This window comes from Labeo rohita, chromosome 12 (assembly GCF_022985175.1).
Source record: "Labeo rohita strain BAU-BD-2019 chromosome 12, IGBB_LRoh.1.0, whole genome shotgun sequence".
NCBI lineage: Eukaryota > Metazoa > Chordata > Actinopteri > Cypriniformes > Cyprinidae > Labeo > Labeo rohita.
The window spans coordinates 26,154,307-26,402,244 of NC_066880.1; the positions used below are offsets into that span (position 1 = coordinate 26,154,307).

The following is a 247,938-nucleotide window of genomic DNA, read 5'->3' on the forward strand; positions in this document are numbered from 1 at the left end:
TTTTCCATCCTAAAAAGAAATTATTCATTGTACTGTGACATACAATCGGGTACTCTTTGATAGCAATGACCTAATGAATGTCCCCTCTAGTCCAAATAAACCAGACTTGGTCTCAGTTTATAGGGATATGTGTTAGTGTGTGAGTAATGGTCGTGTTAGGCACATAACAGGACCTGTAGCATGCTAATTTCACACATGGTTCTGTTGCTGTTGCTGTTCTACAGCTGGCCTGTTAACGGACTGCCATTGGGAGTTTATTAATCAGACCAGCTGCAGGTGTGTGTGTGTGCATGTATGTGTGTGTGTGAGCTGCTGAAGGAATTGCAACGAAGGGAAAACCTCTCTATTCAGATGACGTCAAACAGTTTGGAGCTAAACGTTATCACAAGTTGAAACTGGAATCATTTGTAGGTGCAGTGCACTTGGGTTAGTGTGGGTGTTCAATCGATTGTACCTTCTGTGCATCACAAAAGCTTGTTTCAGTTTGGTATTTTATTTTATGCTTTTGCTTTTATGCTGATATTTCTTCATTTATGTATTTATTTATTGTTCATTTAAAGATACATGCAATTTTATTAATTATATGACAAAAATAAATAATTTAATAAAGTTATAATTCATTTAAAATGATATAAATAGTATATATATAGTATTATGTAATAATAATGTAATTATATATACATTGTTATACTATATATACGCTATAATAATATTACTATAATTATTACACTATTATAATACACTGTTTTAAAATATTGTAATATGTGGATATTAAATATATTCACCATCCAACTGAATATATTAAAGCAATGGTAAAAAATATATATATAAAAGTCCTATTAATGAATGTATTTGCCATCCGTAAACACTTTGATTAAACCTTGAGAAAAAGGGCTCTTTGACTCCTTATTGGTTTGTGTTATGTGAAGTGGAACTCCCTCCATCCACATGCAAAAAGAATCCGTCATTCCTTCAACTTCAATGGATGGAGGATCACACAAGCCCTCAGTGATCTGAAAGAGACAATTATCTACAATTGAGCTCTGTCAGGAAGAACAAACCTGCTCTTAATAAGCTGTGTGTGGGGGTGCTTTGCTGTTTCAGACAGTCGAGTGTCCTGTCCAAAGACAACGGCCCAGGTGAGTGACGAGGTTGCCCCTTGGCTAAGGTCCTGAACCCCTCCTCTCTCTCTCTCTCTCCACTCTACATGCTTGGGTGATCACAGGTAGAGGTTGGCTTTACTGGGCCCAAATCCAGACTGTCCTCTTACCTGTGTCTGTTTAATGAAGAAACACCACTGTAGGACAGCGTCTGTCTGATCTGAATGACCCACAGCTCTTTGTAGGAGCATCACTTGACCTTTCCGCAGCTTTTCAAAAGCCTCTTTTGTGCTGCACCAGTGATCATTGGGAGCTTTTTGGGCTTCTTTTTATGTAGTTTTTTTGTCTCTTCCCATTATTTGCTTTTTTTACACTACCAGTCAAAAGTTTTTGAACAGTAAGATTTTTCTTTCTGTTTGTTTTTTAAAGAAGTCTCTTCTGCTCATCAAGCCTACATTTATTTGATCCAGAGTACAGCAAAAACAGTACAATTTTGAGTATTTTTGCTATTTAAAATAACTGTTTTCTATTTGAATATATTTGAAAATATAATTTATGCTTGTGATTTCAAAGCTGATTTTCAGCATCATTACTCCAGTCACATGATCCTTCAGAAATCATTCTAATATTCTGATTTGCTGCTCAAAAAACATTTATTTTTATTATTATGTTGAAAACAGCTGCGTAGAATTTTTTCAGGTTTCTTTGATGAATGGAAAGTTCAGAACAGCGTTAATCTGAAATAGAAATCTTTTGTAACATTATAAATGACTTTATCGTCACTTTTGATCAATTTAAAGCATCCTTGCTAAATAAAAATATTAATTTCTATAATTCCCCCCCCCCCCCTCCAAAAAAAAAATATATATGTATACTGACTCCAAGCTTTTGAATGGTATAAAAACTGTACTCAACTGTTTTAAATATTGATGATAGTAATAATAATAGTAATGTTTCTTGAACAACAAATCAGCATAATAGAATGATTTCTGAAGAATCATGTGACATTGAAGACTGGATGATGCTGAAAATATGGATGAAATATAATCAAATAGAAAACTATTAGTTTTTTAATTAGTTATTTTAAATAGTACAAATATTTCAAGCTTGTACTGTTTTTGCTGTATTTTGGATCAAATGAATGCAGGTTTGGTGAGCAGAAAAACATTAAAAATTATTATTATTAAATAATTATTAAATATAATTACGGTACACAAATGTTAATATATTACACTAATATAAAGTAAGTTATAACTAATTAAAACTAACTTAAAGACTAAGAACTAACATTTACATAAGGGAATGTTTATAAATTAATAAATTTATTCAGCAAGGATGCATTATATTAAATTGATCAAAAGTGACAGTAAAACATTTAGAATGTTACAAAATATTTCTATTTCAAGTAAATTCGTTTGAAGTTTCTATTCATCAAAAAATCCTGAAAGAAATGCCATAAAAATATTAAGCAGCACAACTGCTTTCAACATTGATAATTATAAGAATATATGTCTTAATCACCAACTTATTATGATTTCTGTAGGATCATGTGACATTGAAAACTGGAGTAATGATGCTGAAAATTCAGCTTTGCATCACATAAATTATATGTAATTTATTACAAATTATAATAGTTTACATTTTAAATTGCAATAATGTTTTACAACTTTACTGTTTTTACTGTATTTTTTGCTGTTTTTACTCTATTGAAATACAGGCAGCCTTGTAGAGCGTAAGAGACTTTCTTCAAATACATTACACATGTTTTTTTTTAAGGTATATAAGAAATCATAAATCTGATCACTTAGGAAAATAATGCCAGGCCTAAACAAGTTGTGTGATTCATATCCGTAGCATAAGCAGCTACAATGTTTAATACTTAGGATCAGGGGTTTGCTCAAGTATGAGCATTAAAGGAGAAAGTCCACTTCCAGAACAACAATTTACAAATAATTTACTCACCCCCTTGTCATCCAAGATGTTCATGTCTTCTATCTTCAGTCATAAAGAAATTATGGTTTCTGAGAAAAGCATTTCAGGATTTTTCTCCATATAATGGACTTCATTGGTCCCCCGATTTTGAACTTCCAAAATGTAGTTTAAATGCAGCTTTAAAGGGCTCTAAACGATCCCAGCTGAGAAAGGTCTGAAACAATTTTTCTTTTTCTCAAAAAATAAAAATTTGTATACTTTTTAGCTTGTGTAGCACAGGCTCTGGGATGTGCGTCCACGATGCTATGAATTAGTAATGGGACGTTCTTGAATGATTCTTTCATTTTGAATGAATCATTCATTTTGAACGACTCTTTAAAGTGACTCGGGAAGAATGAGTCATCTCAGGGAGTGATTCGTTCAGTCACTTTGCAACATCCTATTAGGATCTGTACTGGAATTAGTTCACCTGTTCTGACTCTTCGGGTTTTTCGAGTCGTTCATTCATCTTATGGGGCTGTCACGTGATGAACGAATGACTCAAACCCGAAAACTTGTCAGATAAGAGGTGAGGTGAGCTAATCATAGACTGAAGACCCAGGTAAACAATGAATTAATCTTTTCTGTTTCTTATAGCATTATAGTTTTGTCTTGTTTGTAGTGTGATCAACGTTTGTGTAAGCAGTAGATGTGTTGTAGATGGAAGTAACACGTAACATTTTAATGATATTTTGCTAAAATGAACGAAATGACTCGAAAAAAGATTTGTTCATTTTGCTGAATGAGACTCAAAGGTCAGAGTCGGTAAAATGATCCAAACTTCCCTACTATGAATCGCGCATAAGTTCATCATCTGTGTAATGAGTTTGGCGAAAACTCCATCTTATTTTCTCCTACAACTTGAGAGGCGGACATCGTTGTACTGGGTCTGTAGTTCCGCCTATGTTCCACCTGACCTTTCGGCGTGATTCAGTAGTACGTAGCGTCGTGAACGCGCATCCCAGAGCCTGCGCTAGACAAGCTTTTGTGCTTAAAAAGTATCAAAAAATTTATTTTCCGAAAAAAATTACAGATTTGCTAGATAAGACCCTTCTTCCTCGGCTGGGATCGTTTAGAGCCATTTGAAGCTGCATTTAAACTACATTTTGGAAGTTCAAAACCGGGGCACCAATGAAGTCCATTATATGGAGAAAAATCCTGAAATGTTTTCTTCAAAAACCATAATTTCTTCACGACTGAATACAGAAAGACATGAACATCTTGGATGACAAGGGGGTGAGTACATTATTTGTGAACTGTTGTTCTGGAAGTGGACTTCTCCTTTAAGAATACTCACAGTTGCCTTAACAAACACTACTATTTGTATGAAAATTTTTGACTCATCTGATAGTATTAACAGCTTTATAGGTGCAGACTGCATTGATATTCTCCAGTATGATTCAGAAAAACTTGGCTGTAACTTTCCTAAAGCAAAACAGTTAGTTATGGACGTCGTGTCGCAGGAGTCGCAATATTTCACTGCCTTTTCATGCGCTCTCCATTATCAGTCCGGGTTAATTAAGTGTGACATGATTTGGACACAGTTATCCTCAGGTGGTCTCCATTTCATTCTGGAAGGAATAGAAGCATGACTTATTGTGTCTTAGTTCCAGTTTGCCTTTCCTTGACATTTTCAAATGTATTCCTCCGCTTCAGATGGAATAAATGACTTGGCCGTAGGCAAAAGCGCTAAGAGTTGGACTTTGTCTAACACTACAAAGCTCTGCTGTCATTACTTACAGTGCATCTGGAGAAACAAACAACACAGATTGTGCACGGGCCCCTGTGAGGCAGAGCGAATTACAAATTAGAGCTCATTTTGAATGATTATCAGAGCAAATCCACATATGGCTTCTAGCAGGGTCCTCACGGACTTTCTCCGTACGCCATTAAAAAACATTTAATCTGATAGATTCATTTGTCTTTGTGTCTGGGCCGGCAAAGTCAAGGGCAGGGCGGAGCGCTCCGATTGGCCAAAGGGTGCGTTGACATCACCAGGGGTGAAAGGTTGAGCCAGGACAAACCTACAGGTTCTGGGGTGCCAAGTTTTGCCTTGAGACTTGCCAGGTGTGAAGGGTTCTCCTTGTTGTTCTTGGGCTTATTTGAACATCTGTGCCGGACTACCGGTCAGGCCCGGCGCTCTGGAACGAATTCAGCCCTGAATCTGGCTGCAAATTCCATTTAAACAAGAGGGTAATTTAGAAGAAGAAAGTTTCAGGGCGGACATGGAAGGTGATTTAGGGATTGGCTATCGGAGTCCCAAGCGCAGCGGGTTTCCTCTTCACACCCCATCAAACCCTAGATAGTGATCTGGAGCTGGCTTTAGAGTATTACGTCTATGCTAGTTTGAGAAATCCAGCATAATTGCTATGGAAAAACAAACATGCCTACAAAGAGTCATTGTATTTTTTGCTTAGCGAATGTTATGTATAGCTTGGTGCACTGTTTTGGCGCTGTTTAATATAGACAGGGTTCATACAGATACTGTAAAATGAATATCCAGGACTTTTTAAGCACTTCATTTTTTTATTTTCAAGGACTTCACTTCACTTGTTGAACAATGTCTTTTATTTCAAATTGTAAAAAAAAAGAAGAAAAGAAAAGAAAAGAAATAGATAAATAAAAATATAAATAAAAAGATGGCAAAAATAAAGTGAAGCACATGCAAAGTATTACTACTAAAGTAATACAAAGTATACTACACTTTTACTATAGTAAAACTATGCTTGATTTTCTTAAGGGATTTGCATTTGTGTATACTTTATTTTTTTGTTTGCTTTATTTTTATAACTGTACTGCCTTAATGGTTTAATATTTTCTACAATTAAAAAAAAAATCAGAAAATCAGATCTGAAACTAATGATTCGCAAACCCGCTCCGAAGTTCCGATCTAATTCAAATGATTTGTGATCTACGCTTTGAAGAACCATTTCATTACAGATCAGGACTCGGAGCGTGGATCATAAATCTATTGACTTGAATCTATCAGAACTTTTCGAATCGCAAATCATTTGATTTGAATCATTCAGTTCAAGAATTGATTCACGAACCCGTTCCGATCTAATCTAATCATTTGTGATACACACTTTGAAGCCCCAATCTAAATCAAATGATTCACAAAACGCAATTTGAAGTCTCGATTTGAATCAAATGATCCATGATCCGATTAGAGCGCTTTAAAAGAGTGAATCATTTTGCGACAGTGGTTTAACTGATTTGGAGTTTCACTCATTACTTAGTGCTTTTTAAAATTGTTGCAGTCAATGAATGGCTCTTTTAATTTGATCTGGTTTTTGCTAGTGAATCACTTGAAATGAATTATTGAGTCAAAAGTTTGAATCAACCTGGGGTGCATTTCCCAAAAGCATCGTTAGCTAACTATGGTTGTTAGTTCCATTGAAATCTATTGGTAACGACGGAACTTAAAACCATATTTGCTTTCGGGAAGCGCACACCAGAGCGGTTCCAGCATAAGCGACTCAATTGATTCGGTTTGTCTGTTCCTCTTTTCACATCTTCAGCCATGTTTACACAATACTGTCAGTACTACTACTGGCTTAGCTTGTAATTGCGCAATCAGTGTTTCAACTGTGGGTAGATGTCAATATAACAGTTTGTTAATGTCACGTAACGGCACATTTACCTCCGAAAAAACATTTGGTAAACTCTGGAGAGGAGCATTTTGCTAAATATATGTACCATATAACATATTAATTGTAATTTTTGTTACCGTTCTTCAATGTTTAATTTATGATTGAATAAATCTGTTAAGTTTTTATGACAGGCAACATTTAGATGTTTATATTTCAAAAAAGAGATTAGAGTAGAAATGTAACTTTATTCATATAAAAACTTCACTGACTGTCATTTAAGTGTATACAAGTTTTAATCTTCAATATTATAGTAATTTAATACCAACTGACTCATTAATATTTTACAGCATTAGTTGAGAGATTTTTTTCCTTGAGAAAATTTGGCATGTACTGTACTTGAAATATATCCAAAATAATCCAAATCGTATCAATTCTAATTGAATCGCAAGCATTTGAATCCCAATCACAATGAATTGTGAAATTTGTTTGAAAACCCAGGCCTATTCTTTATAGTCCAAAAAGGTTCTTTAGAATAATAAAATGTGACCCTGGGCCACAAAACAAGTCTTGAGTAGCACAAGTATATCTGTAGCAATACATTGTATGGGTCAAAATTATCAGTATTTTTTATGCCAAAATTCATTAGGATATCAAGTAAAGATCATGTTCCATGAAGATATTTCCTACCGTAAACATATCAAAAATTATTTTTTGATTAGTAATATGCATTTCTAAGAACTTAATTTGGACAACTTTAAAGGCGATTTTCGCAGTATTTAGATTTTTTTGCACCCTCAGATTCCAGATTTTCAAATAGTTGTATCTCAGCCAAAATAGTCCTATCCTAACAAACCATACATCAATGGAAAGCTTATTTGTTCAGCTTTGAGATGATGTATAAATCACCATTTTACAAAATTGACCCTTATGACTGGTTTTGTGATCTAGGGTCAGGCTTTTTAGGAACTCTTCAATGAAAGACTAAAATTGGTACTTCTATGGCGTCGCTGTGAAAACCCAATTTTGCAAGCTTTATTTTCTAGTAGCATGCAGATTGTGAGGTCTTTTGCAGTGATGCGTGCAAAAGGTGTGGAAGCCATTTCTTCTGGATTTGAAGGGATGTGGTTTTACGCCATGAACGCTACGTTCCATCTGGACATTCAGTTTTGGCCAAGGTCAGAGTTCATGCTCCTAAAATGACAGTCCCCACAGCCCTAAATTGGTCCATTTATTTTTAGTCTAAACAGGGCAATCCAAGCTATTAAAAGAAAGGCCAACATGAGGCAGTGTGCTAATTGCAGCTGGTCAGACAGCGCTTTCTCTCCCCAATTGCTGCCATATGTTCCCATCGAGACACGTCTTTTCGATCACCGTCTCTGCGTCCCATTCACTTTCACTAAAAAGCATGAAGCAAAAAATCTTGATATTATAAGTAAGAAAAAGTCTCATAACATGCATGAAATGCAAATTATTTCTTAGAAAAAACATATATATGCAATATATAATAACAACTATAATATAGACGTTACATTTTTAGAATCATTTACAGTTTTTTACAATCGCTAGGACACATTTTTCAATACTTTGGTGATTTTTGCAGAACCAACCAACTTCCAACTGGACACATCGGTTTCTTTTTACATTCAAAATGCACTAAAACTAAGGTTGTCAGTCAACAAACACACTTGGTCATCTATAAAACAAAGACCTAATAAACACTACCAACAGGTGGCCATAAACAATGTTTTCTTCTGTAAAAGAAGGACACCTACTAAGGATGATCTACTGTTTAAAGCAAAAATAAATGTTACAGGAATGAATTAGACTTGATCCCATACGTTTCAATATATTGTTTTTCTTTATTTTTGTTTTTGGAAGTTGCAAGAATTTGTATATACACTGGTAGGAATCCTAATCAACTCTATGTACTGGATTTGGCCACAGATGTTCATCCACATCACATTGTATGTCATCTAGGGCAATACACCTGGGAAAGAATCTTCTGGCATGCCTGATCCATCCCTGGCAATCTTCTGCTGATATGTCCAGGCATCCTGCATTCATTGCATCCAGGAGGGATATTTGATCATAAGGATGGCGGTCATAAGAGGAAAAGAATTCCTCTATGGGGTTGAGGAATGGACAGTAAGGTGGAAGGGAAAGTGACACCATCCTGCAATGGGCTGCAAACCATTCTGTGACTGCATTAGAGTGGTAAAATGCCACGTTGTCCCATACAATTAAAAATTTCAGATTTCTGCTTACTCCATCCCTTTCCTCACCTACAACAACCCTTCCATAAAGCTTATCCAGGAACACTCAGTAAGAAGACGCTCAGTATTGTATGGTCCAATTAGTGGTTTGAGTAACAGCACTCCATCAGTGGATATTGCTGCACACATTTTGATGTTAATACCCCTCTGGCCTGGGACATCCACTGTGGCTCTTTTCCCAATCACGTTCCTTCCTCAACGCGGTGTTTTGGCCAAGTTGAAACCAGCCTCATCCACGAAGATGAATATGTGTGGGGTTTGCCTGGCTTCAATCTCCATGACTCTCTAAATTACAGTTTTTCACATTTGCTAAAACACCAAACCCCATTTTCTAAACCAAATTCTCAATAGCCTAAACCAATTTGTCACATAAATCACTCTTTCTGCAAAACCTTAAACAAGTTTAGGCAGTTTAGACACAGTTTGCAGATCTCATGCACTCTTTTTGCAAAACTCTAAACATATTCTCACTCACTAAGACACAGTTTGCTCTGTGATGAACTTGTGATGCAAAACCCTAAACGCAAGAAAGCAAAAGTGCAACACGGCTGTCATCGTTTACACAAAAAAATTCAAAATTCTTCACACTTGTATCTAAATATTTAAATATACAAAATGCAAGCCAGTTCAAAGTGCACAGAAGGCACAGAAGTGTGAATATATATATATATATATATATATGTGTGTGTGTGTGTGTGTGTGTGAGATATACTGTACAGTATATAGTAATTATTTTGCAATAAAAAAAGATACATAAACATACACACACTCAAAAAAAAAATCACACCTAAGTTTGGTGAATATACAAAAAAAGGAAAAATACACATATGTATGAGTGTGTGTGTATATATATATATATATATATATATATATATATATATGTACATATGTGTGTGTATTTTTATTTTTTATTTTTTTTTTGGTATATTCACCAAACTTAGGTGTGATTTCTGTGTATGTTTATGTATTTTTTTTTATTGCAAAATAATTACTATATTCAGTAAATATTCTTTTGTTTGTAACTACATGCACTGTGCACTGTGTTCTCCATTTTTCGATGTACTGTCTAATGAATAATCTGTAGTGTGTGTATTGACTAATATGTGTATGATTTGAAAGCTTTGTTTGACTTTAAGTACAGGTGAAATGGTTTTGAAGCAAATGTTTGATTTTGCCAGAAGTGTCAGGGGTTCTGTGAATTTAGTTTGAACATTTAGATTTGTGTTTAAGGTTTTGAGAAACTGAGTGATAGTTTCAAAAAATGTGTTTCAGCATTTCAGAAAAACTGTAAATCCAGAAGGCACCAGAAGAATTAGACTTTTACAGTAATATACATTATACCTAAAACATGTCTTTGTGTGCATTTGTATTTGTTAAAAAAACAGTTCTGTACTTTATAGTCATCTTACCTGGACATATTGGTTTCTGAGCTGCTTGACTCGGTCAGAGTTCCTCTCAAAAGGCACAGTGTACAACTGCTTCATCCTGACCTGATGTTTTTTCAGTACTCTTGAAATAGTTGTTATGCTTACACTGTGAATATTTGCAAATGTAGTGTTTTCTGCCAATACTCTGTCTCATTTCTGTGAGTTTTATGGCATTGTTTCTGATGACCATGTCAACGATTGCCATGTCCTGCACATCAGTAAACATCTTACCTCTCCCACCAATGGGAGGTAAACGTTGGGTCCTACAGTAAGCAGAAATGTATAAGCAATTGCACACAAATAGATTTGGTGGAAATGGTCTTGAAGAATACAACTTACCTGTTGGTTTGCTGGAAAACCCTAACAATAGATGCCACTGTTGGGCGTTGAAGATCTGGCTGCAGCCTCTCTCATTGAAAGACCATGATTTATTACATAATCAATACAGTCGCCCTAATCTCATCTAAACTACAGCTCTTGATCTTCCTCTTCCTCTTCTTCCACCACGCATACGTCTCCCTCTTGCTCTTTCAGCCACTTCTCTATTTCTGGCTTGGTCCATGTTTACATCACAATGCAAATTATTTCTAAATTGTCCCCTTTCTATAGATGGTAATGGAATTACTTAAACGAGAAACACGTGTAGGTCTTCAGCTACAAAAGTAATCACCTGTGGTTGGTCCAACCTTTTTGATAGCATTTAATTTTTAAACTAAATTTTAAATAAAGTTTAACAATTTTGAAAAGAGTATGTAAATGTGTGCAAATTGGCCTGTAGGTAGAGTTTTGACAGCTGTTGCGTCGAAATGAGACAATAATTAGTAGTCAATGAATCCATGTTGTGCCAGAGAAATTTAAAATGATTACAGTTTAGCCCACGCAGACTGCTGTTGTTCTCACTGTGTGAAGAGTTTTGCAAAAGTCACCAAAGTATTGAGAAATGTTTCCTAGCCAATGTAAAAAAAAAAAAAAAAAAAAACTGTAAAGTGTAGTCATGATGGGTTTTGATACCGTATGAAACCAGCGTGAATACGTTTCTAAGAACTCCGCGTTTGTGTGTTTCTCTTTTCTTTATATGTCATTGACTCATTTGCTTTTCATTCAACCTTTGCTTATTCATTTGCTTATTCATGCATCTCACTCATCTATGTAAATGAGAAAGCCTTGTTATTTCTACACCGGCTATGAATCGGAACATACAAATAAACCAGTTATCACGGCTTTAGCGCTGGAAAGCATCAAAGGATCGGGAACGTCTGTTTCGGACAAGTAAAGTAATTGGTTTGATTAGAGCCTGGTTTTGGACAGACTAAGTAATTGGTTTGATTTAGAGCTGTTTGTGGTCACAGTTAAAGCGAAACAAACAGCGTGATCAATAATGGCTGTGCTGTGGTTGATCAAACCCAAAGTGCGCTCTGAATCATCTAACGCGTTACTAGGAAGTCTTGAACAAGTCCACGTGGAATCCCCTGTCCCTTTTGTGGTTGTTTATTAAATGTCTCGACTAATTTGATTATGATTTGAGATATTTTCCACAGAAATCAGCATAAAAGGACTTTTTGAGATCTTTTGACCTGGAGACATGAAGAAGAAAGTGTAGCGGTTTGGTGGTTTTTGAACTTGCGCAGCTGATGTTATCTTCAGTTTTAACTGCTTAATGACCTTTATTTTACGCAATGTAATCACGGGTTTGTAGCGTAATGTGCACTTGACTTCAACAGCCAGACTTTCTTTCAAAACTTCTGGCTTTCCTCCAGCTGGCCAGACAAACTTCCTTTTCCATTTCTGTTCGTTTTTCGACTAACACATGAAAATATAACGTCGCATACTACTTTTGTTTCAGTACACCTGTGGGTGAACATGTATTTTGAGTGTTTGCATGAGAGGGAATATGACTTAAACTCCAAGCTCTGAGGTGCTCTGGTTTGTATCAGGCTGGTGATGGGTGGACACCTCCAGCCCACCCGCCTTGAACCCACCTGATTTGACTGATTTTCCACCTTACTTCCTCATTAGCTGTTTTCATCTGGAAAGCAGCCGTTCCAGACATGATATTTATCATTGCCAAGTTACACCGGCCTACGTTTTGTAATGGTCGCCGTCACACATGCAAAATAAATGGTGCTGGTTTATTTCACAGACTTTGTGATATACAAAAAGCACCTGCAAGAGCTACACTTCTCATTTAAGTATGCAAGTGCGTTTAGTCTCTTATGTTTTGCTTTTTTTTTGTTATTTAAAACTTTATTTTCATTACAAATTAACCTTTTTTTTGCATTAGAGAAAGCAAGAACTGAGTGTACCTTGAATGCATCATTTAAACTAACATGGGAAAAGCTGAAGATCCATTTATCCAGCATGATTTGAAAATGTTAACACGGTCAGTGTCACAAATTTGCTTACATTTGATTGGTGACCTAGAAAAAGTGCAACTTAATTTGTATGCTTTTTTTTTTTTTGGACACTTTCTGTTCATTTCCAGGTTCCAGGGTTAATGTAGTTTCATGCTCTTGGATCCTACTGTATGTTATGGCATATTATGAAAATTCCTGTCTACGTGCAGTGAACTATGGATCACCGAATGCTGAACTTACATAATTGCTGAATTGCTTAGTAATTAATTACTGCTATTAATTCACTAGCTCATGGGAATTGCACTTTAGTGTTGCACAAAGACATAAAAGCATGGTGAGTAATCCAGTATTTTCATGAATACTACTAAAGCTCCAATCTGCTTATAATAGTGGCCACATTGTGGGATTTTAAAATAATATTTAAAATAATATATTAATATTATTAATATATTAATATTATTATATTAATATTAATATTAATATATATTATAAATATTAATAATGTAACATTTTTAAATAATAATTTTAAATAATAATTAATTAACTTTTATTTGTATTAATTTTATAAACATTAGCTTTATTCATTTTCAGTGCATTCATTTTAGTATAAAATATTAATATGTATGCATTAATAAAATAACAGTGTTTTTGTACTCATAACCATAAAACTAGTTTTCTTATGACTTGAAATACAATTTAAAAACTTTTCTTTCCAGCTAGTCAACATTTCTCATTTTCATTTAGTTAAACTTACTGTACTAAAATAAACTAAAACAGAAATAAAAATGATTTTTTTTTTAAATGAATCAATGATAAAAACAATACAATTATTAAAACTTTAACTAAACAAAAACATAAAAATAACATTTTATTCAAAATAATAATAAAAACCAAATATCTCATCATACTAAAATAACACTAACATGAGATACTGACAGAGATTTTAAATAGAAATAATAATAATTCATAAATAATAAAATAATAATATAATATTTAAAATGTTGTAAACATTATTTTTGATTAATATTTAATGCATTTATTTTAATATAAAATATTAATGTTCGCATTAATAAAATGACTAATTTTCTATCATCAATACACTTATAAAAATGTTTTTCTTATCTTGAAATACAATTTTAAAACCTTTAAACCTTTTTAGCTAGTCAACATTCCTCATTTCCATTTAGTTAACGTACTGTACTAAAATAAACTAAAACTGAAATGAAAAAGAATAAAAACTAGTGCTCTCAACCGATTAATGGCGATTAATCACATCCAAAATAAAAGTTTGTTTACATAATATGTGTGTATACTATGTATGTTTATTATGTATATATAAATACACACACATACAGTATATATTTTGAAAATATTTACATGTATATATGTATATTCAACTGATGTTATATATAAATATTTTTATATATAAACAAAATATTTTAATATATACATGCATGTGTGTGTATTTATATATATTTACAATAAATATACACAGGACACACATATATTATGTAAACAAAAACTTTTATTTTGAATGCGATTAATCGTTTGAGGGTACTAAAAACATTTTAAGATGAATAAAAATGACAAAAAACGTAAAATTACTAACTTTACCTTACCTTAAGTATAGAAACTAAATAAAATTTAAAATATGTTTTTATAAAAACGAAATATCTCATCATGCTAAAATAAAACTGACATAAGATAATGACAGGGATTTTGTGCAGCATATTCCAAACAATATCTCCCTCATGCTCACTCACTGACCGCCTAAAATCCTAAATCCAAAAATAGCTCCTGATTCCGGAACCTTTTTCCCTCATTAACCCTTTTCCTGAGAGCATAATATAGGTGTTTCAAGATGGTGGTTTTGGGCAGGGTCAGGTGGGTGGGCTAAGGGTCTGCTATTAAACTGCCAGAGGCTGTGCCCCCACCCGGCTGTCAGTCAGAGTGATAAAGCCCAGACACCCCGTGTGCCCCATACCATGTGGTCCCTATCCCAACACCCCTATCTCTGCACTCTGAAATTTAGTCAAGTTATCTCATTCATTCGCTCGGTGCGTTTAGGAGAAACAGGTTTCTTCTATTTGACTCTGCTGAGTGGGATCTAATTTCCTGTTTATTTATGTGGTGCTCGGTCTACAGAGTCATTTTTGTTGTTTTCTTTTGTTGTTGCTGTTGTTTTGTTATTTCCTCTGTAACACAGTTTGATTTTACTGGAGGGCGATGCTTGAAATGTGGCGTGCACATGTACCTACAGTATAGACACGGATCCAAGATGCTTTCCCACCAATCCGCTCTGCACTTTCTCACTTACGTCCTGAACCATTCATGACCAAAAATAGTTGAAACTAAAAAATGCTTCTGTAAAACGTAGATTTGACTACCAAAATTGGAATTTTAGAGCCGTCATTCTCAAGTGGTTAGGTTAGTAGTAAAGAAAAATTCTCAGTGCAGGGAGCTACATTTGTGATTTATGATGTTATTTTTCAGCACAATAATTTTATGATTGTCAGCTTGGACATTATTAATATCAAACATTATAGGTTCTGAAATACATACATACACTATCAGTCAAAACAGTAAGATTTGTAATGTTTTAAAGTCTCTTCTGCTCACCAAGCCTGCATTTATTTGAACCAAAATACATCAAAAGCAGTAACATGATGAAATACTTTTACTATTTAAAATGAACTGCTTTCTATTTGAATATATTTTAAAATGTTATTTATTTCTGTGATCAAAGCTGAATTTTTTTAGCATCATTACTCCAGTGTCACATGATCCTTCAGAAATCATTCTAATATGCTGATTTGCTGTTCAAGAAACATATTTTTTATTATTATTATTATCAATATTTAAAACAGTTGAGTACATTTTTTCAGGATTCTTTAATGAATAAAGAGATCCAAAGATCAGTATTTGTCTGAAATAAAAAGCTTTTGTAACATACACTTTACCAAAGCTTTTGGGAAAGAAAATATAGAAATGAACACTTTCATTTAAATTGATCAAAAGTGATGATAAAGACATTTATAATGTTTTCTGTATAAAAGATTTCTGTTTCAGTTCTTCTGAACTTACTAGAAGAAACCTAAAAAAAAAAACTTCTGCTCAGCTGTTCATACATAATAATAATAAAGGTTTTTTGAGCAGTAAATCAGAATGTTAGAATGATTTCAGGAGGATCATGTGACACTGAAAACTGGAGTAATGATGCTAAAAATTTAGCTTTGAAATCACAGGAATAAATTTCATTTTAAAATATATTAAAATAGAAAACAGTTATTTTAAATAGTAAAAATATTTCAAAATATTACTGTTTTTGCCGTATTTTGGATCAAATAAATGCAGGCTTGGTGAGAAGAAGAGACTTCTTTAAAAAACATGAAAAATCTTGACTGGTAGTGTATAATGTTAGATTTGAGAAATGCAGCATAGACAAATTGTTTTTAAAATGAATAACAGACTGCTGTTTACACAATACAGTTGACTTATTTGTCAAATTATCCTCCAGAAATCATTTTAATATGCTGATTTGTGCTGATTTGGTACTTGGGTATTAATAACGGTTCCTAAAGGGTAAAAACAGTTTTTGCCACTTAGTATTTTTATCTAAGTTTTTTTGTTTAGAATTTTTTTTTATTAATAAAATGTTCAAAATATTAGCATTAATTTAAAATAGAAATATTTTATTATATTTCTTTTCTTTATTGTCAATTTAGTACATCCTTGTTGAATAAAAGTATACATTTTTCTGTTTAAAAAAAAATCTTACTCGCACCTATAATGTAAATGGTAGTGTGACAGAGTTTCCACAAAAAATATATGAAATACGTAAGAAAAAAAAAACAAAAAAAAAAACTTTTAATAATTGATAATAAAAGCATATCAGCATATTAGAATGATTTCTGAAGGATCATTTCCATTACAGGAACAAATACTGTTTCTAATCACTAATTACAATATTACTGTTTCTTAGTGTATTTTTAATCAAGTAAATGCAGCCTGAGTTCACATGTGAGACATCTTTCCAAAAAAAAAAAAAAAATAAAATAAAATAAAATAAAATAAAAACCTTAATTATTCAAAACTTTTAACTGGTAGTGTATAATGGACTTTTGCTGGACTTTTAAAAAATAATTTCTGTGTAAAAAAAATAAATATATATATATATATATATATATAAATTATTTGGATGAATAAAATGTTCAAAATATTAGCATTCATTTGAAATAGATTTTTTTTTCTTTATTGTCAATTTAATACATTACATTGTATTAAGTGTACATTTTTCTGTTTAAAAAAAATCTTACTTGCACCTATAATGTAAATCGTAGTGTGCCACAGTTTCCACAAAAAAATATGAAATATGAAAAAAAAAAAAAAACAGTTTTAATCATTGATAATAAAAGCATATCAGCATATTAGAATGATTTCTGAAGAATCATTTCCATTACAGGAACAAATTTATATATATATATATGTATGTTATATATAATTTTATGTAAAACACATTTTAAATTATAAAAAAGAAAAAAAAAACAATAATAATAATAATAATAAATAAAAATAAAAAATAAAATGTCATCAACATCGTCAATAGGTCATTATGTAAAAACATAGCTTTTTGATTACACCGGTGTTATTTATTTAAAGTGGATGTCACTAATGAGTGTTTAAATTAGGCTCACCCCTCATATTTACGTAAGAAACAGCTGGAGTGTTTGATAGGAGACTAGCACCCCTCCAGTTTTATAGCTAATCTCCCTGAGAACTCAAGGAGTGGCAAAAACACAAAAATCAGGCGGCTCTTCAGGCATTCCCGAGTCCACAGGGGTCCTAGGGTTGGGTTAGAATGACTGGCAGGCCTAGATTGGTGATTCGGAGGCAGCATTGTTTGAGAAGGGGCGGGTACACAGGTGGGCAAGTCCCAGTTTTGTTGTTGTTGTCATTGTTGACGAGGCTCAATAAACATTCCAACCCCTCAATGCTGGAAGGTAACAAGACGGCCGAGCGGGGGAGGGAGTGCAGGGGAGAAAAAGTCAGGTTTTCAAATCTCAAAAAACAATAGAGGATGAACCTCCGAGCCGTGTGACCCCATGGGCCCTCGCGCTCATTGATGCATGACAATGAGAAGGCCACTGTGCGGTCCGTTGCCCCGGGCTAAGCCACCGACTGAAGTCCAAGCCAGGTTTCCGTCGAATATTTGAATGCGCAGTACAAAGATTGGCGAGATCTGCGTCGCTCGGGCCTACCGCCGTCCCTGGTGTTACTGGAGCACGGCAAGCCCAGCGTGCAAACGTCATGGATGCAAAATGATGGAGGGTTACGATACTGAGATTTTAGGGAGTTTATCCGCTTCGGTTGCAGGCCGCGCCAGCCCCACCCTTCCTGACCACAGCTTCGAGGCCCGATGGAGATTTTTCTGTAATCCCTAAAGCCTCGTGCTTTGTATCGGATATTTAGTTGAAGAGGCAGATCTGACCTATTCAGGCTTCATGTGCTTTACCTGTAGTAGGAGGACTAAAGCCTTACCTGAGGATAGCTATTGTTTTTGAGCTCTCCTGCAGGCTGCTGTGTACATCATGCTGAAAATCACAGAGCTCGACATACATCTCAGTGTCCTGATTTAAAGTGAAGCAGTTTTGTATCTTGTTTTTCAGGCTTTTGTTTATTAGAACATTTTAATGAAGTCTTTGTTATAATTAGAGGTGTGAAGTACTTGTTACTCATCTTTGTATGATTTTGTGGAATTTGTAGCTACCATGACTAATAATTTGACACTTTTTCCTGCTTTTATTTATTTTATATTATTCTTTATTTATTTATTTATTTTATTATTATTCTTTTTGTCCATCTTTATATACTGAAACAGAATTTTTTAACTCCGAAATTGCTAGTTAATTTCATAAATAATTACAAGTAACACATTGAATTAAACCTGAAAATGTTAAGACTTAAATAGTATTTACTTGCAAAACATACTCCAGTAATCTGTTTTATTTACAACTTACAAAAACAACATTTTCACAGTGTATGCTAACGAATTAAATTACATTTTATGCAAATTTTTCTTTCACAGTCAATGAAATCTGACTCAACATACAATGTAATGGCCTCTATTATTATTATTCATCCTTGTAAACAGACAGTATTCTAATAATTTTCAATAATGATCATAACACAATATTTAAGCTTATGACTTGTTTTTTAAGAATTATTAATAATTCACCTTCGCTGGAAATGGCTAATTCACATTACTCAAGTGCGCTCCAGTGTAAAACAACTAGAAATGCCATGTTGATGAGTATATAGTTGAGCTTAAAAGTTTACATACACCTTGCAGAATCTGCAAAATGTTAATTATTTTACCAAAATAAGAGGGATCATACAGAATGCTTTTTATTTTTTATTTAGTACTGACCTGAATAAGACATTTCACATAAAAATCCTTCAGGTTCCACAAATGCTTTGGTTTTGAACCCTTTCCAACAATGACTGTATCATTTTGAGATCCATCTTTTCACACTGAGGACAACTGAGGGACTCATATGCAACTAAAACAGAAGGTTCAAATGCTCACTGATGCTTCAGAAGGAAATATTGTGCATTAAGAGCCAGGGGGTGAAAACTTTATAAAAAAAAGATCAGGGTACATTTAACGTATTTTGTCTTCTGAGAAACATGTAAGTATCTTCTGTGGCCTCTAAAGGGCAGTACTAAATGAAAAAATGATAATATGATAATTAGGCAGAATAAGAAAAAAGTAGCCTACACATCTTAATTCTGTTCAAAAGTTTTCACCCCCAGCTCTAAATGCATTGTTTTTCCTTTTGAAGCATCAGTGAGCATTTGAAGCTTCTGTAACAGATGCATATGAGTCCCTCAGTTGTCCTCAGTGTGAAAAGATGGATCTCAAAATCATACGGTTATTTTTGGAAAGGGTTCAAATACTCAAAAATACTGAAAAACTAAAGAATTTGTGGGATCTGAAGGATTTTTCTGAAGAAGGGCAGGCAGTTGAACTGTTCAGGACGAACAAGGGACTCATGAACAACCAAGTGTATGTAAACTTTTGACCTCAACTGTAAATACTTACAGTTTCAGTATATTGGGTTAAGCATTGTATAGAGTCAAAATATGTATATAAAAAATAGGCATCTGAATTTGAAAGGACAACAAAATAGTTTTTTTTTAAATCCCAAAGAAGCAAAAGTTAAATAAATGTTTACTTTTAAATAGTAAATTATAAGTAAACTGGGAAACATCACTCAAGTGTAGTATACAGGCCAAATACAAAGTCTTATCAACACTTCTTCAGTTCCAGACTCTCAGGCATTTCCTTTGCTCTAGGATCAGCATTTCTCATCAACAACGTGCCGTTCCTTGAAGGTTTTTTCTTTGTGTGATGGATGTATTAGAAATACGTATGCTTATGTGGGTGATAGAAAGCTTCAGAATCTCAGAACAAGCTCCATCTGACTCTTGGCAGCTCAGACCAGCGGAGTCCATCATTTTTGACAAGTCCTCAAAGCTGAATTCCTCAGCCTGAATTGCCATGGGCTATACAATGTTCAATGTTCAGAAACATTGTTCTTCCTATTACGCTCTAGTGTAATTTATTAACTTTCTCTGGCACACATGCATATTTTGCAGATCTTCAATTGTTGAAACGCACAAGCGTGCAGAAACAATACGTTTGCATAATACTCTCTGCGTTGCAGCACTCATTCCAGAGTACTTTTTTATGCTTATTTCTGCCGGGACTTTCTCATTTGGGAGGTACAGTCGCTGTAGAATTGAATTTCGAGAGGTCGTAATCACCTGCAATGTGGGGTGAAACGGAACCGTTCTGCATCATTTAACTCTTTTTTTTCTCTCTACGAATTTCAAGATTTTAAAGCATTAAAATAACCTTCCTCTTTTTACCCAGCCAGTCAAAGGAACTGAAACAGCGAAGTCAATCAGATAAGAGTTTTTTCCATCTTCCTTGAGAATTATAGACATAGAAGGTTTTCTCCAGCAGATTTCAAGTTACCCTCTGTTGTTTTTCAAGTTTGGCCCTTGGGAGCCGATAATGGGTAATGGGGCCATGTTAACGTGACCAAGAGCAGCCGCCGTCAAAGAGGAGGCCGAAAGCTTATCAAGCGATCTCGCTGTAGCCCGACTCAGAAGGAGGAAAAAGACAAACCCTCTGGTCACATCAGAGCATATCTTGATGGTAAACACAGGCAACGTTAGGAAAAGAAGCTAAGACCCTGATACCACACACACACTATTGTTTATTTGCCAATACAAAGATTTCGATCCATGTCCCTTGCGGTCTTATCTCAAAAAGAGAGTCAAATTGAAGTTTGTATCATGAAATAAACCAGCTTACCTGGTATGAAAACGTTACATTCGCAGTCCCAGCCGTTGCAGGTCGTGTTTTTGGTTTGCCAGAAGCATCTGTGTTTATTTCTTTGTGCTAACCGCTGAATTAGCCCTCGTGAGATTGAGAGGTGACATATGTCAAGGGGCTAACAGCCTACATGTGGGAGAGCAGCAAACAGGTGTTGGGTTTGATTGGAATAATTATCACGGGCAGAACGCACCTGTCAACCCCTTCACTGGGCGTTTGGATAGGCAATGTACTGTATCTTTGTGTTGAAGTCGCACAGTTGTAAGGAAATCAAAAATCTTCAATCGGAACAAGAGTGGCAGGACTGTAGATTGGTTAAAGGAATATTCTGGATTCAGTACATATAATGATCTTGTAGCCATGATGTTCATTACCACAACATTTTTTAGTTTTTTTTCTCCCTTAAAAAAAGGAAATGCAACCAATCCCTAAAAGTTATGCACTATTCAAATATTACCATGAGAAATACACAATATGCTTGTGTAAATGATCCCTATAGTGAAAAATAAATGTACTAAATGTATTTGAAATACATTTATTTTATGCTAAGTATACTACAAATAAATTTACGTATTTATGTACTTTATAAAAATACCCACGCAATTGTACTTTTAGTATACTAAACCGGTATACAATTAATTTTGTACTTAATGCATGTTAATTGTGCATTTTAGGTAGTGCTGAACTCCAACTAAAGACATACTGAAGTATATTTGACAGTGCTAAATAAAATATGCTTTAGGTGCACTTTAAATATTTTGCATTTAAAAAACTATTTTATTCAAAGACAGTGATCTTTGTCAGTGGCGCTAAAACGTTAATACTCACATTTAAAGTAATGCAGCACCTACACTAAACTTGACCAGTTATGTTAACAAAATCAAATGTGAGATGCGTGCTTTAACAAGTCTTTGAGCTGTTTTATTTTTATTTTTTTTAGCTTTTTTGAAGTCTTTTAGCTCTTTTTTGTGTGCCGCATGGCAAATACAATGCTGTACCAGGTGCGCTACCGAGCAAGTTTACTTTAGAAAAGCCATACAGTACCAGTCAAATGTTTTTGAACAGTAAGATTTTTTAATTGTTTTTAAAGAAGTCTCTTCTGCTCACCAGGCCTGCATTTATTTGATCCAAAGTAGAGCAAAAACAGTACATTTTTTACATATTTTTACTATTTTAAATAACTGTTTTTTATTTTAATATATTTTAAAATGTAATTTATTCCTGTGATCAAAGCTACATTTTCAGCATCTTTACTCAGGAACATTTTTATTATTATTATTATCAATATTTAAAACTCTTTGATGAATAGAAAGATCCAAATATAAGCATTTATCTGAAATATAAAAAGCTTTTGTAACATTATACACTATACCATTCAAAAGCTTGGAGTCAGTATTTTTTTGGAAAGAAATGATAGAAATTAATACTTTTATTTAGCAAAGATTCTTTAAATTGATCAAAAGTGATGATAAAGACATTTATAATGTTATAAAAGATCCATTTTAGAAACCTGAAAAAATTCTACTTGGCTGTTTTCAACATAATAATAATAATAATGTTTTGTTTGAGCAGCAAATCAGAATATTAGAATTATTTCTGAAGGATCATGTTACTGGAGTAATGATGCTAAAAACTCACTGGAATAAATTGCATTTTGAAAATATATTCAAACAGAAAACAGTTAGTTTAAATAGTAAAAATATTTCAAAATGTTACTGTTTTTGCTGTACTTCGAATCTAATAAATGCAGGCTTGTTGAGCCAGAAGAAACTTCTTTAAAAAACATTAAAAATCTTACTCTTCAAAAACTTGACTGCTAGTGTACATATACTGTGTAACTAAATTACAGTTACTTTTGAAAAATGCCAGTGATTACAAAGGGGATTACATCTGAATTTTTTCACACACCCACCCACACTTACAGATTGAATTGACTTCTTTCATAAATTGCATTGACTGCTCTAAAACGAGACACCAATGTTTCGGGAGTTTAGGACACACAATTGGAAACATGCTTATTCGATAATTTTATTTCCTATTTGGGTTTATGCATAAACTTTATTTTTTAAGATTTTTTTCAAGGCATTGTTAGATGCTAGAGTTTTCTGTCATAACTATGCAAACATTTGATTTCAAACCCAGTATCATAGCTATTAAACTAGTTCTTGTTATGATGTTATTTATGTTATGATCTTGTTATAACATATAGCGCAACTGCACTCACGGTGACCCGAGTTTGATTCCCGTCTCGAGATCCTTTGCCGATCCCGCTCCCCTCTCTCCTTCCAGCTCTTTCCTGTCATCTCTCTACTGTCCTATCACAATAAAAGGCATTAAAAGTAAAAAAGCAAAATAAGAAATAAGTAAAAAAAAAAAAAAAAAAAAAAAAAAGTCTGAATTTGTGGTGGCTGTGCTTTAAATTAAATCATTACACAGCTCAGACTCATTCGGGGCGACTGAAGTCGGTGCTATATGCTTGATAATTTTTCTTGGCGGAAGCTTTGCGTTTGGTTAGCTAATAAAATATTAAAGCTTAATTCAATATTATGTGCACAATTTCTTAATTCTGTCATCCTGGTATCGTGGACTTGCTCTGTTGTTTCATACAAATGCAGCTGCTGGCTTTTTTTTTTTTTGTACTGTAATGGATTATAAGATAACTAACGAACTACTACTACTACATAATTATTTATGTGGTGAAATGTTGTGTAAGAAAACTGGTATGACTGCACTGTATCCCTAAAATGTCTAGTTTGAACTTGCCGTTTGCTAGCAACTGATTTCTTCATGGAAGCTTTACGATCAAATATTTCAACTCAGATCAGTGTTTCGTGTCTAATAATTTTGACACGAAACATCTAAATAATCTATCGAGCAGCGGTGTAATAAGTGAAATAATGTACATTCAGCCAGTTGTTATTGCAAAATAAAGATGTATATTATCCCTTACTTATTATAATCTTAATTCAAGTGATAAAGGATTTTGAAAGTCTGACAGTAATCAGTGTTGAGTGCTACTGTAAGGTTAACTCTGCCTGGTTTAAATGTTTCAAAATAATTAACAGTTGAAAATATTAGAAATTTAGAAAAGTAATCAAAAAGTAATTAAAAGTAATAAGTTACATTACTTTAATAATGTAATTGAAAAGTTACACTACTTATTACATTTTAAATCAAGTAACTTGTAATCTGTAACCTATTACATTTCCAAAGTAACCTTCCCAACACTGCGCATAACGTAGTATTGTATAAGGAATTGTGCAAAAATAATCATAATTTATGAAAAGGACCAAATATTAGTATGGTTTTACTTGCACTAGTGTTCATTGCAGCTGGAAAGTGAAGTGAATATTTTCTGTACAGGTTGTTTTTTTGGAGTTTTCCAAAAATATTACACACATTTTTCTTCCTTTTTCTCAGTCCAAAGTTCAAATCAATGTCTTGCTTTCTGATTTGGCAGTTTGTGGCTTTCCATCGTTTTTTTTAAAAATAACACCCTGGGGATTTTCTTCACATTTTTTTTCTTCAGTCTGAAGAGTACTCGGGTACCTTGTTAGCTAGCGAACATATTATCTCATTAGTCTTGTTTGTGGTTTGTGGCTCACTCTCTCTTATTGTCTCTACCACATCCTTTTGTGATCTCAACAGATCTTCTCTCTTGGTAGATCATTAAGCCTAATCAAAAGCCACAAAGGCTAGCCACATTCCTCACATCTTCAAACCATCAGGATTTGGTTATTGACAAAGATAATGAAAGACAGCTTCCTTTCAATTGAATATAAAGCATCAGATTTATAATCGACTTTCCGACATTTCTGTTACAGGATATGTACTGGCTCCTATTCCTCAGTGCTAAACCCATGAGGTTATGTTTATGAATTAAGCGCACTATTGTGTGCGATAATGATTTCTTGATCTACCACAAATAATTGTGTTGACTCAAGAGGAACAGACAACAACAGGTCCCACAACCCAAGATCATTTGTCTCACAAGTATCCCCAATCAGCATCACAGAGAGACCATTCACAAGAACTTGTGGGAAAAAACAGGTGTTGGAATGATGTAAACATATCCCAGTTTGCATTGCTTGTATCGCTGGCCTCTACAGGGGACAGCTCACTTTGTCTGACTAACAGCGGAGCTGCGCGATTATGGCATTAACACTCGGTGGTTGCACAGTAAATACAGCGCAACTATTGAGACCGACAAATATGGATCTTTGACGACTTGTTCCCACAGGAAAGTAATCCAGCTGAGCGAGATGAGGTCTCAGTGGCTCTTCTGTATGTGTTCTGCTGTTTGTTTCGTACAGTGGATGTTCTCAGGAGAGCCTCTGCGCTATTTAGTGGATTTTCTCAGAGTGCTTCTTTGTTGACTGGGATTATATCCCAGTGCACGTTTGAGGAGCTATTATTCCGAATGAGTGCTTTATCTTTACCCATTGAAAGCTGATGATTGGCAGCCAATGGCGAAGCACATCAAATTATGCTCCTCAGATTTTGGTTTTGCTAAACAAATTATACAGTCAACTGAATCTTGACATAATTTCTAAGTCCCTTAGCTTTCATATGGCCAAGTTGGTGCCAAAAAAGGTTTTGGAGTCAAGGAGATGAGTTTCATAAGTGAGGTTCCGTGGAGGGATAAGTAAAAAAATAGGACGTTATTTGTACATTGCATAAGGAAAGATAAAAAAATAAAAATTGTGTACTTCAATTTTTGAGTATTTTGACTGTGAAGTTTTGTGGTTTTTACGCCTGTGATGAAGACAGCAGGAATGATTTTGTAAGATTATAAGGGCCCTATGATTTCCAAGATGCAGAAAACACGGACGAAATCTCAGAATCCAGTAGTAATAATGGAATTTACTAATGCCGAACGTCACGGATTTTCACGGATAAATCAAAAGTAGGTCAGTACACTTAAAGGAGAAGTCCACTTCCAGAACAAAAATTGACAGATAATGTTCTCACCCCTTGTCATCCAAGATGTTCTTGTCTTTCTTTCTTCAGCCTTTCATTTATTCTCCATATAATGGACTGATATGGTGCCCCGATTTTGAACTTCCAAAATGCAGTTTAAATGCGGCTTCAAACGATCCCAAATATGGTTGTAAATGATCCAAGCTGAGAAAGAAGGGTCTTATCTAGCAAAACGATTGGTTATTTTAATAAAAATAATACAATTTATATGCTTTTAAATGTCAAATGCTCGTCTTGACTCGCTTGCCTGAACTGTTTTTTTTTTCCGGTTCATGACAGTTAGGGTATGTCGAAAAACTCCCATCTCATGTTCTCCCTCAACTTCAAAATCGCCCTATATTGCTGTTTTACCTTTTTTGTTAAGGGTGTTTGAGCTTCTTTGCATGTTCACTTCGCAAAGACTGGGTCGGTACTTCTGCAGCGATGTAGGATCATTTTAAAATGATTTTTGAAGCTGAGGGAGAAAATACAATTGGAGTTTTTTGACATACCCTAACTTTCAGAGAGAGCAAGACAAGACAAGCATTTGAGATTAAAAATATTTAAATTGTATTTTTTTATGAAAATAACCGATCGTTTCGCTAGATAAGACCCTTCTTCCTCGGCTGGGATCGTTTACAACCACATTTGGGATCGTTTGAAGCCGCATTTAAACTGCATTTTGTAAGTTCAAAATTGGGGCACCATATCAGTCCATTATATGGAGAAAAATCCTGATATGTTTCCCTCAAAAAACATAATTTCGTTACGATGACAAGGGGGTGAGTACATTATCTGTAAATGTTTGTTCTGGAAGTGGACTTCTCCTTTAAATCAAAACGCGATATGGACTAGTGTCTGTAAATATTAGGTCGAAAACGTATTTTTAAATATAAAGGCCTGTTCAAACCGTTAACAATAACTATAAATAAAACGATAACTATATTTGCGTCCACACCAGTGAACGATAACTGCCTGTTTTTGTTGCATTTACACGACTTCAACCAGTAGATGTCCTCAGCATGCACGTTTCGAAAGCATCTAAACAGTGAATCTAGCATAAGCGATCTGATCTCGAACGTAGTCAATATAGTGGAATAAAAACAAGACTTGCTCTTTTCTACTGCAACTTCAAAGGATGCAAGACAGTGTTGTCCAAACTAGTGCTGAGTTTCTGAGGTAATTTTATGTTTTATTTTTCTCTTTTTGCTTCTCTACAATGTCACCTGCTATTTCAAATGCGTGAGCCCTTTAATGGAGAAGTCATGAAACTAAAATTGGCGGATAATGTACTCACCCCCTTATCATCCAAGATGTTCATGTCTTTCTTTCTTCAGTCGTAAAGAAATTATGTTTTTTGAGGAAAACATTTCAGGATTTTTCTTCATATAATGGACTGGTATGGTCCCCCGAGTTTGAACTTTCAAAAGGCAGTTTAAATATGGCTTCAAACGATCCAAAACGCAGTTGTAAATGATCCCAGCTGAGGAAAAAGAGTCTTATCTAGCGAAACGATTGGTTATTTTCATTAAAAGAATACAATTTAAATACTTTTTAATCTCAAATGCTTGTCTTGTCTTGCTCTGCCCTTAACTCTGTGTATTCTGCCTCAAGACAGTTAGGGTATTTTCACGCAGGGTATTTTTTAGGGTAGTTCACGCAGAGCTAAGCAAGATGAGCATTTGAGGTTAAAAAGTATATAAATTGCAATTTATTTTTAAAAATAATCGCTAGATAAGACCCTTCGTCCTTGGCTGAGATCATCTAGAGCCCTTTAAAGCTGCATTTAAACTCCATTTTGGAAGTTCAAACTTGGGAGCACCATATCAGTCCATTACATGGAGAGAAATCCTGAAATGCTTTCCTCAAAAAACAATTTCTTTACGACTGAAGAAAGAAAGACATGAACATCTTGGATGACAAGGAGGTGAGTAAATTACCTGTACATTTTTGTTCTGGAAATAAACTTCTCCTTTAGTCTCAAGAAAGTGTCTTTGCATCTCACTCCAGATTCTCTGAACATGGGGACAGGAGTGGTGTGAGAGAATAAATAGAAAAAAAAAAGTAACTTGTGTTTTTATTTTAAAAATGTCACTTGGATATTTCATTGCAAATTTAAAAGTAATGTGTTACTTTACTCATTACTTGAAAGAAAGTAATCTGGTTATGTAACTCACGTTACTTGTAATGTGTTACCCCCAACACTGTTTGTGACATCAGACAAAATGTGTTAATATGACAAACAACAATCCCACTTTTTAAATGCATAATATCAGTAAAACAGAAATCTGTGCCTCTCATGCACAGTGTAAGATGTGACCCTGGACCACAAAACCAGTCATAATTATTTTTTTTTATTTGAGATGTATTATTTTTTTTAATTGAGATGTATACATCATCTAAAAGCTAAATAAAAAAGCTTTCCATTAATGTATGGCTTATTAGGTTAGGATCATATTTGGTCCAAGATACAATTTCTTGAAAATCTGGAATCTGAGGGTGCAAAAAAATCTAAATATTGATAAAATCGCTTTTAAAGTTGACCAAATGTAGTTATTAGCAATGCGTATTACAAATCAAAAATTAAGTTTTGATATATTTAAGGTAGGAAATTTACAAAATATCTTCACAGAACATGATCTTCACTTAATATCCTAATGATTTTTGGCATAAAAGAAAAATTGATCATTTTGACCCATACATTGTATTTTTGGCTATTGCTACAAATATACATGTGCTACTTATGACTAGTTTTGTGGTCCAGGGTCACATATGTCCAGTTATGGCAGATCTTTTCTATGCTTTTCTGGGTCTTTTTTCATATATGATGCTTCAAAAGCTCTCATATTCATGTTTTTTTAATATTGTGTTCAAATCAGAACAGATAACATTATAAACATGTTTTAATTGTATATAATTGTACACTTATGTGTTAAGCTGTTTAAAAATATATACAAGCTTGCATTTTTGAGTGCAATGTCTATATTAACTGACAGACGGAACAAAGTTCCTATCACACTTTTTTTTTCTCCTTTTTCGATAATCCGTTATACTCTAATGTACGTCACAATACAGAAAAAAAATCCTTCATTTTATTGCAACTGGGGTATTAGCTAACATCCTGTGACCACTGTCATTGTGGCAGCTTGTTGTATTTGCATACTTTTTGTATGGTAGGATTTCTAATGCAATCACACTTAAAACCAATCATTAACCAGCATTCAGATACTAGCTTAAAGTGGTAAGATGATACTTTAATACTATAAACGTTGCATTATTAATAACTCTATATAATACTTTTTAATACCGAAGAATCACCAAGCCGATCCTCTCAGGATTAAAGAATCCTTTCTTTATTACAGTAGCTCAATGTGTATTTTGACCGCAGTCATTTTTCATAATGACTGATCTCGGTGCATGCATGTAATCATATCTACAGCATTCACCGTGAAACCTGACTCTAGAGGGATACAAAGTTCTCTGCATTCCTGGTGATGTGTGGGACAGTGTATCACCCCAACTGGCTGCGTGCCTCAACTTCACCTGAGGTGCAGGCAATAAGAGAAACATGCTTTGATCTGCTGCCCCACCCATGTGCAGCCTCCTCCAATGGGCTAATTCATTACTGGACCAGTTGATGGCTCTGGCCCACCTCTTCAAAGCGTGGCCTTAGTTCAGCTGAGAAACTCTGCGTTCTGAGACAGACTTTTAAATGCTTGCCCTCCCTTGGGCTATAGGACTGGTATTTAGCGTGAAAGGTTAAAGTGAAACACCTACAGTTCCTCAGGTTGTGGAGTTATTATTGTAAGAACAGACTTTTAGTTCTTTCCCACGGGTAATAAACTTCAATCAGCTGGCCTTCCAGCTTCAGAACAGTTTGGAGGCTTTTTTTAAACGTTTTATTTTCTGTAGTTTATTTTTAGGTCTGCATGGCTTTATGTTGGTTGCTCATTGTTTCATTTTTACTGATTTTTTTCTCTGAATTCTTTTAGATCATGAAGTTGGATGTTATTTAGCGTACAAATTTGACACAATGCTTGCAAATTTGCACACAATATGTAGTTACATTTGCAATTAACTGTGGACTTGCATTGAGATTTGCCTCCATATTTTCCATCTCAACAGATGGAAAAACGTTTTATTTTCTATGATTTCCAGTAGTTTTATTTTTGGGTCCACATAGCATTGGTGGTTAGTCATTTCTTTTTTTTTTTCTTTTTTTATTCTGTTTCTATAAATCTATCATCACTCAATATTGTAAAAAAATAAATAAAAAAGACACCTAACGGCTTCAGACTGTGAATAAAAGATTGTTATATGTTCAACAAAACATATAAGTGTGCCACAATAATTAATAATGTAGTATTGAGATTTACCTCTATTTAGTTAAAGTCAAAAATGTACATACACCTTGCATAATCTGCAAAATATTAATGTGCAGCTGTGTATTTTGTTTAGTGATAGAGTCCCTTGTTTGTCCTGAACAGTTAAACTGCCCTCTGTTCAGAAAAATCCTTCAGGCCTCACAAATTCTTTGGTTTTTCATCATTTTTGTGTATTTGAAACCTTTCCAACAATGACTGTATGGTTTTGAGGACAACTGAGGGAGTCATATGCAGCTATTACAGAAGATGGTGCAATAAGAGGGGGGTGAAAACTTTTGGAATTTGAAGATCAGGGTAAATTTAACTCATTTTGTCTTCTGAAGAACATGTATCTTCTGTAGCTTCTAAAGGGCATTACTAAATGGAAAAAAAAAAGATATTTCGGCAAAATAAGAAAAATGTACACATCCTCATTCTGTTCAAAAGTTTACACCCCCCGGTTCTTAATGCATTATGTTTTCTTCTGGAGCATCAGTGAGCATTTGAACCTTCTTTAATAGTTATGATACATGAGTCCCTCAGTTGTCCATAGTGTGAAAAGATGATCTCAAAATCATACAGTCATTGTTGAAAAGGGTTCAAATACATAAAAAATGCTGAAAAACCAAAGAATCTGTGGGACCTGAAAGACGGTTTAGCTGTTCAGGACAAACAAGGGACTTCAAACTATCACTAAATAAAAAAAACACAACTGTGGATCATTCAGGTAACTACACAGTACAAAGAATCAACTTTTGAACGGGGTAATTTTTATAAATTTAACTATTATTTTCTCTTGTGGACAATATGTAAACGTCTTTTATGTGCAATATCTTATTCACGTCAGTACTAAATTAAAAACAACACGCATTTTGTATGATCCCTCTTATTTTGGTAAAATAATTAACATTTTGCAGATTCTGCAAGGTGTATGTAAACTAAACATTTGACTGCAGCTGTATATATATATATATGCTCACTTTTTACATCTTGAAGTTGGATTTCCATAGCCTATAACCGGTTACCATCAGTCAATATGTCTCCAAAAAAAAAAAATAGTCACAGGGCTCCAGACTATGAATAAAAAATAGTTGCAAAATCAACAAAACACACACGGTTGCCACAGTAATGCAAAACTAGTAAGAAATCTTGGTAATAATTGCCAGTGTTTCCTCCACATGACAGTGAGCACTGAGTGATGTTTGATTCATGGACAAATAATTATTTTTAAAGGAGTCAGTCAAAACAATTCATGAAACAGCGCTTACGTCAGATTGAATCAGACTCAGTGAAGTCAGTGAATCACTCAAAGCCATTACTGAGATCACATCTACAAATCAGGAAAAAAAACATTATTTAAAGATATTATGCTCACACTTTAATTTCGGGAAAAAAACGTACTATTAACTAACTAGGACTTAGTAAACTGTTTAGTAAGGTAGTTGTTAAATTTAAGGTATTTGGTTGGATTAAGGGATATAAAACATGGTAATGCAGAATAAGGCATTCATTTGTGCATTGTAAGTACTAATAAAAAGCCAATATGCTAGTAATACGCATGCTAATAAGCAATTTAATAGTGAGAATTGGTCCATAAAGTAAGGTATTACCAATATTATGAACTAGTGCTTTGGAACAATCATTTTATGGGGCAATTCTGTAATATGTCAACTGAATACAGTCATTTGACTCCTAAATGTTATTTATTGCAAGGTTCTTTATTGGCATGGTTTTTTAAATGTCCTTCACACTAAGAAAATGGTTCGTTTTAGAACTGTTAACTGAAAGATTCTTATAGAACCAAAATTGGTTCTTCTGCTACAAAGAAACCCTTTGGAAACCTTAATTTTAAGAATGTAGGAGCCTGTGGCTCCTTAGTCATTCTGGAGTTGTGCCTAAGAGATACTGCTTTTACATCTTGCAGTACTAATAGATCTATTCTTCTAGTTTTTTGTCCCAATTGCCTATAGGAAGACACGGAACAAATGGTATTCTTAAACATGGATCAAATTGTGTGGAATGTCTTGACCTCAGGCTTCTGGACCACAGTTCGGCATTGAGACGTGCACCCCCCTCAACCTCACCCACGCAGACCCACATCGGCCATAGCACTTGCCAAGTCTGATGTCAACCCCGCTTGCACACAAGTCCCCAGGCTCATGTTCCATTTCTGTTTTGACACCAGGCCCTAATTACTGATGTAAATGATTGATTACCTAGATTACGCTACAAGGGTGGATGGAGGTCTTCTTCCTATCAAGTGAGACCGAGTCTGCTGAACTAGTACAGAGGTAAACAGATACCCGGCCCATCCTAAGAGATGGGAGATTAGGTTCTGAGCACCTGCAAATTGGACCAAAGGCTTTTCCCATTAGCAGACACTCCAGTGGCCACAGTACCCGCACAGGTGTTGGAAGATATCTGTGGCCCTTTTGTTCACTCTAATCCCACTCCATTCTGCTCTCTGGTTCTCTCCTCCAGGTCTAAGCCTTCTTTTTGACACCTGAAGGATTTGACCATTGGCAGGTAAACTCAAGCACTTTTGAAATGTGATTTGGCTAATTGGGTTTGGAGTGGAAGGCCTAGAGTGCCTTTGGGGAAATGCTCCAGATGGCTTTGGTCACAGTGCGGCTGAATGTCTACAGACCACAGCATCTAAAGAAACGTGAGATTTCAGAGTTCACTTCTAAAGTGAAATCACTACCCTGGCTTTACTTTTATATTTTTAGGTTGGTTTAAAAAGGCAACATCACTGTGCATTTGTATGAAACTCATAAATATGTTTATGAATGGTGTAGATGGTAATTGTGTGATTGTTCACCCAAAAAAGATTAATTAACCCATGATTTACTCATCCTCAAGCCATCCTAGATGTATTTGACTCTTTTCGTTGAGACAAATACAGTCAGAGTTATATTAAAAAAATGTCCTCTTCCAAGCTTTATAATGGCAGTTGAGATTTTGACGTCCAAAAAAGCGCATCCATCCATCATAAAAAGTACTCCGAAGCAAATCAGTGCATTTGTGTATGAAATATATCTATATTTAAAAGTTTATAAACCGCAATCTCTAGCTTCCGCTAACTGACGTACACGTAGGATGTAAGCATAGCGTAAGGAGTGACAAACACGTAAGCGCAGAGGACAGAGCAAAACAAAATGTCAGAGGATTTGGATATAAGCCAAGAGGAGACTGGTTTTTCTTTGCTAAACAAAGGAAATTTTGCTTTGCTTCTGTAAACAAAACTTGGTTCTCACAAGGCTAGGATATTATCACCAGAGCTTACGCTACACCTGAAATCTATATTAAATCTTAAAATAAAATACTAAAGTTACCACTGCATCTTTCTGAAAAAAAAAAAAATGCAGCGATTGATTTGTAGTTTATTTATAGTTATTTCCAAAGCTTCAGTTTACTGTCATTATAACAGAACTTCATTATTGGTTATTTAAATCTATCAAATAAGTTCTTGATTCAAAAATTCTAAATATTTTGCTTATAATTTCCGCACAGGAGAGACTTGGTGTTGTTTCCAAACTAAAGGAAAAATATCAGCATATTGGATATCAGCAAAATCCAGTATCGTGCATCCCTAGCCTAAAGGTATTGTGCATTTGATCCCATACTCATATACACTGTAAAAACAATTTGCTGAGTCAACTTAAAATAATTTGTAATTATTGGCTGCCTTAAAATTTTAAGTTCAGTCAACTCAAAAACAGTTTATTCAAATTGAAATGTTAAATTATGTGACAACTTAGATATTTGTGTTGAATCAACTTAAAATTTTAAGGCAGCTGGGTTACTTACCCATCTGTTAAATTTAGCAAACACAAATATCTAAGTTGTTACTTAGTACAACTTAACATTTCAAGTTGAATAAACTTATTTTAGTTGACTGAACTTAAAATTTTAGGGCAGCAGGGTAACAAATTATTTTTTATTATTATTATTATTATTATTTATTTATTTTTTTTATTATTTCTTACAGTGTATGCCAGTTAATTAATTAAAATGAATGCCTTAAAGGGATAGTTCACCCAAACAAACATTCTCTCATTTTTAATTCCTCACCCTCATGTTGTTCCAAACTGGTAAGACCTTCGTTCATCTTTGGAATACAAATTAAGATATTTTTGATTTTGAAGCTTTCTGACAGCAACGGTACTACTACATTCAAGGCCCAGAAAGGCAGTAAGGACATCGATAAAATAGTCCATGTGACATCAGTGGCTCAACCTCAATTTTATGAAGCTTTTTTGTTTTCTTTGCACAGAAAAAGTATTCTTGTAGCTTCATAACATTACAGTTGAACCACTGTCACATGGACTATTTTAACAATATCCTTACTAACTTTCTGGGCGTAAAACGTTTCATTTGTGTTGCTGTCTGTGCAGGGTAAGAAAGCTCTCAGATTTCATCAAAAATATCTTAATTTGTGTTACTTCATTTGTCTTATGGGTTTGGAACAACATGAAGGTGAGTAATTAATGACAGAATTTTCAGAACTATCCCTTTAACATTAACATTACTGTAGTCAATGACTATATTATTGAATTTACAATTATTATTACAATTATTAAATTATTGAAGTGTCTTTAGTCAATAGATTGATTTGTATTATTGTTTAGCGTATCCCTTCTACAAACTTTTTTGCATAGTTGAGTTAGTCTTTATTCTTCCAACATTTCTGTGACATTTTAAGAAAGACAAATTACTTAATTGCTGAAACTGATTCAAACTGAAAGTGTGTTAAAACACTTATATTATATAAAGTTCCACTTTAAAAAGCTTAATTTTATTTAATGATTTTTGTACAAGGTGGAGAAAATTCAGAAGAATAATTATTACGCAAGTGTAGCCAATATGATAGCATGCACTGGATTATGACAAAATATGACAAACCTATAGAGTATTGACCCACACCCCATCCACCTTATACCAACTTCACACACATGCACACACACCCTTAAGACAGCCAGACTTGAAACCCCCATTCATCTGAAACAGGTATGAAGACAATCTTGCCAGTCTTTCTCCTAGGGGCCAGGCGAGGTTTACCTCAATCTTCTCATTTTCCCAGACACACATGGCCCTTGCAGCTGCAGTCCAATTGATCTAGGTGCTGCGGGGAGATAAATTGGAGGGGAAATGGCTTAATTGACCTCACTCTCACTGCTGGAATGCAATAGCTCTTTGTTACCCACCCGTGAGGCCAAATCTTCACGCGTTTAGTTTGCTCCTGTTACGTAGTCAACAACTCTAATGCATTTGTGGTTTGCTGCTTTCTGATAATCTGTTGTACACTCTTAAGTTCCAAAAAGAACCATTTTGGTGTCCAAAAGAATCGTTCAGTGAACAGTTCTTAAAAGAACCATTTTGCGTGAAGAGCTTTTTAATAATCTAAAGAACCTTTTGTGGAATGGAAGGTACAAACAAGGTTCTTCATGGAACTATAAATGCAAAAACAGTGAATCCAACATGTTCTAAACTTGTTAAATACCTCAATTATTTGGATTATTGTTCATTTCTGTAAAGTATGCAGGTGCATCTCTCGCGCTTCCAGCAGTGGGCTGGCTAGATAAACAGGCTTGGGTCGTGACTCCCGGAGCTGCGTAAAGATGAAAGAGTTAAACAGGCAGACGTATGTAACCTGTGCGGCTTTGATCTTCTTCAAAGGTCACTGATCCGTTCACATCAATCTTCATGTGACCCTGAGCCACTGTAGAGGGCGCTGTCTTTCACTTGAACAATAGGTCAGTTCTTTGTGTGGACATATTAAAATGTGACAGTGGAGACATGGAGATCACAGTGAACACAGTCGCACAGACATCATAAAAGATCAATCAGTGCAAAACTCCTAGTTCTGATGCACATCTACCTTCACAATAAACAAAACACTGAAGCTCAGTTCCAAAACCTAATGAGCTGTGATGCTTTTTAAATTGACAGTTGTCTTCTAAGATAGCATCCTAATAAGGAACCACATAAAATGCACAGCAGACACAGATAGTAGAACGATTAGGTGTAATACTTCCAAATATTCACTGAAATCTTTTTTTATCTTTTTTTAAATATATATATATATATATATATATTATTATATTATATTTAAAAAAGAACTATTATATTTATAATAAAATATATATAATTATATTAAAAATATATAAAATTATAAATTAATTATAATTATGTATTTTGTACATTATATGAATTATATGAATGAAAGATTTTTTTAATTGTAAATACTAATTCTAAAAAAGATAGATAGACAGACGGATGGATGGATGGATAGATAAAATAATGTTGGGTAATTTAGTTTATTTTTAAATGTAAAAAAAATTTAAATATATATATATATATATATATATACACGCACACACACGCACACACACAATTGGCTAAACAGGTTTTTTATTCTTATATATTATTATAAATTATTGGATAAAATCCAATAAAATCCTTTTTTGTAACAAATTACTAATTATGTATTTTTGTACATTATATAAATTAAGAATTCTTTTTAATTATAAAAATTTCTAATTCTAAAAAGATAGATAGATAGATAGATAGATAGATAGATAGATAGATAGATAGATAGATAGATAGATAGATAGAGATAAAATAATGTTGGGTAATTTAGTTTATTTTTAAATGTAAAAAGTTTTATATATATATATATATATATATATATATATATATTTTTTTTTTTTAATTGTAAAAAATACAAATTCTATAGAAAGATAGAAAAAGTAATATATATAAAGTAAAAAGTTATACACACACTACTGACTAAATATGTATTTTTATTATGATATACTATTGCAAAATATTACAGAAAATTTTGTGCGTGAGGTGTATGTGTATATATGTATATATATATATATATATATATATATATATATATATATTATTGGGTAAAATGCTTCATTTTTAAATTTATTACGAATGTTAAAAAAATTACCAATTAAAAAATTTAAAACGAATATTGTCAATATTATTGACTATATTGTATTGTTATAAATATATTACTTATATTACTATAGTATGGGCGTCTTGAATTAATTTTTTGGATTGTTGCTATTGATTATTGGCCTTCACTGTGAAGTGTGCAGTACATTATAATTAGGCTTAAAATGCTGTCTACATAGGCACCTCGCTAGGTTTTGGAACCTAACCTACATACGCTGCGCTTAAAGTTTTAAAGAGTGTAAATTTACAAGAGGATAGAGACGGATGTGTCTTTTTTTTTTGACTTAGAACTTGTCTGAAACGTGTCTCGTGATGCTCAAATATGACAGCAGCAAAAATGCAGATCCTTTGAAGTCGGCGGTTGTCCCTCAAATGGCAGACAATCCGACGCTTAGCAGACACAGAAAGAGGAGCAGAGGGAGGGGAATAGCTCTACCTCTCTCCGTCCTCCTCTTCTTCCGCCCAGGCCCCGGCAAACAGGCTTTTCAGATATGACACTCCGTCACAATGTCGCCTGAGGTCACGGGAGACACCTTTAACATTGCAGTTTATTTTCATTGTTCTGTTTTCCTTGTTGAAAGAACATTTTGCCTATGCATTTAGTGTTGTTTTGCACGTGCTGTTCTGTGGTTTACAAAATGCCTTCACATGTTATATGGCATGTAGGTGCAACATCTGCTAATTCCAATTGTGGGTGTTTTCCCTTGCCCGTACTACGCTGTATGTCAACACCATCTGATACAACCAAAATGTATGCCGTCATGTCAAATATTCATTACAAATATTGACCAAATTAGTATTCAGCTTTGAGAACGACTTGAGAATACAAGATCGTGTGAAATGTCAGCTTCATCTATATTCTAGTTGTGATATGAAAATATCACATATGAAAATAAGCATATTTTGCATATAACGCATGTGATAAACAGTAGGTCTGGTCATTATTCCGGTGTTATAAGTACTACTGGGAATCTAAAAATCCCATATAATTGCTTTTAATGGATGATGAAGCTGACATCATAGTTGTGACATAAAACATGATTACCTAAAGCGTGATTATCTAAAATTAAATATAAATCTCACCAGAGCATGTATGGCTTTAAAAAACTAATATCAGGTTTAAATATAGAAAATTTACCTCATATTAGCTGAGTTTAATCACAAAGTAGGCACCCCGTTGTAAAATATTGTAAGTGAAGTATGTTTTCTTTTTCCTGTTTTTATTTATTATTATTATTACTGTTATTTTAAAGATGGTCATTTTAATACATAAAATATTAATAACTAATATTAATATTAATAAATAATAACTGCCCATGGTAACCATTGACAGAAGAAAGAAACTTACAGTTTTAGAACAAGTAAATGATGATAGAATTTTGAATTTAAAATTCTGTCAGCTCTAATTTTAATTTACATTAAGTATTGATTTATACAGTTGATGTCAAAAGTTTACATACACCTTGCAGAGTCTGCAAAATGTTAATTATTTTACCAAAATAAGAGGGATCATACAAAATGCATATTATTTTTTATTTAGTACTGACCTGAATGAGATATTTCACATTAAATGTTTACTTACAGTCCACAAGAGAAAATAATAGTTACATTTATAAAAATGACCCCTTTCAAAAGTTTACATATGCTTGATTCTTAATACTTTGTTGTTACCTGAATGATCCACAGTTGTGTTTTTTGTGTAGTGATAGTTTTTCATGAGTCCCTTGTTTGTTGTGAACAGTTAAACTGCCCGCTGTTCTTCAGAAAAATCCCTCAGGTCCCATAAATTCTTTGGGTTTTCAGGATTTTTGTGTATCTTTTGACACTGAGGACAACTGAGGGACTCATATGCAACTATTATATAAGGTTCAAACGCTTACTGATGCTTCAGAAGGAAAAATGATGCATTAAGGGCCGGGGGCTGAAATTTTTTAAATTTGAACATCAGGAACAATTTAACTTATTTTGTCTTCTGGGAAACATGTAAGTATCTTCTGTAGCTTCTGAAGGGCAGTACTAAATGAAAAAAATATCATATTTAGGCAAAATAAGAAAAATGTACACATCTTCATTCTGTTCAAAAGTTTACACCCCCGGCTCTTAATGCAACGTTTTTCCTTCTGGAGCATCAGTGAGTGTTTGAACCATCTGTAATAGTTGCATATGATTCCCCTAGTTGTCCTCAGTGTAAAAAGATGGATCTCAAAATCATACAGTCATTGCTGGAAAGGGTTCAAACACACAAAAATCCTGAAAAACCAAAATATTTGTGTGACCTGAACATTTTTTTCTGAAGGACAGCTGCCAGTTTAACTGTTCAGGACAAACAAGGGACTCATAAACAACTATCATGGGAAAAAAAACACAGCTGTGGATCATTCAGGTAAAAACACAGTATTAAGAATTTAGCGTATGTAAACTTTTGAATGGGGTCATTTTTATAAATCCAACTATTATTTTCTCTTGTGGACTATATGTAAACTTCTTTTATGTCAAATATCTTATTCAAGTCAGTGCTAAATAAAAAATAACACACATATTGTATGATCCCTTATATTTTGCAAAATATTAACATTTTGCAGATTCTACAAGGTGTATGTAAACTTTTGACCTCAAATGTATGTTAAGGGGGACAGGTGGGTTAAGAAGTATATATATCTATAATATAAAAAATGCAACATTTGTGTGAAGAACATTCTAGTAATCATCTCTGATTAATTAAAAAGTAAAAATGTTGTTCTTTTCAAAAGTGGGACAGATGTTTGGTCCCGTATCTCAGTGATCTGATAACCTGTCCCCATCCAGGGTTCCTGTGTTATTAATCAGGCAGCAGGGACAGCCCGGGTGTTGCGCGGGCCATTGTGTGCTATTGTAGGTCACAATGGAACTTAACACTTGACAGGGCCGGGGACTTCTTGTCAGGAGCTGAACTTGATCCTGGTGGTTTGTTTCTATTGAGGAGCTCTGGAGAGAGGGATTTGACCTTGGGGCTTCCTTAATATTTGATTCGTGGGAGTGAAAGGACGGAAAAATCATATTCGTCGATTAGGTGTTGGGATGTCTAAAGTATCAGTCGTCATAGAGAGGCGTTCGTTGGTGAAACTCAAATAAGTGAGAATGTCTTTCTCATGTTTCCCGTGCAGGAAGTGCTCTTGTTTTGCTTAGACAGATGTCAGGTTTGCTGAAGCTGGCCGTACAGATGGACTAAGCCGAGATGGTTAATCATAATGCTCTGGGCAGAGTAGACCACAATACCACGGGCTAGAGGAGGTCACGTTACTGAGGGGTTGGGTAACCCCAGAAGGATAATCCCTGGACTTGGTAAACCGGTCTTTAGAAATTCCCTGTCTATACCTGGAAACCTCAGGCCTTGTCGCATTGTCTGTTGATTGGATGTGCATGTGCTTTGCTCCACTCCCTTGGGATTAGCCTTCAACCGTAGGCTGGACCGTTTCTCCTCCCGTATGCCGTCCTCGTGTCCTTCATTCTGCAATGTACAGCACACTGATTTAAAAAAAGAGCCTTTTAAAGGGATAGTTCACCCCAAAATTCTGTCATCATACTCACCCTCATGCTTGTTCGAAACCTATATGACTTTTTCAACCCAGACTCATTGGAAGAATGTGCCTGTGGCGACATTTCTGCAAAATTATGTTTTAAATGTCGACTGAGTGGTACTAAATACCTGTTCAGTTTTGTCTCAAATTGCGAAGGTTGCGGTATCGATTGTGGGAGTTCAGAAATAAAATGTTGCACGAATGGTGCTAAAATGCTCAGTTACATCTGAAAATAAAATACTAGATAAATTAAGCCCTACCCTAGTGTTAACAGAAGCAAATATGAGATTTTTAACAATGGGACATTTGCTAAAACAACCATGTCATTTCAGCTTGCTCTTACAAGTCTTTGAGCGATTTTATCATACTTGTGTTTCACTAGACTCATACTAGAGTGTAATACTGTATAGCTGTAATGCTGTACCGGGTGCGCTGCCGATCTAGTTTACTATGTCAAAAAAAATATGCATATGCACATAGCATTGTGCAAGAAACCACATGAAAAATCCATAATCATAGTCTGTGTAAAAAAGAATTTATAACTTGTTATTGCACAATTCTGAGATGAAAAGTCCAAATTTTGAGACATAAACTTAGAACCGTAAGGAAAAAACATTAGAATTGTGTGATACCGGGTGCGCTACCAGACAAGTTTACTTTGTCAAAAAAGCCATGCATATGAAGCTGGTCATGTGATGGAAACATCACATTGTATTTTTTTTCAAATCATGCACTATGGTAAAACAAAATGTTTTAGCATTGTATTGTGGTGATAGCATAGTATCGTGCAAGAAACCACATTTAAAGCTTTATTAATCAGTTATCTGTCCCCATAATCATATGTAAAAAAGGAATAAAAGTCATTGGTGTTTTATTGTTACTATAGTGTTTCAGTGGAAGCTTATTTTTACTGAATGAAAAAATAAGAAAGGTCACTTGCGACATCTTTAGTCTCACAATTCTGATTTTTTCTTCTTTCAGTTCTGAATTGCAAGATGTTAACTTGAATGAAAAAATAGAAAAGGTAATAATCTTTTGAAGCTCACAATTCTGACTTTTTTCTCACAGTTCTGAATTACAAAATGTTAACTTGCATTTGCAAATTCATAACTTGGTATTGTGCGAAGTCCAAATTGTGAGACATAAACTTAGAATTGCGAGAAACGTCACAATTGTGACAAGAGAAGTTGCAGTTACCTTTTGTGGAAGCATGCAGTTCTCACAATTTGTTTTTCTCGGAATATTCAATTATATAGTTCATATCTCACAATTCTGAGTTTCTAAAAATGGCAGAACTGTGAGATATAATCTTAAAATTGTGAGGACAAATTGGACCCCACTGACATTCATTATATAAAAGAAGTTTATCATTTTTCAAAATAAACAGTCATACAGGTTTGGAACAACATGAATGTAAATTTTTCCACATTTTTTAGTGCTTGGTGCAGTTTCTCTTTAAATTGTATGAGAAAAAACGTTGACATATAACTTATTTATATGGGGTTATTTGTCATGATGGTTACAATGAATTATAAATGAATATTTTCATTTGGGTCGTATAACATACAGTATATAGCTAGCAGCTCTCACAGTGTGCTGTGGAGTTGTGTTTCAATGTAAACCAAAAACTCTGAAAGGCCACCTCTCGCCTCAGCACGTACCACAGCATTCCTGCCGCCCTGTTTTCGGTGACCTCAGCTGAACTGTGCCCATCTCTTCCAGAAGCCGCATCAAAGCGTCCCAGACGCATCTCCTAGACACCCCCGGCCTCTGCAACGCCCCACCGCAGCTCTTAGCTGATCTGAGCTCATTTCTGAGCACTTTGCTTTTTTTGTGGTCCATGGTGACATTTACAGTGGAAAAAGCCCAAACCCCCTCCCCGGTGTTGTCTCGTCCTCTGGAATGTGTATTTTGCTCTGCTTGAGTGTCAGAAAACAGCTCAATGGTGCTTCTGCACTCGCTCCACTTCAGTTTTCCTGCCGTCCAGATGTGAATGTTTAGCGAGTTAAACAAAATTCAGTCTCTCTGTCAATCTCGTTCTGCTTCTTTCTCATTTATTTTCTTTTTTGCTATTCCTCTTCATGTCCTTCAGTTTGTGCTGCGTTGTAATTTAATACATTTAACAAGTTGATATAGGATATTTTATTATATATATATATATATATATATATATATATATATATATATATAAGCAAAAAATCATATGTTATTATTGCTAACGTTGTAGGCTAGATGTGGAATATACATTAATATTAATTGCCTTTTGTGGTGACATTGTGTCCGATTTATCTAATTGACCACTTAGCAGTCCAATGCAAACTATACATTACACCTGGTTCTCTTTTTTTGTTATCAAATCTCGGAAACTGCGGTCACGCACATAGACAGTCATTTAACAGTTGGTCAAGTCATTCGTGCAGAGAGATTCCAGCGCCTTCCCTCACATTTCTGTCTGGCAGCAATTACTCTGGTGATGAATTCAGAGCCCAGGCCAAAAACCAGACACACACACATTTGCAATTCCCACCAAAAAAGCAAGAGAGGCTACTTTTCAATGGGTTCTCAATGCCTGAAAGATTTCCTTCTGTTTGTATTACTCTTTTGCCTGCTACTGCAGGTGCCCATTGGCTTTTCTTCACTCGAATGAAAGTACGCATTTAAAAAACTTGATATGACTATTAAAATAGCTTTCATTGCAATAATACAGCGTATTCAAGTTTATTGTTTCATATTAGATCATTCATTTGACTTTACAGGTTACAACTTGGAATTATTCTCGGCAAGTCTGCATTTATTTGATACAGTAATATTGTGAAATATTATTGCTATTTGAAGAAACTTCTTTTCAAAATAATATTTTTTTAAAATGATATATATTTCAGTGCCGCAAAGCTGAATTTTCAGCATCATTACTCCAGTTTTCAGTGTTGATTTGCTGCTCAAGTAACATTTCAGATTATTTTTATTGTTGAAAACAATAATATTTTTATGGAAACCACATGGAAACATTTTTGTAGGATTCTCTGATGAATAGAAAGTTCAAAAGAGCAGCTTTTACTTGAAATAGAAATCTTTTGTAACATTATAAATGTCTTAACTCTCACTTTTGATCAGTTTAATGCGTCCTTGCTGAATAAAAGTATTAAATTCTTTCAAAAATCATATTTGACTGATCATAGGTCTTGGATTTGATATGTAGGTCTGCAAGAGCAAAACGACAACAAAAACTGAAATTCATGGTTATTCAATAATGAGCATATTTGGATTAGACAGACTTTACCTTGTCAACAGTACAATTAAGATTTGCTGTTATTTTCTGCATTCTGCGCATCTCTATTAGCTTCTCTTCATTTCACAAAGGTATTAGACATGTTTCATAATTACAGTTCAGATTCTTCTCAGTCATCGTCTCACTGTCATTTTTAACTATTTAATCCGTTTTAGTCACTTTGTGTCTCTTGCGTACCCGTCAGTGCTGAGTGATGCTTGTGCGAGGAGTGGCAGCAGACAGTTCTTTGATGATTCGAGCTAATTATCCCTGGGAGTGCTGGCAGCTAAAACTGCATGTTTTGCACAACTCTGTAACATGATTTCTAGATCAGTAATCTTCGAGATCTCCCTGTGAATAGTTACATATGTATGCAAACCCCATGCAAAAGGCCCCGCCAACATTCGAACGGACCTTTTACGGTGACCTTTAGGAAGAAACGGCGAGGTGCAGAGGACTTTAAAACTGTCCACGCAAGAGGAATGAGAGCTGAGGGTGGACCACAGTCTTCCAGCAGCCTGGAGCACAGATTAATAGTCTTTATCCTACAAAGCACACCTACCTTTTCCTCTGACCCAGAATCCCCCCAGGCCAAAACATGAGTGGAAAAAGACAAATCCTGTTGTAAACAGTGCTGTTTGCAAGATCCAAGCACGTACACGACCTGTCAGATGTACGGAATAATTATGATTGTTTAATGTTTCTGAAAGAGTGTCTTCCGCTCACCAGGGCTGCATTTGTTTAAGCAAAAATACAGTAAAGGCAGTAATATTGTGAAATATTAGTACAATTTAAAGGAACTGTTTTCTGTTTGAATATATGTGACCCTGGACCACAAAACCAGTCTTAAGTAGCACGGGTATATTTGTAGCAATAGGCTAAAATACATTGAATGGGTCAAAATTTTACATTTTTCTTTTATGCCAAAAATCATTAGGATATTAAGTAAAGATCATGTTCCATTAAGAAATTTTGTAAATGTCCTACCGTAAATATGTCAAAACTTAATTTTTGATTAGATGATGTATAAATTTCTTAATATATTTTTTTTTTGCACTCTCAGATTCTAGATATTCAAATTTGGAAAATAACAAACCATTCAGCAGTGGAAAGCTTATTTATTCCACTTTTATGATGATGTATAAATCTCAATTTGGAAAAAGTGACCCTTATAAATGGTTTTGTAGTCCAGAGTCACATATTTTAAAATGTAATTTATTCCTGTGATGGTAAAGCTGATTTTTCAGCTTTTGTCTTCAGTGTCACATGATCCTGTAATATGCTGATTTGCTGCTTGAGAAAACTGAAAACGGTTGTGTTGCTTAATATTTTCTTGAAATCATTTTTTGGGTAAATCGAAAGTATAAGGAACAGCTTTAGTTTGAAGTAGATTTTTCTGTAACATTAATGTTTAACTGTCGCTTGATCGGTTTAATACATCCTTGCTGAATAAAAGTAATTTATTTGTTAAATACTATAAATCTTACCACCAACCTTTGAATGGTAGTATATTAGAGTTTCCACAAACATATTAAGCAGCAAGATCTGAACACTGATGAAATATTAAGCAGCAAGATCACTGATAATAATAATATTAGAATGATTTCTTAAGGATCATGTGACACTGAAGACTGGAGTAATAATGCTGATAATTCAGCATATATATGTATATATAAAAAGACCTATAGCCATTGAAAGACCTCTGTGACGTAACACATTTACAAAAAAGGTGATGTGAGAAGCGGCATACAGATGGAGCCAGAGGGATAACGCACAACTGATTTGAATATAGAGGAATGCTGTCACTCCACATCACTGGACAATGATGGACTTAACAGGACTTTAGCACGGTCCTAGATTCATACGCACACTTGCACACTTACCTAGGACGAGTTTTCTATCTTTTCTCGTCACACACACGCACTTTCACAAAGACGTAAGTGTGCAGGGCAGCAGACGCCAGCCAGTCTGGGCCACGTTCTGGTGTATTGTTATTAACGTTCAGTCTCGTGTGTATTAAGGCACGGTGAGGACACATCCCTGCACTATGACTCCAGGGCTCCGCTTTGTTCTTCTCCGTAACACAGGCATAATTACAGCCTTAAAGAGCGTCTACCTTTCCTTCTCACTCTTTCCACTCTATCCCACACCCCAGACCTTAACAACAGGTATTCACAGGGATCTGCTCTGGCTACAACTTTGCTCTCAAGTTCATTTTGCCGCATTGTGCCCATGCATGTTATTTGTGAAATACAGTCAGCTCACCTAAACCGCTACTGCTTGACTTAGAATAGTGCATATATACAGTGCCTATGAATCTGAGGCCATTGCATTAGACAATTAAATATCAAACCAAATAGCATTTATTTTTCGGGTTTTAAATGATAAATGGACAAACATACTGTTCGAATGAATTAGGTTTGATATTTTGTCTAATGCATGCCAAATTCATTCATTTCAACTTATGTTAATGTGTAGATATAAATATATACACCACTGTTCAAAAGTTTGAAAAAATTCAGATTTTTAATGTTTTTATGCTCACCAAGCCTGCATTTATTTGATCAGAAATACGGATTTCTATTGCAATTTATATGCAGTCTAACATTTTATTTACTTGTGTAATGGCAAAGATGAATTGTCAACATTTATATTCAGCAGCCACTTCAGTGCATCATTCTTCTTTTTAAAATTTAGCCCAAACTTTTAAATGGTACGCTCTTAAAAATAAAGGTGCTTTAAAATGTTCTTCACAACGATGCCATAGAAGAACCATTTTTTGGTTCCACAAAGAACCATTAGGTCAAAGGTTCTTTAAAGAACCATCTTTTTCTTACCTTTTTATAATTTGAAGAACCTTCTTTCACCACAAAGAACCTTTTATGAAACAGAAAGGTTCTTTATGGAACCATTTAGACAAAAAAGGTTCTTCTATGTCATTGTGAAGCACCTTTATTTTTAAGAATGTAGTGACTCATTTTAAACATTGCAAACACTGATAAGTATTTTTGTTCAGGAGTTCAGCATATTAGAAAGATTTCTGGAGGATCATGTGACACTGAAGACTGCTAAAAATTCAGCTTTGCATCACAGGAATAAATGACATTTTAAAATATATTAAAATCAAAAACAGTTATTTTACATTTATAGAATTTTAGTTTTAAAAAATCCTGTTTTTATTAAATAAATGCAGCCTTAATGAGAATAAGAGACTTTTTTTTTTTTTAAATCTTAATTATTCCCAACATTTGACCGGTGGCTTGTAAGAATTTACTTGCAACAGAACTGTTGAAACGCTCCTCTCGATGAAATTGTCATGTTGCATCCTCACTGTAATTTGAGAGAATGTGGTTTAGCCATGACAATAATTTGCGGGTATGTTTTGGTCCGTTGGGCTTGGAGACCATGAGCTGCCATGGCTTGGGTCTCAGCCCATTGTGGTCCTCTTACGGCCCCCGGAAAGCTCAGCTGCAATGAGAAACACGACCAAAATGAACAAGTGGCACACCAGCACTTCAGCAACATATGGAAGTTGCTTTGCTTTAATGATCATACTCTGAGACAGATGAACAGGGAGGTATCGTGGCAGTCGCTTTACTTATGATGGCTGGGATTTTCAGGGTGTGATTAAAAATCACATGTATTGCAGGTTTTTCTAGAAGGATGTGAGAAGCTGAGCCATACAGTAATTACGTCAAAACTGGCAGGTTTACAGGGCAACAGCAAAGCGGAAAGATTACAGAATGATTTTGCTCATTTAATCTCCTTTTTTGCTTACTTTGCTTCTATTGAATGCACTTAATGCGTTTGTGTCAGATCCATCACTGTGACTGATTTTGAATGGTGCATGTTTTTTAGGCAAATGTTACCTTAAAGAGTTATTTCTAATTTAACCCATCAAATTTAGTTTTGTTGGTATAGATTCTTGTATTTAGGTTGATTCGGCTATGTTAAAGCATATTTTTCACTTGCATAAAATCTTAACTCAATTATTTAGTGTAGAGAAAAATATACAACTTACTGCACAAATTTCTCGAATATATATTTTCGACTTTGCTAAATATTAGTAAATCTACGACTTATCACTACATTGTGTACATCTTGTGCATAACCTTTGTTGTGGTAATCAAAGTTTCTTGTTCAAATAATTATATAATCTCAAAACCATATAATCTCAAAAATAATCAAAACCACCCACCCTGTTTTCATTTTTAATTCAAAACGGAAACGTTTTAATTCACTTAACTTTAAAAATACATACAGGTGTGTGTTTGTTTATCTCGGTCCATAGGTGTAACAACCCTGACGATATTTGATATTTCTATTTTTTGTTGTGTGGATGTTTGGCTGCATATCAAATTTAACAAAAGAAGCAGCGGTTCTGTCATTTAACACCCGACAGCATGGTCACAAATACGGGCATGAGATTTTACTTTCTTTTAAAATCAAACTTTTACACAGACACCTAAAACATCTACTGACACCGCATGTGGCCATGTATGGTAAGTATTTCACCCTCATAGTTCATTAATGACTGGTTAAGCTAACGATTACTATTCACCCCGTCTACACTCTCCGTGTTAGGCCTGAATTCAACCAAAAAAAAAAAAATGTAAAAGTAATAATAGCACTGATAATATCATATGAAATGTCTCCTATAAAGAGCTTAAAATAATACTGTCAGATTGTGCGTATGAATTCTTCACTGTTGTCAGTGTGTCTGCTGTCGTGTGCTCAAAGGCTTGTCAAACTCTGACAGTATGAGCAGGATTACAAATGTTTTCATCCTCCCGCCGAAAACACTAACTCCACTTTTAGTGATTGTTCCGAGAAAACGCCAAGTCACAAATAACGCGCTAAAAAAGCAATGAGGGGATGCCAAAAAACTATTTCATTATTCGTTATATCCGTATTTTAAAAATAATTATTATCCACTTCACAAATATAGGCACAAACATCTTAAATTAATTATACTGTACTATTTCGCTTGCAATACTACATGATAGTCTGATCGTGAAAATGGATCTGGACTTTATCTCGTATACATTTTATAGTTTAATCAACAATTTAGCTAGTTTACCTTAGGCTGCTTTATCTCATATACTTTTTATAGTTTAATCAACAATTTAGCTAGTTTACCTTAGGCTATTCTCTGCCCGGGGTTATCAAATTAAGATTAAAATATTTCCATACTGACGTGTTTGTTAGCCTAAGTGAAACAGGGGCGGGCTGTCACGTCTATATCTTTGTTTCGCTTTTAATAGCTCTTAAATACACACATGAACCCATAAAACGGGTTGATTTAGGATTTCGGCTTTAGAAGGCTGTGTGCGAGAGGTCACGGGTTCACTTATTACTTAAACACTTTTTTTCTAATAAACTTTTAATAAACGTGTAGGCCTAATATTTACAACCGTTTGTCCGTTCATTTATAGCAGCAAAATATCAGCGTTTGCATGGCTTCATTTTGTGATTTCACGGTCGGATGCGCGATAAACAGCTGCTGTATGGTGGTTTTTCAATTAAGGGAACTGTTCCTGCCTCTTGGATGATTTCATAAAAAAAATAGGAAAAAAAATAGTACTCAATTATTTATTATAATACCTTTAAAATAGTTTGTTTTGTCTGTTTAACAGCTTTTTCCTCATTTGTGTACTGATTGTTTGAAAGGTAAAATTGACTGGATTTTTTCTCTTTTAGACTTATTTTCCAGACTTTAAAATTAAATGTAAATATTTAATATAAAACCTAAATTCTAAATTAGATTTTTAAACGTTTGTTTCCTAAAAAGCACACACACACACTTCCAGCTCATTCGATATTTATGTGTAGATGTGTAAACAATTCGTACTCTAATGCAAATAATACTTTTATTGCCGCATAAATATTTTAAAGCACAATTCGGAGTTTCTCCTTTTTAGCGGGTCCACTTGCTAAAAGCAGCAGGAAAGTGTGTACTGGAACAAACAAAAACAGGACTGGAGGAATGGAATGGATTACCAAACAAACTTCGCATCATTTTAGTTTTCTGAATGGAAGGAACTCCGTTCCGGCCAAATATTACACCACTCGCTTTGTGAAACGTTTTGGAAGCAATCACTGCATACAATCAGTGTACAAAACTGATTTCAATAAGCATGGAAAAAGATCACATAATCACATTTTAAGGTGGCTGAAGCCCCGCTAATTATACACTGACATGCATCAATGGAAGCATGCATACATATATTGACATGCATTATTATTTTTCGTAAGCTTCTTCGTTTTTTAGGTTTTATGGACGTAGCTTATTGCATGTAATTGTAAAAACTGTCTAATTCATTTTTATTAATGTAATATAATGTATAATAATGTATAGTAATTAAACTTTACAGTGTGACATCATGCTCTGCTGTTGCCATCACGCTCATTTTGCCTCCTTGTAATTTCTAATCATTGTAAAAAAAAATGTCCTGTAACGTTTAAGACATTATTTGAAGTAACTAGAGTAATGACTAGCATCCACTTTTTACAAGTTACTGACTGTAAAGTTGTTTTGCATTAAGAGATTTTTGTTTATTACTGTAAATATTTGGCAGCTCTCTTTGCCTGTGGTTTGTTTAAAATGTAATTTATGTAAAGGCCTTTTTTTAATTTGCAAATCATTATTGTGTGACATGATCGATATCAGGGCTCAGCATAATTCGATAGCAAATGCTCATCAACTTCATTTAGCTCTCCGCGGTGTCGCGTGACACACCAATCAGCGCGCGCTCTCGCGGAGCGCGAGTCAGTCGGAAACACACAGGACCGCGAGCCCGAGGTGATTCAGATATTGCGCGGTTTTGTCATGATTTAAGAAAGATAAACTCGTATTCACCTATGAGATTCACTGCAGTGGCTTTGGGAAATACGTTTTCATTTTCGTTTACGTTTTCGTGGCTGTTTGTTTTGTCCCGGATTATTTTGGGATGGATCCGGTTCAAGGTCTTTTTCGTGCACAGTGAACGTTCAATGCAGCACTCAGACCATCATCGGGCTTTATGGACTTGACTGTTAATGATGTCTATGAGTTTCATGTCTGATACGCTGAATAGTTCAGATCCTTCCAAATCAGCATTTTTAGAGTTCGGCCACGGACTTGCAACCAACCAGCAGCATTTGTCCGGATTCGCACACAATATTTATCCAGTACACGGATTGCACTCAGGCGGACACCTCCAGCACGATGCTCCCTACCCTTCCACCGCGTCCCATTACAGCCGGCCGCTGGGATACGCCTACCCCGGGTCGGTGAGCGCTCCTGCTCCGGGTGCTTACATGCCTTACCAGCCAAACAACCACAGCAGTACTTTGGCGCACACGAGGGCTGAGGAGACGAGTGAGTATCCTCATAAAATGGCAAAACGTGAGGTTTTGACGCCGCGTCATTTGTAATGAAGTTCGCTAAAGCATTTATGCAATGAAAACAAAATAATAACTTTATGCATGCATGTTCCGTTTTTTGATTGATGTCTGTCATGGCTTATGCCTAATACATATTTATTGCATTTGTAGCAGTAGCTAATTTAATGCACGCTGCATTTTAAATAAATTCCAGATTTAGTTAAAGAAAAACACACATGGTCTAATTAATTTTAAAGACCAAGGGCTTCGGCGAGCTCTGAGTAAATCAGTTGCAAATGGCAAACACAAAAGTCTGTGTATGCAAGGTCCTGACCTTTGATTTTAACAACTTTCATTCAAAACAACAGTTTTTCTTTCTTAAGCTTATTGGGGAATTTGTGTCATTTAAGCTTAGTTAACCCCGTTCTCCCTGGTAGGCCTCGAACTTGTTTTAAAACCATTTTAAAATTGTTTAATTCTTAGACGTAACGTAAGGCTACTCTTACGAGTAGACATTAAAATAACGCTCTCATCAAGAATGTCATTACTATCGAGATAAACATTGTAGGATACATTCTGTAGCAGTTCATCAACAATAGAGCTACACACACACACGCACAATCTTTATAGGCTAAACGTAAAGTAAGTCCATTGTTGAAATACATCTACATTATGCATGTAAATATATAAAGCTACTAAATTATTTTGTAGCCTATACGTGCACCGAAGGTAAAGCGCTGTCAAAATTCATGTCAGCTTTGCAACATAGCAAAGAAGCCTTTCAAAAATTTTTTTTTTTAATAATAATATTGCTGATGTAATTTGAATTCTTCCAAAGATCACGCTGTACTTATTATGGCTTTTGCAGAATGCCATTGTTTGCTCTAAGGTTCAAGTTCAGGCTCGGTAGGCCTGTAAACTTGACTTTAAAGCGACGTTAATTATGGTTTACTGATCTTAAAAATGATGACCCATTAATGTTCCCCCTAAAACACCTGATAAATCTCCTGTTTGGATATTGTAAATCAAACTGACAGTTACAGCTCTTTAGTGCGTCATAATTTACGATTTTTCACACAGAGTTAGCAACATGCTTGTCTGAAGGCTTAAGCGTTTACTGTGTCATAATGCTGTCGTTTTGTTTCGTCTGCATGCCTGAAGACCACGAAAAGCCAGCGGTCATTGAGAATGGTGAAATTCGCCTTAATGGCAAGGGGAAGAAGATCCGCAAACCGCGAACCATTTACTCCAGTGTTCAGCTGCAGGCGCTGCACCAGCGCTTCCAGCAGACCCAGTACCTCGCGCTGCCCGAGCGCGCCGATCTAGCCGCGAAACTGGGACTAACGCAAACACAGGTAAATGTCCAGCATCTTCACATGTGTTTGGGACCATACAACTGCAGCATGTTTTTCCTGATCGCGATGAGGCCTAGTCTTTAGATACTAAGGCAGGGCGAATTGCAGATTCTCTGTTGAGGAGAGCAGATGTTGAACAAGATTACAGGTTACATTATATTAGGTTATATACAGCATGATCTATTGAAGAACCTCGTTAGGGTGACGTCCCAGCTGACAGGGAACGTTCTAAGAACTTCGTTAACGTTCTTGAAATGTTCCCTTTAAAGTTACGAACAAATGTAACAATAATAGAACGTACGTTCAAAGTTCTATTAATAATGTTCTCAGAACTTTATCACTACATCATTCGTGGAATGTTTTGTTTCTGAAACGCTTTAGTTGAACGTTCGTCTGGCGTTTTTTAAATTTTAAGTTTCAGAATGTTCACAGAGCATGCAAAAGTAACGTTCCCAATAATGTTTACAAAATGATAAAGTGCAATATTCACCGTTGACATTTTAAAAAACTGGACGTTTTAAACATTCAGAAGTAGAACTTTAGAACATCAGAACATATTTTGTTTACCCCGGTGGGTGCCGTTCGTGGACTGCAGAAAAACATAATTTATTAAATAAATAAATAAAAGATAATTGTGCATTTAAGCATTTTTCAATGTTATGTGTTGTTTTAGGGTTGTCTTCGAAACATTTAGACACTCAAGCCTCACTGAACATATAAGGTCAAACCAAAATGTATTCAGACACCTTCAACATTTCTCACATTATCACAGTTTGTTCACTATAGTTTAGAGAATGGTAATAAAATATGACAAGAACTCAGTTAAACTGTGTCAGAACAAATTCATCTTGATAATGTCAGATAACCTTGATAGAAAGGTATGTAATGGATTACAATCAACCAAAAACTCAGACAACTGTTAGTATGACAGTGTTTACACAACCATCAATACTTTGTTGAGCAATTACCAAGCAGTGCTTAATTTTGTTCAGTCTGTGGTGTAAAAAGGTGGCATTAGCAATTAAAGAAAAATAACTTATGCAAAACATGGTTAGGTTAAAGTGTCTGAATAATTTTTGGTCCCAAATTTGTATCAATTCTACTGATCCACTGTATGAAGACAATGTCACAATTTATTTTATTTTGCAATCCTCGCTTGCATAAATGAACTATTTTGTCCTGCACCCACTAGTACAAAAAATTCTATCTGATGTCTGAAAAATTTTTGGTTTGACTGTACATTTAAAATATTATTGTAAGTAAATATTGCTTTAAAGACAAAATACCAACGCAAGTGGCATTTATAATACATATATATACACACGCACACACACACACACACACACACACATATGTATATATATATATATATATATGTGTGTAAACAAGTTTGAGATTATTTCGGATTTGTTTTTTGAAAAGTTAATAGTTGAACTGCGCTTGTGGTTAATCTGATAAGATTGAGTTAGTCGATTCGAAGTCATTTCGAAAATGAAGTTACTTCTGTGATAAAGCTATAGCGTAATGCGACTGCAATTGCCATTTGGTTTGATAAATTCTAATGCCATCTAATGCAGTAATATTCATGCATTTTTAAGCGAAGCTCAAATAAGTACAAATCTATCTGAAAGTAATTATGCTGAGGTGAGGCTTCAGCTCAGTATCGTGCTGGATGAACATTTAAGTGAGACCATGATGAGTCAGTCAATACTGGTTTCTGAGCATTTATGTGCTTTGTGTCATGTATACGCAAGTAGGCTGATTTGCTTGACTATTGTTAAAGCTAAGTGAGGATTTTATTTAATCCGACCTTTACTTTCATTTTTTAGTTAGCACACTAGCTTTTGTAGTCTTTGCGGTACGAGAGAATATTTTTTCCAGCGCTTATCCCAAGAATGATTTATTCTTGATTGCTTAAGCTTTGATGCTTAATAAGAGATATCCAACCGCTCACCCGTATGATTGATTGAAGAAACTACAGTCATTTCTGGGCCAGCATGCAGAGTGCTGATGAGTTTTAAGGCTATCCCATTTGCTCGGTGTCTTTTGTATACGTTCTCTTAGGGAAAGCTAATTGATTAATAAGTCATATGCCTATGCTTGTTATGTTGATGTCATGCCCATTAATGAGTTCCTGTTGGGTGGTGTTATGGACATTGATTTATTTTTACAAAAATCCCTCCTGTTGACACACACGTACTGGAACGAACAGTAAAATATTAATGCATGCATCAGAAATGTGTATGTGGGCAAATATGGAAACTAAACATAAGCCTGGGTGCAGCCATACTGCCCATGGCATACATAGTGTAAGCCTTCCCATTATTCTTGCTCTGCTTTTCCTTCACAGCTTTCCTTCTTCACTTCTTTCCCTCCCTCTTCATTTACGTTATACACTTGCCGCCCTGCGTGTGACAGGTTGCACCTCATTTTTGGCCGTGGAGAATGAGTTCAGTCTGTCTCTCAGTTATAAGGGGTTTCCTGTCTGATTACGACTCGGTTTTCATCAAAGCGTTCCTGTCGTCGGTGGACGATCGCCTCTCACGTTCACTTCAGACAGTGGTTGCGCATTCGCAAACCTTGTCATACAAAATGGATGCGATATTGGTGGCGACGATTTGAAATCCAGAGCATAGCTGCCAGTTTCCATTTGATCCATAAACGTGATTGAAGGCACATAAACAAGTGCCACACAGCACACGCTTTTGACTTTTCCAAGTCCCTCCTTGCACATATAACATAGGTCTGGAATCCATCACCTCACCATAAAAGCTGTTTGGCAAACCGATCTTTGGGAATAAAAAAGAAAATCCTTTTTACATGTGTTTATTAAATCTGTTGACAGCCAAACTAATAACATTGTGTAAAAACCCATTGCATAGATTTTGATTGTCTGAGGTTATGGAAACTCCGTTAGGTGGGCTTTCTGACTCAGCCTTCCACTGTGGCTGGTGTTTTTCATGCAGGCGTTCGGCTGAATTCTTCCAAAGGCACAATTTCGGGTCTCGCTCTCCAAGGTGTTTCTAAATTGAGTACACATTCTGGCAAAGGAACCATAAACTCCCACATCATTAAGGACGTTTCTTAGACATTGTGTGCGAGTGTATTTGCAGGGAAATAAATATATTTTAAGCTGTAAATTGTATTATAATTCCAAAATACCTTCACCACCATAATCGTCTTGTCATATATTAAAATAAATCAATTGTTTAAAAACAGTAGACTAACAGTCAAAAGTTTTTAATGTTTTCTGCTCACCAAGTCTGCATTTATTTGATTCAAAGTACAGCAAAAACAGTAACATTTTGAAATTGAAATATTTTGCTATGTAAAGTAACGGTTTTCTAGTTGAATATATTTTAAGATGTAATTTATTTCTGTGATCAAAGCTAAATTTTCAACATCATTACTCCAGTCTTCAGTGTCACATGATCCTTCACAAATCATTCTAATATGCTGATTTGCTGTTCAAGAATAATTTTTATTATTATTATTAATACTTAAACAGTTGAGTACATTTAACTCAACTGGAGAAATTATAGAAATTAAAAACGTAATTTAACAAGGATTAAATTAAATTGATCAAAAGTGATGATAAAGACACTTACAATGTTACAAAACATTTCTATTTCAGAGATGCTGTTCTTCTGAACTTTCTATTCATCAAAGAAACATGAAAAAAATGCTACTCAGCTGTTTTCAACATAATAATAATAATACATGTTTTGTTTGAGCAGCAAATCAGAATATTAGAATGATTTCTGAAGGATCATGTAGAATATTAGAATGATTTTTGAAGGACTGGAGTAATGATGCTAAAAATTCAGCTTTGAAATAAAAGAAATAAATTGCATTTTAAAATATATTTAAATAGAAAACAGTTATTTTAAACAGTAAGAATATTTCAAAATTGTACTGTTTTTGCTGTACTGTGGATCAAATAAATGCAGGCTTGGTGAGCAGAATAAACTTCTTTAAAAAACATTAAAAATCTTACTGTTCAAAAACTTTTGACTGGTATTAGGAAGTTGTTTTGTGTTTTTTTTTTGAAAAGACATGTTTAAATGTGCAAATTATTTAATTAAATATGCATCATTTTTATTTCATTTTGTTGTCACATTAGAGGCAAAGATTTTAACTGAGGGGATTTGGGTATCAATTTTTATCTCTCCTTATATCATAAAATATAAGAAAACTGTTTTTCATTTAGGAATACATGTTATATAAATCCAATGAATGAACAAACCCCTCTGTAAAAACCTTCAGAATATAAATAGGAATAAAGTTGTCATGTTTAGTGTATGTAAGTGCTGCTGAAGTGAGTAAATGATGACAGAATTTTCATGAAAAAATAATAGTTTTGAGGGATAGTTCACTCAAAAATAAATGTTGTCATCATTTACTCACCCTCAAGTTGTTCCGAACCTCTATGAGTTTCTTTGGAAAAATGTTGGTAACTAAAAAGTTGACAGTAGCCATTGACTTCCATTGTTTTGTTTTGTTTTTTCCATACTACGGACGTCAATGGCTACCGACAATGGTCGGGTTACCTGCATTCTTCAAAGTATCTTCTTTTGTAGGTTTGAGGTTGAATAAATTATTTTATAATTTTCATTTTTGAATGAACTGTCTCTTTAAAGATTGGTGGATCGCTTAAGCATCAGTATTTACCAGCTCCACGCTAAATGTATTCCTGATTCTTTTATCAAAATCTGCTAAATGAACTCTCTGGAAGTCATTTCAGTTCAACTCAATTTAACCATATTTTTACGCTGTGATTGTTGTTGTCAGACACATGCTTCACTGCCTTCATAAAAATGGCAGGGCGGAACAATTGCTGAGTACGTGTGTAATGAAACGCAGCAGTGTCATTGAGTCCATCTCAACAAAGACTGTTCAAGCTGTCTGGCAAATTCTTCTAAGTGTCAATATCATCATAAAGTAGACCTCTGATGTCTTGAAAGCTGTTGTAAAAATAGATTGTGAAAAATGTGGCCTCCATTCTTGTTGCAAGTTGTCTTAATGTTTTTTCTGTTCTGTTTGCTGAAGGTGAAAATATGGTTTCAAAACAAGCGCTCCAAGTATAAGAAGATCATGAAGCATGGCTCCAGTGGACCTGAAGGGGAGCTGCTTCACACCACCTCCTCATCCTCTCCTTGCTCACCGGGTCTGTCTCAGCTCTGGGAGGTCTCTATGGCCAACAAAGTGCCACCCATGCATCCCAGCAGTTATATGAACAATTACGGGCACTGGTATCCCCCGCACCACCAGGATCCTGTGCCCAGACCTCAGATGATGTGATTGAAATTGGAAAACCAGAGCCAGAGAGACTCCATTCCGTGTTGACACCTGCTTTTCTTCAGTGTTCATGTGTTTTATTACCTAGTGTGTTTGAAAGGACTGTTTTACTCCCCCATACTACACTTCAGTAGCTTTTCAACTTTTTCAGATCTTTTACAATGTGCTTGAAATAAAGAATTTCTGAAAAGATGAGAGTGTTGCTATATTGTGAATGAATTATAGAAATATTTATAATGTTGATATTTAAATTACATTGTCCATAACGTGGTTTGTAGCTTATTTGAAACAATATGAACGGCGTATAATAAATACCAGTCATGTTTGAACAGAAATTTTATTTATATTGTTAATAATAAACGCGCCTGAAATAGATTTATGAAGACCTATAAATTAGCTTTCTGGAATAAATTAAGCAAAAATAGCACAGAACTAATGAGATTGTTGAGATTAAATGACGCTGTCAAAATATGTAATTACATCAATTACATCAATACATCACTTGTACATCACAGATGTTCACTCAATCTCCATGTCCTAGGATTTTGCGTTTTCCCGTAGTCCAGGTGTGGGAAAACTATAGATTGAGATTTATGAATTAATTATGATCGAGGCACATGAATGTAAGACGAACTGTTTTTATTCGTCTCTGGCTAGGATTTTTTAATATTTAAAGAGTTTTTTTTTTTCAATTTCGTGTCATCTGAAGCACGCTATAAATATAAAAATATATTTATATTGAAGTATAAATGGAATTGTGTATTTTGTAGAAATAGAAATTTCTAATATTATCGCTTACGAAAAAAATATTTCAGTACGTTAAACGCTGTAACCATAAGCGAAAATACAAACACACACACAAAATCCTTCAGGTCCAGAGGGTCCGATTTAAATGAATTTAATTGTGGAAATATTTGGAAATATTGCCAATGTAATTGTTCTGCTTATTTGCAGAAATAAATTGCGGGAACAGCTGGATAGATGAACTAACAGCTGAATTATGAATAACTAATAACAATTTGAATGCAGCAGCAAAGTTGTGGTTTTCAGTCCGTGTTTCTATTCAAATAACCTTAATAACTTTAGTCATAATGTAGAAATTCAGTTCGATCAATTAATTGATAAATACGCGGCTAGTTATCGAATTCCAAAACGTTTTGTATCAAATCATGTGTTCTCCCTTTCTTTCTAAAGCAATGGTAAAATAATTCAAAGTGCTGACTGAGTTGATGTCTTGATGCCACCGTGATAAATCACCACAACATTCAATCCAATGCAAGAGCGAAATTACTTAAACGTACATTTCAATCCTTAAACTATGTAAACATCGTGAACAAGATGTTTGTTTTAACTGCGCAAACCAGATTACGCTGATGTTCATTTAATGTGATTCACAGTGATTTATGTCGTGGTTATTTACCAGGATATACACTCCGTATATATTTCCTTTTCCTTTTCCCGCGACGCGACTTTTTGTTACACTGTATTTTGATTCAAAAAAGGGGTTTTCACATTTTTTGAGGAACCATTTTTGGTTCCTCAAAGAACCGTTCAGTCAAATGTTGTTAAAATAACCATTTTTGTAGAATATATACAATGCCAATACAGGTTTTTAGGCCTTTGCGAAGCAAAAACGCATTAGTATTAAAAGCAATGTACTTATTGAAGATCATGAACCATGACAAGATAAAGGGTGCAGTTTTTGCCCTGACCCACTGTAATAAGATGCCACCTGGAGGAATGCGGGGTCCACTTGACCTGACTTTGACCCGGCTCACTCAACAGGGTCTTGTCTAAACAGCCTTGTTTAAACAGGCATATTACAAAGCATCTCTGTCATTTCAAGCTCTTCAGATCCAACACAATTCAGCACAGTGTGGGGCTTTTTTGTTCGTTTGGAAAAAATCTGTTTTAATCAATCACAAACTGCAATAATGTAAACTAAATTGCTGAGTGGATTTTATTATACGCCTATTGTAAGATAAAATAATGCCTGCCACATGCAACTCGCATACACAGAACATTAATGACAAAATTCCTCCAAAACCTTTTACTGCATAAAACTCTAATATCATGTACAATAATATCCATTTATGAGCCTCCGCAACATCTGTGGGAGATTTACTCTCACGATGACTCTACGGTCCCACAGTCAGTATTTTCTTACTTATTTCCACAGTCCTAGTCGGAATCACCAGCGTTAAAGTAGCTTACCTGCTCTTCCTCGATAGGTGTCAAACCACGCTTAAAAATCCACCAGATCTCTGTGCACTTAAAGTATGGGATGATTTTAACACGCACCTCTTTATATACTCCCATCCCAGAGTTTGATTTGTGGAGTTTATGTTGCTCGGTTTAGATGACAGTCATGGGAAGAGAAGACAAGTGTTTTTGAATGAAGTAGCGAGCCCTCACAAGGGAAATTATGGGCAATTTTACATCTCGAGATTAGAATAATGGGTGCTCGAGTCGGACAAGCAGAGAAAAGGGGCTTTCAAACAGGGCAATTACGTGGGAAGCTGATTTGGGAGTGCACTAAAGGGTGATGGGACGGACTGATAGTGGTTTAAAGAGATTTCCAGCACTTTGAGGTGGTGGTGCCTGGTGAGGTTTAATTGCGACGCATCAGCGTTTGTGGAGAACGAATCGTTGGCGAACGGATTCCGAGGCCTGGAGGAGAGTTCAGGGACGAGGGCAAAAGCGATTCTCGAAATCTTCCCTAGTTTGTGGGGTGAAAGAGAGTTCAGTGGTTCACAGCTGTCAAAAAAACCTCTCTCATTTGATCTTATTTACATTTGGAGCAGAACGATGCTGCTGAGTGAAGCCTGCGGACTCGGGCTTTGAGCGGGTGTCAGGCAGCTGCCCCCTGTCTTTACATGGCAACACATGCATGTCCCAACCGCAGTTGACCTCCTGTTCAACCACCCCTGAGGCCTCCGGTGCCATTTTTTGGATACGGTTTCTCGTCAAACACGTAAAGATTGGCCCTGCCTATCTTTATTTAGGTGTTGCGGTGCACTGAATCGGAGTATCGTGTTCAAGTTCAACAGTTCAGGCACGGACGGAGCACACGGGGCCGAGGTGACCATGTCAGCCCACACACCCAGCTTGGCTACGGGTTTCTCTGAGTGAGCGATGCGTCCCAAGACGACGCCACCGAGATCATAGCCCGTAATTGAAGGCCACACACCACGAACAAGCCCAGCGGAAAGCAGATACGTTACATATGGCCCAAGTACAACTGCAAATATTGTATCAAACAGATAGCAGCCGTTTCTTTATGGACCCTATGGCATAACTAGCTCAGATGAAAGTGGTAAACACATTAGAGGGGATAAAATGTCTTACGGTTTGAGCTATGGCCATTGTACGCAGATGACGGGATTATCATGTTTTAAGGAGAACTAAGTGGCCTGACAGGTTTTAGGTGTGAATATGACTCTTTCGTCTCTATTGGAGGTAGGAGAGTAACCCAATCGCATGCAACAGCGAGGCGGGTATTATAAGATCTTCATGACTAACTCCATAGCTATGAAATGCCCAGAAATGACTCACGGTTGACCAACCAACCATCTTAACCATCTCGATCTATCATGCTATTAATCTAACTACAGTGGCAGCTCACATTTTTTTCTGCTCATCCCTGTCAGCATCAGCATCCACATCCACCTATGCTTTGGATTTCATAGGAGTATTTTTGGACACAAGATTTACAGTGCTGGTCACGCAGATGGACTGTTTATGCCTCTGGTTACTAAAGCTAGAACGGTTGCTGTTAAACAGAAAGGAGATTTCCGTGCGAAACATCTCTGAATATTTCAAAGTACTGCTTTATTTGCAGAGACTTCCAAAAAATAACCATTTTTGGTTCCTTAAAGAAGTGATACATTCCTAAAAAGAAAATGTAAAGAACATTTTCCACTATAAAGAACCTTTTGTGGATGTTAAAGTTCTTCATGGAACGATCAATGCCAACAAAGAGCCTTTGTTTTTAGAGTGTATTTGGCTTCTCTTGCTGTGTTTGCCTTGATGTCCCATGTGAGCGGCCACAAATGCCCATTTCCATATTCCCAAGAGAATGGTGGATGCACTGATAACCCAATGTCATAGCCTACTTTACACAAGATATTGAAAGTACATTTTTAATAACCAACCATAAACACCTAGCACCAATTTAATAACCATCTTAAAACCAAAGCTTAAAATCTTAAAATCTGCTCCAAAATACACCACTGAAGAATAAAAGTAATATAATATGGGCGACAGGCCCTTTTGAATACATCAGTATTGTTCTATTTAGGATTCCAATTATGAAAATTCAACCTATTTTTACAATGGATCACGGTTTAGTATCACGGTTCAGCCTGCATAAGGGGTTGAATGATGAACCGCATTAGCGGTTAGTCTTATGATTTCTGCATGAAACCAGATTATTTATGGTTTCTGTGGTTCAAATTATGGTTTTGCGCCCATTCCACGTAAAACCAAAGGGCATGTTTCACGACCTACAAACTTGAACAAAGTCTGGTTTCTGTTTTCACAGTCATGATACAAGACAAGAGATTTTTCATTTTTCTTTCATCATATATTTAGGAGACCGTCCCTTTTTTCTATGAAGTGGCAGACTTGGTTAATTAATTTAACTAGATAAAGCACACGGTGTTCAGACAACACCTAAACAATTACAATTTTCTTAAAGTCTAATATGCGTAGTCTCTGTTTTTGATTATATTTAATTGACAGTTGTAATTTAAAACACAAAAAGCCGACAGTAAACAAACGTCTTGAGACATTAAAAGCACAACACAAGACGAATGAATCATGTTTATGGAACACTACGTGCTATAGGCCAACGTACGTTTAATTATACGCTTAAGAAAGAAAGGCATGACGTCGTTATAATTATGATCTCTAATTTTAGTCAGTGTAACACTTTACACTACAATATCTTTAAAACTTTAACAATCACTTTTACATTATACCATGGTTAACAGATCATTAATGTAGCGTACGATAATTACAAAAGTCGTAAAACCAATTTCCATTTTCATAAATGAACATACATGATAAGTTATGTAATGTTTGTAAGTTGCAGTCTTTAAGTTACTATAAATTGTTAGCCTACCCAATACTTCAATGGTCAGTTGTAAGTAAATAATTGTCTAGGCCTATTCTGACTTTTTAATTGTATTATTCCATCTGATTTTTGGCACCTTGAAGGCCTTTGTATTAAAGCCTCACGACGGATAATATAATTTTTTCACACCTAATTTCTGCATGATGCTTTGGCATCGGCTGGACGATTTCTAGCCAATTTCCTTGAATAAACATCAACAACACATGTTTTCAGTAGGACTTACAGGAAATAAATTCTTCCAGAAAACATCTGATGCTGGTAAACTCCAGACCACCAGAAACACATCAACCCAGCAAGACATACCTGAGACCGCGCGAACCTTTTCACATTCTAATTGAAGCTGTTGTCTAAGAGACAAAAGCGGAAAACAAACAAACAGTATGGACGCATTCTATTGCTTCGTTTGAACGTGGATGTTTGTGTACCCGGTAAAATTCGAGTTAAAACACTCTAAATTCGAACGTACAGGAACCTTGAATGTGTCAGCCTTTATTTATGTGGATATTCTACCTAGGTTATTACAGAAAGTCATTACACGGTCTTAACAACCGATAATAAGTATTGGTATGAAAAAAAAGAAACCAAAACCGCGGGAAGGCGGAATCTGGGAGGGAACATGTTAAATGCCAACGCTTTGAAATACGCCGTAATTTGCATATACCTGTAGGAACCTCTTGGGGTTTTTCTAGGCCTACCTCTGAAGCCTTTGTTTGCCCTGTCGATTCTTGTTGTGACCGACTACCCCTAAAGCTCAAGGCATTATTTCAGTAGTCACCCCCTCCTTCGCCGTAGTCTATCTTGTTATCTGCCAACAGAATACTAATAAAATCCAGTGACTCCAACATGTCTGCTCGCCTGTCGCCTCCTACAGCCTCTTTGCACGCAGCCCTACCAGGCTTATGCATGCAAACACATCACAAAATAACATCTGTCTGACTTAACCCTTTCCTAAGAGCCCAAACAGTGCGATATCACTGCAAACACAAGATTTGAGAGTAATTTCAAACGGAAGTCATAAAGGTAGGCTGTGGCAGAAAGCAAACAGAGCAAGCGAGGAAATGTTTTCAATTCGCATTTATTCAGTTTGACAGAATAACAATAAAACTACTTACAGGAATATAAAATGGTTCGAGCACCACCGTGCAGTCTCTGTCTTTCGAAGTAACACGAATTTAGTGGTTCTGTTTTATTTAAACACGTATGTACAGCTTTCAACATTTTGTACAAGTCTATATAACTTATGTCCTGAGTCTCTGACGTGCGCGACACCAGCCCACATTGTGGGTGGCGAGGCTTTTAACGACACAATTTGGGGTTCAATCGTTCTTTAAAACATTTTTAATATTCACCTATCAATGAACAAAACATGACAATAAAGGAAGTCATAAAACGTAATAATTTAAAACCACTCTAAACTTCCTTTACATTGTTTAACCTACACCTATGTGCATATGAAATAGGTCTGAGTAGCCGGGACACATTGAAACATCGTTATTATTATTAATTTTACACTACTGTTATTTCAACACAAAGCATTCATAGCGACATATATGCGTTCAAACAGTCCACAAAATGCCAACACAGGTGTGCTGTTACACTCCAGATACTCGCGGAGCATCTCTCAGCTTATTTATATTGAGTTTTTCAAAAGTCCTTTCCCTCTTATATTAAACTCTTCCGTCAGTGTCTGTTAATACACGGCCCCCACGCTCTGTGGTGGTCCTGGGTGGTGCACTGGATGCTGTAAATGTGATCCCTGCTGGTACCAGTGATTGCTGTAATCTTCCATGTAGGGGGGTGTGGAACTGAGGGGTGGCTGGGGGATCTGCCCCCGGTTGACCTGGCTAGAGTGCGCGTTATTGTCCCAAACAGCCGGGGATGGAGGGGAGTTGCAGGCCATGGAGTCGCTGGCGTTCGGGCTGTGCTCCAGCGGAACCTCGCCGTTCTTGTAAAGCTTCTTGAACTTGGATCTCCGGTTCTGGAACCAGATTTTGACCTGTTTAAAAAAAAAAAAAATGACGACTCACGTCAGTTTTCTTTTGGACGTCGCAAACAATATTAACCCAAATGAATCACTTGGATTTAATTGCGGACTTACATTTAAAAAAAAAAAAAAAAAAAAAACTAAAATGGCTAAAGTGACAAGTGTTTCTACTTTGAACTGGTTTCAGATACTTGAACCCCCACAGAGAAACAAAATACAGAACTATATATTATATATTATTTTTTTTTATACATATATATAAAACAACAGGATAGATTACACGTTACAAGTCGTATTTTTACCTTTCGGTAAACAGACAGTTGGCCTATCGAATAGAAGTTCAACGAGGTAACCACTTAAAATCAGTTGTCTGTGCTTCCGATAATTATGTATTGTAATTTATTATGTAACATAATTATACTTTTACAGATCAATAATATATAAACACTTTAGTGTTTAAAGATATTTAAGATGTGTGATGTTTGCCTCGACAGACTGCACTACGAAAACATTTACGCTACATTTATAATTTTAAAATCCTTAATATAGACGAAATTATTTACAGTAGTAATTGTATACTGTATGAACGCTGACAATTTGAAATGAAATTATTTTGAAAAGAAAATCGAGGTGAAAATATTCTTAAATGAACAGAAACAATGTTAATAGAACATCATGATGACAATATTTTTTTTTTTTTTCCAGTGCACATATTGCCCATATGTTAACATAAAAATAAGATGTCGATTTGTAATATCCTGTATAACACGATCCATAGCAATATCTTTTGATAAAATGTTAACGAAATCGTTTTTCCCCCCGCACATTGTTGTTGTAATCACTGGAAATAAATAACAATTAACGATATATAAATTTTCCTGATGAAAATTCGGGCAATAACATTTCAACACATTGGACACGAGCAATATTTTATGACCTGATAAGCTTGTCATCCGTATCTCAGTGTGCTAAGTGTTAGCGATAGAAGTGTAAGAAATCGCTTTAAGCTGTTAACGCAATGTCAAAAGGCACTCCAGTAATTATGTTAACAGAAATGTAAATGAATTTGAGCTCCAGTGTTACCTGTGTCTGCGTGAGCCCCAGCTGTGCGGCGAGCTCGGCTCTCTCCGGCAGCGCCAGATACTGCGCCTTCTGGAAGCGGCGCTGCAGTGCTGCGAGCTGGTAACTCGAGTAAATGGTGCGCGGCTTGCGGATTTTCTTGGGTTTTCCGTTTACCATCCGAACTTCAGTCTCTGGTTCCTCTTTGACTGGAAAGAATAAAATTACAGACCACGTTATGGCAAAGCAGAATCGTTACAGGACTTAAAAGAAAACGGAAAACCGATTGGTTTCGTTTTGGGACTGTGACGCAGAGTCACAGAAATTCATTAATATTAAACGAATCTGCTTTTTGAAAATTAAAACAAGCGACATTATGTGAGTAAAATAAATATATGTCAGCTGTGTTAGGCAGTATCAGATAAAGAAATGACAATTTGAGAAATAAATAGCTATAGTTAAATTATCTTTAGGTTTGAAGGAATGCTTGTATCTTGTAATTTGTAGGCCTACTTTAACAATAAAATATACAGTGACATCTACCCTAGACTCAGCTCGGAGTAATAATGATTAATCGCGTTACAGATGCAATAAAAATGTCATAATTGTTTTACAGCGACCGCAAGTCTGTTGTGATAAATGTATGTTCAAACCGGTAAATGTATAGTGTTATGTAGTACACTGCAGTGTTAAATGTATAGCAAACCTTTAAATAAATGACTTTAATTGGATAATAATACAGAGTAAAATGTTGAAAACAAGTAAATAACTCTAAACAATTCATATTTTTTCTCAAGAGAAAGGCGAACTTACGCTTCTCAGTTATCGAGCCGCTCAGAACATAATTTTAACATCTTTAGAAGATGCCTATTTTATACCGATATTAAAAAGAAAATGCTGCCTTTTTAAAAATGCATATAGCCTACCTCTGGCATATTTAATAATAATAATAATAATAATAAAAATATATATCACCTGCGCTTTGTGGTGGCGTCTGCAGGTCCCTGTTGTAATGTCCGTATTGTCTGTAAGTATTGTAAGGGTACTCTGTCTTGGTGGGGTAAGGTCCGGCTGATGCCCCCATCCCAGACAGATTAAACTGATGATATGAATTCATCTGTTGAGGGTATGGAGGACTCTGGTAGTATTCGTGATGGCTGCTGTAATAACCCATGTCTGTAGCCGATGACTCTGGAAGAGTCGGAGAGTCCTTAGAAGTCGGATGGCAACTCATAGAGCCTGAAAGATCGGTTGAAATACCGGGTATCTTCCTGTCATATGTCGGTCCACTCATCCTTTAAAGGGGGAAAAAACAACAACAACGAACGTCCACTTTATTTCCAGGGCAGACTTGAACAAAACATGCAGACGTTTAGTTCAGGACGATGCCTGTAACACAAAATCCTCGATGGGCTGCTTTCTCAAACTCCCTCGGTTGAAGTACTGAAGGTAATGGCAGGGATCTAGTATGAGAAACTCTGAATTATAGGGCACATGGGTGGACGCTCGGCTCCCATTGGCTCCTCGCTTCTGTGTTTTTTTCCCTCTCTCCAGCCCTGAGGGCGAAGCAAAGACTGTTCTCCGCCTCGCGCCTCAACGTCTCCAAACTTCAGCATTTGGGGATTTTAGCTGTTATAGTGATAATGAAGATGTGAAATGTTGCAGACATTTTAGTAGAGCTGCGGTGAAGGAGTTTAGCGTCTTTACACGCACTTTTCCTAGTTGCAATGACAATAAATATATTTTAAATAGCCGTCATCGTTTTAATTCTATAAATGTCAGTGCTATTATATTATTTAATATGAGTGCATCAACATTAGGTTACATCCTATAAAGTTTTATTTCAGAATCATGGTGTGTATGTTAAGAATTTGATGGTTTTAGCTGAATGACAGTCTTTAAAACAAAGATTCAAATTAGAAACAAAACTGTTTTTTAAAAAACTGTTTTAAGTTTTATAACAAAAGCTAGTATTATGAATCAAACTAGTGCACTAGTGCTTTAAAGAACCAAGAAACCAATACACTTACCTGAAGAATCTGTAATGTAAGTTTTGAACCATCTAGCTAACTTGAGAGGCTTAAACTAGTTCTTGACACAAACAATGGTTCTTTGCTGAACCAAAGCTGCTTCAATAATATTTTAGCTTATAGAATCGTGTATGTGGAAGGCCAGACTTTGCTGTTAAATCTCAAATGCATAAACAATTATTGATTTGTAAATGTAGCGCATGTTTGACCATATACTGTTGGAGACAATTTCTCATCAGTTCTCTTTTCTGATTCAGAGTGGCTGTGGTGAAATAGGCTGGAGGAGTTTATCTGCCCCACTGATCACCCCTGCGGCTCTCACTTGTGTGCCCTCTTTATTAGGGCAAGGCGTGGTACCAGAAGTACGACTTAACCTCTTGCACCCAAATAACCTTTATCAGCCACCGGCCTATAAATGTAAACGAGAAATAGAGGATGAGACGAACTGTTTACTGCTGCTCGTTATTTATTGTCAGTGGCCTATGCAAATGCCGTGCACCTGAACGCGCTGTGTTGACGGTAAACGTGCTCCTCCGTGTGTGAAGTTCAGCCGCAAGACATCGGTTTGTCACATACCTGATGTGCACAGTCGTGGCATGTAGTCAAATTCCATGGAGTCTTTGGAGAAACATGCAAACCAGTCTTGAGATCTGGGACGTTCTCACCCATGTCAATGTCTAGTCTGGTAGTTGTAATAGACTTTAAAATTAAATTAAATTAAATTAAATTAAAAAATATAAATAAATGTTTTTAATTTAGTCAATCAAGCATGTAGGCAAATCGTCTTTGCAGAGCTTATGCATCAAAAGGAATTTAAATTATCACCATTACTATTTTTATTTTAAAGTAGCCCATGCATGCATTCTCATTTAAGAATTTATTGCACATATAATGAGACTTGAATATTGTTTTGTAGCAGCTGTGTTTCCAATTCAAAGCCCTGTGTGTCCAGGCTTTCTTGTTTGTTGCAGCGCTGTGGTAGTTTTTGGTGTGATACTGCCTCCTTGTGGCTATAGTGCAATGATTCATTACTGTTCCTCATGGTAATTAGTTAGAACTACATTCCTCTTTAAGTAATTCTATAAAGGTTATTAAAGTTATTATGTGACAGATCCCAGCTCTGCTGAAGGCCTGTATATTGCAGTCTTGATTTTAACATTAATATATTAGCCTTTTACAAATAACTACCATCATATTTTAATTTATGATATTTAATTATTTTAATATTATTTATATTTATTCTTTATTTAGAATCATCTTCATTAATATTTTTGATGTCCTAAGCATTCACTGATTAGTTACAAATGTAATTGTTGTTGTTGTTATGACTGACTCTACCTCATTACAAAAACCAGGGTTATTACAAACTAAGGATAGATAGATAGATAGATAGATAGATAGATAGATAGATATTTTTGTTACTTTAAATACATTAAATGTTAAGTGAAATATAATAAAATATAAAAAACTGAAACTCATTTTATTTCAGCTATTTCAACAGTTTTCAATTTGTTTAACTTGTTTTACTTGTTTAACTAATAAAAATGACAAAAACGCACAAGAGGAAAACCAAGTAAATTAAAATGAAAATGGAAAATGAAAAAATAAAAACTAACTAAAAATGTTAACAAAAACTATGATATTATCTCAATGATATAAAAAGCACATTGGTAGAAACTTTTATTTATTTATTTGTTTGTTACTTGGGATTTCTTTGCATTTATTTGTGAAATTTACTGGCAATTTTTGAGTGAAAATTATTTAAATTAAATCCTGGACCGTTCAGTTACATTGTTACACAAATAAATAAATAAATAAATTTAAAAAATAAATTTAAAGTTAGCTCAAATAGAAATAACTCTTTAAAGCAAAATGGAGAGTCACAATTTATTTTAAGTTAGCAGTAAACTGAAACTGTAAACTCTGATTTTGAACATGCATTTCTTTATTTACTCTGAAATCGTTTATGTTGGGTGTTTTGGATGGTTTTGCTAGCGTTTCAATATGTATTTATATTTGTATAAAAGCGTGATGTGTAATAGTCTCATATAATCAGCAGGCGGCGCCAGTAACACATGGGTTCTTTGTGATCTCACCTGCACTGAGGGTTTTACTGTAAGCATTATTCAGCTTGAGTGCAGGAACTATAAATCACGCTTTAAAAAATAATGGTTAATAACTGTTATACAGACGATAAGAAATAATGCATTTTGCTCGTATGCATTTTTAAAAAGAGCATGCAAAGTTTCTGCAAATCATGTTATAAGACGATATTATACTTAATGGTTGTTTCTAATGTTGACTAATTTGTTCCACTACATGTAAGAACACGAGTAAGAAAGTTTCCTTTCCCTTCTTTTCATCAGTTCATTGTGGCTGTTCAGTGGAAAGACTGCATTATCTGAGTGCGCGCACACACACACACACACACGTTTACATGTTTTATGGGGACATTTCATAGGCGTAATGGTTTTTATACTGTACAAACGCTATTTTCTATCGCCCTACCCCTACCCTACACCTAAACCTAGCCCTCACAGGAGACTGTGCACACTTTTACTTTCTCAAAAAAACTCATTCTGTATGATTTATAAGCCTGTTTCCTCATGGGGACCTCACAAATGTCCCCACAAGGTCAAAATTAACTGGTATTACTATCCTTGTGGGGACATTTGGTCCCCATAACGTGATGAATACCAGGTGCACACACACACACGCCTGAAATGAGACTGGCAGAGGATTAAAGATGCATTGTTCACACTTTCCCTTTCTCAGGAATCAGCGCTGGCCAATTGTCTGGTATATCATGAGAGCTATGAGAATCAGAGGCTTCAGCATGTTAAAAATGACACAGACTCCTCTTTGAATGCCCTGATGGGAGCTCTTGTAGACCTTCTTTGTTTGATGTTGGAAGTGTTTAAACCTCTCATTTGTGGCCTGGCCAAAGCATTGAAGTTGTTCGGGGAAGCCTGCAATTACAGGATGAGTGTACAGTTCCACTGGTCAGCCAGGTTGAGCGCAGTCTTTTGTTGTGACGATTACAAATGGTTCCGTCTTTCCTCAAAGTGCGTAATTTCCATTAAGCGCTCGAAAATCCACCGGAAAGTGCGCGCAGCTGCGGCTTAACACGCGGCCCTTGGCAGGTAATGGGTGTTAAATTGGTGATGAATTAACCAGTGATGTTCACATGAAAACACTGTAACAATGTCTGGGTGTTTTAGAAATATAAAACTTTCACCAAAGTACATAATGCATGCATGAACTAGATTAGATCACAATGACAGTATACGTTTCAGTTAAAAGACTAATGTGAATATTTAATACATATGTCTGTATTTATATACGTTTGCCTTTTCTTTATAAGATGCGTTAAAAAGAGAAGTGTGTACATGTTCTTCCTTAGGTCACACACTCTCTAACTAATGAAGGGAGGATGAGAGGAAGTTTGGAATTTCATTAAGGTTGGAGTGGCGGGCAACAATAGCCCTCCCACTTATGTTTCTCTCTCTCTTTGCGAGCTACAAACCAACTCAATTTCTTTGAGAAACACATCAGAGAGCACTCTGGGGTAATGAAGTTCAAGGTTTTCTACACAGACTGAACAACAGGAGCTCTGCGTGTCTTCACTTAGGATGAAGAAATTTGAAAAAATGTATAGAACATAAAAGATGGGAAATGAAAAAGTAATAGTGTGCCATCCAGTCTCTTTTAATTGAATTAACCCAATTAGAAAACCAACATTAAAATTTCATGCTTATTTGCTATTTAAAATGTAAAGTAAACAAGAGAACTCGATACTATACTTCATAGTATGGTTAGAGCTGTGGAAATGTGGGTGTGAAGAGAGGAGAAAACAACCACTTATACAGAGAAAGAATATTAAAATATGAGCAGAGAAAGAAATAACAAACAACAACGGAGATATGGGTCACCTTGATATATTGTAAAAATATAATAGTGATAATGAACTCTCAAGAAATCGGATCGTAAATAAACCAAATATGTTTTGATAAATTATTATTCTATAAAAAAATAAGTAGAGATATTAGTCTATGTGAAAAATGAAGAAAAACATTTAAAAGTTCTATTAATATTTTTAAGTTTACCAGCACTACAGTCCTAGAATAAATGACACACATCAGTTAAAAAAGGAAGAAAAAACGCATTGTTCATTACGCACGAAGTTCTCTTTCATGTCTTATTGCGCTTAAACTGCAAATGCACAGAAGTTTATGTGAAAAACACACATAAGGTATGTCTGTGAAGGTAAACAGCTGGAAAAGAAATTGCATGTTTATAACAGATCTGTGTATTGTGACATCAGCGTAATATACTGTACTTATACCGTCTGATAATTTGATACAAACAATAAAATAAAAACAAATTTACTCCCTGCTCTGGAAACGTCTACAGGTCTACTAAGAAGACTTTTTTGCTTGAATGCTGCTTTTAAATGCTACAGCATGAAGACAAACATGGCGGATTGTGTGAGGTATACTAAGGGCGGGGTCCGTCAACAGTCGTGGGCGGGGCCTGTAAAATGTGACGTCACCTTTTAAGGATTCTGTGAACGGCTTGTTTTGAGACACTGCTTATGATTAATGGGGATTAAAAAAAGGAGTGGTTGGATTTTTATAATTTTAGGGTGGTTGTGTACACACTGCCAACACACATTTATGTTCAAACAAAATGTAAAAGTGAATTTTGCATAATAGGTGCCCTTTAAAGGGACAAATATAATGTGCGAGCAGAATCTGTGTGTGTTTTACATGGACATTTCAGCTGTGCTTCCAAATGCAAGTAATATCTGTTTCGTTTTATTGACATCTTTGTTTCATTCATGCTATAAGGTAGTGTCTTCCCAGCGTGTTGTAAAGGCTGCAGTGGGAGGCAGTGTTGGGGTTATGAGCTCAGTTAAAGGAAAAGAAAGGAAAAGCCCCAGTAATTCACTCCCAGAGGACCACAGCTGTCAAAGGAGTCAGTTAGCAAATGACTGCCAGCTGTGGCTGGATGTTGTGAGGGAAGCCTTTGCTCGATGCCGCAAAAATTGATTCCAACTTTCTATCAAAACCCTCTTTTGCTTTATTACCCACAAGCACGTATATGAAGCAAAACATCCACTAGCGTTTACCATCTGTTTACAGTGAGCTAATGATTTCTGGGGATATTTCTGCATCTCATGCCTTCATCTTTACCCCTACACAAATACAGGTGACCTCTGACCTTTAGCCCTATACCCTTTCCACCAAAGGGATCCCAGTTCCCAACAGGTGCAACTCTATAATGCTGCATGTTCTTCTGCAAAAATAAAACATTCAGTTCTTTAAGATCATAAACAAAGTTTTTTAAAAAAAAATCTCATCTGTAGTGCTGTAAAATATAATGTCCATCTTTAATTTAAAGGAATAGTTTACTCAGAAATGAAAATTTGCTGAACATGTACTCACCCTCAGGCCATCCAAGATACAGACGAGTTTGTTTCTTCATCAGAATATTTGGAGAAATTTAGCATTACATCACTTGCTCAGCAATGGATCCTTTGCAGTGAATGGGTGCCGTCAAAATGAAAGCCCAAACAGCTGATAAAAACATCACAATAATCCACAAATAATCCACACAACTCCAATACATCAAATACAGTCGTGTGAAGTGAAAAACTGCATGTTTGTAAGAAACAAATTTATCATTAAGATGTTTTTAACTGCACTCTTTAATCAGGAGAGAAATATGCACAGATCAAGCACTGTTTACAAGCAAAACCTCTCTAAATGAGAAAACGGGGTCAGAAAGCTTTTGGATTTCATCAAAAATATCTTCATTTGTGTTTAGAAGATGTATAAAGGTCTTACTGGTTTGGAACAACATGAAAGTGAATAATTAATAACAGAATTTTCATTTTTGACTGAACTATCCCTTTAAGGACGTCATATATTTGATATTTCTTTTCATTTTGAAAACAACTACAGAGCTAAAAATAAACATTCAAGGGCATTCCACATGCCTTCTAAATTTTATTTAAAGACACATGATATGCATCTAATCTAAGAGTCTATTTATTAAAAATATCACATTGCTTCTCTTCAGCAAGAATAGGATCTGTTGTGTTTTCTCTGAAGCTCTTATTTACGTCTGTTCTATTCTTTGGTTTTCCAGCTGGTGTCTGTAGAAATAAGCGGCACTGAAGCAGCTGGTTTCTCTGGGTGACGGGAGCTGGCTTCACAGGAATGTGTTCATTTCGCAGGACAGACTTATTCTGAACTGCTGGACAGAACAGCTGTGGTGGGAGTGAAGGGGGTCCCTCTTCTCTTAATGAACTCCGTCATTGCATTCAATCTCTTCTCATTCTTTAGCGCCTCTCAAGCCCTCAGCAGCTACCATGGTGGCATTTTGTGCAGCAACTGCTATACTGAAGATCTCAAAGTTAAGATTTGCAGAATAAGGTATTAATATGTGCTTTACAAACAGCCAGTATGCTAGTACTGAGAATTGATCTCTAAACTAAAGTGTTACCGTTTTTCCCCCAATGAAAAGGGAAGGATTTTGAGCACATTTAGATATTTACAGGCATGTAAAAGAATCAACCCTAAATACGGAAGTATTACATGCAGTCTAAAGAATTGTCCATTTCCTGCTAAAGACTATAAAATATGTTATTTGTACAGTGTAGGTTAACGTCTGGCCTCCCAGACTGCTCTGTTGTGTTTGCTTTTGTGCCAGGCTTTGGCCTGTTCTCCCGTGCTAATGAATGGACATATAATGATCTGAATGAGAGATTCAATTGAGTGTGAAACATGGAGGTTTGTAGAGTGCTGTTCTTCCTGTTCAAAGAGAACAAAGGCTCATTCAAACACTCAACTCTTCCCTACTTTCTTTGTTAAAAGCACTTCAAAATCCTTGGGATTTCTCCAACCTTAAATCTACTTCTGCTGAAATTCTACCTCAAGCATTCCATCAATTAATATGGAATTGCCTCACTTCAAAACAAAGCCAAATACCTGCTTTTACATCCCACAGACATTTTTTAAACCCCCGCATATGAGAATAATTTAGCACAAACCAATAGAAGTATTAAGCTGAGTTGAGATCTACAGTAGCTTTCCCAAGTGCAAGTGATAAATAACGAACTGCTGCAAATCAGCAGCTTTTGTTAATTCGAGGGTCAGTCAGGGAAGAATAAAATATTCAGCTTGTGACCTGAATAGAGAGTTTTATATGGAATTTTGTTTTTGACACGAAATAAATGAAGGAAAAAAGGAAGGAAGGAATAAATATATAAATAAACAAATGCAACTTTTCTCCTCACAATTCAGACTTTTTCTTCCTCACAGTTGTAAGATGTTATGGAAGCCAGTTTCCGTGACTAATTTTTTTTTTTTTTAATTGTGGTAATTGTGATTTTTATATCAAAATTTTGACTTTTAGACGTAAAAGATGAAGTTTACATCTTTACCTTTTTTTTTTTCATGATTGTGTAATACAAACTCACAATTCTGACTTTTTTCTCAGAATTGTGATTTGAAATTGTGAGTTATAAAGTCAGAATTATGAGATATAAATTCGCAATTCTAAGAAATTAAGTCAGAATTACATGATATAAACTCGCAATTGGAAGATATAAAGTCAGAATTGTGAGATATAAACTCACAAATTGACTTTTTTTTCTCAGAATTGTGAGTTTCTATTCGCAATTCTGACTTTTTTTGTGATTTATAAATTGCAAGTTATGAAATTCAGAATTGTGACTTCTGACTTTTTTTTCCTCAGAACATATCAGTCTTTTTCCCCCCTCAAAATTGGACTTTATTTGAAATTGTGAGTTCATATCACACAATTCTGAAAGAATTCAGAATTGTGAGGTATAAACTCAAAATTCTTTTCCCCTTGCAATTCAGGGTTCAGCTGCATCTGACTTTTTTCTCTGGACTCTCTGGAAACAATTTTTGTTTGTTTGTTCGTTTTTGCCACGGAATAAAAAATAGGTTCTTGCGACATTTTCAAAACTACGTGTTTATATTGCACTATTCTGACTTCTCTTTGCTTTGCTTCCAGACGGGTCCCAATTCTGAAAAACGTTCCACGCGTTTCCACGTCATGTAAAAGTGGGTTCCGGGCTAGAAAGATTGTTTTAACTTCGTCCCTAAATGCGGAGGCTGGCTGTCTATGGCGGTCTTGGCGAGAAATGTAATCGCGTTACATTCTAGGCTATTGCTCTCTATGTCTAAATACAAAAGAGAGAGAGAGAGAGAAACCAGTGTGAAAGTGCGAATGGACAGAAACCACCGGCAATTTATATGGGAGCTGCTCCCGGTAGTCTACTGTGAAAAGCAACATGGTACACCGGAAACAGCGGAACGCCCAATGTTTGTTTTAATACTGGTAGACAATACGTAGCTGCGTTACGTTGCGGCGCGGCTAGTTTCTCAAGTCGCATCCGGTTTGCGTCTGAATACAGTGCGCCTCGCCAAGAACATGCTCTGGCTCCGTAACGCGAAACATTCTACTTTAAAAAAACAAAAGGTAAGTAGAGCAGGAGAGACCTGGAGTTAACACACAGGAAGAAAGCCCGGAAACATTAAAACAGCTGTTGATAATGCAGGAGAGCTGGAGGAAGTCAGAAGCTAGCAGGTTTGGGCTGTTTTCAGGGAATTAGGCCTAATGTCAAAAACATGTTCCTGCTTTTATTCTACCACTGGAGTTGTTCCTAAATCACTTTTGCCATTATACAGTCACAAGCATAGATCATCCTTACAGTCCCAGCAGTCAAAGAGCCTGTTCTTAGCTCTTCTCTGAAGTGAAGCATGCAGTAATGTCAAGCTGTTGTGGGATTAGATCACTCCATTGAGAAGCTACAGTTTGATTTATTACAGGACAAGTACATGGATTGGAAAGACACACTATTAAGGATCAGTGATCTACATCAGTGATTCTCAACTCATTTTTCTTTATGACACAGCTTTCCCATTATACAGTACTAAATGTCAATATGAAGGAATTCTCTGTATTGATTTCCACAGGTGTTTTACTTATTTTGACTTGTGCATTGCATTATGATGTGTTTTGCAGTTAAGTAAATGTAAGTTTAAGTTGTAACTTCTCTTTTCTTTTACAGTGTTGGCTACATTTAACAAAAATGTGAGTCAAACCAAACTCTGCTAATAAAAAAGTGTTCTTACAAATATGAGACTGCAAAGACACCACCATTTCAGTTTTGTGCTTAATCTCTGTTTTTTCATATGAAGGTCAGACAGAGTCTTCTTAGTTGCCTTTGTTATCATAAACACAGTGTGCACAACATGAGATGACCTAGATCAGGATTATATTATTTTGCCCCTGTACTGACACTGTAAAACGTGGCAACCTGTGATTGTTACTATAAAGTACTATTTCTAATTAATTTAGTCCATAAAAAGTAGTTTTGTGTGGTATAAAAGAATATATTTATGTTGATTCAGTGATGATAAATTATATTGTAAACTTAAATATAACTTGATCTAGATGTGAATTTTTAGGATACCCTTTTTTTTTTTAAAGTGTAACATTGCTTCATATACGTAATACAATAAGTAAGCCCGTTTTTATCACTGAATAAAAAAATAATAAAAGGTAATTGCAACTTTTTATCTCATAATTCAGACTTTTTTCCTGCAAATGCCAGTTTATATCTCAGAATTGCGTGATACAAACTTTTTCTCAGAATTGTGAGATATAAACTCGCAATTGCAAGTTTTAAAGTCAGAATTGCGAGTCATATTCTAAGAAATAAACTTAGAACTGCAAGATATATATTCACAATTCTGACTTTTTCTGACTGAGTTTGTATCTCGCAATTGTTTTTTTTGCCCTTTAGATTTGAGTTTTTCTCAGAATTGTGAGATTATATTTCGCAATTCTGACTTTATAACACACAATTGCAAGTTTATATCACACAATTCTAAAAAAAAAAAAAAAACCTAATTTAATGAAAAAAGTGAGAATTGTGAGATATAAACTCAATTCTGACTATTCCTCACGGTTGTGAGTTTGTCACGCAGTTCTGACTGCGTTTGTATCACACAATTCTAAGAAAAAAGTCTATAAAGTTTACAGTATATCTTGCAATTTTGACATTATAACTCGCAATTGCAAGTTTATATCTCGCAATTCTGTTAAAAAAGTCACAATATCTTTTTTTATTATTTTTCAGTGGCAGAAACAGGCTTCCATGCACACCAAATAAACATGTCAAATCAAATAATACAACCCATTATATTTAATAAATAATGATGTCTAATTTAAAATGCAATCAAAATCTTTTGTACATGACTAAAAAATACAATGAGTCAATCCTCCCACTCATTCATTCCATATTAAATTCTAATGACTATAATTCATTGTGAAAAATAAATTACTTACATTACTAAAAAAAAAAAATAATAATAATAATTCCGAGAAGAACTTTTTGAAGTATTTCATGGCTTTATTATTTCAGGGTCTTTGAGGCTTTTGCAGATTGCATCATTAGATTACATGAAATTATGAATGAGATCATGTCTTTCATAGTGCCTGCATTCCTCTCTAACTGAAGACCAACACGTTGATTACACAGAGAGGGGGGTTTGAGTCGTAAATGTACAGAAAGCTGAAACAGTGTGATGTGATTTTTCTCACACAGTTCTTACAACATGTATCACATAACAAGCCCCTATTGTCCCATATCTGATATGTTAAACACATGTAGCACACACCCAGAGCTGAGAGACGGTGGGAAACAGCTATACAGCCACGGATGTTAGCCTAAGTTACCCCAAAAAACATGAAATCTTCCATCTTGAGATGTGATTATATTATTAAACAGTAATATTGTGAAATATAATTGCAATTTAAAATAATATTTTTCTATTTTAATATACTTTAAAATATAATTTATTTCTGTGATGCAATGCTTAATTTTCATCAGCCATTACTCCAGTTTTCAGTGTCACATGATCAGAAATTTAATATGCTGATTTATTATCAATGTTGGAAACAGTGCTGCTGATTTTTTTTTTTTTTTTTTTTTTTTTTTCTTTTTGGAACCTGTGATGCATATTTCAGGATTCTTTGATAAAACATTTATTTAAAATATAAATCTTTTGTAACAACACACTACCATTAAAAAAGTTTGGGATCAGTATTTTTTAACTTTTTTCAGCATTGATAATAATAAATAATCTTATTTTTAATAAATAAATATATATGTATGTATTTTGAATCTTTTTTTCTCTTTGTAGAAAATACAGCTGGTCAAAGGGGAAGAGAAGAGCATTTCTCTTTGATTGTCTGAAACAGACAGTTAGAACCAAAACGCAAACTATTTTCCAAACAGGGTATTATCTTCTCAATGCAGAACACCATGAAAGAAACACCTCTAAGCTCTGAAAACACTGCTGACATTTTTGTGGTCTTTATTTTAACCATTGCTTCACTGCCTTTTTGTTCACAAATAAATGCATGAATTAAACCGGAAGACATGGATTAGACATGTCAGAACAAGAGCTGTACCATCAACAAAACCTTGTATGCTTATAATAAATCATGGTTGTGCACTTGGATTAATTGTGAGGCATCAAAGTCTCAGTTCCTGTAAACTGGCTCAAACAGTCAAACGTGGCACTAACAATTTGATCACTGAATCAGCCTTGGCATAGGCTTGAGAACTGAATGGCTGACCAATAGCAGACTGAGTGAATATTCAGGAAACCAGTCATTATTTCTTACAGTCCTGTTTGGTGACCTTGGTGGTGCTGAGATTATAATGCGTACTTGACTTTTAAGGACTGAGCTCTTTGTTCGTCCAGACCGATTCTACATTTTCAGTGTGGGAGCTGAGAAACATACAAGTTGCATTGCTTCCATAGAACATTTTCAAAATAAGGATAGAAACCTCCCCTTCAAAGATATTGCATATTCAAGAAAATCCACCACAGTGAAAAAAAAAAAAAAAAAAAAAAAAAAAATCTGTAACATTTACAGTAAAAAAAAAAAAAACAACAAAAAAAAAAAAAACTGGCAGCTGGCAACACATGAAACTGTATAATGCAATAAACATTCATTTAAAACCATTAGATGTAATAATGAACATAACTGAAAAGAAAAAACTAAGAAGAAACGGAAAACGGAAAAACATCAAATGTGAAATGTAACACTGGAAATTCTGGGAATGTCAATTTAAATTTTTTTTTCCACTGTAAATTATACTTTTTTTTTTCACTTCCAAATCTATTGATTGGCTTAAAATTACATGTAATGTCCAATACGTTTTTTCACCGTGTATGAGTTTACCGTTAAACAGTTAATAGATTGTACTGTAGCATTTTTCCATTAAAATCAATCATTTTTACAGCGACGTAAAATACATCATTTACGACATAAGTTCATAAAATAATGTGAAATAGGTAATTATTTTTCACCTTTTTTTAATAATGTTTAAAGTGTCCTGAAAAACTAATAATTAATAATAATTGTCTTTTCCAGGATTAAAAATCTAAAAACGAACAAGTAAATAAAATAACCATAGAACTGACATGTTAAAATGAGGTGTAAATATATCAATTTAAATGTAAATAATGTTTTCTACAGTGTTTTGTATTTTCAAAATACAAGTTAACACTTAATGAATTAATTATTAAGCTATTTAGCTTATTTTCATATTAAAAATAAATAAAACTTTTTCCCCATATGCTTGATTTAAACGTTTTTATTGGTGCTACATCTGTTTAATGTTTGTGTGAAATATTTTGTATTGGAAAAATAATTTGATGATACAATTTACTGAGGTAATATTTTTAAGATTAAACTGACTGCAGTATGTAAATTCATCACTTAATTCAGATTAAACCGCAGTTGAAGCATGATCAGCTTGAAGTTTAGTTTTCTTTTAACAATGCAGAAGTTGTTGTACACAAATAGACAGAAAGGAAACCGTGGTTTAACAGTATTTCTAGATTGTCTACACTCATATGTGAGAGCCCTTTATCAGAAGCCAGAATATTAAAAAAATATTCTGACTAGATAAAAATCACTCAGTCACAAGTTCATTGTAATTATTAGATTAGATTAACCGTCACCATTTCTTAGCACCAATCTTAATGTAAATAATTTAGGCCACAAAAACTTAACATAAACATAATAAATATTATTGCTAGAGCATTGGTTTTCTTTTAAAGCAATGCAAAGTTGTCATTTACGCAAACAGACAGAAAGGAAACTGTGATTTGAACAGTATTTCTAGATTGTCTACATGTCACAATATGTCACGAAGTGCTCAGGCAGAAGTCTGTCTTTAATTCATTGTACTTATAAGATTTAATACCACTTCAGACTTTAATAGTTTACGCCACAAAAACTTAAAAACACATTGTATATTATATACTGTATATTGTCCAGAAGTTGCCATATTGTTTCTCTGATACAGAACAGTGAAGCAGTAAAGGTCACACTGGACCTGGAAAACTTGGCAGGGCTTTAAAAGAACTCAGTGTCGTCCTTCCCTGACACACATTTGGAGAGCATTGCGCACATAGCAACCAGAGTCTCCATGACAACGGCAGGCCTTGTCATCTAGGTGCGGACAGGAGCGAAGCCGCTGACCGAAATCCCCAAAGCGTCACGTACTGTAGACTCGCTCAGTGAATCTGCACAGTAATGGACAATTTGTGGTTTCTCCAGCACTTCATCATTGGTTTGCCTCTGGACTAAAGTCAAGCAAATCAAGTATATGTCTTTTAACAGTCAGGTTATTTGCTCTTCCCCCAATCCAGACTGTGTTTGCTTTATTATTGTTTGAGGAAGCCACAATCTGTCTTTCTCTTACTAGACATTTCTATATTGTTAGCTCAAATATTTACTGTGGCAATGAATAATTGCTCAGTCTCGAGTGCTTTTGTAAGTATTCATACTCTTTTGTTTGGACGATGTTTGCCCAGCCTGTTTACACCAACTGACAAAGTCTGAAACGGATTTACAACTGATAACCCTTAAAGACCCGAAGAAACAGGCAGAGGCCGTGGAGTTCAAGAGTCAACAGGACTATGCCATTTAAGAACAGCGTAACAAGGCTTAATGATCCGAGATCAGATTTCTCCCTCCCGGCTTCATTTATCTTAAGTGCCTAAACTGATCTGACTGAGAAATGGCCCTGAGGTGACGTCAATGCATTGTCATTTGGCCAGAGAATCCTCTGATCGTGTCTCTCTCTTGTAGTGTTTAAAAAAATAGTTCACCCAAAAATGAAGGTTATTGGCGTAATATAATCACCTTTATTTTGTTCCAAACTCATGTAATATTTATTTTATTTCATTTTGGGTTATGAAGTCTGTGAGAACTAATGGCTTAAAGCAGTGGCTGAGATATTTCCAGTAATTCTGCTGTTATTTAATTTGGTCACATTTTATTTTAAGGTCCAATTCTCATTATTAACAAACCATTAACTATGACTTTTGCCTTAAAGGAGAAGTCTACTTCCAAAACAAAGATTCAAAGATGTTTTTTGAGGAAAACATTTCAGGATTTTTCTCCATATAGTGGACTGCTAGTTTGAACTTCCAAAAGGCAGTTTAAAATGTGGCTTCAAACGATTCCAAATGTGGTTGTAAACGAGTCCAGTCGAGGAAGAAGGGTCTTATCTAGCAAAACGATCGGTTATTTTCATTAAAAAAAATACAATTTAAATACTTTTTAATCTCAAACACTCGTCTTGTCTTGCTCTCCCTGATAGTATTTTCTCCCTCAACTTCAAAAATCATTTCAAAATCATCCTACATCACTGCAGAAGTACCGACCCAGTCTTTGCAAAGTGAACATGCAAAGAAGATCAAACACCCTTAACAAAAAAGGTAAAACAGCAATTTAGGGCGATTTTGAAGTTGAGGGACCCTAACTGTCCCTAACTGAAGTTGACCCTAACTGTAATGAAAAAAAACACCCCAGGCAGATTAAGACAAGACAAGCATTTGACATTAAAAAGTATATAAATTGTATTATTTTTATGAAAATAACCTATCGTTTTGCTAGATAAGACTTTCTCGGCTGGGATCGTTTACAACCACATTTGGGATTGTTTGAAGCCGCATTTAAACTGAATTTTGGAAGTTCAAAATCAGGGCACCATATCAGTCCATTATATGGAGAAAAATGCTGAAATGTTTTCCTCAAAAAACATAATTTCTTTACGACTGAAGAAAGAAAGACATGAACATCTTGGATGACAAGGGGGTGAGTACATTATATGTGAATCTTTGTTTTGGAAGTGGACTTCTCCTTTAATAAACTACTAATTTGCTGCTCTTTAGTAGTTAGTAAGGTAGGTATCGGGTAGGATTAGGGATGTAGAATATGGTGATGCAGAATATGTGCTTTATAAGTACTAATAAATAACCAATGTTATGAATAGCCATGCTAACAAGCAACTAATTAATAGTAAGAATTGTTCCCTATACTTGTCCCTATACTTCCCTATACTTGAGGAGTAGGGACGAGGAAGTCATGAACACGCAGTTTATTTATATAATCCATACAACGGAAGAGGAACAGCAGGGAATCCACACGCAACACAACTAAAAAGACATTAAATGACTTTAAACGACATTAAGAACCGACAACCAAACGGGGAACAGAACTAAACTTAAATAACCAGGCTAATCAGACGAGGACAGGTGTGAGTGATTAAACAATGACGTAATAATAGAAAACGGAATGGGAAAGACCAAATAAGGACACAGAGGGACAAACCAAAGAAACAGTCCACAGGGGTGTGACAATACTAAAGTGTTACCTTTAATTTTGCTGCTTGATTTCATATTGTTTAATTTACAGAAGGTGTGAGTACAGCCTGTTGATATATGACTAGGGTTGCAACCTGTGTTGCCAAGGCTGAATTGGGCTACTTTAACACTGTTGCTACGTTTAGTTTTTGATGTCCGCAGGTTGAATCGACCCCAATAACATCATATTTAGCCCCTGAAATGCAAATTTACCAGGGGAACCAAGACAAAAAAAACTTGTATTTTATTCCTCAGAACGCAGTTTTTAACAGTCGACTCCTCACCGCCCTCTCCTCAAAACGCAATTGGACTAGTTTTAAGTAGCATTTGGGCGGGTTTTGTTGTGAAAACCTGGCAACCCTGGTTGCAACTTGCAAACAGTTTTGGGGGTAACACATTACAAGTAATGCAAGTAATGTGATCAGATTACTTTTTCCAAGTAACTAGTAAAGTAACACATTACTTTTTAATTTACAAGAAAATATCTGGATTGCTTTTTCAAATAAGTAAAGCCAGTTCTCAGAATTAGTCAAATGTATATTAATAAACTCTCTCTAATAGTTTACTCTTACCTTTGTTGAATTGTTTTCATAAAATTTTGTTCTCCACAGCAAAATGTCTTGCAGGTCAAGGAGGTTGAACAGTTTTGATTGCAACTGTAAGTAACGCAATTAGTTACTTTTTTTAGGGGGTAATGCAATATTGTAATACATTACTTTTAAAAGTAACACTGGCTGTAAAATGGTGAAAAACTTAAAAATATATTCCAAAAATTTATGAAATTCATTTTTTTTCTGAAAAACAATCCTAGGAAGTTTCCAAAAATTTTGGAATATTCCCAAATTTTCTGCCCTTTAGCAACCCTATATATATGAGTATTGATATGTGATTCCAATGTACAAAACAATTCAGAAAGGGGGAAATTCTTGATTTTATGTGTTAACATTTAGGTTAGAACTTAATTGACACTCTCTCATGACAATTCATAACTATTTTAAGTTTGTACAATCTCATTTGCATATTTTTGAACAATTTTCCTACGTCCTACTGACAGTTAAGTTTATGAGTTTGAATTCATTTTTTATATTTCAATATAAATCGCATTTTACAAATGCCTTGTAAAATAGTAAACATTTTTCATGAGATGGGGTGGTTGTAATCATTTATTAATTTAAATACTTGTAGGTCATCCACCCTTGGATGTTGTCTAAGGCCCCTGGCCTAAAGGATAGTCCACCCAAAATAAAGATTCAGTTGCGGCCAAAATTCAGTATAATGTCAGTACATAGTGATTTGCTATAAAGCTTATTAAAGCACCAAACGTGTCCATAATTTTCCAAATTGTGAGACTGGTTTAGCTGAAAAACAATTGTTATGGAAGCCTTTGCTCTCCTGTATGCCATTCAGCACTACATTCACCCTCCAGCCCAGTAGGTGGTGAGAGCGTCTTCCTCAAACACAGTTATCATATAATTTCAGAAGTATCAGGTCTGTTGACACCAACATGAATGTTCAAAAATTTGGTCCCATTTTTTCATTCAGTTTGTTTGGTCAGAGCGAGCTGTTCAAAAAAAGGCAGGCAGGCTGAATGAAAATGCAGTTTTACTCTCTGACAGCAGGTGGCACTTATTTGGTTACATCAATAACGGTCATGTTTTTGAGCACCACCAAGTTGTAATTTTATGTAACAGCGCAGCTCTGGGCTTGTGACTAAAAGCACATATCTTATTGATTCGCATGAATTTTTGCGCATATGATGGAAAATAATTTCTGAACAGATGCATAAACAGTGATTTATTCGTCTTGGAGCGAACAGGCCCTTACTGTATTGTTTTGTCACTTTTAAATTGTTGCACGGAATTCATGAAATTATTCCAAAAATGTACTTTTGCATTCCTTTTGTGGGTATATAATGACAATATTTTTATTTTAGGGGTAAAATTGATTTATTAATTTGTTGGCAAATTGCACTGGCCTATTGCATTTGCCTAGAACAACTTTTTGAGTTAAAAGAGATATTAAATGAGAGATGAGGGTGATTTAGGGTACATCACTCATTACATGTGAGTATGTAGTGTGGTTGGACTAGGGTCTTTCTGTGGTGAACCTTAGGGCACTAGGGGGCTTTGTTTCCCGTGAGCAGTCAGACTGGTGTTGGTTTACTCAGGGTCCCTGCCTGGGAAAAAAAAATACGACGACACGTCTATTGTTACAGCACTGTTAATGTACACCGAATAAAGCCAGGAGACAGATCTATACTATTGGCAATAAATCTACTAAAATATCCCATTTATTTATCTCTCCCGATAATTAATTCACAAGTGATTTGTGTCGGTAGGTCTCATTTGCTGTGTAATATTCACACTCACGGATCCAGCTCAGCGTTCCCTTCATGCATATGTAAAAATGTTCTCGTCATGTACAAGACTAATATCTGTGTCCATAGAGAGAACAGATCCTGACTAGATTTACAGAGCTCACGGTATCATCTGTCAGGCTGAATAGACGGAGATATATGTGTGCGGTTGCTTCAGGTGCACTGAGGAGCTGGAGGGGGTGTAGTGAGAGCATTTTACAAGCCTGGATGCTTTAGTGACAAAGACACTGGAAATGCAAAGCCAGAGGATCCGGTATGAGGGGAAATCCCACCTGGAGGAAAACAGTAATTTAAACAAGATTTAAATGTGATTTTCTGAGGAAAATGTAAGTTGGCACTACAATGATAAGGTGTTGGGCATTGCTAAGATGTTGCTTGGTGGTGCCTTCCAAATCTCTAGGGTATTCCCATCTCTAGATATAGGTAATGTACAGTCTATTGGATATTTACAACAAATTTACTAGTAATTCATAACTATTTTGGCAATTTGGCAGCTAATTTGATGAAATCGTACAATCTTACTTGTTTGGTCACACTGTAGTGTGGGGACCTATTCTCATTATTAACTAACTATTAATTACAACCTTTGCCTCAATAAACTTCTAATCTGTTGCTTATTAATATGTAGTAAGGTAAATGTTAAGTTTAGGTATGGGGTCGGATTAAGGGATCTAAAATATGGTCATGAAGAATAAGCCATTAATATGTGCTTTTTAATTTTAGTTTAGTTTACATATACCTTGCAGAATCTGCAAAGTGATCATTATTTTACCAAAATAGGAGGGATCATACAAATGTTATTTTTTATTTAGTACTGACCTGAATAAGATATTTCGCATAAAATACATTTATTTAAATCCTTTCCAACAATGACTGTATGATTTTGAGATCCATCTTTTCACACTGAGGACAACTGAGAGACTCATATGCAACTATTACAGAAGGTTCAAACGCTCACTGATGCTCCAGAACTAAACATGATGCATTAAGAGCCTGGGGTGTAAACTTTTGAACAGAATGAAGATATGTACATTTTTCTTATTTTGCTTAAATATCATATTTTTTTCATATAGTACTGCCCTTCAGAAGCTACAGAAGATACCTGCATGTTTCCCAGAAGACAAAATATGTTACATTTACCCGGAACTTCAAATTCAAAAAGTTTTCGCCCCCAGTTCTTAATGCAGAATTTTTCCTTCTGGAGCATCAGTGAGCATTTGAACCTTCTGTAGTAGTTGCATATGGAGTCCCACAGTTGTCCTCAGTGTGAAAAGATGGATCTCAAAATCATGCAGTCATTGTTGGAACGGGTTAAAATACAAAAAAATGCTGAAAACCTAAAGAATTTGTGGGACCTCAAGGATTTTTCTGAAGAACAGCGGACAGTTGAACTGTTCAGGACAAAACAAGGAACTCCTGAACAATTATCACTAAACAAAACAAACAAACAAACAAAAAAAACACCTGTGGATCATTCAGGTAACAACACAGTATAAAGAATCATGTGCATGTAAACTTTTGAACAGGGTCATTTTTATATGTAAATGTCTTTTATGTGAAATATCTTATTCAGGTCAGTACTAAATAAAAAACAGCATGCATTTTGTATGAACATTTTGCAGATTCTGCAAGGTGTATAGTAGTCAACATTTGAAGTGGATCAAAAAAGTTCATCAAAATTGTTCTAAGACAAGAACAGTTATTGTTTTGGTTTTAGGACAACTTTGATGAAAGGTTTTGATCCACATCAAATGTTGATTATTGTATGTAAACTTTTGACTTCAACTGTAAGTAGCTACTAATAAACAAAAATATGTTAGTAATATGCATGTTTTAAGCAGCTAGTTAATAGAGAGAATTGGTCCCTAAACTAAAGTTATACCATTTTTGGACAACAAATGGAGAGTTTATGGGGGAAAAGGGATATGTTTTTGCTAAGTCTGTAAATAGGAAATGGCCCAATCACACAAAAAATAGTATAAAACATTCAAAATCGAAAGAAAAAAATCTAAATTATATTTTTCTAAATTAAATTTTATAGCCCAGTGATGCTTATTTTTAGAAGTGGATCTTCATGCTTTTTTTCCTAAAAACTTAAGTTTTTACAATTCATATTGTATGAGTTCATAAAAATCACCTTGTAAAATGGATGCGCTTTCCTGTAAGATCATGTTGAATTGTTTTTTTTTTTTTTGTAAGCCCACTTGCTTTGACAAGTATACCACACCACTCCTTAAGCTGTGCAAATTTAGGTATAATTTATGTCTGTTGAACAAATGTGTGAGCAATAATAGTGATGTTTGTCTTAACAAGCACCACTAATTTACCCACTATATTAAAATCTGGTTTTGAAACTGGGTTTTCGAAAAAAAAAAAAAAAAAAAACTGAAATTCTTGAAGCGCTGAACAGTATTTCCCTAGTGTGATAGGCCTTTGCCATTTCTAAGGCACCCAATGTACTTTTCCATTTCCATTTTTGCCCAAAATGTTTTCATTGTATTCCCCTAAATGGATAATTCTAAAACAGTCCAATGGTTTTTCATGGGCATACAGTTCAAGGCTTAAGAAAAATAAAAAAAAGCACATCTATAGGGAATATAAATTTAGTAGCAAATAAAAGAAGCATTCCAAGCCTTTTTAATAGATTGAGATCTGCTTGCAGACTCATATCTACTTCTGTGTTTTCCCATGAGCTGGAGTATTCCTCCCTCTTACAGAAGTTGGGGCAGTCTGTCATTTTCCTGTGATCTGCTATCTACAAAGCTATTATTTTAGTTCAGTGGGTGCATTCTCCCCCCCCCAAACCATCCACACCTCCATCCCCCACCTCTTTTGGAAAAAGGGAGGAGAAACTTCTAGGCATGACAAGGCAGATCAGAGTGGGAGGGTGGTGGCGTTAAGATTCCATGACACAAGTGGAATCAAGCCTTGACCCAAATGCACAAACAGGTCAAATGAATCATAAAGCTAAGATAAATCTCTGGTCATTTTATTTGAATGTTAGAAGTCGCTAATTCATTTCAGTCTGCTTTCTTTCCCCCGGTCTACATTCAGTCGATTCATGCTGTGATGACCTGGGGTCAGTCGTTTGTTCAATCTGTTTTGAGTATTGCTCTTATCAGGACTCTTGTTTGATCTGAGGGAGTCAAGAGTCTTGATTCTCATGAGGAGTTTTAATAATTGGTTGATAAACTAGTGATTTATTGGTTTTCGGCTTAAAGGGGTCATCGGATGCCCATTGTCCACAAGTTGATATGATTCTTTAGGGTCTTAATGAAAAGTCTATAATATACTTTGGTTAAAAATTCTCAATGGTTGTGTAAAACAACACCCTTTTTACCTTGCCAAAATCAATTCTGCAAAAATCATCTCATTCTGGTCGAGGCTGCTTTAAATGCAAACGCAAATCTAAAACAATTAAAAAAAGAACAACAGCAATCCCGAAAACGTTATAACAAGTCAGAAAACACAACAACAAATCAGACAAACCGGAAAAGGTAGGTATAGTTTGAGACAGCGCCATTGGTTTGAGAATAGATTACCACTAACTGGACGAGACATCTGTCAATCAAGGTATACAAGAATAACAGCAGAGTCGTGAAAGTTCAGAGATGGTCTTAAAGCAGCTCAGTTTACGCTAATGTAAGGGTGTTTCTAATACAAAAAATAAACATTTTGTTTACAGCTTTACCATTCCAAAAGCGCCTCCTACTGGCAGAGAATCCATTTGGATTATAGCCGTTTTCTGCTTTTGAACTATGTGTTTTACTGCTGTTGGATATATCTTAATGCCAGTTTAATTTTCCTAATAAAAAGACTGTTTAACTTTTAATATGTATGCATATTTCACTTTTTTGTTCCTAATTGCTCAAATATCAAAATAAATGCACAACAAGTGTTTTCACAAAAAGAAAAAAAAGAAGAAAAAATAGAGAGGTAGGCTACTTATAAAGACAGTCAGAAGAGAATCATGCCAAATTTACCATCACTCCCAAATCCGCTGTATTAGAAACACCCTCGCATTAGCGTTTACTAGATTTTTTGTATTCTGATTCAAGGGTAATATAATACAGCGTACAGTGTTGTGAATGTACATGTATATTTTGTATTCCATACTAAGGGCAATTCATACATTTAAACTAAGCTACTTTAAGACCATTCGTCATTGTGTTTTCTGATTTGTTATAATGTTTTCAAAATTGCTGTTGAGTTTTCTTAAATGTTATTTTGTTTTTTAAATTTGCGTTCGTGTTTGTAATTTGTTATTTTGTTTTCAGAATTGTGATTTGTTTTGCACTTCTCGGCCACCGTACTATAGATATATTTTTCATGTCTTTAAGCCAAGTATACACAGAGTTTCAACGTTTTGAGCTGAAGTTCACAGAGACTGAGATGGCAGAAAGCACATCCTGTTTGCATTAATTATTTGACAAAAGCGCAATGTTTTGTTGTTATTGTGAGTGCACACAAAAAAACGTAGAGTCTTTACATATTTAAAAGATGTATTACTTTTATCTGTATGACCAAAAATGATGAGTATTTTAAGAGAAAGTGACCGCATTGGCGCCTCCATCTGTCATGCAGTGAGTGCTCTACTGTTCAGCTTCAATAGCGTACATTTTTCTAGGTTAACATTAAATTGAGCGGCCATGTAAAGCTGCTACTACCCACATATTTTAGATAAAAGGCCATATTTGAGGTCGATGAATGATAGGTGAGCGTTTGGATGTCCTGCCTGATATACTATATTACCACAGACCCCCTTGTCATCCACTATGTTTATGTCTTTCTTTCTTCAGTCTGCTATGGTGCCCCAATTCTCATGCCCCATCTAATGTCCTCCATCAACTGCAAAATCTTCCTATATCGCTGTTTTACCTTTTTTGTTAAGGGTGTTTGATCTTCTTTGCATGTTCACTTTGCAAAGACTATGTTGCAGGGTTGGGGCCATTCATGAATTGAATTGAGAATGAATGGTAAATTCCAATTCACTTCCTGGAATGGAATTGGAATTGGAATTGCATGCAGCTGACAGGAAATGGAATTGGAATTGAATTGGAATGTCAGGAAACAGAACTGAAATCAAATAAATTCCACTAAATTCCACTTGAGATATTTAGGCCTGAGAGATGCAATCTTAGCGATGCCAAATTTCAGGAAATGATGATAATTCGATGCAATAAAAAGTGAATGAAATACATGAATGAACATGACTCATTTTTTTGTGAGTTGAGACATATATTATGTGGTAATCATATATTGAATGTATAGTACATCCAGAAACTTATCACCACTGTCATTCAATTATTAATTCATAATGTACATTGTCATTTTTATTTACTTGCATTTGATCAACTCTATTTCATACATTACTTGGTATTTGTAAAGCATCATAAATAAAGTTCAAATGTATGTCTCTAAATGCAATCACAAATAAATGCTCAGAAACAGCAATAAACGGAATTCAGTGGAATTTCCCTGAATTAAATTCCGCTTCCTGTAATTCCAATTCAATTCCAACTCTGTTTCCTGTCATTTTTGTTGAATTCCAATTCCAATTCCATTTCCTTCTTTGAATTGTTGAGTTCATTCCTGAATTGACCCCAACCCTGCTATGTTGGTACTTCTGCAGCGATGTAGGATGATTTTGAAATGATTTTTGAAGTTGAGGGAGAAAATACGGTCAGAGTTTTTCGACCCTGTCTTGAGTCAGAATACACAGAGTTCAGGGAGAGCAAGGGAAGACGAGCGTTTGAGATGAAAAAGTATTTTAAATTGTAGTCTTAAAATGGACATTAAAATAGTATTTCTTATGTGTTATGTGTTTGTGGTGAAATGTGACCTGGAAATGTTTTCTCAGGATTCACTCACACCACCCTTTTAAGATTTGAATACGAAAACCTTTAAAACTGAAATCTTATGTGCAGAGCAGTAACAAGTGAATGCTTGTCTGTAGGTGTGTATGTGTGTGTGTGTGTGTGTGTGTGTGAGAGAGAGAGAGAGAGAGAGAGAGAGAGAGAGAGAGAGAGAGAGAGAGAGAGAGAGAGAGAGAGACTACTGCATTTTAAGGGTGCTTTCTCTGTCTGTCTCTCTCTCTCTCTCTCTCTCTTATCAGACCTGTGGAATATATCTAGTCCACTATTTGTGGCAGGGCTGGAGAAGTGTGGCGGACAGCGGCAGGTTGGAATTCGCTGAGGGTGTGTGGAGGCGGGGATCCGAGAACAGCAAAAAACACCTTACCGCTCAGTCCCAGAGAGTAAAAGAAGACGCTTTCTTATGGCGTGTGATTGACAAATACAATCTTATTGGCATTGACTGTGCAAGTGGCAGAGAGAGGGAGAAAGAGAGAGAGAAGGGGAATATTAAATATGGCTGGAAAGTCTCTGCACTTGTGCGTATTCGTAATTTGCGCGATTCAAACGAACACTGGATTTAACATTGACGTGCAGTTCCCGGTCATCAAAGAAGGAAAAACCAAGGGCAGTTTATTTGGATTTTCAGTTGCACTGCACAAACAGACCGAAAGGGCGAAGAATAACTTGTAAGTACCTCAGTTGCTCTGCAGAAAGATAACATGCCGAAAGTTGTGTGTTTTGCTTCATTTCTGTCTTTTTTTTGCGCTGGTCCAACACTAGAACAGGGACTACAAACGACGACACATTTTCAACATCACAAACGTTTAGATATATATCTATATCACCTTGGATATATGAATTAATATCTACTTTTGCGCTTCTTAACTTGCGCTTCTTGGACTAATACAAAATCTTTCTTTCGCACCTGCAGCGCTGTTGTGATGTCTGATTCGCGAATCATTGATTGAGTCGATTCTGTTGAACGATTCAACTTATTGAAAAGCATTTGTAGCCTAATATAATGGCTACACTATAAAGAAATATTCAAGAGTAAAACTAATATAACGGTATCCTAAAATCTCTAGAGTATTATATTTTTAAATAGTATCATTAATAATAGGCTACTGGAAACTCTTGGTAGCTGCATGATTTTTAGATAGCTTGTCATTAGATCGGTAATGACAGATTAGATTTACACCAGCCACCAACCAGCTACCAGGTGTTAATACCAGCCCTACAACCTTTAAAAGCTTCGGCATTGAATGTTCAGTGAATCGGTTCACTGAAACATTCGTCTTAAGGAACCGAATGTCTAAATGAATCTCAAAGCTACCACGAAACGCGTTTTTATTTCATTGTGAGCATCCTCAATTTTCACAAACTACGCAGACGGCATAAGTTAGTCTGCTTTGTCTTATTTTAATTCTCTAATTATCGAATGTACTATGTGAACACTAACAAAAAATAACACCATGGTTAATGTTACAGTTTTTTTTTCTTGAGATGTCATAGTAAAACCATAGGCAATATCATGTTATTCATAAATATAATAATCATCCAGCGCTATGCTACAGTAGATGTCACAATATACTATCATGGCAGCACCACAGTAGATTTTGTATTTATTTACTCTTAATTTAAGTTGTTCCATACTGTAACACAGCTAAAACTGGCACCATTTTATAATACAGTAAAGGGCGTGCAAGCTGTTTTTAATGGTCTATATCGGTTTACAATTTCTACAGTCTTCTAGTTACCCTCTGAGGTCATTTGAATACAAATCCAGTGAAATAGGACGGGTGTTAACACGCCAGCAGACGCTAGAAACAGCCAAAACAATAGGACTGTGTTTAAACCGAAGAAGGCAGGACAGTAGAATACTGCAATTTTGAGATTATTGCATTACCTTTCTCCTTTGTTATGAGAAATGCAACTTCAAGTCATTTATATGGGTCCAGATGAACCTGCATTACACTCATTTTTGCCGCTGGCTATGCCAAATAAAATTACACCTCAGGACATGGATTTATAGCTGAATGTGGGCTGTGCTGTCGTTTCAGACAGGAAGCAATCACATATAAACATAATCCTTTCTTTCGGCTTTTAGAGTTGTTATAAGATATAGTCTGTTATCAGAAGGGCACAGCTCTGTTTTCATGCTTTAAAGTAGATGTCTTCAAAGATATCTCCAGGTTTTGTACGACAGAGCTTTGTCATGCCCTCATATCCTGTGCCGGTATGACCTGTTGTCTGCAGACTGTTTATCCTCCTGATAAACCTATTACCCTCTCAGTAGCTGCTTTCAAAAGAAAAACTCCCAGCAATGGTGCGCTGCTATATATCAAAGTGTGTGTGTGTGTGTGTGTGTAGCACCAGAATTAGCAGTACAAATGTGGGTCAGCGCAGTGAGAAAATGGATTGAACGTCCTGTATATAATTGTCGCTGATGAATTTTGTGAAGCTGTCAGCTACGTCTCTGTTGTGGGATGGTAGGGAGTTCCCCCAAATAGCTTTTTCCTTATTTGTGATTTCCTGCTAATTAAGAGCCTATCGTCTAGTTTCATCTACAGGCCCCGAAGGCACTTCAAAGTACTGAGGAATCTCCTTGGTGCATGTTTTAGCCGATGACGCTGCTTTGAAAGTAATCACCTAAATCACTTTACCTCTCTGCTTCATCAGACTGTTATAAATTCGCCACTTAATGCAGTGTTATTGTTGAAGGGCTGGATGGATGCTGTGCCCTCTGGGGAGCGTGATATTGTCCAGGCACTGAAACATGAGAGGGGACACATGGTCGCAGTGAGCGTGCACATCGCTCCTAGGCGGACGGGGACACTGGTACAGAAATGACATTTAGGCTATATGAGCAGATGCACAGTTAAAGAAGAACCAGCTGTGACCACTTTAACAATCTGCCACTTAAACACACCCTATAAGATGCTTCACATGCTGTAAAACCAGCTAATAAAGGCCAGCTAATAAAGTCAGAACAGTGATCCTGGGTGAATCTCATAAAAACTGTGAACAAACATGTGTATACACTACCAGTCAAAAGTTTTTGAACAGTAAGATTTGTAATGTTTTTTTTTAAAGAAGTCTCTTCTGCTCACCAAGCTTGCATTTATTTGACCCAAAGTACAGCAAAGAGGGTACAATTTTGAAATATTTTTTTACTATTTAAAATAACTGCTTTCTATTTGAGTATATGTAAAAATGTAATTTATTCCTGTGAAAAAAGCTACATTTTTACATTTCTCCAGTCTTCAATGTCAAATGATCATTCAGGAATCATTCTAATATGTGGATTTGCTGTTTAAAAAAACATTTATTATTATTAATATTTAAGCGTTTATCTGAAATCAAAACTTTTGTAACATTATACACTATACCATTCAAAAGCTTGGAGTCATTATTTTATTATTAATGACTTTAATGATGCTAAAAATTTTGCTTTGGAATAAATTCACAGGAATAAATAATATTTTAAAATAGAAAACAGTTACTTTTTACAGTTAAATAGTACTTTGGATGCTTTACTTTGGATCAAACAAATGCAGGCTTGGTGATATATATATATACATAATACAGTGACAAGGTTCTTAAAAATGAAGTTACGATGAAGATGAAGTTAAGATGAAGTTAAGTTAAAATTAAAGCTCTAAATTCAGATTTTATACAAATATGACTAAAAAAAACCATTATATAATAAAATATATATTCAATTTGAATTATTTCTAAATTTTATTAAAATGTTATATATATATATATATATATATATATATATATATGTGTGTGTGTAAAATTAATTTAATGATGCTGATTTTGAATTGTTTTGTTAAAGATTCTTTAAAATTACTAAAATTAATAAAGTTAAAATTAAATTTCTAAATTCTGATTGTATGTATGTCACTATATAAAAATAATTTAATTATATAACAGTGTTTATTTAAATATTTTACATATTAAATATTATTATACATAATTTTTATTTTAATGTATGTATACGTACAGAGATAAATTCTGATTAATTCATTATTATTTAAGTTTAGTGTAGTTATTTTAGTTTTTATACATTTTTGTATTTTACTTTTATTTAAAAAAATAATAATTGCTGTGCTGTAATGAAGAGTATGAGATTTTACTTGTTTTTTGGATTACAATAATTCTAACTGGGGGTAAACTGTGCTTATGGAGAAAAATGAAGTTGCAATAAAAAGATTATAATAGACTATATGACATTTTGATGAGAAATGTACATTTAAAATCTTTTTCTGACATCAGTATTTCATGTTTTGGAAGAAAAAAAAAATGTTTTCTTTGAAGTTGACTCTTCTCAGTTAAGCATTACTGCGGTACTTTAGAGCTGAACTGAAGCTCGGCTGCATGAGGGCATTGATGCATTTTATGAAAGAGATCTAATCAAATCTCTTTTTACTGTAGGCCATGTTTGTCTAAGCAGGACACTGCCCAGACCCCTCTTTTCTCTCCGCATATCCTGAGAGATGGAATGTGCTGGCTCAAACTGAAGCTTTTTCAGCAAAAAGAGAGAAATAAATTTCTACTGTATGTTTCCACTGCTTTTCTGCATTTGTCAACCAAAAACCAAATGTCTGCACTTTCTCACAGAGACAGCAATTAGATCTGGCTTTAGTTAAGCATGAGGAGTGTGAACATCTAAATAATTCAGAAGTGCAGACGATCACACACTTACAACATGCATTGACGATGCTTTAGTGCTTTTAGTGTAAATTCAAGACGTGTAAGGGAGACAGGGGAGGTGAAGGATGTGCCTTTATTGCTTTTAAGGGAATAACACATTACACGCTCAGGGTAATTATCGTTATTTAAAACTAAAACCATAAAAAATCATTTTGTTAATTATAAAAATATATAGATTTTTTCCTTTAACAAAATTACATTTAATTTTTTTGTTAGTTTTACTCAAAATAACTAATTTTACTAAAATAAAGTACTTATATTATTTAATTAATACAAACTTTCTAGGCATACTATAAAAAACTAAAATGTAATAAAATGACAAAAACATAATTTTTTAACAACATTAATGTTAACTTTAACTACAAATAAACTATAAAAACATTTTACATATTTAAAAAAAAACTAATAAAATGGCTTAACACATTAAAATAATTAAAACTTAACTTGAAGTGAAACTAGAAGAAAAATAAAAAGAGAATAGAAAAATAAAATCAAATTAAAATATTGACAAAAATGTATTGTTGTTAACTTATTGTCATTAACTAAAACCATAAAAACATTTTGTTAATATAGTTTGTAAATATATAAATGTATAATTGTGTGTGCATATATATATAATTATTATATATAATAATTAAATTATACATATTTATTTCAAATAGCCAAATTAAGGCATCTGACTTTAGTTGCACAAAAACAAACTACTAAAATAGATAAACTAATAAATAAACACTAAAACACATTTTAAAAAATCTAAAAATAAATAAAATAAAATAAAATTATAAAAACATATATCAATGTATTTCAATGATACTAAAAAAGCACTGCACTGTAAAAAACAATTTGTTGAGTCAACCTAAAATAATTTGTAACCTAGCTGCCTTTTAAGTTCAGTCAACTCAAAAAAAAAGTTTATTCAACTTGAAATGTTAAATTATACTAAGTGACAACTTAGATATTTGAGTTGAATCAACTTAAAATTTTAAGGCAGCTGGGTTACTTACCCATCTGTTAAGTTTAGCAAACACAAATATCTAAGTTGTTACTTAGTACAAATAAACATTTCAAGTTGACTAAACGTATTTTAGTTGACTGAACTTAAAATTTTAAGGCAGCAGGGTAACAAATTATTTTAAGCTGACTCAACAAATTGTGTTTTTTATTTTTTACAGTGTGGTTCTACTTTATTATGTAAGGAAATTGGATCAATTAAACTGAAATAAACAGGAAAGCTGTTTGTAACTCATTTTGCTTTCATAGTCTGTTGTGATTTGCTTGATTTTATCCATTAAGATTTATTGGATGATAAGAAGTTGCCTCTGACATATGCTGAAGGGAAGAGGCTGCAGAAAGTCAGTGAAATGTATTATACTTCAATTAAAGCACAGACAAACTGGAATCTTTGGAATAAAGTGCACCAATGAATAATGCACAGTAAGATAAAGAATATGCTTTAAGAAAGTAAAAAGTAATTGCAAGCCAGAGTGAACTCTTTATATCCCAGCTTGATCCCTTTTTGGAGAAGGCAGCCTTTCAAAGCACAAAACAAATATATACCCCTCTTACAACCTCTTTAAACCGCTCGTTCACCATGGAGTGCCCAGTGCTGCTTTATCTTCTCTTCCTGTGCAGGAGCTAGCGGTGTTGTGTCCGGCTCTGTGATTGGTTCTTCCAGTCCTCTGACCCTGTGGAATGCTGAGAATTCCTCATCCTGCCCTGTTGAAGTGGACCTGCCATGCTTGCAGGTTGGGACAGGACCGAAACAGAGGCTTGGGAAGCTGCTATCTCTCATAGAAGGATTACAGCGCTATTAGAGGCCTGCAAACCAGACAGACAGACATGCACAGTCATTTTGTGCCTCGGAGAGGGAGTTTATTAAATGCTGTGCTTTTGTTTTTTGGTGGAGAGTGAGATCAGATCAATGGGTCTGATTCCTCTGAGTCACACAGTTAATTAAATGAAGGAAAATGTGTTGCTGGGCCAGACGTCAACTGTCTGCGAACTATCGCTCGAGGCTGTGTTTTTTAATTTGATAGGCATGATCTCTCAAAATACAGAGTTTAAATTCTTAAACATTCCTTGAACATTTCAGCTCCCTCTTATAAAACATCGCTTTTGCTCCATAAATAATTATAATAGTCTTTCTCTGGATTGCTCCCACAAGCCTCGCTGGCATACCTCCCTCTGTCTGATTGTTTATGTCCAATGAGATAGAAAAAATTAATGATCTCTAGAGCAAATGTTTGCTTGGACTTTCACATTCCCATGATTGATTTCGTGTCATTATATTTAAACATGAAAAATGTGTTTGTTTATGAGTGAATAAACAGAGAATGAGCTGTTCGTGGTGCTTCAGTGCATGGCATGAATACGTGAGATCTGGCAACCCTCCAGCCTTCTCGTTTTTTATCCCAGCCGTTCAGGTGTGGGTCTTTCAAACTCCAGCTGTGTGCCATGATGATACCCTGTAGGATTTTGAGCTGACTTGTTGACAGATGAGCCTGGGTCTCCATTAAAATGTAGAATCTGAATGTAGTGACAATGACATTTATCATTTAGACATCGAGACATCAGCAGAATCTAATAGGATTTTTTTTCTAAATTTGAGTGGTAGGTCTGTGCCAATTCTATTTTTACAAAATGGAGAACGCCTTCAGGGAAAAAAATTTAAAGCAAGTTTGTCCAGAACTGATTACTTGCTCACCCTCACATCATTCCAAACCAGTGGAGCATTTTTTTGTTCTTGGAAAATGTAAGAAGTGAATTTTTAATGAATATCCTGGCTGCACTGTTACCTATATTTGGGGATGTGTGCTGTCAGGATATAAAGTTGTCATTTTTGCGTGAGAATTTGGACCGGCATAAAACATTAATAAAAAGTTATAAATTGCTGATTCAGACTCACTTTGTGATTGTTTTACAAAACTGAAATGTAAAATGTTACAGACGGCCCTGAAGTCAAGGGTTCAAGCGCTTAAGGCATTTTAGTATATAAGGAAAAAGACATTACATATTATTTAGCAAGACTGTACCTACCAAAATCAGTGATTAAAAAAGCCTTTTTGGCAAATCCAGCTAATTAACCGTAGAAATATGATGTTTTTGGATGTTTATGACTGTGATAGTGCCAGTTTAGAGTTTTTCTTTAGGCTTTATAAGATTTTGAGTAGATTTGGGCAGGCCCCTTTTCTAAACAACCTCATTCTAGCTTACCAAAGGGTAAATTTCAACTTTTTTTTTTTAATAAATATTGGCCTAGAGAGTCCAGAGAATTGTCCTGCAGTGTTTTTTTTTTTCAGATTAAGTGAAAAACCTAGGACTACACTGTAAAAAAAAAAAAAAAAAAAAACACAATTTGTTGAATCAACTTAAAATAATTTGTTACCCTGCAGACTTAAAATTTTAAGTTCAGTCAAAATAAGTTTAGTCAACTTGAAATAAGTGAAAACTTAGATATTTGAGTTGACTACACGAACCATTTGGTTTGTTGAACTTAAAAGCTGGGCATGTTACCCAGCTGCCTTAAAATTTTAAGTTGAATGAACTTAACAGCCAGGTAACAAATCATTTTAAGTTGAATCAGCAAATTATTTTTTACAGTGTAGCTCACAAAAGTAGTTTTTTACATCTCAGTCATTTAACAAATGATTTGGCTGACAGCAGAGGTTCTACAGGCAAAGCTGCCTGGAATGAGGAGTTCTATCGTATGATAGGAATATTGTGCACATGTTCAAAAAACCATGCAATGTACAATCATCTACGCCCTTGAAAAATGCGATATCGCCCCTACTAGCTTATTTCTTTTAAATTTCTGTCAGATGTTTAGGGCATAAGTCGAACAGGCCCACGAGATTCGTTCTGACCGGCTTTCGTTAACCTTGTCTGACATGTGCTTAAAATTTGTTTGCCAATGGCGGCCATGTTTTTTTAGATACGCAAATGTCCTTGTAGACACTATAGTCACACTTTAGACCAAGACTGGGTACATCAATTTTCATATTGAAAGGACAAATTGTTGCGCAGTTAAAGCCATTTTTATGTTTTTTTCCCTCTTATAGCGCCACCAAGCGGCCAAGCTCCACAGTTTTTTTTCCTGTGGCTTCAGATTGAACTTTTACATAAGGGTTCTGAGTTTGGCAAAGATATCTCATTCTGTTCAGGAGTTATAGTTATTTTACCAAAAGTAGTCCTGCCCCTTTCGAACATTTTGGCACCCTTTCCAATCGGGTGAAAAACCTAGGACTAGTTCGCAAAAGTAGGTTTTTCAAAAAATGCAAAATACCCAATTTTTTTTGCGAAAATTACCCGAAATTGCAACGACATAAGACACTTGAGCCTGCAATGGACAGTTGAGGAGTTATGAGCAATTTTATACTTTTGTTCGCTGTAGCGCCCCCGTCAGGCCCATTGGGGCAAGCTTTGGTCACATTGTCAGTGGTATGAGTACTACCATCCCTTCAAGTTTTAAGTCTCTACGACTTACGGTTTGGTCTGCAAGATCAGTTTTAAGTGGAGGTCACTGATGGTGACCATTCTAACAATTACAATAGTTTTTGCTTACGCTTGAACCCCTAATAATGTTCATTAGTTAATATTAGTTAACTACATTAGTTAACATGAAATTAAAATGAAGAATAGTTCTACAGCATTTATTAATCTTAATGTTAATTTCCGCATTTACTAATGCATTATGAAAATCACAAATTGTGTTTGTTAACTTTAGTGAACTAACATGAACAAACAATGATCGACTATATTTTTATTAACTGAAATTAACAAAGATTAATAAATAGTCTAATGTATTGTTCATGGTTCATTTATGTTAGTTAATACATTAAAAAACAAACTAATTAAACCTTATTGTAAAGTGTTATCAAAATAATTAATTATTTAATTACCATAATTAACATGACAAAATAATGTCAAAAATGTTTTTTGTTAATATTTTGTATTAGTTTTTATACTTTTTTTTATTTTCATTTTAAAGTTATTTAAAGTTTTTTTTTTTAGTAATTTGTTGTGCTTTTGTCATTTTTATTGTTTTTATGTTTTTTTTTTTTTTTTTTTTACTTTTATCTCATTCATTTTTTAGTTGTTTTAAAATAAAAATTTGAAATGTTGCCTTGCAAATGAGCTGAAACGAAATACTTTTTTACTTTACTACATATTATATTTTTTATTTCAAGTAATGAAATGTTTTTTTTTATCATTTTAGTTTTACTGAACAATAACCACAAAGAGGAGAGATATCACAAAAATCACTTTTTTCCACGTTATAAACAATAAAAAACATTGACAGCCAATCAAAATCTACCTGACTTAAAAGGGTACACTGCAAGAACAACTAGCAGTGAGCTTAGAATAGAATTTATATTGGTAATAAACATGTTGGTGTGCTTGTAAATATAGTTATTGTTGCAGTTACTGTTAGTTTTCATTCTTGCTGATGTGAACAGGTAGTTTCATGTTGACTAAAGGTTTATGTTCATCTTATTCAGACACCTTATTCAGAATGATGTCAGTCTTCTAAGAGATGATACAGTATTTTGTGTTACAAAGTAACAAAAATCACCAGACCACCAGCATCTGTTGTTCTAATTCAGGAGTTGTGCTTGTCCTTTTAGAGTTTGTCAGCATGTTCCTATATTGTTGCTAAGCTGTTCAGGATGGTGTCTAGGGTGTTAAATGGTTGCTAAGGTGTTCTGGTTTTGTAGTAGTAATTGTTCTAACAGCATTTGTGGCTGAAGTCTGTTTTCCAGATTATCTTAAACTGAGCTGTAATGTATCTGGCCATCAGAAGACCCCTGATGGGAACATCATGAAGTCCTCACCATTCTCATCAGGGAACTGGCTTTAATTACTCATCCCAAGTAGATTATATCAGATGAGAAGGAGTGAAGGTGTCTCACGCGTAAGTGAAAATGGTCACCCAGGGAGCTGGATAAGTCTGCTTCTTCACTCATCATTACTCAAAGCTCTCAGGAAACATAATACAAAGGGCGCACCTTTCAACACATACAGGAGAATACAAATTAGATGACCCCAGAGTCCTTCCTGAGCGCAAACACACCGCTCACAACACAAATGCATCATGAATCGTGCAGCTGGTTTTACCACATTTTATTTAAATTAAATAATTTATGGACTATAATAGTTTAGTAAGCTGTTAGCAGCACTGTACTGGCCTTAAAACAGGTTGCTTTTTAACAAAACTGTTGATATTCTTCAAACATTATGCTTTAGATGTGTTCTAAACCTCGAACCCTAAAAGCAAGATGAGCATTTGTGGTTAAGAAGTGTAGAAATTTTAGATAAAACTCTTACTCCTTGGCTAGATCCCTTTGAAGCTGTGTTAAAACTGCAATGTGGACCTTCAACCCATTGGCTCCCATTGAAGTCCACTATATGGAGAAAAATCCTGCAATGTTTTCCTCAAACATTAAGTTCAACTTTAATTTCTTTTTGACTGAAGAAAGAAAGATATACATCTTGGATGACATGAGAGTAAGTTATCTTTTCTCTGGAAGTGAATTAATCTTTTAAGTCATGCACTCACTATAAAACAAAAGCTTGGTGTCTTTGGTTTCACATGATGACTGGTCTGCTACAGGAAGTCTCCCCAAGCACTGTCGCGTCTATATTTTTCTCTATTTCCCAATATCAGCACAACCTTGTTATCTGCAATTAGTTGTGTTGAGCACTCATCAGCATGGCAGAAGAAAAATACTGTCTTTAAGTGTGTGCAGGGCTGCAGTCTTCAGTTGGCTTATTCAGCATATTCATCTGAGCACTCCCACCTCCACCAACACGAGAGCAATGATGCATCCAACACAAATTAGCTAAACAAGTTTCAGGTCAGCAGTTATTGAAGTCTCCTACAGAGGAAGCGAGAGGCACTGGATGTGCTTTTCTGGGCCCCTTGGTGTGAGCGTCTGATCTGTGAGGATTAGAGAACTGCAGCTGAAGATGTTCAGGTCACCATGAAATGTGTTTTGCTCAGGTCATTGTGATCAGGTCACAGTCTTGCACAGTCAGACTTATGACTGTTGGCATAAAGTCTGGACCACATTGAAGCCTGTTCTGGCCAAGAAAAGCAGGAAATACGTAGGAAATAGCTGATTACAACAGTAATCTGACTAATGACTTCAACTAGGACTGCATGATTAATTGTATTTTAATAGGATTTTAATTTCAAATTATTAAGCATAATCATCTGCAGTATTTTCCTACCAGTAATTCATCCTAAAAAAGCTTCTTATATTTTACATTTCAGTTATCTTGCATTGGTAACATAAAGTTATATGTTCATCATAAGAATAGCAAGAATTAATTGGTCTTAAATTTTAGGTAGAGTATTTGCATGTAGCAGATTGTGTTTAATATGTACATTCTGTTTTTTTAATGATATTTATATTGTTTATGCTACTTTACATGACCTTGTAATTGCAAGGTCGAAATATATTACGAGAATAAAGTCAAAATTATGAGAATATAGTTGAAATGTTGTGAAAATAAAGTAAAAATTATGAAAATAAAGTTGAAGTGTTTGGAGAATGAAGTCAAAATATTTAGAGAATAAGTAAAAATTACAAGAATTAATTTGTAGCAATTACGAGGTTAAAGTTATAATATTTTAATAGTAGATTTTAGCCTGTTGTGCATGCAAATGGCCCGGCTCTCAGCTTTAAAAATCTGTCAGTTTTATAGAGAAATACAAACAATATGTCTATTACAACAATGTGTCAGATCGCTGTATTTGCATTGGTTTAAACGCCATGTGAATCAGTCATTTTTCCAATTACAGTAAGACATTTGTTTCATTAATTTAGCCTATACTGTTTTTTTCATTCCTTCTGATGTTCCTTCACGTTTATATCATGCTATAAACTTGAAATAAAGGGAAAAACATTTATAATAGTATTTCGTGATAAAACTGACAGAATTTGAAAGCTGAGCTGTATTATATTAAAGCAACAAAGCACAAAATTATTGCGATTACTGGGTGGCTGGCACACTAATAACGTTAAATATTATTTCCAATCATTTACTGTATTATACCGTGAATAAAACAGCTTGTGAATAGTCACTTATATACCTCAGAAAAGACAACAATATAACTTATGTTAACGAGTTGGAGTCCACTTCAACCTTTAGAACGTTTTATTGTTGTTTTTAATTAAATACATGTGAGGAATAAAAGATTGGACACCACATATGTTTTTGCGGAGTAGGTGGTGGAATTTCCACAAAGAAAACAGTATAATTTAATGAAACGAATGTTTCATTGAAATCAAATCAATCAATTTCCACAAAGAAAACAGTATAATTTAATGAAACGAATGTTTCATTGAAATCAAAAAGACAGTTGATTCCCATGAATGCAGCAATCTGTCCCGCCACATTAAAGAGTGTGAAATACACATTATTGCAATACATATTGTTTGTATTTTGCTATAAAACTGACGGATTTTGAAAGCTGAGACTTTTTTATATATTAAAAGTACCAAAAGCACAAAGCTTATTGCTATTATTGAGTGGCTGGCGCACTACAAATAAGCCTAATGAATGCAATCAAAGACATGAAATATTATATCTAAGCATACTGTCCCTGCAAGTATGACACATGGTATGATTTCTGCTAATAATCACACACATATTCAAATAAATTCCGGTGGCATGGCAACTTCTTATCATGCTCCCAATCTGGGCCAGTTGCATGTGCAGGCTATACTCTCAAACTATAACTTAGATTTAATTCTCGTAATTTCAAATTCATTCTCAAAACATTTCAGCTTTTTTCTCTAAATATTTCGACTTTATTCTTGAAACATTTCATCTTTATTCTCAAAACATTTTGACTTTATTCTAGGGCTGCATGATAAATCGCATGCGATTGTCATGCGCATCTAGTCAGTAAAGCCGGTTCTGTAATTAGTAGTAAATCTCCATCACATGCGTTCAAGTGGAGCAGCAGTCAATACACAGAGCCGTAAATTATGCGATTTATCTGCGATTATGAACGCGATATTGTGTAGCTTGTCAGTGATCTGCGGCTCTGTGTATTAATTGCCGCTCCAGCTGAATGCATGTGTATTAATACACATTAATACACATGCATTACACATTAATACACATACATTTATGTTAAAAACACACAAGTTACAAAAACAGTCAGTTATGTCTGTGAAGGTAAGAAAGAAATCACGTTTATATTAGATCTGTGTGGTGGCAGCGTAGAGAAAAGCTTACCAAAACAAAGTTACTGGGTTGTACTTTTTCATGTTTTCTGGGTTGGTAGATGCGTTGTGGACATGTTTATAGCATTTAAACATGGACAAAGTCAGATTTTCATGTTGTCCCTTTAATGGTTGCTCATGGAGTGTTTGATGAGAGATGTCTTTTCCTCCATGTCTCTTCTTCTAATAGTGGCTGGTGCCGCTTTGACAGGATGTTTGCCTGCTGGAGATGTTATTGACAGATGTGCCTGTATGAATAGACACACACCTGAGAGACACAACTGCAGCTCTCAAGTGATGAAGGATGTTGCAAGCCGCTAGTAAACATTGAGAATAGAGCATCTTTTTGATCTGGTCATTAAAGAACTACTGTCCTTTTCTGTAAATATTCAGGTTCTCTCAATGTTATTAACAAACATTCTTTCGGCAGTCTTAATAGAATGCTCGTTAAAGTACTCTGGTCTTTAAAAAATTAGCACAAGAAAGCAAGTTTCTTGCTTAGTGGTACTATTTAACTTTTTTCTGAATTTATGAACAGTTGAATGGCAGTAATGTTGATAGATGCTTCATAATCAGGTTGTGACTCTCCTGCCCGGGGTAGTAATTATGCCATTTACAAACCACTAAATAGATTAAGGACTTTGTTCCCGGCTTGTATTGTCAAATTCAATATGCCATCAGAGTGGGTGTATTACCCTGTTTACAGTATTTGTACTGAAATGATAATCTGGTCAGCGGGGAACTTCACTGAATAATCCAATCACCAATAATCTAATCCATTGAACAATCTATTTATGGAAAAGAATCAACATCAGAGAAGGAGCCCTGGCGTGACTGTGCTTTTTAGTCTTGTCTGACTTGTTGTGCTGGGTCTTCCATCAGGGCTGTTTACTGTATGCGCTTCAGCCTAAAGCATAAAATATTAGCATAAAATTATTTAAATATATATTTTTTTCAATGCGTGTGAAATGTAAAAGCAAATATACAAAGATATAAAATAATGCAAATTGGTAAAAATTGTGTAATAAAAATATTGAACAGTAAAAATAGACTGTTCATTTCATGAACAGTCTTAATTTTCGCAAAATATAATTTCTTTCTGTTCTGTTATTTTCTGTTGTGTAAATGACCTGGTATCAGCTCAGTCATATCTCAATACGGGCATAAAATCACTGATCCACCTCGATGAGTCGTCTGTCTATTTTATACAGGTTAAAGTCAGCATAACTGTGGTGGAATCAGTGATTTTGAGATATGCAGGTTGTTTGGGTGTCTCAAACAGTATGTCTGAGCATCTGCTCTGATCAGTTTAGTAAAAATCAGTATGAGTTTAAAACTTATCACTTTGTCACAGTACTACATCAATTCATTCCAACATGCAAATAAAACTAACAGCACTTAGAGATGGAAAAATCTATATTTTTGACAATACTCCAACCTACTGATACTTTACCTAGTTGCTGCTGAAATTAAACCACCTAACATTGACCTACAAAGCAAACAGCTTTATATTGGGCCTGTAAGTCACACTATATTGTGAAGCTGAAGCTTGACACAGTGTTGCCTGTTCTTAATGTCAGTCCCACAGTTCACTAAACACCCTGCTCTCAGATTAGCATAGCATGACATGCCCTAATTCCTCACAGCATTACTGGGACAAACTGAGGTCATGTTTTGTGTTTCATTTTTCCACAGACTGCTGTGGTTAATGGCAAAAGTTAAAGGAGTTTCCATTGATGTTACATGTTACATGTCCCCTTTAAAGGGAAGTGTATTTAGACTTGTATGGCTTAATATAATGTAAATGATGTCTTTTACTGAAATATGAAGTAGAAAAATCATTACTTAAATTATTTTTAAAAATCCACATCATTTTATACATAGTTTGGACTATGGGGGGGCCACATTATTTAGATAATAGACATAAAATGGTTGCACTCTGTAAGCTACTGGTGCTACCTGTTGCTATTTTTTACCGCAACACAACTCAGAATATAAAATACTGATATGATGACCACAGCTACTGAAAGAGCTTACAGGTGGTGATGGATATAAGCATAGGCTTAAACCAAATGCCGTACCATCGATTTTTCCCCACAAGGAGTCTAAGGAGTGGCTGCGGCATCATGACTAGTGTCGGCATGTTTACATCCTGCCAGGGTGGCATCTAGTTTCTTGTCTGTTCTGTTTGTAAGCTTTTATACTAAAAGCCTCAAAGGCAACAGTGGCGATAATAAAGATGCGGGTCTTTAGGAAGTTTTATTCTTCCACAGACATCTTCCAGTTATTTTCCTATTGCTAGGAAAAGCAGTAAAGACTTACATTGCTTCTCTTGTTGCCCTTAAACTGAAAAATACAACCAAAAGCCTCACAATGTGGCATCGTATCAGTATTTAATTTTCTGAGTTAAGAATAGTCATAGGTAGCACCAGTAGCTCACAGAGTGCAGCTATTTGACGTCATCAAAATACTGGCACCCCCAATAGTTCAAAATATGTATAAAGCATAGATTTTTTCTACTATGTATTTGAGTAAGAGACATAATTTGCATTATATTAAGCCATACAAATCTTAATACTTGTAGTTCACCAAAAATTAGCATTCTGTCATCATTTACTCATCCTCATGACTTTCTTTGTTCTGGGGAACACAAAAGAAGACATCCTGCAAAATGTAACTTCGCTTGTTCACAAAATGACAATAATGTTCATCATTTGAACTCCAAAAACTAAAATCATAGAGATTTTGAATGACATTTAAGTGCTTTGTTGTCAGAAAAAAGCAGGAATCATGGAGGATTCTTTTATATTTCTTGTTGAATGGGCAAAATGTAATTATGTATGAGATGTGCAATATGTGCTTTTATGCTTCTGTGACACCCAGAAGCTCTTTTTTGTTAATGCAGCAGGTTTTAAGTGTTTCAGTAGATGAATCAGATGTACAGGGAGTGTTAAGGAAACCTGTGAGAAAACAGTCATTATTATTGCACTTTTGTTTGGTATCACTAATGACACAAATTATGCAGTTTACTTTCAGTCACAGGTCTGTGTTAGTTCTCCATTGAATTCATGAGAAACACTTGAGATATTAAAGGTATGAAATTTGTGGGTGTTTTCCAGTATAGGAACAGCCATCTCACCCTTCACTGTTTCTCTCACATTTAAGCACACACACACATAGCTGTGATGCCCATATCTGTAATTGTCTCCTGCTTTGGGAGTGTCTGTGGAATCTCAGATAAAGCTGGTAGTGAGTGATCTTGCAAGCCAAGGCCTCTCTTTCATTCTCAGGACATGATCTCTCTTACTGCTGTAAACCCAAACTATGCTTCTTAGTTGCAGTTTTGGTGTGATGCATGTCCAAGGTACCTTAAAGATATACCATGGTTAAAATAAAATATACTTCTTGGTACTTTGTTATTAGTGATAGCTAAATACTGCATACTTACATTTTGCAGTATTAGTTCAGAGTTGTTTAAATAATATTTAAAGTATATTTCACCAAAAATGAAAATTCTGTCAACATTTATTCACCCTCATGTCATTCCAAACCAGTTGAACTTACTTTCTTCTTGTTTTACAATCTAGTCCTATGTAGTTTGGACCCCAGTGTTTTCAGAATATCTTCTTTTGTGTTACAAACAATCATAAGTTAAACACGTTTGTAATTACATGAAGGTAAGTAAAGAATTTTTATTTTTGGGTGAACTGTCCCTTTAAGATATGTAAAGAATAATGTAACAGGAGCTTACCAGGTCAAGCATTGTCTGTTTGTTTTGGCTACACTGTGTCTGAACTGAATGTGTGGCGTGTAGCGAGGCAGGAGTGTACTAGCTGCATTTGATGCATTAGAATATGTCTACATTAATGACATTTTCATTTTCTGAAAGTTTCTCATCCACACTGAAACATCAGATAATGTTGAATTTGCTTCACTGCACATGCGTACAGCCTCAAAAAACTCACTGAGACGAAACAGACGGAACAGACATGATACATTTTCATTCAATTCTTCTGGCAGGATCATTTTATTTACGAAAATATCTTGCCATTGACGCATCTAGGTCACACTCACTCCAGATTGCATGTCTGATGTAAAACACAACTGCCCTCATGTTTTGCCACAAAAAGCAATCGTGAGTAAATTTTCTGTCATCTTTGCATAATACGACGAGTGTACAAAGTAACACATCTGTAGCAACAGTGTGAAAGTTAAAAGCACATAACAGGCACTATAAATATAGATATCTATTGGTACAATATGTGTCACATGACTAAACATGCATCATCATTTTCAAAAGCCACCATTTTCACAATCCACACTACAATGCGAAAACACTTTGGAGTGCATTTTCAAAAAGCTTAGGTTTCGTTGACAAAAATGCTGTCTCAGTGTGGATGAAAGGCCAAAACAAAGAGAAACAGATGCACTTTCAAATGTATAAGTATTAGTGTGGATGAAGGCCTTAAGCTGTGTTCACACTAGCAGCGACTTTTTGTTTTAGTCGCTCTTCCTTTGCGTAAAGTTGAGGGATTCTGAACTTTGTTGCATCGCTGGACGCTCTCGAAACAGAAACAGAACTAAACGTGACATACTCATGAGAACAGCACTACACATGGTTTTCATAGCTATCTGACAATACCATTAACTTCATGTGAAAAATGAAGCACAGGCTCATATATAGAGTGTTTTGGCGGCACTGAACGAAAACAATGCCACTGAACTAAATAAAACTTGCATATTTTGCTGATTATTGCTGCTGAAAATGATCACTTATTGTCATGTTTTGGGCTGTTCTAGTCAATCGGACCAGGAGTATTATAGACTGCCAAAAGTTAACAAATAACAAATAACAAATCAAGGAGAAGAGTGCAAAAATCTGTCTGAGGTACAAAAGTCATTTGTGGTTGGCCAAACTGAGCCAGGATTTCCAGGGCAAGAATCTTGACAACATTCGCGTTTGTGCTTATCATTTTTCAGTCAGGTAGGTGAAATATTAGGCTAATATCTTAATTAATACTGCTCATACATATCTTTACCACCTATTAACTTTAGTTTGTCAAAATATTGTGCCTCTTTCTGCTTACTAAGTCCTTCTCTATACGATTTAGCAGCTTCCATGTGGTTTTTCTGTGGTTTAGACAGCATAAATTAGCTGAACAACGTTTTCAGTAGTACATTAACCATGCAATCCATGCTGTTGTTCACATCCAAGTATCATTAATATGGCCGCGCATCTGGGTAACGTAAATGCAAACCCTCTATATAGGAAAAGCGTGCCTGCTGCAAAATTTCTCCAGTATGATGTTATGTGGCCTTTTATTGGATGTTATGTATTGGAAACAGGCAAATTTGTTTTATTAAAACTATTATTAAACTAAACCCTGCACTAAACCTAACCATTGTGATTTGTTTCACTGGACTCGAACCCAAGTTCAGTGGTGTACCGGGTGCGCTAATGAGCAAGTTTACTATGTCATAAAAGCCCAACATATGGAACCGTTTATGTGGTGCAATTCTCAAAGTGTATTAGTTTGCAAATCATGCACTCCGATAAAAGTGTTTTGAAGTCATAGAATGAATAGAATGTATGCATAGAATGTGAAAAGAAGTTTTTATTGATCAATCTGCCCCTGTTGTGTTAAAAGCAATAAAAGTTTTTGTTTTTTTACTGCCACTATTGTTCATTTTAGCTGGTACATTTTTTGATTTTTGCTCAAATGTGACCCTGAACCACAAAACCTTAAGTCTTAAGTTGCACGGGTGTAATTGTAGCAATAGCCAAAAATACATTGTATGGGTCAAAATGATCAATTTTACTTTTATGCCAAAATTCATTAGGATATTAAGTAAAGATCATGTTCGATTTAGATATTTTGTAAATTTCCTACTGTAAATATATCAAAACTCATTTTCTGATTAGTAATATGCATTGCTAAGAGCTTCATTTGGACAACTTTAAAGATGATTTTCTCAGTATTTTGATTTTTTTGCACCCTCAGATTCCAGATTTTCAAATAGTTGTATCTCTGCCAAATACTGTCCTATCCTAACAAACCAAACATCAACGAAAAGCTTATTTTATGTATGTATATGTATAAATTCAAAAACATTGACCCTTATGACTGGTTTTGTGGTCCAGGCTCACAAATGTAGACAGTGCAGATAGACAGCACATCTTTTCTGCCTGTGTTTTAGTTATTTTCTATGAGTGATTCTCCCACTCCTCTGTGGTTTGCTCTGTGTAAACACTAATGTAAGCAGCAGGCTATCGGTGCTAGTGTGAGACGGGTACTCTAAGTTTGGAGAGGAGAGTCATTCCTGCAAAAACCACTGACAAATATTACTCATGACTGATTGCTGGTTTGGTTCAGCACTCTCACCTGTGAAAAATTCCTGTAATGCCATTGTACTGTGGGGGTCTTGTCTGAACATGAGTAAAATACACTCTTTTAAGACCCGCACCCCATTATGATGGCTGTATTCATTATATGAGTGATAATCAGAATGGAATGTCTTCAGCTAACATTCACTAGAAGATCACCCAGCACTACTCCTGCTTTTATATAACGGAAGTTATAGAACAACCTCAGACAGTAGCTACTGCATCTCAGGGTGTCTAAGAAAAGCTTTATCCTCTGTTATCAGCGAGGAATGGGCTTGAGTTTAACAACTCTGCAAGTCCAAACTGTTCTTGCTAAGATCACTACGCTGACACCTGGTGATAGAGCATGTCCCCGGGGCTCAGAAATAGCTCCCCTGTCTCTCATGACATCATTCACACGCTCTCAGAGTAGCTGGATTTTTTTGCTCCAAGGCCTAATATGTTGCGATTAGCAACACTAAAGAAGAAGGTTAATATGGAAAATAGTAGAGAAAATTGACTGTTTAAAAACACAATTTCTTCTTGTTGATAAGCTTTAGAGATAAGAAAAAAATATTACTACATTTAGACTTTCAGCAGACGCTTTTATCCAAAGCAACTTACAAAAGAGGACAATGGAAGCAATCAAAATCAACAAAAGAGCAATAACATGCAAGTGCTATAAGTCTCAGTTAGCCTAATGCAGTACATGTAGCAAGGTTTTTTTTATATTCTATAATAAATAAAAAGAAAACACAAGCTAGTGTTAGAGGCCTTACAAAAAGAACAGAAAGCTAGTGTTCATTTAATTTAATTAATTTTTTTAAGAAAACAAACAGTAAGTAAACGAATGGAGTATTGTCACAACACGTGAGATGAAAGGCGCAACACGAAGATAAAATGCAATGAAAAGTCTTAGCAGTTTTAGCAGCAAAGATTAGCAGTTTCATTTCATGTTAATATGTTGAATTGTGCAGTAAAATCATATCCTATATATTGCATTATAGTATATCTTATTGACAAGTCATCAACTTAATATTTACCATCTTAAATTCTGCATAACTGGATGTTTTTAAATAATACTGACAAAAACTATATACGTTTTTCAGTTATATACGATATGATGATATAATATAACATTGATGTAAGTGATCACCTGTTTTGTATTTACAGATGAGTTCACAGGCAAATATGCTTTATTTATTTTCTCGGGGGGTCAAAATCAGACACATCCAAGTGTTAGAAAACATTATTTCTGGCTGAATCAATATACATTGACCACTGGATATTTGTTAAGTTGTTAGGAACATTATATCAAGTTCAGCAACCTTTAGTTTAAACTGAGTATCGTTTATTTTACTCACGTTTTCGCATCTTCCCTATTAAATGCATTCACGCTGAAGGCTCTTTTGCCACTCAGTCCGGCTGAGGGGGCATGTCCCGGTGGGAAAGTGCTGTCACTGCATACCCTCTATATAGTTTTTTTTTTTTTTTTTTTAAGAATAGAATTAGAATAATGAGTGCTAGAGTTAGAGGGTCAAATAAAGATGGAAGAGATGTGTTTTCAGCCAATTCTTGAATTCTCGGATTGAGTTGGGCTCAGTTAATTTATTAAATTTGATTTAAATTAAATTAAAAGGTTTTAAACTTTAAATAATGATCTTAAATCTATGAGAATAGGGAAGTTCACACTAAAACTTACAATTAAGACACGGAGGAATGATATCTTTGAAATCGCTTTCAGAATTTTTTTTCAGCTGATGGATGATTAAAAAAACCATAGACAGTCAAACAAGGCAGACAACATAAATAGTGCTTATAATAAACAACATTTTTTATCTGTTAATGTGGATGCTAATATAGTAATTGTTCGTTTTGTTTATATTTAATTGTGTCTTTTTATGTATGTATATTTATTTATAACCCAGGTGCTAGACTGTATAATTCAAAAAGCATCCTGAAATAAGTTTCATGAACATTTTCAGTTCCTCTTTCGTCTATCAAAGCGTTTGCTAATATTTTTTTCTATTCTAGCTCAAGTACATTTTCACTGTTTGCTATGTACACTAACCACTTACTTGCTACCTAGCAACCTCATACAGATCTCTTTTCTGTGACGCCATCTGCCTGTGAAGACAAAGCAGCGCATGACTCTAAAGCTCTGAATCATGTGACAGAGCCTTTAAGAAACATTTTAATAAATCTACATTTAGTTACATATAAACTTGCCATTTACTTTTTTCTGTTCATGTATGGGTCCAAAACAGGTGGAGTTCTAGTGTGTTATTAGATCAAATGCCATGGTGGCAGGTGCTTGGTTGCAGGACGTCTCTGCAACTTTACTAAATTGCTTTATTCTCGTGTGCAAGAGGGAGGAGAGAAAATAAAAGTATAAACCGTCTTTTCCGCGCCTTTCATTTCAGGTCTGGGCTTGTTTGCTTTCTCTAATCCTCTTTTCCTTCATTCTTTTTCTAGACTAAGACCATATACACTTACGAGTTTACTCTCTACGATCATTTTTTAATGCATAGTGCTTTGAGTGCTGGATTTTATCACTTGTTTCCTCCTTGAGATCCAAATTAGTAACTAAATTAAACATCATGCCACTTTTGTTTATTCAGAAGTAATACTTTTAATACCAGGGGTGTACAGACTACCCTCTTTCCAAGAATCACTTGAGATTTGGCACTCATGTAGCTTTCTCATGAGGGTTTTCATCACCCACACTTTATTTATTCTATAACTGAACAGAATGTGAAAAAGTGATAAGCAATTGTGAGACCATGTTGAACACATTTAAATGCACATAATATCCAGTTAAGGCCCATGTTTTCAAAGGAAAGTAAAGATAGATATTTTCTTTTGTATTGCGACGTGTATCCAAGTGTAATGGCTTAATGAAAAAGAAAAAAATGTGGTTCTATGCATCAGTTGTTGATTGGATGTAGAGTGAAAGCAGATGAACACAAGGTTAGATGTGTGGTTTAAACAGACTGAACGATTAGAGGAGTCCTGGTCAATTTTTGTTGAAATTAAACATATTTTATTGTGTGTGACTTGTTCACAATATAATATGCATTTAGAAAATAGATGAACTGTTTTCTGAAAATTGTAATTCTGAATCTTTCACTGAGTGTTTGCTGTTTTTTTTGTAGGCTCTTGGTCGGAGCGCCCCAAGAAAAAGCCCAGCCCCAACTCAGCAAACTCAACATTAATGAAACCGGAGCCGTGTATTACTGTCCCATCACTCTCGACCAGCATGACTGCATTAGGATGGACCTCATCAGTCCACGTAGGTGTTCATATGACTTATGCAGTAGAAATGATTTGATAAGGAGAAGTTTTTATCTAACACATTTTTTATTCTCAGTATTGTTTTATGGATGTCTAGATGTTTGGGTTTTTTTTAGTTCTTGGAAACAAGACAAAAATACTGATTAAGAAATAAAATTTTGCATTGTATACCTTTGACATTTGACACATGGGTGATGTTGTGATTCATGAAACAGACTACCCTTCAGGTAGGTTTTAAAATTGTTTTTGAAAGAAATCTCTTATGCTCACCAAGACTGCATGTCTTTGATCACAAATACACTCAAAACCATAATATTTTGAAGCAGATGAGTAAAGTTCGCAAACCAACGTTGATGTTTGCTTCAAAAGCCCTGTCTAAAAGTTTGAAGAATTTGTAAAAGCTTTGAAGTTTGAAAGTTTAGAAAGATTAGATAGATGTTGATAATATGTTACTAAAATGATTTCGCATGCTGCTAACGTGATTTAACAGGTTGTTAGCATGTTTCTAGCGTGATTAACGTGTTGTTAGCATGATTAGCATGTTGATGACATGTTATTAGCATGTTTCTAACATGATTACATTTTTTTTACATGATTAGCATGTTGCTAACATGTTTTGTAACATGATTAACATGTTGTTGGCATGTCAGTAGCAAGATTAGTATGTTGTTAGCATGCTTTAACATGATTAACATGTTGTTGGAATGTTTTTAACATACTAGCATGTTGATAGCATGAAGCTAATGTGTTGTTGACATGTTTTTAACATGTTGTTAGCGTGATTAGCATGTTGCTAGCATGTTTGCCATGTTGCTAGCATGTTTTCTAACATGATTAACATGTTGTTAGCATGTTTTAGCATTATTAGCATGTTGCTAGCATGTCGGCCATGTTGCTAGCATGTTTTCTAACATGATTAGCATGTTGTTAGCATGCTTTGACATGATTAGCATGTTGTTGGAATGTTTTAACCTACTAGCATGTTGTTAGCATGTTTTATCATGATTACTATGTTTTAAACATGTTTTCACGTGATTAGCATGCTGTTGGAATGATTTTTAACAGACTATCATGTTGTTAGTATGTTTGGCATGTTATTAGCATGTTTTATCATGATTAACATGTTATTAACATGTTTTTAGTATGTAGCTAATATGTTGTTAGCATGTTTCTAGCATATTTCTAGCGCGATTACTATGTTTTTAGCATAATTAGCATGTTACTAACATGTTTCGTAAAATGATTAACATGCTGGCATGTTTTGGCATGATTAGCATGTTTTTAACATGTAGCTAACATGTTGTTATGTTTTGATGATTAAGCTGGTCCTTGACCAGCAACATGACCAGCATAAACCAGCAAAGAACCAGCTTAAACCAGCATCAAAACCTACCTAACCAGCATATGCTGTTTTTTTCACCAGGGTGAAGTTTGAAAGTTTAGAAAGATTAGATAGATGTTGATAATATGTTACTAAAATGATTTCGCATGTTGCTAACGTGATTTAACAGGTTGTTAGCATGTTTCTAACGTGATTAACGCGTTTTTAGCATGATTAGCATGTTGATGACGCGTTATTAGCATGTTTCTATCATGATTACATGTTTTTAACATGATTAGCATGTTGCTAACATGTTTTGTAACATAATTAACATGTTGTCGGCATGTCATTAGCAAGATTAGTATGTTGTTAGCATGCTTTAACATGATTAGTATGTTGTTGGAATGTTTTTAATATACTAGCATGTTAATAGCATGAAGCTAATGTGAAGCTAATGTGTTGTTGTCATGTTTTTAACATGTTGTTAGCGTAATTAGCATGTTGCCAGCATGTTTGGCATGTTGCTGCCATGTTTTCTAACATGATTAACATGTTGTTAGCATGTTTTAGCGTTATTAGCATGTTGTTAGCATGTCATTTGCATGATTAGCATGTTGTTAGCATCCTTTGACATGATTAGCATGTTGTTGGAATGTTTTAACCTACTAGCATGTTGTTAGCATGCTTTGACATGATTAGCATGTTGTTGGAATTTTTTAACCTACTACCATGTTGTTAGCATGTTTTATCATGATTAGCATGTTATGAACATGTTTTAACATGTTTTAATAGCTAATATGTTAGCATGTTTCTAACGTGATTACTATGTTTTAAACATGTTTTCACGTGATTAGCATGCTGTTGGAAGGATTTTTTAACAGACTAGCATGTTGTTAGTATGTTTGGCATGTTATTAGCATGTTTTATCATGATTAACGTGTTATTAACATGTTTTTAGCATGTAGCTAATATGTTGTTAGCATGTTTCTAGCATCTTTCTAGCGTGATTACTATGTTTTTACCATAATTAGCATGTTACTAACATGTTTCGTGAAATGATTAACATGCTGGCATGTTTTGGCATGATTAGCATGTTTTTAACATGTAGCTAACATGTTATTAGCATATTTCTCTGGTGAAAAAAACAGCATATGCTGGTTAGGTGTGTTTTGATGCTGTTTTAAGCTGGTCCTTGACCAGCAACATGACCAGCATAAACCAGCAAAGGACCAGCATAAACCAGCATCAAAACATACCTAACCAGCATATGCTGTTTTTTTTCACCAGGGTTCTAACATGTTTTAGCATTATTTGTATGCTGCTAGCATATCTTGTAACATGATTAACATGTTAGCACATTTTCAGTATGATTAGTATGTTGTTTGCATGTTGCAACTTGTTTCTATCATGATTAGCATGTTGCTGGCATGTTTTATGATAATTATGGCATGATTTTTCAGGCCAACCTACTGTAAATATTACAGTGTTTTCAGCATCTTAACTCCAGTCTTCAGTGTCACATGATTCTTCAGAAATCATTGTAATATGTTGATTTGCTGCTTAAGAAACATTTCTTATTATTATAAATGTTAAAAACAGTTATGCTTTTTCATATTTTTTTGGAAAACATGATAATTTTTTTTCTTTGATGAGCATTATGAACATTTATTGTAAATATAACTATTTTGTAACGTTTTAAATGTCTTATGCCCTTGCTGAATAAAAGTATTAATTTCTTTGAAAAACAATCGTACAAACATATGAACGATAATGTAGGTGGTTTATCTATGAGGTCCTCTTAGCTTTTAAAAGCTTATTATTACTATTTTTAATATTAGGACTGTGGCAAATTTAGGGCATTCAGTTCACACATTACATAATGTGTCTCACATCTGCATATCAGAGTTCAGACAGTCATGTCTATTTTCCCAAATTACCTGCTCCTGTTTTAGACGTAAGTGAAAGTTAAAACAAGCCTCAACACAGCAACCATAAAATCCACCTGTCTGAGTGCTGTCTCACTACATGTTGCTCAAAAGATCTTCACATTTCTAGCCTGCCTTTCTCCCTCCTCTATCAGGTGGGCATGACTGGCTCATGTTGCAGGCAGGTATTTGCCTCAGAATTAACATGATACGTTCAGCACAAGAAGCGCCTGAGTCTGTGCAACCTAAAAGTTACTTTGAGGAAATGCAGAGCTAGTCTGTTCTGGTTTACAGCATTTTAGTAAAAGCTTACTTGTTTAGCTTTTAAGCTTTAGTAGTTGCTGAGTCGGATAAAGTATACTAACATACCTAGCAACCACAAACAACATTTTTAGCACCAGTTAATTTAAAATAAAAATTTATGAAAGCAATTAGAATCTGTTATCTTTTGCATACATATAAAGACTAATGTTTGTCTTTTCAATGTGCTAAATTTGCAACTTTATTTTAAATATGTATAGGGCCTGCATATGCATTATTTCTGTTTGAGAATCTCCCCAAGCCAACAATTGATCATTGTTCTGCTACCTCATCATTCAGGTTTAGATCTAGAGAAATGCTCTTTGTGGGCAGACTGAGGTATAAAATCGCTGCTATCTGATGAAGTTTGTTTCTTCTCCAGCACATTCTACAGAGATGGTGGAGGGCATGTGGCTGGGAGTAACTGTGGCCAGCCAGAGGAACGGAGGACGTGTGCTGGTGAGATCAGATGCATCTTTGGTTTCTTTTATTTATAACAAACCATTTATTTCCAAAGGCAAGACCATCACTTAAAGGGGTCATCGGATGCCCATTTTCCACAAGTTGATATGGTTCTTTAGGGTCTTAATGAAAAGTCTAAAATATACTTTGGTTAAAAATTCTCAATGGTTGTGTAAAACAGCACCCTTTTACCTTATCAAAATAAGCTCTGCAAAAACCAACCCATTCTGATGGATTGTTCCTTTAAATGCAAATGAGCTCTGCTCGCCCCGCCCCTCTCTTCTCTCTGTGAAGTGACGAGCCTGTTTACTTTAGCCGCATTTAGTGCGTTTAGCCGCGAAACTTGCTAACTAGCACGTTATTAGGAAAGGTGATTGTGGAGATTCATAAAAAACACTTATACTCACTTCTACTGTAGGTGAAGCTGGATCACTGATGATTAAGATTTGAATAGGGTTGCAAAAATCCACGGGAATAAATTAAATTTAAAAATATATTCAAACTGAAAACAATATATTCAAATTTAAATTTAGGGTTGAAAAATTTTGGAAAATGCTTTGGAAAATTTCCCAAAAATCCCAGGAAGATTAAAAAATATCCTCTAAAGTTTCCAAATTTCTGGAAAGTTTCCACCTTTTTGCAACCATAAATTTAAATAACTGTTTTAAGTTTGAATATATTTTTAAACGTAATTTATTCCCATGGATTTTCAGCATCATTACTCCAGTCTTTAGATTAAAATATATATATATATATATATATGTGTGTGTGTTTGTGTGTGTGTGTAAAGTATTATTACACTTTAAAATACGTTTTCTGTTCAAATATGTTTTAAAATGTAATTTTCTACTGTGAATTTTCAGCATCATTACTCCAGTTTTTACATTTTTTACTTTTTGTATATTTTTAAAGACACAGATGATAACCAAAATTTATTTGATTGGCAAATAAAGTAAAACTTGTTATAAATTTATTACAATTTAAATAACTGTTTTCTATTTGAATATATTTTAAAATGTAATTTCCCATGAATTTTCAGCACAATTACTCCAGTCTTCAGATTTTTTACTTTTTTATGTTTTGAAAGTCTCTGATGATCACCAAGGCTAAATTTATTTTTATGAAAAATACAGTAAAACTTGTTAGAATATTGTGAAACATTATTACAATTTAAATAACTGTTTTCTGTTTGAATATATTTTTAAATGTAATTTATTCTTGTGAATTTTCAGCATCATTACTTCAGTCTTCAGTGTCACGTGATCCTTCAGAAATCATTCTAATATGCTGAGTTGATGCTCAAGAAACATTCCTTATAAATGATGAAAACAGTTTTGCTGCTTGATAATTTTGTGTAAACTGTGATACTGTGACTTTTAAAAGTTTGGACTTTTACTTAAACGCTTTTACTGTTGCAGAAGATTTCTATTTCAAATAAATGCTGTTCTTTTGAAGTCTCTATTCCTCAAAGAATGAAAAAAACTGTTTTCAACATTGATAATAATAACAACAATTGCATTGCTACTCAATGATAATTGATAATAATTGAGCAGCAAATCAGCATATTAGAATTTCTGAAGGATCATGTGACACTGAAGACTGGAGTAATGATACTGAAAATTCAGCTTTGCATCACAGGAATAAATTACATTTTATAATATATTTAAAAAGAAAATATTTATTTTAAATTGTATTTTTTTCACAATATTGCTATTTTTCCTGTTTTTTTTTTTGTTTTTTTTTTAATTAAATAAATACAGCCTTAATTGGTGAGGGTAAGAGACTTCTTTCAAAAATCATAATTATTCCAAATTTTTGACCACAGAATTTGTATAATTTAGTGTCTATTGTTTGAAGACTCAAGTAATCTATTTAAAAATAAATAAAGCAGATATTAGTCAGAATTCCTCTGTTCATCTCTTCTTTCATGTTGTCAGGCATGTGGTCATCGCTACGTAAAGAAACTCCTGGGTGCTGAAGAGCAGCAGCGTATGGTGGGCAAATGCTACGTGCGGGGCAACGATCTGACCTACGACCCTGCTGATTACTGGCAGTCTGACACTTATGAGCTCTGCGACTTCAACTTTGACCAGACCCTGGAGGGCATGTGTAACATGGGCATCTCGGGGGGCATGACGGAGAACGACGTGTACTTTGGGACGCCTGGCAGCTTCGTGTGGCAGGGTGAGTATGGGAAAATCAACAAATCTGGCACGTCACCTCTCCATTATCACATATAAAGATCCTTCAGGGTCATATAGTCAATAAAAGGGATTCCTCTGTTTGTATAGGAACTGTCCATATGAAAGAGAGAGACCCCAACTCTGATTTTGCTGGCGATGCCAATGAAATAAGCTTCGGTAAGCTAGGCGAGGACAGACTCAACATCTACATAGGTATGTATTTTATTGTTGGTTTTGAAGCACATGTTGACAATGTTGGGAATAACTGACTAAAAGTCAAAGCTCTTCCTAGCTGTTTTGCTAAATAAAGCAGATTGTTTCGGTAACTACCTGCTTTTTCCAGTGAGTAGAGATGTAACACAACAAAACTCTACTAAATATGAAACATTGTGAAGTTATGAGCAAGTTAAAAAATATTTACTGATTCAGTCATATTCACTGACATGACATTATGACATACAGTAATCTTACCAAAAAGATCTTTTAATGCATTAATTAGTGTTTTTGTTTAATTTGTAATGTTTAGTGATTATTAATAATTAATTTAGTTAATAATAATTAATTAATTTAATAATAATAATAATAAGTATTAATAATATTATAATAATTATGAATATTAATTTAATAATTAATTCAATTAAAATAATTTATGGAATTAATATGTGGTTTAGTATTAAGTGGTAATTTAACAGGAACCTTACAATAATTTGAACAGTATTTTTTTTTTTTTTTTTTAGTATAATATTTATTCATTGTTAATTTTTCAAACAATGTTTTCTTCATGGCATTTACATCTTTTTTCTATATAGCTAATAGTATTAAACAATAGTCTTGTCAAAACATAATGTCTAGCCCTTAAAGTGTTTTTGTTTTACTGTTAGTGTAATCTTAAAATAATTTTTCAGTAATTTGTATATACATCTGTTTCATTTTATATAATAGATTTATATATGTTTTAGTATTTAGTTTTAATTTTTCAGGAATCTTAAAATACAATTTTAATAATTTTATCAGTAATAAAAAAAATGAATAGTGTTTTTGTTTTAATGTTAGTGTAATCTTAAAAATTTTCGGGAATCTTAAAATACAGTTTTATAATTGTATCAATCATTTTTAAATACATTTTTAAATATTGTTTTTGTTTTACCGTTGGGGTAATCTTAAAATAATTTTATCAGTAATTTGTATATAAATTTGTTTCATTTTATATAATAGATTTGTGTGTTTTAGTATTTAGTTTAAATTTTTTAGGTATCTGTATCTTAAAATACAGTTATACAATTCTAGCAGTCATTTTTAAATACATTTTTAAATAGTTTATTTGGTTTTTATATAAATTTGTTTAGTTTTATATAATAGATTTGTGTGTTGTAATATTTAGTTTTTATTTTTCTGGAATCTTAAAATACAATTTTACAATTTTGTCAGCGATTTTTAAATAATTTTCTAATATTTTTTTTTTGTTTGTTTTACTGTGAGTGTAATCTTAAATTCATTTTATGAGTAATTTTTATATAAATTTGTTTCATTACATAAAATAGATCTGTATGTTTTAGTATTTAGTTTTTAATTTTAGGAATCTTAAAATACAATTTTACAATTTTATCAGCAATTTTTAAATACATTTTAGAGGTTTTGTTGTTAATATATTAGGTATTTATTTAGTGATTTACAGATAATTTAATAATAATTTTATCAATCGTTTTTTCGCTTTTATATGCTTTTATAAGTTTTGTATATATGCTTTTTTTATTTGTATAAAATAAAATAAAATAAAATAAATGTAGAATAGCTCTGTTTTTCTTCTTTCTCAATAGTCATTTGACTGTGATTGAACTTTCTAGTACCTTGACAAGCTACAGTTTCAAAGTAGCTTCACTGCTGGTCACACACTAACATTAATGAATCCTCATGTCTTTCTTCAGGTTACTCTGTGCTGGAGGACATAAAGTTACTGGATCGCTCTAAGTACACTGTGGTGACCGGAGCTCCCAGAGACAATTTCAAAGGTTCAGTGATCCTGGCAGAAAAACAAGATTTGGTTCTAAACCCAGTGCTGACGCTCCCAGGGGAACAGATAGGTTCATACTTCGGCAGCTGCTTGGCAGTGACGGACCTCAACAATGACGAGTAGGTCACTGTGTAACTCAATCGTTGTATTATCTGTTAAACATATTTGATATTGTAATATCTTAGTATTTTATAAAACATATACATATTCAAAAGAACACAAAAAATACAAAAGAACTTTGTAAAATAAGTCACACAGCTTTGGTGAAAGTTGGCCGATATCACTGTTTTCATGCTCAATAATGCTTTATCATAACATAGACTGATTTGTACCACACTTCATTGAGTTTAAAAGCAAGCAGACCAACGCATGTCTAACTTTCCCCATGTGCCCTTGCAAAAATCCTGTTGAGCTTCATACTTAAGCGCGTCAACAGATACACGGCTGAATGCTTTTATATGACAGGTTTCTCAATCTGTACTTCTATGACTTCTATGAAAATAAACGGTCATAATTTAGACATAACATGTCATTTGTGTGGTTGCGTGTTGTTATAGCTGGAACGACCTGATCGTTGGAGCTCCGTTTTACTTTGACCGCTACAAAGAGGAGGGAGGAGCTGTTTACATTTTCATGAATGAGAACGGATCCTTCCAGGAAAAAGCCAGCTTGGTTCTGAAGGGCAAAAAAGGCTCAGGGTTTGGATTTGCTGTTGCTGCAGTTGGGGACGTCAATCAGGACGGATTTCAAGGTAACACTATAAATCACTTGTTTTTTTAAAGAAATATTGTTTAACAGCGACACGAGCAGGTACAGCGGGAGTCTACGTCTGTCTCACCTCAACTGAGCCCATTGAGTTTTAACAGACCCACTAATACGTGCCATGAGTTTGGTGGGGGGCGTTGCTAGACCTAAAGCTCTACTGGTACTGGCACAGGCCCCCATTACTTTTTCTATCAATTTTCTTGAAAGCCTGCTGTGTGCAAGAAGTGTGCAACACAATGCACTGTACAAACATCCGTTGCTTAAACCACTATTTCTACAGTGCAACAGTACTAAGGAAGGTAAACATGTATGTATTTAAAAATATATAAGTATCTTGCATATACTTAACATGAACATTTACATTATTTAAGGCATAAATGGCTTTTGGATTTTTTGGATTTTTCTTAATATAATGGACTTCAGTTGTGCCCCCGATTTTGATCAATTTGACGATCAGTCATTTTTTTCAAAAAAAAAAAAAATTGTATACTTTTTAAGCACAAAAAGCTTGCGTAGCACAGGCTCTCGGATGCGCGTCCACAGGTCGTTCTTGAACGATTTGTTCATTTTGAATAATGTGACTCGCAAAGAACGAGTCGTCTCAGGAGTGATTCGTTCAGTCGTGTATGCGCAACATCTTATTAGGTTCTGTACTGGAATTATTCACCTGTTTCAAGTCTTTGGGTTTTTCGAGTCGTTCGTTCATCTTATGGGGCTGTCACGTGATGCTGATTTGCTAAAATTAACGAAATGACTCGAAAAAAGATTCGTTCATTTTGCTGAACGAGACTCAAAGGTCCGAGTCAGTAAAATGATCCGAACTTCCCATCACTACTATGGGAATCATGTCTTAAGTTCATGTCTGTGTTCTCTGGCTAAAAATGGTAAAGTATGGCGAAAAACTCCATCTTATTTTCTCCTACAACTTCAGAATCGTCCGACATGTTGTACCTTCTTGTTTGTAAACAGCGTTTGACTTACTTGCACTTTCTTAGTCTTTGCGCGTTCATTTTGTAAACACTGGGTCTGTAGATCTGCCTGAGTTCGGCGTGACCTTTCGACCTGATTCAATAGTACGTTGTGAACGTGCATCCCAGAGCCTGTGCTACACAAGCTTTTCTGCTTAAAAAGTATACACATTTTTACTTTACAAAAAAAACACAATTTTGAGTGAGTAATCAGCTTGGTGAAATTTAAAGTAAATCTCTGTGTCTGTGACCAATATATGCCAAGCTCTGATGACTGATGATCCAAAAAATTCAAAAATAGTTAAAAGTTAACTATTAATAAGAATAGCCAAACATACGTTAACAAATCAAATAAATAGTTCAAATTGTTTCTTAAATTATTATTTTGGAATAAATGTAAAATGTTTAAAAAAAACTAACTTGATGAGATTCATACTTGGTTTTAATAAATAGAATAATGATTACATTGTTAATGTAAAAACTAGGGCTGTCAGTCGATTAAATTTTGAAATCTAATTAATTACATGATGTTTCAATTAATTAATCTAATTAATCGCAAAATAAGTTTGACTGTGAAAATACCCACAAAAGATTATTTAAAGCTATTTTTGTGTCAATTGAGAACGTATCAAGTAGCTTTAGAAATACTGTAAATATTTGAATTAATTCTATATAAATTCTGTTACACAAACATTTAGGCTGCAACGGTCTAACGTACAACTATAGAACATAAAAGAAGATAATTTGAGAAACATCTCAGTATTTTTTGTTTATGCATTGAGTCAAGTCATTGGTAACCAAAACAGCTTTGTTACCAACAGTCTTCAAAATACCTTCTTTTATGTTCCACAAAAGAAAAGTCTAGGTGAAGTATCCCTTTAATGTTTTTGTTTTTATTAATATTATTATTATTTTTTTTTTTTTTTATGATGAAATGATAAATAAGAAACTAAATCTGCCAGCAGGTGGCGGTAAATGTCTTTATGAGTCATTCATTCATTTGATTCTTTCAAACAGCTGATTCATTCACGAATGAAGTAAATGGCTCTTTTTATGAATAGGCCTTTGAATCATTGGTTCACACGATTCGGTCAAAATGCAGATTCATTCAGAAACTAAACACCGCTGTATTGCTCTCAGATGCGCAACAATTCAGCTGTGGCTGAATATTGTGTTTAAAGTATAACACAATATGAACTTCTTATTTACTGAACTGTTGTATAAAATCACATTTAAGCTCATGATGAATCGGGACAAAATCAGCACTTGTGTCATATCGCTCTTGCTGCCTGTGTGATATTGTGTGATATGTGATATATAGAAATATGAGACAAAACATTTTTCGCACCAATATCTTGAATTTTAGGGCATAACTGCATTTATGGAGTTGTTGCCCTGCATCGTATTTGTCCACAGTCAACTGTATGAAATATAAGATGAAGTACAGGTCTGAGGGTGGGGCCAGCTCTTTAATTGCATTTAAATATTTTAATCGTATTATTTTTCATAAATAATTAATTAAGTTAATGCATCAAAATAGAATTTTTTTCTCTCTTTCTGATAGTGCAGTACATTTTAAATCGAATGTTAATTCGTACCGCAGTCATATTTTCTTGGATAAAAAAATTAATTACACTATCAGAAAAAGAAAATCAATTTTATATTTTTTACATTAACAATCTAATCAATATTCTGTTTATTAAAGCCAAATATGAATCTCATCAAGTGTTTTTAAGCATTTTGCAATTATTCCAAAATAATATCTCAAGGCAGTATCTATTTAAACAATATATTTTATTTGTGAACAAAGTGATTAAAGTGACAGTAAAGACTGACATTAATAACAATAGAAATGTTTCTTAAGCATCAAATCAGCATATCAGAATGATTTCTGAAGAATAATGTGACACTGAAGACTGGAGTAATGATGCTAAAAATTCAGCTTTGAAATCACAGGAATAAATGCCATTTTAAAATATATTAAAATAGAAAGCAGTTCATTAAAACAGTAATAATATTTCACAATATTACAATTTTTACTGTATTTTTCATCAAATAAATGCAGCCTTGATGAGCATAAAAACTTTTGAATGCTAGTGCTTATTGCAGAAATGTGTAATTTCATGTCATTCATGTCATAATGCTGCCATCTGGAGGCCATGCAGGGTTAATCATGTTGTTCTGGGGTTTGTGTCTTGGTTTTTCATTCAGATTTTGCTGTTGGTGCTCCATTCGATGACTCTGGGAAAGTCTTTATATGGATGGGAAGCAAAAATGGAATATCTAAGGAACCCAGCCAGGTAAAGCAAAGCATCTTGGGACTGAGGATTGGGAAGTTTTTGGGGTGATGTTTCTACAATTACTTTCCGTCCTTCTGTGTCATTGATAATGAAGTAATAATACGAAAATCACGAATATGTGGACTTCAGTATTCAGTAGCATGAGAATAAGAAGAGGGTGATTTACTGTATGATAAACGGGTTATATGACTTTCTGTTAGGTGATTGAGGGGAAATCATTAGGTTCCAGTGCCTTCCAGACATTTGGCTATTCTCTCAGTGGAGGAATGGATATGGATGGGAATGATTATCCTGACATTTTGGTGGGCTCCATGGACGACCGCATCGCTCTCTTGAGGTTCAGTCTTTCAGCAGTGTTTGCCATTTATAGATGTTCTTATTATTCAGAGGGTTTGTCAGTGATTCTTTTTCCAAACACAAAAGCCACATGGATATATAAATACAGATTTTACATATACACTTCCAATCAAAAGTTTGGACACACTTGACTGAATGTTTGTTTCTCATGATATTAAAAACCTTTTCAGTGCTTGAAACTTCCTCTTTAGACAAATATAAATTGTGCCTATGTTATTATATTATATAATATATAGTTATTATATAATATAATATAACATAATATAATATAATATAATATAATATAATATAATATAATATAATATATTATTATATTATATTATATAAGAATTATAATAAGAATTTTTCTACAAAATTGATGATGATAATTATACATTTTATTCATTATTTTGTGTATTGTAAATAATTCATATTTATTTATATTTGCAAATAAAAAAAAAAACATTATTACTATTACTACATTCATTACATTATATTATGTATTATATTGTATTATATATTCATTTTAGATTATATTATATTATATACCTATATTATATTATATACCTCTATATTATATTAAAAACCTTTTTAGTGCTTGGAACTTCCTCTTTAGACAAATATAAATTGTTCCTATGTGCACATTTTTGTGTCCAAGAATTTCTCTACAAAGTTGATGATGATAATTATACATATTATTCATTATTTTATATATTTTAAATAATTCATATTTATTTATATTTGCAAATAAATTAAAAATAAACATTATTACTATTATATTATATTATTTATTTGTTATATATGTATTTTATTTTATACAATTTATATTTATTTTTTACAAAATAAATTTAAATAGATAAATTGATAATAATAATAATATAATAATAATATAATAATTATAGATGTTCATATTATTCATATATATATATATTTTTTTTTTTTTTTTAATTTTGTATATTATTTTTATGTAATTTATATTTATTTAGATTTGCAAATAAAGAAATATAGAATAGAATAGAATAGAATAGAATAGAATAAAATAGAATAGAATAGAATAGAATAGAATAGAATAGAAGAAATATTGTATTTTATATAGTTTATATTTGTTTACATTTAAAATAATAATAAATAAATAATACATTGTGACGGTGATAATGATTATACATTTATTTTGTATATTACATTTTATATAATTTGTAATGTACATTGATATTTACAAATAAATTTAAAAAATTGATTTGTATTTTCAGAGCTCGTCCAGTCATCCATCTTTCCAAAAACTTTACAGTAGAGCCAAAGATTGTGATTCCAAGCCAGTGTGGTAATTCCTGGTAAGAAGATATAGTGCACATTTTTCTGTTCTAAAAAAAATCATAAATGTATTGTCTTATACTTGTCATGTGGTAATGTTTAAAATGATATATGTTATTTTTCTAGTATAAAGGTGAAGGTGTGTTTCAGCTATACCCTCAGCAATGGAAACAAAGCCTTCAAGAAGGACATCAGTAAGTGCAATGCCTGATTGAGGCGATGATTGTTGTTTGGTCTGTTTTATTAGATTAATTGTGTGTTGTTTGTTTCTCTGTGCATCAGCTGTGAAGTACACAGTAGATGCTGACCACAATCGCCGTGGCGCCCGAGTCCGTTTCCTTGACAACAAGCAAAGCACATTTACAGGCCTGCTGTCTTTCTCTGCACCCGCATGTCAAGAGCTGGAACTAACTGTTATTGTGAGAGACCACCTGATCACACACACACACACACGTTTCTGTCATTATAGGGACATCCCATAGATGTAATGATTTTTATACTGTACGAACTGTATATTTAATCTAAATATTTGCATTTTTAGATTTTCAAAAAAATTAATTTTTCATTCTATATACATTTATAAGCTTGTTTCCTCATGGAGACCAAAAAAAAAAAAAAATCTCCCCACAAGGTCGAAATTTACTGAAATATATATGTATGAAGAGTTCAGATGCAAAACCAGCTAAAAGCCATCTCGGTCAAAAATTAGATAATGATACTGAGTGAATGCTTCTGACACATATTATATGTCCATCAAATACTTTTAATTCACACTCGCTAAATTCCAGCCTCAGCCCAATCAGAAGTACCAGTACTTACATAGAAACCTATATAAAGTAGCCAGAAAGGTTTATGTTTATTTATTTATTTATTTATTTATTTATTTATTTGTTTGTTTGTTTGTTTGTTTGTTTGTTTGTTTGGTTTAAATAGTATATTATATTTAAAATAATACAAAGTTAAATAAATAAATAAATATTATTGTTATATTTTATTTATAATAATAATAATAATAATAGTAATAATAATATTAATTATTATTTTTAATACATGTGTGTATATAAATGTTATTCTTATTATTGTTATTTAATTTTGTTATTATTTTTTAATTGCATATTATATTTTAAATAATACATGTGTATATAAATAAATAAAAAAATAAAATTGATATATTTTAATATTATTATTAATAATAATACTAATAATATATATTTTAATGTTCATTATATTCATTACATTATATTATGTATTATATTGTATTATATATTCAATGACAACAACAACATGTATGTGTAAATTAAGGAAAAATATGTTATGTTTATATATATTATACATATATTTATATATAATATAAAGAATATGAATATAAATATATACATGTAAATACATGTAAATATTTTCCAAATATATGCTGTATGTGTGTGTCTTTATATATACATAATAAATATACACAGTACAAACAAATATTATATAAACAAAAACTTTTATTTTGGATGTGATTAATCACCATTAATCGTTGCCCAGAACTTGTATTTATTTTTTTATTTATTTTTATTTATTGCATATTATGTTTTATATAATACATGTGCATATAAGTAAATAAATAAATATTGTTACATTTTAATAATAATTATATTATATTATATTATGTACAATTATCTTGCCATAAAGTATTTGCAACTTATTAATATTATACTATATTACATTTTATTTATTTTTAATGATAAAATAATAAAATAGATGAGTTAAATATACAATATATAGCCAACATATCCACCTTATTTTTCAATGCAGAAGTAAGCTGTTATGTAGGCTACAGCTAAAAACAGCTAGAGGCGGATGACGCCAGAAACCAGACACATTACATTTACAAATGTCTGCGCCGGCTCTTACGGGAGCAGTAAGGTGGATATAATGCATATACAAAATGCATGTAGAAAATTTGCACAGGTTAAGATATTACTAAGTGGTGTGCCATAAAACAGTTTTACTCTTGTCTGCAGACTCCTGTGAGGGACAAACTCCAGCCCATAGCGTTCACTCTGAACGTGTCTCTAAACGAGCAGAAAGCAGCAGCACAGAAAACGCTCCAGAGTCTGGACACTTTTCCTGTGCTGAGTGGCCAGCAGATCCTGACCGACAAAACCGAGGTACAAACCAGTCTCAGCTGAAGGGAAACCTCTGCCCTCAGCTTTCCGTGGATGCGAGTCTTGAGAGTGCTTTGGTCTGTTTATCCTCAGATTAACTTTCATAAGGAGTGTGGTGATGACAACAGGTGTAGCAGTAACCTGCAGCTCAAGGCCACGTTTGCTGATGAGAATGACATTCCCTTCCCCAGGTGAGTATGCTGCCTAAAAACTGCTGAATATTGATGATTTTGAGGGAATTCAGTTAACATCATTTTATGTTAGTAAGCTTATTCATAAATCTAATGATTAATGTAATATGTGGCAGGTAAAACAATGATCCGAGTGAAATAGTACTGGTAGCTAATAGTACTGATGTTTAAATACACATGGGAATTATGGAATGTGCTGGTTTGTTCACAGTCAGACTATGGAGTTTAACAGTAACATTAAGAAGCTGGTGATGATGGTGGATGTTACTAACATGCCGGATGAAGGCAGGCCGGCCGAGGACGCCCATCAGGCCATGCTGAACATCAGCATTCCCCCCTCACTCAAATACTCAGGAGTGCGCCGTCAGGTGAGGCCACACGGAGGCACTCTTTCACTCCTCCACAGGCTACATCACACAGAAAAAAAATCACAAAAATGTTATGCAAAATGTTATTGTTCATTTACCTATTATATCATATGTATGGTTAAATATACAGTTGGCCTGTTGTTTTTGCAAAATAAAGTATTGTTAATTTACCTAATATTATATTATATTATATTGTGCCAAATACAGTAATGGCGACTAAATAAATGAAAGTAACACATGGAATAAAAATTAAAACGAACTGTATAAAGGAATACTTTGAATAAATCAATATTACATTATAAAAATAAATCTACACTACCAGTCAAAAGTTTTAGACTGTTTTTTTTTATGTTTTTTTTTTTTTTTTTAAAGAAGTCTCTTCTGCTCACCAAGCCTGCATTTATTGGATTCAAACTACAGCAAAAACAGTAAAAAATTGAAATATTTTTACTATTTAAAATAACTGTTTTCTATTTAAATATATATTAAAATGAAATGTATTCCTGTGATTTCAAAGCTGAATTTTTAGTATCATTACTCCAGTCTTCAGTGTCACATGAACCTTCAAAAATCATTTTAAAAGTTTGATTTGATGTTCAAAAAACATTTATTATTATTATTATTATTATTATTATGTTGAAAACAGCTGAATATAATTTTTTTCAGGTTTCTTTGATGAATAGAAAGTTCAGAAGAACAGCATTTATCTGAAATAAAAATCTTTTGTAACATTATAAATGTCTTTTATTATCAGTTTTGATCCATTTAAAGCTTCCTTCCTAAATAAAAGTAGTAATTTCTATAATTTCTTTCCCCTAAATATACTCCAAGCTTTTGGATGATATAGTGTATAATGTTATAAAAGCTTTTTATTTCAGATAAATGCCATTTGGATCGTTCTATTCAATAAAGAATCCTAAAAAAAACAGTCATAAGGGTCAGTGTTTCGACCATTGATGTATGGTTTGTTAGGATATTTGGCTGAGATACAACTATTTGAAAATCTGGAATCTGAGGGTGCAAAAAATCTAAATATTAAAAAAAAAAAAAATGCCTTTAAAGTTGTCCAAATGAAGTTCTTAGCAATGCATATTACTAATTAATTTTTGATATATTAACGGTAGGAAATTTACAAAATATCTTAATGGAACATGATCTTTGTATAATACCCTAATGATTTTTGGCATAAAAGAAAAATCAATCATTTTGACCAATACAATGAATTTTTGGCTATTGCTACATAAATATACCTGTGCTACTTATGACTGGTTTTTGTGGTCAAGGGTCACATATTACTACTTTTGTACAAAAACTTTTGACTGTATTATATTATATTATATTACATTATTTTTGGTTTAATGCACAGTTATCCAGTCGTTAATGGAAAATAAATATTGTTAATTTAACTATGTATAGCAACATACCAAAAACCTGAATTAGAGTTTCTATTAGAGACTCTTTCTAGTAACTCTTATTAATTAGATCCTTCCTCTTAATGCTGTTCTCAACTTTCTTGTTTTTTTTTTTTCATTTCAGCTTGGTTTCGATATTGAGTGCACTGCAAACGAGACTGTGATATGCGATCTGGGTAACCCATTTAAAAGCAATCAGAAGGTAGCTGTCTGTTTTCTTACTGCAAACCTGTCCAGTATGTGACCTTTCTGAGGATTTGCATGTTAATTACAAAAGCATCTCCAATGACTCATTTTCCATGGGCCATTTGAATGAACTCAGCTAATCAGACTGTACAGCTGATATGTTTTGCTAATTTGCTCTCGCTCCTGATTTCCATCTCACAGGTCTCATTCAAAATCATCTTTGAGACTTCTGGTATAACACTTTACACAGAGCAGATTGAATCTCAGCTTCAGCTCTCCACGTGAGTCTGGACTAACTAAAATACTCTCTTGTTTATACAGAGTACAGTTTCCCCTCTGTGCACAGTGTTAAACTAATGTGTTTCCTGAAGTCATTTCTGCAGGCTGTTTCTTTTCTGGTGACTGACTGAATGGTGTTTGTGTTTGTCTTCAGTATCAGTGAACAGAAGGATCTGTTTCCTGTTCCTGTCTCCCTCAATGTGAAGAACACAGTCCTTACTACCTTCTCCCTGTACGTACTTTGACACTTCATAGTGAATCAAATACAAACGTGAAGCAAAAAATTTTACTTTCAAATGTCCCTCATACAACAAAAACAGTCCTGATGATAAAAATCTTATTTTGATTCAGTGTTTCTCGTTCTGTTTCTGTCATATGCAGAGAAAAACCTGTGATTGACACGTCGTTCAGTGGCAGTGTGATTGGTGAATCTGCTATGAACAGCACCAGTGATGTGGGGAGTCCGCTGGAGTTTGTTTTCCATGTAAGTGTGGCTTTAGGTTTCTTCAGACACATTTCTGGGCCTTGAACATGGTAGTTGCGTTGCTGTCTATGCAGGGTCAGAAAAGTTTCGGATTTCATCAAAAATATCTTAATTTGTGTTCCGAATATGAACAAAGATCTTACAAGTTTGGAATGACATGAGTGACAGTAATTAATGACAGAATTTTCATTTTTGGGTGAACTAGCCCTTTAAGAACTTACGGAATGCATGAATATACAGAATATGCAGAATATACAGTTGAGGTCAAAAGTTTACATACACCTTGCAGAATCTGCAAAATGTTAATTATTTGACCAAAATAAGAGGGATCATACAAAATGCATTTTATGTTTTATTTAGTACTGACCTGAATAAGATATTTCACATAAAAGATATTTACGTATAGTAAACAAGAGAAAATAGTTGAATTTATAAAAATGACCCCGTTCAAAAGTTTACATACACCTGCTTCTTAATACTCTGTTGTTACCTGAAAAATCCACAGCTTTGTTTTTTTGTTTAGTGATAGTTGTTCATGAGTCCCTTGTTTGTCCTGAACAGATAAACTGCCCTCTGTTCCTGACAAATTCTTTGATTTATCAGTATTTTTGTGTATTTGAACCCTTTCCAACTGCCAGGACCTTTTGAATTTGATGATCACAGTAAGTTGAACTTATTTTGTCTTTTGGGGAACTATCTTCTGTAGCTTCTGAAGGGCAGGACTAAATTAAAAAATATGATTAATAGGCAAAATAAGAAAAATCTTCATTATGTTCAAAAGTTTTCACCCCCAGGCTGTTGATGCATTGTATTTCCTTCTGAAGCATTAGTGAGTGTTTGAACCTTCTGTAATAGTTGCATATGAGTCCCTCAGTTGTCTTCAGTGTGAAAAGATGGATCTCAAAATCATACAGTCATTGTTGGAAAGAGTTCAAATACACAAAAATGCTAAAAAAACACAAAAAAACTAAAAAAAAAAACAAAGAATTTGTAGTACATGATGATTTGTTCTGAATAACAGTGGGCGGTTTAACTGTTCAGGACATCATAAACTCAAAAAACAGATGTGGATTATTCAGGTAACAACACAGTATTAAGAATCAAGTGTGTGTAAACTTTTAAACGGTCATTTTTATAAATTCAACTATTATTTTCTCTTGTGGGCTATATGTAAACATCTTTTATGTGAAATGTCTTATTCAGGTCAGTACTAAATAAAAAAATAAACATGCATTTTGCATGATCCCTCTAATTTTGGTAAAATAATTAACATTTTGCATATCCTGCGAAGTGAATGTAAACTTTTGACCTCAATTGTACAATAAATATTTCATTGGCGCAGGCTCCCAAAGACAAGAGTGGAAATAAAAAGTAGATTGAAACTAGATCTAAAAATGTGATTTGAACCTACTTTTGAAGAGATAGTTCACTCAAAACTGAAAATTCAGTCATCATTTACTCACCCTCATGTCATTCTCAGTGTGTATGCCTTTCTTTTTACTGTGAAACACAAGAAAGTATTTTGAAGAATTTCACTATAATGTTTTTTGTTCATATATTGGTAGTCAGTGGTCATCAAAACTGTTCAGTTACCGACATTCTTTAAATTATCTTCATTTGTGTCCCACAGATGAAAGTCATCAGGTTTGAAATGACATAAGAGTGAATAAATGATGATAGAATTGTCGGTTTTGGGTGAACTATCCCTTTTAAGCTCCCTTTAAACAGTTCAAAGTGTAAAAGCACTAAAAATCTTCTTTGTTTCCACCTCCCAGGTGCACGTGCTGGGAGAACCTCTGGGAAATTTGGGAACTCTGATGATTGACTTTGAATGGCCATATGAGGTAGCCAATGGGAAATGGCTGCTGTATCTCACAGAGATAGTGATCAAAGGAGTGTCAGAGTCACGCTGCGTCCCACCGGGGAAGATTGTCAACCCTCTCAACCTCACAGTGAGTCTGAGGAAATACAGCAGCCCAGATTAACTCATTTCCAGTTTCATTCACTCCACTGAGTTATTGTCCTTCATTCTCTTCTAGCTGTCAGATCGAGGTACCAAACGGTCCAAAAGAGATGTGGATATCCCAGGATCAGGATATCCCATTGCAGAAGCTTCTGTCACCGTCCTGGCACCTCGTAAGGTGTCCCATTTGCTGGTGAGGCAGGCGTCTGCTCTCTGAAGAATGGTTTTTATACTGTCCCACTAGTTTTTTCATCATCCACATGTCAAATGTCAAAAAGCACTACTTTTATCTCTGTTCAGGAGTGTTCAAAGCAAACAGCTCGCTGTGTGACCTTCTCCTGCCCGTTGCACAACATGTCGACTCAAGCGGAGATCAGAGTCAGGTCACGCGTGTGGAACGGCACCTTGCTGGAGGTTTGTAATAGTAGCGGTTTGTAAAGTACTCACTAAATGGTGCTCACTAAACAGCTCTAAGCATCTCTGTGGTTTTCTGGCAGGATTACGCCAATGCCTTGCGAGTGGAAGTCAGGGGTCAGGCCACGCTGAGACTGCTGACGGATAAACCGGCCATCAAAATGGACAACCAGGCTAGAGAGGTCAGAGCTGTTCGCATTGAAGTTCACCCAATAATGATTTATTTACTCAACCTCATGACACTTTATAGTACGTAATCTCCACAGACTGCCAAGTTCCAAAAATGAACTGTAAAACACCATGAAAGTAGTCTAGATGAATTTAAGGAAAGTTCACTTCCAGAACAAAAATGTACAGATAATTCACTCACCCCGTTGTCATCCAAGATGTTAATGTCTTTCTTTCTTCAGTCGTAAAGAAATAGTTTTTTCCGGATTTCTTTTCATATAGTGGACTTCAAATGTGCCCCTGAGTTTGAACTTCCAAAATGCAATTTAAATGCATCTTAAGGGCTCTAAATGATCCCAGCTGAGGAAAAAGGTTCTTATCTAGCAAAACAATCAGTTGTTTTCTTTAAAAAATTGATCATTTATATACTTTTTAACCTCAAATGCTGGTCTTGTGTAGCTCTGTGTGAACTTTGTGTATTTCGGTTCAAGACATTTAAGGTATGTATAACTCATTTTCTTCTCCAATATCAAAATCATCCTATCGCTGCAGAAGTACCAATCCAGTGTTTACAAAGTGAACACGCAAAGAAGATCAAACGCGCTTTACAAAGAAAGGTAAAACAATGATGTAGGACGATTTTGAATTAGGAGAAAAAAATTAGATGGGTTTTTTTTTCAACAAACCTTAACTGTCATGAACCAGAATGCACAGAGTTCACGCAGAGCTAGACAAGATGAGCATCTTAAGTTAAAAAGTATGTAAATTGTCAATTTTTTTTAAAATAACCAATCGTTTCACTAAATAAGACCCTTCTTCCTCGGCTGGGATTGTTTAGAGCCCTTTGAAGCTGCATTGAAACTGCAAGTTCAAACTCAGGGGCACCATAGACGTCCACTATATGGAGAGAAATCCTGAAATGTTTTCCTCAAAAAAATATTTCTTTACAACTGAAGAAAGAAAGCCATGAACACTTTCGCATGACAAGGGGGTGAGTAAATTATCTGTACATTTTTGTTCTACTCCTTTAACTCACTGTATTGTAAGTCTTCTGAAATATCTTGGAATATAGTGCACAAATCATATGGACTGGGGTTTAAAAGACAATTAGTATTCAGTAATCAGAAATTCTGCAGAGCTGCTTCACAGCTGAATTTGTTTTAGAGTTTATGAACTTTGGATTATTGTTATGCAGTAGTTATTGAGTTAAATTAAATCAACACTGAACTAAATGGAATTGGTCATTGACACTGTTGTCTCCTGTAGAGCTTTTGTGAATCAAATTTGTTTCATAATTTATAAACTTTGCAACAATAACACTGTTACTAAACTTAATCAGCACTGGACAAATTCAGCTGAATAATGACTGTTGTCTTCTATAGAGCTGAAATGTCGTAAGTAGCACTGGTATATTCGTAGCAATAGCCAACAATACATTGTATGGGTAAATTTTTCTTTTATGCCAAAAATCATTAGGATATTAAGTAAAGATCACGTAACATAAATATATTTTGTAAATTTCCTACTGTGAAAATATCAAAACTTAATGTTTGATTAGTAATATGCATTGCTAACAACTTCATTTGGACAACTTTAAAGGCGATTTTCTCAATATTTTGATTTTTTCAGATTCCAGATTTTCAAATAGTTGCATCTCGTCCAAATATTGTCCAGTCCTAAAAAAGACATACATCAATGGGCTTATTTATGTATAAATGTATAAATCTCAATTTCAAAAATTGGCCCTTTATGATTCCACATCCACATTATGTTTTGTGGTCCACAGTCACAAACTGAGTTTAGTAACTGATGAATTTTGCAACATTAATGGTTATTTTTACGGTTTATTACTGAGAACTGTGTTGTTTGAAGTGCTGTATTAAAAAAATAACTTGACATCAGAAACCATTTATGTAAAATACAGTGCAAAATATAAGTCATTATTTACAAATTTTGGCATTTATTTGACTTAATTTGTGTGCTAGACATGCAGGAGTCAGTGAGTCTACTAATGTTCAGCTGTGTCAATAGCATATTATTTGAAATGAGGGCTGCAAAAATTGTGAAAACAAAAGCAAAGATTTCTAGTAATTAATGGCATAAATTGGTTTGTTCCTTATACAAAATGATTACATAACTTCAGAATACTTGCATTGCAATGCACAGTGAACTACTTTTATGGTGCTTTTATGTCCTATTCAGAACTTTAAATCTAATTTTCTGTCTAAATTACATGAAGGAGAATAAATAATGACAATGTTAAAAGGATGGATGAACTAATTCTTTTAAATATTCTTAGTGTATCTGTTAATGGCATTGCTGAAAGCTTATCTAATTGAATTGTGTGTAGTTTTCAGTAAACATTGATCCTGTGCTGGGAGAGGAGACGCCGTATGAAGTTCCTCTATGGATCATCATTGTTGCAGCGGTTGCAGGGATACTGTTGTTAGGCATCATCAGTCTCATTCTGTGGAAGGTATTTGCACTTTTATATTTGGTCAACATTCCATCAAAATCAAATACAAAAATTCAAAAAAAAAAAAAAAAATTTACCCATTATTTAGAATTATTTGAAATCCAGGTCACAATTGGGCTGGGAAGTGTTACGGTATATACCGATTTTTTTTTGTTTTGTTTTGTTTTGTTTTGTTTTTAAGTCAAGTGATTCATAATGTTAGTTTAAGTTTTTTTTTTTAATTAAGTTATTTATTTCATTTAATTTTAATACTTTTAAAATATCTTTATTGCTTTATAACTAGAACAAAAATAACTAGTTACAACATAACAAACTTACATACAAAATAGCATAAATACTCATATACATTCAAGCGCAAAAAAAAATGTAATTAATGTATTTATTTATTTATTGCATTGGTGCCAGGCTTAGCACTTTTTCGTTATAAATAATTGTGTTTTGGAGAATATGGAGTAGTATTTAATTCACTGGATTAATCAAAAATAAGCATAAGGACATTATTTAACATCATTAAATGAACATGTTTTGATACAATTTCAAACAACAGTTTGGTTTTGGTAAGAATTTTTTTTATTGTTATTTAAAAGTTGTTGAAGTCTCTTATGCTCACCAAGGCTGCATTTATTTAATCAAAAATACAGTAAAAACTGTGGTACTGTTAAATAATATTACAATTTTAAGAAACTTTTCAATTTAAATATATATTTTAAAATGTAATTTATTCCTGTGATGCAAAGCTGAATTTTCAGCATCATTACTCTAATCTTCAGTGTCGCATGATCCTTCAGAAATCATTCTAATATGCTGATTTCCTGCTCCAAAAGAAAATAATAGCAGCCTTATTTAATTAATATAAAGTTTAAAAGAACAGCATTTACTTGAAATAGAATAATCTGTAATTATAAAGGTCTTTAATGTCACTTTTAATTAATTTACGTGTCTTTACCAAATAAAAAAATCATTCTAACCCCAAACTTTTGAATAGTACCATTACATAAAATTACTCATAGCGTGAAATTAGATTTTGGTCATACCGCCCACTTTTAGGCACGTTTCCTAAAACATTTATTTAGAAACTATAACTTAACCAGGAACGGTTAATAAACGCAAATGACAGGACGGATTTAAACCACATGCTTGCAGTCCATGAAATTCAATTTTACCCCATGCACCCTTGATGTGAAATGTCACCGCCTCTTGTTATTTAAATCGGTAATAAATGTCCCGCCTTGGGCTCCGCCCCTCCTCCACAGTGCGGTTTCTTCCGACGGGCCAGCAGGAGGGAGATGTATGAGGCCAAATCCCAGAAAGCAGAAATAAAGATCCAGCCCTCTGAGACAGAGAGGCTGACGGAGGAATACTGAGCCTGCGGAGGCCCTCGGGCCGCTATGGCAGCACTGTTAGGGCCCTTCGGTAAAGCAGACTCTTGAGATCTCTCTAGTTACCATACGCTTTTTCTGACTTTTCACTTCGCAAGCCTGTTTTCTGGCTTAACTCCTTAATCCCTTCACTGCCAAAGTCAAATAACAAATTCTTCCTTTCTCATTCTGTCTTGCTCAGTGACCCTCAATATAAGCTCAAAAGGGAATCTCAAAGCACTTTTTTCCCCACTTTTCTTTACAGCTTCAACATTTCAACTAATCTCAACTGAAGCATAAAGGTTTTTTGTTTGTTTGTTTGTTTCGGGGTTTTTTTTTTTCATTCTTTAAAGGAGAAGTCCACTTCCATGTACTCACCCCCTTGTCATCCAAGATGTTCATGTCTTTCTTTCTTTAGTCGTAAAGAAATTGTGTTTTTGAGGAAAACATTTCAGGATTTTTCTCCGTATAATGGACTGGTATTGTTCCCGGGAATTTTGAACTTCCAAAATGCAGTTTAAATGCAGCTTCAAACGATCCCAAATGCGGTTGTAAACAAGCCCAGCTGAGGAAGAAGGGTCTTATCTAGCAAAACGATTGGTTGTTTTCATTAAAAAAAAAAATACAATTTAAATACTTTTTAATCCGAAACTGCTCGTCTTGTCTTGCTCTCCCTGAACTCTGTGTATTCTGACTCAAGACAGTTAGAAAACCTCCACTCATATTTTCCCTCAACTTCAAAAATTATTTCAAAATCATCCTACATCGCTGCAGAAGTACCGACCCAGTCTTTGCAAAGTGAACATGCAAAGAAGATCAAACACCCTTAACAAAAAAAGTAAAACGCCGATATAGGCAATTTTGAAGTTGAGGGAGAACATGAGATGGGAATTTTTCGACATACCCTAATTGTCCTGAACCGGAAAAAATGCAGTTCAGGCAGACAAGATGAGCGTTTGACATTAAAAAGTATATAAATTGTATTATTTTTATGAAAATAATTGATCGTTTCTCTAGATAAGACCCTTCCTCCTCGGCTGGGATGGTTTACATCCATATTTGGGATCATTTGAAGCCGTATTTAAACTGAATTTTGGAAGTTCAAAATCGGGGCACCATATCAGTCCATTTTATGGAGAAAAATCCTGAAATGTTTCCCTCAAAAAACAATTTCTTTTTGGCTGAAGAAAGAAAGACATGAACATCTTGGATGACAAGGGTGTGAGTTCATTGTCTGTCAATTTTTGTTCTGGAAGTGGACTTCTCCTTTAATAATGTTTATGCATTTAAAGCGTTACTCACCCAAATATTAATATTTGCTGAAAATGTACTCACCTTCAGGCCATCCAAGATGTAGATGAGTTTGTCACTTCATCAGTTGGAGAAATTTAGCTTTACATCACTTGCTCACCAATGGATTCTCTCTAGTGAATGGGTGCCGTCAGAATGAGAGTCTGATAAAAAAACATCACAATAATCCACATGACTCCACAATTGCAATTCACAATTGCGTTGTCTTAACAGTGGATTAATTTCGTTCTGACGGAACCCATTCACTGCAGGGGATCCATTAATGATTCTCTTATAATGGCATCATAAAAGAATCATAGAAGTGTCAAATGTATCATAAAATTTGCTAGCAAACAACTTTCCTCATCTGTCACATGAACAGTCATAATGGAACAAGTCTAAACAAAGAATATGAGAAAAAATTTCTGCAAAAATGATCAAATAGCTTCAGAAGACGTGAAATATAAGTCATATGAACTCCTTTTATGATGCTTTTGTGGAGCTTTTTGTGGCACTGTCCACTTTGACGTGGAAAACGTTTTGTTTCACAAAAAAAAAAAAGAAAAAAAAATATAGGGTTGTTTTGAGGGTGGGTAAATGATAACATTTAAAATCATATTACTTTTTTACCTTTAAAGTTTAAAATCACTTATACCTGACACGTTTCTTTGATTCTCTGTCTTGAGCAGTGTGGTTTCTTCAAAAGGGCCGTTTACTACAGGTTAATGCCAAAGTACCACGGTGTGAAAGTACGCAGAGAGGAACGCTATAAGTATAACTTGGCCTTTCAGCCTGAGCAAGAACTGAGCAAGAAACTCTGGGTCACCAACTGGACAGAAATGCAGGAATATTACTACTGACCTCTTCACCTCTCTCCGTCCAGAGCCAGGGGAGCGTGATGATTGGAGGATGCCTTTTATTAACCCCGCCTCAACTCAACAGACACTGGACACTGGTGTTTGGAGCCGCCACTCACGCAGTGAGAACATGTTTTGAAATGTTTGTCGGTCTGTGTGCAATATCATGATTTGTAGACCATTTAACCGCTTTTAACAAAGCCAGAGTATCGTGAGCATTGTCTGGGACATCCTTGACTTAATAATGATCAACTGATTTAATTTCCTAGTTTGAAATCTTCATGAATATGTAAATATGTTTTGGTTTTAAGTGTGTGTTGCATTTTAAGTTTCATTCCATTGTAATATTTTTTTAATGTCACTGTAATAGTTTACCTGCCAAAGACTTGGGTTATTTTACTCACTGAGATGAGATCTTTTCCATCATGCTATAACTGATCTGAGACCAGTTCTGATCAAACCACACTGAGGAAATAGACTTGATTTCCAAGTTCCAGTTGCATTTTCTTTGGACACTTATGTTGTACACTGTGTTAAGTTTAAGAACCACTCTTTTTTTCAGGTTTTCCTCCCATGGAGGAAGACTAAGATGTTGAGTGTAAAGTGTTTGCCCAAACCATCATGTTCCTGTCAGCATTAGTTGTGTGAATCTCTAGAAGTTGGGTTAATGTCAAACTAAAAATAAAAGTAATTATACTACCAGTCAAAAGATTTTAGAGAATTCTCTTCTGTTCACCAAGCCTGCATTTATTTGATCCAAAAATATTTTTACTATTTGAAATCAATGCTTTCTGTTAATTTATTCATGTGATCAAAGAGCGGAATTAATAATTTTATTTCGCAAGGATGCTTTAAATTGATCAAAAGTGATGATAAAGACATTTATAATATAAATGTTGTTCTTCTGAACTTTCTGTTCTTTAAAGAAACCTGAAAATAAATTATACTCAGCTGTTTTCGACAAAATAATAATAATAAAAACAAATTTAAATTGTTTTTTTAAAAAAAATGTTTTTTGAGCAGCAAATCCGAATATTAGAATGATTTCTGAAGGATCATGTGACTGGAGTAATGATGCTAAAAATTCAGCTTTGAAATCACAGGAATAAATTACATTTTAAAATATAGTCAAATAGAAAACAGTTATTTTAAATAATAAAACTATTTCACAATTGTACTGTTTTTGCTGTACTTTGTATCAAATAAATTCAGGCTTGGTGAGCAGAAGAGACTTCTTTAAAAAAACATTAAAAATCTTACTGTTCAAAAACTTTTGACTGGTAGTGTATATTTAGAATAAACTGAATTTATTTAGAATAAAAAATCTTTTTTTTAATGACAATTAAGCATAATTAAATTCTCATTACTGCAATGTGAAAAAACATTCATATCGCATGAGCAAAAATCAATCAAAGCTGATGTGTAACAGGTCAATAAAATATATAGTCCTGCCCCAAACTTCACTTTTTGTTTAAGCCAATGTTGATTTTTGGTTTGATTTTGTTGTCGGTTTTCACAATCACTCTTTGTTTCAGATTTTCAGTTTAATGTCTTTTTGTTTTACTGTTAAAAACCTTTTATTTGCAGAACAGCAGCTACTCAAAACTACTGTCTTCTTGGTGCGATTCATCATAAAGTGAAGAATGTTGATTTTATGCTTGAACAAATGTTATCATTTCTGTAAAAAAAAAAAAATGTACGTGTGCTGCCAAGTCACAAGGATTGCTCAGTTCAGCTCATATCACTTACAGTGATGAGAATACTGAAAGTGTTCAGTGTTGAAATTGAATGTGGTATAAGATTCTTAAATGCTTGATGTGAAATGAGTTTTATATTTAAGTGGTAATTAAGTGGTGGATTAGAGTGAATTATCATCCCACTCTGGTTGACTTCGTTAGTTATTAGAGGGTATTGAGTTGGATACTAAACCACTAGACTTCATTACATTCTGAACAAATGCTTGTAATATACCTCAGACCTGGGTATAGAGTTGAGAAAATACACTGTCCATTCAGAAAGAAAAACATGATGGTCTGTAAGGTCTTTTTTATATTGTACTGATATTAAATTGTTTTTTAAAAACTAAAGACTTAATACATCTGTATAATTCTTCATATTCTATAAAGGTTTACCAGTAAAATCAATCAGAAATGCACAGAATTAAGACTTTACAAATAACTGAAAACAGCAGTCAAACATTGAACTTTTTTACAAATAAATTACAAGTCACTTTTCATTGCATAGTCAAACAAATTTGACCAAAAATAATAAATATACATTACATTCAAAAAGAGGTGGATTTTGTCAAAAAGTAATGACTGCGTGGTAAGAATAGAATGGATTTCTATTTAAGGATTTTACTTCAGCTCCATCTGAGACATTGATTTGTCCTGTAAGCGTTTAGTCTTCCTGTATCTGTAGGCTAGGTAGATGATGCCGAGCAGGAAGACGATGCTCAGAACTAGGAGGATCCACTGTCCTGCTGCAGCGCCTGCCTTGTCCACATTCATACCCAGGAAACTGACTTCTGCTTGCGCCTTCTCTTCCACCACTGAAGTGACTGAAACAAGCAGGTGAGAAATGTGTGAGCATTTCATTAGTGCTGAAAAACTACTGTGTTGTGGATAGTGTTGGGGGCAACGTGTTACAAATAAGTAACGCCAGTTACTTCCCCCCCATTTATTGATTGAAAGCTCTCCTGTCCCCATGAGTACGATGTTACTTTAGTTTTAGATTCAGTATTCCTCAAAATGAATAAAAACAGTGAAATGTAACTCAGAATATGACGCAAACCTGCAATAATTAAATGTTAAATAATACAAATATCCTTTATGTATTTAATCCCATTTGATTAACCAGTGTCTTTTATACTGACCTACGATGATCCATTTCAACCATACTAATAAGCAAAAATTACTCACATTCGTTATTTTTTTACTTTCTTCTGCATTCTACTGTGCAGGCATGAATTTACTTTTCCTTCAGCCTGAGGCTTTTGGTGTGAAAGGGCTTTTACGTTTGCCAAAAATAGAACTTTTTATATTAAAAACAAACAAGCAAGCTATGCCCAGATTTAAAAAGTAACGCAATGCATTAGTTTACATAAAAAGTTACATAATTAATGTCCTTTTTAGGGAGTAATGCAATACTTTTAAAAATAACTGGTTGTGGATTTCTGAAAATTGATAGTAATGACATTTTGTCATTTCTGAAGGAAAAAGTTGGATAAAACTTGGGACTTGCTAAAGCAGGCAGTCAAGTATCAGTGAATTAGGAAAAATTAAGAAATTGATTGTTTGTAAATTTATTTTTATTTTTTATTTTAATGACCGAAGAAAATTCAGCTTAGCATTACAAACATAAATTATATTTTAAAACACATTTTTTTTTTTTTTTTTATCAAATAAACGCATAAATGCAACTAAACTTTAAAAAAAAAAAAAAAAAAAAAAACATTACAAATTCTAATGATCAAACTTTTGGGATCATAATAATATATTAAACATATTTTATATATATTATTAAATATATATTGAATTAAATTAAATCTATTTGAATATTGCAAACTTGCAAAGTGAAGTATATTTATTAAATATTGAAGGTTTGCAATATTTAAATAGATTTAAAAGCACATAACACAGTAAAAATATAAAAAATATATTCCATCCTTGATTTTTTTTAATCATCATAAAAATTTCTCTATTTAAAGAATCATCCAAATCCAGTGGTTTCAAATTGAGTGGGAGCTACAGTATTTTGGAAAGTCATTGAAATTGCCTTAATTTGACTGAAATCCATCCCAGTTTCCCAGCTGAAGCATTTTTATTGTACAATAAAACACAGGAAATTGAGTGGTACACCAACATTTGAATGTCGATTTATGAACTCAAAGCGTACTTTTGTAAGGCGTCCAATCATACTCTGGCCATCCCAGGACATCACCGTTCTTTTTGTTCTCTTCCTCCAGCCACACAATGAGTGGTTGGAAATACTCCATCAGAGGCTGGACTGACATTTTGGGCTGGCCGGTAATCAAAGTCATGGCTTCGGGCCAGGGTTTACTGAAGCCCATCTTCATCACATCACTGAGGAGGAGGGAATAGAGCTCTTTTACTCACAGGCAAAAAATGATGAGAATCTATTACATTGTACTACTTTATTGCTCTTAGAGCTTGTAAAAACTGGAAACGATCTGGGTTCTCAGTGGTTTACTGACCCCAGGAGTTTCCCTGCTTCTTTGGACTGGTAGATGTCACAGTTGTGGAGCGGAGCTGGCTGACCGGCGGCTTCACACAGGGCTTTGTGGAACTGGAACTGGATTACAAAACTCACAAAGTACCTATTGGAGCCAAACCAAATAAACAGTCAATCCAAAGGCTTATTTGATTACATGAGTTGTGTAACATGATAGATCTTTCCACATATATTTTATTGCTGTCTACCTGACGTAAGGCACATTTGCTGGGATGTGGAACTTTGCACCAGGGTCGAAGTCTTCCTCAGTGCGTGGTACAGGTGGACACAATCCCTGATACTTCATTCTGTTACGATAAAATACACAAATTCAGCCCTGGTACAAACTTTACATATTGCACAGCTTAAATGTTAATATAGCTGATTATCAAACAACAATAACAGATAGGGGTGTAACAATGCCAATGCATCAATTAAATGACTAAAAATATGATGTATCGATGTTACAGGCAAAAAATAATAATAATAATATATGTGACCCTGGACCACAAAACCAGTCGTAAGTAGCACAGGTATATTTGTAGCAATAGCCAACAAAACACTGTATGGGTCAAAATTATCAATTTTTCTTTTATGTCAAAAATCATTAGGATATTAAGTAAAGATCATGTTCCATTAACAGAAGAACATTCACCTCATGTTCCACCACTCTTTGTTGTACTCTGAGCTTGAGATCCTTCCGTCAAATACCTTCCACCTCCACTGGTCCATCAAGTAGCCAAAAGGCAGGAAGGCAATCTTATCCAAGGCAATGCTCATCAGAAAGTTGATGGTGCTTTCTACAAACCAGTAAGACAGTTAGGGTTTGAACTAGCATTTCATGTGTTTTATTGCAAACTTCTCTGTAGATGTGTGGGCCGTACCTTGATTGTCCTCCACTTTGTCCAGCAGGCCAATGCTCTGAAGATGTTTAGGTGTGGAAACTGACAGGGCCAATACGTCACCAATGGCCTCATGGAATCCAGGGTTGGCGCCGTCGCGGAAAGAAATGGGTTGATCCTTATACTGCAGGAAGTATTGTACGTGGCCCATCTCATGGTGCACAGTGATGAGGTCGTCCATGGTCACCACCGTGCACTGCTTGATCCTAGAGATTGTAAGAGAATGGGGAAAAGTTACCAGCGAGGTTCACAAGATAAAATGTGGGAAGGAAAACGCTAGAAAGCTGTTGTTTCAGATGTCTCTACATCCTCCCTTTATCAAATAAACAAGTGGAGTTGTTGAAATTACGGTTTGTTTGGCTTGGGAGACATATTAGGACAGTTCATAAGATATAGGCTCTGTCTAAAACTAGCAAGCTGCCTTGTTGTCCACCGCTTATAGGAAGCATAGTGACTGAATTAAGACAAATCGACTGTACAGAGAAACTTTGTATGCCAGAAACTAATACTGCTCCGCATGTAAAGCACATGAGAGACTTACTGTAACTCACTGTAACTTGTTAAATTAATAACATGACCCTTGTGAAAAAGAAAACTTATAAGAAAACCAGAAAAATGAATACCAGAAAAAGGTACAAAAGCTGTCAGTGGGGCAGTACCTTTTCAAAGGTACCTTATTTACCCTTAAATGGTGTATATTGCTTCTTTAAAAGTACATCTTAGTACTTAAAGTGTACATTTGTACCTAAATTATACATATTTGTACATCTTGAAAAGGCCCCACTGACCAATAAAATTAAGCACATTCATTTTTTAAAATGAAATATACTAATAAGCATTTTTTATGTCCATTGTAATTATAATTAAACAATAATTAAGCAATTTCCACCACCTTGGATGGATTTTTGGACATTTTCAGAACAAGCTTCATGTTCATTTTCGGAAAAAAATGCTCTTTTTTACAAACTGTATCATATTATTAAACTAATGTATCAAACCTCTCCTGTTCTAGTGTGGACCATCTTACTGTGGTATGATTAACGCACCTGAAGTCTTTGCGATTGTAGAAGTCCCAAGCAGATGCATGGCAGACTACTTCACGTCCGTCTGTCGGCTTTTCCAGCATGGACTTGTTCCAGAACTCAGGAGGCATGGGCAGAAGACCCAGAGAAGTGAAGAACCGGTCCGATTCCTCAAACATCCGCTTGGGGTCCCAGCCCTAAAGGACCAAAGAGCATCTCACAATCAGAGGACACCATGATTACAGACATTTACAGGTATGTAAGATATCAGTGCTGTTTGTGTCTTTCATATGCTACTGCACATTGTTACAAAAGACTTCACCAAATGTTTCTTTACCAAGATGGTTATTATATATTTAGCTTTTATTTTAGGAAATATCAGTTTACATTTCCAAACATCATTTTTGGAATGTTTGAATTTAAATAATCCAATGACAGTTTGCATGCACATGGCGGCATAAAGCGTGTCTGTCAAACCTATTTGCACTCATGTAAACAAGATGATATTTGTTGCTATTTACACTTGGTGCAAACAGTATCTACCACTATTTACACTCAGTGTAAACAGCATTTACCTTCTTTGACACTTAACGTAAACAGCCCCTGCTTTTAGAAAATGACCCCAAGTGGGGCTTTCTCCTAGAGTTCAGATTGTGGGAATAAAAATATATAAAAGAATGTGTTTTTAGTTGTAATCTTACTTGGGCAATCATGGCTGGCGTGGCATCCACTTGTGTGGCATCAGGGTATGGAATGGCAAGGTCCATGATAGCAGACCATGTTTGGGCCCACATATTTCCTGAGAAAAACCAAGCAGAGAAGAACGTCAGCCAACTGAAAGGCAGGATGTGAGAGATGGTGTAGTATCTCAGATCAGTGACACTGGGGGGAAACCACTGGGCTCGGAATCCCAAGCCATTTAATCTCCATTCATGTGGAACACACAGTCACGCTTGATGATTTTGAAAGCACATTAAATCCTGTCGATTGCTTTGGAGTTGCCGCAAACATCTACAGAATATCAATGTAAAAAATCTGGATGGTGTTTTTTTTTAGCAGAAATTATGTAGATTTCATCTAGTTTTTCATGTTTAACCACTTCAGTAAATAGCAAATCATCAAGAAATCAAATTTTGTCACAGCATGACACTCTCTGTATTAAAGTATAAAGTACACAAAGTCTCATGAAAAGTTCCTCAAATTGTGACTGAATTATACGTAAAGCAAGTAAAGTGCACTCCTTTTATAAGTTGTCAGTCAGTTAAGTATGATACTATAAAGGAAAATATTACAAATTTTCTCTATAAAAATGAGGTTTGTGCTGAATACTGTTGTTAACAGTTAATTTTATCTGCATCTCAGTTCTTTACATGTGCATTTCCAAGACGTACACATGTAATATTATTACCAACTGCACTTACTAATGCACAACAATAGTAATTTAATGATTAAAATATCTTTATGAAAAATCTTATCCACTGAGCCCTACCAAATCAGGTGTTGGTGGCACCGGTGTTATTGCCATCAAATGTTAGTCTGGAGCCCTGCATTCTATTCTTTTCTGTTCTATTCTATTGTATTCTTTTCTGATACAGTAGTGGATGATGGTGGTACATCACCATACCCAGAAAGCTCTAGTCTTCTAAATGGAGCCAAAATATGTAATTAAGCAAATTTTAGTAAGTTAGACATTATTAGTTAGGAATATAGATCAGAAATAAATAGGCATAATTAGTGACAACCGTAATAATTTACGTTTTGTCCAACATAATCTCATGGCAATTCATAGTTATTTTACAGTACATTTTGTCAAATTGGTGACCTATGCGTGCATTTTTATATGATCTGCTTACGCCCCAGTGATAGTCATGTTTAGGGGTGGACCTGCATGCTTACTTTTTGTCTAAAAATTATAAATTTCAGATTAATTGACGTGAAAACGCAACCTCGTAAAATAGTCAAAGTACATTTTCCTGTGAGATTGTGTTGATTTTGTCACAAAACACAAGTTGGGGACTAACAAAAACCTGCGGCTAACAAAGCTTTTCTGTTGATTGATTTTCTGTGTAGATTTTTATTGTGAAAGCTGCATTTTTCCTGATTCTAATTTAAATTTAAATTCCCATGAAGTAAAAGGGAGCCAGTTTTTAAACCAGTGAGTTTAGATAACATGTGTTACATGTTTTTGGTAAGACATTTACTACCCAAAGCATAAAAAGTACAAAATATGTTATTACAGTATGTATATTTCATCTCTCACCGAGCAGATGAGCTGGAATTGGTCCTTTAAGGTTGATGCGTTCTGCTCCATATTTCTTGTACAGGACCCTGCGCACATAGGCGTGAATGTTGAGGTAGAGCGGTTCTAGATCTTTCCACAAGGCCTCCAGATCCTGTTCAAAGGTGGGGGTCTCATACAAGGAACGCCAGAATGCCCCATTATCCGTGTGACCTGATATTAGATAAACAATCAACTTCATTCATTCAGAAGTCTCAGGAACTATTCTTAATGTGACTAACGTTTATTGCAACGTGGAAAAAGGCTGTAAAATGTAGCCTGAAAACTAAATTCACAGAAAGATATTGAATATCTTTCACCATCTGTCCCATGTTGCAAGAGCTCCTCATACAAAAAGTGCTTTATTTCCAGGCACTTACCATTGCTCTGTGCAGCAAAGTTGGCAAGCTCCACATATCTCTTGTAGCCGCTACGGAGCTCTCTGCCCGAGGCATTACGCCAACCCTGCCAGGCGAACAGCAGCTCGTCATAATCCCTGGACTCGGCCATGATCTTAGTCAGATCTGGGAAACAAAACACAAACACATCAAAAACAGCCTATAAGGGGGTTATAGTAAGCAACTTGGCAGGCTGTGATATGAAGAACAGACTCTGTAAGCACTTTCATTGTTCACTGTTCCACTACGAACAGTTTGTGGTTAGTGTAACTAACAAAAGACAGAAAAAAGGCACAGTGAGTGTTTGCAAAGCATGTGCATAACTTTTAAAACATCAAAACAATTTCTTAAAAGTCATGTCTAAGAATTTTCCTCTTTCTGCTCACCAAGGCTGCATTTATTTGATCAAAATACAGTAAAAACAGCTTTTACTCCAGCGTTTGTCCAGTTTTTTACAGTTGTGCTAACACTGTTGTGGGATTTTTCTTTTGCTGTTTGACCACATGGAAACGCAAAAACTAAATTTCTCCAGAACAGAACCCAGAAATGAGAAAAAGGAAGTTCAGAAGAAGAAGTTTTATTAAAAGGAAGTTCAGAAGAACAGCATTTATTTGAAATATAAATATTTAGTTACATATATGTCTTTATTGTCACTTTTGATCAATTTAATGCATCCTTGTTAAATAATAATAACAATAATAATAAAAACTGAACCCAATGTCTTGAATGGTATAGAAAAATGAATGCATGTGAACTCACCTGGATCTAGAGGCAGACAAGTTGATTCATCTTTGCAGACTGTGGCTACACTGTAATTGGTCTCCATGGATGCTAGCAAATTATTGTACTGTAAAAATGGAAAAATATTAAGTCTTAATACAGTCTAAATAATTACTAATTACTTAATACAGTCTACAATTTCAAAAAGCCTAAGTTCAGCTCTAACAAAAACGACTGTAACCTGCTGTCAGTTACGTAACACATACAAAGATCTGTTTATCTGTATATTTGTCTGTCTTACCTCTATGAGCTCTTTTTCAGGAAGTGCAGCTCTCTCAAGGTCACTCAGTTTCGTCAAGATTCTCTTCACCGACTCGTCCTGGAAGTCGCTGCTGTCGAATTTACGAGCCTCTAGTCCATAGACCTTTGTGTGGTTGGCCATCTCCAAGTTTCTTTGCAGCTAAAGCCAAAAATTGCAGCGTGAGACTCTGAGAGTGAGCGGTGTTTGTAGAATAGAGAGCGGCCAGGGTCTCACCATGATCTCCTTGTTGGGTTCAGTGATGTCAGTGTTGTAGGTCCAGGAGGCTTCAGTGTAAGCGTTCCAGACCTCCTCGGCGGTGCTGTTGTATTCGTCTAAGAACTTCTTGGCCAGTATCTCATCTGTTTCTTTAACTGAGGGATTCAAAACGTGAGAATGAGTTCTGCTCGTTTTCTGAGATATATGAGGTAGCAGCATCTTAAAAATTCAAAAACATAATCAGAAAAAATAAATCAAGCTTGATAAAGTCTAACTTTCACATCGAAGAGGGAAAAATTACATCTTCCCTATGGAAAAAACATGCAAATGTATATTAAAGTACACTTTAGCATACTTAAAAAAAAAAACAAAAAAAACAGTACATATTAAGTTGTACTTAAGAGGAACTGTTAAATGCAGGAGTACTTAAAGGTGAAGTCTGACAGATCTTCTTGTCAAAATACATTCCCTCATCGCAGTTTATTGTTCATTTACTACTATAATGGGTTTATCTTCCTTAAAGAAATCAATATTTGGTTATAGAAGTGCATGTTTGCAAATATGCTTTATTTCTGTAATTTCGCTAAACGACAGTAAGAAAATAATTTGCTTTCAAACAATATACTTAAGTGCAAACTGAATAGTGGTTTTAGATGCTTAATTGCATGTTCATTTTTAATTAAATTCAAATGTATTATAGTTTAAATTAACATGCAATTCGATGAACTTTTAATGTTATCGAACAAATCAATATAATAATAAAAATATTATTAAAACAATGATTTAAAATGTATTTAGAATTTTACACTATTACAAAGTTCACTTTTTAAGAACTTTAGTCATGAAAGTGTACACTCTTGTGGCCTTTAATTACATTAATTTCACATTGTAAGTACATTTAAAAAAATACGCTACCAGTCAAACGTTTATGAACAAGTTATCAATGCAAGTTATTAATGTTTTTTTAAAAGTCTCTTCTGCTCACCGAGACTGCATTTATTTGATCCAAAGTACAGCAAAAACAGTACAACTTTGAAATATTTTTACTAATTTACTAATTACAACAAATGAAATATTTTTACTAATTACAACAAATGACTAATTACAACAAATAAATTACATACTTTAAAATGTAATTTATTCCTGTGATCAAAGCTAAATTTTCAGCATTATTACTCCAGTCTTCAGTGTCACATGATCCTTCTGAAATCATTCAAAACTTCTACTCAGCTGTTTTCAACATAATAATAATAATAATAATAAATGTTTTAATCAGAATAGTAGAATGATTTCTGAATGATCATGTGACTGCAATAATGATGCTAAAATTTCAGTTTTGAAATCATAGGAATAAATTACATTTTAAAGTATATTCAAATAGAAAGCATTTATTTTAAATAAAAATATTTCACAGTATTACAACTTTTGATGTATTTTGAATCAAATAAATGCAGGCTTTGTAATGTTTCTTTAAGAAACATTAAAAATCTTACTGTTCAAAAACTTTTGACTGGTAGTGTATACCTTTAAGGGTTCAGGTACGCTACATTCAGTACAAGTAAGCACACTTCTTTTTCACAACCCTAAAAAACATGGATCTGGCAACTCTGTAGGTAACAGGCACAACATTTCCACCGGGTACATTTATGTGCAGGTCAGGGGGCATGATTAAATGTGTTATTTGTAACACAGTATGTTATTTTTTTAATGTAATTAACTAAATTAACAAGTTAAACTGGCTGTTCTAATAAAAATAGTTTCCAGGCGTTCTTACCAATGTCTTCAATCATGAGTTTTGATTATTGATTGCTTATTTTGCATAGGCAACTCATGATAAGAAGCCCACCTGATGTACGGTGTGTTTCCAGGAATGTGATATTTCGCTCCAGCATCAAAATGTGACCACGCTCTGAAACATTTAAAACAATGTGTGCAAAAAATGTAAGTAAATTTAACAGTACACAATGGAACAGTCCAATGGAAACAGTCCAATGGAGCGAGACGTCACAGGCGGGGTGACGTAGAGACCAGAGAGCTTAAAGCACGTGCGGTGCATGCAGCCGGCAGCTTCTGTCTTTCAGCAAGCGCTCTGTGTGTGTGTGTCACTCTGTTTTTTGTGCTAGTTCGCACAGCTTTTATTTGAGAGTGTCACTATGTCCTACAAAGCATTCTTACGAATATAAGCAGCGGCATTTAGACTGTGTGTTCCTCTCTGCCTGCGCTATTTCGGGTGGCGATACACACAATCTATTTGTTGTCTGTCTGGGAGCGAAGCATGGGAGTCAGTTCTCGAGGGAGCTGACTGCCCGCGTTTGCGTTCCCCGCGCTCAGCTCCCGCTTCTGCCGAGGCAGGGCGGCGGCTGTGATCGTGGGGATCGCATTTAGATCTACGGACGGGTTAGAGACGGGTCCGCTCTATCTCTGCCTTTCTCCCTAGATCTATCGCTCTCTCTCTGGGTCGGAAGCCCGCGCTGCGGTTCTTCCCCCTTTGAGTGAGAGCTCGCGGCGAAGCAGGCTGTGTCAGCTCCCGAGGGGGCTGACTGCCCGCACTCTCGCTGCGCACGCTTCGTTCCCGGAGGGCTCTCTTCGAGGAGGGAGCCCTCGTGAACTTCCCCGCGGCTCGGGTCCCGCTTTGCCGAGGCAGAGCGGCGACTGCGGCCGTGGGGATCGCACATAGATCTACGGACGGGTTAGAGACGGGTCCGCCCTATCTCTGCCTTTCTCCCTAGATCTAGCGCTCTCTTTCTGGGTTCGGAAGCCCGCGCTGCGGTTCTTCCCCCTTTGAATGAGAGCTCGCGGCGAAGCGGGCTGCGTCAGCTCTCGAGGGAGTTGACGGCCCGCGCTCTCGCTGCGCACGCTCGCTCTCGGAGGACTCTCTTCGAGGAGGGAGTCTTCGTGAGCTTCCCCGCGGCTCGGGTCCCGATTTTGCCGAGGCAGAGCGGCGACTGCGGCCGTAGGGATCGCAGCATAGATCTGTGAACGGGTTAGAGACGGGTCCGCCATCTCTCTGCCTTTCTACTTAGATCTAGCGCTCTCTCTCGGGGCTCGGAAGCCCGCGCTGCGGTTCTTCCCCCTCTGAGTGAGAGCTCGCGCTGCTGCGGCTATCTTTCTCCGAGGAGATTGATGCTGTCCGCATATGAGCTGACTGCATATTAGATCGCTCGTTTCTACCTGCCCTCGCTTCTAAAAAATAAATAAATTCAGGAACGGGGATTCAAGCGATTTATGTGTGGTTTGTTCTGGAGCTGAGCATGTACAGTCTGCCCTTGAGGGGGCGGGCTGTATTCATTCATAAATGTGTTCATTCAAAAAAAAAAAAAAAAAAAAAAAACGTGCATTTTGAATGTTTAGCTCTTCTCCCATTGTCATTTAATTCTGAGGAATTAAATTTATTGCACTCTCACCCTGTACTTTCGCTAAGTGTGTGGATGCTGCTGTGGCTTAGCTAAAAAAAAAAAAAAAAAAAAAAAAGTGGCTCCCAGGGCATCTGCATACTGATCCTTATTGACATTTTTGTCGGTATGGGCGGTTCGGCATCGAGATGTCGTCCTCACCCATATGAAAGAACTGGGGTTGTGACTGAACGCAGAGAAAAGTGTGCTTTCTCCATTACAGAGAACCACTTATCTAGGCGTGGTGTGGGATCGACCACGATGCAGGCATGTATATTTCCTGCTCGGATCAAGTCATCCTCGCGGCAGTCAAGAGAGTGAAAATAGGCACTCACTGTGAAGCAGTTTCATAACTGCTGGGTCTGATGGCAGCTGTGTCCAACGTGATACCTTTTGGCCTGCTGTTCATGAGACCCCTGCAGTGGTGTCTCAAGACCAAGGGGTTCTCCCTGGGGGAACCTGCTTTGCATGATCAAGGTCACGCGGCGATGCCTACGTGCCTTGGACATGTGGAGGAGACCTTGGTTCTTGTCTCAGGGCCCGGTGCTGGGAGCTCCTTGTCGCCGCGTATGCTAGCGACGGATGCGTCCCTCACCGGTTGGGGAGTGGTCATGAGTGGCCACCCCGCCCGTGGTCTGTGGAGCGGTCACCATCCAGTTTGGCACTTCAGCTGCCTGGAGATGCTGGCCGTGTTTCAGGTACTGAAACACTTTCACCCAGACCTATGAGACTATGGTCCTGACTCCTATGGTCCAGGACCTCTGAGGGCAGGCCCTACTGGGGAAGGGCGTGGTCCACCGCATTCTTCGGTGCCCGTCTCTCCTCTGTGCCCTCGGGAGATTAGCCGGTCTCCAGCGAGCCCACACCTCAGTCTTCCGCCCGGAAACGTAGCGGAGCTGGGGAGCTCGCCACCCCTGCGGGGGGTCTCTACAGCAGCTAGTTCGGCCGTCTCCTGCCGGTCTTCCGTTACAGGACACCGAACTAGCAGCTCAAACAACACCAGAGGCCAGTCTCGAGAGACTGGTTCCCTTAGTAGATTATTTGGCAGCGTGGAAACTACTGCCAAATGTGTCTGCATGGGTCCTGCGCACTGTAGAGCGAGGTTATCGCATCCAATTCGGCGCACCGCCACCTTTCAACGGGGTCTTTCCCACTGTGGTGAGCCCCGAGCAGGGTCTGGTAATGGAACAGGAAGTAGAAACTCTGTTGAGGAAGGAGGCCATCGAGGTGGTCCCTCCTCAAGACGGGGAGTCCGGGTTCTACAGCCGGTACTTCATTGTTCCGAAGAAGGATGGGGGCCTGCGTCCCATTTTAGATCTGAGACTACTGAATCGTTCAGTTATGAGGTTGAAGTTCAAAATGCTGACTATCAATCAAGTGGTGTCAAAATCAGGTCCGAGGACTGGTTTGTGACGATAGATCTAAAAGACGCTTACTTCCTGTCTCCATCCTTCCTCAACACAGGAAGTTCCTGAGGTTTGCTTTCAGGGGCGAAGCATACCAATATCGGGTTCTTCCGTTCGGCCTGGCACTCTCCCCCTGCACTTTCACGAAGTGTGTGGATGCTGCTCTGGCTCCGCTGCGACTCTGGGGCATCCGCACACTCAATTACATCGACGATTGGTTGATTCTGGCTCAATCAGAGCACATGGCGGTTCAACATCGAGATGTTGTTCTCGCTCATTTGAAAGAGCTGGGGTTGAGACTGAACGCCAAGAAGAGTGTGCTGTCTCCATTACAAAGAACCACTTATCTAGGCAAGGTGTGGGATTCAACCACAATGCAGGCACGTTTGTCACCTGCTCGGATCGAGTCAATCCTCACTGCAGTCATGAGAGTGACAGAAGGCCGGTCACTCACTGTAAAGCAGTTCCAGCGACTGCTGGTTATGTACCTTTTTATTTAACCATACTATTACAGACAAGACCGGGGGATAGAGAAAACGGGGAAAAAAAAAATAAAATAAAATAAAATAAAAATTGGGGAGAAAGTCAACAGAAGAGGGGGAAAGAGAGAGAGAGAGAGAGAGAGAGAAGAAAAAAAAAAATAAAAGAAAAAAAAAAAAAAGGAGAAGGAGGATAGAGAAAGAGAGAAAGATCAAAAAAAGATAATCTGCTTCCATACCTGCTGACAAAAGGAGAAAACAACAGAAGACACAACAGCAGAGTAACTGCAGCAACAACCAACATCTATATAAATCACAGTAAATACTACATGTTAAATGTTATTGTGCAGCACACATAACTAATATTACAAAACATGTTTTGAAGCAACAGCAGATCAAGACAGTGTGTGTCTGTGAGCACCTGTTTTTACACCAATGTGAATGCTTGTGTGTACACCTGTGTGCACACCTGTGTGTGTGAGCGCGTTTGTGTTCATAAGGTTCTTCCATGTAAATGTTTAATAGTGTGTGTGGGGAACCACAGCCCCGCCCCGCAAGGTATGAAGCAGACATGGAGGAGACCCGGGCCCAAACATCCGGATGCCCCCGAGCACGAGAGTCCCAGGAGAACCACCGCAGGGACAACCGCGGCCCCCACCCAGAAAAGGGCAGAGGAGGGCCCGGAGGGGGATCATCCGGCAGCCACAATGCAGACGTCCCAGGGGGGCGTGGCGGCAAGCCCGCAGGTTCCGCCGGCAGCCGGCCACACCAGAGCAGACCGGCCCTGGGCCCGGCGATCCAAGGGCCCCCACCCCCTAGCCGGGGCCCAGCAAAGCCAGGGGGCCAGGCCCCGCCAAGCAACCGCCGAGATCGGGCCAGCGCTCACCCGAGCATCCCGCCCGGAGCGAGAAACCACCAACGCACCGGCGGCCGGGGGCATCCTCCACCGGCAGGGCGTGGTGGGGGCCTGAGATGATGAGTGAGGCGGAGTCTAAGGCCTGACCTGACACATGGACATAGACAAACAGGCACACATATATACAAGCACACGTTCCCACCCTCATGCACGCAAACAAATATGCACGCACTCGCCCCACATGTAGACATACAAAAATGGACACAGTACCCACAATCACACTCCCCATTTGTACTCTATACTCCTGGATCCAGGCACCACTACCCCCAGAGGGGCAATCAGCGCCAGACCCCGGAGCTGAACCCTCTTCACTCTGGCGTGGAGACAGGAAGACCACCCCGGTACCCCGCAGCAGCAGAGAAGACCACCAGCCCAGACCCCGACCGGATGGCCAGCTCGTCCTCACAGCCCCCAGCCCCGGACAAAGAACAGAGAACAGGGGTGTGAAAAAAAAAAAAAAAAAAAAAAAAAAGACCCCCATGCCTCACCTCACCCGCTCAAATGTAGTGTTGGTGTGTGTTGTTCTAAAGTGCTTTAAAACAGGGGGGGGCAAGACACTAACCACCCTCCGCCAGCTCGTGTCAAATCGGCACCTCCCCAAGAGCCCTCAATGTCTATGTGTAACTTAAAATTGAGAAGTGGGCACCAGCACCAGAGAGAAGGCTGAATGAACAGACCGCCCCCTGGATGCCATTCAGTGTGCCCACCCCCAAGGCCCTATATGTATGTGTCATGTGACAGTAAGTAATGAGAGTGTCTAAGTTGTGATGTATGATTGAGATGCAGGTGGCCACAAGGAGACAGAGGAGTACCACCTCCCCTGCATCCCAGCAACACACCCGCACCCCAAAACCCTACCTGTATGTTGGTGTGATGGAGCGGGAGAAGGGAAGCATTAGGGATGGGGAGGAAATCATTGGAGGGGGCAAGTACCCCCCCTGGAGCCAGCTCCCCGCTGACCCCCATAGGCACCCCCGTTGCCCCAAATCTGCCCAGGGCAGGGGGCCCAGGCCCATCCAGACCGGGGCCCACGGGGCAGCCCACGGCAGCCCGGGCGGCCCACCGGACCCCACAGCAGAGGAAAAACTACCCCCACCCCATCATTCAGTCAACTCCCAGACTACAGAAGACAATAGACACCCAGGTTAAGTCCGTCCTCCGCCTATATTGCCCCCCTGCAGAGTGGATACTGACAGATGGTAACAACGTCCCTACCAGCTAAAGAGGCCACCGGATCCACCGACGCGTCAAAGGCCCCCGCACCAGGGCCGAGCCCAAGCGCATGCACCAACCCACGCTCCCGGCGGCACACCAACCAGGACCCAAGCCCCCCAGGCCCAGCCGGAATCCCAGCCCGGTGGCAGAGCGGCCCCAGAACCCCAAGCCCCCCCCGGACCTACCCCGGAGCAGTACGGCCGCCAGGCCGGCAACCTACGTCCGCCGGCACAGGCCTCCCCAGCAGCGCCGCATGCAGCCGCCAGAAAAACAACACCCAAGAGCCACCAACACCCCATCCAGGCCAGGACCGCAGCCCCAGCGCCGAACCCCCCCAAGAAACCCACCCCTAGGGAACTCCCAGATGCCCCCAGCCCATATGGCCCCCCCCACGGCGACAACAAAAACCAAAGCCGGACAGAACCGTGACCCCCACTCACACTAGGTGATGGAGCTGATCAAAGGAGCCCAGAGAGATTGATCTAATGTGGCAGCAGAAGCTGTTTCAAGACTAATATAGTCCAACAAACGATCTCTATATTGGTTGATATTAAGATTATTTTTATTTTTCCAGTTCATGAGGACAGTCTTCTTAGCAATGCATAAGGCAGTGTAAGCCATGTGGATTGAATTATCTTCTGTAGTGACACCATCTAGGTAGCCCAACAAGCAGACTGATGGAGAGGCTGGAATGGAACATTTAAGACACTTTGATAAGTCTTCACAAATCCTGTACCAGAACCTCTGAACAGGTGGACAGAACCATAGAGCGTGGATATAATTGTCAGGTGTATTGCCTTGACAGTGTGAGCAGTTGTTAGAAGCTGTAAAACCCATCCTGAACATCCGATGACCTGTGTAGTGCACTCTATGCAGGATTTTGTATTGTATTAATTGTAAACTGGGATTTCTAATCAGTTCAAAGGTTTTTAAACATATCTGAGACCAAAAATTATGGTCCCAGCTGACTGATAGATCTGCCTCCCATTTTGTAATAGGAAGCGATACTGATTCATCTATTTTGGAAAGTGTCCTGTATATTTTAGACAGTAATTTAGGGGTTTTGAGATTAAGAAATTCTGCCACACTTGGTGGTATTTGTAATTTGATATGATTAGACTTAAATTTTCTTTTTACTATAGATTTAACTTGTTGATATTCTAAAAATCTGTTCTTGTTAATCCCATATTGTTTAACTAATATGTCAAAGGGAATAAAGTCCGTCCCTTCGAATATATGTTCCAGGTATTTAATACCTTTACAACTCCAATCTGTGAAGTTTATCATATTATTGTTTATTAATAGGTCAGGGTTATTCCAGATGGGAGTACGTTTGCATGGGATTAGTGAAGACTCAGTCATTTTTAGAAACTCCCACCATGCTGTCAGAGAAGAGCTGATACTGATGCTTTTGAAGCATACGTGTCGTTTGATGATCAAGCTAATGAATGGCAGATCCGAAATCTCTATATTATTGCATAATGCCTGTTCTACATCTAGCCAAGGCTCGTCTAAGAGCGTGTGTTTTAACCACCCTGAAATGTGTTGAAGCCTGTTAGCTAAGAAGTAGTGGTGAAAGTTAGGCAGATCTAGTCCTCCTTTATCCTTGGTCTTTTGCAGCGTTTTTAAGCTAATACGCGGGGGTTTACCTTTCCAAAGGAATTTAGAGATGGAGGAGTCCAGAGATCTAAACCAGTCAGGTGATGGTTTGCTCGGGATCATTGCAAATAAATAATTAATTCTTGGCAAAACCATCATTTTAATTGAGGCGACTCTTCCCATGAGTGATATGGGTAGAGATTTCCATCTGGCTAGATCATCTTCTACCATCTTTAAAAGTGGGATGTGGTTTAATTTAATTAAATCTCCCAACCTAGGTGAAACATTAATACCTAAATATTTAATATTTCCGGATTGCAGTGGAGTGGAAGAGTTCTGGAAGGAGCAATTAATTGGAAGAACTGTAGATTTTAACCAGTTTATTGAATAATCTGAGACTCTTGAGAAAGAGTTTATTAATGTAATTACCTCAGAGAGAATGGTTTGTGAATGCTGAAGAAAAAGTAACACATCATCTGCGTAAAGACTGACTTTATGTTCTACATTCTTGCATTTAATGCCTTTAATCACTGTAGCCTGTCTAATTGCTGCTGCTAGTGGTTCAATAAAAATTGCAAACAGTGAAGGGGAGAGGGGGCATCCCTGCCTGGTGCCCCTCTTAAGACAGAAGCTGGAGGATGTTTGGTCAGTTGTCCTAACACATGCTGTTGGAGAGTTATATAATATTTTTAACCAGTTTATGAAAGAATTTCCAAAACCAAATTTGTGTAGAACTGCAAATAGAAAATTCCAGTTAACCCTATCAAAAGCTTTTTCTGCATCTAGAGACAATATTGTAGTTTGAAGGTTTTTATTGCATGAATAATCCATCAAGTTAAGTAACCTACGTGTATTTGTTGAGGAGTGCCTCCCTTTTATGAAACCAGTTTGGTCGGGATGAATTATGAGAGGAGTTATCTTCTCTATTCTTTTTGAGAGAGCTTTGCAGATTATTTTAATGTCCGGATGCGTCTCTCACCGGTTGGGGTGCAGTCATGAGTGGCCACCCCGCCCGTGGTCTGTGGAGCAGTCGCCATCTCACTTGGCACATCAACTGCCTGGAGATGCTGGCCGTGTTTCGAGCGTTGAAACACTTTCTCCCAGACCTAATAGGCCACCATGTGTTGGTTCGCACCGACAACACAGCGGTGGTCTATTACTTCAACCACCAAGGAGGTCTGTGTTCGCGCCCCTTATACAAGCTGGCGCACCAGATCCTTGTGTGGTCCCAGGACAAACTCCTCTCGCTGAGAGCGGTTCATGTTCCTGGGCATCTCAATATGGGAGCAGACATCCTGTCGAGGCAGGGGCTGAGGCCCGGGGAATGGATGCTTCACCCCAAGGTGGTGAAGCAGATTTGGAGAGTTTTTGGCCAGGCTCAGGTGGACCTCTTCGCGACTCAGGAGAATGCGCAATGTCCATCCTCCAATCCGGAGCTCCCTCCACGAGGAAACTGTACACCCTGAAGTGGAAACTTTTCACTTCATGGTGTGGAGACCACCAGCAAGACCCAGTTAACTGCCCAGTTGGTACAGTGCTGGAGTTTCTGCAGGATCGGTTCTCTGCAGGGTTAGCCCACTCCACCCTGAAGGTATACGTGGCGGCTATTGCGGCCTACCACACCCTTCTGGGTGGCCCCTCAGTGGGTAGGAACCCCTGGTTTCAGGTTTCCTCCACGGTGCGCTGAGGCTAAGGCCTCTGACCAGGTGTAGCTTTGCTGTGTGGTGATTTGGTTGCTATTCCATAACTTTGAGTCCTCTGTACCCCCCCCTCTATTTGGGGGTCAAGGCTCACTCCTCTCGAAGTATGGCCTTCTCGTCAGGATTTCCCTCTCTGACATTTCAACGCTGCGGGTTGTTCCATGCCTCTCACTTTCATGAGATTCTCGGTCTTATTTATGCCACTTTGGGCTCCTTTTTTCTCTCGTCCTAGCTGTGCTCAGTGATACACACTAGGCAGGGATTTGAAAGTCTGGCAGCGTGGGCATATCGTTCCCCTAGCGTTTTCGGACGCAGCTCGAGTTCCCGAAGGGGAACGTCCCAGGTTACGTATGTAACCATGGTTCCCCGAGGGAACGAGACGCTGCGTCTCGAGCCATACTTCCGGCATCCCTGCAGCGCTTGCTTCTCTATTTAGAAGCTGCCGGCTGCATGCACCGCACATGCTTTAAGCTCTCTGGTCTCTACGTCACCCCGCCTGTGACGTCTCGCTTTTCCATTGGACTGTTTGCACACGTGTTTCAGAGCGTGGTCACGCTGGAGGCGTTCCCCTAGCGTTTTCGGACGCAGCGTCTCGTTCCCTCGGGGAACCATGGTTACATACGTAACCTGGGACGTTTTTTAATGTTTTAAAAGAAGTCTGTCATGGTCAGCAAGGCTATATTGATTTCATTAAAAATACGGTTAACAAAAAATAAAGTAAAAACAGGAATATTGTGAAATATTACTGTAAAATAACCATTTTCTACTTGAATGTACCTTAAAATATAGTTTATTCCTGTGATAGCTGAATTTTCACTGTAGTCTTCAGTGTATCATAGTCTTTCAAAAATCATTTTAATATGCTGATTCACAGCTCAAATGCATTGTTATTATAACAGTTTAATATTGTTGTGGAATCTGTGATTTTTTTTGGGGGGATTCATTAAATAATAGAAAATTCAATAGAACAGCATTTGCTTGAAACTGTTATCTTTTGTAACATTATAAATGTCTTTAAAAATAAAGAAATAAATAAAAATTTTACTTGCCCCAAACTTTTGAATGGTAGTGAATAAAAAAGTAAGCAAAAATATGTTTGTTTGTTTGTTGTTAACAATGGAATAATATTTAACAATGGAAACTATTTTTTATATTATATTATCATGTTTAATATTGAACAGATGAGCCACCAGCTGTGAAAAAGAAGTGCACTTAATTGCATTAAACGTGTGCTTGTAGTGTATATACAGATACGCAAGTATATTTTTAAGGAAAGTATAGGCATGCTATAATAGCACACATGATCCATTACGTAACCAGATTCCAAAAATTAAGTATTAAATTACATTTTAAAATACTCATAATCAAACTACAGTTACTTTTTTTTATTAATTACATGGTTACACATTATTCACACAATAGCACTAAACTATCAGTAAACAAATGAAATATTTCATTTCTTTAGTAAGTATTTTATTTTGATTGTTGTTTTAAAATGCCTTATTTTAATTTGACATTTTTATGATTTAATTATTAGCTTTTTGAACCCCTTGCAGTTCCTTCACGAACTCCAGTTTGGGAAACCCTGATAATGTAATGTTTAATGCACTTATTTTTTCTTACTGTTTGTATTTTTATATCAGTATGGTACAAGATTATCCTATTAAATTAATGTGATAAACGAGTTGGGTCAAAGTAATCTAAAAGTAGTCTGATTATATTACCTAAATGTAAAATGGCTTACTTTACTAATTACAATTTTTGTCATGCAATTTGGAATCAGTAACAGACTGCGATTTGTAATTAATCTACCCATATTTGCCCATTGCTGAGCCCAGTTTTCTATTATGAGATTTTTTTTGTTGTTTTTTTACCTGAGGTACCACCATTCTGCGTTGTAACGTTCAGGTGGTGTTTGACCACTAAACACACCCCAGCGCCACTGATCAATGAGGTATCCAAAAGGAAGGAAGGCGATCTTTTCCAAAGCCATCTTCAACAGGTAGTTGATGTCACTCTCTATAGAATATCAAAGACGTAATTATAATGTCATTATTGTAGGTTTACATGATGAGTATATCATTCTGAATGTCTTTCACCTACCAGCATCATCAGTCACTTGGTCCAGGAGTCCGATGGTGTGGAGATGTTTGGGTGTGGACACAGACAGAGACAGCACATCCCCTACAGCCTCATGGAAGCCAGGATTGGCTCCACCACGGTAGCTGACCGGCTGGTCTTTGTACTGAAGGTAATATTCAATATGGCCCATCTCGTGATGCACGGTGAAAAGCTGCTCCATGGTCACAGTGGTGCACTGTTTGATTCTGTCAGGGATCACACATTTCGCTATATTACTTAAGAATATATTTGATGGTGATTTGTTTAATTTTCTTTTTTATAGTACAGTAATTCCTGCCTATTCCTCCCAATCCCTTCCAATATTTTGAAACGACTAATTAAGAACAAAGATGAGGATAATACACAAACATCAGATACCCTGAAACACAGTTTGCCACTGTGCAACAATATGAATGACTTCACTGAGATATGATTAACATACCTGAAGTCTTTGCGGTTGTAGAAGTCCCAGGCAGAGGCATGGCAGACCACATCCCTTCCATCAGTGGGTTTCTCCAGCATGGACTTGTCCCAAAACTCAGGAGGCATTTCGATCAAACCCAGAGAGGTGAAGAACTCCTCGGACACCCGGAACATATGAGTAGCATTATAACCCTGTGGATACAAATGACTTTATCACTCTCTGGAGCGCTTAGGGTGTTGTTCGCCCATCAGGATGTAGTTCTGTTTGCATACTTTATCAACCATTGTGTGTGTCACATCTATACTGGGCTTGTCAGGAAAAGGGACCATCATGTTGTAGATGTTGTTCCACGTTTGTGACCACATGTTGCCTGAAATAGAAACCATACACAATGAGAACATCACCGCAAGCACCCAAACTTCCTTCTCAGCAATCGCAAATATTTCGAATTTCAATTGTTATATATGACAATCACAATGTAGAAAACAAATACATTTAACCGCATGAACCGAACCGTGTTGTTACGCAAGAGTCCGTAAGAGAAAATAATACTTGAATTTATAAAAATGACCCCATTCAAAAGTTTACACAGACTTGATTCCAAAATCGACAGAGTATTTTTAGTGTCTTTCGCACTGATCTAAAAAAAAAAAAGTGAGCTGGTCTCGCTGGCATGATCGTCGACCCCAGGGAGTTAATACTGTGTTGTTACCTGAATGATCCACAGCTGTTTTGTTTTGTTTTTTAATGATAGTTGTTCATGAGTCCCTTGTTTGTCCTGAACAGTTAAACTGCCTGCTGTTCTTCAGAAAAATCCTGCAGGTCCCACAAATTATTTGGTTTTTCAGCATTTTTGTGTATTTGAACCATTTCCAACAGTGACTGTATGATTTTGAGATCCATCTTTTCACACTGAGGACAACTGAGGGACAATTATCACAGAAGGTTCAAATGCTCACTGATGTTCCAGAAGGAAAACACTGCATTAAGAGTATGGGGGTGAAAACTTTTGAAAAAAACATTTTTCTTATTTTGCCTAAATATCATATTTTTTCATTTAGTACTGGCCTTCAGAAGCTACAGAAGATACTTGCATGTTTCCCAGAAGACAAAATAAGTTAAATTTACCCTGATCTACAAATTCTTAATGCATCACGTTTCCTTCTGGAGCATCAGTGAGTGTTTGAACCTTCTGTAATAGTTGCATATGAGTCCATCAGTGTGAAAAGATGGATCTCAAAATCATACAGTCATTGTTGGAAATTATTCAAATACACAAAAATAATGAAAAACCAATTAATTTGTGGGACCTGAAGGATTTTTTTTTGAAGAACAGCAGGCAGTTAAACTGTTCAGGACAAACAAGGGACTCAAGGTGTATGTAAACTTTTGACTTCAACTGTACAGTAAATGCAGTCTAAATGTCTTTTCATGTCTACGTGGGCACTTTTTGGCCATAGTATACTAAAATGATATTTTTTGCTGTATGTCAAAAATCTGGCTTTGTAAAACTAGTTGTGTAATTACATTAATAATACACCATCTTTAATCATTCATAAATTTGTATTTTTCACAATCTGATGAATTTACCCAGGAGGTGGGCGGGGATGGGACCCTTGAGGTTGATGTATTTAGAACCGTAGTAGTCGTAGAGCTTTCTGCGGACAAAGGCGTGCAGGTTTTGGTAGAGAGGTTCCAGCTGTTTAAACAGAGTCTCTAGGTCTTGCTCAAAGGTTGGAGAGTCGTACCAGGAACGCCAGTAATCGCCTGTATCTTTAAAGCCTGAGGAGAACAGATAAGAGCAATGGGGCGTCAAATCTGTCTTTATCTTTCTCCAGTCTCCAATCATCCAAAAGAATTACTCACTCACCGTCCATCTTTGATGCGCTGTTGCTGAGCTCCACAAACTGAGGGTAGAGGGATCTAAGTGGAACCCCTGAAGCATTGTGCCAGCCTTCCCAGGCATACAAAAGCTTTTTATAGCTTCTTGAAGTAGCCATGATATCTGTGAGCTCTAAAAAAACACATAAAAAATGTAAATGCATAATTAAAGGAATAGTGCACTCAGAATTTGTAGTTAAGATGTAAAGTTTGTGCCTTAATCAGAACAGTTTTGGAGCAATATTATGGATAGATTACTTGCATTTTTAGCAACATGTTGAAGTTAAAAATGCCTTAATGATGGATTTGTTTCTTACAAACTTGCAGCTTTTTGCTCCATGTTAATTTAGTATTATTTTGATGTTTTTATCAGCTGTTTAAACTCTTATTCTTCGGCACCCATTCACTGCAAAGGATGCATTGGTGAGCAAGTGATGTAATGCTGCATTTCTCCAAATCTTTTCTGATGAAGAAACAAACTGATTTACATCTTGGATGGCCTTAGGGTAAGTACATTTTCAGCAAATATTCATTTTCAATGCTGACTCTGTAGTAAACAGCTTCTTGTTCAATATTTAGGTTGTGCTGAGTGTTGCAGATAAGCCCCAGATGAAGAAAGGGCGTTTGTTTACAACTGTGTTCCGGATTTTTGTGGTTCACAGAAACTAAATCAGTGCAGTTTCTCAGAAAAAAGCCTTAAACGGAATCTTTTAGGAGCACAGGATACAACATGTTGATTTTAGCTTTGGATCATATGCTGGATCCATGAAGTGGAGGATAGAACCAGTAGGCAAGAGTTAATGGACATCAGATAGAAGTTAGTTCTGTGTATTTATACAGAGTTAGAGTTATTGCTGTTTGTTTGTGGCTTTTCGTGTACATGTATTTGGAGATGGAAAAAAACACACATCCGTTGCAGTTGTAAGTAAGTTCTGTCCACATGAATGAAAACACTGTTAGAACAAACATGTGATTTCACCCAGAGAAGCAGTTAACAGATAGTTTTGGGTTTTGAATATTACAGAGATTAATGATGTTATTAGCAGATGTGAAACTGTGTTGTGACATGGTTGTAACGGTGCACTCTTCAGATAAAAGCAACCTTTCAAGATGAGCTAAACACTTTAAGTACAATGTTCTGTTGGTTAGGCAACAAAAATCGTTAACCTAACAGTGTTAATGTAAACAAACATTTAGTAAAAGTAAATGTTGAGAATAAGGCAAGTGAGATCAAGTGGTAGGGATTTTACAAGAATTCTTACTTAAGGTTACAATTAGGTCACATTTTATTTTAAGGTCCAAATTTTCACTCAGTAGAACTGCCTGCTTATTATTTGCTACTTATTAATAGCTAGTTGTTAAGTTTAGGTATGGGGTTAAGGATTAAGGGATCTAAAATATGCATAATAAGGCATTAATATATGTACTAATAAACAGCCAACACGCTAGTAATATTCATGCTAGTTAATAGTGAGAATTGGTCCTTAAAATAAAGTGTTACCCAGAGTTATATATGGGGTGTGCTTATATATATATATATATGTAGTCTACGATAGTAATTGTTGTTATGACACGAAGAGTACAGTTTTTTTTTTTCTCCAAATGTCAGCATGATTGCAAATGTGGTATTGATTTGATGAACAGGGCTGTGTTTCTCAAAAGCATTGTAAACCTAAGTTCATCATAGCTCCATTGATGACAGTGGTTCCACGACCAACTTAGGCTTAGGATCCTTTTAGGAAACGCAGCCCAGTTCAATAATCAAAAATTTAGTATCAAGTGACTTACATTTTAGACACAGCAGTTCTTGTTTTTGCTGTCTTTAGACAACGAAACCACAGCAGAACCGTTTTGCATCTCTGAGCAACACATGATGGTATTTCGTTACTAAATCAGTCAGCATTTTGAACGAATCTGTTGAATGAATGACTCAATGACTCACTCATGCAGTGATTTGCCACCAACTACTGGTGATTTTAGGTTTATTTTTAAAGTGCATTTCCCTTTTTTCCCTCAAAATCATTTCAAATATCAGTATTCAACATTTTTCATTTTAAAAATCAAAACATTAATTATGAATTTGTAACTGCAGGTTAACTGCATTCATGTCCTGCATTAATTAGGCCATGTAAATGCATCTAAATGCCACTTCAGGTGCAGATTCTGTGCCACCTTTGCATTACAAACACGAATTTTGATACTGATTTCATTTGACTGGTAACAGCCCTATGGTGTCTTACTATTTGAATTTATTGGTTACATTTAAGAATTTGACACAAAAGATGATGCATAAATTTAATTAGGTTCTAAAAGGTTAGGGGAAAAAAGGCTAATTTCTAATTTCACAGACAAAATCATTCACTACTGTATGTTTACTAGAGATTTTGTTGGCAGAACAAAACTGAATGAGTTCTTTTTTATTTTTAACTATTCTGTAAAAGCAATACCATACTCTCAATCAGGCTGCTGTCCTCAGTCATGTAATCCGTCTGCAAATGTGTAATTGCTACTTTTGCTTACTCAGTTGTGATTAGTGTTCTTTAATTTCTAGCTTGTTAACCATTCTCATGCAACAAGTCTAAAAACACAATTCCTTTGTTGTATCCCTGTTGAAAAAATAGCATATGGTGGTTAGGTATGTTTTGAAGCATGGCAGCAGGTTTAAGCTGGATCTGATCTGGTTTTAAGATAGTTCTGAACTGGTTGTAAACTGGTTATGAGCTGGTTTAAGCGGGGGTGTGTTTCCCAAAACCAACTATAGTCGCAAGTTCCGTCGTTACCAATAGAGTTCAATAGACCTAACCACCATAGTTAGCTAACGATGCTTTTGGGAAACGCACCCCTGGTCAGGTGTTGATCCTAAGATGGTCCTTTTCAGCTAGCTGCTCTTTAGGACGAGCTCAAACCAGCTAATGACCAACTAAGGACCAGCTTAGCTTAAACCAGCTCAAACCAGCTGCCTTGCTTCAAAACATACCTAACCAGCAAATGCTGTTTTTTTTTCAACAGGGATTGCAAGCACTTCTACTTCCTTTAGTATATGCGTGTGTATTTTCAACTTCATTTTGACCCTTACTGACACACATCAACAAAGTGTTGGAAGCGTTTCTCACCAGGCTCCAAAGACCAGCATTTCTCTGCAGGGGGACACACCTGTGCCTTTGAGTAGATGCTGTCCATCTGGCTCAGAATGGTATTGTACTAAGAAAACAAAGAGAGCGATCAAAACACGTCTTGATGTGTCTTCAGTAGCTCTTCTTCCACAGCTCCAGCAGTCAACTCACCCGCTCTCTCTCTGCGGTTGGGAGATTGGCGGGTCCCAGAACATTAATCTTACTGATGAGTTTCTTCAGGTCTGGGTTAACGAAGGTGTCCATGAGAGCATCACTGAAGAGAGCCTTTGCTTTTTGACCCCATGCTTCTGTGAAAGCCTGCTCTTCCAAAGATGCAGCAACCTGAAGGAAACAATAAAGAGAGTCTGATTATTCCAGTGGTCATTATTAATGAGACAGACTTTCACAAAAATATCATGTGGTTAATTAAATTGGTTTTCAGCATTTCATGAAATGCAAAGTGATCAGTCAGTAATAATAGTAACAAACATTTCTGAAAACAGTGCTAATTTGCAGTTCAGTAAGTGAGTCAGAAGATGTTGATTCAGCAAATGCTCTAATCATTTTAGTTAATTGTAGGATTTGTCAGACTGATTCAATCCCATAACTTTTTCTTTTAGAGTTTTAATTGAGTTAGTCATTAAATGAACAGGCTCATAATACTCATTTATTTAAGAATCAGACTAGCCTACACTAGACACATTGCAGATTTTTGCTTAACACAAAAAAAAGTTGATGTTTTTTTCAGGAATTTGAAAGCATAGCTTGTGTTGTATGTTTTTAATTCACTAAAAAGAACCATCTCATAAGAATCATTTGTTCAGACAACACTAGTCACAATGAATCTTTTCGCTTCACAAAAAAATAATCGCTTATAAGCGGAATTTGTTTGTGAATTGGAAAGTAATGGTTGTGTTGTAAGTTTTTGATTCACTAAAAAAAGAACCAGCTCATAAGATTAATTTGTTCGGAAATCAGACAACACTAGTTACACTGAATCTTTTTGCTTCCCTAAAAAGAATCACTTATAAGCAGAATTTGTTTGTATTTTGGAATGCAGTGGTCACATTGTACGTTTCTGATTCACTAAAAAAAATAATCATTTGTTTGGAAGACAACACTAGATGCACTGAGTCTTTTTGGTTCACTAAAAAGAATCGCTTTTAAGTGGAAAATGTTTGTGAATTGGAATCTAATGGTCATGTTGTAAGTTTTTGATTCACTAAAAAAAGAATCAGCTCTTAAGAGTCATTTGTTTGATTCTTTTTAGTGAAGCAAAAAGGTTCAGTGCGCCTAGTGTTGTCTTCCAAATGAATGACTTTGATTCTTTTTAGTGAATCAAAAACATTCAATGTGACCATTGCATTCGAAATCACAAATTATGCTTAGAAGTGATTCTTTTCAGCGAAGCAAAAGTAGTACAGTGAAGAGATGACAGGAAAGCATTAGGTGGAGAGAGGGGAGCAGGATCGGCAAAGGACCTCAAGATAGGAATCGAACTCGGAAGCAAAAAGATTCGCTTATAAGTGGAATTTGTTTGTGAATTGGAATGTAATGGTGATGTTGTATGTTTTTCATTCACTAAAAAAAAAAGCCCGCTCATAAGAGTCATTTGTTTAGACATCAGACAACAGTAGTCACACTGTATCTTTTTGCTTCACTAAAAAAATAATCGCTTATAAGCGAATTTGTTTGTGAATTGGAATGTAATTGTCATGTTGTATATTTTTGAATTACTACAAAAAGAATCAGCTCAAGAGTCATTTGTTCAGAAATCAGACAACACTAGTCACACTGAATCTTTTTGCTTCGCTGAAAAGTATCACTTATAAGCATAATTTGTTTGTGATTTGGAATACAATGGTTACATTATATGTTTTTGATTCACTAAAAAGAATCCGCTCATAAGAATCATTTGTTCAAAAGACAACACTAGTCGCACTGAGTCTTTTTTTGTTTACAAAAAAAAAAAAATCACTTCAAATGAAATTTGTTTGTGAATTGGAATGTAATGGTAATGTATGTTTTTCATTTACTAAAAAAAGAGCCAGCTCATAAGAGTCATTGGTTCAGAAATCAGCAATTCAAATAACCAGGCCTGCAAATGCAGTTTCTTGTTGATGAATTGTATGTATTTCAGTCAATTTAATTATGTAGTCTTGAGTTAGCAGTTATTGCATGTGCTCTGACTAAGCCTGATGCTTATGTGGGAGAAATGGGTTTGAGTCTTAATAACTTTGTCAAGTTCTCATATCTCTTTTCCTTCCCATGATTTTCTGTTCTCTCTCTGCATTCTCTGTTGATAATCATTTCTTGCTCTCCCTCAGTCATAGAACAGTTTCAAGTTTCTTTCATTCTTGTTATGTTTTCAATAAGAGCTTGAATTGCTTTTGCAGCAACAAGGGGTGAAATGAAGTGACTGAGTTCACACCATCCATCAATTTATTCTTTGGGTCTTGACAGGAAATAATTTCTTCTGGGGAAAATTTATTTTGGGGAACACGAACAGCACCTGAAACAATCCAGACTGAGGTATAAAGCACCTGCTAGCTCATATGCCATAAAAACAGTGTAGTGTGCCTGCTGTGGAGAGACTTTTAGTTGTGTCAGACATCATTGAGCTGAGAATGTGGCTGTATTGTCAGGGACAGTGATTTCTCCCACACTGTGTGTATTCGACAGACTTAGGTCTTGTGTTGGGTGAGGGATGTGGGGATATAGAGGAGAAATTGGATATTTGTCCAAGCATTGAGCTTCCCAACAGGATTTCAAAGCTTTATGAAAGATTTACATGTTCTTACAAAAGAAGATTTGGAGGAACGTTGGTAAAGAAACAGTTTTGGTGACCACTGGCCTCCACTGTTTGGCCAAAAAATACTACAAAGTAAAAATATACTGGATATTTTTTATGTTCTGCAAAAGAAAGAAAATCATAATGTATGGAAGCCTGTTTCCATCACTAAATAAAAAAAAAACATTTAATTGTGACATCTCACACTTCTGACTTTTTTTCTTGCAATTGCAAGCTTACATCATGCAATTCTGACTTTTATTTCTCAGAATTGCATAATACAAGCTCGCAATTCTGACTTTTTAATCCGAATTGCAAGATATAAACTCACAATTCTGAGAAATGAAGTCAGAATTGCAAGATATAAACTTACATTTCTGACCTTTTTTCTCAGATTTGTGTGATATAAAGTAGCAGTTATGAGAAAAAACTCAGAATTCCAAGATATAAACTCACAATTCTCACAGAAAGTCAGAATTGCAAGATATAAATTCACAATTCTGAGAAATAAAGTGAGAACTGAGATTTAAACTCACAAATGTGACTTGTGAAGTATCTGGTAATTTTGGCCTTGTAACATGCAATTGCAAGTTAAGTCAAAATTGTGAGATATAAACTCGCAAATTCTGAGAACATATCAGTCTTTTCCTCCTCAGAACTGTACTTTATAACTCGCAATTGCGATTTTGTATCTCACAAATCACAAAAATATCAGAATTGCAAGAAGAGTCAGAATTGTGAGATTCTCATACAATACTTTTTTGTTTTTTTCTTGCAAATGCAAGTTCGTATCTTGCAATTATAATTTTTTTTCTTGCAATTGTAAGTTTATATCATGCAGTTCTGAGAAAAAAGTCAGAATTGCGAGTTTATTACACAGTAGCTTCATAGCTTCAATTGTGAAAAAAGTCAATTTTAAGAGTCAGAATTGTGAGATAACTGTTTTTTTTTTCTTGCAAATGCAAGTTTGTATCTTGCAATTATGATTTTTTTCTTGCAATTGTTTATATCATGCAGTTTTGAGAAAAAAGTCAGAATTGTGAGTTTATATCTTGCAATACTGACTTTATAACTTGCAAATGTGAATTTATATCTCACAGTTCTGAGAAAAAAGTCAGAATTGCGAGTTTGTATTATGCAATTGCTTCAAATGCGAGGGAAAAAAAAGTCATGAAATGACCTTAACCTAATATTTTATTGGGGTTCCATAATAATGTTTTAGAATGATATGAGGGTGAGTAAATTATGACAGAATTAATTTTTTGGAGAACTATCCCTTTAAGACAAAAATTCTTTACACAAAGTTTAGTCTATTCAAAACCAATGTTTGAAGCATGAATGGCTTCTCAAAAGTTAATTAATCAAAATCTGATTCGTTTTCTGAACTGTGAGTTATTATATGTAGCGATCTACGTTTACTTCAGGATGTTAATCTTAAAGCAAGATTTTTACTAATTGTTAATTGTTCAGAAACAGAATTCTCTAGGAAACACAAAACACCATTAGTGTGGCACACAACAGTAAAATAATGCAATAAACGTGAACTACATGATTCCACAAAAACAACAACAACTATACATAATTTTAAATAGAATATTATCAATTCCGCATCGTCACACAAAGTTTCACCAGAACCGTCTTGCCTTTAAATAAATAAATCGTTTTAACAATATTTAGCCTTTCATACACATGTATGGTGTTATTATATGTAATATGTGACCATGGACCACAAAACCAGTCATAAGGGTCAATTTTTTGAAATTGAGATTTATACATCATCTGAAAGCTGAATAAATAAGCTTTGTATCGATGTATGGTTTGTTATGACAGGACAATATTTGGCTGAGATACAACTACTTGAAAATCTGGAATCTGAGGGTGCAAAAAAATCAAAATACTGAGAAAATCACCTTTAAAGTTGTTCAGATGAAGTTCTTAGCAATGCATATTACTAATCAAAAATTAAGTTTTGATATATTTACAGTAGGAAATTTACAAAATATCTTCATGGAACATGATCTTTACTTAATTTCCTAATGATTTTTGGCATAAAATAAAAATCAGTAATTTTGACCCATACAATGTATTTTTGGCTGTTGCTACAAATATACCCCAGCGACTTAAGACTGGTTTTGTGGTCCAGGTTCACATATAATTTTTTGGTATAAATTAAAGGGGGTTTATATTCTTTACTTCCAAAAAAATGTATAAAAAATACAATATATCATAAAATAAATGATTATTTAAAAAATGTTTAGAAGTAAGTTTACATAAAATAATTTGTATATATTTTAAATATTTTAAGGCAACAACAGGGGTTTAATCTAGCATTTTTACATTCTTTTTCTGTTAAAATTCCTAACATTTTTAGTGTACATTCTTCCTAAATGTTTATTGTATCCTGGTCTTGGGTGCGTCACTCTTTCTTGATGTTTTACGGCGTCCTGCTGTGGACGTTTTGACCCCAGCATCCCTTCTCTGTTATGATAACCGCAGGGCGCGATGACCCTGTCACAGCGGTTGCGCTCATTAGCTCATGGGGTGATGTCTTTGTTGACCTGAGTGAAGATGAGCTTCCATCACTGATTAACAAGCTGGTGACGTGCATTTATCTCCATTATCTCGCATCCTTTTGGTTTTCCTCAGAGATAAAGACAGCCAGCTTCTTGTTTTTTCACCTCTCCTTCCAAGGTCCCATTTGTTCTGTCATGTTTATGTAAGAATGTGATGATAAGTCAGAATGGGGTGCAAGGTTCAAGGCTTGACATGTACAAGTAACATCTTAACGACTTGCAAATGACACTATAAAAAGGGAGATGAGCTTTAGAGCTCAATCTTGTGTGTGCCTGGCTCCCTGCAAACCTCCTTAAACACTTCCCTCTCTTTAATCGGCAGATGTTTGATGGGTATGGAATGTGAGTTTCCCGAGCAGATTGTACTCGTTTTCCACCTCATTGTGTCTTTGAAGGATCTAAACTGTTTTTAAAGGGCCTGCTTGTGCTCTTTTCTGAGAGTTTTATTTTTGGAAGCAAATTAAAAGACCTCTTGACTGTTTGATCTGATGTGCTGACTGGCCTCACTTGATACAGAAATGAAATTATGGGCTACACATAGCCAGTCTGCCACAGAAAGAGAGCATTTCTTATGTATGGGAGTGGCATGGCAGTAAAGAGGATTGTGGAATTCGCTGCATGAATAATGCAGACCCTAGGGATGCATTTACATAAACAGTTCTGATTTTTTTACAGACATCTGGCACAGATCAGATTTTTGGCATCTGATTGAGGCCAATTTCAAATGTGGTTCTACTGCTGTATACTATAAATAATTCAGTGGCTTTGCGAGTATCACAATAATAAAAAACTATATAACCTTAAGTAAATCTCTAAATATCACTAAAGTTCGACATCTAACAGTTTACTTCATGAAAAGAAATTAGTGTTTGACTAATGAATTATGTTTTTTTGTTAAAGTTCAGTCAGAATATTTGAGAATGGAGAAGATCTATCTATCAGGGCTAAAATTAGGGTAGAATATTAATATTCAGTGGTGTGTGTTGGCCTTGGTGTTTTTAAGTTTTTTTATAAATCAAATGTAAATTTATGTTCTTGTCATATTTTCTTGGTTAAAACGAACAATATTTGAAAAAAAAAAAAAAAAAAAAAATAATAATAATAATAATAATACTTGTACTTTTTTACGTTAATTATGTAATCAATATTCCATTTATAAATCTCATCAAGTTAGTGTTTTTAAGCATTTTTAATTTATTCTAAAATAATAACTCAAGGCAGTAATTTGTAATTTATACAATATATTTTATTTGTGAATGTACAGTTAAAAAGTTTACAAACACCTTGCAGAATCTGCAAAATGTTAATTATTTTACCAAAATAAAAGGGATCATACAAAATGCATGTTATTTTTTATTTAGTACTGACCTGAATAAGATTTCACATAAAAGACGTTTACATATAGTCCACAAGAGAAAATAATAATTTATAAAAATGACCCTGTTCAAAAGTTTACATACGCTTGATTCTTAATACTGTGTTGTTACCTGAATGATCCACAGCTGTGTTTTTTATTTAGTGATAACTGTTCATAGAGTCCCTTGTTTGTCCTGAACAGTTAAACTGCCTGCTGTTCTTCAGAAATATTCTTGAGGTCCCACAAATTTTTCAGCATTTTTGTGTATTTGAGCCCTTTCCAACAATGACTGCATGATTTTGAGATCCATCTTTGCACAATGAGGATAACTCAGGGGCTTGTATGCAGTTTTTACGGAAGGTTCAAATGCTCACTGAAGCTCCAGAAGGAAAAACGATGCATTAAGAGCCGGGGGGTGAAAACTTTTGAACAGTATGAAGGTGTGTACATTTTTCTTATCTTGCCTAAATATCATATTTTTTTCCATTTAGTACTACCCTTCAGAAACTACAGAAAAATACTTGCATGTTTCCCAGAAAACAAAATAAATTTACCCTGATCTTTAAATTTCAAAAGTTTTCACCCCCAGGTTTTAATGCATTGTGTTTCCTTCTGGAGTATCAGTGAGCGTTTGAACCTTCTGTAATAATATGCATTTTATATGATCCATCTTATTTTGGTAAAATAATTAACATTTTGCAGATTCTGAAAGGTGTATGTAAACATTGAACGTCTACTGTGTGTTCAGCTATTTTTTAATAGTTAAATTTTAAGTATTTTAAATTTTTCAGTCATCAAAGCTCTGTAAATATTATTCACAGACACAGAGATTTACTTTAAATTTCACCAAGCTGATTACTCAGTAAAAACTCCCACAGATCATGTTTCACACCATTTTTAAGTCGTTTTGATGTAACAAAGTGGTTATATCTATGTGTGTGAGCTGTTTACTTACTTTTTTAATTAGTCTTCCCCTTAACACCAATATATTGGTTATTCAAACAGTTTTGTGTAAAGGCGGGATTTATTGCATGAACCAGTCACAGCTGATTATAACTAGTCATATCCTATCCTAGTCATATGATATGATATCCATCATATTGCGATGGAGTCATTGCCTCCTCTCATGTGACTTTCCCCCATTCATTCTCAGTTACCCCCCACCAAAGTGACAGCGCACTTTAAGGGGTCTGTTAAAACTCATTGGGCTCAGGGGAGATGACAGAGATGTGGACTACGTGGATGCTGCCACGTTTGCATGCAACATTTGCCGCACCACGGTTCATTTGGGGTCATGGCTTCCCACACAAGTTTTCAATGACGAAATCCAAGTTTTTCTTATCTAATTTCATTTGCAGACATAAGCAGCTTCTCGCCTGTGTTATTCTAAATCGCTGCAGTCATCAACAGTGCCTGAAAAGCACATCAGCATATGCTGCATTAGCATAACCTCTCGTCAACCATCTGTTGAATGCACACCATCAAGATGCCTACGGTCATGATGACTGCTAAAACAAAAATACCTGCTCCAGCAACCATGAGCGGCATCCTGTGACCACGGCCTCTGAGGAATGAGTGCGACGGGCGTGTTGCTTTGATACAGTGCTGCTTTATCTTCATACGCAATCAGGGTGAGTCCCACTCACAGCAACAACCTGGCCTCACGCCCGCCGCCTCCGGTAGAGATTGCCGAAACGGAGGCTCTTTGATCACCTCGTTTGATGTGTCTGAAATAATAGACATCACACCAGGCGTCGCTCAGGTTCTGCCCAGCTCTCTATCAACTCTTTTTTACGGCTTTTATATTGTTGAGGTTTGGTTTAGATGTCTAACAGTGAGTTTGAGCTGTTAGCGGTGCCAGCACCCATTTGAAAAGCTGCGTGCAAGTGTTGAGACAGCTGTGAAACCGTGTTGAGACAGCTGTCTGAAGGAGGCGTGTGTATGTGTGTGTGTGTTTGAGCAATGATGACCACCTCGCCTTTGCATTTATCACACTGGCATCTTTTTGTTCACAGTCTGTATTAACTTCTATTTTTCTGTGTTGAAATTAACTGAAGTGCATTTTGTTAAAATATGTTATTGGCTGATATGTTGGTAAGTCTTTGCAATAATGTCTCATTAGCTTAAGTAAGTTAATCCATTAAAGGCATAGTTCACCCTAAAACGAAAAATCTGTCATCATTTACTCACCCCTCAAGTTGTTCCAATCCTGTTGGTAATTAAACAGTTGCTGGTAAACACTGAAGTTCATAGTATGCAAAGCAGTCAAAAGTTTTTGAACAGTAAGATTTTTAATGTTTTTTAAAGAAGTCTCTTCTGCTCACCAAACCTGCATTTATTTGATCCAAAGTACAGCAAAAACAGAAAAAATTGAAATATTTTTACTCTTTAAAAAAACATTTTCAGTTTCATTAGTCATCAGTCTTTAGTGTCACATGATCTTTCAGAAATTCTAATATGCTGATTTGCTGTTCAAGAATTTTGTTAATATTATCAATATTTAAAACAGTTGAGTGCATTTTTTCAGGGTTCTTTTATGAATAGAAAGATCAGAAGATCAGAATTTATCTGAAATAAAAAACTTATGTTACATTATACACTGTACCACTGTGGAGTCAGTATAATTTTTGGGGGGCAAGACATGATATAAATTAATGCTTTTATTTAGCAAGGATGTTTTAAATTGATCAAAAGTGATGATAAAGACATTTATAATGTTACAAAAGATTTCTATTTCAGGTAAAAGCTGTTCTTCTAAACTTTCTATTCATCAAAAAACAGAAAAATTCCTGCTCAACTGTTTTTAACATAATAATGATAATAATAAATGTTTTTATAAAAATTCAGCTTTGAAATCACAGAAATAAATAGCATTTTAAAATATATTTTTAAATATAAATAGAAATCAGTTATTTTAAATAGTAAAAATATTTCAGAATGTTACTGTTTTTGCTGTACTTTGGATCAAAAAAAAAATAAAATTCTTACAGTTTGACTGGTGCTGTGTATATATAATATTTTTATGTTATAGTATATATATATAATTAGTCTTTTATTATTGGGATTGTTTGATTACCAGCATTCTTGAACAGAAAAAACTACATTTATACAGACTCTGAACAACGTGAGGGTGAGAAAATGATGACAAAATTATTTTTTCTCAATTTTGGGATGAATTATACCCTTAACTAACAATGATAAATACATTTATTACTGTAATTTATCTTTGCTAATGTTAGTTAATAAAACCACATTTGTTCATTGTTAGTTCATGTTCTCATGTCCGGTAAATAATATTAAGGTACTTTTGATTTGATTTTATTAATGTATTGATTTTAATCATTAGAAAATGTAATAATTAACATGAACTAAGATTGATAAATGCTTCAGAAGTATTTCAAATGTTATCAAATATAGTTAACTAATGTTAACAAATGCAGATTTACTGTAAAATGTTACCTTTCTATTAAATTTATTGTTGTCAGTATTGAATTTTTTTTTTTTTTTTATGTTTAGATGACTTTCGTCTTTGTCAAACACTCACTAGACGTTGATTGTTTTTAACATCACACATGATTTAAAAAAGAACTGTTAATTGTAATCTTAAGCATATCTCAGAATTAGTAATAATATTTTGTGCCATGTTATTAATATTGTGAAATTGATTTGTTGCATGTATGGTTGAATTGTGTGTGTGTGTGTGTGTGTGTGTGTGTTATTTTCAGTTTAGACAACACAGTGTTTTAGAATTTGTGTTGATTACGGAGAATGTATCTCCTATAACATTGTCCATAAAATAATTATCGGCTTATCTATATTGGCGATTGAAAATATGATCTGATTGCATGACACGATTGAGACTTTGCACTATGAAATGCACAACACTTGACACCAAATGACATTTTAACATCTCAATTGTTTCTCCTTGACAGCACTGATACCAGCCTGTCTGCACTGAATTTAAGTCCCACATCTATGCCCACCCATAAAACCCTTCTTCTTCCACCGGTCCAGTCTAGTTTGTTAAACTTCTTGATTCTGTCTAGGACTCTAGACCTTCCTCCTCAGCTAGTCCCATCCAGCTAATGAGGCTGCTTCTTGGTTTCACAGTGGTCCTCGATTCCTCCGTTTCACCTTGTTCCTTCAAGCCAGTGATAATGTCTGGTCCTGGCTGTCTTGGTTTCCACCATCCTCCATTCCTCAGGCTCCACCATGGATCTCCATCCATCTGGTTCTGCCATGGTGATCCGTTTCACTGTAGACTTTTCTCGTTTGCTGGCTCCTCCATGGGGGTCTCCAGCTGTGAAGTGGTCCCTAGCCTCCCTCCCACTGAGTTTCATCATCACTTTCCCCTCCCATTTCTTCGTTTTCGGTGTTAAGGATCTGTCTGCGTCACGTCTTGTTTGGTTTAATTCCTGTTTTCTACAATAAGCATGTCTTTGGTTGTTTCTGTGGTTTCTGATTAGTCACATTTATGTCTCGTTTACTTCCTACGTTTACTTCCTACTTATTCCAGTTTATGTATAAATAGCACTTTTTTTGCTCATTGTGTTTCAGTCGTCTTTTGCACAAAGCTGTGCATTTACCTTTACCTTTTGGATCATTTGGAATTCTTGGATTACCTTCTTGTGTTTATTAATAAATACCTGCTGCATTTAGATCCTTCACGCAACTTGCCCTGTTTGCAGCTGTTACCGTATGTCAGTTGTTTAATTTTTCACATCTAAGAATTATGTCTCAAAAGCTGAGAAACAGCAAGAAAATGACACATGCTTGTGGTCTTATAATGATTAGTCACATCCTTAACACAAGTGTTACACTTCAGCAGTATGTTACTCAATAATCTCACAATTCTTGCTCCCTCACTGTAGTGAAACTTTACAGGAGTCCTAAAACGATTTACAACTAATCATAAGACAGACAATAAAAACCCAGTAGTAAGTTGTTCGGTTATTACAGGCTGTCATTGAAATGGCTGATGGCAAAAAAGGCTTTATAGCAGAACCACGCTGCCTAAATTCAACCGTTCCACATGGAAGGCAATCGTGGATCATATTACATCAAGTTTTGTGCAGTTGTACCTGTTAGACTACAAGCAGTATTACTAGGTGTCTGTAAAACACATAGATGTCACAGTACCTGCAGCTGCGAATTGTGATCTGTCAGGTTGGTGTTGTAGTTCCAGCTGGCCTCTGTGCTGAAGTAGAAGACCTCTTCGGCAGTTGCGTTGTAGTCTCTCACGAAGCTCTCAGCCCCTGCTTCTGTCGTAGGATAATCCCCCGGCATCCACTCGGGTTTCAGAGCCGCGCTCGTGCTGATGAGAGTCAGCAGCACCACTGCCCGGTACATAATGGACCACAGCTGCAAAGTGAGGAACGAGAAAAGTGCAGGAATGAAAGTTCACGGGGGAGCCGTCTGGACACGTTCACTGCTGGATGCTCCTGTCCAGTGGTTGCTTTCTATCTGTGTCCTTCCTTCCCCCTTTCCCCTTTTAATCAGGCACAGAGCAATCACAGTCGGCTCTTTTAAGTGCCAGTTTAACCCAGCCCTCCCTCTCTCTTGAAAGATACACACAGTTGCTCTCGTTCTCTCTCTCTGTCTGTCCCTCCTACTTTCTCCTTCCTTCTCTCTGCCAGGCTTTCCCTCTACCTTTAACTTTTTCTGGACACCCTGATTTCTGTAGAAAGCAAAATGAGTTCTTAATTTCTCTAAGACAGCAGTGAAATTCTCAGACATTGGTAATGTTTCATGCATATTATAAAACATCTTAAACAGTGTCTCCAACTACTGTATGTTAAGGTTTCCAAGACTTTCAATCTAAAGTCTGGTTTTGAAATCAAAGATATCATTGTTCTTCTAAGAACAAATGATCATTCATTTTATAGCTCATGTTAATGTATGAAAGTATTTTTATTAAAGAGAAAAAATGTCATTTTCAAATGTCATTTCAGTCACCATTTATTATTACTCTTTCATCTTTGGAACATTATTTTGAAGATTGTTATTGTCTTCTGTGGAACATAAAAAAAATAGAATGTTTTATTTTTATTTTAAACATTTTATTTTTAAAAAAATGTTTTTTGTCCATGTAACAGATTTGAAATGACATCATAGGAAGTAAATGATGATGACAACATTTTTATTTCTGGATGAACTGTCCCTCTGACTTTAAATAATTTCCTTGTTTTGAATAGGTTTGCAGTAAATTTTTAGTTAAATATTTTAGTTTACTATAAATTTTTGTCAGTACGCTCAGCAGTCCACTTTAACCATATTTCAAAGTCCGTAACAGTGATTACATAATTGCACAATTATAGAATTACGAACGTTTTTTTGCATCAGATTCCCCGAAAGAAATTTTCTGTGAACACTTCTTAAAAGAACCATTCTTTTTCTTATCTAACAAACCTTTTTCCACTATAAAGACCCTTTTGTGAAATGAAAAATGTCCATTGATGTTAAAGGGCTCATCGGATACCCATTTGCATTTTGACGCATTTATGTAGATATGTAGGGAGGCGCATTTCCTTCACAAACAAATGCAATCCACTGCATCTTCAGTGGCTCAGATGTCGGGACTTAATGATGACCACAATGTTCATTATTACATCCAGCAAAACAACACCTCAGTTGCTCAGTCGGAGATATTGTTGTCTAATTTACATCCCTGCTCCGGCATCGAAACAATAGAGGTCGGACTGTGTCAGCTGATCTGAGGTAAGACGCTCATGTCAATAAACTATCGTGGGAGCGGCCTCTGTCGGTGTGACGCCACACCAACAGGGATCTGAGGATGGTTTGATTTGAAAAAGGAGATATTATTTTTACAGATTAATTAAAAACCACTGCATGGATTTTTATCATTATAGGGTAGATGTGTACATACACTGCCAACACACATTAATGTTCAAATAACATGTAAAAGTGAACTTTGCATCCGATGACCCCTTTAAAGGTTCTTCATGGAACCATAAGCAACCTAAGAGTGCGAAGATGTACTTACTGGATCAAAATGTACTCTTTAGTTCAACTAAATGAGTTTAAAGTGTTCACTTTTAGAATAAAAATTTCCTGACAGTTTACTCACCCCCATGTCATCCAAGATGTTTATGTTTGTCTTTCTTTAGTCAAAAAGAAATTAAGGTGTTTGAGGAAAATATTCCAGGATTTTTCTATATAGTGGACTTGGGGATCAGCGGCTTGAAGGTCCAAATTGCGGATTTAATGCAGCATCATAGGGCTCAACATGATCCCAGCCGAGGAATAAGGGTTTTATCTAGAGAAACGATTGGTCATTTTCTACAAAAAAAAATTCAAATTAAATACTTTTTAAGCAAAAATGCAATGTGTGTCCGTGAATTCACGCATTACATAATCAAGTTGGAAAGGTCACGTGTAGTTGTTTCTTCGTCTGTGTACTCCGGTTCTAGGTGCAAAACTCATTTTCTCCTTGAACTTCTAAATTGTCTAACATCGTTGTTTTACCTTTTTTGTAAAGGATGTTTGACTTTGTATACACTGGGTCAGTACTTTCGCCAACGTCACACGTGTTCCAATGTGATTACATAATGCGTGAAGTTGCGCTAGTGCAGGACAAGTACTTGTTGTTTAAAATGTATATAATTTTTTTTCATGATTTCGCTTGACAAGACCCTTATTCCTCATCTGGGATCGTGTAAAGCCCTTAGAAGCTGCATTAAAACTCTAATTTGGACCGTCAACACGCTGATCGCCGTTGAAGTACAGCATATGGAGAAAATTCCTGGAATGTTTTGCTCAAAAACCTTAATTTCTTTTCAACTTCTGCTTTGTCTGGCTTTGTCTTTTCTGAAGACTTTTCTGAAGCATTACTGTTGCTGTTGTAGATGATCCTGCAGACTGAGGAGATACAGAGCACAGCTGCCAAGCTCCAGCTCCTCAGTGATTGTTCAATCAGTAATTCTTTGGAGAGAGGGAGAATGTAGCTTTCTATTCACTAAGAATGTAGTGATAGATAAGTGAAATGGGAAGATGAGGTTTAAATAGCTTCTTACATTACAATGATTACATCTGGAATTTTGCATGAAGAGCTCTGAAGAGTCTTTTCTTAGCATAAAGAATGTCAAGTATTTTATTATTTATACAAACCAAAACCTATTCCTTTGGGCCACTGTAGCAAACTCCCTGCAAGGCGAGTCAGTCATCTTGGTGGCCAAAAATGAGTTGTAAACAAGATTATTGAAGTATGTTTTACAAGAATATACTAGTTCAGTCTTATTTCATTCTGTTTCTTGGCGACACTTTGTAATTATTTGTAAAATTAACTAGCAATTTCTGAGTGAAAAATGTTATACGCCAAGATTTATTTAATTTTTTATTTTATTTTATATTTATGTAGTTGCTGTAACTACGCTGTTATTTTTCACGATTAACCACAGTTCTAAATGAGTATTGTATTCAAAACTAACAATATATAAGTTATTCTTTCATTTACTTTATTAGAATCAATAAAGATTTCGCAGTTAAAAGATTTTACATGTGCATCTGTGACAGTTGGCTCTTTTACTTGAAATTCTTGACCTCCATTCCTACAGCCGCTATACTGAGCATTGCAGTTTCTTCCATTCATATTTCTGCAAGTGTTTCGTCTCCTCACACAGGAAACTGTCTCTCAGCATTGGAATGGAAGTTGTGGCATTGCATACCATTGCTAGGAAAATAACTTGCATTTTGCACTGGTTCAACTGTAGCAATATTGTTCTGAACTTGACATTGCAGTGAGGTACATGCAAGAAATTTTACAGAAAATCTCAGGGACCCAAGATTGTATTGTGCAATCAGAGGGTCGCTGTCAAAATGAACAGTGCGACTTGGAGAACAAATCTCCTTGTGTTGAGAACCAAGAGGTGCGTAATCACACATCCAGTTGAGCGTACTGGAGAATCTGTCCGTAATCCTTGAGCAAACGATGTCATCCTCCTGGAATTTATGTGATGTGCGCTTTTTTGAGAGAACGGCTTAGGGCAGCTTATGGGTGTCATGACCATGTCCAGAGTTCTTCACTGACTGAGCTAACGAGTGTCTGCTCCGAAAAAATCTGCACTGCGTGACCTCCAGTTAGGCATTTTTGGGGGGCATGAAAAATGAAGAAAACAGCATGGTCCTTTAGAGAGTCCTAAACATCTTGTGCCAAGGACACTTGGCAAGTTAAACTTTACACACGGTGAATCTGAGCCTTATTAATAAACACTCACTCCATTCTGTCATCTTGTACACTCATGTTTAAGACTAGACATTACAGGCAAAACCACTGGTTTTTCATGCACTGGTCGGTTTTGAGAGATTTTGGGCTGGTTTCTCATTACTTGTCTTCTTTCTGGCCAGTGGAAAAAATATCCATATTACATATTTAAAGTGTTAGTTCACCCAAAAATGAAAATTCGGTCATTAATTACACACCCTCATGTCATTCCAAAGACCTTTGTTCATCTTCAGAGCACAAATTAAGATTTTTTTTTTTTTAAGGGAGTTTTCTGACCTTGCATAGACGGCAAATTGCTGTCCCCAAATTCTGATTTCATCTTGCTTTATTGGCTTATTTTTAATTTGTAACAAAGCTGCTGGGTCATTTTTAATGTGTTATTAAATATTGGGCTATTTTTTGTACCCAACCGCTGAGTTGAGCCTGTCTGCGACGAAACAACCCAGCTGCTGAGTTACAGTCAGAGCGCGTGATTTTTAAGCCTCTACAGGAGAGAGCGCTTCTCGGTGGAGCCGATTTGGTACACTTCTTCAGTGAAATAAAGGTTTGCATACATTTAATTTCATTTATAAAGTCTTTACTGTGCTGTAAATTATATTATTAACACAACGCAACATACAAGAACGAGATGTCAGTCAGCTGCGTCAGCAGAGGTTTTTCGTTGCACATGATGGAAATGCCTTTTGCCTTGCATAGATTGATTTTATTCGTTATAATACTGAATTTAATTTATTTTGATGTTAAAATATGTTCTCTAATGTCAGTACTTGTAACACCCCTTGAACTGTTTCTGTTGGTTTTGCCCATTGTCACACCCCACTGGACTGTTTATGTTGTTTTTTTCCCTCATGTGCCCATATTTTGTCGTTCCTGTTTCCTGTCCTCGTTTAGTCATCATTAGTTAACCTTGTTTCACCTGGGCCTTAATTATGTTCATCATTATCACCTGTCTTTATAAGCTGTGTTCAGTTCTATGTCTGTGTGTGATCTCAAGGTTATTTCAATGTGTGTTCTCCTGCCCTTCATGGATTTACCTGTTTGGATTTGATTAAAAATACCTGTCGTGTTATTCTCGTCTTCGTGCGCTTCCTTGAAACACAGATCTGTGACAGTACTGTTTGTTTATGGGCAGGTAATGGAGTCAGTCAAAGCATCTTTCAGCTATGAGTGAAATGCAAGTTGGCAGTCTGAAGTTTGTGGTTTCCTCGACAAACAGCAGCCCACATTTCAGCTCACATTTCAGCAACACGCTGGCATGAGAATTAGCACTATTTTGTTGAAAAGTGATTATGGAGAACATTTGAATACACTTAAATTAAATTCTACTCTTACGTGCTTCATATTTTATTTTTAAAATGATTGTTAAATGAGTTTAAATCTATGTAATATTGTAAACCATGCTGTATTCAAGTTCAATTTGTCTTATAGTTTTTGTCTGTGAGTGTTCTTGCTTAATAATAAATGTTAATCTTTTGATTGTTGATTTTGCCTCTATAACTCAGAATCAGAATCAGAAAGCGCTTTATTGCCAAATGTGTTCACACACACAAGGAATTTGTCTTGGTGTTAGGAGCTCCCAAAAAAAGCTCAGAAAAAAAAACATGTCTGGTAAAACTAATAGTAAGAGAATGACTAAACAGAACAAACAAACAAACAAAAATAATAAAAGAATAGGAGAGCTCCGCACCATGGCAGCCATTGCGCCATCTTGATTGTTATCTGTGTAGTTTTTACAGTATTTCTCAATTGCTTAAACACATTTCTTGAAATTATGCCTCGCTTTTGCGAAACTCTAAACACAAATCCGCAACTTCTAACTAAATTCTCAGAACATCCTATATTCAGGTCAAAATGAAGCTCTCCACTCAAAACAACTCAATCTTGCTGAAAAAAACAAACTTTGCTCTCAGACATGACACACAAACCCTCAAAAACACACCCACTACAACACAGTTTTACACACTGATGAGATCAATTCAAAACAATACTACGAAAACTGGTAATAAGTGTTGCTTGGGAAAAAAAATTCACATAATGAACACAACAAATGTATGCATTTACAAGTGTTTTAATTGTAGAGTACAGCACAAAACAGCAAACAACAACAAAAAAAATTATTCTGCCCCAGCATCCTGTCTTTGGTTTGGGACGGGCCAAAGAACCTCCTCAACATCACAGACTAAATTGGCCCTGGACAGGCAGCGGGGGTAAAATCCTCTTGCATGCCTGATCCAACCCTGGCACGCATCAACTAAAATGTATAAGACTGTTTGTTTTCTTGCCCTTCCTATTTCTCTTCCACGTTGTTGTCGTCCTCCTCCTCCTTCTTCTCCTCCTCTTCCTCCTTCACCCCCTACTCTTCGTCTTCGAAATTGCATATTACTGTACCCGCATACTGATACTGATTGAAAAAGACCGGATAGGATTCACAGTTACACTTTTACTAGTGGTCTGACGAAAAAAATATATATATTTATCAACATAAAAAAATAAAACAAAATATAAATACATTACAAAGTCATTGTGAAATAGAAAAAAAAAAAGGAAATATGGGCAAAGGCGGAAATATAAATTAGAAAGTCCACTGTCAGAATTTGTAACTCTTGTGTTGTCCTCTGTCTATATATGCTTTCCAATTGAAGGTTCATAGGATGTTGAGATGTACCTTTGAGGTATTTCAGAGAACTGCTTTATCATTGATTAATCTGTAGACTCTACATTAGTGAAAGTCAATATTCACTTGAACAATTCATGGCAAATTTACAAAAAGCCTAATAGAAATGTGTAGAATATGCTTGACAGTTTATGACAACTAGATAAAAAATTTAGCATTTACTGCAAAGACATATACGATGAGCTAATGACTTGATGTTTTGAGGGGTAAGACTATAGCACAGAGAACTGTGTACATGTAATACATTTTGAACAACATGACAATAGGAACTGATAATGTAAGAAAACTGCTGACAAATCAGTTGCATAATCAGTTGCATGAATGTACCAAAGCAAATGCAACTTGTTAAAAAAAAATTAGAAACATTTTATGATGTGCACAAGTGACTAGATGTGGAGGTTGAACAAGCAGTTTTGAGAATTTTATTTCTGATCTGAGAAAAGCAACAAACTGTAAACTGACTTTGGCCCTTTTATCTCCATCGAAGGTTCTGATTGGTGTGTGATACATTTTGACTCCTAGTGTTTCCACTTGAGTAATCGTGTGCTAATTGAGCTCAAACATTGTAGACTTGACTGAACAATATTGAATGCTAGTGCTAGTGCTAGTTTCTAAATGACCACATAGTGTAAGCACTGAGAAATGTAGGGATTTGTGTGCAGAGTTTTGCAGTAACAGTTCAACAAATCTGACTCATGTGTTAAAGCAGGAGAATAGTGTTCATAGTTCAGGGTGTTCATGGGTGTGCTGTTTGAAAAATGGCATTATGGTTTTGAAATATTAGTTCAAAAGATTGGTCATAGTGCTATAGCAATCAAGAAAAACTGTAATTTCCAGCCAATTTTAAGCCAGCAATATAATGTTTTTTAAACAATAGTTGACTTAAATAAAACAACCAAGCATGTTGGGTAAGAACATTAAACCCAACCAGCTGTATCAAAATAACCAAGCATGTGTTCTGTCCAATATTTACCCAGCGCTGGGTAATAATGAATTTATTAAACAATTTCTTCTCTTCCATGTCAGTCTCTGCCTTGTAGTACGACTGAACCACTGATGTCACATGGTCTATTTTAACAATGTCCTTACTACCTTTCTGGGCCTTGAATGTGGTAATTCTGTTGCTGTGTATGCAGGGTCAGAAAGCTCTGGGATTTCATCAAAACTATCTTAATTTGTGTTCTGAAGATGAACGAAGGTCTTACACTTTTGGAACTACATGAGTAATTAAAGACAGAATTTTTATTTTTGGGTGAACTGTTCCTTTGATATCACGTCATATCATTCTCCAAATAGCAGTTGATCACCGATTTACTCAAATTAGCTGAAGTACATGTGTCACAGCCAGTTATTGGATTGCCCAGCTTAGCTACCAGAGGGCACTCTATTTGTGTCATTGATTGTGTGTTCTGGACTGCGTTTCCCATAACTCTTTGCACTCATTATTGGTTCATCACTGCCAGCTGTTTATCGCTGACTCACCCAGTATATACCTTGTTCATGTTGAATAGAAAAATGTCAAAAACAATCTCAATCTGGCAGGGTCAGTCATTATGAAAATCCTTGACATCAGGATGCTTTTGTTTATATAGTTCACCTAGAAACAGAGTCATGGTACAAGAGCACTTTTAAAGGAATAGTTCACCCCAAAATGAACACTTGCTCACCCTCAGGCCACCAAAAACATACAGTAGATGAGTTTCTGCATTGTGAACATATACGGAGAAATTACAAACATGCAACTTTTCATTTCACAAGATGTCAGCTGATGGACTAGAGTGGTGTGGATTACTGTGATGTTTTTATCAGGTGTTTGGACCCTCGTTCTGACGGCACACATTCACTCGCAAGCAATGTAATGCTAAATTCCTCCAAATCTGTTCTGACGAACAAACAAACTATCTACATCTTGGACGGCCTGAGTTTTCAGCAAATTTTCATTATGCCTTTCTCTAAAGGTGCACTTCTGCAGTCTAGCTTTTTCATGACTGTGCTGAAATTCTCTTCATATTATCTGCCAGTACAAGACATGATTTAAACAGTGCAGTTAAATGTTAACCATTGATAAACTATCATATGCAAAGGTGAGAGTTAAATGATATAGATAACAGCACACATCTTCACCTGCTGTATCTCACGTTCTAGTGTTATTTACTAGAATTATATAATATATTAATTTATGATCTCACTGAAGGTCTAATTAGTGTGGAAGGTCGCCATTGTTGGTGAGCAAATCCCTTCTAAAATAGTATCTGATGAGTGTTGACAGTGCTAAATCAGAAGGTTAAACATTATCTTCAAAGTTAAATCTAAAGGGAAGCAAAAGACACGGATATTACATATTAACAGGGCTAATATATATATGATGTATTTTTTTCAGCTGTACATAAATGAAACAGATAAGTTTATTAGTTTGCTAAAAATGTGTAATCCAAATTTTATATGCATTTAGGGCTGTCAATTGATTAATCGCGATTAATCGCATACAGAATAAAAGTTTGAGTTTGCCTAATATATGTGTGTGTACTGTGTGAAATTATTATGTATATATAAATACAAACACATTCATGTATATAATGTACACAAAATTTTGTATGCGATTAATCATGATTAATCGTTTGGCAGCCCTATAATACATATTTTTTTAGTTAATCAACCTATGTATTCTATTAAAATTAAAACTTTTAATTGCTTGACAGCTGCGTATATAAACACACAACTACACACATTCTTGTGAGTCTCTTAAACGGCCAGTGCTGATTTGTCTGTGGTCTTGTTTCTCTCTGAAGAGATGCTTTTAAATGTTTGCTGTTCTGTTTCTCTGTTATCCATGTTTAGACTCTGCTGTCACATGTTAAAACTGGAACATAACGTAAGCTTGGAACCAAACTAAAACAGCCTTGGAGATTAAAACCTGGTTGTGGTTTGCAATATCTCCAGTTATGATTGCATAGCAGTAAAATACACCGGCGGTAAAAATCAACAACATTGTTGCAGACAACACCACAACCCTGCAATTTAAACCTCATTAGGGACACAGGGATTTCCTCCCATGTTCTTGTACAAAAACATCCTCATTGTGCATTCGAAGACAATACGTTTTTTTATAGCTCAGTGTGAGTGAGCTATAAGTCCATGAGCCATTTGCAATTGTTTTTTCCTTAATGCTCTGCTCTACATGCATTGTTGGAGGCATAGGCCTGTTCACACCAAGATTTATTGCAAATGCTTTCTATTCTTTTTACCGAGAGCATTTTTTTTTCCCTTTTGGCTGATGATGACTGACTGACTAATGAGTTTTCACTCATGCTTTCTGAGCCGCTGCTGCCACACAAGTGAAAACACCAACAAAAAAAGTGCTGTTGAATGTGAAGCTGTTGTTATATTTACACAGCCCAGAAAATTGACACTGGTTTCTTAAAATAAAATTGTTTATGAGCCCTTTGCAATACAGACATAACCTTATGCTAATATTATACCAAAAGTTTAGAACATCATAAGCTTTCAGCACAGCTGTGATAATAGATGTTTCTTAAACAGCAAATCAGCATATTAGAATGATTTCTGAAGGATCATGTGACACTGAAAAATGGAGTAATGATGCTGATAATTCATCTATATATTATGTTAACATGGATGTTATGCTTAATATTTTACAATTTATCTGTTGTAATGTTTTCCTTTGCATACATAATAATCTTACCGAAGTAAAAGATACATGCGTTCAGAACAGCGAAAACAAACAGAGATTAGACAAGCTGTTTTCTGATTGGTTGTTTGTGTACTAGCCTATCAATAAGTCATTCAGTTGAACCATAAAAATATATTGACCCAACAAACTTCACAGAAACTTGAGCCTGTTTTAACCCTGTGATCGTCTACCAAAGGATCATCTGACTGTGCAATCAAATATGAAATCATTATTGCTGCTTTTCAAGGATAATTACAAGTTGTATTGCCTTTATTGCCTTCACATATAAAAATTTAAAAAGATAAGAATCTGTATTGATATGGTCCAGGACCATAGACTTTCTCTCCCTTTGTTTTTGTAAGTTCTACTTCTGTGTTTGTCAATTAAATGTGGCAGAATGGCCCCAAAACTACAACTACAACAATTTTGACAGCAGTTTTTGATTTAGTCTTAGTGATAGTCTTTTGACTAAAATGCCATTTAGTTTTAGTCATATTTTAGCCATCTGAATTGTTTAAGTTTTAGTGGACTAAATATACAGACTAAAAGATACAGTAGATTAGTCAGCGAAAAATTTAATGGGTTTATTTACAGTGTAATGCATTTGTTAAGCAGTTCTCTAAAATTACCAAACCCATTGTATAGGTTTGATATTAAGGTTCTATCATGATAGACACAGATTCAACTGATGTGACACGCAACATGCCTTTATATTAAAATTGTCAATGAAATACCAATGGTTATATACTGTAGACTAATTATGTATTCTTTATAACAACTTATATACCGCATTCTTCATTCTTTCAAGCAGACATTTATTTCTATAAATAAATTTAGATTAATCTTTGTTAGGGCTACTAAAGTGATTTAGTTGAGAGCAGTGAGTGATTTTCTGTCTTTCTTTTGTTGTTTGATTAACATCAATACCACAGACAATAGCAACTAGCAATGTCCTTTTAAAACCGAATGCATGGATGCAATGTACTGATACACGTCTGATATTCTCCCAACTGTTTACATTCACTGTTTACTCGTCAAAATGGACAATTCAACATCATTTTGTGTGTATTTGACCGTTCTTGTAAACGATCCCAGGCGAGGAAAAAGGGTCTTATCTTGCGAAATTATTTTCATTTAAAAAAATACAATTTAAATACTTTTTAATCTCAATTGCTGTCGTCGTCTTACTCTCCCTGAACTCTGTGTATTCTAGCTCAAGACAGTTAGGGTATGTTGAAAAACTCCAACCGTATTTTCTCCCTGAAGTTCAAAAATCATCTCAAAATCATCCTACATCGCTGCAGAAGTTCCGACCCAGTCTTTGCAAAGTGAACATGCAAAGAAGATCAAACACCCTTAACAAAAAAGGAACTCTTAACAGAGTTCAGGGAGAGTAAGACAACAGCAGCGTTTGAGATTAAAAAGTATATAAATTGTATTATTTTTATGAAGCTGCATTTTGGAAGTTCAAACTCAGGGCACCGTACCAATCCATTATATGAAGAAAAATCCTGAAATGTTTTCCTCAAAAAACATAATTTCTTTACAACTGAAGAAAGAAAGATATGAACATCTTGGATGACAAAAGGGTAAGTACATTATTTGTAAATTGTTATTCTGAAAGTGGACTTCTCCTTTAATAAACATTGGACTAATTATGCTTGTTGTCCGTGTGCACATATGGTATTTTAAGAGCTTATAACTTACAAAAAGCTTAACATATCTCTTATTACAAGAAGAACCAGGTGTGCTCAAACTTGTGACATCATGTCCTGTTTTTGGTTCTTTTGCATGTCTTTGGTTCATGTTGCGTTCATATATCAGTCAAGTTTGTTAAGAAGTGGAACAAGATCTGCATTCACACTTAAAATAAGCTGCACTAGCAGAGCAATCACACCAGAGTTTGTTGTAATCAAACCAAACTTGCCAAGTGTATGTGCATCTGTGGATAAAGAAAAACGTATTTCCTTGCAATAAATCTGTTGATCTGGATACCTGAGCATGAGAAATGAGTGAACTTTCCACAGAAGCCCTGTCACAAACACATCCACAGCTCACAGTGACTATAGCTAGTAATTCAATTCTGGAGCTGTAATGGAACTCTGTGAAGTGTGTCAGAGCTGTGATTGCTCACAACATCCAATCTGCAGAGATAAGGGAAGAGCTCGCTTTGACTAGCACAACACCGAGCTAGGGAAAACCCACGTCGGGTTCATCTGATGGGCTTGGTGCACAAAAACCTGCTCCAACATGGAGAACATCTCTGGTTGTCCTCCGTAAAGGTCTCCCTTGATGCTCTTTAAGACTTATTGGCACAGCCTGGATGATTTAATCACTCAAAGTTTGTTTTTTCATGACTCGAGAGACTTGTTGAACTTAGTTAAGTGTCTACTTCATTAAATTTATTAGGCAACATTAAAACCAGACACAAATGAGGCAAGTGCTTGTCATACAGTGAGAGTATAAAACTATAAAATTAATGTGAATAGCAGATTTCCTGCAGATTTCCTTTATCTTGGCAAATCTTCTCAGAAAGATCTTGAATTGTTTAGAGATGTTTTCCAAAACTCAAGAGGAGACAGGTTTGGTGTAGTTCGAGGGAAGCAGGATACTATATCAAAAGTGATTGTTCTCCATTTAATCTTGTTATTGTCTAGGAGAAACAATACAGATATAAACAGAACAAGATATGATTTTTTTGAAATGGGAGTCTCATGGTTATGTAAATAATTACAAACAATCAACAAAGTCTATATCCGTGTGAATGAATGTGTTAGGATGTCTTAGATTGAACTGGCCATATAGAAAGCCAAGTGCTGTAACAGCTTGTGCAAACTCCCATGCAGCTCACTTGAGTGAAAACATAAATGCTCGCTGCTTCTACCCGGAGTGTTTTTGGAAACCCTGCAGCTGGCACCAATTCATGCTGTACATATTCCTGTTAAATGAAGTCATCTCAGTACAATTTTTGGATACTTTAGTGTTTTCTAGTATGTTACAATCATAAAACAGCAGGGTTCTAACTGACATTACGAGAAATGTGATTTCAGAGTATCCGCCAAATGTATATTAAGCCAGGAGGGGGGATTGTATTGAATGTCTTGAATGTGCAACCCTGTTTCTCATTTACATCAGTCATAGAAACACAAAGTTAGTGCTTCTCAACTAGTTTCAGTTGTATAGGCAGTGCTGCTAACAGAACAGAAAACTGATAATTTTGCAAATGCATAATCTACCAGCCTCACAGAACAAACACTTGGCTAATTACTGTGCTAGTATTAGCCGTATTACCAGGTGACAGATATAAAATATTGCAGTTTGATTGGACGCCTTTGGCGTCAACAGCAACAGATATGGGAAATGTTTTCTCTGCCCTTTTAAAAGCTGATATTCCCATGACCATATCAGAACACAGCGTGACCAATTTTTGGGGAGGTCTATAACTTCTAGACAGAGATATCTGTTAGCATTCCCATTTATTGCAAAAGCAGTAGTTTAGCTGGCAGAGGACCACTTATGTGATTTGAAACCTTTCTGAGCCAATCACCTGAGCCGTAAATGCCATGTGACTAATCAACTGGAAAATTACATCATGACTATGCTGATTGACTGAGGGCACTACAAGAACACACACAGTCCCCTACACCATTGACTGAGCGGCAGAAGATCAAAAAAAAAATGCTTGTTTCACTTTTAAAATCCCTCTGCAGTCAAAATGTTATCCCTTAAAACTCATCTTTGAAAATCTAAATAAAGTTTTTTCACTTGAAAATAATTTCTTCATGTATTAAAATGGCTTGAATGTACCTCATTTAGTATAAGTGGCTCTATGAGTAATGAAATTAGTCCCCACCCCCAGTCAATCGCACCAGCTCAGACCTGCTCCGCATCCATGCAGTTAGCAAAAGTAAATGCTACACAGTGAAAGTGGCAATCTTGGATAAAGAGCAGGTCATATGGGTTTTTCGAAAAATATCTTTTTGCAGTTTGTACCGTAGCTATCCTTCAATGTAAACAGTCTGCAAAGTTGTTAATCAAAAAAGTGCTTTATACATAAAGATATTGTCTCTCAAAAGAAAGAGTCACTCAGAATCGCCTTAACGAGTCGTCATATTTTCGAATCTTCTCCCTGTTACCGATCTACGTCACTGGGTAACACATGAGCATAATCCCTGCCTGCCGCAAAATCGCGAATCGCGAACACTCTGACCTGGCCACAAATACTTCCACTAGTTAGTGTGTTTACATCATGTCAAGAAGACGTTGTGTTCTGCAATGTGAAAGCAAGTTTGTTTGGTTTTTCATTGCCAAAGATGACGATGTGAAGAATCAGTGGTTAAAATACATTTTTTTTCTACAATACCATAGCAATAAAATTTGAACATTTAGTTGTGTGCTTGTTATTTTACTGAGGACTGCTTGCCTAATTTTATGGTTTCTAATCTTCTTTATTTGGACCAACAAGCGTCTCTGAACCACAACCTGTAAGTACGATTGATATGTGTACATTTTCCAGTGAGTGCTTAAAATATCTAGTAAACAATGATATTACTGTCTTGCTGAAATAGTTCTGACAATTCGCTGTGAAGCCACTATTTCCTAAGAATGTGTCGATTAATGTACACTGTCATTGTTCTAATTACTTTGTTTAATAATAAAAATGTAACTTAGACATATTAGGTAACCTATCCACCATTATTGTTTTGTTAAGTGTTTACAGTTTAGCGGCTAAACTTTAGCTGTGGGCAAAATTCGCTTGCATAAGTGTTAAACAAAATGTGTTTATGTCATTTGAAGAACAGATTGGAGCACTATATTATTGTTTATGTAAAGGTGCATGCAGGGTTGCCAGGTTTTCACAACAAAACCCACCCAATTGCTACTCAAAAGTAGCCCAGTTGCATTTTGAGGGGGGTCCCCCATTAAAAATTGCATTCCGGAGTGTAAAATACACACTTTTTGTGTCAGGGTTCCACTGGTAAATTCGCATTCAAGTACTCCTCTCTGTACCAATCACAACAGGCTGCTGACCAATCAGAGCAGAGTAGGCTTATGGAAGGGAGGGGTTTACAGACATTACGCTCAAAACTGACTCAGACGAACCGTTTTGAAACCATTTACAAGTGACTATGTATAAATGTATACTCTGAGAAAATGATACTGATTTTAGATACATTTAAACCTGTTGTAGGGGACTCAAACACAATATTAGGACACTTAAAAAAAACATATGACCTGGTCTTTAATGGTTATCACTGTCACTCATTGCAGTTTCGGGGATGAATTTGTGAGTGAATGTATTCAAATTTTGAATGGTTTATAGCCTAGAAAGCATACAAAGAGCTTAAACCTCTGATTGGCCATTGGATTCAACAAATCAACACGTATGTCTGTGATTGGATATATTACTCAGCACTGTAAATAGAAACCTTTAACCAGATATAACCTGTTTTGACCAGATGTGTCCAGATATATACCCTGCAAGTAGGCTGAATTGGTCAAATGTTTGTGATGTAGAAAAACGGGTTTCAAATGTGTTTGTAGACTAGTGGTTTTAGACTGTCTTTGGTAAACGGCAGTTTTGTGGAGAAAATACTCAACAATGGTGTTAACTGATGAATTTGTACATGGTTTGTCTTTAAGCATTTTAAAAATACCATCAGTGGAGAAAGATGGTTTTTAGGACCGAATTGTTTGGTTAAGAACAATGTTTTTTGACTGGACACATTAAAAAGATTTAATCATGATTTATTTAGTGACTCCAGAAGATTTGAGATTCTGGTTTGGTATGTTTTTTAATATAAACAGTAGGTATTTAGGTAGAAAACGTTTCCCTTTGGAAGATTGCTGGAGGCCCTCCGGTGGCTCTAGACCCCTGGTTTACAATCACACTGTAAAAAATGTTTGTTTTTTTTTATTTCGTTTTATTTCATTATTTTTACAAGAAAATATTTCTTTGTACTTCAAAATTTCACTTTAATTTAATGTGTTGCTTGGTGTTTCTTTATCATTTTTGGAAGTAACTAAGTAACAGATCACGCTAAATCAGCTGAAATTTGACCAGATAACTACTGACTTTAATAAACTACTTATGCGTTTATGCAGATTAACAGATTTCCCTTTTGAATAAGTGGTATAAAGTAGAATATGTGAAATGTGTATATCATTATAAGTTGAATATGCAGTTGAATTTAGTATGGAGCAGTTTGACTGAGTAAAAATACTTAAATCGCATTTTGGTAAGAAGTACGTTACTTGTCACTCCTACGCCTAAAAAATTGCTCTGACAACAACCCATGTGACTATTTCAAAGGTTTATACTTACTTTTTTTTGCTTGTATCGTGTTACATTTATATTTCTGCTGCACTGTTTATACTGCTAAATTTTACTCCCAAATGTAATTATGTTTAAAGGTCATACAGATCATTTTGCAGCACCCTTGAAGGGCCTTTCCCAAACAAAGGCAATATTGTTGCAGGATGAATTTCTTTTTTCATAGCTCTGCATGCGGGACAGTCTTCCTGTGGAACAGATTTCCATTGGATACAGCAGAGAAAACAACACACACTAAACTATTAGTCACAAAGACCTTTTTCTGTCAGCATGGGAGCAGTTAACAGTCTGTGATGTTTTAGCCTTAACGTTTTAGTATAATTGTAACACATTAGAAATATATAATTTTGTATATAGCGAATATGCAGGCAGGAGGCTGAAATGCTCTTTATACAGCATAAAAGTGCTGTGCATGCATAATTATAGAAAATGACAGTATTTGCCTCTGTGGTACAAACGTGATGCACGTAACTGGCATGTGGATAAGCAATAATGATAACCAATTATCATTTAACCCCAGGTGTACACAGACTTTGCTCATTAAACATCACAGGGGCCAAATATGATGGCTAATCTATCAGGCCTCAGTTCATATAGGCAATAGTTGTTCCTATCAGAGATGTCATTAAAATGCACAGCTCACTGTGACGGTGCATTAAGAGCAAAGTAATATTCAATCGACAGTTCTCTTTGTCGTATCACCGGAAAAAATCCATTTAAGGAGGCATTATTAGTTTTATGGTCATGAAACAGGTTACTGTTTAATAGCATGGTTAAATAATTAATATTTGTTTTTCCTGGACAGACTTAGATGTTAGACTTATTAGAACATTGTTAAATTGGCTATTATCAGGCACTAATGTATTTTAATGCCCTTGACAATCTATGAAAGAAGGGAAATGGTGAATGTGACACTCATGCTTTGTTAGCTGTATTCTGGCCTCTTGTGGCCAGACCATGACATTAATTATATTTCTTTTTTTGTCCTCATTTTTTTTTAAAGAAAGTTCAAGGCATGTTTTTTGTTTGTTTTTTTATTTTGAAGAGTTCACAATTTAAAAAAAAAAAATGAATCTTTTAACTATTTTATAAATACATATTTTAATAATAATTAAATGCTATTTTAAGGCCCCCAAAAATAAATTCTGCCATCATTTACTAAAAGATCGCTGACAGAGGTAGAGAGGTAGACATATTGATAGACAGAAAGACAGACGATAGATAGATAGACAGACAGACACTAGATAGATAGACAGACAGACAGACAGACAGACAGACAGACACTAGATAGGTAGACAGATTGACAGACAGAAAGACAGACAATAGATAGATAGACAGACAGATAGACAGACACTAGATAGATAGATAGACAGACAGACACTAGATAGGTAGACAGACAGACAGACAGACACTAGATAGGTAGACAGATTGACAGACAGAAAGACAGACAATAGATAGATAGACAGACAGACAGACAGACAGACACTAGATAGACAGACAGGTTATAGACAGATAGACAGACACTAGAGAGGTAGACATATTTATAGACAGAAAGACAGACGATAGATAGATAGATAGATAGATAGATAGATAGATAGATAGATAGATAGATAGACAGACACTAGAGAGGTAGACATATTGATAGACAGACGATAGACAGACACTAGATAGATAGATAGACAGACAGACAGACACACACACACACACACTAGATAGGTAGATAGATTGATAGACAGAAAGACAGATGATAGATAGATAGATGATAGATAGATAGACACACAGACAGACAGACACTAGATAGACAGTCAACAGATAGATAGACAGACGGACACTAGATAGAAAGATATGGAGACAGACAGATGTAGTGTGTCATTTCCTGTAAAAAGGACTCTGTTCATTCATGAATCTTGTGTCTGCACTGAAGATTACTGAGAAATGCTTTACAAACACACCCACTCTCACAACATGTTTGTGCCTGTCATCTTCACTGCAGTCGCTCTATAGTCCACCTCAGTTAAGTCTTACCAGAGTCAGTGGAGAGGAGTCATAACCAGCAGCATTCAGCAGCTAATACTGCAGACCTGCACAATGAAAGACAACAACTGTAAAGAACGCATAGACAAAATCCTGCAAGAGGCTCCGTCTGCAAGAAAAGCTCTTCTAGACAACCACAGCAATCTGCACAAGGTGGCCGATTACTGTCAGAACAAATTCCTCAATGTGAGCAATTTTTTGTTTTTTTTCCCTATACATTAAATTTGTAGTAATACGGATTTGTTTTGTTTGTTTTTTTTACTCCAAATTCTTTAAAATAGAGTATTTAAGAAATCTTCCTGTTCTTACTGTATGTTTACATTAGGCCTAAACATATATAGCATGTACTGATTAAAAAAATTCCAGGATTACAGAAATTACAAAGTACAATGTTGTACAATGTTGCTGTAGTCTAGTGATGACATACTTGCTGCTTTTAACAGTTTTAACCGGATTTAATAACAGGGTTTTATTACAAATTGCAGAAGTCATACATGTATCACACTGAAAAGTGCAACTCATTTTACAGCTCCATTTATATTAATTATGAGTTTTTCACATGGATTACTACAAACTGCTTTCTTTAGGCTGTACATTTTTCCAGTCTTTTCAGTGAGCTTTGTGCTGTCAATACTGAAGGCATACATGCCTAAACAAGGCTGTGGTATGTATTCCTAGTACTCCATGAAAACCTTTCTTAACATGTTTATCTAGGCATCCATCTCTGTATCCTGGAGGTCTGTTATACTGAATGCAGCACATTTAGTTTCATATTCATATAATATCATCTGTTTGGGCTTTATTACTAATTATAATATTTAGTAGTATATTCAGCATTATATTTACACACTATCATTTAAAAGTTTAGGGTTAGTCTACAGATTAATACTTATATTCAGCAACTCACTTACTGTCAGAAGTGACAGTAAAGACATTTCTAATGTTACAAAAGATTTCTATTACACATAAATGCTGTTCTTTTGAACTTCTTGAACTTCTTTTGAAAAAAAAAAGGATCACTGTTTCCACAAATATATTAAATAGCATAAATGTTTTTGAAAATAATAAAAACAAATGTCATCACAGAGATAAATTACATTTGAAAATATATTTAAAATTGTAATAATATTTCACAATATTACTGTTTTTACCTTATTTTTTATCAAATAAATACAGCCTTACCTCTTAAAAATAAAGGTGCTTTAAAAGGTTCTTCACAGTGATGTCATAGAAGAACCATTTTTGGTTCCACAAAGAAACATTCAATCAAAAAACCATCTCTTTCTTACCTTTTTATAATCTGAAGATCCTTCTTTTGCCACAAAGAACATTTTGTGAAACAGAAAGGTTCTTCAGATGTTAAAGGTTCTTTATGGAACCATTTACACAGAAAAGGTTCTTCTATGGCATCGTGAAGCACCTTAATTTTTAATTTTGTTAAGCAGGAGAGACTTATTCCAAAAACAGAAACAAATCTGCCCCCAAACTTTTAAATGGTAATGTATATTTATAATATTAATTAGACATGCCTTGGTACTTTATATCTCCATATACTGTCTACAATGTTCAGGTTATTCATAAAAACTTTTATAGAAGAGTTTGAATATTGAAAATAATTTTTTTTTTACCTTTAGGTGGAGGACACCAGAAGTGTCATTGAAGAGTCCAAAGCTCTCACCACGCAGGCCCTGGCCAGTGTCACATACCAGATAAACAATCTGGCCACATCTCTGCTGAAGCTCTTAGATGCTCAGACAGTTCAGCTAAAACAGATGGAGTCTTCCGTCAACTTGCTGACTCTGGTGAGCTCCGCTTATCACTTAACGGAAAGCACCAGAATCTCTTGAAATACAATGCCGGTCATTTCTGATGGCAAGTCAGGATAGTCCTGGAAATATTATTCCATCACTTGCTCACTAATGGGTCCTCTGTAATGAATAGGTGCCGTCAGAATGAAAGTCTGAACATCTAATAAAAGCACTGCAGTAATCCACAAGTAATCTACATGATTCCAGTCCATCAATTAACGTCTTGTGAAGCAAAAAGCTGTTTGCCATCCTTAATCATCATTAAATCCATCAATAAGATGTTTTAACTTTCAACCTTTGCTTTCAGCTGAAATATGAGTCCTCTATCCATAATTTTGCTTTCTTCAGTGAAAAGGTCTTGTCTGAATCAGGAGAGTAATATGCACAGATCAAGCATGGTTTGCAAGCAAAAACAGCCCAAAACAGTCCTAAAGAAGTTATATATGGACTTTTTCCCTGGACGAATTACGACATATTTTGGCCAGAAGCAACACTTTAAAGTCAGAAACATCTTATTGATGGATTCTTACAAACCTGCTGCTTTTCACTTTACAAGACATTAATTGATGGACTGGAGAATTTGTGCATTATTGTGATGTATTTAGCAGCTCTCATTCTGACGGCACCCATTCACTGCAGAGGATCCGTTGGTGAGCAAGCGATGATAAATTTGTTAAATGTTTAGCAAATTTTCAGTTTTGGCTGAGCTATTCCTTTAATAGACATATATTATAATCTTGTCAAAGTTGTAAATGGGCAAAGTAACCTCCTAATGTCAGTATTCACATTTAGACAGTTGGCATGTACAAAGAGAAAATAGCCCGGAAAGAGATCGGAGTGCTGACCAAACAGTCAAAAGTTCCCCGGACTCAAAAGGTGGTTCCCCCAGCAAATGGCCTGGAGCCTTTACGTGCATACAGGCGGATTCCCATATCCTATAGCCGCTTAGACAAAGTGGGCCACGGCCACTGGGAAGGCAGCAAAACTGTGAGCAAATATATCTACAAATATATAATACTTTTTACTTACACTGTTGTTTTTTTACATGTTGTGGTTAAACTATACTACCTGTCAAAAGTTTTTGAACAGTAGGATTTTTAATAAAGTCTCTTCTGCACACCAAGCCTGCATTTATTTGATCCAAAATAGAGCAAAAGCAGTAATATTGTGAAATACAAACATTTAGTTTCTATTTGAATATACTTTAAAATGTAATTTATTCCTGTCATTTCAAAGCTAAATTTAAAATCCAATCTAAATCCAGTCACATGATCCTTCAGAAATCATTCTAACATGCTGATTTGCTGTTCAAGAAGCATTTTTTATTATTATTATCAACATTTAAAACCATTGAGAACATTTTATCAGGATTCTTTGATGAATAGAAAGATCCAAAGATCAGCATTTATCTGAAATAAAAAGCTTTTGTAACATTATACATTATATCATTCTAAAGCTTTGATTCAGTGTAATTTTTGGGGGGGAAGAAAGTATAGAAATTAATTACTTTTATTTAGCAAGGATGCTTTAAATTGATCAAAAGTGGTGATTTTACAATGTAGGACATTTATAATGTTACAGATTTCTATTGCAGATAAATGCTTTTCTTCTGAACTTTCTATTTATTAAGGAATCAGAAAAATCTACTTGGGTGTTTTCAACATTTTTTTTTTATTTTTTTTTTTTTTTTTGAGTTGCAAATCTGAATATTAGAATGATTTCTGAAGACTGGAGTAATTATGCTAAAAATTCAGCTTTTAAATCTCAGGAATAAATTACACTTTCAAATAGAAAACAGTTATTTTAAATAGTAAAAATATTTCAAAATTTTACTGTTTTGCTATACTGTGGATCAAATAAATGCAGGCTTGGTGAACAGAAGAGACTTCTGTTAAAACATTAAAAATCTTACTGTTCAAAAACTTTTGACTGGTAGTGTATTAGATTACAAGATCATATTTGTAATATAGTTTAACTTAATGTAAATGATTTGCAAAATATTTTTACAAAACCCTAATTGATATTTATTTCAATTTAATATGTTGTGACACCGAAGGAAGAGTCAAAAACAGACAATGAGGACTCTGTGTCTATACAGCTTGACCCACAGGAGACCAGCACCTTCAACTGGTTTGTAACAAAAGGCTTTTGCTGTCTATATTCAGATATCTTTAGGTAAAAATGTTATTAACTCAATTGTTGTTGTTGTGTTTTCAGGTCTTTTTTGGGTATCGCGGTTCCTCCTCCATCAGTGCCTGATTTGGTGGGTTCTAGCATCTCAGCTCCTCCCGATCTCTCTCCAGCTTCACCGCCTCCTGCAATCATGTCTGCCTGTTCCCCGTCTCTACCTGCCTTTCCCGACCTGTCCATGCTGCTTCCTCCACCTCTCCCAGATGATAAGATGGGAGATGCTCCACCCCCACCTCCTCCTCCCTCTCCTCCTCCACCTGGTTCTGTGTATGGAGGTTCTTTGGTTCCACCTCCACCACCTCCACCCGGCCAAAATACCTCAGCGACTTTAGCAAACCTTCCACCTCCTCCTCCTCCTCCCCCAGGTAACATGGCTGTTCCACCTCCTCCACCACCTCCTCCAGGCAATGTCTCTGTCCCACCTCCTCCACCTCCCATTCAGGGGAAGACGGCTGTTCCTCCTCCGCCTCCTCCTCCTCCTGGCTCTTACAGTGGGTCTTCACTACCTCCACCGCCACCTCCACCTCCACAAAATGCCTCTGTGGTTCCACCACCGCCTCCTCCTCCTCCTACTGGAGGAAAATTTATTCCACCACCTCCTCCTCCACCTCCCCCATTTTGAATATTGATTTTCAATGTTATTTTTTTTCGTATATAAAAGACTATATGAAATTTGAAAAGATTTTTTTGTAAAAAATATAAAATTGTTCTTATAAATATAAATGTTTATGGTTCAAACCATTAAATAAAGACAAGAATGTTTTGTATAAAGCATATTAAAGTGTGTAATATCAGACATGTTTCATTCTTTTTATGATGTACTCACATAACCCTGGTGAAAAAAACAGCATATGCTGGTAGGTATGTTTTGATGCTGGGATGCTGGTTAGGTAGGTTTTGATGCTGGTTTAAGCTGGTCCTTTGCTGGTTTATGCTGGTCCTTAGCTGGTTTATGCTGGTCCTTTGCTGGTTCATGCTGGTCCTTGACCAGCAACATGACCAGCAAAAACCAGCAAAGGACCAGCTTAAACCAGCATCAAAACCTACCTAACCAGCATCCTAGCATTTAAGTGCTTATGGAAGCAAGACAAAACAGGTACTTCACTGCAGATGGCAGCACAGAGTTCTTACATTTTGACAGTGTTTTTGAAACTGAAGTGAATTCGGTGTTCAATGCAGGTAGCCCTGGTGAAAAAACCAGCATGTGCTGGTTAGGTAGGTTTTGATGCTGGTTTAAGCTGGTCCTTTGCTGGTTTAAGCTGGTCCTTTGCTGGTTTTTGCTGGTCATGTTGCTGGTCAAGGACCAGCATGAACCAGCAAAGGACCAGCATAAACCAGATAAGGACCAGCTTAAACCAGCATCAAAACCTACCTAACCAGCATCCCAGCATCAAAACATACCTACCAGCATATGCTGGTTTTTTCACCAGGGAGGGCATTAAATTAGCATCGATCGCCTTCATTATAATGGAAATTGTGACATATATCATAGAAACTTTGTGTTCTATATTTGTACTATATACGAGGAGCACACTGATATCTATAGTATAGCTCTGTCATTGCGTAACGACAGACCTATGGTGTGTCTCAAACCAAGCTCCCTTTCTAGACATTTTTGTAAATCATACTCACACTCCAAACCCGAGTTAGCTAATATTTCTTTAGGGGGCGCATGACGGCTCAGACAATAAACATGAGCTGTATTAAAATCTCTGCACGTTGTTTGTGATGCTGCATATGTTTATGCACTTAAATACATAATTGTTTACATACATTAGTCACTTATTAGAAATGGACATTCGTTTTAATAATCTTAATAAAGATATTCAATCAAACGCGTTAGACATATAATGATCAGAAACGACTGTGATTGGTCAGTCTCGACCAACGCTGAGAAAAGTAACACGTGTCATGTGACAACGCCGTTTTGTTTTCTCTCAGCAGTAGTGTTTACAATAATTTTATTCCAAAAAAATAACACCGAAAAATGATTAAATACGCTGTGGGAGTGAAACTAACAGAATATAGTGTAAATCTGAGATAAGAGACGAGTTCTGGGCGTCAAAGCCCCGCCCATTTCAATACCACCTTCACTAGAATTGACGTTCTATCAGTTTATTGAATTTCTGTGGTTTGAGACACAGCTGGACTGACAGCTCTGTACACGAACAGCCAAAGAAGATAATTTCTTCTCTTCAGTGGTTGTTATTCAAAGGCTTTAACTGTGGAGATCTGCGCCTCTTTCCGGCCTTCATGTCAACCCTTTGGGATAGGGTGTATTCCAAATTTCCCACTATCTGCCCATAGCTTGTCCATGTCGGTCCGGCGCTTTTCGGGGGTCATGGAGAGCTCCGGGTCCGCCGAGCCCAGGGAGCTGTTCGAGGCCTGCAGGAGCGGAGACCTGGAGCGGGTGAAGAAGCTCGTCTGCCCGGAGAATGTGAACAGCAGGGACACAGCAGGGAGGAAATCCACCCCGCTGCACTTCGCTGCGGGTGAGTGCGACTCCGGTGCCTATTCTGTTCTATTCGTTATGTTTTCTAAAACAGGATTCGAATTTATTTATACATTTTCTTACATTCTATTTTTCTAATATTATCTGTTCTGTCCTTTGATCTATATCATCATCAATATCAGTGGTACTGTATTATTTATCCCAAATACAGTTGTATTTGCATATCATTAATAATTAATCAGTTACAAAAGACAAAAGCTTAGCTTAATTATGATCATATATAGGCTTTGAGATTTATTAATTGCACTTTTCCTTACTGTTAATATATAATTAAGTAGGTAGCTGAGAACACTATGTGCTTTTATTTTTTATTATGTAATAGTTTTCTGATACACTTGAAATCAGTTGTCATTGTTTTTATGTTTGGGTTTTTATACTATGCTACAAATTCTAAAATGGTTTATATATAGTTTAAATATGACTTTAAGTATTCTGCTGGCTGAAATTCATACAAATCTAAAATAATAATTGATCAGATTAATTTAATTGTGAAAAATACAATTTGTGATATTTTTAAATTAATTAATACAATTATTATTTTCACAATAAAACTATGGACTATGGACCCCTATTAAGTAAAGATGTACATGTTATATTTTCAGTAACGTTATAATGTAATCCTAGCTAATGTGAAAAATGGGCTAGTGATTGTAAATTAAAAAAATGTTTAGATGTGTGCCATGGAAATAAGTTATGTTATCAACACAACTATACTACCAGTAAAAAGTTTTTGAACAGTAAGATTATTAATGTTTTTTAAGAGGAAAATTGTGAAATATTTTTATTATTTAAAATAACTACTTTCTATTTGAATATATGTTAAAATGTAATTATTCCTGTGATTAAACCAACATTTTTAGCATCATTACTCTTCAGTGTCACATGATCCTTTAGAAATTATTCTAATATGAAAAACCACAGGAATAAGTGCAGAAGAGACTTCCTTAAAACATTCAAAACTTTTGACTGGTAGTGTATGTTGTTTTCATTGACATTATTTGTTAAACTGGCAGTCAAAATGGTATATTGGTTTTAAGCAGTTGCTTAAAAATCCTAGTATCACAGTGTAATGTTGAAGTTGTGCCTGATGGAAGCAGTCCACGTATTAATCCCACGGCTCTGTGACGCCCACTCTTCTGTGACAGGTTTTGGCCGTAGAGATGTGGTGGACTACCTCCTTCAGCACGGAGCAAACGTGCACGCCCACGATGATGGTGGTCTCATCTCGCTCCACAACGCCTGCTCGTTTGGTCACGCTGAGGTTGTCAACCTGCTCCTGCGACATGGGGCCGATGCCAACTCCAGAGACAACTGGAATTACACCCCGCTGCACGAGGCTGCCATCAAGGGCAAGATCGACGTCTGCATTGGTAAAGCTTCCTAGTAATAAAGTCCACAGAATGCTTTCATAACAACTTGTTTTGATGTTAAAAGTACACTAAATTTGCATATGTTGAATGTATAATGCAGCTGTTTGAATCATGTTTGTCATTTGTAGTTTTGCTGCAACATGGTGCTGAGCCAATGATCCGAAACACTGATGGGAGGACAGCACTTGACCTGGCTGAACCCTCCACCAAAGCTGTACTGACCGGTGAGTGAACTCTTGAACCTCAGATTTGGGTACACGCTTGCTTCTCTCGCATTTGTAAGTCACAAACAGTAGTGTTGGAAATCAAGATCCAGTTCTTATCCAAAACTGGTCTGCAGTCTAATTAAAGATAATGAAACAGAAGTCTGGTTGTTGTGAAATGATAGAAGGACAAAATATAAGACTTTGGTTCATCAACACAAATGAAGATATTTTTGATGAAATCCGAGAGCTTTCTGACCCTGCATAGACAACAACACAAGGCCCAGAAAGATAGTCAGGACATTTATAACATAGCCCATTTGACATCAGTGGTTCAACCGTAATTTTATGAAGCTACGAGAATACTTTATTCAAGATTTCTCGCACGTTCACGAAAGTACCACGACGCATGAGATATGGGTTTAAGGACAGGAGGGTGAATAATTAATGAAAGAAATTTTATTTTTGGGTGCACTATCCCTTTAGCAAACACGTGCTTTATTGTCATCATGACATGCATTGTTGTCTGACATTGTTGTCCCGATCATGAAGAACGGTTCTTTTGAACAGATTATTTTTAATTTGATCCAAAAGTCTCACCAAACTAATTTGTTAGTCGTTTGGGCCAACTTGTTACAAATACTTGTTCCTGCATTGACTAATCGATAATGAAAGTAATCAACAAGTAATCAGCAATTTTCGGTTAATCACGAAAATACCCACCAGTTACTGTACATCACATTACAGTAGTAAATGATGCATTTCTAAGTACAAAAAACATTTGAAATATAGTGGAGATCACAAAGTGAGTTGATGCAGGAAAAGTATGCAACCCAGCCTAACAATGTGTCATAGTAAGTGCTTTAAAGGGGTCATCGGATGCTAGGTTCACTTTCACGATTGAGGTGTTGTGTTGCTGGATGTAATAATAAACGTAGTGGTCGTCATTTACTCCCGACATCTGATCTGCTGAAGATGCAGTGGATTACGTTTGTTTGTGAAGGGAATGCGCCTCCCAATCTACATATATCCATCTATGCTCGCGTGGAAGTGAGATGTTACAGCAGAAGTGAGTATAAGGTTTTTTTTTTATGAATCTTTGCAATCGCCTTTCCTAATAATGTGCTAGTTAGCAAGTTTAGCGACTAAACATGGCTAAATGCGGCTAAAGTAAACATGCTCGTCACTCCACAGAGAGAAGAGAGGGGCGGGGTAAGCAGAGCTCATTTGCATTTAAAGCAGCCTCGACCAGAATGGGATGATTTTTGCAGAGCTGATTTTGGCAAGGTAAAAAGGGGTGTTGTTTTACACAACCATTGAGAATTTTTAACCAAAGTATATTATAGACTTTTCATTAAGACCCTAAAAAATCATATTAACTTGTGGAAAATCGGCATCCGATGACCCCTTTAAAAAGTACGGCATATCGTTAAACGCAGCTTGCCCTGTTGGGTGCATTGACAGATGTAATTTGATGCATTTGAGATTGAGATGTTTTTTAGCCCATAACTTACATTTTATGCCTGTGTCCTTATCTGTAAAAGTAAAAAAAAATCACGAGATTATTTCTAATGTGCATAAAAGCTCACCTAACAGCAAGCAAGTCTCTGTGAATATTCACAGTGGACTTCAGTGAACAAGCACAATAATATATACCTTTTTGTAGAATATTTGTTGTGAGTTCCTCACTGTGTTACATGTAGATTTTTAAACCTACATGTAATAGTGTATTTTTATAGAGCAGTAACAGAAAAGTGACTATTTTAATATAATTACCATGTTCAAATGAGCAAATGTGTGTTCACCCTGGCTTGTACCATTAAAATTGTATTCTGTGCTTTTGTTTTTCTTTATTATCAAATTTTTATTTAGCTTTAACTATAATTTTAAAAATAGTAAGCAATCAGTTGTTTAGTGCATTAGAATGTAATGTGTATTGATTTCTCGTTTTTAATTGATTGTTATTTTTATGAAACAATATTGATTCTTAAATCCCATGAATTGATTACTCTAGCCTGTTTTCAGTTGTAGCACACCTCCTAAGTCTTAGATTTCAAATTCGGAACAATAAATTTTAAACAATAAATTCCGTTTTGGCGCTGTTTAAGTGGAGTGCCAGATCGCTGTAGCGTTTTAGTTCAAGAGAAGCGTCAGCGCGAACTGATCTTAATAGCAGTTTCAACAAGAAATAAACATGAATAAACATCAGTAGGCATGTTAAAGGAAAGCTGTCCCATGTAATCTCTCAATCAGTGGTTCAACTGCGCAAAGATTTCAGTATAACAGCTTGCAAACAATGTCACGTAACATCACGTTTACCTCATGTAAAAAAACATTCAGTTACCATAATCTTGTTAGTCAGATAGTAAAATTAACTCTAGACAGGATTATTTTGCTAAATATATAACATATTCATTATCATTTTTTAATCTTTTCAGTGTGTAATTTTTTAAGCCACAACTTAAATGTTTATATTTCACAAAACGAATTGGAGTAGAAATAAAAATTATAAAATTGTAACTGTATTATTATAAAACATATGCATAGTTTGTGTCATTTAAGTGTTTGTATCTTAATTTTAACCTTCAATATTGTAGTAATGTAGTATCAACATACTTTCATGTATATTTTTACAGCATTAGTTCAGATATTTTTCCTTGAGAAAATTTGCCATGTACTATACCTAATATATAATCGCAAGCTTGTGAATCTTAATCGAATCATGAAATTCGTGTCAAAACCCAGCCCTACGCTCTATATAGCTGCCACACATCTTTCTGATCAAACACTTGATTCTGATTCCCATAATTCCCATTTCCTTTAGCTGTATTTGTTTATAAGGCAAGTAATTGCCAATTTAGCCCAGGCTGACGTGTTCTCCTGGTGACTTTGCTTTTCATTTATGCTCAAATGAGATTTCCATGTACGTTAATATACTTCATTCTTTCTTAAATCTAGGTGACTATAGAAAAGACGAACTCCTTGAGAGCGCAAGGTAATAACAATTTAAGCTCGATATTGTTCAGGAGACCTGAGGAGAGATGAATATTGCTGAGCTAAATTGCTGTCGTGACTCGCATTGTTCCTTTAATTGACTTGCCTTTCAATGCTTTTTTTCCAACAGAAGTGGAAATGAGGAAAAACTGATGAGCCTCCTCACACCATTAAACGTGAACTGTCACGCCAGTGATGGAAGGAAGGTGATTTATTGAATTATATATGCTAATGTCATCTCGATATCTGTTTGACAGTTGGATTGTTAATTCAAATGTGTTTCATGTGTAATCGGTTCAGGTTCTGCATGCATCTTCATTTGAATAAATAGTTTGCATATGGGTTTCTGAATGGATTGTTTGTTGCTTTCAGTCCACGCCTCTGCATCTGGCCGCGGGTTATAATCGTGTGAAGACAGTGCAGCTGTTGTTGCAGCATGGAGCCGACGTGCACGCTAAAGACAAAGGGTATGATGTCTGTCTCCCGTGTGACTTAAAAGCGCAGTGCAAGTTCTGTGCTGTCACTTGCACAGAAAATGTTGCAGCATTTACTTCCTTTACACAAATGCACAATATTATCAATATTACCATAATGTTTATTGGCTGATAAGAGATTGTTTTTTCAGTGTTGGTGGATATTGGATTAAAATGAATAAAATATTTAATTACATCTGTATTTTTTTAATTTAGCATTTTTTAATTAATAGCGAATAAATAATCAGACAGATTATTAATTATTAGTCAAATCGATTAATCGCATCCAAAATAAAAGTTTGTTTACAATATATGTGAGTGTGTGCTTAAATATATACCTTAAATATATTTTTAATATATACGTACATGTATGTATTTAAGAAATATATGTAATATATATTTATATATAATATAAATCATATAAATACAAATACATATATACATGAGATGTGTGAAATATATACATGTACGTGTGAGTATATATACATATACACAGCACACACACACATACAATAAATCATATATCACATATTGTAATATATCATGTATACACATCATATAAACAAATTTTTATTTTGAATGCAATTAATTGCAATTATTCGTTTTGATAGCACTATTAATTATTAGATCATTAATTATTTAAATATTCATTCAATATTAATTATTCATAATAAATATATTAAGGCTGTCAAACGATTAATCACAATTAATCACATCCAAAATCAAGGTTTGTTTTTACATAATATGTGTGTGAGTAATGTGTATTTTTATTATGTATATATAAATACACACATTTACATGTATATATTAAAGAAAAATGTTATATTTATATATAAAATATGTATATGTGTTTATATATATATATATATATATATATATATATATATATAGTAGTCACACTTATTTAAACACAGACCTTTATTCTGAATGCGAATAATCATGATTAATCATTTGACAGCCCTAATTAATATAAATATTAAATTAATATTAAATATTCATAATCATCAGTTGCAGCCCTACTTGAGTTATTGATTTTTATTAATCTTTCCTAAATGTAATGTAAGAAATAAATGTATAATCTCAAAATAAATATAAATTTTTCACATTGTACATTTTAATGTTGTGATGCCAAAATTTGATGGTATCATTTAAAATGATTAATTTTAGTTTTTAGACATTTATTTTAAATTTATTTAAACAAAATAGTAAAATAGTGGCCGTAACATTCAAATAATTACCTATATTGGCCAAATTTTAAACAAATAGTTGACCCAAAAATGTAAATTTGTTGAAAATTTACTCACCCTCAGGCTATCCAAGATGTAGTTAGTTTCTTCATCAAAACAGATTTGGAGAATGTAGCATTACATCATTTGCTAAACAATGGATCCCCTGCAGTGAATGGGTGGCGTCAGAATGAGAGTCCAAACAGCTGATAAAAACATCACAATAATCCACAAGTAATTCAAATGATTCATGATGGATTTGTTTCTAACAAATACTCATCTTTTTGCTTAACAACTTGTTAATTGATAGACTGGCGTGGTGTGGATTACTTGTGGATTATTGTGATGTTTTTATCAGCTGTTTGGACTCTCATTCTGACGGCACCCATTCACTATCCATCCACTGGTGTGCAAGTGATGTAATACTACATTTCTCCAAATCTGTTCTGGTGATAAAACACTCCTCTACATCTTGGATGGCCTGAGTGTGAACTATTCCTTTAATATCATATGCATCCGCAGTTGAAAAATTGATGTAACTTTTTGTCTTGTGTTAACAGTGATCTTGTGCCTCTTCATAATGCATGTTCATATGGTCACTATGAGGTAGCTGAGTTGCTTGTAAAGGTAGGTTTATTTTATGTTATATGCACTTTTCCTATCTTGCTCTGTTGTTCTGAATTTGTTTTTAGCTGAAGTAATAACTACACTCCATCTGTTAATTTTTATGCAGCATGGTGCCTGTGTCAATGCTATGGACCTGTGGCAGTTCACACCTTTACACGAGGCAGCCTCAAAAAACAGAGTAGAGGTCTGTTCGCTCCTGCTCAGCTACGGCGCCGACCCCACCTTCCTCAACTGCCACAATAAGAGCGCCATCGATCTGGCCCCGACCGCCCTGCTGAAAGAGCGTCTGGCGTGTACGTGTGTAACTGCTACAAAGACCAGCTCTTGTTTTGTTTGGTCTGTCATTGACTGACGGGGTGTTTTCTGTTGCAGATGAGTTCAGAGGTCATGCTTTGCTGCAGGCGGCACGTGAGGCGGACATGGCCCGCTTTAAAAAACACCTCTCCATTGAGACCATCAACTTCAAACACCCCCTAACCCAAGAAACGGCTCTAGTAAGGATCCGTTACTAATGTGTTTACTCTCACTTTTGATCAATTTATTCAAACATTAACTGTTAAAAGCATATTTCCAACTCTGAAATGTTAAAAAATGTCTGATATCCACACAACTGTGAAAGCTACCATTGAAGTGAATAAAAGCAATTTCTGTGATTGTCTTTGATAGCATTGTGTCTCCACGTCGCCCTATCCCAAGAGGAAACAGATCTGTGAATTGCTGCTTAGGAAAGGAGTCAACGTCAATGAGAAGAATAAGGAGTGAGTCACTCAAGTCACGTTGTTCAAAGGATTTAGCAAATGATTTTGTATCATATCCAGTAATGACTTGTGGATCTTAATCTTTCACGCAGCTTTCTCACACCTCTGCATCTTGCCGCTGAGAAGTCCCACAATGACATCATCGAGGTGTTGGTGAAGCACGAGGCAAAAGTACGTGAGATTTTTTCACAGCTGCAGTGAAACTTAATTATACATAGGCATCACATGTTTTTAAACATTTGCCTGCCTTTTGTTAGGAATTAAAATACATAAAACTATGGTTGAACATGAAATCAAAAATGGATCATATAATTTTTTTGAACACACGTGTTTGATCAATACTGTGACTGCCAGTGTCCCATGCTGGATGTTTTGTCTTGTTGAATATCCAGTGACTTAGAAATACATCTCAGATGTATAATGTGTAATGTATCTCTCAGTTTATAAAACATATTTAAGGACTTCAGTATGTTGGCATATTAACATTATATCAGTAATAAAATATACATTGTTTTACTGTAAACACATATTACACTGCCATTCAAAGTTTGTGATCAGTAAGATTTTTAATGTTTTTTAAAAAAATCTTTAAAACATTTCAGCATTTTTCTTCATTTTTCTTCAAATGCAGTTTAAATGCAGCTTCAAATGATCCCAAATGCATTTGTAAATGATCCCAGCCGAGGAAGAAGGGTCTTATCTAGCGAAGCGATCGGTTATTTTCATAAATAAAATACAATTTAAATACTTTTTATTCTCAAACGCTCGTCTTGCCTTGCTCTCGTTGAATTCTGTGTATTCTGGCTCAAGACATTTAGGGTATGTTGAAAAACTCCAATCGCATTTTCTCCCTCAACTTCAAAAATCATTTCAAAATGTCCCTACATCGCTGCAGAAGTACCGACCCAGTCTTTACAAAGTGAACATGCCAAGAAGATCAAACACCCTTAACAAAAAAGGTAAAACAGTGATATAGGACGATTTTGAAGTTGAGGGAGAACATGAGATGGGAGATGCGAACTGTCATGAACTGGAACAAAAACAGTTTAGGCAGAGTAAGACAAGACGAGCATTTAACATTAAAAAGTATATAAATTGTATTATTTTTATGAAAATAATCGTTTCGCTAGATAAGACCCTTCTTTCTCAGCTGGGATTGTTTACAACCGCATTTGGGATCGTTTGAAGCCGCATTTAAACTGCATTTTGGAAGTTCAAAATCAGGGCACCATACCTGTCCATTATATGAAGAAAAATGCTGAAATGTTTTCCTCAAAAAACATAATTTCTTTACGACTGAAGAAAGAAAGACATGAACATCTTGGATGACAATGGGGAGAATACATTATATATGAATCTTTGTTTTGGAAGTGGACTTCTCCTTTAAAACCGAAGGCAGGTGAAAAAAAGAGGGAAAACTCAAATCAACTAAAAAAAAAAAAAAAAACAGCTGCTTGACACCGAATTGCTGCGAGTGTGAAAGTGAAAGTAAAATATGCACTGTGCTTTTACTGAAGGAAAGTGAGGAAAAGAGTAAAACTCGAACTATACTTGGAGAACATATTGCTGTATTGTTTTGTCTTTGATTTTTTTTTTTCCTTAAAATTTTCTTAAGTTGGTCTTAAAAAGTTTTTAAAAAGTCTTAAATTAACCCTCATAAAACCTGCAGAAATCCTGTTAAATGACGATACTGTATTTTTTACTTTAAAGTTCTGGCAGTGGCAACCAAAGCTGATGTTTTGTACTGTAAATTTTGCAGATTTCAGATTTGTCAGCATATTGTTGTTATTTTGTCCAGGTGAATGCGGTAGATAACCTGGGTCAGACGGCACTACACCACGCAGCTCACTGCGGCCATCTGCAGACGTGTCGTATACTCCTGAGTGCAGGATGTGACCCGCTCATCACTTCTCTACAGGGCTTCTCACCCTCCCAGCTCGCCAGTGAAAGCATTCAGGAGATACTGCAAGGTGACGTTTAGTTAAAATTCACTATTTACTTACCCTTATGTCCTTTCTGACTGAGTTTCTTCTGTGAAAAAAGCAGAATATTAATGCTAATTCATTATACATTCAGAGTATTTACTACTGTAAAGATCTGCTTAGTTTTTTTTTTTGTTTACCATGGTATAAAGCAGGGTTTGATGCTTACTTTTTTCCCCTAGGAGCACATTCTCCTGAGCTGAGAAATTTAGGAACGCATTAAAAAAAAATAAACAATCTATTGGCTTAAACACACAGTGCTCATTGACTGTGAACTGCTCTGAAACCGCTGAACATGCAGCAGCACCACATTTTTAGTAGCACTCATATTTATTTAATGAAATCATTGCCTTTTGAAGTTTAATGATCACATTAGGCTCTATGACAATTCCTGTTTTTTTTATCTCCAAATGTAAGACCTCTTAAAATAATAATTAATACATTTGTTATATCAGTAAAATATTTAAGACTTTTTATGATCTTAAAGTTAAACTGAATTTTTAAGGATCCACAAAGTCTTTCATTTCCAGTTGCTTCTAAATATTTTTTGCAGTTATAGATTTTTTTTTTTTCATTATAGAGGGAGCATTTACAGGCAACTCGGATACAGACAGGCAGCTGTTAGAAGCCTCCAAATCAGGAGATCTGGAAGTTGTAAAGGTGAGGACAAAAAAAATACACCAAAAAGTGTGACTTCTTTTCTCCAATGTAGTTTTTTAAATTATTATGAAGTTGTTTATATCATTAGGACTGATTAGGACTGGGCGATAATTCGATAACGATATGACCCAGCGCGTCGTACCGCCTGCGCGTCGCGACCGCGTCGCTTCCGTTATGAGCAAAGCTGCCACGTGCCTACATTTGAAATAACAAACTTGAGCTCGCAAAAGACGCAGTATGTGAACGGCTCAGTCACGAGAGCACTAAACAGTGTGTGAGATCCAGTGTGAAACACTTGACTTCAGCGATGAACACAAATGACTCTGTGATTCAAACTAGTTTAAAGCTGTGTGCAGTGAGACAGAAGGCTTTTCAATCTGCACATCGCCATCATTTACCATGGATTTACTGTAGTAACACTCACTGCACCATGGTATTGTCGTGGCAGCAAAGTGGGATATTCACATTGAATTTTATTACAGGAGTAATGCTATATAATTGTAGTATGTATGTATTTGTGATTAAGCTGTAGCATGTGTGCATTTATACTGAATGTTTTTAGACTACCGTTTTTCATACTAATAGGCTATCTATAAAATCACGTAGTTATATTTTTATTAAAAAAATATTGAGGTACCATTATGTGTGGTTTTAACTGTGTTTATCATGATTTAAAATGTATGCTTGCTACTATGGGAGACCAATGCTAAATTTAAAAAAAAAAAAAAAAAAAACTGGGTCAGAATAAATGTAACCATATAAAACTAAGGTTGCTACAATTTTTACAGATGTTACTAATTGATAATGTACAAAAATGTACCTCTGCATCCTCAAGCTACTATCAAATGTGCATTTCTAAGAGACAAAAAAAGTGATATTATTATTATCATCATTATCATTATCAGACAACACAAACCTGTTTCTTGATTTGAAACAATATAACTCATTAGAACATGCAGAAATACATTTTTCTATTTAGATATTTATTTTGTTAAGGAAAATTAATGGTGTGGTTTCTACAACTAGCACTTTGGAGCAAAAATCTGACTTTAAACTTGAAAGAAATTTATAGAAACATTTATCATGCTAATTATCGATATTGACTGATATGAAAAAAATTATTGTGATAATTTTTTTGCCCATATCGCTCAGCCCTAGGACTGATGTATTGTTTTTCCATTTCCATGTAGAAGCTCTGTACTCTTCAGAACGTGAACTGTAGAGATCTTGAGGGAAGGCAGTCCACACCTCTGCACTTTGCTGCGGGATACAACCGTGTGGCTGTGGTGGAATATCTGCTGCAGCATGGAGCCGATGTTCACGCTAAAGACAAAGGGTTAGATGTGCACCTCTCCAAAGCCACAGAAAATTAAATTATAGTTTTTGAGATATGACTAGAGCTTGCAGTCTAAAACGAATAAGATAAGTTTACCCCAAAATAACATAAAAACAATAAATAGAAAGCATCTTACTATTTCACCAGCTGCATTTCCGCAAATTAATGACTCTTCTATAGAGGCCCAAACCTGCACAAATTGAAAGAAAAAATTAATTAATTAAATAAAAGAATATAATAATAGGGACATATGTAATGGGATATATGACTTCATAAAACAAACACATTTTTAATTAAATTTAGTCCTGAATTTATTTTTGTATTACTTTTTCCTTTTTTATTTATTATTTTTTGTATTTATTTGTAACTTCTTCATTTTTTTCTTTGTTTTATCAAGTCAAATAAATATCAAGTTTATTTATTTTCCTATTACTAAATTTATTCATTCATTTATTCATTTTTTTCTGCAAGTTTGGGTCTGTGTACATTGGTGCTACATTAAAATAATAAAAATGTACCTCATATATAAACAGACATTACATTTATAGAAATAAACATGCTCTCTCTCATTAAACAGATAAACACATTTAAATTTTCTATTGGCTTTTTTAATTTTTATTTTTAATAGTTTTATAGTTCATATACAGTTTATAAAAAATACAGTTAAATTAAGTATTAAAATAGCTGTAAAATTAATTTTAAAAAATAGTAAAACATTAAAATATGTTTCAAAAAAGTACTGTTTTAGTTGCTATTTAGTTGTTAATTTAGTAATGTAGTTGCTAATGTAAACTGTGTAAGAACTTCTTGAATCATGTAATAAACACAGGTGCAACAAATACCAAAAAGACACATGATTCCATACTGGTTTTAAGTAAAACTGTCTCTGTTTTGTGCGACATAGTGGTCTGGTTCCCTTGCACAACGCCTGTTCATATGGGCATTATGAGGTGGCTGAGCTCCTCGTTCTTCATGGTGCTGTGGTTAACGTGGCCGACCTGTGGAAGTTCACCCCATTGCATGAGGCGGCCGCCAAGGGCAAATATGAGATCTGCAAATTGCTGCTTCAGGTATTGAAAAACTCAGATTGAACTCCATTGTTCAGTCATTTACACTATGGCAGCAAACTTTGTTTAGCACTATGTCCACTACAGTATAATGAAGTTCTACACCTTGATACAGCATGGTGCTGACCCGACCAAAAAGAACCGTGATGGAAACACCCCTCTGGACTTGGTGAAGGATGGAGACACAGACATTCAGGATCTGCTCAGGGGAGACGCAGCACTGCTGGATGCCGCCAAGAAAGGCTGCTTAGCTCGCGTTAAAAAGCTCTGCACTCCAGACAACGTGAACTGTCGAGACACACAGGGGGCGGCACTCCACCCCACTGCATTTGGCAGGTAGGTGTGGATCAGAATATGATGCTTTCACTTAAAGGAGAAGTCCACTTCCAGAACAACAATTTACAAATAATTTACTCACCCCCTTGTCATCCACAATGTTCATGTCTTTTTTTCTTCAGTCGTAAAGAAATTATGTTTTTTGAGGAAAACATTTCAGCATTTTTCCCCATATAATGGATTGTACTATAGGCAGATTGAAGGTCCAAACTGCAGTTTCAATTCAGCTTTAAAGGGCTCAGTGTGATCCCAGATGAAGAATAATGGTCTTATCTAGTGAAACAATTGGTAATTGAAAAAAAAAATTACATACTTTCCCACCACAAATGCTCATCTTGCACTAGTTCTGTGATGCATGTTCGACATTGTTGTTTTACCTTTTTTACCTTTTCCACTTTGTAAACACTGGGGCGGTACTTCCATCTACGTCATGTGTGGTTAAAAAGTATATACTTTTTTTTATTTTTTATTTTTAGAAAATGACCTATCGTTTTGCTAGGTAAGACCCTTATTCAACGACTGGGATTGTGTAGAAGCCTTTGAAGCTGCATTGTAACTACAACTTGGACCTTCAACCCTATGACCCCCATTGAGTCCACTATATAGAGAAAAATCCTGGAATGTTTTCCTCAAAACCCTTAATTTATTTTCAACTGAGGAAAGAAAGACATGAACATGAGGGTAAGGAAATTTTCTTTTTGGAAGTGAACTATTCCTTTAAATAAATTGTATGCGTCAGGCTTAGACTGTGCATAACATGAAGAAAATTTCTACATTTTGTGATCATGATAGTCCTATTCTAAGGGCTGAAGTGTTCAAATAAAGAGTAAAATACCTGAAATATGTATATATATATATATATATATATCCTCATAGGATATCCTCATGTGTTTGTTTTATGTGTATGATTAGCTGGATATAATAACCTGGAGGTGGCTGAATATGTGCTGCAACACGGGGCGGAGGTGAACTCTCAGGATAAAGGTGGTCTCATTCCCCTCCACAACGCTGCATCTTACGGGGTGAGTGCTGCTTAATATATAATATATAATATATAAATTATTATTAATATATAAATAATAATACAAAAAATTAAGTTTTACTCCAAAAAAATATATATATATATAATATAATATAATAATATAATATTTAAAATATATATTTTTTTTTTGGTTGCTTTTGAAAACATTGGTTTGTTTTAAAGTTGTGACAAAAATGTCAAATTTGATGCAAATGTTTGTTTATATTGGTTTCTACTGAATTTCATTGTAAATTTTCTATAAATTTCTTTCTTTTCTTGTAATCTAAGAATTTCTATGTAGTGAGCAAAATTGGCAATTATTAATTTATTTTATACAAGAGTTAATTCAGATCTTTTAATTTGATTGGTCAAGCTACATTCCAGCAGTTTAGATTTAAACACACACATGTATGTAAAATATAGCTAGCAATATTTTGTCTGAAATGTCAGTTATCCAGGGAATAACTGAGGACAAGGTGGTAATGTGGCCACGACACGAAGCAAGCATTATTGTTTAGTTATTCCGAATACACCATACTTGCCTCTCCTCAAGACATTGTTCAAACATTTAAATTGTTTGTCATTTTTATCTTAGTGTTTGTCATGTGTTTTTCCGCGGTCAGTATCATTTTGGTTTTGGTTCTTTTGCTGTTGTTGGCTCTAAGAACATTTGAAGTAGCTGAAATAATTTGGAGAAAACGTAAAAAGTGAACCACTACTTCATAGCATTACATTTGCATGAAAATAACTTCACACCTTATAATGTCAAACAATCCAAATCAAGCATTCAACAGCCCTGTGGTTTCAATGCTGTGTAATGAATTTAAGGATTAATATTATTTCATATAATAATAATAATAATAATAATAATAATAATAATAATAATGTTTTGAGTCATAATTGTATGTACAGTAGGCAATTCATGTGTTATTTACTCATAAATGTAGTCTTAAAATTACAAGCTTTTGGTCTTTATTGAAATGAAGAAAAACATTCATCAAGCTCAACCACAGTTGAACAACTTTCTGTTATTTTGTTAAATTGGGAAAGCAGATTTTCTATACATGTTGTTCCTCGTTTCATTCAGTCACAGAAGTCTGATTGACCACAGTGTAAAAATCAGCATTTTGTTTCTCTAAAAATCAGTTTTCCTTTCTCAACCTTTTCCCCTTTCCCTGATATCTGAAATATTATAAAAAATGCTTAAATTAAATGCTTTACCCAAACAATGTTATTATTTTTTTTACCTTCATGTCTTTTCAAACCTGTATGACTTACTTTCTTTCAAGAAACTCCAAAGAGAATTTTTAAATAATGTTCACAGTCTTGTTTGGAGTTTTTATCCATACAGTGAACAGAAATTATGACAGCGTTTTAGTGCCACGTTACAAAAAAAAAACAACTTGATATTACGAGAATAAAGTCGAAATATTACGAGAATAAAGTCAAAATATTATGAGAATAAAGTTGAAATACTACGCAAAAACAGTCGAAATACTACGTGAGAAAAGTTGTAATACTACGAGAATAAAGTCGAAATACTAAGCGGGAAAGTTGAAATACTACGTGAAAAAAGTCAAAATACTACACAAAAAAAGTTGAAATACTACGTGAATAAAGTCGAAATACTATGAGAATAAAGTCGAAATATTTATAGTTGTACAGGTGTTGTCTTCACCTCATCCTATTTCATAATAATCTGTTGGGAAAGGGAAAAGGTGCAGTGCCGTTTGGCAGCCACGCGGTCATATTCATGCAGCGACATTCTCCAGAAAGTGAAAAAGACACCAACCCGAGAGCACGACCGCTCCATGTGTTTCATTGCAGCATGTGGATGTGGCCGCTTTGCTCATCAAGTACAACGCATGCGTCAATGCCACAGATAAGTGGGCGTTCACTCCCTTGCACGAGGCGGCGCAGAAAGGCAGGACCCAGTTGTGCGCGCTGCTTCTAGCGCACGGGGCCGACCCCACTCTCCGCAACCAGGAAGGCCAGTCGCCGCTGGACCTCGTGACGGTATTCACTCTCTGTGTGTGCTAATTGGACAAGACACCTTGGGGGAAGAAGATCGTTCTCCTTCTCACCTTCCGCTTATCTACCTTTTATGTTTTCATTTTCTGCACCTCTGATATAGTTAGATCTTCTCAATCTAAATTTCTTTTAAACATGACAGGGAGAATTATACTTGTCATAAATATTTGTCTGTTTTATTTGGTTGGTGTTTTTCTTTTCATTTGTTCAGTGCTTGAGGAGGCTTACTGATCATTTCATGCACCATTGCCTGAAAAATACAGCACATTTGCACAAGCAGTGGATGTCTGGAGTGGAAAAACATGCCTGTTTGATGCCTGGAGAAAGATATTTAAAGGGATAGATCAACCAAAAATGAAAGTCATCATTTATGTACCTTACGGCAATCTAATCCTTTCTTCTGTAGACCATAAATGCAGATGAGCAGCTAGAGCTGAAACAAACAAACTATATACATATACAGTGGCATGCAAAGGTTTGGGAACCCCTTGGAGAATCTGTGAAAATGTGAATAATTTTAACAAAATAAGAGAGATCATACAAAATGCATGTTATTTTTTTATTTAGTACTGTCCTGAGTAAGATGTTTTACATAAAAGATGTACATATAGTCCACAAGACAAAAAAACAGCAGAAATTATTAAAATAACCCCCTTCAAAAGTTTGGGAACCCTTGGTTCTTAATACTGTGTGTGGTTACCTGGATGATCTACGACTGTTTTTTTTTTTTGTTTTTTTGGTTTGTTTTGTGATAGTAGTTCATGAGTCCCTTGTTTGTTCTGAACAGTTAAACTGAGCTTTTCAGATAAATGCTGATCTTTGGATCTTTCTATTCATCAAAGAATCCTGATAAAAATTGTACTCAACTGTTTTAAATATCGATAATGATAATAATAAAAAAAAATGTTTCTTAAACAGCAAATCAGCATATTAGAATGGTTTCTGAAGAATCATGTGACACTGAAGACTGAATGCTGAATGATGCTGATAAGTTAGCTTTGATCACAGAAATAAATTTGATTATAAAATATATTCAGAAATAAAGAAGTTATTTTAAATAGTAAAAATATTTTACAAAACTACTGCTTTTGCTGTAATTTGGATCAAATAATTGCAGGCTTGGTGAGCAGAAGAGACCTCTGTAAAAAACATTAAAATTTTACTGTCCAAAACCTTTTAAGTGGTAGTGTATAAAATTCATATAAATGTTATACAGTTAAATAGAAATACACACCTAAAATATGATCATATCACATTATTTAATAAGTTACCGCATTTTACTTTTTTCTTATATTATGCAGCTGAAGTCGAGACAGTTTGATTGATTTTGGAAGTCGACAGACTCTTTATTTTTGGTGAACTGTCCCTTTAAACGTGGATGCATGCTTGTTTGAATTAAGCTGTTCTTATTGGTCTCGTGTATTAATGTTTTCTTATTTGCATTTTTCACTCTCTACATGCTTGAGATGTGACTGACACTCACATAAGTTTGTGACTAAATGCAACAGTCAGTTGCAGGCTTGTCTGTCTCAACAAGCTGTTTGTTACTTACATCAGAACTTTTTGACATTGCCCTGTCTGTCTCTCTAGGCAGATGATGTCCGAGCCCTCCTCACGGCAGCCATGCCCCCCTCAGCGCTACCGGCGTGCTATAAACCCCAGGTTATCAGCGTCTCAGCGCCTGTGGTGGTGGTGCCATCGACTCTCAGTTCGAGTCCTGCACCGCTCCCTTCAAACTCCAGTATAGAAGGTCAGTCCGGGACCTTCCCTGAGCTGAGCACTCTTCTACCGCCTTCTGGAGCTGAAGGAGCCGTAGGCATAGAGATGAAGGAGGAGGGTAGGTTTTTGCAAGATTAGTGTAGTCTTGCTTGTAGCAAACATTTGTTGACTGCTCAAAGTTTTCTTTAACCTGGTGTTTTTTTCAGGTCTAGCTGTAGAGTTGAGTATCAGCCAGTTTCTTCACAACCTGGGATTGGAGCATTTGCTGGAGATCTTTGACCGAGAGCAGGTACTTTCTTCTGCTTCAGTGCTCATCACAGTGTTATAGTCGAGACCAGCCCAGGCCAAGACCTGAGTATGTTGAGCCAGAGTTAAGACGACAAGATAAAACCATAAATGGTAGACTTGAGACTATAATACTGGTTTATTATCCTAAAACCAGATTTGGGAATACTGCTTTGAAACTTATGTCTCAAAAAGCTGAAAGTAGTTTAACTACAAGATACTGTTTTGAAAAAATACAGTACAAAAACTAGCTAACTACACTGAAATTACTTAGTGGGCAGTATGTTTTTATTGTATATATGAAAGAAGAAAATGAACCAACAAGTGTTATCATTCAGAATTTAATCAAAGCCATATTTTTCCTGGCACAAAAACAAAAGAATGGTTTTGAATAATGAACAATATCACAGTGTCTAATCTGAACAGGTAAATTGTACTAAATATGACCAAAAAAGCAAAAAGCGAAGTTGTAAATATTGGGAGCATTGTTTTTATGAATTTGTCTGAAAGGAACAATGATTAAACAGGCTTTCCAATGCCACATATGTGAGAGAGAAGTGTTTCGCAGGGCTCCTGACTAACATTTGACAGCCGTAGCACCGGTGCCACTAAGTACAGATGGTGGCACCAACACCTGATTTGGCACGACTGGGTTGAAAGGTGGGGATTTTTGCTATCATAAAGACATTTTAATCATTAAATTAGTATTGTTTCGCATTATAAGGGCAGTTTGTAATAATATAACATGTTTATTTCTTGGAAATGCACATGTATAGCACTGAGATGCCAGTAAAATTAACTTTTATCAACAGTATTGAGCAAAAAACTAAAAAAAAATGTAAATATTCTCCTCTAAAGTATCATACTGAACTGACGGACAGCTTCAGGGATTATAAAAGGAGTTCTATTTACTTGCTTTAAATGTAATCACAATTTGAAGAACTTTTTGATTTTTATGAGACTTTGTGAGCTAAAAAAAGTGTCATGTTTTGACAAAAATGTATTTCTTGATATTAATTGAAACCACACAATGGGTTGTGGGCAATATTAAATATGCACTTTTGAAACCTTTTGGATACTTATTACTCAAACCATATTATGATACTTTGAGACACAGTAATTCTAATTTTAAATACTGTTTAGGGTGGATAGTGTGTGAATTGGGATATAGCAACAGTTTATGATTTATGGAGAAAATAATAATTTTTACCATAATAGGGTGGTTGTGTACACACACCATGAACACATAATAATGTTCAAAAAATGCAAATGTGAATTTTGCATACATACCTGCAAACAAGTCACTTTTTGGTGAAATTTGCCATTTTGAATCAAAATATGTCATTTATAGAAATTGTGCAGATCCGAATTTTTGGGGGGTTGGAAGTTTTTCAATGCAAACTTTGTGTCTGCTTAACTTACAATTTGTAATACAATATTGACTGTTTTTGCTCAAGTTCGCTGACGAAAATGGTTTTTATTCAAATCCACTGCAGAATTGTTCTGTCTCCCAGCAACACACAGTGGTGTTTCCTGACTGAATGAATCCATGTTTTGAACGAACAAATCGAGTGAGTCAGTGAATCAATAACTCATTCATAAAGACCCATTAACTTGCCTCGATTCTGAATGAATCAGCGATTTGAACGAATTAGTTGAATGAGTGACTAAATTACTTGCTTATTAAAACATTTGCCGTCTTGTACTGTTGGTTTGGTTTCATATTTAAAAGTATTGCATTTTCCCAACATTTGTAAGTTGTATTTTCAAAAATATTTAAAACATTAATCCTATAAAATATTTATGCATTTTAAATTTTGCGGTGTAAATGCATTCATATCAGCCTCATAAATAGTGTGTAAAAAAAAAAAAAATATACATCTAATGCCACTTTAGATGCAGCTTCTGTTTCCTGTGCAGTGGAAAGATGGAGTTTGTTAATAGTACGTGCATGCTAATGTGAACATTAAAATTAGCAAAAATAAACTACTCCACTGCTCACAAAGATAAATATGAACACCAATGATGACAGATGTCCAGAGTGTTTGTGGTGTAAATGTGCTTTTTTTACTTGAAGCAAATACTGTCTTTTCCCTTTATTTTGTTGTCAGAGTGCACCAGAACGCTTGATTTACATGTTAAATTTTCAAAAATGTTCTTATGGAGGGAATGCCCCCTGACCCCCTTACAAGGTTTATATTCTGAACCATGTCACCTTTTTGACCTCCTGTGAGTTTGCAGGTAACAGCGCCCTAATAAACCTGCTGCTGTCTGTGTCATTAAACTCAATCAAACAACAGAGTAAAGGAGAAAATCACTCCCTGCTTTTGACTGAATAACAGTCAAGTACATTTGATTATCAGCAATACTAAAAACCTGTATCAACAATTCAGATTTTTCATTTTGTTTATTTTACCTTGTAATATATTTTTTTGTCTTGTCTGTTCTAGAGACATGATATTCAACAAGCAACATACCATTTTTTTTTTTACGTTTTAATTTCTTGTGCACTAAAATACAATTTTAAATACAATAAATACATTTTTACCATCAGCATGTCCCCTTAGGGACTCCATAGTCATCACTTGCCTGATTCCTTTTATCTTAGCATCTTTACACATGCTAAAAGTGGGGAACTAATATACATGTGAGCAAACTCAGAGCTGAGGGAATCAATTAAAGTTTCAAACCGGTGCTCTGATCTGCTTCTTCTGCAAGAAGTCTTTCCTTTTCTTTTGCCACCCTGTTTCTCAGTCTGACTGCCCACACTTGGGCCCGCACTGGATGCGTCTCCGTGTGATCCAGGAGGATAGGAGTCAGGGTCTAACTTGGTCTTTTTCCGTTCGCTGCTCACCGCCCTTCCATAATTCTCCCTTTTTCTTTTAACACCCTGATCCAGCTTAACCGGGTGAGATGTTCCAGGCTGTTTATCATCTATGATGTGCCTCTTCATTAGTGATCGTCCAGGTCGGACATCAGAATTGTTGGGGTGAGACAGTTCAGGCTGTTCTTTGTAATTTCTGGAGCTTTTCACAGCTGATACTCCAGATGTGACCTCACTGTTGTTGAGGTGTGACAGTCCAGACTGTTCTTTGTCTTTCCCAGGCACAGGTTTAACCTCACTATTGTTGAGGTGAGAAAGTCCAAACTGTTTTGCTTTGCTGGACTCTTTCATGGGTGTCTCCCCACATGCTGCTGGTGGGGTACTACTATACATGCAAGAAAATGCAGAGGTGAGGGAATCAATTGAAGAATCAGACTGGAGGTCTGATCTTCTCCTTTTCCACTCTGCGCTATCTGATCTCTCATTTTTTCTTTTGTTACCCAGTCTCATCTCAGCCTGACTGCCTGAGCTTAGGTCTGGATCTCTGAGTATTGCTGGAGAAGAAAAGCCTGATATAAGGGAATCCTTTGAACAATCAGATGCAGAGCGATGGTCTGATCGACTCATTTTTCGTTCTCTGTTCTCTGATCCATCAGAAGTCTCCCTTTTTCTCTTAACAGCCAGTTTCATCTCAATCTGAACACCTGTGTTTAGGTCAAAACTGGACATTTCTCCAAGTGATGCTTTAGCAGGAAAGCCAGAGCTGATTCTGTTAGCCATCTGAACAAATCTACTGGTACTCATAATCAACTGCTTAACCGCAAACTGGTAGTTCATCAGAGGAAGTCTATATTCTGTCTGTACTGCTGCAAAGGCGCAACTGATTTTATTTGCAATTTTGGTAATTGTTTTCACTTATTCGCACATTACATTCAAATTTGTATTTCAGTGTACAAGACCACATTTCAGAATAAAATGAAATAGAATGAACTGCTTGATAAATAAAACTGTAATGTCATGTCTCTAAAACAGACAAAATGCAGAGAAATTTGAATTTTCATGATGAGGTCAAATTGAACTTATTTTGTCTTCTGGGAAATGTAAGTGTCTTCTGTAGCTTCTGAAGGGCAGCACTAAATGACAAAAATATGATATTTACGCAAAATAAGAAAAGTGTACACATCTTTATTTGTTCAAAATTTACACCCCTGGCTCTTAATGCATAATTTTTCCTTCTGGAGCATCAGTGAGCGTTTAAACCTTCTGTAATAGTTGCATATGAGTCCCTCAGTTGTCCTCAGTGAAAAAAGATGGATCTCAAAATTACACAGGGGTTCAAATACACAAAAATGCTGAAAAACTAAAGTATTTGTGGGACCTGAAGGATTTTTCTGAAGAAAAGTGAGCAGTTTAACTGTTCTGGACAAACAAGGGACTCATGAACAACTATCACTAAACAAAAAAAAACAGCTGTGGATCATTCAGATAACAACACAGTATTAAGAATTAAGTGTATGTAAACTTTTGAACAGGGTCATTTTTTATAAATTCAGCTATTATTTTCTCTTGTGGACAATATGTAAACATCTTTTATGTGAAATATCTTATTCACATCAGTACTAAAAAATAAATAACATGCATTTTGTATGATTTTGCAGACTTTCCAACACCATATACTATATGTGAGAGAACCATTTAGGATAAACCAATTCACTAGGATGAATCAGACTTTCCAGTGAAACATGCAAGAACCATTTGTAATGAACCAATTCACTAAAAGGAAGCAGACAATTCCACATATGTTAGAGAGAACCATTTAGCATGAACTGATTTACTAGAATGAATCAGACTTTCCTGTACAACCTGTAGCAGCTTAGACATAAATATTGTAATCTGCTGATCTTTATTTAATTTCAACCAAATATGCATGCATGTTTTACCACCAGGATGATGTTTAGCATGACTGAAATGTTTAGATGTGCTGGAGGAACACACTGTAGAGTAACCACTGATCTGTGGAAGTAATACATTAGTCACATGCCTAGAGGTGCGATTAATATGAGTCTGTGTCATTAGATAACCCTGGACGTCCTGGTGGAAATGGGCCACAAAGAGCTGAAGGAAATCGGCATCAACGCTTACGGTCACAGACACAAGATCATCAAAGGAGTGGAAAGACTTATTAGTGGACCTCAGAGTAAGAGCTGCTTCTCCTTTCCTCCATTTGAGAGAATCCTTAATTAGAGACAGGGTTTAAAGATCACTTTGATCTTGTTTCCTCTAAGACTTCTGCATAACGTTAGATGTTCTTCTCAAGACAAGCTGCTTTTATTAAGGAGGTCATATTATACATTTCTTAAAGTTATTTATTTATCCCAAGGTCTACTTAGTATTGAATCCTGTTTCTGCTACTAATTAAAAAAATGTAAAAAGGTAATTGCACCTTCTTATTTCACAATTCTGACTTTTCTCACAATTCTGACTTTTTTTCTCAGAACTGCGTGATATAAACTCACAGTTCCTCAGAATTGTGAGATACAAACACGCAATTACAAGTTATAAAGTCAAAATTGCAAGTTATAATCTTTTTTTCCTCACAATCGCAAGTTTATATCTCACATTTCTGACTTTTTTCTCAGAATTGCAGGACATTAACTTGCAATTGCAAATTATAAAGTCCAATTTTGAGGGGGAGAAAAAAGAGACAATTGTCTTACAATTAAGAGTTTATATCTCGCAATTTTGACTATTTCTCAGAATTAAGAGTTTGTATCTTGCAATTTGATTTTGACTTTATTTCTCAGAACTGTGAGTTTATATCTCACAATTGTGACTTTTATCATAATTGCTTGTTATAAAGTGTGAGTTTATATCTTGCAATTTGATTTTTTTGACTCTTCTCAGAGTTTATATCACAATTTTGAGAAAAAAGTCAGAATTGCAAATTTATCTTTTGCAATTCTGACTTTTTCCTCACAATTGCGAGTTTATATCTCACAATTATGACTGTTTATATCTCAACTGAGAAAAAAAATTTGAACTGCAAGTTTATATCTCGCAATTTTGACCTTATTTCTCAGAATTGTGAGTTTAAATTTCGTAATTCTAACTTTTTTCTTGCAATTGCAAATTTATATCTCACAATTCTGAGAGAAAATTCAGAACTGAGAGTTTATATCGTAATTCTGAGAAAAAGGTCAGAATTGCAAGCGTATATCTTGCAATTTGATCTAGACTTTAATTCTTAGAACTGAGTTTATATCACAGTTCTGAGAAAAAAAGTCAGGATTGCGAATTTCTCTCTTTTTTTTTTTGACTTTTTTCACAATTGCAAGTTTATATCTCTCAATTCTGAAAAAAGTCAGAAGTTTATATCTTGCAATTTTGACTTTATTTCTCAGAATTGAGTTTATATCTCACAATTCTGATTTATTTTTTCAGAATTGCGAGTTTTAGGCCTGGTTTCACAGTCAGGGCTTAGACTAAGCCAGGATTAGGCCATAGTTCAATTAGGACATTTAAGTCATTTTTATAAACGTACCTTAGAAAAAACATTACTGGTGTGCATCTTGAGACAAAACAAAGGCACTGATATATTTTAAGATCAGTCAATGCAAGTTTCTTTCAGTTGAAACTGCTCAGACTTACATTTTAGTCTAGGACTAGGCTTAAGCCTTGTCTGAAAAACCGGGGATATATCTCATAATTCTGACTATTTTTCTCAGAATTGCAAGATTTAAACACAATTACAAGTTATAATGTCAGAATTGCGATATTTAAACTTTTTTTCTGTGCAATTGCATTTATATCTCATAATTCTGACTTTTTTTTTCTTGTAATTCTGACTTCTTTTCTCAGAATTATGAGATATACTCGCAATTGCAATTCATAAAGTCCTGTTCTGAGGGAAAAAAAGACAATTTTCTTACAATTGCAAGTTTACATCCCACAATTGACTTTCTAACTCAAAACTGCATGTCATAAAGTCAGAGTTTATATCATAATTCTGAGGAAAAAAGTTAATATTGACTATCGCTCAGAATTATTGAAGAATCTTGTTATAAAGTCAGAGCTTATATCTATCAATTTTGACTTTATTTCTCCGAAAAAAAAGTCAGAACTGCGAGTTTATATTATATAATTCCAAAACGCTGACGTAATTTCTCAGAATTGCAAGTTTAAATCTTTTTTTCTCACAATTGTGAATTTACATCTTACAATTCTGAGAAAAATTTCAGAACTGAGAGTTCATATCATAATTCTGAGAAAAGAAGTCAGAATTGCGAGTTTTATATCTTGCAATTTGATTTTGACTTTATTTCTCTGAACTCAGTTTATATCACACAATTCTGAGAAAAAAAAAGTCTCTCGCAATTTGGACTTTTTTCTCACAATTGCAATTCTGAGGAAAAAAGTCAGAACTAAGTTTATATTATATCATTCCAAAATTGTGATTTTATTTCTCAGAATTGCAAGATTAAATCTTGCAATTGCGAGTTTGTATCTCACAGTTCTGAGAAAAAAATTCTCAACTGCAAGTTTATATGGTAATTCTGAGAAAAAAAAAGTCAGAATTGTGTCTGAAACGGGCTTCTATAACTTTTAATATTAAACAATGTTAAAAAGGTTTTAAACAACAAAATAACTTTTTTTCTTTTATTCTTGTTTATGATTTCTCATATGTCCTCTTCAAGGATCAATCTGAAGCTTTTGTTTTGAAGATTAATTTGCACTTAAATATTTACATCCCCATCACAGGTTTAAACCCTTACTTGACCCTGAACACGACCAACAGTGGTACAATACTGATAGATCTGTCTCCAGACGACAAGGAGTTTCAGTCGGTTGAGGAGGAGGTAAAGTTTCACATTTTATGAAATGTTTTGCTCATTTTTTTTCATATGATTATCATTTCTCCTTGTGCGTTTTCTTGTGCGAGTCCCCAGAGACTTTTTTCTAAAAATAATCACAATCTTGTTATCCGTAAGTGTATCAGGAGAATCCAGTAATGGATGTACGTGTTCAAGTGGCTTACGAAGTCATGCAGACTAGTACCAAGTAGCTAATTACTAAAACACCAAGGACATACTTTGTTTACTAGGCTTCTCTTGTGTCTTCTGTTTCGTGTCTCTGAACAGATGCAAAGTACGATTAGGGAACACAGGGATGGCGGTCATGCGGGTGGGGTTTTCAACAGATACAACATTGTGAAGGTAAGAGATCTGAATGCCTCACTTCATGTTTTCTTTTTCCTTTTAGGCTATTTTTACATAGTAATAGCTTTGTTTCCACACTGCTCCCCCCGTCCCAACATATCTCTTTTCACGCTGCATTACTTCCAGAGTTTCCAAAAGATTGAATTGTTTTTCCTAAGCTGGAAAAAATAAATTACAAACAAATTATTGATATTCCTGTAGCTCAAAGTAGAGCATCTCACTTGCATCGCCAAGGTCATGGGTTCCATTCTCAGGGAATTCATGAACTAATGAAAAATGTGTACATTAAATAAATCCAATATTTTTTTTTTAATGAAAGCTGTTAAATGCATACAAGTAAATGTAATATTTGTAGAGAAAATGATTTTTTAGTCATGCACTCTTGTAAAATGTTGTCTTTTGTTCTTTTTTTTTTTTTTTTTTTAGTAAAACTAGATTTAATTTGTGAGCAAATACTGTTTTTTTTTTTTTTTTTTTTTCAATAATTTGGTTGAATGCCATTACTAGCAGTTCACTTTTGGAAACTTTCAGTCAAAGCCAATACCTTTATATCCAACTGAAATGAATGCTGACATCAAAGAGTTTTGGTTCCACACCAAAAACTAGTGTAACAAAGGGCATTTTATGGTTCTTTGAAGATACATTCATCTTAATACAGTTCAGAGAGAAAACATGCAGTCATATTGGTGAAACTTTGTCGATGAAAAAGGTCCATTTTATGTTGTCAATAGTGTAGCGATGCACGATGCACCAGTTACACAGAAATTACTTTCAAACCTGGATTTTGCTTGTGAAAATTCATAGGACAACAGTAAATGTGACCACATATTGAGGCTTGCATAAGGAAATCTTAGAAACATTTTGTAATATTTTTATTATTAGTTAATGCATTAGACATCATAGACTAACAGTACTTACTTTTACAGCATTAATTACTTTAGAATAATGTACATTTCTACATTTACAACTAGTTTTATAAATTACCATTATTTCATATTGTTAATGAACACAAATTAACAATGAACAGTGGTATATTTATAAATTAAAGGAGAAGTCCACTTCCAGAACAACAATTTACAGATAATGTACTCACCCCCTTGTCATTCAAGATGTTCATGTCTTTCTTTCTTCAGTTGTAAAGAAATTGTGTTTTTTGAGGAAAACATTTCAGGATTTTTCTCCATATAATGGACTGATATGGTGCCCCGAGTTTGAACTTCCAACATGCAGTTTAAATGCAGCTTCAAACGATCCCAAAACCAGTTGTAAACGATCCCAGCCGAGGAAGAAGGGTCTTATCTAGCGAAACAATCGGTTATTTTCATTAAAAAAATACAATTTAAATACTTTTTGATCTCATACTCTTTAATCTCGTCTTGTTTTACTGTGCCTGAACTCTGTGTATTCTGGTTCAAGACAGTTAGGGTATGTCAAAAGTTTTTCAACATACCCTAACTGTAATGAACCGGAAAATAGTTCACCCAAAAATGAAAATTACCCCATGATTTACTCACCCTCAAGCCATCCAAGATGTATGTGACTTTCTTCTTTCAGATGAATACAGTCAAGAGTTATATTAAAAAACAATGTCCTAGCTCTTGCTAGTTTTATAATGGCAGTGAATGGCTGCTGAGATTTTGAAGTCCAATAAAGTACATCCATCCATCATAAAAGTACTCCACATGGTTGCAGGGGGGTTAATAAAGGCCTTCTGAAGCGAATAAAAGCATTTTTGCAAGAAATGCATCTTTAAAACTTTCTAAACCGTAATCTTTAGCTTCCACTAACTGTTGTGTGGATGTAAATGAGTGCCGTTCTGGCTGATGACGTAGGATGTAGGCGTAGCGTAAGCATTGGCCAGAAGTGACGAACACGGAAGCACTGTAAAAAGAGCAAAACAAAACACCGGTCACATATTAGAAGTACAAAATGAGGGTTTGCAAAGAAAAAATGTCAGAGAATTTTGATACAGTAAAAGCCAAGAGGAGACTGGTTTTCCTTGGCTGTAAACAAAACTTGATTTTCACGAGACTACCATATTCTCACCGGAGCTTATGCTACGTCATCCGCTGGAACGACACTCTCTCGTGAACATGTGTACAACAGTTAGCAGAAGCTAGAGATAATGGTTTATAAAGATTTAAATATGGATATTTTTCTTACAAAAATGCATCGATTCGCTTTAGGAGGCCTTTATTAACCTCACAGAGCCATGTGGAGTACTTTTTATGATGGATGGATGTACTTTATTGGACTTCTAAATCTCAATAGCCATTCACTGCTTCTGAAAGAAGAAAGTCATATACACCTAGGATGGCTTGAGGGTGAGTAAATCATGGGGTAATGTTCATTTTTGAGTGAGCTATCTTATTAACTAATGTTAAGAAATTTAAAAGTGGAAAAAATCTTTTCTTTTTGATCAGATCCAGAAGGTGTGCAACAAGAAGCTGTGGGAGAGATACACCCATCGCAGAAAGGAGGTTTCTGAGGAGAACCACAACCATTTCAATGAACGCATGCTCTTCCACGGTGTGTGAACCCAGGCCTGGCTTTAAACCACTCATTCAATCTCTGCTATTTTGATTAGGGCTGCAAAAGCTAGTAGATAAAATCAATAATGAAATTTGTCATTTGGTAATCGATTTATCACGTTTTCCCAATTTGCAAGGAAAACATCCGCCAGTCACGTCACTTTACAATAATAAATAACTCATTTATGTGGACAAAATGCATCTGGACAACAGTAGAAGGTGCAGAAAGAGCTGCTTCAAGAAAACTGCATGACCCAAGTTATCCTAAACATGACAATATGTCATATTAAGCAATGAAGCATACATTTTCAATCTAGTGTTTAACCTCTACTTTCAAATGGTAACAATCACTTTCAATTTGTACACCTTTTTCGCACATAGATTCCAAAAATAATACATTTGCCTACATAGAATCAATTTTTGTTTCATTGGCTTCAAACTGGACATTGTTTTAGGCTGGATATGGAATATGAAAATGGTCAATAATACATTAAAATCAATCTTTCTTTTTATTAAATGTATTATGTTATAATCATCATATTTTCTGTCCACTTACTCAAAGAAATAATCAATAGATTAATCGATTATTAGTATATTCATTACTTGGAAATAAAGGAAATGCTCTGATTCTGCTTCCCCAGGATCACCGTTCGTAAACGCCATCATTCACAAGGGCTTCGACGAGAGGCATGCGTACATAGGAGGAATGTTCGGGGCCGGGATCTACTTTGCGGAAAACTCTTCCAAAAGCAACCAGTACGTTTATGGAATAGGAGGAGGAACAGGGTGCCCTCTTCACAAGGACAGGTCATGCTACACGTGTCAGAGGTGAGATGAGATCCCGTTACAGCGTACCGAGGCCAGGCCTCTCATTTAAGTGGCTTCACGTTTCCCAGCACAATGTGTTTTGTCAGCAGAGTGTCGCCTTGTGGAGTTATTTTCCAAAACCTTGAAGGGAAATTGATTTCCTATTTCCTTTCTAAAGTGCTCATGCTCACGTTTCTTCGCTCCGTCTACTTCTTCCAGGCATCTTTTGTTCTGCCGTGTGACTTTGGGAAAGTCTTTCTTGCAATTCAGCGCAATGAAGATGGCCCACTCGCCACCAGGACACCACTCAGTCACTGGCCGGCCCAGTGTCAACGGTCTCGCTCTGGCTGAGTACGTCATCTACAGAGGAGAGCAGGTACTACAGCAGCAAGGCTTAGATTTTTCTATATATAGTCAATATGATGTAGAATTTGCAACCCGTTTCAGTTTCAAGATTAAAAGCGTAGGCCAGATTATTTAGCAGTTTACTGGATCATGAAAACTGAATATGGGGGAAAAAAAACAACAACAACACTTATTTTATATCAGCTAGTTGCCAAGGCAGCATTTCTCATTTTCAATTAATTAAATTTACTAATATCACTTAATCTACAACAGAAATAAAAAAAGACTTACTTAAAATTAATGATAAAAATGATAAAACTCACATCAAAATTAGTAAAACTTTAACTAAAATCAAAATGAAAACATGAAATATATACAGGTCCTTTTCAAAAAATTAGCATATTGTGATAAAGTTCATTATTTTCTGTAATGTACTGATAAACATTAGACTTTCATATATTTTAGATTCATTACACACAACTGAAGTAGTTTCAAGCCTTTTATTGTTTTAATATTGATGATTTTGGCATACAGCTCATGAAAACCCAAAATTCCTATCTCAAAAAATTAGCATATCATGAAAAGGTTCTCTAAACGAGCTATTAACCTAATCATTTGAATCAACTAATTAACTCTAAACACCTGCAAAAGATTCCTGAGGCTTTTAAAAACTCCCAGCCTGGTTCATTACTCAAAACCGCAATCATGGGTAAGACTGCCGACCTGACTGCTGTCCAGAAGGCCATCATTGACACCCTCAAGCAAGAGGGTAAGACACAGAAAGAAATTTCTGAACGAATAGGCTGTTCCCAGAGTGCTGTATCAAGGCACCTCAGTGGGAAGTCTGTGGGAAGGAAAAAGTGTGGCAGAAAACGCTGCACAACGAGAAGAGGTGACCGGACCCTGAGGAAGATTGTGGAGAAGGACCGATTCCAGACCTTGGGGGACCTGCGGAAGCAGTGGACTGAGTCTGGAGTAGAAACATCCAGAGCCACCGTGTACAGGCGTGTGCAGGAAATGGACTACAGGTGCCGCATTCCCCAGGTCAAGCCACTTTTGAACCAGAAACAGTGGCAGAAGCGCCTGACCTGGGCTACAGAGAAGCAGCACTGGACTGTTGCTCAGTGGTCCAAAGTACTTTTTTTCGGATGAAAGCAAATTTTGCATGTCATTCGGAAATCAAGGTGCCAGAGTCTGGAGGAAGACTGGGGAGAGGGAAATGCCAAAATGCCTGAAGTCCAGTGTCAAGTACCCACAGTCAGTGATGGTCTGGGGTGCCATGTCAGCTGCGGTCAGTGCAGCTAGCTATCAGGAGATTTTGGAGCACTTCATGCTTCCGTCTGCTGAAAAGCTTTATGGAGATGAAGATTTCATTTTTCAGCACGACCTGGTACCTGCTCACAGTGCCAAAACCACTGGTAAATGGTTTACTGACCATGGTATTACTGTGCTCAATTGGCCTGCCAACTCTCCTGACCTGAACCCCATAGAGAATCTGTGGGATATTGTGAAGAGAAAGTTGAGAGACGCAAGACCCAACACTCTGGATGAGCTTAAGGCCGCTATCGAAGCATCCTGGGCCTCCATAACACCTCAGCAGTGCCACAGGCTGATTGCCTCCATGCCACGCCGCATTGAAGCAGTCATTTCTGCAAAAGGATTCCCGACCAAGTATTGAGTGCATAACTGAACATAATTATTTGAAGGTTGACTTTTTTTGTATTAAAAACACTTTTCTTTTATTGGTCGGATGAAATATGCTAATTTTTTGAGATAGGAATTTTGGGTTTTCATGAGCTGTATGCCAAAATCATCAATATTAAAACAATAAAAGGCTTGAAACTACTTCAGTTGTGTGTAATGAATCTAAAATATATGAAAGTCTAATGTTTATCAGTACATTACGGAAAATAATGAACTTTATCACAATATGCTAATTTTTTGAAAAGGACCTGTATATATATATATATATATAAAACTAATTCAAACTATTAATAAAAACTATATTAATGTCTAAGTGATACTAAAATAACATGGTTTCAAAGTATATATGTGATTTTACATATATTAAGTATTTTACATTCGGAAATTTGGAATCAGTAGAATTTTATTTTTATGTTTTTGAAAGAATAAGCTCACCAAGGCTGCATTTATTAATTTATTTTATATATTTAATTTTATTTACATATTGTAAAAAATTATTACTACAATTTAAAAGTATACAATTTAAAATATTTATTATACAAAGAATAAAATATAATAAAATTTAAATATAGGAAAGATGAATAAATAATTATATATATATTTATTTTTTGTTTGTTTGTTTGTTTGTTTTATGTCAAGTGAAACTTTTTGTCATTTTTCATAAAGATGTTTTCTATATATATATATATATATATATATATATATATATAAAAAAAAAAATAAAATATAGTAAAATATAATTTGAAAATTTAAATAAAAGAAGAAAGCTGAATAAACTGAATATAAAATAATAAGCTGAATATGAATACATATATATATATATATATATATATATATATATATATATATATATGTATATATATATATATATTTTTTTTTTTTTTTTTTTTTTTTGGTCAAGTGAAACTAACACTGCTTTTGTCATTTTCATCCCAAGGCTTATCCTGAATATTTGATCACGTACCAGATCATCAAACCAGACACTTCTTCAGATTAACACACAGGAGCAGAAACACATGGCTCTTTCCATCTCAGAGGAGAGAAATTGCTTGTTTATTGCATGCATTTATTTATACAATGTATAATTATTTTCTCTTCCTGCAGCTGTCTGCTTTTGTCTAATTTACAGCAACATGTTCAAATTTCAGGTGCAACAAGCCTCACCGGTTCAGTCACTTACACTGGTTACAAAACTTCCATGTCCTTTTCTTTTCTCTCACAAAGTTTACCTTATTTATTTTACAAAGACAATTGTATATATTTTGTACTAATTGATTTATTGATGTTTGTATCATAAGAGTTTTATGCCTGAGTTGTAAATGTTTGCCACTATGCTGCATTTTTCAGTGTGAATACAGGGTCTTTTAAAGGTTATTTGGAAGCATCAGACCAGTTGAAAAGCATCTAGTGTTCAAGATAAAGGCAGGACTGGATGAGACTTAATCCAAGTATCAAATTATCTTACAGTGTCCTCTTGTCTGTGTTGTTGCCCTCCAAAAAAAGTATGAATTTGTTATCTCTGCCTTGATGATGCAAAACTGGTGTTACACTGCTGAACAAGAAGACAAACTTTATTTATTTCATTCTCACTTTGCAGTGAATTAGGTGCTTGACTTGACCCACAGTTTCTGGGTTTTGATATGAACATGCTGTTTTTTGTCACAGTAGTCCAGGAGCACTTGTACTCTGTTGTGCATGAACATGTCAAGTTTTCCTCTTGTAATGTCATGTTTAAGATGTGTTTACTTTGTCCTACAAACAACAGCGTCGATAACATTATGAACAATTAAAGAGATGCTTTTTATCAATCTTTGGTATTGTTTCTGTCAATATTACACAATGTTAGGCTGTTACAGCATTTCAATGTAAGCATTTGTGATACTAACAAATTTCCAATAGGGGGCACTATTGTGTTTTGGCTGAAACTCTGAAAAGCCAAATCTACTGTGATGGTATCAGAGGTAACATTAAAACAAACAAAAAAAAAAACTGCATGTTTGTCAGAAACAAATCCATCAAGGCCAAAAGTCCGTAAGCCATAATATTCCTCCACATCAAAATTTACTGACATTTTTGTTTTAAAAAGTGTTTTCGCTTATAAACGGCATTTGATCGGTACGTAGTTCTCTTCTTAAGACAAGACGACTTTTACATTGGAGAAAGCGATATTATTTTAGCGGAAGCAACCGTTTGAAATTGACTGCAACGACGAAGTGAACGATCATCTCTTTCTCTTTACTAGTTAACGCTATACACGAAATAAACATGAGCTATAAAAAAATCAAAAGATATCTTGTTTCAACCAAGGACAGACGTCAATACACGATTTTTCAAGTTCAAGTACACCGACGTTAATTCACTCACCTGTCTGGTTGGTTTGTTTGTCGGGCAAAATTCGGCGTCATGATTGGTAAGAGCTCCTGTTAACCAAACTGCAGGTGAAGTGCGAATTAAATGATTAGTTCACTCCTGAATTGACATTTCCTGATAATTTACTCACCTTCATGTCATCCAAGATGTTCATGTCTTTCTTTTTCCGGTGAGCGGCCATCGCGATACTCGGATGTAAACAACAGTATGGTTGCGCGGTTAATGTACTGTTTAATACGCTGTTCTGATCATTTATGCTGTCTAAATCCCGGAGAAAAAAATGTGTGATTTAGCAGTTTAGATTTAGTAAGTTGGAAAGGGCACAATATTTTTACAAACTAAAGTTAAAGGGGTCATCGGATGCTAAGTTCACTTTTTCATGTTGTTTGAACATTAATGTGTGTTGGCAGTGTATGTACAGATCTGCCCTATAATGATAAAAATCCGTGGTTTTTGTAAAAGTAATATCCCCTTTTTCAAATCAAGCCGTTCTTAGATGCCTCACACCGACAGAGGCCGCTCCCACGATAGTTGATTGACATGAGCTCTTACCTTAGACCAGCTGTCACGGTCCAGTAACTTTCCTTGTTTTAATGCCAGAGCAGGGATGTAAGTTAGACAAGAATATCTCCGATTGAGCGATTGAGGTGTTGTGTTGCTGGATGTAATAATGAACATAGTGGTCGTCATTTACTCCCGACATCTGAGCCGCTGAAGATGCAGTAGATTACATTTGTTTGTGAATGGAACCTTTGCACGAATCATTCATGATCCAGCTTCACTTACACAGGGTTTCCGCGGGTCTTAAAAAAGTCTTAAAAAGTCTTAAATCGCTTTCCCGTGAATTAAGGCCTTGAAAAGGTCTTAAGTCAGAGCAGAAAGTCTTAAATTCATTTGATCATGGCATTAATTTTCGTGAGGGATTGTTTCCTCACGTGTTTCGTTTTAAAATGAAGCGAAAGCGTAATTTCTGTGCTACGTGGTTTAGGTCGCTTAATATTCATTAAACAATACGCGGTAGATGGCGGTATGAGCCGCTTCATCTGTCAGTCACACTGTCATTTTAATTTTTTTATAGTAATAAAAATCCTTTAGTTTAGTTAGTGAACAGACAATATAATTAATACTGAACGCGGCTGCTCAATGCAGTGTGCCGAACGACAGTCGCATCACAGATCAGCAGATCAGATTTTATTTATCACATAAAGTTGACCGACAAGAAGAGAGAGGTCAGAAAGACAAGACTATGGCGGAAGAGTTTCAAAACGAAATGCAAAAGCGCCTGTTTTAAGAATATTTTGGATTTTGAGAAGCCTTTTCACTTATGCCGTTTATCCTATGGGATTATTTTTGTGCCAATAAGAATGAACGTAACTTTGTAAAACTGAACGTAACTTTCCAAGAAACGATCAAAAATATGCCACTGCAAAAGAAGAAAAACACAATGAAAATGAAAAAATGAACTCAGTCGCACGAATTTAACATGCTCTTCAAATATGCTTCATTCTTTGTTAATGATTTTCAAAGAATCGTTTTCGCGAATCATGGATTCTGAATGCGTTGTCACAGCTTTCGCTTACGCTTCGCAAATTTTCGTTTGCTGTTTTGGCACAAACCTCTCGTGGGGGCGGGCTTAACAGCGATCTACTCTGATTAGCTAATGAGCTTTTGATGGACAGTTGCTCTCTGACCTGGAATCACAGACGGTGACGTCAGTGGCGCGCATATTGCGGTGTGCAATGCCTCGTGCTTTGTTTATATTAAGTATTAATGTTATTAGTATTTCACCTACGGTCGTCTCTTAGTTTCTAAAGATGAGCTCCCAGGAGAGACACGGAGCGGCATCATCTTCCACCTCAGCTTGTCCCTCAGGGCAGCTTGAAGTAAGTTCGTGTTGCTAAAGTAACGTTAATCAATAACATCGATAAAAGTTTTATTCATGTACAGTGTGCAACAGTTCTGATAGTTTCTATTAACAAAGCACGACCTATTGCACACCGCAATATGCGCGACACTGACGTCACCGTCTGTGATTCCAGGTCAGAGAGCAACTGTCCATCAAAAGCTCATTAGCCAATCAGAGTAGATCGGCCCCACGAGAGGTTTGTGCCAAAACAGCAAACGAAAATTTGCGAAGCGTAAGCGAAAGCTGTGGCAACGCATTCAGAATCCATGATTCGCGAAAACGATTCTTTGAAAATCATTAACAAAGAATGAAGCATATTTGAAGAGTATGTTAATTTCGTGCGACTGAGTTCATTTTTTCATTTTCATTGTGTTTTTCTTCTTTTGCAGTGGCATATTTTTGATCGTTTCTTGGAAAGTTAGGTTCAGTTTTATAAAGTTACGTTCATTCTTATTGGCACAAAAATAATCCCATATTTATCTAAGGTGATAGTGGAAGTTTCATATTTATTTGGTTCCACCGTGTTTACTGATTTTTATTTATTTAAACCGTATGTGTTTTTTTTTTTTTTTTTTTTTTTTAAATTTATATTAAACCTGCAAGGTGTATGCCCTGCTTCCAAGCTTTCTTATTCGTTTTGCTATAAACGTTCTACGTTTCTTATTTATTTGGTTACACAGTGTTTTTCATTTTTGTATACCTATTTAAACTTTGTGTAAAGTTATTATTTTATATTAGGCATATAACATGGTACATTATTATTCGTTTTGTTAATAAAAGTTCGTTACGTTATGTTAATGCCGCTAATTTAAAAGTGAAAGTAAAATGCGCAGTTGCTCAAAAAAAAAAAAAAAAAAAAAAAAAAAAAAAAACTTCCGTTCTTTGTAATATAAACATAGACATATACATATACATACATATACACATATACAGTAGGCTAAGCACACGTAACGCGCCACTCCTCCCGCATTCGCGCCCGCGCCCGCCCTCACCTCAAGTTCAGGTTTGAGGCTGACTGCAATCATAATAAGCGGTCCGGCGCCGAGAAAAGAAAACGAAAAAAAAGGCGAGATGATGCCCGTGTATCACTTTCAGGTGCGTTCATAATCCATAATCTTGAGAAACTTTTTTGGCTGTTAACGTTAATAACGTGTTTTAATGTCGGTAATAATTTTACCACCACCAACGCACCTGCTTTACTAGTTTCCATGGCTTAAAATGCATTAACCGATATAAAGACAGTGAGGCAATGATCGGTTAATTAAAAAGAAATCATATGGTTTCATTAAATAACACTGTTAAAATACATAATGTGGGCTAGTATGAAATAAACTATTTATGTACATTACATATTATTACAAATGCCTGCTAAGGGCGCCAATAATTGTTGTTGTTACACTTACAGGACGAACAAATCCTTGTTTAATAGTGACCAAATATTTAATTCAAATATCCACTTAATCTTGTGATAGAAATGCTACAGCCTCTATAGTTTCTTCAACAAACACATGCGGACATCACAACCCTTGCCAACATTAACCATGGTTTTATCATAGTAAAACTGCTTAATTTTCTTTTGTGTGTTCTCTGGATGCTTGAGACAATAAAATCAATTAGACAACTGTATTAGGCCTAATATAATCACAGTCATAGGTAACTGTCTAGATCTACAACTGTAATTTATAAGTAATACAATTTAATTGCAATTTATTCATTTACTTTTATATTTTATTAAAGTTCTATTTTGACCCTGTATAATAGGTGTGTTTTTGTTTTTGTTTTTGTTTTTGTTTACTTCCATAATGAGGGAGAGGGCATAACAATACAGTTCTGCTTAGGGCACCCATTTGGCCAGCAGCTGCCCCCGTTTACAAGCTACTTAAAACTGAAGGAAAGCGAGGAAAAGAGGGAAAACTCAAACTAATAACACACAATTGCTAGACACTGAATTGCTGTCAATTTGATAGTGAAAGTAAAACTTGAACATATTGCCGTATTGTCTTCCCTTCGATTATTTTTTTTTCCTTAAATTTTCTTTAGTTGGTCTTAAAAAGGTCTTAAAAAAGTCTTAAATTTACCCTCATAAAACCTGCAGAAACCCTGCTTGCAGCAGAAGTGTGTATAAGCATTTTGTTTATGAATCTTTGCGATCGCCTTTCCTTACAACATGGTAGTTAGGAAGTTTAGCGGCTAAACGAGGGGCGGGGTGAGCAGAGCTCATTTGCATTTAAAGGAACAACCCCTTAGAATGAGATGATTTTTTGGCAAGGTAAAAAGGGTGTTGTTTTACAAAACCATTGAGAATTTTTAATCAAAGTATATTAGAGACTTTTCATTAAGACCCTAAAGAATCATATCAACTTGTGGAAAATGGGCATCCGATGACCCCTTTAATAGGTGGTAAAGATACATAAAAGCAGTTTTAAGATATTAGCCTAATATTTCACCTACCTGACCTGAAATGATAAGAACAAACACAAATGTGGAATCTGGAAATCTTGGTTCAGTTTGGCCAGCCACAAACACCTTTTGTTCCTCAGAGAGTTTTTTTTTTCTTCTCCTCGATTTGTTGGAACTTTTGGCAGTCTATATTACGGCAAATGTTTTACCTAGTCTGACCGATTAGTATAGCCCAAAAAGTCTACAACTTCTTGCGTTACGTAATCACGTTGGAAAGGTCACATGTGGTTAGTTCTTCATCTGTGTCCAACTTCAACATTAGGAGGGCAACAGAAGGCGATTGACTTTCTTTGCATGTTTGCGTTGTAAACACTGGGTTGGTACTTCTGCCTACGTCATGCGTTACCTTTCCAACGTGATTACGTAATGCATGAAGTCGACCTAGTGTTAGACGAGCATTTGTGGTTAAAAAGTATATATATGTTTAGACTTCTATTTTTTAGAAAATCTTTTTGCTAGACAAGACCTTTATTTCTTGGCTGGCATTATGTAGAGCCCTTTGAAGATGAATTAATCTGCAATTTGGACCTTCAACCCTCCGATCCCTATTGAGTCTACTATATAGAGAAAAATCCTTGTTTTCCTCAAAAACCTTAC

General features: G+C 35.4%; 7 protein-coding genes across 9 annotated transcripts; 4 read left to right on the forward strand and 3 right to left on the reverse strand.

Moving 5' to 3' along the window:
* The first annotated feature begins 50,863 nt into the window (after positions 1 to 50,863).
* dlx4b (distal-less homeobox 4b) lies at positions 50,864 to 58,421 on the forward strand. The gene is made up of 3 exons (XM_051124333.1): positions 50,864 to 51,602; positions 52,769 to 52,962; positions 58,012 to 58,421. Exons 1-3 carry the CDS (start codon positions 51,281 to 51,283, stop codon positions 58,261 to 58,263), a joined length of 768 nt encoding a protein of 255 aa, XP_050980290.1. The 5' UTR covers positions 50,864 to 51,280; the 3' UTR covers positions 58,264 to 58,421.
* A 6,035-nt stretch (positions 58,422 to 64,456) lies between these two features.
* dlx3b (distal-less homeobox 3b) lies at positions 64,457 to 67,883 on the reverse strand. Its single transcript, XM_051124603.1, has 3 exons — positions 67,416 to 67,883; positions 66,465 to 66,649; positions 64,457 to 65,393 (listed from the first exon to the last, which is right to left on the reverse strand). The coding sequence occupies exons 1-3, from the start codon at positions 67,732 to 67,734 to the stop codon at positions 65,088 to 65,090; spliced, it is 810 nt and encodes a 269-aa protein (XP_050980560.1). The 5' UTR covers positions 67,735 to 67,883; the 3' UTR covers positions 64,457 to 65,087.
* Positions 67,884 to 92,743: 24,860 nt separating this feature from the next.
* itga3b (integrin, alpha 3b) lies at positions 92,744 to 144,585 on the forward strand. Of its 3 annotated transcripts, none has more exons than XM_051124045.1 (26): positions 92,744 to 93,167; positions 115,956 to 116,092; positions 120,023 to 120,099; positions 122,040 to 122,286; positions 122,394 to 122,498; positions 124,211 to 124,415; positions 124,854 to 125,047; positions 128,241 to 128,329; positions 128,530 to 128,666; positions 129,916 to 129,996; positions 130,103 to 130,170; positions 130,259 to 130,395; positions 131,980 to 132,126; positions 132,217 to 132,314; positions 132,526 to 132,682; positions 134,219 to 134,296; positions 134,482 to 134,561; positions 134,714 to 134,791; positions 134,941 to 135,043; positions 136,819 to 136,995; positions 137,083 to 137,199; positions 137,307 to 137,420; positions 137,504 to 137,602; positions 139,939 to 140,064; positions 141,318 to 141,477; positions 143,596 to 144,585. In XM_051124045.1, the coding sequence occupies exons 1-25, from the start codon at positions 92,995 to 92,997 to the stop codon at positions 141,426 to 141,428; spliced, it is 3,135 nt and encodes a 1,044-aa protein (XP_050980002.1). In that variant the 5' UTR covers positions 92,744 to 92,994; the 3' UTR covers positions 141,429 to 141,477; positions 143,596 to 144,585. The 3 variants fall into 3 exon arrangements, with proteins under 3 accessions (XP_050980002.1, XP_050980001.1, XP_050980000.1); XM_051124044.1 differs by lacking the exon at positions 143,596 to 144,585 and adding an exon at positions 143,402 to 143,560; XM_051124043.1 differs by lacking the exon at positions 141,318 to 141,477 and having other exon boundaries at positions 143,402 to 144,585.
* A 1,015-nt stretch (positions 144,586 to 145,600) lies between these two features.
* LOC127173941 (angiotensin-converting enzyme) lies at positions 145,601 to 153,873 on the reverse strand. The gene is made up of 13 exons (XM_051124046.1): positions 153,658 to 153,873; positions 153,424 to 153,582; positions 153,162 to 153,249; positions 152,385 to 152,528; positions 151,987 to 152,178; positions 150,428 to 150,525; positions 149,751 to 149,923; positions 148,687 to 148,910; positions 148,458 to 148,602; positions 148,012 to 148,110; positions 147,786 to 147,908; positions 147,467 to 147,654; positions 145,601 to 146,129 (listed from the first exon to the last, which is right to left on the reverse strand). Exons 1-13 carry the CDS (start codon positions 153,856 to 153,858, stop codon positions 145,927 to 145,929), a joined length of 2,037 nt encoding a protein of 678 aa, XP_050980003.1. The 5' UTR covers positions 153,859 to 153,873; the 3' UTR covers positions 145,601 to 145,926.
* Positions 153,874 to 166,195: 12,322 nt separating this feature from the next.
* LOC127173942 (angiotensin-converting enzyme) lies at positions 166,196 to 184,114 on the reverse strand. The gene is made up of 9 exons (XM_051124047.1): positions 183,746 to 184,114; positions 172,057 to 172,227; positions 171,886 to 171,973; positions 168,762 to 168,905; positions 168,482 to 168,673; positions 167,164 to 167,261; positions 166,910 to 167,082; positions 166,450 to 166,673; positions 166,196 to 166,365 (listed from the first exon to the last, which is right to left on the reverse strand). The coding sequence occupies exons 1-9, from the start codon at positions 183,953 to 183,955 to the stop codon at positions 166,217 to 166,219; spliced, it is 1,449 nt and encodes a 482-aa protein (XP_050980004.1). The 5' UTR covers positions 183,956 to 184,114; the 3' UTR covers positions 166,196 to 166,216.
* A 16,861-nt stretch (positions 184,115 to 200,975) lies between these two features.
* abi3b (ABI family, member 3b) lies at positions 200,976 to 207,328 on the forward strand. Its single transcript, XM_051123955.1, has 6 exons — positions 200,976 to 200,996; positions 202,551 to 202,766; positions 204,215 to 204,382; positions 205,181 to 205,375; positions 206,445 to 206,518; positions 206,606 to 207,328. The coding sequence occupies exons 1-6, from the start codon at positions 200,976 to 200,978 to the stop codon at positions 207,198 to 207,200; spliced, it is 1,269 nt and encodes a 422-aa protein (XP_050979912.1). The 3' UTR covers positions 207,201 to 207,328.
* Positions 207,329 to 208,688: 1,360 nt separating this feature from the next.
* Positions 208,689 to 242,420, forward strand: LOC127174177 (poly [ADP-ribose] polymerase tankyrase-2-like). The gene is given in 28 exon segments (XM_051124497.1): positions 208,689 to 209,070; positions 210,236 to 210,460; positions 210,589 to 210,684; positions 213,622 to 213,658; positions 213,788 to 213,863; positions 214,030 to 214,124; positions 215,917 to 215,983; positions 216,090 to 216,276; positions 216,356 to 216,477; positions 216,650 to 216,741; positions 216,834 to 216,912; positions 218,540 to 218,711; positions 219,304 to 219,383; positions 220,574 to 220,719; positions 221,624 to 221,789; positions 221,902 to 222,090; positions 222,092 to 222,122; positions 223,035 to 223,144; positions 224,971 to 225,159; positions 226,765 to 227,011; positions 227,100 to 227,182; positions 232,079 to 232,199; positions 234,761 to 234,858; positions 235,141 to 235,215; positions 237,642 to 237,747; positions 238,391 to 238,577; positions 238,776 to 238,932; positions 241,543 to 242,420. Coding segments are annotated over 28 exon segments (3,471 nt in total). The 5' UTR covers positions 208,689 to 208,892; the 3' UTR covers positions 241,603 to 242,420.
* Positions 242,421 to 247,938: the final 5,518 nt, after the last annotated feature.

What these genes read in the sequence shown, in the direction of transcription:
- LOC127173941 (XM_051124046.1), bottom strand. Translation starts at nt 153,858, where the DNA reads ATGCTGCTACCTCATATATCTCAGAAAACGAGCAGAACTCATTCTCAC. An exon ending in TACAATCGCAAAGACTTCAG is followed by an intron (nt 148,911 to 149,750) that starts GTGCGTTAATCA and finishes TACAATCTCTAG; the next exon opens with GATCAAGCAGTGCACGGTGG. An exon ending in GAAGCAGGGAAACTCCTGGG is followed by an intron (nt 147,655 to 147,785) that starts GTCAGTAAACCA and finishes CCTCCTCCTCAG; the next exon opens with TGATGTGATGAAGATGGGCT.
- dlx3b (XM_051124603.1), bottom strand. Translation starts at nt 67,734, where the DNA reads ATGAGTGGACCGACATATGACAGGAAGATACCCGGTATTTCAACCGAT. An exon ending in GACGCCACCACAAAGCGCAG is followed by an intron (nt 66,650 to 67,415) that starts GTGATATATATT and finishes TATTCTTTCCAG; the next exon opens with TCAAAGAGGAACCAGAGACT. An exon ending in TGGGGCTCACGCAGACACAG is followed by an intron (nt 65,394 to 66,464) that starts GTAACACTGGAG and finishes TTTTTTAAACAG; the next exon opens with GTCAAAATCTGGTTCCAGAA.
- abi3b (XM_051123955.1), top strand. Translation starts at nt 200,976, where the DNA reads ATGACAGTATTTGCCTCTGTG. An exon ending in TGACAGTATTTGCCTCTGTG is followed by an intron (nt 200,997 to 202,550) that starts GTACAAACGTGA and finishes GTCGCTCTATAG; the next exon opens with TCCACCTCAGTTAAGTCTTA. An exon ending in GTCAGAACAAATTCCTCAAT is followed by an intron (nt 202,767 to 204,214) that starts GTGAGCAATTTT and finishes TTTTACCTTTAG; the next exon opens with GTGGAGGACACCAGAAGTGT.
- itga3b (XM_051124043.1), top strand. Translation starts at nt 92,995, where the DNA reads ATGGCTGGAAAGTCTCTGCACTTGTGCGTATTCGTAATTTGCGCGATT. An exon ending in GAAAGGGCGAAGAATAACTT is followed by an intron (nt 93,168 to 115,955) that starts GTAAGTACCTCA and finishes TTTTTTTTGTAG; the next exon opens with GCTCTTGGTCGGAGCGCCCC. An exon ending in ACGGACCTCAACAATGACGA is followed by an intron (nt 124,416 to 124,853) that starts GTAGGTCACTGT and finishes GTGTTGTTATAG; the next exon opens with CTGGAACGACCTGATCGTTG.
- dlx4b (XM_051124333.1), top strand. Translation starts at nt 51,281, where the DNA reads ATGATGTCTATGAGTTTCATGTCTGATACGCTGAATAGTTCAGATCCT. An exon ending in CACGAGGGCTGAGGAGACGA is followed by an intron (nt 51,603 to 52,768) that starts GTGAGTATCCTC and finishes GCATGCCTGAAG; the next exon opens with ACCACGAAAAGCCAGCGGTC. An exon ending in TGGGACTAACGCAAACACAG is followed by an intron (nt 52,963 to 58,011) that starts GTAAATGTCCAG and finishes TGTTTGCTGAAG; the next exon opens with GTGAAAATATGGTTTCAAAA.
- LOC127173942 (XM_051124047.1), bottom strand. Translation starts at nt 183,955, where the DNA reads ATGTACCGGGCAGTGGTGCTGCTGACTCTCATCAGCACGAGCGCGGCT. An exon ending in TACAACCGCAAAGACTTCAG is followed by an intron (nt 166,674 to 166,909) that starts GTATGTTAATCA and finishes GATCCCTGACAG; the next exon opens with AATCAAACAGTGCACCACTG. An exon ending in CCAAGTGACTGATGATGCTG is followed by an intron (nt 166,366 to 166,449) that starts GTAGGTGAAAGA and finishes GATATTCTATAG; the next exon opens with AGAGTGACATCAACTACCTG.